The sequence below is a fragment of the Dendrobates tinctorius genome, unplaced genomic scaffold (assembly GCF_039654945.1).
Source record: "Dendrobates tinctorius isolate UK_male_01 unplaced genomic scaffold, ASM3965494v1 ptg000270l, whole genome shotgun sequence".
NCBI lineage: Eukaryota > Metazoa > Chordata > Amphibia > Anura > Dendrobatidae > Dendrobates > Dendrobates tinctorius.
The window spans coordinates 9763148-10024760 of record NW_027361937.1 but is presented as its reverse complement, the minus strand read 5'-3'; the positions used below and the strand labels follow the sequence as shown (position 1 = coordinate 10024760).

The 261613-nt window shown below is 45.1% G+C and overlaps 2 protein-coding genes across 8 annotated transcripts; both read right to left on the bottom strand.

The window, feature by feature from the left end:
* Positions 1-2433: 2433 nt before the first annotated feature.
* SMIM19 (small integral membrane protein 19) lies at positions 2434-7841 on the bottom strand. 3 transcript variants are annotated; one of them, XM_073559415.1, is made up of 4 exons: positions 7704-7841; positions 5994-6157; positions 4522-4646; positions 2434-3362 (listed from the first exon to the last, which is right to left on the bottom strand). In XM_073559415.1, exons 2-4 carry the CDS (start codon positions 6125-6127, stop codon positions 3307-3309), a joined length of 315 nt encoding a protein of 104 aa, XP_073415516.1. In that variant the 5' UTR covers positions 6128-6157; positions 7704-7841; the 3' UTR covers positions 2434-3306. The 3 variants fall into 3 exon arrangements, with proteins under 3 accessions (XP_073415516.1, XP_073415515.1, XP_073415514.1); XM_073559414.1 differs by having other exon boundaries at positions 7685-7803; XM_073559413.1 differs by having other exon boundaries at positions 7614-7746.
* A 20326-nt stretch (positions 7842-28167) lies between these two features.
* Positions 28168-152175, bottom strand: PHF20 (PHD finger protein 20). Of its 5 annotated transcripts, none has more exons than XM_073559410.1 (19): positions 151899-152175; positions 83803-83919; positions 83522-83693; positions 82758-82842; positions 82452-82531; positions 81320-81701; positions 80721-80822; positions 79993-80205; positions 79663-79875; positions 60820-61095; positions 51986-52171; positions 50607-50693; positions 48600-48749; positions 41100-41263; positions 40244-40343; positions 38843-39038; positions 35765-36125; positions 29689-29869; positions 28168-28688 (listed from the first exon to the last, which is right to left on the bottom strand). In XM_073559410.1, the coding sequence occupies exons 2-19, from the start codon at positions 83883-83885 to the stop codon at positions 28549-28551; spliced, it is 3171 nt and encodes a 1056-aa protein (XP_073415511.1). In that variant the 5' UTR covers positions 83886-83919; positions 151899-152175; the 3' UTR covers positions 28168-28548. The 5 variants fall into 5 exon arrangements, with proteins under 5 accessions (XP_073415511.1, XP_073415509.1, XP_073415510.1 ...); XM_073559408.1 differs by having other exon boundaries at positions 35732-36125; positions 151899-152174; XM_073559409.1 differs by lacking the exon at positions 151899-152175 and adding an exon at positions 119317-119493 and having other exon boundaries at positions 35732-36125.
* Between the last annotated feature and the right edge of the window lie 109438 nt (positions 152176-261613).

The window sequence follows — 261613 nt, the reverse complement described above, 5'->3', positions numbered from 1 at the left end:
TGTATGAAAAAATAAAATTAATCAACCATAATTAATACCAAAAAAGCCTGAGCTGGTGACATTTAGTTACCATGCATCCCAAAAAAATGCAATCTAAACATTTTCTACACCCCAAAATGGTACCTTAGGGGGTGACGTAATGTAACGATATTACCCTGCAGATATGGGGTTAATGTGCAGACACTAGAGCCCCGCTGTCAGGAGGAAATGAGCTTTATACCCCAGGCAGCGTTCAGCCATCTCCAGCACAATTTCAGTCGCTGCTCTGTATAGTGAGCGGCGGCCGTAACTGACAGCCGGCCCTAATGCTGAGCTGCTGTCAGTCAGTGCCGGGATTACAGCTGCCTCTCTCCATAGAGCGGTGACTGAACGCCGAACATTGCCGCGAGGAATAACGTTAATTTACAGTGTCAGAACGCTACTAACCTGCACATTAACCCTATAGCTGCAGGGTAATAGCTTTATTTTACATGACAGGTTCCTTTTAAAAACTATAACTCACCACATGAAAAAAAACAAGTCCTTATACAACGCTATCAATGGAAGAAAAACCCACATGAAATGGCAACTTAATGCTTTTCATTTTTTAAAGCAATCTGCCAGCAGGATTTCACCCTCCAGATTATTTATATGCACATGTAGATCTTTCAAAGACAAGTCCAACAAAACCTTTACATGACCCGTCAGTTCTTCTGTCACTGAGAAATCAGAGTTTAAACTGATATGTAAATAAGGCTGTAGATCTGACGCCTCTGTCACTCCAGGTCTTTACCCTGCTCAGCGTTGTCGTCACTTACTTGACTGACAGCCTTTATGCTGTGACTTCAGGCAAAGGAATCACATCAGTCATGTAGGAGGCTGCAGCGTTGGGCCAGGAATAGAGCTGGAGTGACAGAGGCTTCAGATCTACAATATTACTTCAGCCTCATTTACATATCAATTCAAGTGTTAACTTCTTAGTAATGGACTGGCCATGTGGAGGGATTGCTGGACTTGCCTTTGAAAGACCTACATGCGCAGATAAATCGTTTTGGGGTGAAAGCCTGCTGACAGATTCCATTTTAAACAACTTAAAAAATAAAAAATAATAATTTTGGTATTGCTGCAATTATACTGACCTGATGAATTATGCTGCCAGGTCATATTTTACCACGTCATATTTTACCACATATTGAATGTCTTAAAAACAAACCCCCTAAAAACTATGCAGAATTTGCATTACCACTTCATTCCCCACAATCCCCTTCCCAGAGTATTAGCACCAGTAATCCCAGAATGTCCTGCGGCACAGCAGACATAAGCAATGTCAGCAGATGAGCGAGTATACTCGTTGCTCAGGTGATCTTCGAGTATTTTGGCATGCTAGACTAAGTCTCCGAGCACACCAAAATACTCGGGAGGATGCCTGGGCATGCTTGGGAGAACTCGAGCAACGAGTATACTCACTCATCACTACTAAAATCCATAGGAAACAACTGCATGTTACCTACGGATTTTGCTTCAAATCCACATTATAAAAGCATGGATACGTAAAAACTTTGCTGGAGGCACTAAAAATCGGTGCTTCTCTTTCACGTTTTGTGCATGGGGTATTTGCAAATCCCACTTTGTTTCCGTTGTACTAGATATTCAGGAATTACACCATGTCAGACCCTAGCCTAACTCACCAGCTATCCCCTCTGTCTACGAAAATGGGATTTTTAGCGGAGGAACTCCACTAACCTGCATTCTTTTAAAAAGGGATTGTCTAGTCTTTTGCTAAAAGTCTGCAGTCAGCATGTGACTACACACGATCGAATCCTTCCGGCATGCACACTGCACAATGTCGAGATCAGGCAGTCATGAGTCTGCAAGTATGCGATTTGTATACTTCCGGCCACATTACGGCTAGTCGTACCTAGTCTTGCTCAATTCGCTTGGAAAAATGCCCATATGTTAAAATGGCCCCACATCCCTGAATGTATAGCCCAGTCATTGTACTAATTGTTTTAATATATATATATATATATATATATATAAACAACTTAGCTCAGCCAGGGCTCTGCAGTGAGTGTTCTGAAGCTCCACAGAAGGAGCATAATGAAGTGAGGTAATTGCCGCCGCTAAGCTCAGACGCACAAGGAGACTAGGAAGCTGAAAGCTCCCTGTTCCATCATTGCTGACGACTGTCTCTGCTTCCAGTGAAATGCAGACACAGTTGCAAATGTAAGACTGGCGAGTACTTCCCTGCAATCAGTCACGCAGTCTGCGGCTATTGGCAGTACACCACTAGTCTCCACCCACCAGCTGAGAGACAACTGAAAAGTAGAAATCGAGCCTGCGGAGGGGAAAACTGGTGAAAAATTCAGCAAGCAAATCAAATATAATCGCCAGAAATATACACAATGGACAGCTATTCTGTGCAGATACACAATATGACAGGTACAAGTAATATCTCGCTGTTAACTGCAGCTTTATTAGTGGAAAGGAAACAAAACCATGAGAGATATACAATGCACAGATAAAATCACATGTTGCCTTTCCTTCTGAATACAATGGTTTCTGGTAAAATCCTGCCCTGTGAACTCCACATGAGGTATATTATTAGTCAGTATCCATATATATGTATTTTTGTTTTGTACATGCAAACCATTTGGGGAAAAAGGAAGATTTGGATTCTGGACTGAGTGGTCTTTCAGCTTAAGGGCACACGGACCTGCGCTCTGACGTAAATTGTGAGCGCCCAGGAATTACCAGGTTTGTATGAACACAGCCAGTGGAACCATCTACTTACAAATAAAGGCAGCATGTAAGGCTCTGTTCACATCAGTGTCATGGTTTATATTTTGAAGAGAGAAGAATAAGAACGCCTTTAGTATAGATTGATGACGACCTTGTACAGGAGATAATTCATGACAAGGTGTATTTACCTGCCTTATCGGACCTACATCTCCTTACAGCATCATTCAAAAATCCATGGATATGTGGTCATTAGTCTCTGGCTTGGTCATATCCAATTTGTCGTGAGTCCAAAAGTCACATTGTTTTGCAACGTTTATTGATGTCATATTTTATGAATGTCAGATCTCCCCCCAAAAAAACAAACCTTGAGAGATGAAGAAGGTAAAATGGATCTTCTGTGTGCCAGAAAGATGTATATATACATAACGCAGTACTAATGTGCTGTCCAATTTCAAGACCAAAAAAAGTTGTTTTGGCATTAAATTGTCATCTGAATTTATATTGAAGCTTAGTCTGTGTCGTCTGTAAACCAGCACTGCAAACAAAAACAAGAAGCGTCCGCTGCACCGTGTCTTCTTCCACGTGTCACTCCACAGTAAGCTGGACGCTCTCACTTTGACTGTGCTGATCATGTTTTCGAGCTGAAAAACAAACACAGAGTTTCCTTATTATTCATCAATTTACAGGCGCCCGCCCTGCAGTCAGCTTCTTGCCTATTAGTTGAGAGTGATGAGCGCCACTTTGCATTATAGTTTACCAGGGATGTGGTGAGCGCTGGAGTATCCAGACCCCCTTCAAACAACTGAATTCTGGGAGTCAAGAGTTGGAAGTCACAAATCTAATAGCATTAGCCTATCCTAGGACTAAGCTATCAATTATAATGGGGTTGTCCAATACTCGGGACAACCCCTTCTGAATACCTCCAGCAAAACAATAACACTTATTCTCACCTCCGATGCTGGCACTGTTTCCCAGGGATCACGTGACATTATGTCGTGCTCAAGGTGGTCAATCAGTGCTGGCTTCACTCTTTACCTTCAGAAAAATAAAGACATCTGGAGGAAGTGAGACAGAAACTGTGGCTCTCACCTCCTCTGGATGTCAGTTACGTCCGAAAGAAGAGAGACAGTGAAGCCAGCACTGATTGGCAGTAGGGATTGCCTGACATTATCCCTGGGAGAGCCAGTGCCAGCACTGCTGTGATGCCACATACACTGGAGAGGAGTATAAGGCCGGGGTCACACTTGCGAGTGCAATGAAACTCGCGTGAGTCTCTCGCATCAATACCCGGCACTGCCACCGGCACTTGGGACCGTAGTGTGCGGCTGCATGTATTTCTATGCAGCTGAACGCTCCGGTCCCGAGGGCCGGGTATTGATGTGCGAGTTTCTCGCATTGCACTCGCAAGTGTGACCCCAGCCTAAGTGTTATTATCTTACTGGGGGGGGGGTAGGGATTCAGAAGGGGCTGCCTGAGTAGTGGACAATCCCTTTAAAGTCCTAAAAAATAACCTTTTAAATGTCAAGGCCAATTTAACCATTTTCTCTGCACAGGACCATGTACTATGCAGACAAAACCACCTCCGTGACAAAAGTAAGAGGCAATCTCGGAAGAGGCTGTATTCCTCTGCATCTAGTGCTCCGCAGGGGTCTCCGCAATCAATTCTAGCCATATCGAGGAGCTTTTTCTAACTTTACACATATAAGTCAATGCAATTTATATTTTTACCTGTTAAAATATATATTCTTTGCAGCAGAAGACCATATTTAGACTATAGATGACAAATAGTCAGAAACTTACCAATATAATACATTTCCAATTGCTGACGGAGGCGAATCTTCTTCATGTCATCATAGAAATTGGGCTGGGTTGCAGGTTCCACAGTCGGTGGGACGGTGAAAATTCTCATGATCTTTCTTTTATTCCTGTAAGAAACCATCTTAGAACGTCACTCAGGCCCCAAGGCTGCAATTTCAGTCTGGGCATCCTCAGCGACCGGCCAGGGGTCCCCTGAAGAACCGCCAGCTTTACAGTATAGCATACAAACTTGCTTTCTTGAAGATACTTGACAAGGATAGATACCATCAGTCAACAAGTTATGATCAAAATATTGGATTACACAATATAAGATCCAATCGTATTGCAGGAATTTATAGGGGTAGAGGTTTCCTCGGAATGGTTCCTACACGGGAATAGGGTTGGAAATCACCAGCATAGAATAGAATATGGCTCTGTTCACTTTCGCACTGGAGGTGAGCGATGCTAATGATGTTACCTGTGAGACACATGCTGCTGGTGACAGGGATCCTCATCCCAGTCCTATATGACTTATTATTAATGATCTCCCTTCCATTATATGTGCATGCTGACGAGTCCTTGCGATTCATACTGAAGCCCCCTTCTCTGACTGACAGTCATGCTCAGTCATTGGCAGGAGGACCACAACCCTGCAGCAGATAACCATGCATTTGTATGGAAATGGCTGCAAGAAAATCAGATAAGTACCACAGTGCTATAATCAGGGTCTCACACTTATTTCGGAGGGCAGTGTAAACCTGGTGACAGATTCCCTTTAAATACCTCGTTCTCGGCTCATTGCAGCTTCCTTTCTTACGAAAGTAATTGTTATGCAGTCCAAATAAATAACTACCCGTCCGCCAGTGACCTGGTCTGCATATACATATTTGATGGGGAGATTGGATGACTAGTGTTTGGGTGTCTTTGATATGTGTTATTCAGAAACTGCCAGTGTCTGGCAGTCTTCTCTGCTCCATAAACAAGCAAGCTCAGCCCCAAGTGTTCAGAATCTGTGTAAATTAATTCAATCAGATGTTACACAGGGATCTGTTACCAGATTTCACAATGCAAACATTATTATATGGATCCCTCAGACCTGATGAGGCTGGTGTCTTTATCCTGAAGTCCCATGTCAAAATGGTTGTATAATACTTTTTTGAGCCTCTTCACACCTAGTTTGAGTTTCCCTCCCCACTACTGAGATCTCACACTGCTCAGTACCAGCTGCTGCTGTCAGGCAGGTTGGGTAGAGACTGGACACACTTGGACTTATGAGCTCTGCTGGATTCATAAAATGCTCATCTTAATACCAGGATTCTACATTAATTTTTAAATAGGTTTTCAAAGTAAGTACACCAGTCTTAGAAATTATTAAATAATGTATGGAGTTTGTATCTGGAGATAGATCTTCTGTAAAGCTTCCTGTAGGTATAAAAGAAAAACATTTGCTTAAAAAAATTGGAAGAGAAACTCACTTTCTGGCATACATGAAAAGGCCAAAGCTGACAAGAATCACGATCAAGTAGACATTGGTTGCTTCATTCCAGGCCTCATGTACAGAATAGTCAATGGCCCCATCATCTGCCATTACCCCAAGTCCTTGTGCCATATCCCGTACGAGCGGCGTCTAAGGTTGTAACTGCAATAAAGTGATTGATGAAGAAGACAGACACATGCTGACAAAGGCACAATCATCTGGCTGCGAAACGACGGGAACTTACACTTAACGAAGTGAAAAAAATCGGTCAGATAAATGCAGAACAGAAAAAGGTGGGGGAAGAAACCTTCAGCCATGAAATCAAGAAGGAAAGTTAGCTTTTTTGTTAAGAAAAAAAATATGAAAAAAAACTTTTATTCGGTACGGTAGTAAATTAAAAAAGACATGGATCCTGGTCACCACCACCTGGGATGAACAGGTTTCTTCCCCCACCTTTTTCTATTTTGCCGAGGTCCAAGACTGAGACGGCTCTGGGCAACATTACTTCATCCGGCAAGGTGCTGCAACAGATGGTGGGCTGACGTTTTTCCCCACTATTCCCCTATAAATACAGAATGGGGCTAAACCCTGAAGCCCTATCCTGAAGGGGAATCTGTCAGCAGGTTTTTGCTATGCAACCTGAGGACAGCAGGCGAAAGAGGCTGAAACACAGAATTCAGCGATGTGTGACTTATCAGGCTGTATGCTGTGGTTTACTTACAATGAAAGTTTTATTATTAGAACATTATCATTGCCCAGACTAGCTGCTTTGTACCAAGTGGGGGATGTGGTTGGACCGTCAATAGACAATGTACACGGAGAATTGTGGTGTGGGTGGGGAGAGCATTCTCAGCTTTGCTACATACGATAACTCACATTGTAGCACAACTGCTGCACGCAGGAAGCAAAGTGATACATCTCTGGAATCAGTGTCTCTGCCCCTACATTATGCTGCTCTCAGATGGGGAAGCAAAAAGCTGCCGACAGATTCCCTTTAAAAAGGCTGGGCCGTGATCTTTGTTCAGGAGCACAGGGCTTTCTTGCTTAATGCTCGCTGGGAGTCTGTGCTCTCCTGACTAGCCTCCTCCATCTGTCAGACTGGAGTCAGCTCATAAAATAAGCAACCGGTCCAATGAAACTGGTGGATTTGGACGATCTTTACCATAGGTGGTCTGTGCACCTAGCAACAAGGGGAATCCACATTGGATGGCATAAAGTCTGCCAATAGCACCCCCTTGTGTCCGGTAACTGGCTGACAATTAAGGAAACTGGCAAAATATCAGACACCAGGACGCAGGCGATGACAGCCGGCTAATGTCCCAGAATCCTCTCCTCCCATAGATAAAATCTGCCTGGATTTCTACACTATACAATAGCTAAGTGCCAGTTGCAGGCATCGCTGCCAGCCTGAAGTGCTCCTGGCACCATGGCGAGTTGTGCCCTCTGCCCTCCCTTCGGAGCCATCATGTGCAGCTCCTTGGACCTGGTGTGACTGAGAACACAGCAGGGTCTGGTACCCAGCACCACAAGGCTCTCTTCCCTCTAAATAAAAAGAAGGTCCGTTGGGTGGCGGCAGGTTACGACAGCTCCATCACACCCCACATCAATGACGTCATACCATAGGTGAAAAAGCGCCGGAATCCTACTAATAAAACCAAGGCTGAAGAGCGCGGCTTCATCCGCAACTACCTGCGCCACTGCCACTCACCACCGTCGTCTACCACAGACCCCGTCACGTGACATCTCCAACCCGCCCTCTTTCTGGTAAAAGTCACGCTGCCATTGGTCACAGCTACGGGGACCGCGATTGGTCGTCTCGGGCAGCCTGTCCAAAACTAGTGCGGTTATCAGACGTAAGAAGATGAGCGACGATGGTGCAAGCTCCCATCGATGTGCATTAGCCACTCATCATGTCTGGGTACCATAAAGATAGTATAAGCAGCAGCGTTGTAACATGTGGGCCGAGCACGGAAAGGGTTAAAGGGAACCTGTCACCACTTTTGTCCTGTGTCAGCGCCTGTGCTGTAACCCATGATGGTTATATAACCCCCTGTATGCCCCCCAACATAACTTTTTGAGGTTCCCCCGCGCTGTATGTCAATCCTCTGTCCAATGGCTGTGGGTTCTGCGGATTCCATGCCTCCTCCCAGCGGCTGCTCGCCGTCCTGCTGTAATTGATGTGGATGACATCTGGTGCCTGTGCACTCTGCTCTGCCCTATAGCGGGCAGAACCTGAGGCTATGTGTACACATTGCGTTTTTTTAGCTTTTTTGCAGCGTTTTTCCGCTGCGATAATGCATCCCATGCAATCCTATGGGATTCCGCATTGCTGTGCTAATGCGGATTTTACAGCTGCAGCATCGCATAGCGGAAAAATCCACAGCATGTTCATTCTTTGAGCAGAATCTCTGCAATACCGCCGCCATAGGATTGCATTGAAACGCTCACTTTACACATGTGGCTATGCCCACCATGCGTGAAGTGAGCGCTTCATGTGCGGATGGTACCCAGGGGCTGGAGGAGAGGAGACTGTCCTCCGGGCCCGTGTACCATAATCCTGTAAAAAATAGAATTAAAATAAAAAATAAATCGGGATATACTTACCCTCCGGCAGCCTCCGGAGTCCTTCCCACCTCTCACCACGATGCCGGCATCTTCCGGTCCCAGGGATGCTTTGTATGAATCACCTGAGATAACGTTGCGCTCTCGCGACCGTGACGTCACAAAGGTCCTTCACGCAAAGCATCACTGGGACCGGAAGATGCCGGAAGCGTCGCTGAGGAGATAGGGAGCCGTCGTAAGGTGAGAATAACCATATTTTTTTATTATTTTTAACATTCTATCTTTTAGTATTAGGCAGCCTCAATAGTAAAAAGTTGGTCACACTTGTCAAGCTCTATGCTTGATAAGTGTGACCAACCTGTCAATCACCTTTCCAAGCGATGCTTCATATCGCTTGGAAAGCACAAGCATTCTGCAAGCTAAAAATGCTTACAAAAGGCTTGTGTTTAGCAGGAAACCGCATGCAAATTCCACATGCATTTTACCCATGGCAGTTGTGGAAATATTGCAAAAATTTCCACATTTCCCTACGTGTGCACATAGCCTAAATCATAAATCATGCGCACAGGTAATGGAGAAACGAATGGGTTAAATCTGCGCTGCCATGTGGAAAGGAGGAAGGTGCCAATCTGAGTGTAGGTGGTAATTTGTCAACACATTTCGAAGTATACGTACTTCTTCAGGGCAAACCACGAGGACATGGACCACGATCATGGTTGTCCTGAAGATGTAGGTATACTTCAAAACGCGTTGACAAATTACCACCTACACTCGGATTGGCATTCTTCATCATTTCCACATAGCGGCGCAGATTTAACCCATTCGTTTATCCTCTCGTGTGTCTGCAGCAACCCAAGCGTTATCAGTGGTCGTGTGCACAAAACCCAACCAGGCGAGCACCATTATCAATTCCTTTTGGCATTTCACCCAGATAAGACCCTGTTTGCACTCTGTCTTTCCAGTCTGCTTTTATTTGCAGTAGGGCAGAGCGTAGTGCACAGGAGTGAGTCAGCGATTCCTCTTTGCAGGCACGAATTTCCTCCGACCACGTGGATGACACAGAAGGCGTCATCCATGTCAATTACAGCGGCAGGACGGCGAGCAGCAGCGGGAAGGAGGGATAGAGAAGTCAGGAGGAGGGTTAGAGACCGCAGGAACCATGCCCATTGGACAGACAGGATTAACATACAGCGCAAGAGAACTTCAAAAGCGGTTTTGGACTCAGGGTTATATAACGATTGATGGACTGAAGCACAGGCGCTGAGTAAGGTGATAGTTTTAGTTGACACAGGACAAAGCTGATCACAGTTTGCTTTAATCTCAGCTCCTGACAATAGTGGAGTCAGGCAGGGTCCTTTAGCACAGTGGTCCCCAACCTTTTTTGCACCAGGGACTGGCTTCAAGCAAGACTATTCTTCCATGGCCCGGCAGGGTGGGGATGGAGGTGTGGCAGGGCTTTGGTCATAAGGGGGCGGAGTTATGGACAGGGTTGTAGTTTAGTAGTGCACACTCATCATTTAATTATAACATTTATATTGTGATTCAACTCACCATAGGTTTTGAATGAGTGGGAGCACTGGGCTTGTTTCCTTGTATCAGTGTGAGCACTGGGTTTGTTTTCCTGCAACAAGATGGTCCCATCTAGGGGTGATGGGAGACAGCGACACCCTTGTATGCATGGCTGAACTTCCCTACATCTCTATCCTGGAGCGTCAGCTTCTTCCTGTGCGGAGCGGTCACGTAGTACCGCTCATTAAAGGTCATGAATATGGACGCCACGCCTATGGGAGTGGAGTCGTGTCCATATTTATGACCTTAATGAGTGGTACTACGTGATCACTCAGCACTGGATGAAGCTGCCGCGCCCAACAGGGATGCAGGAACTGAGGGTGAATATCAATGTTTTCTGGAAGCCAGCGGCTGCAGCTGTCACTACAGTGCTACAGCCGCCGGCTCCCCTTGTGTCCAGCATTCTGAGCCGTGGCTCCGTGGACCGGCAACAGAACTGCAACGGCACGGTCCTGGGCCGCGGACCGATGGTTGGGGACCCCTGCTTTAGCACACAGGCAGGTTGTACACTTCAGAAATACATCAGAGTATTCCCTCCTATCAGGCACACACAAGACAATTGATAGAGGGCATATGCTCAAGTTACTAAAATGGTTTTGCAATTTGCATACGTCCATCCTTATTTTCTTGTATTGGGCAAGGTCAACCACAGCTTGTCGGCATGTGACCACCCACTCTGACCGGCAGTACCATGGAATCCTTAGGGTATGTGAGCACGTTGCGGATTTGCCTTTGTAAAATTCTGCGCAGATTCTTCCTCCTTGGCAGAAAACACAGTTGAAAATCCACGCAGTTTTGATGCGGCTTTGCAAGCTAAATATGCGTTAAAAGCAATGTTTATTTTTCCCAAAAAAATTTTTTTTAAATTGCGTAGGCTCCCACATAATTTTGAGAACCAGCAGAGGGAAAGCTGAGAGCTGATGTTAATATTCCGGGAAGGAGCCAATAGCCATAAACGTACCCATGCTATCAATATCAGCTCACAAATGTTTGCTTAGCCTTTACTGGCTATTTTATATGGCAACCCCAGAAAAAATTGACATGGGGTCCCCCTACAGAATCAAACCAGCAAAGGCTAAGCCGACAGCTGCGGGCTGATATTAATAGCCTGGGAAAGGGCCATGTATATTGGAAACGCCCCCAGGCTAAAAACATCAGCTCTCAGATGCCCCACAAATGGCACATCCTATAGATGCCCCAATTCTTGCACTTAGCCTTGCTCTTGCCACTTGCCCTGTAGCGGTGGTAAGTGGGGTAATATTTGTGTGCTTGATGTCACCTTTGTATTGTCCGGTGACCTACAGCTAGTCCTCACCTTAGTGGTCCATGCCTGGACTAATGTGCATGGATATCTGCATGATTCCTAACTTGGACACATTTTAGCAAGTGTAGTTTCACCACAAAGCCCAGAGCCCATGAACTAAGGGTCTAGGAATGGTCACTTATCCTGAAACCTTGCAGCCCTAATACAGATACTAAAGTTGCAGCTAAGGAGCAGAAGGTCTGAATGTTAAGCCCGTTACACACTGCGATATCGCTAGCAATATCGCTGTAAAGTCACCGATTTTGTGACGTTGCAGCGATATCGCTACATGTGAAACTTACCTCCGACCGGCTTCCCAGCTGGTTATCGCTGATCGCGCGAGAAGCTCCTGGACCATTCCTCGTCGGTCACTTCCTGTGGCGCCGACGAGCGACGCGTGGAGCCGGGCGGGAGGACGCAGGATCGCCGCGTCTGACAGGTAAGTAGCGATCCCTGTCCCCAGCGATGTCGCTGGTGAGATCTGCCTGTGTGGCAGCTCACTAGCGACCACCTAGCGATGCACCAGCGATCCTGACCGCGTCATATCGCTGGTCGGGATCGCTGGTACATCGCTAGGTGTAACAGTACCCTTAAGCCCCCGTTACACACTGCGATATCGCTAGCAATATCGCTGTAAAGTCACCGATTTTGTGACGTTGCAGCGATATTGCTAGCGATATCGCTGCATGTGATACTTACCTCCGACCGGCTCCCCCGCTGATTATCGCTGATCGCGCGAGAAGCTCCTGGACCATTCCTCGTCGGTCACTTCCTGCGGCGCTTCCTGCTGTGACGACGAGCGACGCGTGGAGCAGGGCGGGAGGACGCAGGATCGCCGCGTCTGACAGGTAAGTAGCGATACCCGTCCCCAGCGATGTCGCTGGTGAGATCTGCCTGTGTATGACCGCGTCATATCGCTGGTGTAACGGTACCCTTAGACATGTACTCTTTATGTTCAATACTTCAGATATTTATAGTATTAAAAGGCGAGTTTATCAGCAAAAACAGATTATTGACTGAGCACATAGCCTTGTAGGGGATATAGGCCCCACTAAGAAAACAAACACACCTTTGATGTTCTAATCACTGAATGTTCTGCAGTAACTGAAAAATGGTAATGAGGAAGCTCAGCAAATCATTCCTCCCACTGGTGATTAATAACTCTGCTGAGTTTTCTGAGTAGACAGTGTTCGCTCCAGGCAAGTCACGGCTGTTCAACACCAATGCAGGATTCTCAAAATCAGTGGGCAATGTTGACCTGGGTCTTTGGTCACACCCAGGGTGCACCAAATTTCACGTTACATGGAATTGCCCCTGGCTCTGGCAATATTAGTATGAGCCGATTAGCACAGTATACGAATAACAGGTCATTCAATCCCTTAGTTCGGCTACTTAGATATACTTCATAACTCAAGTGTTCCAGATACAAAGTGAAACTGGCCTATAACACTGTGTTGTGTAAAACCGATTCAACATTTCAAAGTTGCACAAAGATTTTGCGACTTTTGGGTTTTCATACCAACCTCACCAAAATGGTCAGAGCTGGGTCAAGGGCATGCCTGGTTGTCTAATTCTATCGCAAACATGATGTATCTTACACCAGAAATCTTACTCCAGTCTCTGAGTTGACCAAGATTTCTGGCAAGGTGCACACCACATATAAGATACACGCGCGCTTCATTAAGGCTGGTTTCACATTAGCGCTTTTTAAGCGCACGCACGGCCGGGGGTAGCTCCGCCCCCGAGCCGGCTCTCTGCCCGGCGTGCCCGCCCCTTTCTTGTAGCGCCGCCTACTAGCGGACAGCGGCGCCTGCGATCGGCGCACCCTATCTTTAGCATAGGGTGCGCAGATCGTGCGCAGGCCGTGCGCTAGTTGCGCTTTGACCTGCGCTGCGCACTTTTGACGGTGCGCCGTGCGCGCCAAAATCAAACTTTTCGGATTTTGGCGCGCACGGCGCACCGTCAAAAGTGCGCAGCGCAGGTCAAAGCGCAACTTACGCACGGCCTGCGCACGATCAGCGCACCCTATGCTAAAGATAGGGTGCGCCGATCGCAGGCGCCGCTGTCCGCTAGTAGCCGGCGCTACAAGCAAGGGGCGGGCACGCCGGGCAGAGAGCCGGCTCGGGGGCGGAGCTACCCCCGGCCGTGCGTGCGCTTAAAAAGCGCGAATGTGAAACCAGCCTTAAGTGGTATGCATCTCTTAATTAAAAAAAAAAAAAAAAAAAGAAAAAGCTGGGTGGAGTAAGAGCAGCGTGATTTATTAAGACTGCCATGTACAATGCCAGCAATAATGAATCCAGGGCCTTTGTATCAGAGCCATGGGATAGCAAGATTAACAATTTGATACCTGGCCAAGGCATACTGCACACCACTGGATGACCCTGGTCTGCCACATCTATTTAATCTGTACCAATTTTTTTTTCTGTCTGATGCACATGGGCTCTGGCTCTTCTCTCACTTATATCAATAAATGACATTTGTGATTTTTTATTTTTTAAATGTTAACATAGACTTTCATTGTCACAATGACACTGATGATCCAACCAAGAGAAACTCAACTTCCAGGAACAATGTACGGTACTTACCTGCTTCTTGGAAGGACTCTTGGTCTATAAATTGAGACTGATGATTGCATCTTATTTATTGCTCACTGGATGGGGGTTTGTGTGTAAGGAGAGGGTGAAGTGACTTTTTATGTTATTGTATTTTTTTTTTCTATAAAACTTATTAAAACATCAGAAAAAAACTTCTGTTGCTGCAGAACAAAGACAGTTATTAGAATTGTGATTATATATATATATTTTTATTGCACTATCCTCCTTCCATGGCTATGGGGCTTAGTTTATACAATCAGGCTGCGCTGACTAACTCAATTTGAGACATTTTTAACAAGTCTCAAAAATTCCTAGACTTGAGCATTTTGTATTACTTGTTCGTTTCTGAGCAATATTGCTTCTAATTGAGGACATCCTACTGGGGTATGCATATTTACTTACAAGCATTGATATCTGAGGAAGATGTACATTAGCTTTCTCTAGAACGAACACATCTAATCATAGAATGGTAGAGTTGGAATAGACCTCCTGGGTCATCTGGTACAACCCCCTGCTCAAAGCAGGATTCACTAAACCATCCCAGACAGCCTGTTTGAAGACTTCCATGGAAGGAGGTTCATAGGTTTGGCTAAGATGTACCCCCTAGAAATACAATAAAAGGCAATCAAGATCCTAAAGTTATAGTCTACTGCAGAAGCTTGCAGTTTGCTGACGATACATTTTGTGAAAGGAGAGCGAACTATCTTACAGTAAAAAATTCTATAAAAAGTAAAAGGTCATTTTAATTTTTATTTCATATATCAATAGTAGACATGAAAATAAGACACTTGCAATATTTCTCAGACGTCTTCCATACAAGTGGGGACAGTTTTCACTCCTACCAGAGAAGCTTACACACATAGTCCCATTCAAGTGAATGGGTCTGGGCATATGTCAGTGTGTTTCCATGGATCGTGTTTCTGTTTTCTTTTAGCAGCAGCACAGGCTACAAAACGTCCGACACACTGATGACATGCATGTGTCTTCAGTAGGACACATACCAGCACCTGGAAAGCAGCACTTACTGTTCGCACTGTTCCCCAGTGCCGAGTGCTGAAGACCGCTCGCATCATTGGCCCCTTCTCTGCCTGTGATCAGTAACAGACAATGATGAGAATTGTATTCAAGTGTAAAATTAAGATCAAAGTAAAAAAAAAATCACATACTCATCTTCATACCCAATACCCCTCCCCCGTCATCGAGGTTACCGCAGGTCACTGAGGCTGCGTTCCTAGCCGGGCTCCTGCACTGCGGTGACCTCTGTGAAATCACCGCTAGCACGGTAAGAAATTTCTCACAGTGAACCACAGTGAGGTCACGGCGGCTGCGCTCACAGCAGCCCATTCTTCAGTGGTTTTCAGCCTGGACAGTCACATATTGGCACAGTCCAGGTTGAAAACTCTTTACCTCAGTCATGGATTACAGCCTAGGACAGAATGACAGACCCGTGGGTGTTATACTCACCTGTTTTACTTTTTAATTTACAAATAAAGTGTGTTTTGTTTTTATTTCAAAGAAAGGACTTTATACTGGCTGTATCTTTATTTACAATATAACTATAGGATTAGTCGATCTTCTAGACACATCTCCATTACTAACTCGTGCGCTTGATGTCAACAGACAATACAAAAAGGGACATCAAGCCCACAGGGTAATTGGGAAGAGCTGGGCAAAGCACCAGAATTGGTACATCTAATGCACCTTTTCTAGGGCAGCTGGGGGCTGCCATTTTTAGGCTGACAGGAGCCCATATTCAACCTGACAGGGGCCCAACCTGAGAACACCAGCTCCCAGCTTGTCTGGTTGTCAAGAATTGAGGGGTTGAAAGATCTCACACCATTTATTTAAATAATTTAAAAAAACGGTGTGCAACGCCTCTTTTCTTGATAACCAGCTTTGCTAAAGCTGCCTGCTGAGGATTGCAGCCTGCAACTGTCACGTTTTGCCTGGCTGGTTATCAAAAATACAGAGGAACCAATGCCTTTTTTTTATTTATTTCTAGTACAGGCTGATGAAAACAGGTAGTGGCTGTTATCAGTTGAATACAACCCTCAACACTGTCCCCTCTTTGCTCTGATCAGAGTCTGAGCAGGGGACAATGATGTGTGCTGTCTTTAGCATCCGGCGGCGGCGAACAGCACAAACAGTAATGCAGATTCTCAGGCACCGGTACGTGCCATACCGATGTGGCACATGGTTGCCACATGTATTGAAGACACGTACATGGATAGCTTGAGTACGGGTTCTTCCAGTACAAGAAACATCAGGACATGTGAAAGAGACCCTATAGAAACATGCTTTTTTTTCTCCTCTGGGTCCAATCTTTCATTTTCAACATTTTTAATTCTAGGTTAAAATCTGTATTCTGTGAGGACAGAATCTTATCAGTAACAATCTGTCCTCACTGAATACAGATTTTAGCCATGAAATCAGAATTTCGATAATAAATCAGTCCTTACAAAGAAAAAAAAAAAAAAAAAAGCAGATTTCGCTGATGTAATATATTACCAAGTTAATTTTTCATAACTCAATAGTACACCTGAAAAGTTATTCTTTAACCCTTTCCCAACACCAGTTTGTAGATGAAGTACGACTATTCTTGCTTTAATGACAGATTAGACTGACAGTACCTGACCAGAAATGACAGGGAACTAAAAGGAGAAGCACCATTAGGCCAGGGTCGCACTTGCAAGAAACTCTCACGAGTCTCGCGTCTCAATACCTGGCACTACCGCTGGCACTCGGGACCGGGGCGTGCGGCTGCATGTTATTTCTATGCAGCTGAACGCTCCGGTCTGAGTGCCGGCAGCAGTGCCAGGTATTGAGATGCGAGACTCGTGCGATTTAATCGCCAGTGTGACCCCGACCTTACACAGAAAATGCTGAGTGGTTATCAATTTGAGTGCCATACTGTGTTTATTACTGGCACTTCAGTTTAAACAGTATGTTCCCTAGGCGCAGAACTCATTTTTCCGTCATCTACTAACGAGCATTCAGAATTAGAAAAGAACAGACAAAACAGTTTTGCAAAAGGTGGAAGTTTCTTTTAAAATATTAGTGGGCTGAGGGTTTGAGTTCTGCTATTTGTCCAAAGACTGAAATTTGCAAAAAAAAAAAAAATAAAAAAAATAGGGATTTTTGTGTACTCACCATAAAAGCCTTTTCTCCTAGCCAATCGCTGGGGGGACACAAACAGTGGGTGTTATGCTGCTGGCCACTAGGAGGACACCAAGTAAACCAGAAAAAAGTTAGCTCCTCCCCTGCAGTATACACCCTCTCGCTGGCTGAGATTTCTCCAGTTCGGTGAAAAAAGCAGGAGCATAAACAGTCAATAATAACCATAACTATAACTAAGTCACAGCCTAAGAATGCTACAGTGAGCCAACAGGCTAAACAGGGTGGGTGCTGTGTCCCCCAATGATTGGCTCGGAGAAAAGGATTTTACGGTGAGTACACAAAAATCCCTATTTCTCCTACACCTCATTGTGGGACACAGACAGTGGGACGTCCTAAAGCAGTCCCTGGGTGGGGAGCATACATCTGCTAATACCCCATGTACCACTGAGTCAACAGTGAGGTACTGTCGATTGCAGGCTGCATCCGCAGAGGCCTGAGAATGAATTAGGCAATGTTTGTAAAGGTATGCTGGCTGGATCAAGTCACAACCTTGCGGACAGGCCTGAGAATAAAATTGGTAATATTTTGTAAAAAGTATGCAGACTGGACCAAGTCGCAGCCTTGCAGACCTGTTCTGCCGAGGCCTGGTGCCGAATGGCCGAAGAGGCGCCCACTGACCAGGTAGAGTGCGCCTTAATCCCCACTGGGACAGGCATGTTCCTGATACAGTAGGACTACTGAATAGCCAGGGGATTCCACCTGGCTAGCATTGCTTTGACACAGCTAGACCCTTCCCATGCCCCTCTGGAAGCATGAACAGGGCATCTGACTTGTGGCAGGGAGACGTCCGCGAGATGTACCGTCTCAGCGCCATAACCACATCCAGGGTGTGGAGGGCCTTCTCAATGCGATGGACTTGTGCCGGACAAAAGGAAAGGCAAAACAATTCCCTTGTTGAGATGGAAGAGGAAACTACCTTGGGCAGGAAGGACGGGGGACGTCCTGAGAACTACCTTTTCCTGATGAAAAATTCAGGAGCAGAGAACGGCAGGACAGAGCTACCAATTCCAAAACTCGTCTGATTGACGTAATTGCCACTAGAAAGACCACCTTCCAAGAGAGGACAGACAGTGACACGTCCTGCGGCGGTTCGAAAGGAGCCTCCTGTAAGGCCCCGAGAACCAGGTTATGGTCCCATAATTCCAATGGCCTTCTATAGGGAGGCGCCACATGGGAAACTTCTCTGAATGAACGTCTTGACCTGAAGTTTGGTGGCAATTTTGCGTAGGAAAAGCACTGACAAGGCCGAAATTTGGCCCTTGAGCGAGCTAAGCGCGAGGCCTGATTTTGAACCAGATTGAAGGAATTCCAATATGGCCAGAATGGAAAAAGACCACAGGTGATCGACCATGATCCTTACACCATGAAAAGAAGGTTTTCCAGGTGCAGTGATAGATGCACATGGACACAGGCTTCCTAGCACTAATCATGGTGGAAATCATGTCGTGAGAGAACCCAGCCTGTGCTAAAATCCAGGATTCAACAGCCACGCCATCAAAGACAGGGCCCCGGAGTTCTGGTGGTAAATCGGGCCCTGCGAGCGTAGATCCATGCGATCTGGAAGTTGCCAGGGGACGTCGGCAAATAGTTGTGTTAGTTCTGCATACCATGCTCGGCGCAGCCAATCTGGCACGACAAGGATCACTGGTTCTCCCTCCACTCTGTTCTTCTTGATGACCCTCTGAAGCAAGGGAAGAGGGAAGATGTACGGGAGCCGGAACCGGAGCCATGGCAGAACTAGGGTGTCCGCTCCGATGGCGCATGGATCACGCGATCGGGCAATGAACTGAGGAACCTTGTTGTTTAATAGAAGAGTAGTAGACATATGTGGAGGCCAAGTATCAATAGTATGTGTAATGGCCATAAAAGAGGATCAATAATATAAACCATATATCATGATCCACATAATTGAAACAGGACAAATGCAGGACAACTGCACATTTACTAGAAAGTACCAAACAAAAAAGCAGTCAAAAGATCCATAAAACTATGATATTTATTAAATATAATATTAAAACATTATTAGATATGGACACACAGTGTTTGGACAGAGAAAAGGAACAGCATATAAATGAACACGATGGTCATGAAGGGCCAACAAAGCTGCAAACACCCCGCCAGGATAATAGAATGCAGAGCTAGATGATATAGCTAATACAAGTCAGGAGGTTATATAGAATGTAATATAACAAATCATACAGCAAGTGCTACAATCCTTCATAGGGAGTATACCCTGACAAGGTGCAAATGCGCACATGCAAAATTAGTGTATAGTACACGTCATGAGGTAACATAATAAACTGCATTACTATACCTGAAATACGGGGAGGAGAGCAGCAAAGATGTACGGGAGCCGGAACCGGAGCCATGGCAGAACTAGGGTGTCCGCTCCGATGGCGCATGGATCACGCGATCGGGCAATGAACTGAGGAACCTTGTTGTTTAGTCTTGAGGCCATGAGATCCACATCCAAAGTCCCCCAACGATGACAAATCTGGGGAAAGACTTCCGGATGAAGAGACCATTTCCCCAAGGCAATACCTTGGCGACTGAAAATCTGCCGCCCAATTTTCTACACTCAGCCCAATGGAGGATGTGACTCGCTTCATGCACGGCCATCCTGCTCCGGGTACCTCCCTGGCGGTTGATATACGCTACAGCCGTGGCGTTGTCGGATTGGATCCTGATGTGACCTGCGAGGAGATGGTGGAAACTCCGTAGAGCTAATCTGATCGCTTGCATCTCCAAAATGTTGATGGGGAGACTGACTCTCGGGTTGACCAATGACCCTGTGTCGTGTGGCGACGAAAGACAGATCCCCAGCCGAGGAGACTTGCGTCGGTGGTTACTACCAACCATCTTACTGGGAGAAAAAACCTGCCTTGATTCAGGGAGGTCCTCAGTGTCCACCACCTGAGGGATTGCCTGACCCGCAGGGACAGAGGGATCCGACGGTCCAGGGAGAATGGGTTCTTGTCCTAAGCTAACAGCAACGCGTGTTGTAAGGGACAGAGGTAGAACTGTGCAAATGGAACTGCTTCCATCGCCGACACCAACTTTCCTAGAACTCTCATGCCGAAACGAATAGAGTTGGAGGGGGGAGAAGAAAATTCTCTCTTGTATCCGGAGGACACCAGCTACCTGACCCACTTGGGCAGATCTATGAGAATTTGCTCCCCTAGATCCAGAAGCCCTAGGTCTGGGTTTCCAAGAGCGGTTAGGTCTGTATGAGACCTGGGAGCCTCTGTCTCCGCGCGGGGACTGATCTGATCCGGAAGAGAAGGTAGAGGAGGACCAACCGGAATTGTTGCGAGACCACCGAAAACTCGTAGGCTGTTGGTTGCAAAACGGCCGAACAGCCCCTATTGTTGAGGAAGGAATTTACTTTTTCCCCCCGGTATTATCGGAAATGAGTTGGTCCAGTTTCTCTCCAAAACAACAACCCGTTTGAAAGGGGAGAGAAGACAACGATCTTTTAGGTGTGGCATCCGCCCGCCAGCCACAGAGCCATAGGGGTCTTCTAATGGATATCACATTAGCGGCAGTTTGAGACACGCAATTGGCGGCATCAAAAGAAGCATCTACTACAAAGTCAGCTGCGTAAATTATCTGCCTGGCGACAGTGGTTGCCTCCAGAGGAAGATTGTTGCCATGGAAGGAAGTAATCAAGACTTCTGCTCAAGCGGCCATTGCCTTAGTGACCCAAATTGCCGCGAAAGATAGAAAAAAAACGCTGCTCTTGAAGCTTCAAAAACTGAACGGCAAGGTAGTCAATTTGACAATAGGAGGGGTTTCTGACTGAGGAACCCTCAGAAACAGATAGGAGAGTTTTAGAAGCAAGACACGATACAGGAGGGTCCACCGGAGGGGACTGTAACCAAGCCTACATTAGGTCTGGATGAAAAGGGTATTTAGCCTGAGTAGACTTTTGCCTTGTGAACCGCTCCTGTGGCCGATCCCTACGTTACTGGACGGATGGTGAATAACGTGCGCCCACGTTAGGTTTCCTTAAATGAGCTAGGGTGTGCTGGAGCAGGAATATTTTCCTCATCCAACCTCAGAATCCTGTTGACTGATTCTGTAAGAGAATCAAGCGACTCTTGATCAGTTGGGGGATTCTGAGGGGCTGACGTGTCAGATTCAAATTCTGAGCTGTGCTCGCTGTGAATCTCAGGAGAGGGCGAGCGAGAGAGACAGGAGTCGCCGATGCTGAGGCGCTGACCGTCCCTTGGACGAATATGGTCCCTGCTGGGGGACGGTTCCCGGCCAACGCCAGAGCCCTCCGCGGGAGGTAAGCATGCTTTCTGCCTGGGTCAGAGACTCCACTGACCGTGACAAGGACGCAGCCCACTCAGGGTTACTAAATGCAGGAGGCCCGTCAGTAGCGGCGGCGAGGGACATTGGCATGCAGGTCAGGGCGCAGTCTGTGTATAACGGATTAGTCTGTGCACTGGGTAAGGCAGACTTGCAAGTGGTACACGGTAAAAAACGCAGTGTGCTTTTTAACAGCCCGTTTAGCCACCTTAGATTGAGACATAGCGCTCCTGAAAGGGTTAACAGCAGAGTATGTCTGCAGCTGCAGGGAATGTGCCGTGAAGGGGATAAGCTTTAATCTGAGGGCAGATGCAGTTTACCCGGTCCTGTGCTGGGTCCCCCGGAAGGAAAAAAAAAAGGTTGCCTTGTGGTATCACCCGGTATCCGGCTGTCCAGAGCAGGCATAGCGCTCATGAAAGTGTTAACGGCAGCTGAAGACATGGCTCCCGAGAATAGAATTGCGCGTCTCGTAAGTAATGAGAGGCGCCAAGAGGAGGGGGCGGCGACGTTAGCGTGGGCAGCGCTAATCAAATTGCGGCCCAGTAGGCCTGAAAAGCCGGGGACTAAATATTTGGCCTACCCGCGGTAGGCGCCATTCAAATTGCAGCCTAGTAGGCCAGAAAGCCGGGGACTTCATTTTTGGCCTACCCGAGCGCCAGGGAGGCTGCGATGGAGCGCCGTTGCACCACCGCTGACGTTAAGTCAGCGCTTCTCCCGGGGGGGCAGGACCCAACCCCATACCTCCACTCCTGTGCTCAGGCAGGTCGTCGCTATCCAGGGTCTTCTTGTCTCATCCTCTGGGCGATGTAGCAGAGCTGGAGGAGGTCTTAAAGGGATATGCTCAAATCGATCCACCGTGTGATAGGGGGATGGAGAGCTCGGGGGATGGAGAGCTCTGGGGCTGATTCAGGGCATCCGAAAAAGCGCTGCTCAAGTCCTTCTCCATGCACTCCTGTGCTACGTCCTGTTGCCCTCATATCCGTGGAGTTCCAACCGTAAGGGAACCATCGTCAGAGGAATCAGCCCCATTCGTCGCAGGAAAGTGTACGGGGAGGTATACTCCGCGTGCTTGCCTGTTGTTGGTTCGGGGGAGAGCGGGCCGTAGAAAGGAACCGTCGCCCCCTTCACTCCGTTAATTAAAAAATAAAAATTTACAGAAAAATAAAGTAAAAACGGTGGGGTCTGAAACCAGACCCAAGTGCCTCCTACAGACACTAAGCAAAGAATTGGAGAAATCTCAGCCAGCGAGAGGGTGTATACTGCAGGTGAGGAGCTAACTTTTTTCCTGATTTACCTAGTGTCCTCCTAGTGGCCAGCAGCATAACACCCACTGTCTCTGTGTCCGCCAATGAGGCGTAGGAGAAAACAAACACATTAACTTCGGTAACGATCCCCTCTCTTGTACAAAGCTTATGAAACACTGTCAATACCTCACTGGTGTCCTTCCATTTTTTGTACTGTCTATTAGAGATGGGTAACCCTGAACTGTTCAGGCATGGACTTCAGCACCCTGAACACCCGATGCATCTTGCATGGTCATCAGAATGAGAGCGCGAGAGACAGGCAGCTCTGATCGGCGACAAGATCATTACCACTGGCCAGAGCGCTGCGGGTTCCCACTCTGTCAGATGACAGCGTGAGCCTGCAGCTGTGACCGGAGGTAAAAAGTTTACTTCCATCACAGGCAACGGCCGATAGGAGCATTCATCTGCCAGCGCTATAAATTAAAAATACTGCATGGATTCCCCTGTATTTTTGATCACCAGCCAGGCAAAACTGACTGCTGCGGGCTGCAACCCTCAGTCAACTTTAGCAAGGCTGGCTATCAAGAATAGAGGGGTCCCACATAGTTCTTTTTTTAAGGTGACATCAACCTCATAAATATGAACTCCACTTGCCACCGCCAAAAAGCAAGTGGGAAGAGCCAGGCAAACCGCCAGAATTTGACATCTAATAAATGCGGCTTTTCTGGGACTGCTGTGGGCTGCTATTTTTAGGCTGGGGTAGCTGGCAATATCGATGGCCCCTGGCCAGCCAGAAAATCAGCCCCCAGCTATCTGCTTTAGTTTGACTTGTCAAAAATGCAGTGGACCTCATGCCTTTAAAAAAAAAAAAAAAAAAAAAAGTGGCGTGGGGACCCTTCTATTCTGGATAAGCAGTCTTGCTAAAGCTGACAACTGAGTGTCGCCTCCCACAGATGTCAGTTTTACCTGGCTGGTTATCAAAAATACAAGGGGAACCCGTATTTTTCTTTTTCTTTAATTTATAGCGCAGGCCCCAGCTCTCACGGTTATTAGCAGCAGCAGGCATAGGCTGATGGGAATAGTAGTCCCATCAGCAGATGCCTGTAAATGTAGGTAAACTTTTTACCTTCGGTCATAGCTACAAGCTCACGCTGTCGTGTGACAGCGAGGGAACTGCAGAGCTCTGACCGGTGATAATAATCTTACCTAAGATCACAGCCTGTGTTTGCCTCGCTGTCATGCAGATGACAGGTTGGCAAACACTGGATGTTTGGGTCCATCATTCATGTGAATGGGGTCCGTGTTCAGGTTCAGGTCTGGAACCCGAACTAATCTTTTTAGCTGGTCGGCTGAACGTGAACATCCAGAGGTTTGCCCATCATTATTGTTCACACCTTGTGAATCTCATGAGCGATGTGCTATCAGAAGGACTACCCTTAATTTTAGGCAGAAATGCCATATATTACAATAACAGTATTGTACACTTGCAGCCTTTTTGTATTCGAATAAGATTACAGACAATATATCCACCATTCAGTTTAAGTACAGTAACATCTCATTATTCACCAATACAGTTAAACAGATTTTTTTTATTTTAGGAAAAAGGATTAAAGTAGGCCCTGCCTGGTTGGTCCTGCTGCCCCATCAGAAAAACTTGATATTTCTGTTACTGCCAACAATGCAGTAGAAACCGCAAATGAGAGTCCAGGGGCCGGGAGCCAAACTAAAGTTAGCAACTGTGGAGAGTGGTCTTTCCCTTACCCACAAAATGACTGACAGCTATAGAGGCGACAGTGTAAACCACAGCATTGGTAGGAAAGGTTACCCTCTGGCCTGAATGCAGTGCTATAGAAGTGCCAGATATTGGACCGTGGTCGATCTGTAATAAATATATGCCAATCTGAATATCAAATAGGGCAGCATGACTGGCCAAATAGTCCGCTTTAATGTTTGGCATTACCTTTTACAAGTGTTTTAATAAAGCACTGCATGAAAAGTATAGCTAAACTTCCCCTCCCTCCAATTGTAAAACAAAGAAAAATAAGAAACAAAACATACAACCCTTCATTGAAAATATTTTAGTCTGTTAAGATTTACACAAATCATTATTTGCAGCATATTACCATAACAAAACAGAAGGGTACCTTGCCCAACCAAAATTCATTATTTGGTAAGTTACAATTCTGGTGTAAATATAGAACAAACACCTTTTACAGAGCACAAAGGATGCTGCTAAAGAGAATCAATGGGAAGGAGGAGAGAGCTCCTATGAAACATCTTGTGTTTAACATGTGGTTAAAGAAAAAGGGGTACTCCAGCGTTAGGAGTCCTACACATATAGTCTTTGGGGACATGGTGTATAGATGCTTGTGGACACAAAGAGGCCTAAATCTTCAAGAACTGGTGTTCATACATATGATCTGCTTTGGCTTTTCTAATAACTTTCACTAGGTAAGGCTAGTTTCACACTAGCGCTTTTGAGCGCAGCGACGGCCTGCGCACGGCCGTCGCTAAGCCCCGCCCCCTGCCGCGCCTCCGCCAGTAGCTCCGCCTACCGGCGCATGACGCTGCATTGGTCCTGCGTTCCCTATCTTTATCACTGGGGGCGCAGGCCGTGCGCAGTATGCGTTTGGCGGCGCATGCGTCCTTTTGACGGTGCGCCGACCTGTGCCAAACGCAACCTGCTGCTGTTTGGTTGCGCCCGACGCACCGTCAAAAAGGCGCATGCGCCGCCAAACGCATACTGCGCACAGCCTGCGCCCCCAGTGATAAAGATAGGGGACGCAGGACGCATGCAGCGTCATGCGCCGGTAGGCGGAGCTACTGGTGGAGGTGTGGCGGGGGCGGGGCTTAGCGACGGCCGTGCGCAGGCCGTCGCTGCGCTCAAAAGCGCTAGTGTGAAACTAGCCTTATAGGTGTTAAAAGAGGATTGTCCCCATTGAGAAAACTACTGGCTCAGGGGAACCACTGCTTCTTTATCACCCCAGAGCTTTTCTTGTCAGCACAGTTCAATTCTGGAAGGGGACACCCCTTAAGAGAATGGTCTGTTTCAATTTCCAAATCTGATTACATGTCACATGCATTAAAGGCCAGCTTCACACACTTGTGTATCATGGTCAGAGTATGGACCGGCAGCAGGTCTCCTGACCCAGAATCTATATCCATATATATGCCTATGAGACAGTTGTATTCGGGGGTCAGGAGATCCAATGCCGGCCAGTACGGTCCATGATAACACTGATAAGTGAAACTGGTCTAACATGGAGTAATAAAGCTAATTGATTAGGTGGAACTTTATTTTGAATTACTTTTGTGAGTTTTTAGATCCAATTCACACATTGATCAGGATTTAAAGAGGGTTTTCTGCACAAATTCCACACAAACTCAAATACACTAAAAACCTAGCATAGAGTAGTTAACAGGGTTTTAATAACCCGGTCCATATGCATCAGGAAAAAAAATGGTTGTGTTTTTGTCAGTGTTACAAAATAATATCTATGAAAGGTAGACTTGTATGGTTCCACAGTGCAACTGCATATCTGTATCAGAAATCTTGAGTATCAGATTTCTGCTGTGGATTCTCTTATTAGCTTACCCTGATTGATGAATAGTAGGGTTATTCGAATAGCTTTGGATAACGCCTTAGCCGAATAGCTATAGTGCTTCCCGAATAGCTGCATCGGGAACCCAGATACCTGGAGCACTCCCGATGATCAGCTGTTTGGTGCTGCAGCTGTGTGCTTGTTTGTTGGGCTATCCATACATTTGTTGTGCCCGTCACACAGCCACGACACATGCAAGTGAGTACGAAACAGCTGATTATCGGGAGCGGTCCAGGTATGCAGGTTCCTGATGCAGCTGTTCGGTAAGCGCTATAGCTATTCGGATAAGGAGTTATCCGAAGCTATTCGATCAACCCTAATGAGCAGGCATTATTACCAACAGAACGTGCCCAATTAAGTCTCCAGCCAAGACATCCAGGATGCGTAACCAATTGGGGCTCACAAAAAAAAAACTACAAGAAACATTCAGAAAGGTAACAATTGTTCCTTTTTACCTGCCACATGGCCTCAACCATCAAATCATGATGACCTTACAAAAGAAAAAAAAAAAAAAAAAAAAAAAAATTTAAGGACAAGATCAACTTAAACCTGTTTACAGCCCAACTTCCATCAAACTGTGACAGACTAAATAAATATACATGCATATGTACAGAAGCAAAAAAAAAAAAAAAAAAGCAAAAAGAAAGGAACAGAAAGCTACAAACAATAAAAAAATGGAAATTTGCAAACTAACTTGTGGGATTCCATACATGCAAGAGTATATAATAACTAAGGAAGCCGTCACATGGCCTCGTTTTCAATGCTTGTTTTACCTGCAGATATTTGAAGACTATTTGAAATTGATCCCATCTAAAGGATTCATTAGAGACTCATTTTTGGCAAAAGTACATGAATGTAACATATGCAATAAAAAAAAAAAAAAAAAAAAATTCCGATAACTTGATTTATGGAGTTGAAGAGCCTTTAAGAGTACGTCCACACAAATCGATGGTGATCAGGAAGCTTCACAACTACGGAACTATCACAACTGAGTGCTGAAATAAGCACAGTTTTCTGTTAAAGCACAAAGCTCTCTTATCACGGCTTTTTTGTATGCCTCAATGTGGTCAGTGAGGATAACTTAAATAACATTCACTACAATGCAACATCTGCATTGCAATGGAATACTACAGCAACCATATAGCTACATATTAACGTACCCCTAGACCTTTTATTCTTCAAGTACTATCCAAACAAGCAAAGCACATCCTGCCATTTTTCTTTTAAGCCTGTAATAATTCTGCATTTCAAACCCATAAAAAAAAAAATAGAATTTGCTCAACCTACATATCATAGAGTCAATATGGAACGACATGTTATATACAAACATTCATTCAAATATATTGATTTGTTTCCCTCACTGTGTAGGCCCAGCTTTACCATAACTTATTAGACGTTAATCATACAGAAATCATCATGTAGACCATTTACTACGCTTGCCGGAAGTCATGCCCCTATAAGAATAACCGTGCTCATGTACCACTACCGCAAGTACAACAAGCAGAAAGATTTTGAACATAATACCTACTTAACATTGCAGCAATAAAATACAACTGAAATTAGAACATTTCTCCACTGCGATACTTGAGAAAGAAGGCAGGACAAGATTCTTAGTGATTAAATAGTGCTCTAGGACTCGGCCAGAATAAGGTGAAAGCTGAGATTGCAAGAGGGGTAAAATGGGAAAAAGAAGAAAAAAAAGGAGAGAAGTTTTTGCCCCCTTCGCTGTTCTTTTAGCGCCAATATTAATTTCAAGAACAAAAAATATAATATTCTTAAATGTATGTTAAATGCCTATTCACTGGGAGAACTTGAAGTTGACTTTACTGTATTTAGTTAAAATAGCAGTTTAAGGAGAAAAATTAATACATGAAATGCAGCGGGCAAAAAAAAGCATCAGGTGAAAAGCAACAACATATAGCAACTAACAACTCCAGACAACCAAGAGAAATATGAACAAACTGAAAAGAATACAAGCCTCGCTACTACGTTCAGGTAATATTCTATCCTGTTATCAGACAGTATGAGCAGCTTGGCTCTCATCGCATGAAGAACAAGCAATATCCTCCTTCATCCCAGCAGTCTGTCCACATTACATGCAGCCTGCATGCTACTCAAGGCTCTGCAGTGCTGGACGCCTCGCTTTTCTGTGTTATAGAGCCGGTTCCATCATCAGCTCGAGTCTTTCTCATGTCGAGCAAAGGGCTATTTGCTCAACTTTGCCAAGGTCCATTAGAAGCTGCTTGATCCGATGCTTTAGTTGTGGAAGCCTCGCGAGTGGTTCTGGTGGCTCAAGTTCACCAGTGTAGTCCAAAAAACTTTCTAGAACTGAAAACCAAGAACAAGATTGGTCTTTTAGAACAAAAATTATTAAGTCCTTAAGAAAAAAAAAACAAAAAAAACACAAACTTAGAAAAGGAGACTTATTGTCCAGAGCAATCAATCACCGGGCAAACTTTATTTTTGAGTGATAAATGAAAGCAAAGCTTTTATTAGTGGCTTCACTTTTTTTTATTGTAAATAAAAGGATGCTTATTATAAAGGGGTTGGTCCACTACCAGGACAACACCTTCTTAAAACTAAATGTTAGGCCCAGATAAAATAATAAAGCCTATACACTAGGCTCCCGTGCCGGCTCCGTTCCAGCGACTGTCAACACCGTGGGAACGTCACCAGCACAGGAGGAGAGTATAACTTTTTTTTTTTTTTAAATCGGGGCTGAACATTTAGTTTAAGAATGGTTGTCCTAGTAGCGGACAGCCCCCTTTTAAAATGGAATGAAAGTCACAAAACATGTCCAAAACGTGGAACATTTGTCAATCCAAATCAACCAGATTCCACCTATTTTCCAGAAGGCCTTTGGAAAATGAATGCAGCATTTTGTCTGGTTACCATATGCAACCACTCCACTAGCTTTGTACCAGTTGACACTTGGCGGCCACTATGGATACGACATGTCATTTGGCACCAACACAAAGTCATGACAACCAAACCCCTTCTGTGCCGTAAAAATTAGTCAACAATGGGTGCTCAAAATAAAGCATTTGGATGCCTCCAAAAAATAAAAATGTTTGTGATTACAGGAGGGCAAGGAATCTATAATCCTCGTAATTACTCATGAAATTATGACACAAGATTTGGAGAATCCATTATCTCAAAAGGGTAGCACCTAACTGAAGATCCTAAAGGAAAAAATAGCTGAATCAATATCACCGCTCTCTTTCTCCTCACATTCAGATTGTACCAGTAGTTAACGGAGAGGATCCAGTGCAAAAAAAAAAAAAAAAAAAAAAAAAAAAAAAAAATTAATGAAAAAGAAACTACTCACCATCAAGTTCCTTCTCTATAAAATCCATTCTATGAGTAACTTCATCCTGCAGGGACTCCAGATGTGTCAGAAGGTTAAGTTGCCACTGTAGTTGTGAGCTGACTGTAGCGTCCCCATTGTCTGCGGGCTGGGCGTGAGGAGCTTCTGGAGGGGGATTCCTCTTTGATAGACACTCTCTTACCTAAAGACCAAAAGGAAGTAATGAAAATTCCTCATTTACAAGCAAAAGTCATTTCTGCCTTTCTGCTCGCCCTTGAGATCGGACTCTCTCCATTATATAAAACAAATACCCTTAGGGGCGTACCCAAGACCGTCAGTTAAATTATAAGTGTACATAGGATTGCAGTTCATGACATGTTTAATAAAAATTGCATGAGATTTCCCACGACAGACTCTGGGGACATTTCACTAGGAGGCCGCCCAAGCTGCCTCTGAAGAAAGTCTATCTCAGGCGATGTGGCATGTTGTGCCCTCAGGTTGAAACGACTAGGGTACAGTGCCAATCAGTTCAAAAGGACATAAAATGAAGGATCAGCAGGGACTTCAAGAGTTGTGCTTTATTGTACAGTAGGAATAATCTATACTGGATAAATTCATAAATTGCTGCAGTTCTACACAATCATGCCTTGTAATTCTGCACAATCCCCTAAAAGGTTAGCCATTGATTAAAATACACTATATTAATGTGTTATTCCCAAGACAGCAAGAAATTGGCTCCTCCAAAGGATAGCATCATCTACAGAACTGGGAATAAACTTACTGATGGGCTAGGGGAATCCTGAAATTGTGCTTTGGAACCTAGGAACCAGGATCTGCAGAGCTTTACTATGAATGGAGGTGCACATGCGCAATCTCCGCTCAATGTCTATAGGACTGCCAGAAATAGACTGCTGTGCTGGACTTTCTCCTATAGACAAATGAATAGAGCAAGAGTCGGGCATGCACACCTTACACTAAATTAAAGAAGGGGCTTTCCAGAGCCCAGGTCACAAAGCCCCATTCTTGGGATAACAGGGGGTCCCAGCAATCAGCAAATTATCCCACATCCTCAGAATAGGAGAGGATGTACTTTCAGAGGATGAAAATCCAGTTAAGGTTGTACTGGCATCGGTGGGCCCACCATCCACATAAGCCCAGTCATGATCTCTGCAGCTGCGATCATTACACCCCTGGTGAATATAAAATTCATTACAAAAACTTCAGTTTTACTGAAATTAGTTGGTGCAAAAATGAGTACATTGCACATTAAAATCTACTACATTTAGGCTCTTGTATGAACTGCATGATTTTGAGAGACAGCACCAAGTCTTCTACACATGGAATGAACAAGTTGATGACATGTTGCAACATCTTTTTCTGTCCTTCAAGAACGACCTTAGGGTGTGTGCACACGTTGCGGATTCTGCTGCGGATCCGCAGCACCATTTAAATCAACGTAAAATGAAAACCGCAATGAAAAACACTGCAGAATTTTCTGAGCGGATTTGCTGCGGTTTCAAATCCGCAGCATGTCACTTCTTTGTGCTGATTCTGCAGCGGTTGGGCACCTGCTCCATGGCAATTGTCAAACCGCAGGCAAATCCGCAGGTCTTTTGACCTGCGGATTCAGACAAATCCGCGGGGAAAAATTCCGCAGCGGAATCAGCAAAGTGTGCACACTCCCTAAGAGTTTATATGCTGGATGAAGAGTGATGTTCAACTTCCCTTGAGAATTCCACATAGCTATTCGGTTGGGATCAGATCTGGAGACGTTCTTGGCCACTGAATCACTTCCACCTTGTTCTTTAGAAATACAAGTGTGGCCTTAGAGGTTTTGGATCATTTTCATGTTGGAAAAGTGCACATCTACCAAGGACATGGAATGATGGTAGCATCTGCTCTTTCAATATAGAGAGGGACATCTCTGAATTCTCTATACCATCAATGAAATGTAGCTCATTAGCTTCAGCAGCACTCATGTAGCCTAACGTACAAGGACACCACCATGATTCACTGTAGGCTCCATGCATTTTTGTTGAACGAATCAGTTCCAAAAACACTTATCTTGGTCTCAAGAGTAGAAAGTCTCAATAGACTTCATATTTTTCAGCATGGGCCCTGGCAAATTGTAGTCCGGCTTTTTTGCCCAAGTGATTAAAGGGAATCGGTCACCATTTTTTTTGGACTATCAGCTGCCGGCATTGACATCAGGGGCTTATCTACAGCATTTTGTAATGCTGTAGATACGCCCCCGATGTACCCTGAAAGAGAAGAAAAACACGTTATATTATACTCACCGGGCGGTCCGGTCCGACGCCTCCCATCTTCATACGATGCCATCCACCTCTTACCTTCCTGTAGTGGCTCCGGCGCACTGCCCTATTGAGGGCAGAGTCCTACAGTGCGCAGGCGTCGGGAGTGGTCTGGCGCCTGCGCACTGCAGTATTCTGGCTCTGCCCTCAACAGGGCAGAGCAGTGCGCATGCGCCGGAGCTACTACAGGAAGGGAAGAAGAGGACGGCATCGTATGAAGATGGGAAGCGTCGAACCAGACCGCGACACCCATCGGACCGGACCGCCCCCTCTGGTGAGTATAATCTAACGTGTTTTTCCTATATTTCAGGTTACATCGGGTTCTTATCTACAGCATTACAGAATGCTGTAGATAAGCCCCTGATGTCAATGCCGGAAGCTGATAGTCCAAAAAAAGGGTGACAGATTCCCTTTAAGGAGAGACTTCCTAAGCATCATATTAGAATGAAATCCGCAATTTTTGTGCCCATGATGTGTTTTTCCGCAAAAAAACGCATTGCGGAAAAAAAACAAAGCATGTTCATTCATTTTGCAGAAAATCTGCGGATTTCATTGTATTAGGATGCTCCGGAAAAAAAAAAAAGGCAATCCGCAAAAAACGCGATAAAAACCGCAACGTGTGTACATACTCTTACTGACAAGTATAGCTTTGCTGATCTTCTTGTAATCTTCACCTTTCGTGTGTAAAGAAATTTTCTCTCTCGTCTTTTGTGACATTTCTCTTCCATGTGGTTCCATTGTTGACAGCATGAAATGGGAAGGGGTGCTCTTAGATAAGCAATGCCCTTTTATAGTCAAATGTCTGCTGCACGCCTGTTTGATGAATAATTAGACTTACCTGTGGTTGAATACTTGTTGTTAAAGGGAATCTGTCACCCTTTTTTTGGCCTATTAGCTGCCGGCATAGACATCGGGGGCTTATCTACAGCATTCTGTAATGCTGTAGATAAGCCCCCGATGTAACCTGAAAGAGAAGAAAAACACGTTATATTGTACTTACCAAGGTGGGCGGTCCGGTCCGATGGGTGTTGCGGTCCGGTCCGGCTCCTCCCTTCTTCATGCGATGACGCCCTCTTCTCCCGTCCTGAAATGGCTCCAGCGCATTGCTCTGCCCTGCTGAGGGCAGAGCAGAATTCTGCAGTGCGCAGGCGCCAGACCTCTCCCGAGGCATGCGCACTGCAGAATTCTGCTCTGCCCTCAACAGGGCAGAGCAATGCGCCTGCGCCAGAGCCATTTCAGGACGGGAGAAGAGGGCGTCATCGCATGAAGGGAGGCGCCGGACCGGACCGCCCACCTCGGTGACTATAATATAACGTGTTTTTCTTCTCTTTCAGATTACATCGGGGGCTTAGCTACAGCATTACAAAATGCTGTAGCTAAGCCCCCGATGTCTATGCCGGCAGCTAATAGGCCAAAAAAAGGTGACAGATTCCCTTTAATTAGAATTTTGTAGTGTGAACTTTAGCTCTGCTTTTAAAAACTTTAACTGGGGTGTGCTCATTTTTGCAAAAAAAAAAAAAAAAAATCCTGAAGAAATTTCTTAAGAATGGGTGTGCAAAATAAAAAAATAAAAATATATATAGTTTACAATCAATGGCCAGCATTTGTGGAAAGTGTAGAACATGCTCATTCTGAAAGGAAACTAAAGGTTTTCGGACATCTGTTGGGGTGTACTTATTTATGCTGAGCATGTATGAATGTGAATATGTATATCACATACAGAAGATCCACTATGGCTGCACTTGTTAAAACATGGTACCTGTTTCTTTTTTTTTTTTTTTTTTTTTTTTTAAAATAAAAAAAACCGTAAAAGCCATCCAAACATAACGAGTACCTTATATATGTAAATATATTCGGAACATAAGGCAGAAGTGTAGTTGGGCATCTGAGTATTAATTTTATACTGTAGTTGCACAGGTGTGTTTTTTATTATGTTTAATTAGTTAAAATTAATCTTGGCAGCTGCTGATGAAGATCTTACAAAGTGAGAACTACAGTGATAAGATGGGAAGCAACTATATAGCAATCCTCGTTCATTTATTATCTGGTTCTGACATGAGAATGGTCAATAAAAGGTTTGCGGAAATAATGTGCATCATGGAAACTCTCGGGCGTGTGTTACACCAAAACTTAAAAGATTGTAAACTATTTTGACATTGATGACCTGTACTTGGGGTGTTCTTGGGTACTGCAGCTCTGCTTATATGAATCTCAATAGTCACCAGAAATCAGACAACACAAATAACGGAGCCTTTGAATTCATTCATCCGTTGCTGGTAACAACAACTGATCAACATGGGTGCCTGGTGATGGGCCCCCCAATCTCATGTTAAAGGCCATATCCTGAGAATAGGTCAATATCTTAGTAGCAGACAACCACTTTAATATCAGCCTAGTGTAGCTCTGTGGAAAAGTTAATGTTTCTGAAAGTATTGCATGTTTCAACAGCAGTGGGCAAACACCTAGCGCCAATAACTGCACGTTTTAACACTTAATGCCAGCTTTATAAAAGCACAATAATATAACTAGTAAGTATAAAAAAAATTGGCAATCCACAAGTGGATAAAGCAGGGATTATACACAGACTTTGAAAATTGCTACTGAAATTGATGACCAGATTTGTGAAAGGGCGTTTGATCCATGCATTTCCTATTCATCGTTTTCAGGCAACAGGCTCAACATAATGCGGCGCCTGTGCAAGTAACGTTTTCTTGTGTTCTGTGACTGCTGTCTGACAGACTTTTCCCCCAATATCACAACCTATAAATATGTTAATCAAACTTGGAATAAATCAAGCCTACAAGAGACTATAGAAAAACTTTGTAATTTATCTCATCAGAAAAATAGTCTTCTTACGTCACTTACGTACTACTTCCCCAACCCCCCTACCTGCTAAACTCACCCACTCTGGGGGGGAAAATTCAAATCCATCCTTATCAAGACAAAACAAAACTACCAGGGTAATGAGGGATCAGGTTCACCTCCTATTATACTCTGGAGAGAGGAGGGAGATGAGGAGAGTTGAGCCTACTGAGAGATCTCAGGCAGATTGAGCTGCAGCTTCAAGAAAATGTATTTTGTGCTGGAGTCACAGCCACACAGCTCAGTACTGCTGTATAATTACTCCATCTCATTCTGTGTGCTGTGCATGGAAGAGATCGTAGCTAGTCTCCTTCCAAAAGCTCAGAGATAACTAATAAAGTGTTGAGCGAATGTGATCAGATAAGGTGCTATCCGAGCATCTTCAGCATGCTTAAATACTATGTTAGAGTCACCGCAACTGCATGTCTTGTGGCTGTTCGACAGCCACAACACATGCAGGGATTGCCCATTTGCTAGGAGGTCAATTTAATAAAATTAAATATCACAGAGATTAATAAAAGTTTAAAGCTGAGGCTATGTGGCATCGTGACACTGAGTTCACAGTGACCTGCAACTTTGGATGTAATGATGTTCTATGGTGCTGCGCTGTGACCTGTGACAGTGTTGGATTTACAGTCACAGGTAGCAAGTTGCACATGGCATGCTTGCCACAGACTTAAATGCAACTTGCACGCGAAATGAGACTTTGCTGTGTATAAAAGAAAAATTAAAAAAAAAAAAAAAAAAATTGAGTTGCAGACAAGACAGAGCTCTACAATAGTCACTCAACAATAAGTCTCAGACAAGCTGAAAAGTCATGCCACAAAAATCAGTCGCCGTATAGCCACAACCCAAGTGAGAATTCTCCAATTCAAGTTTCTATTACCCACCTTACAATAATTATGCTTTGATTCGCTCTCTACCTTTAGCAACTCTCTGTCCAAGTCCCAGCCTAATCGTTCAGCAATGGAGTCTTCCCTGTTTTGCCGTATTCGATCCACTCCACCATCCAAGGATGAACTGCGAGTTTCAACAACCAGTCTCTGCTCTACTGCAGGGTAATAGGTCCGTGGTTTTTGGTAACAGTGTTCACTGGTGATATAAGATTCCTCCACAGAAGGAATTGGGGAAGGTTTGTCCACTGAACCATTATAAGTCCTGTAGTTTGTGGAATCCTCTTTACACGAGTTTTCCTCCACAGTTCGTCCGATGTAACATCTGTCATTTAATGCATGTTGCTTCCATGGATGGCCCCAAAACCGAAGATCTGGGTGCTCCTTGCTCCTGTTTAAATCAGAGATGTTTTACTGGCCTGCCTGACATACATTTTGTACAGCTTAAAAGGGTTACTCCCATCTTTAGAATTTGCCACCTATCCACAGACTGAGAAAAGTTGCAGATCTCCGCAGAGCCCTGTCTGTACAGCGCCGTGCCCAGATATGTACACCTGCTTCTCCACTCATTCTCTATGGGACTTCGGGAAACAGCGGAGAGCTGTGCTCTTATCACAAGTGGTGACAGAACGTGCAGGGTTGTGCATGTCCGGCCACCGGCCCACTAAGATGAGCCCCACTCTCAGGAACAGTCAGCATCCTATGGATAGGCGATGAATGATAAATTAAAAAGAACCTGTCAATGTAAAAGCGGGATCTCATCTGCAGGCTGTCCTAAAGCTGGTCAGATTGACACAATTTTGTGGAAAACAAAAGTTTCAGTAAAAGTTTTACACACTGAAATCCATGGTGTCAAGCATGAGTCAAAAGGGCCGTCCTATTCAGTGATTGACAGCATGCAGAGATAGCTGTCACTGAGAACGACCGGCCACTGGACTCTTATGTCTACAGATACCAGGGATTTCAAAGAATAAAATACAAGTTATACTGATTTTTGTTTTCCACAAACCTGTATGTTTCAATCTGCTCATCTTCTCTACACCACAATGTCCACAGATCGGACCGCAAGTACAACACGACAGATTCCCTTTAACCAATGCTTGTTTAAAAACAATTAGGGAGCATTTTCCACTAAAATCATACATTTAATTCTTCCTGCAGGGAATTCTAAAGTCAAGACATGGCATTTTATAAAACGGTATTAAAAAAAAAAAAAAAAAAAAAGAAAATATAATCAAAACCTAAAATGTATAGGGAATATGTCAGCAGGTTTTGTTATGTAATCTGACAGCTGCATGACGTTGGGGCCAAGACCCTGATTGCAGAGATGTGTCACTTCGTTTACTTGGTGCAGCAGTTATGATAGATTGTCAGTTTTCTCTGCTGCAGATTTAGCAGAGCTTATAGAATTGACCCCTGTGTAACACCACCCACACATCACCGGTTCGAAGCTTGTGTGTACATTGTATGTTGTATTGTAGTTGACAGAAATATGCTAACATGTGTACTCAAATAGAAATACAGCATAATAAGTGACATCATTGTAATCAGGGTGCCTGCTCAAACATCCTGCTGCTCTCAAATTTCAGAGCTAAAACCTGCTAACAGATTTCCTAGAATTCTACAGTTTGTCCCATGTTCTCTCTTGAGCAGTACAGCTACTTACCCCTCCTGGCTTCCTCTGGATGGCTGACTCCTGATGAGTGACAGTTCAGACCAGTGTCATGACTGCACCGCTGGTCTGTACTCTGCGCTCTACAATGCTCAAAGCAAAAGAAACTTTGCCTCTGCAGCATTAGAGGAGTGCAGGGACAGCATCAAAGCAGCACTTGCAAGCTCTATAGAAGAGAGACCTAGGTGACTGGACAGCAAAGAGACTGCAGAGGTAGCTGATGACCTAGGCAACGAACACCACTACAGAATTCAAAATCCTTCTAATCGAGAATAGCAAAGTTAGAAAGTTGCTTGTTTTTACAAGCACTTTGCAATGTTAAGTAACTAAACTTATTTTTAACAATTTTGCTCAACTGTTGTCCAGCATGGGAAGTTATGAAACTAGTTATGCAAAATTGCCCATAAACGGCTTCCAAACCCCTGACTTTTCCTAGTCTATATTCCTGCACTGATATGAAAACTCATTTGGGTTACATATTATGGCAGTGAAAGAGTTTTTCAAAGAATCACTCCTCCCATCAGAGGTTTTATCCTCCTAATACATCACAATCACCATATATCTCTGTGTCCTTACAATTGCTCATGTTGCCTTTCTACCCAGCTTATTCTTCGCTTTTCCATTAGGTCTATGACATCATGTGATTAAAACCTGACTAGCTAAATCCTTTCTAAGCTCTATGTAGAAACACAAGTCACTGCAGAAGTCCCTGGCAGGGGGTGGGGGAGCAGTTGGATCAGGAGTTGGAGAGGGGAATGATTTCTGTAGGGACAAGAGACTTCCTGTTTCTACATAGAACAAAGAAAACTGAAGAATTAACTGTGTAGAAAGGCAAAATGAGCAATTGTAAGTACACAGTGCTATATAATATGATGATTGCGATATAATAAGCGGTTAAAAACTGATGGGAGGAGGAGGGCTTCTTAAAAGGGGTTGTCTCATCTTCTTAAACAGCTTCACAGAAATGGGACTTGTTCTTTTGTTGACCAGTACTAGAAACACCCTGTTAGTGCCTGAACATTTACTGCAATGGATGGAGATTAATAAACATTGATTGATCAGGGGGCAGAAACCATTGTGAAACCAAGTGCCACAATAGACCTCTAGGATAAATACCATGTAGTTCAAGGGAGGCTGGACTATCACCAATATAACATTTGGAAATAATACTAAAGGATATCAATCTATATTAAAACCACAAACCAAATTGCTGGAGAAATTTCGGCAACTGAAAAATGCTTTCCATTCATGTGCACAGGATAAGCCAAATTAAAAACAAATGAGATCCCTGCAGAAATTTCTGCAACAAATATTCCAAGTGTGACCATACACTTATAATAAAGGTCTTCTTCCAGTGCATTTCTCTATAAGAAACAAGCAGTCTATCATTTTCACTTGGCAGGATTTAGTCTTCTAATGTACTGACATGTACTTACTGCAATATGCTCATCTTCAGCTGTAATCCATGCAGGACCTCAATCACACGTTGCACATCTCCCAAGAGCTGATGTGTTGCAACAATCTTCTTCGCATTTTGATGGGAGTAGTTTTCTTCTAGAAAGGATAATCCATGCATATGGCCTTCATTCAGCCACTCTTTATCGTACCAGTACTTTAGACTCACACGTTGTCCTAAGAGAAAGCAGGAAAAAAAAACAAAACAAAAACGACCTTACAAAAAGAAAACAAATTAAAAAGATAAATAATTACTCAATAAATCAAGGCTATTCATTAAAGGGAATCTGCCAGCTGGTTTTGCTATGTAATCCTACAGCACAAGGTAGTAGATGAACAAGCCTAACCAAGTGTCATCACTAATCAATGTGCAGTTCCAACACAATAAGTGTTTTATAAGCAGGAGATTAACACTGCTGGAATAGCTGCCTGTGTGCATCTTGGTCTAACCTGGCCTTCAGCACTGATTAGCATTTTACTGTAAATATACAAAGCACAAACAAAGCTGCTAATTAGAGGTATGGATTGGGTCAGCTTTTGAGCTCTACTACATCTAAGAACTCTGGTCATATCAAAACTGCTGCACCCAGTAAACTAAGTGATGCATCGTTGGAATCAGGGTCTGTTTCCCCACATTATGCTGCTCTCTGATGAGGTAGCAAAAACCTAGTGACAGATTCCCTTTAATGCTGTCCAATTAACCTAGTGATGCAGGAACAGTCTTGGGAAAATGAAAACGGAGCATCAGCAAAAGGATGAGTCCTGTACTGTAGAAACCCATTACAGTAATTAATCTCCTGGTGCATGGATTTGGCCGGTCAGTGTTAGCGTTTAGAAGCAGAATCTACGAGGCAATGTATTTAGAAAACACTCTGCTTACTCATCACTAGTCAGGATGTAATCATCATTAAAGGGAACCGGTCATCAGAAAAAAACTGCCATTAACCTGCAGAATGGGGTTAAACTGCCGGTTAATAGGGTTATTAACCTGCATAGCGTCCACACTTAGCCAAATGCTGCAGGGAGAAAAGTAACTTAATTCTCCCGGGTAGTGTCCCAGTTTCAGTCAAGGGGTTGGCGGCAGAGGTAACTGTGCTCCCGGCTCTGACTGACAGCCAGCCCAATGTAGAGCCAGTGTCAATCAGTGCCAGGGACGCAGGTACAGCTGCCACTCTGTCAGTGACAGACACCGGAACACTGCCTGGAAGAATAAAGTTATCTTTCTCCCCGCAGTATTTGGCCAAGTGCAGGCCCCGGGCAGGTTAATAGTGTTTTATTCTGGTAACAGGCTTCCTTTAAAGCAACTTTACACACATACCATTAGTTTGTGGTATAAAATCCTGTTTACAGGGTCTTTAAATGTAAACAAAAAAAAACCATACCTGGTGGATCCTGGCAGACGTAGCAAGTGTATTTTTCAGGTACAGTGTCTTCTAATAAACCCATACAAACGCCATGTTGCCAGCATAGACATTCTTCACACTGCAAAAATGTATGAAAAAAAATGAGTGGAAAGCTCTAGTTCCAACCAATAAGACTGCATAAGGGTAGCATATCCATTTGTTTTTATTTTTAGTGAATATGAGTCTTTCAAAATTCTGTTGGTATAACCACATATCAATTAGGGAATGATAGGTGGGAAGATGGAGCAATCTGAAGATAGCTGGGCTCTCAATTTCCAGAAGGTAGAACACAGCTATAATTCTACCTTTGCACCTAGAGCCGTATGAATGAATGACAAACTGCAATGCGATTCCCCATTTAGAGGAAGGTGTTAATTTTGGAGGATTCATTGGTAGCTATAAAGATGTACTGCTGTCTCTAGCAATGCAATCTAACACCGGGATCACACTACCGTGTGTTATGAGAAACTCGCTCGAGTCTCTCGCATCAACACCCGGCGCTACTGCCGACACTCGGGATCGGAGCTGCGGCTGCATGTATTTCTATGCAGCCGCAGCTCCGGTCCTGAGTGGCGTCGGGTGTTGGTGCTAGAGACCCGTGCGAGTTTCTCGCATTACATACGGTAGTGTGATCTTGGCCTAATACACTAAACTGGAACTTAAGGTCAGTTCCAGTCTTATTTTTTTTCAAAGAAGTTTCTAAATAAAATAGGATGCAAAACCATTTAGTTTTTATTTTAACTTGTGTGAAAACATCTGTAAGACGCACATGTGCATTCCAAGGAGTTGTTGAAAAGAAGTAGACAACCATCTGAACAACATCTCCAGATTCTACCTGAATCATGAAGTCATTTTCTTCCTGCACCTCACACATGCAGCGAACAATTTCACACTCCGCTTCATCTTCCTCTGCATTTGTGACGTCAATTTCTTCATTGTAATCGTCGTCATCGCTCCAAAGCAGACTTTCTGTGCACGAATCGCTTAGTGTCTCCTCATCTGTTCAAACCGAAAAGTAAGTTACAACCATGTATTAAACACTACACTGAACATAAAGCGGATTCTTGGTACTTACCAGAAAACCTCTCTTAGCCTCTATTGGGGGGCCCAAGAACCATGGGCATTGGCTGTTGCCCCAGAAGGCTGACACTAAGCGTGTATTAAAAAAAAAAAAAAAAAAAAATGTAGGTAAAAAGATCTAGTTCCCAGTCTCTGCTTCCTACATAACAGTGATAGCTTGGAAGAAAAAAAAATAGGGATTTTTGTGTACTCACCGTAAAATCCTTTTCTCCGAGCCAATCATTGGGGGACACAGAGACCGTGGGTGTTATGCTGCTTGCCACTAGGAGGACATTAAGTAAACACAGAAAAAAGTTAACTCCTCCCCTGCAGTATACACCCTCTCGCTAGCTGGGAATTCCGCAGTTTGGTGAAAAAAGCAGTAGAGTATTAAACGAATGACAATCATAACTGTCAAAACCTAAAAATGCTACAGTGAGCCAATAGGCCAAACAGGGTGGGTGCTGTGTCCCCCAATGATTGGCTAGGAGAAAAGGATTTTACGGTGAGTACACAAAAATCCCTATTTCTCCTACGCCTCATTGGGGGACACAGAGACCGTGGGACGTCCTAAAGCAGTCCCTGGGTGGGGAGCATATTTCTGCCAATACCCCATGTACCACTGAGTCAACACCGTGGCACTGCCAATTGCAGGCTGCGTCTGCCGAGAGTTGCATCCGCAGAAGCCCGAGAATGAATTAGGCAATGTTTGTAAAGGTAGGCAAACTGGACCAAGTCGCAGCCTCATGGAGAGGCCTGAGAATGAACTTCGTAATTTCTTGTAAAAAGTATGCAGACTGGACAAAGTCGCAGCCTTGCAGACCTGGTCTGCCGAGGCCTGGTGCCGAATGGGCGAAGAGGCGTCCACTGACCGGGTAGAGTGCGCCTTAATCCCAGCTGGGACAGGCGTGTTCCTGACACGGTAGGATTTCTGAATCCTGAGAACTACCTTTTCCTGATGAAAATGCAGAAAAGGAGGAGAACGGCAGGACAGGACTGACAATTTCGAAACTCGTCTGATTGACGTAGTTGCCACTAGAAAGACCACCTTCCAAGAGAGGACGGTCAGTGGCATGTCCAGCAGCAGTCCGAAAAGGAAGGCCCCGAGAACCAGGTTAAGGCCCCATGAGTGGCCTTCTAAAAGGAGACGCCACATGGAAAACTCTTTGAATGAACGCCTTGACTTGAAACTTGGTGGCAAATTGGGAAAGCACTGACCAGGCCGAAATTTTTCCCTTGAGCGAACAAAGCACGAGGCCTGATCTAAATACAGATTGAAGGGATTCCAATATGGCCAGAATGGACACCACCAGAGGTGATTGACCATGAACCTTGCCCATGAAAGTTTGTCCAGGTGCGGTGATATATGCGCATGCCCACAGGCTTCCTAGCACCAATCATGGTGGAGATCACGACGTGAGTGAACCCAGCCTGAGTTAAAAACCAGGATTCAATGGCCACGCCATCAAAGACCGGGCCTCGGAGCTCTGGTGGTAAATCGGGCCCTGCGAGAGTAGGTCCATACGATCTGAAAGTTGCCGGGGGACGTCGGCGATCAGTTGTATTAGTTCTGCATACCATGCTCGGCGCGGCCAATCTGGCGCAACTAGGATCACTGGTACTCCCTCCGCTCTGATCTTCTTGATGACCCTCGCAAGCAAGGGAAGAGGGGGAAGATGTACAGGAGCCAGAAACAGTGCCATGGCAGAACTAGAGCGTCCGCTCCGATGGCGCATGGATCGCGCGATCGGGAAACGAACAGAGGAACCTTGTTGTTCAGTCTTGAGGCCATGAGATCCACTTCCGTGGTCCCTCATCGAAGACAAATCTGCTGAAAGATTTCCAGATGAAGAGATCACTTCCCTGAGGCAATGCCTTGGTGACTGAGAAAATCTGTCTCCCAATTTTCCAAGCCCGGGATTTGGCTTGCCGAGATGGGCGAATGGCTGGTCTCGGCCCCATAGAAGATGTAACTCACTTCGTGCATGGCCATCCTGTCCCGGGTTCCTCCCTGGTGGTTGATATACGCTACAACCGTGGCGTTGTCGGATTGAGACCCGATGGGGTGAGGTGGAAACTCCGTAGAGCTAATGTGATTGTTCGTGTCATCAAATGTTAATGGGGAGACGTGACTCTCTGGTTGACCAATGACCCTGTGCCATGTGGTGACGAGACCACACCCCAGCTGAGGAGACTTGAATCGGTGGTTACTACCAACCATCTTAGTGGGGGTAAAGATCTCCCTTGATTCAGGGAGGACCTCAGTGTCCACCTCCTGAGGGCTTGCCTGTCCTGCAGGGACAGAGGAATCCGACGATCCTGGGAGAACGGGTTCTTGTTCCAAGCTAACAGAAACGCATGTTGTAAAGGACGGCGGAAAACGGAACTGCTTCCATCTCTGTCACCATCCTTCCGAGAACTCCCATGGTGAAACGGATGGAATGAGAAACTGGTCGAAAAAGAGACCACGCTGCTTGATGTAAGGCTTGGGTCTCTCCTGAGGGAGGGTGGTGAACTCACGGGAAGTGCGAGCTGGTCCTGGGAAAAACCTTTCACAGTCTATCTTCCACCTTAGGCGAGAAAGTGCATCTACTGTTATCCACAGATTCCTCACGGGCTGGAAGGGACGGACCCTTGATGAGCAGGCGTCCAGATACGGTAAGACTACCACTCTTGGAGAGTGAAGAATGGCCATGACAGCCGCCATGACCTTGGTAAAAACCCTGGGAGCGGTGGCGAGTCCGAAGGACAAGCCAAGAACTGGAAGTGTTTCTCGTGAGTTGCAAAACGCAGGAACTACTGAAGGGACGGGCAGATCGGAACGTGAAGGTAAGCTTCCTTGATGTCGGTGGATGCTAGGAACTCTCCCCTTTGCCATAGAAGCGATAACTGATGGGAGAGCCTTCATTCGGAATCACCGTACTTTGAGAAACTGATCTAACAATTTGAGATCCAGAATGGGTCGCATCGTCCCGTCCTCTTTTGGAACCACAAAAAAAAGTCTGAATAACAAAACCTAAACTTTTCGTGAAGGGGACCGGAATGATGACTCCGTCCTTTAGCAGAGCCTGAACAGCCCGAAGGAAGACTCTTGTCTTTCTCTTGGGGGAAAGGAAAGAAAAACCCCCGTGTTGAAGGGGGAGAAGAAATTCTATATTGTATCCGAAGAACACCAGCCTCCTGAACCAATTGCTGTCATTGGGTAGATCTATGAGATCTGGTTCCCCCAGATCCAGAATCCCTAGGCATGGTTTCCAAGAACGGTTAGGTCCGTATGATGCGAGAAGATCAAAAACGTGTCGGCTGTTGGTTGCTAAAACAGCCGAACAGCCCCTTTTACTGAGGAAGGAGTTTACCTTCTCCCCCCTGGTAAAATCAGAAATGAGCGGTCTAGTCTCTCTTCAAAGGACGACCCTTTTGAAAGGGTGGGAGAAGTCAACGATCTTTTCGATGTGGCATGCGCCCACCAGCCGCGGAGCCCTGGGGCTCTTCTAATGGAGATCGCATTAGAGGCAGATTAAGCCGCGCAATTGGCGGTATCAAAAGAAGCATCTACTACAAAGACCGCTGCATGAATCATCTGGCTGGTGACAGTGGTTGCCTGTGGAGAAGATTAGTGCCCTGGAATGAAATAATCAGGACTTCTGCTCAAGCGGCCATTGCCTTGGTGACCTAAACTGCCACGAAGGATGGAGAAAAAGCCGCTCCTGAAGCTTCCAAATATTGAACGGCAGGTAGTCAATTTTGACCATCGGAGGGGTTTCTGACTGAGGCACCCTCAGAAAACAGATAGGAGCGTTGTAGAAGCAAGACGCAGTACAGGAAGGTTCACCGGAGGGAACTGTAATCAATCCTTCAATAGGTCTGGAGTATTTAGCCAGAGTATACTTTTGCCCAGTGAGCCACTTATGTGGCCAATCCCTATGTTACTGGACGATGGTAAATAACAGCGCACACGCTTGTTCCATAGACGAGACAGTCGTCCAACTACAGAATCCTGTTGACTGATTCTATAAAGGGCATGCCACACTAAGAGATATCGCTAGCAATATCGCTAAAACTTGTGACGTTATAGTGATATTGCTAGCGATATTGCTGTGTCTGATACTCACCTCCGACCGCTCCCCCGCTGGTTATCGCTGACCGCACGAGAATGTCCAGGACCGCTTCTCGTTGTCCGCTTCCTGCGGCGCTTCCTGCTGTGACGACGAGCGGCGCGTGGAGCCGGGCGGGAGGACGCAGGATCGCCTAGTGTGACAGGTAAGTAGCGACCCCCGTCCCCAGCGATGTCGCTAGTGAGATCTGCCTGTGTGGCAGCTCACTAGCGACCACTTAGCGATGTACCAGCGATCCTGACCGCGTCATATCGCTGGTGCATCTCTAAGTGTGACAGAACCTTTAGAGAATCAAGCGACTCTTGATCAGTTGGGGGATTCTGAGGGGCTGACGCGTCAGATACGAATTCAGAGGCATGCTCGCTGTGAACCTCAGGAGAGGCGAGAGAGACAGGAGTCGCTGATGCTGAAGCGTGAACGTGACTAGGGAACGCGCCATGTGTCCGCTTTTTCAGAGACCTGAGCATCCCTTGGACGAGTATGGCTCCTGACTTAAATAGTCCTCCCGGAGGGAGAATAGCCTGGGTCAGAGACTCCACCGACCGTGACAGGGTGCAGCCCACTCAGGGGTACCAGGCGCAGGAAGCCCCGTCAGCAGTCGCTGCGAGGGGCGTTGGAGTGCAGGTCGGGGCGCAGTACGTGCATAACGGATTAGATTGTGCACTGGGTAGGGCAGACTTGCAAGTAGTACACACGGTTAAAAACGCGGTGTATTTCTTAACAGCCCGTTTAGTCTCTTTCAAGAGATGCATAGCGCTCCAGAAAGGGTTAACGGCAGAGACTGGCTGCAGCTGCAGAGAATGTGCCGAGAAGTGGTTAAGCTTTAACCTAAGGGCAGATGCAGCTTACCCTCGGTCCTGTGTTATGTCCCCCGGGAGGAAAAACGGTGGCCCTGTGGCGTCGCCCGGTATTCGGCTGCTCCTGCAAGGGTTAACTGCAGCAGAGATAACAGATAAGGCCCCATGGCCCCCGGGATTAAAATTGCGCGTCTCATTAGGAGCGGGAGGCGCCAAGAGGAAGGGGCGGCGGGAATAGCGCGGGCGACGCTATTCAAATTGCGGCCTAGTAGGCCGGAAAAGCAGGGGACTCAATTTTTGGCCTACCTGCGGTAGGCGCCGGGGCAGCGCTATAGAAATAGTGACCTAGCAGGCCGGGGACTAAATTTCTGGAGCCATCTCAAAATGCTGAGCGCGCGGGGGGCCGCCGCCGCTGAGTCAGCGCTTCTCCAGGGGGCAGGACCCGACCCCATACCTCAACTCCAGTGCCTAAGTCAGCGCCGAAGTCCATTCTTCTTATCCTCCTGGGCTGATGTGGCAGAGCTGGAGGAGTTCTTGAATGGGGGGATGCTCGATCGGTCCTCCCTCTGGGCAGGGGGACGGAGAGCTTAAAGAGGTATGCTCAATCGGTCCTCCCTCTGGGGCCGATTCAGGGCATCCAAAAAAGCGCTGTTCAGGTCCTTTTCCATGCACTCCTGTGCGATCTTGTTGCGCTTACCCTCGTATCCGTTCGACCATCATGGGAACCATCATCAGAGGAATCAGCCCCGTTCGTTGCAGGAAAGGTACGTGAAGGGTTACTCCACGTGCTTGCCTGTTGTTGGTTCGGGGGAGAGCGGGCCGTAGAAGGGAACAGTCGCCCCCTTCACTTCGTTAAATAAAAAATATAAATTTACAGAAAATTCAAAAATAAAATAAAAACAGTGGGGTCTGAAACCAGACCCAAGTGCCTGCTACAGACACTAAGCAAGAACTGGAGAATTCCCAGCCAGCGAGAGGGTGTATACTGAAGGGGAGGAGTTAACTTTTTTCTGTATTTTCTTAGTGTCCTCCTAGTGGCAAGCAGCATAACACCCACGGTCTCTGTGTCCCCCAATGAGGCGTAGGAGAAATAAAACAATTCAAATAAGGTGCCTCATGCCAAAGAGACATAGCAGTAAATTATTAACGTAAACAGGAACAATAATTAACTGCTGATGACTTCCACAGGAGAAATGGTGCTGCGTCCCTCCACCACAATGCGCGTTTCGCCTTGCTTCTTCCACATTCCAGTGTTGTGCTCATCTTATTACTCCAGCTTACGCTAAAGGGAATCTGTCACCCTTTTTAGCCCCTATTGGTGCCGGCATAGACATCAGGGGCTTATCTACAGCATTCTGTAATGCTGTAGATAAGCCCCCGATGTAACCTGAAAGAGAAGAAAAACACGTTATATTATACTCACCGGGGTGGATGGTCCGGTCCGATGGGTGTCGCTGTCCCGTCCGGCGCCTCCCTTTTTCATACGATGACGTCCTCTTCTCCCGTCCTGTAATGGCTCCGGCGCATTGCTCTGCCCTGTTGAAGGCAGAGCAGAATTCTGCAGTGTGCAGGCGCCAGACCTCTCCCGACGCCTGCACACTGCAGGACACTGCTCTGCCCTCAGCAGTGCGCCTGCACGGGAGCCATTACAGGACGGGAGAAGAGGACGTCATCGTATGAAGAAGGGAGGCGCCGGACAGGATGGCGACACCCATCGGACCGGACCGCCCACCTCGGTGAGTATAATATAACGTGTTTTTCTTCTCTTTCAGGTTACATTGGGGCTTATCTACAGCATTACAGAATGCTGTAGATAAGCCCCGGATGTCTATGCCGGCAGCTAATAGGGGCTAAAAATGGTGACAGATTCCCTTTAATGATTTGCTTCTGCGTCTCTTTGGCATGAGGCACTTACTTTAATTCAGCATGTCTGAATTTATTAGAAATAAAAATATTTTTATATTCTAAATCTTTTTTGCTCACTTCTTGACCCGAAAACTTTTCTTCCCAGGGGTCATTATGTGTTTATGTATGATGAAGTGTTATCCTACCATTGGTTGGGTGCTTCTTGGGATGGTGGCTTATTACTCCTCCATGACAAGTAGCTAAACAAGCAGCAGATTGGATGCTTCTCGCAGGTTGCACCAACTTGTTTTGTGCACTATTCTTGTCCACCTTCCAGGCACAGCAGCCAACCCCCATAGTTCCCATGTCCCCCAAAGCACACCCACAAAACGGGTTTTCACTCTTGTGGGATGAACTCAGAAAATCTTGATGCATTGTTTGACAGGTTTTTATGAAATTGTGGCAAAAATGCAAAGTATGAATGCAGCCTTTAATACTATCCACCTCACAGTCACTTACCACTTATCCTGGTTGTTTCTCTGCGCTTCACATGATCAGAGGTTTTTATGGAACAAGAAGTTTTATAATCTGCACCAATCTTTATGGGGTTTGTTTTTTTGGGCGACAGTGTCTTTGAAATATCAACATTTTCTTCACTTCCAGATAGCTCTACAGTTAAGGACACAGGAGTGGATACATGGTCAGAAGCCAGTGTAAAATGTGCTAACAAAGAACAAGCCATGCAGTAAGTGGAAACATGGAGCGGGCACAAAAGATGTGAGATCTTATAGTCTAGCCTTTTAGGCTCTGTTCATAAATCCTGAGTATATTGGTATTGGCTTAATTTTAAATGGAAGTCATGATGATTATGATAATTTTGTCCTTAAATTCATAAAAAGAGAGAAAAAGTACCAGTCACATTCTTATTTCACTACCTGAGAGCCATAAGTAAAGTTTTCATTGTGTGCATTAAATTACTGATCAGTTTTCTGCCATTTTCGGCACCGCTCCACTACCCCTCCTGGACCTCGTAACCGTACTTTGACTAGCCAGCACACTCCAGCATATGCTGTGTGACCGGAAGTCATTGTTTTTACGTAAGCCTATGAGACTTACAACGAGGCTTTCAAACTTGCATTAAAAATTTGGTAACCGTCCACAGTGTGATCTGGCAAGCTACGGTCACAAGATGGAGGAAAGGGATCGGAATAGCACTGGAAAAACAAGAGAAGACATTGGCAACCAGTGTAATGCACTAACTGAACAGAAATGCTGAAAATACAAATCCCAAAATAAAAACAAAAACTAAAAACATGCCAGAATGGTCATTTAAAGTGATTGCACAGGCCCTGGGTTCAAGTCTGCAGTAACACTGACTGCAACCTTGTGAATCTCGTGGTCAAGATTCTCCCCTGCCAGCACGAGCTGCATGCATGCAATCACATGCAGACTAGAAGCGTGTGGCCTCACTCAATACAAGAGAATTGAGCAAGACTGGACAAGTATAGCTGGAACATGACCAGAAGTTTGCACCTTATGTGACTTCACACTTGCGATTCCACACAGTGCAAAATTATCAGGATTCTCTGGGGCTGGAAGCTGGCAGACATGCTGACTACAGGAATACAATTTGCATACTTCCAGCCGCACTCTGTCTAGTTAGCACGACCATCACTCAACTCTGATCATTTTAGAGTCCCAATCTTGGGATCATTGGTGGTCCCATCAGTCAGACTGCCAGCAATTAGCAACTAAATACCTACCCTGTGTATATTAGGTAACTTGTCAATCTGGTAAGACCCCTTTAAATCTTTATTGAAGTATCTGAAAGTGGATTTTCTCTATCAGACAAATGCACTGCATTTTTCTATTTTTGTAAAATTACACAGACAACCAATGGAATAAGTGCAGTCTTTGGGACAGATTCATTAAGATTTGTGTAGCAAAGCTCGTGCTTCGCCAGTGTTGACAGTGCGCGGCGCCAAATTCATTAGGAGGCAAATTGTAAGTGGAGCGTTCATAGAAAATGCTGGCAGACTTTGATTGAGGTATAGCCAAAACCCTGCCCCTCTCCCAGCTCTGACCAGGTCAGTGGAGCGGATTTAAAGTGGCCTGAAAACGATAAAAAGGTGCAACATTTTTGTGCAACTCCTTGTTACGAAAAACTTTTATGACAAAAGGCTTTGATGACAGTGTGCACATTGTGAGGATTCACAAGGCTGCAGTCTGAGTGCAAATTTGAACCCAAAGCCTGTACTAGCCATTTAAGCTTTTGTTTCTCCTATTGCCACTTAATAGCCAAGGTAATTGATGTCATATTACAAACCGCATGGGTACAGGTAATGATAGCTCTTATGTCACCCAATATCTAAATTTTGGAACAAAAAGGCGGTGGTCTTTTTTTTTTTTTTTTATGTTGGATCCACTTCTGTTATTTGCAGGAAATAAAAGATATTCTCTTATAATGAATAAAACATCTAACATATCAATGTTCCCTAACTGCAAAGTAAATGAAAACAAAGTTACCTGACTTTGTTCTTTTCTTCTTTTTTTTCTTTTTCTTTGATTTAAGGCTCAAAAGCTCTTTAAATTTCTCTTTTACATTGTCCTTAACTGTAGATAAGGATTGAAAGTTATTCAAATTGTAGGAAAGTTTGGGCAATATATTGAAATCTACATATGCTTTTTAATATTTTCAGGATGATGCCAAAATATTATCAACAGGGAGAAAGTCCTCTTTAGCCATTGGCTCCCAGTATATGCCTTTAACTCACGCCAAAATATAAAAAACACAAAATGGGGCCAATTCATTAATGCCTTTACACCACAAACGTGGATTAAAAGCTTTAAAAAGTTACAAATCTCTTTGCACAATGAAGAGTTCTGAAAAAATTTTGTAACTTATTGATTTCACACCACTTTTGATCAGCTCCACCAAAATAAGCGGGGGGGGGGGGGGGGGGGTCGCAAATTAAGTGGCGGGCGGTTCCTAATGAGTTTAGTGCCATGTACTCCGTCAGTACTGGCGTAGTACGAGCTTGCCCCACACCAGGCTTTGTAAGGGGACTCCTATCAATCAACAGGGTTGGTGTTAATTTGCTGCTTGCTGGGAGTCCGATGGGACCACCACCAGTCCCTTGAATGGAGCTCTAAAATGCACATTTAGAGCTGAGTGGTGGACGTGCAGTTATTGGTCAGCAAGTTATCAGGTGTCCTATGAATTGCATGAATGCTCTGTTCAAAATCCCTAAGGGGACCCATACCTAATGGCTCATGTGGAAGCTACAATCCATCCATGTATTACATGGATAGCTAATTCCTGAGTGGAAGCAGCCGCTTTCAGATTTCCCTGGGACATCAAGCCTAAAACCATGGCATCTCCAATAAGAGTTTTTAAATCTCTCCAATGCAACTATAGTAAAATGAAGCAAATTTACAGATAGCATTAGTTTAAAGGGAACCTTACAGCTGCTCTATAATGCCTGATCCACAAGCACCATGTATCAGACATGTATGTTTGACTCAAACAATGAGACATTTTGAGATAAAAATATACTATAACAGCCACCGGAGACTGAACTAAACAGTAGATTAGTCGGACAGTCCCTTGGAGTGACAGGTCTCACTCACCCTACACAGGCATGGAATCACGTAGCCAGTGTGATACATGCTGCCCGTGGATCAGCAGCATGTATCAGCTGTCAGGTTCCCTTTAAAAAGATAAAGTAAACATTTCTGAAGGAAGTTAAACAAAAAAAAAAAAAAAAAGTCACTGCAGGATCAGATTACACACTTATTTAAGATGCATAAACGGCCATTGGTCTATAAAAAAAAAAAAAAAAAGAGTTGCAGATCTGTTCAGAGTTTTTGGAGAAAATTAACGTGGATGAAGTAATGACCCTTACCGTTATCAGAACTCTTCTCTGGCCTGTGACAAGTCTTCTGAATTTGATTTTCTTTGCTCTTCTCTTTGAGTGTGGCTCTTTGGATGTTTGCGCTATTGGTGGCTGGGCTCGAATGCCGTCTCTTCTCACAAATTAAGTCTTTCCCGTGATGGGGAGAGCTCCGTAGAGAAATCTGAAGTGGTGGGTCTAAAGATGCATCAATAAAAGTTTGACATAAGCCACACGGAAAAGTAACAAACACATTCATAGACGGGACTAAGAAATAGGACAACAGACAAAACAAACATCAATCATGCTTTAATGTACTCAAACCAGGGTTGAGACAGTCAGGCAAAGAGCTTAAAATCGTAACCAATAGACCAAATCAGTCACGCTAAAACCAATAGCCACAAACTGTGCCACCATTTAATCTAATGGTAGAAAGAAATAATGTATGGCTGAAGATGGTTGATGGACCTACGCATCGTTAGAAATTAAATACCATAAAGAAAAATAAAAGCATGCATTGTAAAATGAGACCTGTAAGAAAATGATCCATATGCAATCACTGACAAACATGCATGCTGTAAAGGGCCCGTTACACCCAGCGATCTCGCTGGCGAGATCGCAGATTTTGTGACATCCAGCAGCGATCTCTCCAGCGAGATCGCTGTCTGTGACATCCAGCAGCGATCTCTCCAGCGAGATCGCTGTCTGTGACATCCAGCAGCGATCTCTCCAGCAAGATCGCTGTCTGTGACATCCAGCAGCGATCTCTCCAGCAAGATCGCTGTCTGTGACATCCAGCAGCGATCTCTCCAGCAAGATCGCTGTCTGTGACATCCAGCAGCGATCGGCCCTCCCGCGGGGTATCGCTGATCGTGCTGGATCGTCATGGCCCGTTATTTCATCGCTGGTCTCCCACTGCATCGGGAGGTGGAGGCATAGCGGCACACAGACTGGAGTAGCTCTGCTATCTGCTACTCCAGTCTGTCAGACCAGAGTAGCAGATAGCAGAGCTACGCCGGTCTGTCTGCGCCGCTCTGCCTCCACCTCCCGCCCTGCCTGCAGTGCACGCTGGTATCTAGGGTAAACATCGGGTTTCTAAGGGCCCCGCGGCCCTTAGAAACCCAATGTTTACAATGAAAACCAGCGTGCTCGCTGATCCTGATCGCTGGAGGGGCTGTCTATGTGACAGCTCACCAGCGATCAGCTAACAATGTCCCAGCGTTGCCATCCACGTCGGATCGTTGGTGGGATCGCTGGGACATCGTTATGTGTAACGGTACCCTAAGACTCAGGCCTGCACTGGTGGGACACATAGTGGCCAACATTCAATTCATGGCCAGCTCCATGATTCAGGGTTACACTTTCGTTAACAAAAACAACTTTACTGCCAATACTGGAGAGTACGGTCATGACAATTTAGAATACTGGGCAGTAAATAATTAGTAAACATCACTCCGATCTGTCACAATCCAATAAACTGCAAGTCCCCAAGCCAGCCCCCCAGAAAAGCCAACAAGCCACTGCTGAACACATTCATTCTTGGCTGAGGCTATATTCACTTTTTGAGGAGGGTCAAGTTCCTAAAAATCACTTGGAAGACTACTCATTTCTATTGCAAAACCCATTTTGCGGATTGTGTGTTCAGTCTTTTGAGTGCTCCCCCCCACTTCAGGTTTTAAAAACTTCTGGTAGGGGGGGAAAAAAAAAAAAAAAAAAAAAAAATGTGCATGTTACTAATGACACGAAGCTAAAACTGATTAGATTCTGGTCAGTCGGTGGGTATATACTGCTGGGGATGAGATTATTTTTTTTCTGCATGGTGGCAGCAGCATACACCAATATTGTTTCCTGTGTCCCCCAATGAAGCAAAAGAGAAAAGAAAAAGTGCACGTTGCTACTTTGGAGCCGATCCTACAGATTCAGGAGGACTGGCCAATCAAAAGGCTGCTTCAAGAAAATAACTTTACAACTACAGCTTTAGGGAAGCAAACACCCCTTCAAAAACTCCTGAAAGAAGTAGCATTTCTTGAAGCTGTTTCCACTAGAAAACTCTGTGTGCACATAGTCTGTGATCAGTGTGAAGCCCTCCGCTAGAAACCCCCCAGATTGGAGGGCTTAGGTGGAATGGGCAGTTATGCATGTGTCCAGCAGCCTCTTATATTGGCAATGGCACTGACAATGATAGCGGAGTGCAGCGCCAAAGACTTTGAAGAACCAGAGCACTCCATTCAATTCCTATGTCCTGGTAGCCAGTGGGACTCTCTCCAATCTACTGTTATTATCTCCTATACAGGACATTTTAATTTAAAGGACATAAATCTGACATCCGTATAGTTAATTTTGTACAAAGGACCATAAAAACTCAACTTCCATTGCGGGATCAGTAGAACCAGAACTGAGGTAGGTCATCTCTTGGAGTAAAGAGTGTGTCATTCTTGACACCTAGCCTGGTTGGTGGAAGCTTCAAAAGGATGGGCCCATGGACATACTGTACATTAGTCAAACTGAGTATCTTTCTCTATAGAAGGGATGTTATAGTGGGGGTGGGGTGGAAGAAAATCTAATCATTTAATCATCATTGTACTTACTCATTAAAGAACTTTTCCACTCCATGGACAACACCCTTCTCATACCCTACGCTTGGCTCCGATAAAATAAAGCTTGTACTAACCTCCTGTGTCGGTACAGGTCCCGTGGTGCTGGCACTTGCATTCCCGGGGCTCTTGTGTGGCTATTATGACACGTTGCGCCAATTAGCACTGACATCACTGTCCCCGCCTTCAGATAAAAATCAGTCATCAAGAGGAAGTTGGGGCTGCAGCTGCTCTCACTTCCTCTTAATGTTCGAATTGTCGGAAGGCAGGGACAGGGACGCCAGAGCTGATTGGGTGCTAGGTATCATTACAACTACATGAGAACCCCAGGAGAGTGCTGACACCGCTGGAACAGCTCTGGCATGGCAGGAGAGTACAAGCTTTTTATTTTAACCCCTTTCCTTCATTGGACGTAATATTCCATCCATGTGCCCTGGGCCCTAATTACCATGGACGGAATATTACGTCATAGCAATAAGCGGCGCCAACGTGGTGAGCGCCGCTTATCGCGGCCGGGTGTCAGCTAATTATCATAGCTGACACCCGGCACAATGTGTCAGGGGCGGTCACGGACCGCCCCCGACACGTTAACCCCTTGTACACCGCGATCAAACACGATCGCGGTGTACCGGGGGTTAAAGGGAAGCATCGGCAGGGAGGGGGCTCCCTCCGTGCTTCCCTGAGCCCCCCACGGCAGCGCGATTGTGTAAAAATAATTTAAAAAAAAAAATTGCTAAATAAATTAAAAAAAAACAAAATATTCCCCAATAAATTCATTTTTTGGAAAACAAACAAAAAAAACAAAAACAATAAAAGTACACATTTTGTATCGCCGTGTCCGTAACAACCCGCCCTATAAAACGGTCTCATTAGTTAACCCCTTAAGCGAACCCCTTAAAAAATAAAAAACGAAGCAAAAAAAAAAAAGTTATAGCTCGCAGAATAAAGCGATGCAAAATTTTTTATATAAAATTGTTTTCATTGCATAAAAGTGCCAAACACAAAAAAAAGACATAAATGAGTTATCGCTGTAACCGTACTGACCCGAAAAAGAAAACCGCTTTATCAATTTTATCGCACGCAGAACGGCGTAAACGCACCACCCAAAAGAAATTCATGAAACGCTGGTTTTTGTAAATTCTGCTTCCCAAAAAACGAAATAAAAGGCGATCAAAAAATGTCACATGCCCGAATATGGTACCAATAAAAACGTCAACTCGTCCCGCAAAAAATAAGACCTCACATGACTCGGTGGGTCAAAATATGGAAAAATTATAGCTCTCAATATGTGGTGATGCAAAAACTATTTTTACAATAAAAAGCGTCTTTTAGCGTGTGACAGCTGCCAAATATAAATACCGCCATAAATAGTAAATCAAACCCCCCCTTAGTAAGGGAAAAATAATAAAATTTAAAATATGTATTCATTGCCATTTTCCCATTAGGGCTAGGGCTGAGATTAGGGTTAGGGGTGTGTTGGGGTTAGGGTTGGAGTTAGAATTGGGGGTTTCCACTATTTGCGCACATCAGGTGCTCTCCAAACGCAACATGGCGTCTGATCTCAATTCCAGCCAATTCTGCGTTGAAAAAGTCAAATGGTGCTCCTTCCCTTCCAAGCTCTGCCATGCGCCCAAACAGTGGTTTACCCCCACATATGGGGTATCAGCATACTCAGGACAAATTGCAAATCAACTTTTGGGGTCCAATTTCTTCTGTTGCCCTTAGGAAAATAAAAAATTGGGGGCAAAAATATCATTTTAGTGGAAAAAAAAAATGATTTTCTTTATTTTCACGCCTGGGCGTTATAATTTCCAAAATGGGGTCATTTGTGGGGGATTCCACTGTTTTGGTACATCAAGGGCTTTGCAAACGCGACATGGTGTCCAATCTCAATTCCAGCAAAAAAAGTCAAATGGCACTGCTTCCCTTCCGAGCTCTGCCATGCGCCCAAATAGTGGTTTACCCCCACGTGTGGGGTATCAGCGTACTCAGGACAAATTGCACAATAACTTTTAAGGTCCTGTTACCCTTGGGAAAATAAAAATTGGGGGTGAAAAGATCATTTTGTGGAAAAAATATGATTTTTTAATTGGACCGCTGTACGTTATAAACTTCTGTGAAGCCCTTGTGGGTTCAAAGTTCTCATCACATATCTAGATAAGTTCCTTGGGGGTCTAGTTTCCAAAATGGGGTCACTTGTGGGGGGTTTCCACTGTTTAGGTACATCAGGGGCTCTCCAAACGCGACATGGCGTACGATCTGAATTCCAGCCAATTTTGCATTGTAAAAGTCAAACGGCGCTCCTTCCCTTCTGAGCTCTGCCATGCGCCGAAACAGTGGTTCCCCCTCACATATCAGGTATCAGCGTACTCAGGACAAATTGCACAATAATTTTTGCAGTCCAGTTTCTCCTGTTACCCTTGGTAAAATAAAAATTGAACCTGAATTCTTTTGTGAAAAAAAGTTAAAATGTTCATTTTTGTTTTTTAATTTTTTTTTTTTTAAAATATTCAAAAAATTCCTGTGAAGCACCTGAAGGGTTAAACTCCTTGAATGTGGTTTTGAGCACCTTAAGGGGTGCAGTTTTTAGAATGGTGTCACATTTGGGTATTTTCTATCATATAGACCCTTCAAAGTGACTTCAAATGTGATGTGGTCCGTAAAAATAAAATGGTGTTGCAAAAATGAGAAATCGCTGGTCAACTTTTAACCCTTATAACTTCCTAACAAAAAAAAATTTTGGTTCCAAAATTGTGCTGATGTAAAGTAAACATGTGGGAAATGTTAGGTATCAAGTTTTTTGTGTGCCGTATCTCTGTGATTTAAGGGCATAAAAATTCAAAGTTGGAAAATTGCGAAGTTTTCAAAATTTTCGCCAAATTTCCGTTTTTTTCACAAATAAACGCAAGTTATATGAATGAAATTTTACCACTAACATGAAGTACAATATGTCACGAGAAAAGATTGTCAGAATCACCGGGATCCATGGAAGCGTTCCAGAGTTATTACCTCATAAAGGGACAGTGGTCAGAATTGTAAAAATTGGCCCGGGAGTTAACATGCAAACCACCCTTGGTAGTGAAGGGGTTAATCAGCATCAAAATTTTACCAAGAAGGGGTTGTTCAAGTAGTTGACAACCCCTTTAACTAAATCCAGTTATTGACCTAAAAATTTCCTAGGAAAACAACTGTTGGTCATGGAAACCCGAGCCCAGGACTGGGGATATAAAAAGGATGATTTGCACATTTGAGAGGTGGTCATATTGGAGGGGGTTCAGCATGGTCTGAGTGCGCTGTATAGTTATCCTACTCACAAGGAAACAGAAATCTTTAGATATTTTCTAGCTACAGATATTTTCTGTAATTTCTCCCTTTTACTTTACAACAGTTTTACAGAGGTCACTTTAATGTGGTCTCTTTTTGCACATTTTTCTTGTAAGCACTGTACTTTTTGATATTAAAGCCCAAATCGCTAATACTTTTCGATCTTGTATGTTCTAAAGAATCCACATCCTTTCTGGGAGTGTTTGGCATCTTTTGTTGGCGAAGTGGGTATTTAGGGAACTCATCACCCTGTTTGACGAGTAGTGGAAGTTTCTTGTGTATGTGGGATGTGTGGACTGTGTTGGGGTGTGAATTTGAAGCTGGAGGAGAGTGCAACACTGAGTGAATGAAGATAGATTAACCCCTTGCAGCAGCAACCACATCACCAGATGAGAAGTCTGTACTTGACCTCAACTATTGTGAGGATAGCAGTTTTCCTACACTGGAATAACCATTTAATATTTTAAATGATTCTGCCGAATTAATAATTATGTGTATTTTGTAGCATGCATCTTTATGGGAAAAGCCTAATGCTGAGTTCACACATGGCGTTTTTTTTTTTTTTTCACGTTTCTGCGGCGGTTTTAACCGCGCGATTTTGCCGCGAAAAATAAGCATCCCATGCATTCCTATGAGATTCTGCAATGCTGTGCTAATGCTGCAGCTTTTACAGCGGCGGAATCACTTTGCGGTAAAAAACGGAGCATGCTCTAATTTTGCGGAATCGTGGCGATCCCGCACCTATAGGAATGCATTGTTCCGCTTACTTCCCGCGTGTGGCTGTGCACACCATGCGAAAAGTAAGCAGAACAATTGCGGATGGTACCCACGGTCCGGAGGAGAGGAGACTGTCCTCCGGGCTTTGGGTACCATATCCCTGTAAAAAATAGAATTTAAAATAAAAAATGGTGTTATTCTTACCTTCCAATGTCCCACGCAGCCTTCCCGCCTCTCTCCACGCTCTCGTTCCCAGTAATCCTTTGCGAAAATGCCCGCGATGACGTCAGTTCTCGCGGGATCGCAAAGTCTCGCGGTCATTTGCGCGACGTCATCGCGGGCATTTTCGCAAAGGATTACAGGGAACGAGAGCGTGGAGAGAGGCGGGAAGGCTGCGCGGGATGTCGGAAGGCAAGAATAACACCATTTATTTTTTTTTTACATTTTATCTTTTACTACTGAGGCTGCATAGGCAGCCTCAGTAGTAAAAAGTTGGTCACACTTGTCAAACACTATGTTTGACGAGTGTGACCAACCTGTCAATCAGTTCTCCAAGCGATGCTCCAGATCGCTTGGAAAACGCTAGCATTTTGCAAGCTAATTACGCTTGCAAAATGCCAGTTTTTCCGCGGGAAAATCGCGGGAATTTAAAATGCGATTTTCCCGCGGAATGGAATTCCGGAACTCTCGCGGTAATTTCCGCGAGAGTTCCGCTATGTGTGAACTTAGCCTAAGACTACTACAGTTCTTTGAGGACAGATTTGGAAAAATACTGTATTAGAACGGCAAATAAAAGTTCACTGCCAATGATGTGTCCTGGATTAAACTCCTTTGCCAACTCTGAATAGAATGGAATAGAAAGTAAACTTCCAAAAATTTAATTGTATAAACCCTATGGCTGTGTGCACACGCTACGGAATCTGCTGCGGATTTATCTACGCGGATTTTGCCATGAGGTTTTACAATCACCACAATGAAGGAGATGGTAAACCGCTGCGGAATCTGCAAAAAGAATTGACATGTCAATTCTTTCTGCGGTTTAGAAACCGCAGAAAATCCGCGTGGAAAATTCCGCTTCATGTGCACAGCGGTTTCCATTTCCCATAGGGAATAATGGTACTGTACACCATTGCTGCAGATCCGCAGGGCCAAATCCGCTGCGGAACCACAGCAGAATCCGCAGCGTGTGCACACACCCTATGTGACACCTCAATATACAGTTATGTAGCATTTCCTTGTCGCAAACGCCACCCCCCTCAAAAGAAAAAAATAAAAAATAAATAATAATTCAGCATGACAGCAGGTCACATCCAAAATACATGCTTGACAACACCAGGCTTTTGTTTGTTCCTCATTGGAAATACTTACCCAGGTAATGTAGAATGGAGTATGCTGCCTGTACAAAGTCCAGCCAGAAAGCCGACGGTCCATGTACAGAAGTGGCATGATGCGACTGCCAAACAGTAAACCTTTAGTGATCGGCGATCATACACCAGCCGCCTGTATATACAGGCCGACTAAAGTAAACACTGGGCACTGAGCCATCTGTAATAGACTGCACAGTGCACATACATAGCAATGATTCTCGGCAGTACAAGCGTTGACTACACAGGACTATGCACCACCGAGAATGATGATCTTTTGCGCAGTGCAAAAGATCAGCTCACCAGATAAAGCATTTTGCTTCCCTCGTAGTCACATGTTGTACTCAATAGCATCATAGCCAGTATGCACGTTATTACATTAGAATGAGCGCCGTGTAATAATATTGTTCAGCTGCAGGCAATGTGTTGCCAGCTGCAGATGGTGTGGCAACGTCATCAGATTCATATGGTGGCTCCCTTTTGAGCAGTGCCTTTAAAGCATACATACGGCTAGATACATATTTGCATAAATCAGTAGGACATATGTATATCTTTAGAGGTTTTGAGTAATCCAGTAAATAGAAAGGATTTTTTCCTTTTTTTTTTTTTTTTAAAGCCTCCCACTTGACCAACATTGTACTTTATTACTCGACTTTTGTCTAAAATAGTCATTTTTTTGTAGTTAAAATTAAGCAAGAGAAACGAGAGGAAAGAAAAGTAACCAACACATCCAGGGCAGGGACTGACCAGTGTCTCAACCGTGATCGAGTAAAGCATAGGACATAACTAAAAACACTACAGTCTACACCTAAACAGAGCCACAGGACATAAAGGCGAAGAGTCTTACGCAAGGAACCAGACGTGGTGCGTCTCCTTTTTGACGTTTGCTGGCTGATCTTTTCATGAGCTAAAGAGCCTCGTGTCTGCATATGCCTGGTCATAGGCACCAGATCCTGCTCTGCCTTTTCAACTCCATGGAAATACTTCATATGATAATGGAGCAATTTGGCTTTGCGAAAGGATTTGGAGCAATCCAAAATTTTGCATTTAAACCTGTTGGCGTCCAAGTCCAAGGTCACAGCTTTGGCAGCTGGATCATCTGGCTTCTTCAAAGTATTTGTTACTGTAAGGACATAACAAAACGAGAAAAAAAAAAATAAAAAAAAAATATACAAAAAAAAAAAAAAAAGTAGGAAATTAAATTAAAAGTTAAAAATAAAAAAGGCAACTAAAGAGAATGGCTCTGTCGACCATCATTTACTCTAAGTTGGGGGGAGGGGAGGCTTTAAGGTCGGGTTCAAACAGAGTTCATGTAGTAGTACATAAATCCTTAATAGTCAGATGTTAATGCAAGACCAGAAGGAATTTTCAATCCGCACTTTAAGTGCCCATAACACATTAAAAGAATTATACAATTTGGAGGGGTGGCCCATCATCCAATGTGTATGAGGACCACCATGATCCATCTTGACCCATGATGTCAACATAGACAAGGATCGGGCAGTTGGAATTTCAATGTCAAAGTCTTTTGTTTACAGGGAAGAGAAACCAATGTAATGACTTTAGATAGCTGCCAGCTATTGCCCGCTAGCTGCCTTGCCCATACTCAGAAGTGCTTGACTTTTCTGAGAGAGACGGTGCCAGACTTCTGACGGCAGCTTATTTCACAGAACAAAACGGATCAGTATTCAGAAGTCGGACATGCTGGATCCTCATCTACAATCATCTTTCGGGGACCTCCATACACAGACTGTAGGCTGAACCCATCGATATCAGCGGATTCGGCTGACGTTAGTCTTAATGTGCATGGGGAGGTATCAAGAGTCTGGCAGTAGAATTCTCCTCTCGCCCCTTACAACGCTAGGCTGATCCGAATGCTCTTTTGTGGGGTACGCTGAAGAAAAAAAAAAAAAAGAACATTTGGATTGCAACTTTTGGGTCCTTTAATATAAATAAACTATTAGGAATTGTATTCGCTGTCGTTTTATTAAACTATTCCCTAACCACACTGAGCATCTGTAAATGAACCCGGCCCAAAAGAAGTACATAGAGGTGATCAGCTTTTAGAATCTCCAAGAGCAACTACAAATAGCTTTGCAGCAAGAATAGGGCACGAATATACATGACAAAAGATTAGTAAAAGTCACTAAGCAAAGATTACATTTCTCTGTGCACGCCTTAATGCAATAGTCAAATAGGAAGTTTCAAATGGTCTATGAAATAGTCTTTGATCAATTTATAAATGGTAAAATGTTTTTAAAGCGGATCGGTCATCAGATTCCACAGCACCAACTGCACACATTTTAAAAAATATCTCAAGATCTGATGAGGCTGGTGTACTTACCTTGACAACACATGTCAGAATACCTGTGTAATCCGTTATGTTTGAGGCGTAATCGATTAGGTAGGAACTGAGGTTACCCTTATGTCTTCCCTGCTGCTGGTAACTCGCACTGGATAGGAAAGGAACTACTACACTTACATCTTTTTCCATTCTTCATCTGGACTCAAAACGCTCACGTAAAAAAAAAAAAAAAAAATATGGATGGAAAATACCTATTATCAGCCTGTAGTAGATCAAAGTTTCTCAAACTGCAGTCCTCATGCCCCCCCTCCCCCAACAAGTCATGTTTTCAGGATTTCCTTAGTATTGCACAGGGGGTGGAAATATCATCAAGGCAACAGGAATTCTCTAAGCTGTGAAATGCTATGGAGATACTGAAAACATGACCAGTGGAGGGGCCGTGAAGGCTGGAGTTTGGGAAACCCTGCTGCATATAAAAATGAAGAAATTACCTATGCTCACTAACCCCTGCTCTCCAACACTGTTCTTGGTCTTTGTTGACGGGTTACAGCAGTGACGTCACAACTACAGCGCAAATGACCGCTGCAGCCAATCACTGGGCTCCGCAACTCATACAATGTAAAACTGTAGCGCTGCTGAACCCAGTAATTGACAGCAGTCACGTATGCTGTAGTTGTGATGTCACCGTTGCAGCCCATCAGACGAAGAGCCAGCAGTGAAGCGGCTAGGAAGCAATGCAGGAGTTTATTTTAAATCCCTGGAGGAAGAAGAAGAAAAAAAAAAGATCTATGTAAAATGTATTCAGTTTTTATTTAGGAATCTGGTGACAGATCAACATTAAACCACCTACAGTACAAGAAAACCTGTTGGCAAGATGCCCTCAAAATAGTGCATAAGCCTGCCAACGAGCATGTATGTACATGAACAAGGGAGCAAGAACTGACATTCCTTCTAAATAAGATAAGCATTAGCTCAAGATTGTGAGGGTCAGCAGGTTTTTTTATTTTTTTTAATTTTAAAGTGTATACTGGCCTGTCCTACTGATAAGACTTTAAAGCGAGTTGGTGGAGGATTAGCATTTCATTTTCCCATCCCCTAATTAAAGAGAATATGAGAATCTGTCACAAAGCTCATGCTGCAGCATGTGAGTAGAAGCCTTGATCCTAACGCTGGGTCATTTACTAGACTTTTTGCTGTAGTTTTTAAGAAGCACGGTTTTATTTACTACATTTTTTCTTTTCCAAAAATTTTATTGTTTAAAACATTAAACAGAAGGGGGGGGGGGAGGAGGGAAGAGATAACAGGGAATTAGGAAACAAGTATCAGTTGACAAGGGATGCAACCCTTGAGTCGTAAACAGAGTCAACATTATAATCTGAAATATAATACAAGGGTATTAACTTAAGGGGGTTTTACACTAAGCGATATCGCTAGCAATATCGCTAAAACGTCACTGGTTTTGTGACGTTATAGCGATATTGCAAGCGACATCGCTATGTGTGATACTTACCAACGACGGCTCCCCCGCTGTCCATCGCTGATCGCGCGAGAATGCCCGGCTCCATTTCTCGTCGGGCGCTTCCTGCTGAGACTTCCTGCTGTGTGAGACGAGTGACGCTGGACGCGGGCGGGAGTACGTCAGGATCGCTGTGTGTGAAAGGTGAGTATTGTGCGCTGCGTCGCTGCTGCATCGCTGCTGCATCGCTATGAGATCTTTCTGTATGAAAGCTCACTAGCGATCATTTAGCGATGCACCAGCGATCCTGACCGGGTCGGATCGCTGGTCGGATCACTGGTGCATCGCTAAATGTAAAAGGGCCTTAAGGCAATGCAGAATAAACCGCATAAAGAGAGAAACAGTATTACAAAAATACACAATAGCGAGTCTGTATAGCAATATAGAGTTTAGATTGTGTAAGGCTGAAGTAATAGCGATATTGCAATATAACACTGATGTGTCTTTGGAGAGAAATAAATCAAGTAGGTAGATAGGGCTGAACTCTAGCATGGTAATTTTAAAGTGATGGGAGATGGGAAGACTTGGTCCCATTTTTGCAATTTGCTAAAAAATGATTTGAACTGGTTGTCAGACAGCACGAACTTTAGTTCATGGGAGCGATGGCGAGAAACTAATTGTATAATGTCATTAGAGTTAGGAAGTGTAGGCCGTTTCCAGTGGTATGCAATGGAGGTTTTTGCTACCATGCAAATATGTAAAAATAATGGTTTTAAAGAGGGTTCCCATTCTGCTATGTCTAAGGAAAGAAGTGCAGATTGTGGACTTAGTCATAGTAGAGCCGACAAGTTTGCTTAGGATAGAAAAAAATCTGAGTCCAAAAGGAGTGTGCTATTGGGCAGCTCCAAAATATGTGAAATATGTCTCCTTTTTGCCCACAGTTTCTCCAATATTGAGCTGAGTTTGACGAGCCAAAGTGGGCCATTCTGGCCAGAGTATAATACCAGCGGGAGGACACTTTGTAATGCGCCTCCTGCAAAGGCATGGATGCAGTGGAATTATAGGTTAGAGAACAGGAGTCTTCCCAAACTTCTATGGAGAATGTGCGATTGAGAGTATTTTCCCAGTTGATCATGTAAGGGTTTTTTTTTTTTTTTTTAAATTGAATCACCATTGAAACTGTCATATAAGAAGCTATGACTCCAAAATCTTGGATGTCCGCAGTTACATAGCAGCTTCAAAGAGGTCTCAGAGAGGGTAGGTTTCTTATTCAAGAACAGCCTTAAGTTGTTTTTTAGAATCAGGAAATCCATAAAAAGTGACGAGGGGATATTGTACTTATTCTTGAGGGAGCTAAAGCTTAGAAAGTCTTTACCGTTAAAGATAACTCCTAATTTTTTGATATTCAAATCTGCCCAAGTAGGAGGAATAGTATGACCAATTATTGTATAAGATAAAGATAGAGGGATTTCTTGCAATATTTTTGTCTTTGAAGTTTTATCAGATTTTAAGATTTTTAGCCAGGCAGTAGTTATTGCTTGGAAGACTGGATATTTTTGATGAGTCTGATGCCTACGGATTATTTTATCCAGTATTAAAAATTTAAGGGGTTTGGTATTAATAGCAGTTTCAAGATCAAGCCAAGCTGGGTCGAGTGAATTAGAAAGCCAAGACAAACTGTGTTTGAGTAGGAGGGTGAGGCAATGTGCATTGAGGTTGGGAAAGCTAATTCCTCCGTGAGGTTTTTTCTTATACAGGGATCTGGTGTCAGTCCTAGATCTTTTATTACCCCAAATAATTGAGTTTATTAGTGCTTGAATGTTCGTAAGACATATGGTGGGGATGGGCAGAGGTAAGCATCTCAGGATGTACAGAATTTTTGGCAGAGTAAATAATTTTACCGCGAGATTCGTCCCCCACCAGGTCAAGTCTTTGTCCTTGAAAGATCTACTGTCTTTAAGAATTGATTCCTCTATTTTTTTAACGTTGGATTTGACTGTTTCCGATAGATCCTTATTAATGATTACGCCTAAATAAGTGAACTCCTTTTCGCACCAGTTCAATGTGGTTACAGCTTTGATGATTGTGATTTGTTCTTTTTGAACATGAAGTGGAAGAATGTTTGATTTTTGATGATTTATTTTGAAGTCGGAGAGAGTTGAGAATCTATTTCTCTGAGGGCTTCAGGGGTGGAGAGTTCAGGCCTTGTGAGAGTGAGTATTAAGTCATCGGCAAATAGACTCAATTTATGCTGACGAGTATGGGTGGTAAGACCTGTTATATTAGGATTTTGCCGTAGGTGTTCTGCTAATGGTTCCATGGCCATGTTGAATAGTAAGGGGGAAAGGGGACAGCCTTGTCGGGTACCATTGGAGATCGCAAAAGTTTCAGAAATATGGTTATTGCATATAATTTTTGCCTTGGGGCACGAATAAAGAGCCATGAAGGTAGTGGTTAGGGCTTCATTGAAGCCAAATTTGTTTAGAGTATATTTTAGATAACACCAGTTTAAGCGGTCAAACGCTTTCTCAGCGTCTGATATCAAAACTGTCGGTGTTTTTGACGTATTTGCTAATTTAATAGATCCAATTAGCCTCCTGGTAGCATCGGCTGGCTATCACCCCTTCGTAAACCCCATTTGGTCGTTTTTTTTATTAATTTTGGCAGTAGGGGACTAAGTCTGTTGGCTAGAATCTTAGAGAATAATTTAACGTCTGTATTTAGTGATGATATAGGGCGAAAATTATCTAAAAGATTCAGGATCTCCCTTTTGTTTTGGAATAAGCGTAATTGCCGCTTCTAACATCTCCGGGGGGGGAAGTGGCCTTTTTTTGAAATGTAGTTGAATGTCTCAGCCAAGTGTTGTGACAGGGTGTCATCAAAAGCTTTGTAGTAGGCGTTGGTGAACCCGTCTGGACCCAGGGATTTGTGCATTTTTAATTCCTTTATTGTTCCAGCTATTTCTAAGGGGGTGAATGGTGCTGACAGACTTATAAGGTCTTCACTCAGAAGGGGTAGGTTTATTTCTGAGAGGTATTTGTTAATCTCATTAGGATTAAGCTGTAGGTGAGGGGGGGGCAGATTTCAAATTGTATAGTTTGTTGTAGTATTTGGCAAACTCATTTGCTATCTCCTGCGGATGGGAGAGTTTGGAGGCTCCGTTAAGAGTTTTAATTCTGTTTATTTTATTATAACTTCTTTTGTGTTTGATACGATTTGCCATGTACCGTGTCGGTTTGTTAATAGAAGCGTATAGCTTATATTTCGAGGAACTCAGTGCTGCTTCATACGGGGAATAGAGAACGTTGGGTCATTTACTAGACTTTTTGCTGTAGTTTTTAAAAAGCACGGTTTTATTTACTATATTTTTTCAAGCTCTCAGAGATGAGCTATTGACATGTAGTTTTCGAGCAAGTGAAGTATGGCAAGTATTGAACACATCATCAATTTTCTAAGTAAATCTATTTCTAAAAGATGCTATTGACATGAAATTCACACTAGATGTCAGTAACAACTCATCTAATCCACATAGGCAAAGAAATTAGACCATAGATGTCCATAAATTAAGCAGTATGTAATAATGAGAAAGTGGTGTAAAAAAACCATGAAAAGTCAAGACACCAGCTGAAATCTATCAGTAATTAGAAAGCAATCCTACCACTTAGTGAAAAATATCACCTGCTTCAACTGATGGCCTATAAAAAGGTCTCATTATTAAGGTGCCACACAAGAAACATCTCATGATGGGTAAACCAAGTGAGCTGTCTCAAGAGCTTTGCAACCTTATTGCTGCAAAACATACTGATGGTGTTGATTATAGAAGAATTTCTAAACTACTGAATGTTCCAGTGAGCACTGTTAGGGCCATAATCCAGAAGTGGAAGGAACATAATTTCACCATAAACTGACCAAGACCAGGTGCTTCCAGCTAGTTTTCAGAGGAGTGAAAATTATCAGAAGACTTGTCCAACAGCCAAGGACCACCTGTGGCGAGTTACAGAAAGACTTGGAATCAGCAGGTACAATTGTTTCAAAGAAAACAGTAAAGGCCCCGTCTCACTAAGCGATCTCAGTAGCGAGATCGCTGCCGAGTCACAACTTTTGTGACGTAACAGCGATCTCACCAGCGAGATCGCTGTGTGTGACAGCGATCAGCGAGCGGCCCCCCTGCCGGTATCGCTGATCGCTGCAAGAAATCTCTGGACATTTCTTTGGTCGCTGGTCTCCCGCTGGCCAGCACGCATCGCTGTGTGTGACAGCGGGAGACCAGCGATCAGGTGTAAAAAATAATAAAAAAAATAAAAAATATAGTTATTCTCACCTTCCGACGTCCCGTTCAGTCATCCTGCCTCTCTCCACGCTCCGGTCCCAGTGATCCTTTGCACAAATGACCGCGAGACTTTGTTATCCCGCGAGACTGTGACATCTCGCGGTCATTCGTGCAAAGGATCACTGGGACCGGAGCGTGGAGAGAGGCAGGATGGCTGAACGCGACGTCGGAAGGTGAGAATAACTATATTTTTTATTTTGATTCTATTTTTTACAGGATGGCCAGCGATGCCGGGCGCTCGGCATCGCTGTGCTGATCGCTGGTGAAGCTGTCTGTCTGACAGCTCACCAGCGATCACATAGCGACTTACTAGCGATCCTGACACCTTGATATCGGTGTCGGGATCGCTGGTAAGTCGCTTAGTGTGACGGGGCCTTAAGTAATCCACTCAACCTCAGTGGCCTGTATGCACACTCACCATGCAACACTCCATTGCTGGAAAAAAAACAAAAAAAAAAACAAACATGTTCAAGCATGTTTAAAAGTTTCTTCAACAACATTTAGACAGGCCTGTGAAATACTGGAAGAACAGTCTGATCAGAGGAGGCCAAAATTGAACACTCTGACATAATCCACACCATATTTGGAGACGAAAGGGCACTGTATATCACACCAAAACACCATACCAACATGGGAACATCATGGTGTGGGGTTGATTTTCATAAGACACTGGCAAACTTCATATAATTGAAGGAAGGATGACTGGACCAGCTTACAGAGAGTCTTGAAAAAAGTCTGATCCAAAAAACAGCCTAGGAAACTCTCAAATGGTTTCAGAGAAAGAAAACAAGGTTGCTAGAATTGCCCAGCCAAATCAACTGACCTAAATTCAATAAAAAAAAAAAAAAAATTATGGAAGGAAGTTAAAGAAGGAGCCCAGGATTTGAGAAGTGTCTGTGTGCAAGAATGGGCTAAAATCACACCTGAGCAATGCATGCGACTAGCTTCCCCATACAGGGAGGAGTCATCACTAAATAAGGCTTTTGTACCAAGTATTAAATTAAATTTCAGTAAGCAAGTTCAATATTTTTTCCCTGCGTCATTTCTCTATTACACAACTTAATTTATTGACATCTATGGTTTCACTTCTTTGCCTGTGTGGATTGGATGGGTTGTTACAAAAATCTGGTGAGATTGTCATGTTAATAGCACCTTTAGAAATATATTTACTTAGAAAACAGGTGACGTGTTTAATACTTATTTCACCTGCTGTGTATGAGCTCCAGCTATCCCACCCCACAATCACCAACTGACAGCTTCCTGCCTACAGTGCCTACAAGTAGTATTCAACCCCCTGCAGATTTAGCAGGTTTACACATTCGGAATTAACTTGGCATTGTGACATTTGGACTGTAGATCAGCCTGGAAGTGTGAAATGCACTGCAGCAAAAAAGAATGTTATTTCTTTGTTTAATTTTTTTTTAAATTGTGAAAACTTTATTCAGAGGGTCATTTATTATTCAACCCCTCAAACCACCAGAATTCTGTTTGGTTCCCCTAAAGTATTAAGAAGCATTTCAGGCACAAAGAACAATGAGCTTCACATGTTTGGATTAATTATCTCTTTTTCCAGCCTTTTCTGACTATTTAAGACCCTCCCCAAACTTGTGAACAGCACTCATACATGGTCAACATGGGAAAGACAAAGGAGCATTCCAAGGCCATCAGAGACAAGATCGTGGAGGGTCACAAGGCTGGCAAGGGGTACAAAACCCTTTCCAAGGAGTTGGACCTACCTGTCTCCACTGTTGGGAGCATCATCCGGAAGTGGAAGGCTTATGGAACTACTGTTAGCCTTCCACGGCCTGGACAGCCTTTGAAAGTTTCCTCCCGTGCCGAGGCCAGGCTTGTCCGAAGAGTCAAGGCTAACCCAAGGACAACAAGAAAGGAGCTCCGGGAAGATCTCATGGCAGTGGGGACATTGGTTTCAGTCAATACCATAAGTAACGTACTCCACCGCAATGGTCTCCGTTCCAGACGAGCCCGTAAGGTACCTTTACTTTCAAAGCGTCATGTCAAGGCTCGTCTACAGTTTGCTCATGATCACTTGGAGGACTCAGACAGACTGGTTCAAGGTTCTCTGGTCTGATGAGACCAAGATCGAGATCTTTGGTGCCAACCACACACGTGACGTTTGGAGACTGGATGGCACTGCATACGACCCCAAGAATACCATCCCTACAGTCAAGCATGGTGGTGGCAGCATCATGCTGTGGGGCTGTTTCTCAGCCAAGGGGCCTGGCCATCTGGTCCGCATCCATGGGAAGATGGATAGCACGGCCTACCTGGAGATTTTGGCCAAGAACCTCCGCTCCTCCATCAAGGATCTTAAGATGGGTCGTCATTTCATCTTCCAACAAGACAACGACCCAAAGCACACAGCCAAGAAAACCAAGGCCTGGTTCAAGAGGCAAAAAATCAAGGTGTTGGAGTGGCCTAGTCAGTCTCCTGACCTTAACCCAATTGAAAACTTGTGGAAGGAGCTCAAGATTAAAGTCCACATGAGACACCCAAAGAACCTAGATAACTTGGAGAAGATCTGCATGGAGGAGTGGGCCATGATAACTCCAGAGACCTGTGCCGGCCTGATCAGGTGTTATAAAAGACGATTATTAGCTGTAATTGCAAACAAGGGTTATTCCACAAAATATTAAACCTAGGGGTTGAATAATAATTGACCCACACTTTTATGTTTAAAATTTATTAAAATTTAACTGAGCAACATAACTTTTTGGTTTGTAAGATTTGTAAGATTTATGCATCTGTTATGCATCCTGCTCTTGTGTGAAGTTTGAAGGCTCTAACTTATTTGCATCTTATCAAACCTGCTAAATCTGCAGGGGGTTGAATACTACTTGTAGGCACTGTATGTACAGTGTGGGCAGTTAATGTCATGGCAAATGTTATGCAGAGCTTGTCAATGAGAGGGCTAGAAGAGCTGATAAAACAATGATTTTTATTAAAACTAGAGCAAACAGCCAATAACATAGCTGGAACCACAGCCGCTAACCCCATTTTAGATTACGTAAGTAAACCACACAACTTTATTAAAGTTTTCTCAGCGCAGAATACCAGGAAGTATAAAGAACAAAGCTGCTTTATGTAAAGCATGACACGTAAAAGAAAAAAAAAAAAAAATGGAAAAAAAACAAGTAACCTCATTTAGCTAATGGGTGCAGAAATGCTACATAAATCGGCAACAAACACTCACTAAATATCCATTGTAGGAACATTGCTTTATACTGATCTTCGATTGGAAAACATTATCATGGTTCTGTTAAGATGGTGGTCCCATTCTTAAAATGGGCAAAATTGCAGAATTTTTCTAAAAACAGAATATAGAGGTGGTGATTATTAATTTCATAGTACACTGGCCACCTCTACACAGTCTACCAAAGATGGCCAGTCTCCAATGCAAGGAGTGCAACGCTTGGAAACGCCGCTCTGAGGCAGAGCAAGACTACATCTGCTTGCAGCATTAGAGTGTGCACAGATAGGGCCAGTGGCGCAACCATGTCGCTGGGCCAAATCCTCAATCAGGTGCTTCTGAAGACAGAACTTGGGAAAACGCGTTTAAATGCCTATGCTAGCATTTTGTAAAAATTACTTAATGGACTATCCTTGCCGAGAACTGTGTGCTTTCTACATCTACTGATGTGCAAAAAATCAACGTCTGTCTGAGCTAAGCCCAAAACTTTATAGGTTTGTTCCAATTTCAGCAAGAAAACCATATAAAAAGCATATTTAACCAATCCAGTTTGAAGAAACTCCCTGTAGCGTCACCCTATCTTCCCCAGTAAAGGAGACTGCAGACACGTCCACATATACAATACAAGGATGCAGGTCATTTCTGTGTTGCACACAGCACACATGTATAAAGCACGTAATACTGAATAAGGGAAACACGAGAAGTGCACATTCACCATAAAAGGGGTCAAGCTGATGTGCTCGGCCCCAGCAGAAATGTAAATTATTCACGAACTGGTCTCCATTCAACTTAAAAGTGTTCTCCCACTTTTAATATAGTGGTCTAGAAACAAAGAACACTCCCTTTCCCAGTCCAGTGGCAGCAGCTACTCCAGGCTGTTTTGGCTGCAGCAGTCACGTCACGACTAGAGTGCACATCACCACTGCAGACAATCCCTTTGCTCGGTGGCATGTAGCATTGTGTGTGCTATACCAGCGAATTAAATTACAGGGGGTGTTAACTTTAAGACACTGAAACATGCTTAATGGGGTTGTCCAGTCTTTTGCTAAGAGTCTGAAGTCACTATGTGAATGCAGACTTCTGTGTCCTGAATCTGTCAAAGTTCGGACTTCGAATCCTCACAGCTTGTCCACCGCACGCTGTCAGGATTCTCCAATGTCTGCAACAAAAGCATGCGGTCACTTGACAGCAAGGAAGCAACTTGAATACATGCAGCCACATTCTAATTAGACATGTGCGACCTCACTATATACAAGTCAAATGAATGAAGAGAAGCACCTCTAGTGTGAATGTGGTTGGAATTATGCAAATCACATACAGTACTTGAGGTCACGTGACCGGGTTTCCTTGCTGCAGACACCAGAGAATCCTGACACCGTGGGGATGTGCATGCTGTGTGAGGTTTCAGAATTGGAATGAATGCATCCTTTACTACAAAAGGTAAGCACTAAGAAGTGTGGCATTTTGCTTTAAATGCAGACAGTAAAAACAAGCAAAGACGTTTATCAAGTTAAAAGATAGAAAGAAAGTAATGCAGAAAGCTTGCCTTTGGAGAAAGAGCAGCATTACTTATACAGGGGTGTGATTTTAGGCCACTACATCACTATTGGGCATATTCTTCATGCAGAGGATATAATTGTGCAAAGCGATAAAGCAAAGAATCTTAGGCCTGTTTCACACTTCCGTTTTTGTGTCCGCCAAACGGATCCGTTTCCGTTTTTTTGACGGAAACTGATGCAAGCGGATCCGTTTTTAAAAAAACGGATCCGTTTTTTTTACGGATCCGCGGTAACCACTAATGGAAGTCTATGGGACAAAAAAAACGGATCCTGCAAAAAAATGGCGGATCCGTTTTTTTACGGAAACCAACGGATTTTGACGGATTTGAAAAAACGGAAGTGTGAAACAGGCCTTACAAGGTTCTCTGCTGTATTTAGCAGATCGTGGATTCCGCTTCATAGGAGCTAAGGGAAAAAACCCAAATAAAGAAGTTAGCACTACCACATCCCACGTTATTAGCGGTAACTTGTACGATCAGATGATTTACCGTAGGTCTGGTGTTTGTATCACTTTAAAGAAAATATCCACCTTTAGTTAACATTAACTAAGTATCTATTATATATGAACATTTCAGTTCATTTTTGCTCTGTACATGGCATTTTTTATTTCTCTACAAGTCCTCAGACTTGCAGAGACGTCTTGTCCCATAATTTTCTTTGCTGATCAGTTTAAAGTGGTTGCCCAGGCTTGGGGTTCAAGTCTGCAGTTAATCTATGTGGACACCCACTTAAATCCTTGCAGCGCAGTGTGCATGGTCTGGATTCTCTGGTGCTGGCGAATCCTCACAGCTAGAGTTTAGTGAATTTGTTTGGGTCCCTGCTTATTCGGCAACCTATAGCACTTACCAATTAAGCTACAGAGGGAACCCGCCTACAGGGAGCACACTGGCCGATCAGCTGATCGCCGCCGCATGTGTCGCGGCTGTGTCACAGTCACAGCACATGCGTGGAGAGCCTATTTGTCGGGCTCTCAATGAATGCGTTGTGACACAGCCTCGACACATGCAGCTGTGGTGCCGCTCAGCTGATTATCGGGAGAGCTCCAGGTAACCGAGGCAGCTATTTGGGAAGCGGTATAGCTTGCAGAATAAGCAGGGACCTGAACAAATTCGGTCAATTCTACTCTCAGCGCAGCATGGCTGGTCAGGATTCTCTGGTGCCGGCGGATCCTCGCAGCACAGTGTGCACAGTCAGGATTCTCTTGTGCAGGCGGATCCTTACACAGCACGCTGTGAGGATTTACAAGTCTGCAGTCACAAAGGGCGACAGTAAACTTGAACCCCAATGCTGGACAACCACTTTAAAGAAGCACTCTAGTTAATATTTTTATACCCCTAAACCTGGATAAACATTAGCATTAGTCAGTGTGTTAATATGCTCACATATTGCTATATTCTCCAGTATTCAGCGCTGCTCTGCTACTCTTTTGAGTCACCTGATGACGATTCAGATTCTCCGGATCACACTGCGCTCTTTGTGACTCGGAAGTTTCTTTCAAAATGTGAACTTATGGAGCATCAGAACAAGGCTCCAGGAACTAGCATTGTAAAAGAGCCTTGTGGCTCACACGTAGTACGCAAGAATGTCTGAATCGCCATCATGTGACTCCGAAGAGGAATGGGACAGTGCTGAATACAGGAGAAGATGGAGTTTGCTCAGTATCGTGTACAGAACTCCCCCCATGCATTCCTATGGCATTCCGCACATGCTGTGCTTTTTTCCGCGGCGGAATCACATCGCGGAAAAAATTGCAGCATGGTCATTCTTTTGTGCAGAATCGCAAAGAATTGCCGCGATTCCGCACCCATAGGAATGCATGAGAATCGCTTACTTCCCGCATGTGGCTATGCCAACCATGCGGGAAGTTAAGCGTCTCATGTGCGGTTGGTACCCACGGTGTGGAGGAGAGCTGACTATCCTCCAGGCCCTGGGTACCATACCCCTGTAAAAAAAAAAAAAAAAAAAAAAAAAAAAACAGGGTATATTTACCTTCCGGCGTCACGCGCTGCATTCCCGGCCTCGGCGTTCCCAGTAATGCCTTGCGGCAAGGCCCTGTGATGACGTAGTCTCGCATGACTCTAGCGGTCTCGCGAGATCGCTATAGCAACGCGAGACCAACGTTATCACATGTCTCGCAAGGCATTACTGGGAACGCTGAGGCCCGGGATGGCAGCGCGGGACGTCGGAAGGTAAATATACCCCGATTTTTTTTTAATTTTTTTTTAGCATGTTAACATTCTATCTTTTACTATTGATGCTGCATAGGCAGCCTCAATAGTAAGAAGCTGCTCACACTTGTCAAACACTATGTTTGACGAGTGTGACCAACCTGTCAATCACTTTCCAAGTGATGCTTCAAATCGCTTGGAAAGTGCTTGAATATCGCACGCGAAAATCGCGGCAAAATCTTTGTGAAATCGCGCGGAAAAAACCACGCGATTTCTGGGAAGGAGTCCAGTTTTTAGTGTACGGAATAAAACGCTACGTGGGCACATAGCCTTAATCTCCACACCAGCTTTCGGCATTCAGTCATAGGGGCCGGGGCGGCGTCTGCTCTATCACTGCTCTGGAGTATATAGAGCCGGCCACTGTATCCGCACCCCCTCGGCCCTGACGGACTGCTGAGCCCCAATGTAGAGCCAGTGTCAGTCAGGGCCAGCCGGAAGTGCGGTTACTGTGGCCGCTCTGTATACTCAGAACGGTGACTGAACCAGCACCGCACCGAACCCTAGGACTGAATGCCGAACGCTGCTGAGGAAAATAAAGATTATTTTCTTCCCGCTGCATTCGGCTGCTTGTAGGCGCCGGACAGCATCATAAAACTGTTATCCTGCAGAGTAACCCCATTATCTCATTTGGGCATCATTAATAGGCTGTTCAGACACTTTGCACCACACGTATCTGTGTGACTGATGCCCTATGCAAGCATTATCTTTGTGCATTTTTCCCACTAGGCAGCCAGACCCTCTTTTGTTGGGTTACTGGCTGTTCTCATCAGTGGTTTGCACCTGTGCTGCCCCAGCCTTTTATCAATGGAGGTCTGCTGCATCCTGCTAGTGCACAAGTCAGGGTTTTGGTGAGTTAACCTTCAAATGTGTTTTTTTTTTTTTTTTAAATTTTTGGGATTTTTTTTCCTTATGTGCGCTAACCCCATTATCTGCAGGTTAATAGTGTTAGTCCTGGTGACCGGTTCCCTTTAAAGGGGTCAGGCAATTTTTGGAGACAATTCAGATTCCTTAATTTCATGCATTTTGGGCCAAAAATCATTCTCACAGTTTGGTTTGGTTACAAATCTTGCACAGTTTTGCTTTTACAGGCTTGGTTTCCCAGCACAGTCATTGATGGTCTGTGGTCATAACTCCGCTAAGAAAAGCGCAGAAAAGGGCAGATTAAGAGTTACACACTTTCCTCTTAGATAGAACAAGCTCACTGACGGATTCTCAGGTAAAGCTGTCGGCCATTTTCTCCTGTTAGTCTGTGAGGAAAGCTGCACTATGTAGCACTTCTCTCCGTACAATGGCTGCTGGTAGAGGAGCAGTGACCAGACCTGCCCATTAAACACCTCACATGGGAAAGCTCTCTTCTATTGGAGGAGGCTGATGGACAGGTCTGGTGACATGACCCTCCACCAGAGGCCATTGTATGGACACAAGTGCTGTTCAGTGTGTGAGGAAAGCGGATAGTGGCCGACCTCTAACCGAGATTCTGTCAGTGAGCTCGTTCTCACAATCGGGAAAGTTTGAACCTCATTTATCTCTTTTTCTGAGCTCCTCTCAGTTGATATATGCCCACAGACTACATTTATAAATGTCACAAAAAATAGAGAAAGCCGAGCACCACTGGTGATTCATAGAGCCAATACCATCAGCTGATCAAAAATACCACAGGCATAAAACCTTTTTTCCTTCAGGTGCACACCAGAGCAAGATGCATAATCCACATGAAATGAAACGAGGTGTCATTCACCAGAATGAAGTCCAAACTTTATTGGTCCAAAAAAAATGTTTAAAACATCTCAAGCAGGTGGGGGGCTAGAGAGTGCAAAGACGACGGCCGCAACACAGCGCGAAACAGCCATCTTTGCACTCTCTAGCCTCCCACCTGCCTGATGTTTTAAACATTTTTTGGACCAATAAAGTTTGGACTTCATTCCGGTAAATGCCACCTCTTTTCATTACATTTGGATTATACAATTATAAATGTGCTTGAGGGAAAAAAAAAATACAAGGCCTGTAAAAGCAAAAATGTGAAAATTTTGTGATCAAATCCAGGTGTAAAAATATTTTTTAGCCCAAAATACAAGAAAAAAAAAAAACAAAAATTGTCCTTAAAAGATGGTCAATTGTTTAGTCTGTATCATCTATTTCTTGGAATACCCCCTCTAACATACACCTTAGTGGCTACAGGGAGAAAATGACATTGTCCCTGTAGCTGCCTGCTTCCAGTCATGGGGCGCTACGGGAGGCGGTAACAGTCACCATGCACACATGAAAAATATATCCATTAAACCAGCTTCCATGGAATGCAATGAAAAAAAAAAGAAGAAGCAAAGAATAAGTCTGGATATGGCCAATGTTAATAAAAGGTGAAATTCCAATACAAAAAATAAAAAAAAAAAAAAAAAAAGTAGTATGCAATTAAAACTACATTTTTATTTTAGAGTTTACCAAGCTCGTTTCATCTTTAATTCAATACAAGGAAACCAAGAACATAGAAACTAGTTAAGGCCAAAGTTCACACTTGCGATACGACATCTGTTTTTGTGCTCCATTATAAGAGCAGAAAACAGATTACATGACACCTGACAGACTACAACAATGGGGTCCACTGGGCTTCTAGAGGTTGTCTGTCATTTTAAATGGGAAAAAAGCACAAAATGCTGCACTTTTTTCCTGTTAAAATAACGGAACCTGTGAAAAATCCAGGACGCTTTTAGTGTGAACAAAGCTGAAGGTGGAACATTTATATAGCTTTTAAACTATATTTCATTTTCTAATACTTTTCTATTTAAATAGATTCAAAATAGTTAGCAAAATTTACCAAATTCCTCATCTTTCCTGGTTATTACATAAATCATAACCAACAAAATTAGGTGAGAGAAATGTGTAACTCATGCTTAGTAAGTAAGGAAATTTAAGACCCCAAATATACCGTGGACACTGGAGGTGCTTGCTGTTTCATAGCATGAGCAGTAACAGGCAATTAGTAAAGCAATCAAGCATTATGGGGGAGGTGGGCTAAAATAGAGCATTTCTTTAACAACTTAAAGAATACCCATCACCAGACTGGGACTTGCCCTTTTATTTAAAAAGCCTCAGATTGTTGGATTTTTTAATTTTCAAGATGCTGTCATAAAACACTAATGCCCAGCGAAAGGGCACGAATTGCCACCAAAGTCAGGCATGAACTTCTGGGTTGTGGGATCTGAGAACATAGAGCGATATCCCATATCCCTTTGCAGCGAAATCTCATTCTTGCACTAGCACAGCACCCGTTCGGTAACAGCTTAGTAAAGTATGCAGCAGCGCTGGGTTAGTGCAAAGAGCCACATCTCAACATATTACTGCAAGAGGGGCCACAGAAGGTTGCGTGATCCCACTCTGCATTCCTAAATCTCACAATCCGAACATTTGGGCCCAACTTTTACTAGAAAGTCGGGCTTTTTCCAGGGACATTAGAGTTAGTTACTTTTGACAATTACGGTACCTAATTAAATCACCAATCTGGGACTGCCCATGCTTCATTAAATAAAAAAGCAGCCCCAGACTGGTCAGTACTATTTAAATGGGGTTATATGCCATCACTTCCTCAGAGTTGGGGGTTTCAATTACGGACACCGACACCTATTCTGATAATGAAAAGGTTGCAACATACATTTTCCAATCTGTCTGTACAAGAGAAAACCTAATGGGACCACAGCATTTCGGATTGAAGATGGTGGAGTGTCCCATAGGTTGGCCCCACCAACAATCATACTAGTACAGCACATCCAAAGCAATGGTCCAAGGCCTACACACCATTGATAAATTCTGTGCTTGCTCAGTAGGGCCTCTCACTAGGTCCAAAAAAGTACAATAGCAGAGGATCCTGAGTAACCAGAGGATAATCCTTAAAAAAAAAAAAAAAAAAAAAAGAAGAGGAAAATCCCAGAATAAAATTCCCAATAACAGAAAGACAAGGCAAAGTTTCAGCCGTATCTGGTCCTTCTCAAGACTCAAAATACAGCCCTAAGGTTGTATTTTGAGGCTTGAGAAAGGCCAGATATGGCAGAAATGTTGCATTGTTTTCCTACTAGGACTTTTTAATATTATGGATTAAAGATCTAACTTTTTTATGGATTATCCTCTTGGGTATCCTAGCAATATGTCATAACACTCAGACGGAAATGTTCTTTCAATGGCAATATGACCGACACCACCAAACTCACAATGTAAGAAGCTAAATGTTATGCTAAACATAAATGGCATAAATGGTGGCAGATTACTGAAAAGACTACCTTACCCCTTCATGCAGACTGGCATTTAGGATATGGCAGAAGTCATGCCAAATAGCTGTGCCAAGCAAGTAAAATAGGCTACGAAACTTCTAGTAACAAGGGATAAATAGGCTACGAAACTGCTAGTAACAAGGGATACATACAAAAGATACTAGGGCTTAAAACACACACATGTGCTGTAAAGAAAAGCCGCAGCCACATCACGAGGACAGTATATTGTGCAAATCAGGTTAACAGAGGCAGACACAGACGTGTTTTCTTTATGCTAGGCTCGTCTTTCTAGTATATACACACTCCACATAATGACTGCAATTACAGAATACATTACATATTCACCTGATAGTGTTGTGATCATCTGAATTTCGTTTGGTCCAGAAAGGTTCATCTCATGGCCATCAGTTTTGATGTCTGGGAGACCTGACTCCTCCTCGGTTGCTGCAGGCTTGACAACATCCTCTAAAGGCAGCGGCGATCCTTTCACTTCAGGGTGTTCAGGTTTCACATGATCCATAGATGTACAGTCCTCTGTTCTCAGTTTATCTGAAAGCGCTGTGGGGGACAGATACGGAAAATTACATTCAGCTTACACAGAGTACATAAAATTCACATTTTAAAAAAAAATTCCAAATATGTACTTAAAAAACTAATGTTACGACACCAACATACCATCTTGCTCCACGGATGGACCGTTCTGATGCACCAACTTCACGCCTGGTGCAGATTCTGATTTCAAATCCACCTCACTAAGGTCCTCCTGACTTCTGCTGGGCGAGAGCTGCACCGGTTTATGATCCTTTTCACTCTCATCATCCACACAAGGCTGTTCTCCGTCAGACACATTTTCAGTTTTAGAAGCTGTAGCAGCAGCAACACTCTTTCCTAGATAAAAAAATAAAATAAAAAAACTAAGTAAATGGACATAATTTAACACATTAGAACGGTCTAACATAAGTGGCATGGTATTGGGAGGGGAAGTATTACTACTTTTGTTTCTTTAGACCATTGTAATCAGTTTGTAAATTTTTTCATTGGGTTTATAATAGAAATTATACAAGTTTTAATACAGTAAATTTTTGTATGCCCGTGCAATGCAGATTGCCAGTTACCAAGGACTAAGACAGATGCTCTAAATATTTGATAGATGAAAGATCCAAGGAGAGAGACCTCCAGTTGTTTGCTCTGCTGTACAAGCTGGCAGTTGCTTAAATAGGGGTAGAGATAGAAGAAAGGTCACCATTGGCCTGATGAGGCTAGTGTTTGTACGTGGATTTTTAAGGTAGTTACACCAGACTCTTCTGGTCAGAGATACATTTAACAATATATACAGTTGTCGGACACTGTTTCTTTACTACGTGAAATGGTTGCACAGATACAACTATGTTAGGTGTACTAACTTTTTTCCAGGCGTGGACGTTTGCTAGGAGTTTCTGATGCAATGGAGATCTTCCTTCTTCTAAGCTCTAAGGTCACTGGTTGAAGAGTTTGCAAACCTGGATCTGTCAATAATATGTGAACAAATAAGCATTTTAACAGTAAGCCCCATACATAAATTTGACCAATTTTGGCAGGAATGGCCGACCAACTAACCTACACAGGGGACCGCTTGACAAAAAGATCAGGTAGTTTGAAATCTAAAGTCTGATCGTTTGGTCCTGGAAAAAGCTTCAAGCAGTGCAGTCTGGCAGCAACTTAGAGCCTTCTCTTGATACAAGACACATGCACGCTCTGTAAGCAGAGCGTGCGTGTGTAAAGCGGGAGGTCAGGAAAAGCGTGTAGCCAGGAGAACACAACTTGTCTTATGCAAAGAAAACTATAGCCTGATTTAAACATTCACAAAAAAAAAAAAAAAAAAAAATTAAAACCCATATATCAATTTAAGAAAACTCTTCCAAAACTGATATTGTGGTTTTAGCTATTCAGATTGACCAAAGCTCCAACATGACGCCAGCCTCCATCTCCCACAGCAGCCATGCTCTGCCCCTGTAACACCTACCAGATGACGTTAGAGAGGATGAACGATCACGTTTCCTCCTCCGTTCTCCATTTTCATGTGGTACTTTCAAGCTGTCGTTTTGACTACTCCTCTCCTCCGGGCGGGTCTCTGCAGAGGAATCCCTTTCATTCTCAGATATATTTTCCTTGTCCTCCTTCTCATTTTTTACTGCAGGAGCTTTGCTCTTTTCACAGGGTACAGGTTTCTTATCTTTGTTCGCCTGCCCACCTTTCTTATCTGGAGTCTGGGTTTTCTCTTTCTCTATGGTGGTGGTGTTCTTCTCTGAACTTTTCCTTTGCTCCCGAAATTTCCCTCTTTGTTTATCGGAAGGTGAAGTGCTTTCTGTGGGCCGCTCTCGGGGCTTGGAACGAGCAGCATTCGCCTATAAGCAAGTGCCCAGTTAGTACACAAACAGCTTTAATGCCGGAAACTGACAAAACCTACTATACTTTGTGCCTTAAATTTAAACAGCAACATGCAGGACTCTAGGCTCAATCACTAAAGCCTATGAATATAACATAGGTTACGATTATACCATAATGACGCTGCGTCTTCAGGGATCTCATTTAGCTAAGTGACTTCACTAATGCAAAGCTGTCAAGCAATTATGTGTCATCTCTGTAGTGCAACAGCATTTCCCTCTTTACTAAACAGAATTCTATTCAAAACCAAGAGCCTAGCTTAAAGGGGTATATGGCAGGATACGCCATAAATGTCCCGTAAAGTCAAGGAGATCCCACTGGTGGCAGCCAGAGAGAAAAAAAAAAAAAAAAAAAGAAAAAAAAAAAAAAAGAGAACATGAAACATGGCTGCATATGTATGGGGATTGCAATTAATTTATAAGTGTGGGAGAACATGACCAATCTAAAATTATGACGGATCCAGCTAAAGTTACGGAAAAAAAAAAACCTGAACATTAGCAAGTTGCTGAATTAATCCTGAATGCAAATCAAACACATACAACAGCAAAAGGGCACATCAACTTCGAAACACATTAGAAAGACATTAGTAATTTAGAATTGAACAAGTCTGTACTGAATATCAAAGAAAACACAGCTGAGGACAAATATCAGTGATCACAGTAAATTACTACTAGATCCAATCAATGAATATGATATCCTCAGTCGCTTACCTGATCTTTGGAAAAGGCTTTGACGTGAATATTTTTAACTGTCTGAATAACGCCATCAAAAAATTTTACAGTGTAAGAGCCTAAAATGTAGAGCAGGAACAGTAATAATCTTAGTCATTTATTAAAAAATAATGCAAGTTACATGAATCTATCACATAAAAACTGCATAGATTTAGTGGCTTTAGCTCTCATGTACAGTATTTACTACACAGACATTTATATTGTACATAAAGGGGAGACCGTATGTCTGTCAATTATGGCCTGGATTATCCTTCTGGTCAACAGGGTTTAAATGTAAATTCTTACCGTCTTTGTTGACAGATGTTATTTTTGCTGGATAAAATCGGCAATCGGACCAACAAGCCAAAACTTGTTCATTTACACGAAAAACCTATGAATAAAAACAGCTTGAGAATTTTTTCCCACATCTGAGAAAAGTCCGATCACACGGTGGTCAGCATAAGCAGCCCGACTCTCTGATGAGAGAAATTACGCTGGTATGACCCCAGCCTCGATGCGAGCTCAGCGCTGCAGACAAACAGGCACACTGCGCATTGACAGACTGAAGGCTGGGCCCGGGGGTGTCAAGTAAAGAGCAGTTTATTTAACAAACTGCACACAAGTGTAAAACTGGAAACTCCCTTTAAAATTACCCACTAGAACTAGGGTTGTGGAGTTGGGAGTCTTAGTCCATTTTGGTGGAGTCGGAGTTGGGATAAAATGGACCGAATCCGAAAATATATAATTGAGTGCAGGACTAGCTGTAAGTGTTTTCATTAGAATTAGTGACAGTTCTGAAATGTCTTACAAAGGTCTGTTCCTGATCTAAGATCTCGGCTTTTAGTGGAGATGAAGCTGTGCTGCACTTCATGGACATGGTCAGTAGTGACCAGTGCGGAGGAGTCGGAAGCCAGGGAAATTGGAGTCGGTAAGCCAAAACTCCAACTCCTCAGTCCTGACTAGGATGCCCAGGGGTAATGGCCAAACTGTATCCTTTAGACGTAGCCCATGTCGTAGCATGTATTGAGAAAGAAAAGATTAATAATAAATTAAAAAAACATTATAATTACCGTGGTGGGCTCTTCTTCTACCAAGCCTTCCCTTCTTAGCTGGATCTTTTCTAAAGGACGAAGGTAAGGGCTGTCCCAGCAAAACCATTCATCGTATCTATGATTCCACCGTTTAAAATGGATCAACACTTTGCCTTCTTCATAATCGATTTCTTCGATGTGTGCAGCATACCTGGCAGCATCACATGCAAAGAAAAAAAAAGTCACATCAATAATGCAACAGACAAAAATCCTGGAGATTCCGGCACATTATAGGGTGCAGCAGGTGTAGCATAGCATACCATTTCTTCAGTCGATCACGTGCTTCCAGTTGTGATCCAACTTCAAAGGTTATTCCTCTGCGGTTTGGCGGATGCTTAGTCATCGTACACACCAACCTTTACTAAAGCCATTCAAGCCTATTTAAAACAAACAAAACAGTTAATGCAAAGGGTCTTCTCTGTACCTCCATGTACACGAAAAGGGCAAATAGATTTATAAAAATATCAAAACTAGCTATTTAGCAGAAGAGTATACCAGACTCTGCCCAAGACAGGTGTTTAAATGGATTGTGTCACCTGGTTTTTGCTGCCCCACCTGACAGCAGCATAATGTAGGGGCATAGACCTGGACTCTAGTGATGCATCACTTCCTGAGCTCTGTGTTGAATGTTTATTTATAACATCACAGTTTTCCCCTGTTGTAGACCTACAAGTTTTCTGAATTCTGAGCCCTATATAGCCCCGCCCACAGCACTGATTAGTAGATTTCTGCCTATGCAGAGTGTACACAGAAAATTGCCAGTGGTGGGGGCGGATTTATACAGAAACCATTAATATGGACGACTCCAGGCTTAGTAATCCTCAAGGGATTTAAAAAAAAAAAAAAAAAAAATAAAAATATAATAATAATAGAGAACAGTTTTATTAGATGCAGACTGTCAAAGCTAAAGCAAGCAGCCTAGTAAGTGACATCACTGGAATCAGGGTCTTTGCCTCTATATCATGATGCTGTCAGATTAGGCGGCAAAAACCTGGTGACAGATTCCATTTTAACTACTAATCAAAAGGTTTAGTATCTCATTGGTCATACATTGGTGGACATATTATACAGATGTTGGCCAAACCCAAGCATTAAAAGGGGATTGGCCACCAGGAGAGAAACTTTTAAAAGTGAAACTGATGATTCTGATATTGCAAATATGTATGATTTATTATGAAGAACTGTGGGGGTTCAGTGACCTTTCAATCTTGCCGAATGAAGCAGGGAGATATCGGACAGGTTCCCTTTAAGGTTTAGAGAGTGTACTTTGATAAAGACATCCTAAATACATACTGCCTTGTACCCAATAGGTTAAACTATGAAAATACAAAACGTACGTACGTGCATGCATGCATACATGGCACACTGCATTCCCATTCTAATGATTGAACACAAAACACAGTGATCAGGACCCTTACTGATCTAGCATTGGTCCCTCACGAATACCCCTTAGGCTGTTGTTCACATGCAGCAGTTTTGCATTTTTATCTGCAGCCAAAACGCAGAGTTCAAAACTCTAATTTTTCAGCATTTAACATGTTTTTCAGGTGCGGATTACATGTACTGTAGAACAAGCCTACATGTTTAGTGAAGTTAATCTTATTCACCAAAAACGCCACTGAATAATTTGCTGCAGTTTCTCACTTTCTCATTGCTTTCTATGGCTAAATGCACACTAGGCGTTTTTGCAACAAATTTTCTGCAGCGTTTTACAGTACCAGCGAAGTCTACGAGATTTCAGAAATCTCATGCACACACATTGGTTTCTGCGTCATCAGGATTTTGGGCTTTGCTTGTTTTTTTGCACAGTGGAGCATGTCACTTTCAGGGTGTGTGCAGACGCTGCGGAATCCGCTGCGGATTAATCCGCACGGATTTTGCAAAAACCGCAGGTCAAAAGACCTGAGGATTATCTGCGGTTTTGCCTGCGGTTTGGTCCTGCGGATTCACCATCTCCACAATGGTGGAGATAGGAACCCGCTGCGGATTCCGCAGAAAGAATTGACATGTCACTTCTTTCTGCGGTTTCAAAACCGCAGCAAATCCGCGCGGATTTTTCCGCAACGTCTACACAGCGTTTTTTTTTTACCATTCATTTGAATGGTACTGTACACCGCAGCTATAACTGCTGCGGGTCCGCAGCGGCCAAAACCGCTGCAGAAACGCAGCGGAATCCGCAGCGTGTGCACATACCCTCACAGTTTTTCACCCATTGAAATGAATGTGTGGTGAAAAAAAAAGCACAAAAAGATATCAGGTATTGCTGCGTTATTTTTTAAACACTAAACTTTATCAGCATGCACAAGAGAAATCTAGCATGCCAAAAACACAGCAAAAGTCGCAAGAGATCGGGTTTTGTTGTAGAAAAAAAAAAAAAAAAAATAACCTGAAAAATGCATAGTGTGAACTTACTCTAAGGGTTTGTTCCAATGATCCGTAAACGCTACGGATTGGACGCTTTGTAACTCTGCAGCATCAAACCAGCAGCAGCCAGATGTTACAGCATAGTGGATGGGCTTCCCTGCGGAGACGGACATGCAGCGTCTTTCCAGACCGCAGCACGTCAATTTATGTAGCGGAGACGCTCAGTCTCCGCTGCGTAATTTACCCATTGACTATCATTAGATGCGGTAAAACCGCATTATCTTCTTAGGCCTGTTTCACACATCAGTTTTAGTGTTCAGTCAAAATCCACTAAAATGGAGGATAGCGGATCCGTTCCTGAACTGACCACAACGTTTGTCACCGGACCGTTATTTTAACGGATCCGTGAAAGGAAGAATTTTAAAGGAACCGCTGCCTGGGGAAAGAGGGAAAGGGAGAGGGAAAGAGAGAGAGGGAGAGGGAAAATGAATGAATTTTCAAGCCGCCAGAACAGCGTTTAGGGTTAAATTTCCGGCTGAGTGAAGTCTTTCAGCCATGCGCAGTGAGAAGTGCGGATCCTGCCGCCCGAAAAAAACGTTACATGCTCCTTTCGGGCATGTCAGCGGACGTCAAAATTTTGGCGGATCCGCAAAAAGACGGATCCAACGGATGGCCATCCGTCAAGATCCGCCGGTAATGCAACTCAATGCGGATCCATTTTTTTTTGCAAAACGGCGGATTTTGACTGATGGACAAAAACTGATGTGTGAAACAGGCCTTAGTCACATGCGTATTAGGTGCGGGAACGCAGCTTACTACGCAAGTGAACCAATTTAAATAATGTTGTACCTTGTTTCAGCCGGAAGTTCACCTACACTGCATTTCTCGTGATGAGCTGACTGAGAACTGCCATGCGCGCAACCGCCGGGGTTCTCCGGTCACTAGCCAAGTTCTCAAGCTCAGCTGACTGCGAGAACGGCAGTGCATGTGACTGCCGGGGACAGCGTTATTTCCGGTCATCTTCAAGCTTCGCCGTGTCTGGATATCAGGCTGAGTGGTGGCATAATGCCACTGTTCTGCCAAAGGCATCCAGATGTAGCAGAGCTGGACTCCTCATGAGACAGGATGTACCGTATTTTTCGCTTTATAAGACGCTCCGGATTATAAGACGCACCACAATTTTTGAGGAGAAAAATAAGAAAAAAATATTTTTTAATAAAATGGTGGTGCCTCTTATAATCCTTGCATCTTATTGCTTACCGGGGTTGGTGGCTGCGGTGTAGAGGGGTCCCAGGCTCGCTGCTGGAGGAGGCAGGCGTGGAGTGATGCTGCAGGCCGCATTCAGGGATGAGGGGGGGCTCCGATGTGTGCTGTTGCTGCTGCAGAGTCTTGTGCTGGTGTCAGGTTTCTCCACTTGTCCGGCGGTTGGAAGCCGGTGCTGCGGTGCGGCGTTGTGTGCCCATCGATGCCCGGGGCTCTGCCGACATTGTTCGACAGACCAGAGCCACAGCATTTCCTCGGTTCCCTGTATATGTGCGCTGAAGTGCCGGTAAAAAAAAAAAAATGGCCGCCGGCGCGTGCGCAGATGGGATCTCGGGACCAGTTCTCAAGAGATGAGATCTGAAATCTCATCTCTCGAGAGCTGGATCCCGAGATCCCATCTGCGCACGCGCGGCGGCCATTTTTTTGCAGGCACCACCGCGCGCACACAGGGAACCCAGGGAAAATGGCCGCCGGCGCGTGCGCAGATGGGATCTCGGGACCCACCTCTCGAGAGATGAGATTTCAAATCTCATCTCTCGAGAACTGGGTCCCGAGATCCCATCTGCGCACGCGCCGGCGGCCATCTTTTTACCGGCACACAGGGAACTGAGGAAATGCCGGGGCTCTGGCCTGTCGCACAATGTTGGCAGAGCCCCGGGCATCGACGGGCACACAACGCGGCACCGGACACACCAGCAGCAGCGGCCAGCAACCGCTGGACGCCCCCGATCACAGCCTAGGTAAGGCATGTCCGCTTTGTAAGACGCACCCCTGTTTTCCCCCCAAATTTTGGGGGGAAAAAAGTGCGTCTTACAAAGCGGAAAATACGGTATATCTTCTCAGCGAACAGGTAAGGAGATTGGTGCTTTTTTCTTTCTCTTACAGGAGATCAAGGGCTTCAGTGGAATTAGGCAATGCAGTAGGTATGGTTTAATTAAGATCTATTAACCCCTTCCTGACATATGATGTACTATACAGTCCATGTGCCCCGGGCCTTAATGCCCATGGACGGTATAGTACGTCATACGCGATCAGCCGCGCTCACGGGGGAGCGCAGCTGATCGCGGCCGGGTGTCAGCTGATTATCACAGCTGACACCCAGCACTACATGACCGCTTCCGGCACATTAACTCTCCTGCACACTGCGATCAAACATGATTGCAGTGTTCCGGAGGCATAGGGAAGAATTCCGCAGGGAGGGGGCTCCCTGCGTGCTTCCCTGAGACCCTCGGAACAACGCAATGTGCTCCCTTTGTTCGAGGGTCTCCTCCCTGCAGGCCCCCGGATCCAAGATGGCCGCAGGGGCCTTTGGGGGTCCTGCAGGGAGGTGGCTTCTTAGTGCCTGCTGAGAGCAGGCAACGAGAAGCCGCCTGCACTGCCTGTCAGATCGCTGATCTGACACAGTGCATTGCAAAGTGTCAGATCAGCGATCTGACTTTATATAGTGACTAGCTGAAGATCCCGGTGTTGTCTGGGCATAGTAACCAACTGTGGTTAGTTATAACAAATTATAATGATTATATTGCACATAAAAATATTTCACATCATATATTCAACACTACAGATTTGCAACACAAATTAACTAAACGATTACCCAAGTATTTATAGAATGTTATTTTCAACTCATTCAAGAGCCTTTTGATAAACAACATGTTTGGTTTTTCCTTTCGGTGCAAAGATGAACAGATTTTTGGCAGTTCCAACTCTTGAACAGAACACGTAAAGCTGACCATGAGAAAAGCATGGAGACTGCAAATCGATCCCTACTACTTTCAAGGACTGTCCCTGAGCATTGTTAATGGACATTGCAAATAGCAGTTGAACTGGAAACTGGAGGCGTTTAAAATAAAAAAAAAAAAAAAAAAAAATCAGATGGAATGAGTGGAATTCTTGGAATGAAAATGTCCTCTTCTTTGGCACATCCTGTTTCTGAGCTGTGTACCTAATCCTCTCCTGTGTGATACTTTCTGCTGAGCTGTGTATCTAATCCTATCGTGTTACTGACTGCTCAGCCGTGTATCTAACCCTATCCTGTGTGATACTGACTGCTGAGCCGTGTACCTAATCCTATCATGTGCGTTACTGACTGCTCAGCTGTGTATCTAATCCTATCCTGTGTGATACTGACTGCTGAGCCATGTGTCTAATCCTCTCCTGTGTGATAGTGACTGCTGAGCTGTGTATCTAATCCTATCCTGTGTGATACTGACTGCTGAGCCATGTATCTAATCCTATCCTGTGTGATACTGGGTTCCCCCTGCAGTCTGTGTCAGAGGGTGGTCTGTGTTGGCACGGTAATAAATTGTGTTATTTTCAGCTTTACAGAAGGACGATAACACCATAGATATGATAAGAATAATAGGCCTCAGTTACCACAACTGTCTACAAAGAAAACTGTTGCTGATAGCAACCAATCACAGCTCATTTTTCATCTTTTAAAACAACTCTGGGACAGCGTGGTGAGTTTTGAGTGGCGACTTTTGTGTTTCGACTTATGTGGCGAGGTTGGTGTGTGTGTGGTGAAATGTGTGCTGAGGGTGGTATATGTGTTGAAGCACCTGGCAGTGTGTTGCGCATTTTGTGTGTGTGTTCATATCCCCGTGTGTGGCGAGTATCCCATGTCAGGGCCCCACCTTAGCAACTGTACGGTATATACTCTTTGGCGCAATCGCTCTTCATTCTTCAAGTCCCCCTTCTTCACATCTGGCAGCTGTCAATTTGCCTCCAACACTTCCCCCCCCCATTATGTAGATAGGGTAAATTGGAACTCGCGGGGTTAAAATTTCGCCTCACAACATAGCCTATGACGCTCTCGGGGTCCAGACGTGTGACTGTGCAAAATTTTGTGGCTGTAGCTACGATGGTGCAGATGCCAATTCCGGACATGCACACATACATACACACACACACACACACACATTGAGCTTTATATATTAGATGTCCCACACTGGGGAAAAAAAAAAAAAAAAAAAGAGTAAAAATAATTTAATTCCTAAATAAGGAAAAATATTCCCTAATAAATTCTTTTTTTTGTAAATAAATTAAAGTACACATTTAGATTGCCTCGTCCGTAACGACCCGCCCTATAAAACTGTCCCATTAGTGAACCCCTTCAACAAAAAAAAAAAAAAAAAAAAAGCCACAAGCCAAAAAAAACAATGCTTTATCATACCGCCGAACAAAAAGTGCAACACGCGATCAAAAAGACGGATATAAATAATCATGGTACCGCTGAAAACGTCATCTTGTCCCGCAAAAATGGAGCCACCATACAGCATCATCAGCGGGAAAAAAAAAAAAAAAAAAAAGATAGCTCGCAGAATAAAGCGATGCAAAAATAATTTTTTATATAAAATTGCTTATATTGTATAAGAGTGCCAAAACATTAAAAAATTTATATAAATGAGGTATCACTGTTATCGTACTAACCCGAAGAATAAAACCGCTTTATCAATTTTACCACACGTGGAACGGTGTAAACGCCCCCCCCCCTCCAAAAAAAAAAAAAAGAAATTCATGAATTATTGGTTTTTGTTCATTCTGCGTCCCAAAAATCGGAATAAAAAGCGGTAAAAAAAGTCACGTGCCCGAAACTGGTACCAATAAAAAAGTCAACTCGTCCCGCAAAAAATAAGACCTCACATGACTCTGTGGGCCAAAATATGGAACAATTATAGCTCTCAATATGTGGTGATGGAAAAACTATTTTTTGCAATAAAAAGTCTTTTAGCGTGTGACAGCGGCCAAACATAAAAACCCGCTATAAATAGTAAATCAAATCCCCCCTTTATCACCTCCCTTAGTTAGGGAAAAATAATAAAATTTAAAAAAAATTCAATTTTCCCATTAGGGCTAGGGTTGGGATTAGGGCTAAGGTTGGAGTTAGAATTGGGGGGTTTCCACTTTCCAGGCACATCAGGGACTCTCCAAACGGGACATGGCAACTGATCATTCAATTCCGAGCTCTGCCAGGCGCCCAAACAGTGGTTTACCCCCACATATGGGGTATCAGCCTACTCAGGACAAAATTGAATAATTACTTTTGGGGTCCTGTTTCCCTTGGGAAAATAAAATTGGGGGTGAAAAGATCATTTTTGTGGAAAAAATATAATTTTTTTAATTTTACGACTGTACGTTATAAACTTCTATGAAGCCCTTGGGGGTTCAAAGTTCTCCCCACACATCTAGATAAGTTCCTTGGGGGGTCTAGTTTCCAAATGGGGTCACTTGTGGGGGGTTTCCTCTGTTTAGGCACATCAGGGGCTCTCCAAACTCGACATGGCGTCCGATCTCAATTACAGCCAATTTTGCGTTAAAAAAGTCAAACGGCGCTCCTTGCCTTCAGAGCTCTGCCATGTGCCCAAACAGTGGTTTACTCCCACATATTAGTATCGGCGTACTCAAGACAAATTGCACAATAACTTTTGGGGTCCAATTTCTCCTGTTACCCTTAGTAAAATAAAAAGAATTGGACCTGAAGTAATTTTTGTGAAAAAAAAATTAAAATGTTCAATTTTTTTAAAAACATTCAAAAAATTCCCGTGAAGCACCTGAAGGGTTAATAAACTTCTTGAATCTGGTTTTGAGCACCTTCAGGGGTGCAGTTTTTAGAATGGTGTCACTTTTGGGTATTTTCTATCATATAGACCCCTCAAAGACTTCAAATGTGATGTGGTCTCCAAAAAAAAAAAAAAAATTGTGTTATAAAAATGAGAAATCGCTGGTCAACTTTTAACCCTTATGGGTATGTGCACAGGCTGCGGATTCGTTTGCAGATTTTTCTGCAAGGAATCTGCAGAATCCGCAGGTCAAAATGCCTGCATTTTACCTGCGGATTTAGTGCGGATTCCTATAACGGAATAGGTGTAAAAACGCTGCGGAAAGAATTAACATGCTGCGGAAAATAAACCACTACGTTTCCGCGTGGAAAATTCCGCAGCATTTGCACAGCGGTTTTTGTTTTCCATAGGATAATAATTTTTATTTCTATAGCGCCGACATATTCTGCAGCACTTTACATTACAGACGGGACTTGTACAGACGATAGACATTACAGCATAACAATAATCATATACAGTGCCTACAAGTAGTATTCAACCCCCTGCAGATTTAGCAGGTTTGATAAGATGCAAATAAGTTAGAGCCTTCAAACTTCACACAAGAGCAGGATTTATTAACAGATGCATAAATCTTACAAACCAAAAAGTTATGTTGCTCAGTTAAATTAATACATTTTAAACATACAAGTGTGGGTCAATTATTATTCAACCCCTAGGTTTAATATTTTGTGGAATAACCCTTGTTTGCAATTACAGCTAATAATTGTCTTTTATAAGACCTGATCAGGCCGGCACAGGTCTCTGGAGTTATCTTGGCCCACTCCTCCATGCAGATCTTCTCCAAGTTATCTAGGTTCTTTGGGTGTCTCATGTGGACTTTAATCTTGAGCTCCTTCCACAAGTTTTCTATTGGGTTAAGGTCAGGAGACTGACAAGGCCACTCCAACACCTTGATTTTTTGCCTCTTGAACCAGGCCTTGGTTTTCTTGGCTGTGTGCTTTGGGTCGTTGTCTTGTTGAAAGATTAAATGAAGACCCATCTTAAGATCCTTGATGGAGGAGCAGAGGTTCTTGGCCAAAATCTCCAGGTAGGCCGTGCTATCCATCTTCCCATGAATGCAGACCAGATGGCCAGGCCCCTTGGCTGAGAAACAGCCCCACAGCATGATGCTGCCACCACCATGCTTGACTGTAGGGATGGTATTCTTGGGGTCGTATGCAGTGCCATCCAGTCTCCAAACGTCACGTGTGTGGTTGGCACCAAAGATCTCGATCTTGGTCTCATCAGACCAGAGAACCTTGAACCAGTCTGTCTCAGAGTCCTCCAAGTGATCATGAGCAAACTGTAGACGAGCCTTGACATGACGCTTTGAAAGTAAAGGTACCTTACGGGCTCGTCTGGAACGGAGACCATTGCGGTGGAGTACGTTACTTATGGTATTGACTGAAACCAATGTCCCCACTGCCATGAGATCTTCCCGGAGCTCCTTCCTTGTTGTCCTTGGGTTAGCCTTGACTCTTCGGACAAGCCTGGCTTCGGCACGGGAGGAAACTTTCAAAGGCTGTCCAGGCCGTGGAAGGCTAACAGTAGTTCCATAAGCCTTCCACTTCCGGATGATGCTCCCAACAGTGGAGACAGGTAGGCCCAACTCCTTGGAAAGGGTTTTTTACCCCTTGCCAGCCTTGTGACCCTCCACGATCTTGTCTCTGATGGCCTTGGAATGCTCCTTTGTCTTTCCCATGTTGACCATGTATGAGTGCTGTTCACAAGTTTGGGGAGGGTCTTAAATAGTCAGAAAAGGCTGGAAAAAGAGATAATTAATCCAAACATGTGAAGCTCATTGTTCTTTGTGCCTGAAATACTTCTTAATACTTTAGGGGAACCAAACAGAATTCTGGTGGTTTGAGGGGTTGAATAATAAATGACCCTCTGAATAAACTTTTCACAATTTAAAAAAAAATTAAACAAAGAAATAACATTCTTTTTTGCTGCAGTGCATTTCACACTTCCAGGCTGATCTACAGTCCAAATGTCACAATGCCAAGTTAATTCCGAATGTGTAAACCTGCTAAATCTGCAGGGGGTTGAATACTACTTGTAGGCACTGTAGATCATAACAGATACCAAGAGGAATGAGGGCCCTGCTCGCAAGCTTACAATCTGAGGAAAAAAGGTAGACATGAAAGGTGGGTGGTAACATTTGCCCTGGTTGTTTGGATCAGCCATAATGTTAAGTGTGTAACAGTACAGACACAGAGGGCTAGTATAAAGCATGTGGGAATATGATGTGTGGAACCTGGTTATGGTAAAACTTTTGGCTGTGCCACACAGGGATAGTTAGGTTAATGTGTCGAGGCGGTAGGCCAGTCTGAATAAATGCGTTTTCAGGGCACGCTTAAAATTGTAGGGATTGGGGACTAAAAATCGTATTGACCTGGGAAGTGCATTCCAAAGAATTGGCACAGCACGTGTATAGTCTTGGAGACGGGAGTGGGAGGTTCTGATTATTGAGGATCCTAACCTCAGGTCATTAGCAGAATGGAGGGCACGGGTAGGGTGGTAGACAGACGAGGGAGGAGATGTAGGGTGGTGCTGAGTCATGGAGAACTTTGTGGGTGAGGGTAATAAGTTTGTACTGGATTCTGGAGTGGATGGGTAGCCAGTGTAATGACTGGCACAAGGTAGAGGCATCGGTGTAACGATTGGCGAGGAATTGGATCTTGGATAACATGGTACTGTACATCCCATGGAAAACTGTTGCGGATCCGCAGACGAATCCGCAACATGTGCACATACCCTATCCTATAGCTTCCTAACAAAAAAATTTTGGTTACAAAATTGTGCTGATGTAAAGTAAAGTAAACATGTGGGAAATGTTACTTATTAAGTATTTTGTGTGCCATATCTCTCTGATTTAATGGCATAAATATATCAAAGAAATGTTACCACTAACAACAAGTACATATGTCACGAGAAAAACAATGTCAGAATCACCAAGACCTATGGAAGCATTCCAGAGTTATTACCTCAAAGTGACAGTGGTCAGAAATGTAAAAAATGGCCCGGTCATTAACGTGCAAACCACCCTTGGGGGTAAAGGGGTTAACAGGAGTCTGTCATTTCAATTAGAGGACTTTATTCTGGCTGTGTCTTTATTTACCACCTAACTGCAGGATTAGTAATGGATAGATGTCTTATAGACACTTCTTCAATTACTAAGCCATGGGCTTGATGTCACCAGACAATAGAAAGGCGACATCAACCCCACAAATATTACCCCACCTGCCACTGCTACAGGGCAAGTGGGAAGAGCCGGGTAAAGTACCACAATGGGCGCATCTTTGGATGCCAGAAAATTGTGGGGTGGCTGCGGGCTGCTCTTTTTAGGCTGGTGAGGGCCAAAATCCATGGGCCTTACCAGGCCGCAGCAGTCGGCTTTTTCCTGGGCTGGTTAACAAAAATAGGGGGACCCCACGCTATTTTTTTGGAGGAGATCCCACTATTTTTGCTAACCATCCAAGGTAAGCAGACTGCTGCAGCCTGGTATTATCAGGCTAGTAAGGTTCATGGATATTGAGTCCTTACCATCTGAAATACCAGTCCCAGTAGGCTGCTTTACTCTGGCTGGTTAACAAATATAGGGGGACCACACGCCATTTATTTTTTTTTAAATATTTATTAAAAAGGAGGGGACACACATCTGTGCTTTCCTCCACTTCCCGTGTCATGTACTTCTGGCTGTGTCAAAAGATTCACCATTATGTTTTTTTTCCTTCACAGAAGCCAACTTTCAAATACCGTATATACTCGAGTATAAGCAGACTCACCCTAATTTTGCCACAAAAAACTGGGAAAACTTATTGACTCGAGTATAAGCCTAGGGTGGAAAATGCAGCAGCTACTGGTAAATTTGAAAAATAAAAATAGATACCAATAAAAGTAAAAATTGGGACATCAGTAGGTTAAATGCTTTTGAATATCCATATTTAATCAGGAGCCCCATATGCTGCTCTATAGATTATGCCCCATATGCTGCTCCATAGAATAGGCCCCATATGCTGCGCAAAAAAAAAAAAAAAAAAAAAAAGACATACTCCCCTCTTGTCGCTGGGGGCTAGGTGGCGGTTTCCTGAGCAGGCGGGGACACTGGTGCGCTATGGGGGACAGGTGCCGGTGTCACCGCTGGCTCAGGGCCCCGGCACCTGCGATATTTACCTGTCCCACCGCTGCACGCCGCTCTCCCAGGTCCTCTGTCAGTGACTGTGTTCAGGCAGAGGGCGCGGCGTGCACTAACTACGTCATCGCGCCCTCTGACCTGAACATCACAGCCAGAGGATGCAGAGGACAGAGCTGTGCGCAGCGGTGGAACGGGGACAGGTGAATATCGCATATACTCACTCCTCTCCTGTCGCGGTCTCTGCAGCCCCGCTTCTCCCACGGTCTCCGGTAGCTATTCCTTTCTTCAGCGGTCACGTGGTACCGCTCATTAAAGTAATGAAGGTGCGCATATTCATGACTTTAATGAGTAGTACCACATGACCGCTGAAGGAAGGTGCCGGAGACCGTGGGAGAAGCAGGGGGGCTGCAGAGACGCGCCAGGGAGGGGGTTAAGTATGATCTGACACCCCTGCTCCCCCTCCCCCACCTACCTCCTGGCATATATGACTCGAGTGTAAGCCAAGATGGGGACTTTCAGCCTTAAAAAAAAAAAAAGGGGCTGAAAATCTCGGCTTATACTCGAGTATATACGGTAGCTTTAGTTCAAGTGACAAAAAAAAGGCATGCTATAAAAAACCACATCAAAAACGCAGGTGACCTGTCAGTGACCTCAGATGCAGATTTAGTGCAGATTTCACAGTCGTGAAATCTTCAGACATTCCTGATCGTGTGCACATACCCTGAAAGGTGAGAAAGTGCAGCAGATTTCAAAAAACGCAGAAAGAATTGGTAAGATGCAGATTACAAGAATGCGGTCACTCAAATTCAGGAAAAAGAAAAAAAAAAAGAAAAAAAAAAAAAGTCAAATGCGTGCAGGAGATTTCTGAAATCTCACAGCTCCTGCTAGTACTGTAAAAAACATTTTAAGTTGCAAAATTAATCTAGAAAAAAAAAAAAAAAAAAAAAAAAAAGATACACCACTACACATGAACAGAGCCTAAATCTGCCATTTCTGCTTCATACTGAAACTGAAGAACCATAGAGTCGACAGAACTGATTTCTCAATGGCTAAATCTATGACACAGTCAACACAACAACAGAAACAAGGACAAGGACATCTCTCTCTCTAAAATATATATATATATTTTAATTAATTATATTTATTTTATTATTTTAATTCCATGTATTGAGGAAATTGGCAATTATTTTTGCTCCTCTAATTAATGACCTTTAATCACTCCTTGATTGATCATCCACCGACATCCCCAGAGGTCTTTGTTATGGATGAAGACAGCCATTTCCTGGATGAGTCACGGAGACATGACACAATTCTAATATGCCAGAGACCCTAGTCCACAGCCAGATTGTCTTCTGAGTAATGACAACTCTCCACATATTTTAATGCATTGTAGATTTTTACTGATGAGCATTTAACATTCATTCTAGTCATTTATACCAGTTTCTTCTAATTTCTAGAAAGAACTGGCATTCATTCAGAAGATGCTTCCTTCGCCCTAAGGTTATGTGCGCACAATCAGTAAACATTACGGGTTGGACGCTGTGTACTTGTGCAGCATCCAGATGTTACATCATAGTGGATGGTATTTCAAGAAATCCCATGTACACTATACGACCAGAGATGCCCGCGGATCACCCGCAGAGACGGAAATGCTCAAAAGCTTAACTTGCGAGAAATGCATATATACATTCATTCATTCAGCGGAGCATTTTCTGGGCGGCTTTTCAGGCAGACGTCAGAGCCAACCTGCTCGTAAAAGACATTCTGTGTACATGCCCCTAAGAGAACCTTTGGGTACATTGCCAAAGGGCGAATGTGGGGAGACATTTCCACTGCAGATTTGCGAATATTACATGAGTCCTGTTGCTAATAATAATTCACAAAATTGTATTTATCTTCCAACTACAACTTATTGCAGCCAAATTCCATAATATGCACCCTCAGATTCTACTGCAGACAGTCCTGAGCCATGTCCACATCTGGGCTGTATTAGGGTACACTCTATAAAGGGGTCTGTATTATGTCAGGGGTTCAGAGTTAGCAATAATTTATCTAGGGTGGCAGGTCTGAAATCTGTTTACAGGGAACCTGTTATGTCAAAAACGGTATGAACCTTCAGATATGGGGTAAATCTGCAGGTTAGTTTTCCAAAGCCATACGGTAGCTGCACTAAACGCCAGGCTGCAGGTAGGAAATTAACTTTATTCCTCCCTGCAGCCTCAAGTTTTCAGTTATAGAGGTGCGGCTTTACTCATCACAGCATAATGAGCGGCTGACAGCCGGCTTATCAGTAGTGCATCAGTACATGTACTGAGCGGTGACTGAAGCCGCGCCTCTATGACTGAAAGCCTGAGGCTACCAGGGCTGTGGAGTTGGGTAGGCCAAACCACCGACTTCAACTCCGACTCGTCAATTTCCTTGACTCCGACTCCCTCGTACCAGGGCTGTGGAGTTGGTAGGCGAAACCTCTGACTCCTCAATTTCCATGACACCGACTCCATCAAAATGGGATCAGACTCAGGGCGTGGCCTGGATCGCTTGTGGGGAGGACGTGTGTCGCTGTTGCTCCCGCTGCCAGCCACGGAGGGAGCCCTATTTTGACCCTAACGGGGGCTTTGGTGTGCCCCCCAGAGAGAATTGGACCGGGAGAGAGCGGTGGAGGTTTCGGTGGAGGAAGCCGCGGCTCTCGGGGAGGAGAGCGGCCGCGGGGAACAGATCCTGGCGCCGGAGGTGGACGGGCGCCATCTTTGCCGCGTCTTCCTGCTTCTTCCCGAGCAGCGTGGGCCAGAAGACTGCGGAGAGCCGTTGGAGGAGGTGGAGGGCCACAGCCTATGTTAGAGGGGAGACCGCTGACCGCTACAGACAGAAAGGAGAAGGTCTGCTTACCGGAGGAGAGGGAGGTGAGCTGGACACAGAAGCCTGGCTGGTGATCAGAGGGTGACCGCAGTGCTGGGTGCTCCTGGTGGCTGGGTCGGGCGCTCCTTGCTGTGTATGGTGACTGGTGATTTGGAGGTGCTGCTCCCCCTTTCCGGAGACGCTGGGACCTGCCTGACCCCACACTACAGCAGTAAGAAACAATATATATAGGGCACCATATCAAGGCCTTATTTACTGATGCCAGCGCTCCACCCTTTAAGAAGCATGAGGTCTTTTTCATCCATGAACATGTATTAATAGACTTTCCCTAAATGCACGAGTGGTGACTTTAAATGCACGCTTCAATTTAACATTATGGTCAAATCTAATAAAGAGCGTGCAAAATCGCTGGATACTGGGGCACATTGAGGCAGGCAAGGCGAAATTGAGAAATTTTTGAAAAATAAATCAGGGTCGGCTAGGCCCACACCAAAAAAGCTACACACTAATGCTGAGGTAGAGGAACGGGTCGAGGACTCTGACTCAAGTGAAGATGTCTCAGGCAGTGACATTACCCACTCAGACTCTGGGAAGTTCTCTAGATCAGTATTTAAAAAACTTCTGACCCAAGCATTAAAACCTTTGGTTACAGAGATATCCGGTATGAGAGCTGATTTGTCACATATTGGTAACAGAGTGGAGTCCCTTGAAGCATCTCAGTCCTCTCTTATTAGCCACTCTAATGCCATGAGGGACCATTTGGAATACCACAGAGAACAGCTTAATAACTCTCTTCTGGCCTTGGAAGATCAAGAGAATAGAAGCCGCAGAAAAAATATAAGGATTAAGGGATTGTCTGAAAGTGTTTCTGCAGAAATATTGGAAAAATCCACAAAAGAAATCTTTGCCCTTCTAATTCCACAAGAAAAATGCGACCAAATTGTGATTGAGAGGGTCCATAGATCGCTCAGGCCCAGGCCTAAGTCCTCTGAACCTCCGAGGGATGTGATCTGCGGCTTGTTGAGTTATGTGGACACCAATGTTATTCTGTCTGCTGCAAGGGATGCTAAAAATCTCGCTTACGAAGGATCTGCCATACAACTCTACCAGGACATTGCGCCGTCGACCCTTGCAAAGAGAAGAATCCTGAGACCCTTATTGGAAATACTACGCTCACGTAAAATTCTCTATAAATGGCTGTTTCCGTTTGGAATATCGGTAAATGGAGACGGCAAACAAGTAACAGTGAGAAGTCCTGTCGACTTAAGCAAAATATGGGACACTTTTGGCATTGCTTCTATTGATATCCCCTCATGGCTACCTTTGGATATGGATCTTCGCACGCCTCCTCCTATCAACGCTTATACAGGAGGTCAGGGGGAGTGGGCCTCAGTGAAGAGACGCATCCCCCTAAGTGAGGGAAATCTGAGGCAAGAAGAGAGATGCCCCCCTGAATATTGTATAACTGGGTCTAGTCGCATTTTCTTACATTTGGACTCAGTAGTTTCTTGGTTTCATTTTACAATGGCTTGGTTCACTTGTGTTTGCCTTGATTGACGCCTGCCTAGGTGTTGACACTTTCATTTGATTGCTATACAAGCTAATGTGTGCTACTCGTGTGTTGGGGAAGTGATTCCCTGATCTGTCATGGGGGGTACGTTGGTCCCCCTGCTCCTGCCACTGGCAGGTAGATGGTTATTGTTATTTATCGGTTACTGTTATTTCACCTTGTATTTTGTATTTTTTGTGGTCTGTCGGCATGTGACACTTTATTATTTATTTTTTCTTTTGTTACATCTAACTTACTATGGGTGACACGGAAAAATTTGCCTCTATAATAGTGGCTTCGTATAATGTAAACGGGTTACGCTCCCCGTGTAAGAGAAATCAGATACTGAACCTTTTGCATACAAAAAAGGCTAGTGTGATCTTTCTACAGGAGACACATTTTAAAGCGGGGAGAGTACCAGACATGTCTAGATCTCGTTACCCGACCTGGTATCATAGTACAGGGGGGTCGGCATCTAGAGGAGTGAGTATTGCTATTAAAAAAGGTGTTCCCTTTGTCTTGCATGACTGCCTTTCAGATTCTGAAGGAAGTTATGTTATACTGAAGGGCCTTATTGCTAATACCAAAGTTACCTTATGTAACCTCTATGCCCCAAACAAGGGTCAGGTTGGTTGGTTGTGCAGGACGATGGATACTTTAAAACTATTTACTGAAGGTTTACTGCTGATGGGGGGAGACTTTAATGTCCCACTCAATCCATCTTTAGATACTTCCACGGGTAAGTCTGCCCTTTCCCAAAAGGCACTGAGAAAATTACACCTTTCTTTCCAGAAGTTGCATTTGATAGACCCCTGGAGGACACTCTCTTCTTCGGACAGAGACTACACTTTTTATTCCCATCCGTGTGGTAGCTACCATAGAATTGATTATATATTGACACAGACAACCAACCTCTCATTAGTCAAAAACGCGGCCATAGACGTCATCACACTATCGGACCATGCTCCTATTTTCCTCGATATGGGCATAAAAACCCTTCCGCGACCAGCCGGGTCTTGGTCGCTTAATGAGACATTATTAGATTCAGATTCCCATATTACGAGACTGACCGACACTCTAGACTTCTTTTTTCAGACGAATTTGCACTCTGGCCCACCTACTCCTGTGGTGTGGGAATCACATAAAGCGGTTATGAGAGGAGAGTTTATAGCTTTGAGTTCCTATCTCAAAAAAGAAAGGACAAAACAGGTTGTGTCTATTTTACATCAAATTAGTTCTTTGGAAAGATTACATAAGAGATCTCAAGTAACTAAGACACTAGCTGAACTAACGGACCTAAGAAATTCGCTAAAAAATCTTTTGAATATCCAATCGGCTAAAACCTACATGAGATGTAAACAGAGGTTCTATCTTCATGGCAATAAAAGTAGCAAGCTTATGTCTTCATTGCTTAAAAAGCAGCAAGAAAGGACGTTTGTTAGACAACTCAGGTCTCTGGATGGCTGCTCAATTTTCGAGACTGCTGATATTGCCGAGGAGTTTAGATCCTTTTATGATAACTTATATAATCTAAATGTACCAGATAGCATGCGAGACCCAATAATAGCTATAGAAAAAAATTAGAGAATTCCTGACTCCACTGGGTTTACCTAAAATAACCCCGGAGGGCCAGGCTTTGTTGACCGCTCCAGTTACCCCTAAAGAAATTTTGGATACTCTTTCCACCATTCCAAATGGAAAGGCTCCGGGCCCGGATGGTCTCCCCATTATATATTACAAAAAGTTTATAAAATCACTCTTACCTCAATTGGTGACCTTGTTTAACTCCTATTTGAAAGGCCAGCTTCCCCCTAAGCAATCATTAGAGGCATATATTACGGTTCTCCCGAAGGAGGGTAAGGACCCAAACCTGTGCGCCAGCTATAGACCAATTTCATTACTTAATGCGGACATAAAACTGTGGGCTAAAATACTAGCGGGCAGAATAGGTAATTTTTTTACCCAAATTAATTCATGCGGATCAGGCGGGCTTTGTGAGGGGGAGGGAAGGTAAAGATAACTCCACCAGGGTCATACAGTCCATAATGTTTGCTAAAACCCGACAGGTCTCTTTGGTACTCTTGTCAACTGATGCCGAGAAGGCCTTTGACAGAGTGTGCTGGAGATTTATGGAGCAGGTGTTGATTAAGTTTGGCTTTCCTCCTCAGTATATAGCAGCAGTCCTTTCTCTCTACTCCCAACCGACGGCCAGGGTCAGGATAAACGGCACTTTATGTAAAAGTTTGGAGATTCACAACGGGACTAGGCAGGGATGCCCTTTGTCCCCTTCTCTGTTCATTTTGGTTATAGAAACTTTGATACAACGTATCCGACAAGAACATATAGAGGGGTTGACGGTGGGCGCGGGGACGTTTAAAACGCTAGCTTTCGCAGATGATTTGCTTTTCCTCATATCCAATCCACCTCAGGCATTCCCGATCATCCTTCAAATTTTTCAACAATTTGGCTCCCTCTCCAATTTTAAAATTAATCTAGCTAAATCTGAAGCGTTAAATATCACTCTCCCGTATCCCCAACTTTCCACTCTTCGTACTCAGACTCCCTTCTCTTGGGCTAAAGATTCTATCAAATACTTAGGAATATTTATAACTAGGGATCCTACTAACTTATTTCAAAGTAATTTCGTTCCCTTATTGAAGAAAGTTACTAACCTGATGCATAAATATAACCTACCTACTCTATCTTGGTTGGGTCGCATAAATGTATTTAAGGCATATATTATGCCCATCATTTTGTATACCATGAATATGGTGCCGATTCAGATACCCCTGACCTTTTTTGGGTCATTAAAGTCACTGATAGGAAAATTCATCTGGAAATCTAAACCGGCTAGGTTGCCTTATAGGCTTCTTACTTACCCAGTCTCTTCTGGTGGATTGGGAGTTCCAGACCCCTTGGTATATTATAAAGCAATTCACCTTGGCAGATGGTTAAAGGTAGTGTCTTGCTCTGAAGGAGGGGAAGGAGCGTGTGTCGATCTGACTTTGTTGGGTCCGAGGGGCTTGCCTTATTTATGGACTAGGGCTAAACCGCCGGCTGCCCTTAAGGGGGTTTTACACTAAGCGATATCGCTAGCAATATCGCTAAAACGTCACTGGTTTTGTGACGTTATAGCGATATTGCTAGCGATATCGCTATGTGTGATACTTACAAGCGACCGGCTCCCCCGCTGGTTATCGCTGATCGCGCGAGAATGTCCGGCTCCATTTCTCGTCGGGCGCTTCCTGCTGAGACTTCCTGCGACGCGTGGAGGCGGGCGGGAGGACGCAGGATCGCTGTGTGTGAATGGTAAGTATCGTGCGCTGCGTCGCTGTGAGATCTTTCTGTATGAAAGCTCACTAGCGATCATTTAGCGATGCAACAGCGATCCTGACCGGGTCGGATCGCTGGTGCATCGCTAAATGTAAAAGGGCCTTTAGACTGGATGAGATAACATCTACTACATTACGTACCAGGAGATTGATGTTGGGGGAGTTACCGGAGGGCACTTTCCCTTCGACATTTACGCCGATTAGCTCGATACCGTTTTTATTGGATTCTGATTTTCAGGATCCCTATAATCTGTGGTTTACCCTCCCTAGAGATACATTGAATAGCTTTTACGGTAATAAAATATTACAGGGAGGATCTTGGCCATCAAATGCAACGAGTCAACCAACTAACTTTCTCCAGTGCCAGCATATTCGACGCACGCTCATGCAGTTTAGGAAGAAATTCCCGATCAAATCGAACTGGTCCTGGTTAGATATTATGATTAAACTCCCGCTTCCACGGCTAAAAATCTTGTCTCGTATTTACTCACATCTGATCTCTCCAGGGGTACATTTTAAGCCCTCATTTATTTACTCCTGGGAGATGGAACTCAATGTTGCGTTTACAGGGGAACAAGTATCTAGGATGCTATCTAGTGCACGGGGATTCTCCAGGTGTGTTCTTTTGCAAGAAAACTCTTATAAAATTTTGACCAGGTGGCATTGGACTCCCGCGAAGCTCTTTCAGAGGGGTCTTGCTGATAATGATGCTTGTTGGAGATGCCTTAATCCTGGAGGGCATCATACACACATATTTTGGGATTGTCCCAAATTGAGACATTTTTGGGACGGTGTCGAGCTGGGTCTCAAGAATTTACAGCTAATTAAGACCAGTCTCGGGGCGGCGGAGGTTCTTCTTTCGTGCCCATCAAAGGATTTTTTACCAAAAAAACATGGCCTACTACCCTTGATGTTAAGCGCTGCAAAACAACTGATAGCTGTTCATTGGAAAGATGTCGCTCCCCCCACATTGGAGGAGTGGCGTGACAAAATAAATCAGATTTCTCGTCTGGAGGAGCTGTCTAGCTGGGAGGTCTTTAGTCACAAATCTTATGAGTTGACTTGGGCCCCGTGGACTGGATATTTGAGGGACAACCCTCGAGGAGAGGGATCAGATACTATTTGAACCTCGCTTAGATTTGATGGCCTTGATTTTTGGGGTGGTTGGTTCCAGGGTTACGTATAAAACTGTTCACCTGATCTAATTTTATACTACATGCACTTATTGCTAGTGTCGATGCCGACGATTACTTTGTTTTGATGTTATTGTTATTATATATCCCTCCTTTCCCTTCCCCTCTTCTTTTTCCCGTCCACTTTCCCCTCCCCTTCTTGCTTTTTCCCCATTTATTATTTTTTACACCTTGGATGGACGCCTAAACAATCTTTAGCCATATGCATTTGTAAAGTGTTGATCTGTCTTATGGTGTAATTGAAACTTGAAAATAAAGAATTTAAAAAAAAAAAATAAAAAAATAAAAAAAAATGGGATCAGACTCCACAACGCCAACTCCACTGCCCTGGAGGCTACCAGGAGGAATAAAGTTAATTTCCACCCAGTTGTCGGGATTTTCCGTGCGGCGGCCACATGGCTTTAGAACACCATTTACCTGCAGATTAACATCAGTTTTGGACATAACAGGCTCCCTTTTAAAGTGTGAAAAAAAGGTCGCATGCACCTTTTGGCATTCAGATGTTGTAGGTAGAGGTAGTCTGTGATATCATGAGATGCCCATGAGTGCAAAAGTGATCCACTCTCCCCGCCTTCCGAAAAATTACATTCAACCAGAGAAAGTGAGCAGCAGCAGCTATCACTTCCTCCGGATGTATGAGATTTTACCAAAAATGGGGGAGAGTGAAGCCAGTGGGGGAGAGTGAACAATGTTACGCAATCCCCGAGGAGCCGGAGCCAACAACGGCGGAAAGTATAAGTGTTATTATATTACAAGGGGAGGAAACATGAGGCTTGAGAAGGTGTTTTCCAGAGTAGTGAACAACACCCTTTAACTTTGACATTTATCCCTTAGACTGGGATCATATTGCGTTGGGGGGGGTGCGTTTAACGCATCCATTACATAGCGGCATAAACGCTATGAAACGGATGTGTTAACGTACCCATAGACAGCTATAGAAGAGCGCATTGCTAACGCATGTCATAATCGGCATGTGTTAGCGATGTGCCATCATTCTGTGACAGACCCTCGGACACGGGTCTGCAGCGTCCGAGGGTCCGTCACTGCTAGCGCAGATGAAGCATCTGCGCTAGCGTGATTGCATAATGCGATCAAAAAACAAAGCAGCCTTAGCGCAGTCCATTTAACACATGTGTTGAACGGACTGCTCTAACACAATATGAACCTGGCCTTAACCACAGGATAACAGGATAACTTTCCGATCGTTGGATGGCTGGCCACCTTGGCTCCCAGCAATACCAAGAACTGGAGAGCCCCATCTGGATGGAGCAGGTATCAACCATGCACACTATAGCTCCATTCTTATGGCTCAACCATATTGTCGGTCCAAGTGCTACCGGTTAAAAAATTAAACTCACACCTGGACCAAATGTTATTCAATGGGGCAGTGCAGATGAAGAATTATTTTTATTTTTCCACTGACCAAATAGGTTTCGAGGTGGGGGAAGGGAATAAAATTGGATGCCATATGGAGCCACAGTAAAGCAAAAGATTTTTGCAGATACAGAACTGCAATGTGACACAGGAACTGTGAAAGATTAATAGTTGCTGCTGTGAAAAAAAATTGTATATGGATGACAACTGAGGGGGGAGGGAGAAAGAAAGAAAGAAAAAAAAAAAAAAAAAATCGGCCCTCTTGTGGCTGTAACTGAGCGATTTTTTTTTTCTTCTTTATGCGGATGTGTGATCCTACCCAAAAATGGGAGCAATGGAGCTTGCCAGCACTCGGCAGATCCCCAGCAATCCGATTGGAATGAATGAAGCGCTAGTGCGCATGACCAACCTTCATTCTAGTCGGTCGCAGTACTTCAGAGCCCCAAATCTCAGGATCGCTGGAGGGATGCAATGGTGTTTGAACCCCCCACCCCAGCGATCAGTTAGAACAGATCCAGGAACAAACCATTAACAAAAAAGTTGAGGAGCCAACTTTTGGCCAACTAAAAAAAAAAAAAGTCTTCGTTACTCACCGGTTAACTGTATTTTTCGGAGTCCATGACAGCACCACCTGAGAGAAGGGATCCGCCCTTCAGGAACAGGAAACCTACAGATACAAAAGGGCAGCACCTCTCCCACGCATCAGTTGGATTACAGAGCACAAGAGGACCTCCAAGGTTAATGCATGATTTATGTACAGTACTATTATCTAATTATTTATCACCAGTGGACATATACAAGGGGAAGTGGTGCACACCCAAATTAAACTAAAGGGAGGGAATATACGGATGCTGTCATGGACTCCAAAAAATACCGTTAACCAGTGAGTAACTAAGACTTTATTCGGTCGTCCATGACAGCACCACCTGAGAGAATTACAGAGAGTAATAACTACTTTAGGGAGGGACTACAGTCTGCAGTACCCTTACACCAAAGGAGAGGTCTGCGGAAGCACCCAGGTCTAGCCTATAATGACTATAAAAGGTGCTCGGAGAGGACCAAGTAGCCGCCTTACATATCTGGTCAATGGAGACTTCCGATCTCTCAGCCCACGAGGTCGCCATGGCTCTGGTGGAATGCGCCCTCAGCTTCCCAGGTGACGACCTGCCTTTTGAGGTGTATGCTATTGAAATCGCCTCTCTAATCCACCTGGCTAGTGTATTTTTTGACACTCTAAAGGGCATGTCACACTAAGATATCGCTAGCAATATCACTATAACTTGTGACGTTATAGCGATATTGCTAGCGATATCGCTGTGATACTTGCCTACAACCCGCTCCCCCGCTGATCGCGCAAGAACGTCCTGGACTGTTTCTCGTCGTCAGCTTCCTGCTGTGACGACGAGTGACACGTGGAGCTGGGCGGGAGGACGCAGGATCGCCTGGTGTGACAGGTAAGTAGCGACCCCCGTCCCCAGCCATGTTGCTAGTGAGATCTGCCTGTGTGGCAGCTCACTAGCAACCACTTAGCGATGCACCAGCGACATATCGCTGGTCGGGATCGCTGGTGCATCGCTAAGTGTGACAGTACCTTAAAACCTTTCCTAGGGCCTTGATGGGAGACAAACAAGGCATTATCTTTCTTCCAGGGATCAGTAACTGCCAGATATTCTATGACGCATCTCCTAACATCTAGGGTGTGTAGTTTCTCTTCTTTCTCGTTAGCTGGATTAGGGAGGAAGGATGGAAGGACTATTTCCTGTGTCCTATGAAAGCTAGAAACTACCTTGGGTAAGTACGCTGGATCAGGCCTAAGTATTACCCTATCGTCTTTAAACTGTATATAAGGAGGACGCCTAGATAATGCCTGGATGTCGCTTACTCTACGAGCTGACATCAGAGCTACCAGGAAGGCTATTTTGAGGGACAGGTTTTTTATGGAGGCTGATGAGATAGGTTCTAATGGAGCTTCCGTCATAGCCGTGAGGACTATGTTCAAGTCCCACGGCATGACTCTATCCTTCACTACTGGCCTGGATCTACCTGCTGCCTTAATGAATCTACTGACCCAGTAATTACCCGCGATGTTGCAGCTAAAGCGGGCCCCCAAGGCTGATACTTGTACTTTAAGGGTACTAGTGGAAATCCCCACATCCAGACCTTTCTGTAGAAACTCACCAGCCACCTGAGGATGGAGATCCGGGATGTCCGGAAGAACCCAAGGATCGGACACCGACATGGTCCTGAGGCATGAGAACCATGCCCTCCTGGGCCAAAATGGAGCGATAACTATAACCCTTGCTCTGTCTTTTCTGATTTTCCTCATCACCAGGGGTAGTAGAGATAGGGGAGGGAAGGCATAGGCTAGCCTGAAGTCCCACTTTATCAGAAAGGCATCTACCGCCAGAGGATTTTCTCTGGGATTTAGGGAGCAGAATTGTCTTAATGTCCTGTTTTCTTTGGTGGCGAAGAGATCCACCTCTGGTTGTCCCCACTTTTGTACAATCAGGTTGAAGATAGAGGTTTTTAGGGACCATTCTCCTTGCTTTAGCAGATTGCGGCTTAAGAAGTCTGCCGTGATGTTTTCTTTCTCTTTTATATGTAGAGCTGTCAAAGATAGAAAATGCTGCTCTGCTAGATGGAACAAACGCTCTGCCACATTCATCAGAGGCTTGGAACAGGTCCTGCCTTGGTGGTTGATATAAACCACGGTGACCTGATTGTCGGAGAACACTCATACGTGATGGCCCTGTAGATACACAAGGAGCTTTTTAGTCGCCTGCTCCACTGCTGTCAATTCTTTCAGGTTAGATGACATTTCTATCTGATGATGCTCCCATAGGCCCTGGACCAGAATCTCACCCATATGAGCCCCGAACCAGAAGGGCTAGCATCCGTGGTGATTATGCGGGTTATGTTATACTCCCAGGGTACCCCTCTGGATAAATTATCCTTGTCTAGCAACCACTGTAGGGACTCCCTTGTGTTTCGGGACAAGGTTAGCTGACCCTCCAAGTAACCCCCAAGGACTCTTTGATGTAATAAAACCTCACCCTGTAGTTTTCTTGCATGAAACTGGGCCCACTGGACTGCCAGGATACAGGACGAGAGAGAACCTAGAAGGGACATGGCTTTCCTGAGGGACACGGTGGGGTTTTTGGAAGCGTTCAGGACCTGGTAGTGAAGGCGAACAAGCTTCTCCGGAGGCAGACGGCAGTCCTGTATCTCAGAATCGAGGATTAGGCCTAAGAATTGTTGGACTCTCATCGGCTGTAACCAAGATTTTTTGATGTTCAGCAACCATCCTAACTGCTCTAGGGCAGACATTGCCCTCTGTAGCTGTTCCAAACAATGATCCGCCGTTTTGCCAACAATAAGGAAGTCATCCAAGTAGGGGACAGTAAGGAAGTCATCCAAGTAGGGGACAACTAGAATGTCTGATTCACGTAGATGGCCCATCACTTCCGCTACCACTTTAGTAAACACCCGGGGAGCGACTGCCACCCCAAAGGGGAGGGCCGCATATTGGAAATGCCGAACTGACCCATCTAACTGAACCGCCACTCTGAGGAAACGCTGATGAGCTGCATGAATGGGTATATGGTAGTAGGCGTCTTTTAAATCTAACACCACCATAAAGCAGTTTTTGAAACAGCAATTTTATTGTTGAATTGATTGTTTCCATTTTGAATGGACGTATGACTAGAAACTCGTTGAGGGCCTTAAGATTTATTATAGTCCTAAAGGAGCTGTCTGGCTTGCGGACCAGGAGCAGAGAGGAGTAGAAACCTTTCCCCCTTTCTTCCTCTGGAACCTGTTAGGACCTTCTTGCCGCATAGGTCACAAACCTCGGCCTCCAGGGCAGCTTGTTGTCATGTGGAAGACCTGAGTGGGGTGACCTTAAATCGATCTTGGGGAACCCAGGAGAATTCTAGTCGTAGTCCCGCAGCTATTACCCCCAGTATCCAGTTGCTATTAGAGATCAGCGACCAGGCTGGGTAGAAGGCAGCTAGTCTCCCTCCTACCGGGGCAACTAGTCATTGGGGCGGCTTTTTTCTGGACCTCCTCCAAACATAAATCCTGTACCTTTTCTTCTTTTCTCATCGCATCTGCCCTGATCTCTGGACAGCCTTCTACAGAAATATCCTTTCCTGGTAAAGGGACGTCTATAAGAAGGGTTCGGTAGACTGGGGATTTTCTTTTTATAAAAGGTATGGAGGATTTTTTTGAGGCTTTGGCTACTGCCGCGTCCAGCTTAGGGGCCTTATCCCATCTGCTTACCACTGGATCATCAAAAGGGTACCTCCGCTTGAAGGCTGGTGGCATGGTGCCCCATTTTTCAGGCCTCTTCCATTCGCTATCTATCAGACTCTGGACTTTATCATTTAATGGAAAAGCTCTGCGCTTCCTGGGATCTAGACCCCCGAACATCATGTCCTGTGCTGAGAGTTCCGGCTTTGTGTCTGCTACCCCCATGGTGGACCTTATTGCTTTGCTAAGCCTATCTATTTGGTCTAAGGGGAAGCAGAACCGGCTAGAGTCTTCATCCGAAGAAGACGAGGAGGAGGCCGGGGAGTCTGATGAGTTATCGTCTTTCCTAGGGGCGATCGAGGACTCCGAGCCTGAAAAACTAGCCTCTCTTCTCCTAGAAGATTCCCCTTGAGATAGGGCTTTCATCTCTGTCCTGATTATCTCCCTCAGGCTTGTAGTGAAGTCAGGCGTCTCCTCCGCTACCTGTATAAACGGGGGAGAGTGTAAGGGCCAGACAATCTACCCATGGGCTATCGTTCCCTACCAACCCCTACCGTCTGTCGCACGCATGGCTGACATAACTTTTTAGGGTGGCCAGCTGGCAAGGGGCAACTACAGAGGGCACATTCCCTGTGCTTCTGTTTTCCCGTAGCTTTCCTCCCCTGCGAAAAAACATAAGGGAACACTGCATCAGGGCACATTCACGGAGATCTCTTACCCATGCAGATGAAGTAGGTACCGGATCAAGGAGGGAGACAGGGGGATCCTTTAGTCTGGAGGAACTTCCGCGGCTCTGTCCGCTCGTTCGTCTTTGCTTTTTTTGCTGGCCACTCGCATGAGGCTTTGCTGTGGCCTGTTTCTGCGGGCGCTCCTGCGCCTCGTCCTGCTTGTCTATGAGGGCTTCCGTCGTATCCATCGCTGGGCCTTCGGAAGCACCCCAGCAGAGTCCCCGCCTGCCTTATAAGGCCTCCTGATATCCGGGTCAGCAGGGTTCTGGCCGTGGCACCTCCCACCCGGGACCCTCCTGCGACCTCCGCGCCCCGCCGCCGCCCGCGACCCAGGACAGGCGCGCACCTGCGGCACACACCGGAAGCCGGCCGGCACCCGACTTCCGGTTTCGGCGTTGCCGGCCCCGCCGCGTCACCCCCGCTGCTCATCTGAGACCGTGGGAGCGCGTGGAAAGGAGCCGGCACGGCGCCCCCGGCCCGGAATGCCTCCAGCCCCCAGGTGCGCCACCCCGCGCCCACCGACCGGGCGCCAACGACGACCCGGACGAGGAGGACCGGACCCCGGGGGGAACGCACCAGGAGGGGCCCGGGGCATACATACCTGGTGCTGGCACTCTGGAGACGGCTGTCCATCGGACCCCTTGCTCCACCTGCTCTGTCCACTACCGTGGCGACCTACCCGGCCCCACCGTGGCGCTTCCAGGGACCCCGCACTGACCGAGGAAGGAGAACCCCCCCCCGCTACCTGGGTCGGTCAGCCGGCCTGGGAATCCTCGACGATCCATGACAGACGATCTGTAGGAAGTCCTGTCCTCTAGGAACAGGAAACCAACTGATGCGTGGGAGAGGTGCCGCCCTTTTGTATCTGTAGGTTTCCTGTTCCTGAAGGACGGATCCCCTCTCTCAGGTGGTGCTGTCATGGACGACCAAATAAATAAATTATTTCAACTGAAGCAGTTCAACACTGAAGTCTCTGGACAGCTGATCAGTTAAAAAGCCATCAGTTTTTCTTTTAAAAAGGATCCATTTTTTGCTTACTGTATCAGTTTCAATAGGAACAAAACAGATGCCTAGTTAACTGATCAGTTCTCCATAAACTTCAATGTTAAAAAAATAAATAAAAAAGCCAGTTAAAATTTTTTTTAGCTGGACAAAAAGTTGTGACTGTACAACTTTTTGTTAATGGAATGCTGCTGGATCTGTTCCAACTAATGATTACTGGACATGTGAACATAGGCTGACCCCCTATCCTATGTATAAGAGGTAACTTCCAAACTTAAGACTACTTTAACCAGGGCTGTGGAGTTGGAAGTGTGGAGTCAGAGTCTGAACCCATTTTGTTGGAGTCCGAGTAAGAGCTAAACATTTCCCACATGTCTACTTTACATCAGCACAATTTTAGAACCCAATTTTTTTTGTTAGGAAGTTATAAGGGTTAAAAGTTGACCAGTTATTTCTCATTTTTACAACAAAATTTACAAAACCATTTCCTTCTTTTTTTTTTTTTTTTGGGACCTCACATTTGAAGTCACTTTAAGGAGTCGATATGACAGAAAATACCCAAAAGTGACACCATTCTAAAAACTGCACCCCTCAAGGTGTTCAAAACCACATTCAAGAAGTTTATTGACCCTTTAGGTACTTCACAAGAATTGAAGCAATGTGGAAGGAAAAACTGAACATTTAAACTTTTTTTCCCCCAAAATGTTTCTTTGGACACAATTTTTTTTTTAATTTTGTCAAGGGTTTCAGGAGAAAATGAGCCACAAGATTTGTTGTGCAATTTCTCCTGAGTACACCGATACCCCATGTGTGGAGGAAGACCAATCTTTAGGTGCACGGCAGTGATCAGAAGGGAAGGAGCATCATTTGAGATTTTGAATGTCAAATTGGATGGAATCAAGAGCGGACGCCAAGTCGTGTTTGGAGAGGCCCTGATGTACCTAAACAGCGGAAACCACCCCCCCATAAGTGACCCCATTTAGGAAACTAGACCCCCCTAAGGAACTTATCTAGATGTGTGGTGAGAAATTTGACCCCCCCCCCCCCCCCCAAGGGCTTCACAGAAGGTTATAACGTAGAGCCGTAAAAATAAAAAAATCATTTTTACCACAAAAATGATCTTTTGATCCCCAATTTTAATTTCCCCAAGTGTAACAGGACTCCAAAAGTTATTGAGCAATTTGTCCTGAGTACGCTGATACCCCATATGTTGGGGTAAACCACTGTGTGGGTGCATGGCAGAGCTCAGAAGGGAAGGAGCGCCGTTTGATTTTTTCATTGCAAAATTGGCTGGAATGGAGATCCGACGCCATGTCACGTTTGGAGAGACACTAGATGTGTGGTGAGCACTCTGAACCCCCAAGTGGTTCACAGAAGCTTATAAAGCAGAGCCGTGAAAATAAAAAAAATCATTTTTTTTTCCACAAAAATGATCTTTTTGCCCACAATTTTTTATTTTCACAAGGGTAACAGGAGACACTAGACCCCAAAAGTTGTTGTGCAATTTGTCCCGAGTACGCCGATACCCCATATATGGGGGGAACCACTGATCGCCTTACTGCGATCCTTGGGAGGCAGAATGCACAAATCCACAAAAGGTGAAGAATTGGTTTTATTTTTTACGCTGTTCTTCGTGCGGTATTAGTGATTAGGTGACTTTATTCTTCGGGTCGGTACGATTACAACGATACCAGATTTAAATCCTTTTTTCATGTTTAGCTTCTGTCACACACTAAAAGACTTTTTTTTAAAGAAATTTTTGCATCGCCGTATTTTGAGAGCTATAATTTTTCCGTATTCCGGCCGACAGTCATGTGCAGGCTTGTTTTTTTGCGGGACGAGCTGACGTTTTTATTGGTACCATTTTCGGGCACATGATGTTTTTTGATCGCTTTCTATTCCGATTTTTGTGGAGGCAGAATGAACAAAAAAAAAAAAAAATTCAGGAATTGTTGTTTTTTTTTCCTCCGTTCCGTGTGTGGTAAAATTAGTATGGCAGTTTTATTCTTCGGGTCACTAAGATTACAGTTATACTCATTTGTATAGTTTATGCTATGGTGGTGTTTTTTTTTTTTTTACACAAAAACCTTATAGAAAAAATGATTATTTTTACATCACTTTATTCTGCGAGCTATAACTTTATTTTTTCGATGATGCTGTATGGCGGCTCGTTTTTTGCAGGACAAGATGACATTTTCAGCGGTCCCATGTTTATATCAGTCTTTTTGATCGCGTGTTATTGCACTTTTTCCAAGCGGTATAATCATAAAGTATAATGTGCTACTTTTGTTTTTTTTACGGCATTCACCGAAGGGGTTAACTAGGGTGACGCTTTTATAGATGGGATTTTTACGGACGCGACAATACCAAATGTGTATTTTTTTATTTTTTTTTTTTACATAAGTGTATTTTTAGGGGAATTTTTAGTTTTTATTATTTTAATATGCTTACATATTTTAAAAAAAAATGTTTTGTTTTTTTTTTACATTGTCCCTTCATGGGACTTTCACATTAGGTATAATATATTACAATGCTCCAGCATTGTAATGTATTATGCCTATCCTGAAAGCTGCTGACACCATGGTGTGAGCATGGTCTCAACAGCTTTCCGTAGGTGGATGATCTGCAGGTTGTCATGACAACTCTGGGTCATCATGGCACAGGTCGGGCCCCGCGATTACATTGCGGGTACGCCGACCTGAGGCAGAGGGCGCCCCCTATCCTCTGCCTCCCCCCTCTGAACACTGCTATCGCGTTTGATCGCAGCATTAAGGGGGTTAACATCGCTGAGCTCCTGCACTGAGATCCGGCAGGAGATGCTGAAATTTCAGCATCTCCTGCTCGATCGCTGATGTTTGGTCAGTCAATCTGACCGAACAATCACAGCGCTTGGGGTGAAGGGATCGACTACAAGGGTCCCTGCACCCCTTGCCGTGCCTGACAGCTGTCATAGACAGCTGTCGACACTGAACTGTCACTGCGTGTTTAAACGCAGTGACAGTTCAAAGGCAGGACGTGCACAGTCTGGCCTGGTGTGGGAAGTTACCTCCTGCCATGACTGACTGTGCACGCCAATAGACATTAAGTGGTTAATATTAGAACAAAAGGGTTAAACCGCACCTCTCAAATGTCAAAATCTTATAGACAAAGTTCCTGAGGCGCACATCAAATACCAGGGAGTCCAACCTGGAAAAAAATCCATGACAATAAAAAGAAGACAGCGCCCCAAGCTTGAAAAAGGTCTCGACTGAAACGAGAAAGGAGGCAGAATAAATGTAAGACTTATTTCTTCACCACGGTCTGGGGCGCTGTATTCTTTTTTATTATTAAGGGGTTAATATCTGGGAATGGAGCAATAAACATGGAGCTTCCCTGGCTATTAATATCAGTTCACTTAGCCTTTTCTGGTTATTAAAAAGGGTGAACGAAAAAAAAAAAAAAAAATTAAGTGGGGTTCACCCGTGTTTAGTAACCATAGCCTGGGAAGGGGCTATTGATATTGGCACCCTTGCAGACTAAAGGCCCTTTTACATTTAGCGATGCACCAGCGATCCGACCCGGTCAGGATCGCTGGTGCATCGCTAAATGATCGCTAGTGAGCTTTCATACAGAAAGATCTCACAGCGATGCAGCAGCGACGCAGCGCACGATACTCACCTTTCACACACAGCGATCCTGCGTCCTCCCGCCCGCCTCCACGCGTCGCTCGTCGTCACAGCAGGAAGTCTCAGCAGGAAGCGCCCGACGAGAAATGGAGCCGGACATTCTCGCGCGATCAGCGATGGACAGCTGGGGAGACGGTCGGAGGTAAGTATCACACATAGCGATATCGCTAGCAATATCGCTATAACGTCACAAAACCAGTGACGTTTTAGCGATATTGCTAGCGATATTGCTTAGTGTAAAACCCCCTTAACACCACCAGCCCTCAGCTAGACCAGAAATGGTGCATCATTACAAGCGCCAATTCTGTCGCTTAGCCTCGGCTCTTCCCACTTGCCCTAGTCCATAGTTTCCCAGGCTATTAATATCAGCTCACAGCTGTCCACTTTTGTTGCTTATTAAATATAGGGGGACCACAAGTTGTTTTTTTTTTTTTTTTTTTTTATTTTTAATAACCAGTACAGAATAAGTAGATAGCTGTGAACCCATATTAATAGCCTGGGAAGCTCCATATTTATTGCCTCTTTCCCTGACAAGACTAGCTCTCAGCTGTCTGCTTTCCCTCAGCTGGTTAATAAAAATAAGGGTGACCCCACAACATTTTCTTATTTTATTAAATACAAAGTACAGAAAATTACACACTCAAAGCACTGATTATATTGCTGACATTTCTTTCTATATCTGCATGCAAATTGTTTATTAGTTATAAAACTAACTTGAAATGACAATTACATTATATAAAAGTTGATGTTAAAAACGCATTGCATACAGGTTGCATATGCATGTCATACGGATGCTAGGTGAGGAAGAAAAATGCATGACAACAACTTTTCTAGGTTTGGACCGTGAAGAAGGCGGTTAGGTCGCCGAAACGCGTAGTCCCATTTGCGTTTATTTCTGCCATGTACTCTGGTTCCTGATCCTTGTGGGTCGTTTTTTAACCTTATTGAAGAAATAAAGAAAAGCATCATTTTACTCCATTCCTGGTTTGCTGAGTTCTTGCTGGATTTTCTTTTTGTTTATATATATATTATACATACACATAGATTTTAGTATACCCTTAGCCGATCTCTGCCTTGGCCAATACAGCAGTGGGGGTTATTGAAAATAAGACTACTTTTATGACAAGGTGTTCTCTGTTGCCAATCACTACCAAATCATCAGGATAGAAATGCTGATGATGTTGCGCTGGCAGACGCTTGCTAGGTGGCAGGATCAGCAGGTATTGCGCAGTTGTCCTATGAGTCTTGGCAGGCAGCTCTGACAATGTCACCAGCGCCTCTTAATGCCACAGAGAACCCCTTTAATATGTTCACTAAGGCTGACAATAGACACGCGTATTGAAGCAAATGACATTTATAGTGTTGGCTCAACGTACCCATGTCTCGTGTGATCCTTGAATATTGCTCCTGACAGATGCAGACAAATATCTGACGTCAGTGTGCCTGTGGAGCAGCCGGGAAGGATCCTGGTCTTGTCTTCGCACTAGGTAATATTTAGATGTGTACTTTTCAAAGAATCCGATGGAAAAGTCCAAGATCTGCATGTGGATTAACCACGCCATCTTTCACTGGCGATCATCAGCAGTTTTTCAGCACAAATAATGACCACACTTTCAATTTTAAAATTCACAGCACATTCACCAGTCCACTGTGTGACCTGGGTATAAAATGGCCCCTCATCTGCTGTACAGTCTGCAGATGTAGTCAGGATCTGCTCCCAGATCTCTCCAACAGATCCTACCAGCAGGAACTCTCCCATATGAGCTGTTCTAAAAGAACATGCAGCCAGCGGATCCATCAATTGTTCCATAGAGATGGGATCGGCGCACAGCAGTGTGGCACGCCGGGCATGGGATCTGTGCACAGCAGTGTGGCACGCTGGGGCATGGGATTGGCGCACAGCAGTGTGGCATGCCTGGCACGGGATCAGCGCACAGCAGTGTGGCACGCTGGGGCATGGAATTGGTGCACAGCAGTGTGGCACGCTGGGGCATGGAATTGGCGCACAGCAGTGTGGCACACCTTGCATGCGATCGGTGCACAGCAGTGTGGCACGCCGGGGCACGGAATCGGCGCACAGCAGTGTGGCACGGAATCGGCGCACAGCAGTGTGGCACGCCGGGGCACGGAATCGGCGCACAGCAGTGTGGCACGGAATCGGCGCACAGCAGTGTGGCATGCCGGGGCACGGAATCGGCGCACAGCAGTGTGGCACGGAATCGGCGCACAGCAGTGTGGCACGCCGGGGCACGGAATCGGCGCACAGCAGTGTGGCACGCCGGGGCACGGAATCGGCGCACAGCAGTGTGGCACGCCGGGGCACGGAATCGGCGCACAGCAGTGTGGCACGCCGGGGCACGGAATCGGCGCACAGCAGTGTGGCACGCCGGGGCACGGAATCGGCGCACAGCAGTGTGGCACGCCGGGGCACGGAATCGGCGCACAGCAGTGTGGCACGCCGGGGCACGGAATCGGCGCACAGCAGTGTGGCACGGAATCGGCGCACAGCAGTGTGGCACGCCGGGGCACGGAATCGGCGCACAGCAGTGTGGCACGCCGGGGCACGGAATCGGCGCACAGCAGTGTGGCACGCCGGGGCACGGAATCGGCGCACAGCAGTGTGGCACGCCGGGGCACGGAATCGGCGCACAGCAGTGTGGCACGCCTGGCACGGAATTGGCGCACAGCAGTGTGGCACGCCGGGGCATGGAATCGGCGCACAGCAGTGTGGCACGCCTGGCACGGAATCGGCGCACAGCAGTGTGGCACGCCTGGCACAGAATTGGAGCACAGCAGTGTGGCACGCCTGGCACGGAATTGGCGCACAGCAGTGTGGCACGCCTGGCACGGAATTGGCGCACAGCAGTGTGGCACGCCTGGCACGGAATTGGCGCACAGCAGTGTGGCACGCCTGGCACGGAATTGGCGCACAGCAGTGTGGCACGCCTGGCATGGAATTGGCGCACAGCAGTGTGGCACGCCTGGCACGGAATTGGCGCACAGCAGTGTGGCACGCCTGGCACGGAATTGGCGCACAGCAGTGTGGCACGCCTGGCACGGAATTGGCGCACAGCAGTGTGGCACGCCTGGCACGGAATTGGCGCACAGCAGTGTGGCACGCCGGGGCATGCGATCGGCGCACAGCAGTGTGGCACACAGGGAATGGGATCCATCACATAAAGCTCCATTGACAGCACACATTACTACATCTCGCAGCTGGCCCGCAGCGCCCTCTGGAGGACTTTGCATACAACACCGCGCCATTCATAAGCCTTCACTGCAATGAACAAGAGAGCAGAGCAACGTGCGGAGATCGCGCTCCAGCCCGCACTGCTGCCCCGAGCACAACGCATCCCTGCAGCCAGGCAAAAGCCGAGGACAGCCACTACCATCGCGACAGAGGAGCACGCGCCACGTCTTCTTCCAGTCACATATGGCAGATGGGAGCGATCATACAGTACCTGGCACGGAGTGATCTCCCCGCTGCAGACAGTCACGTCAGGGCCGGCGCTGCCTTCCCTTCCTCTTGAGTCAGTGGCATAGCGCAGCGCCCGCCCCACGTGGAGAGCAGCCAGCGCTACCGGCAGGGCGTGTTACCGGGCTCCGCCATGTACACGAGGCTCCGGCACAGGCGAAGAGCTGGACAGGAGCGGGGAAGGTGGGCACCACAAAAGGTTAACAAGCTGACGCATCCCGGGCTCTGCTGCCAGCGCCCCCTGCTGGTTAGAGCCCAGTACAGCGGCTGGCAGGATGTGACCTCCGGGAGCGGCAGCGCCTGTGTACAGCCCGTGCCCGCAGCTGGAGGGCCTGTGGCACCGAGTCCGTCACCGTGTAGCAGTGAGGCCCCCAGTGTGCAGCCGCAAAGGAAACGCATCCACTTCCCGGTGTGGAGCGGCAGGGAGTGTACAGATACTGCCACTGTGACTACCGGATAGTCATCTCTTATGGAATGCTTCATAATCTACTCCCCACAGTTGGAGTTGGCAGTGTGGGAGACTAAGGCGCAATTTTCAAACTTAATTTTTATGCCCTTAAGGCTGAGTTCACGCGTGGCGTTTTTTTCGCATTTTCGCAGCGGTTTTAAACGCATGATTTTGCCACGAAAACGCGAAAAATAACCACCCCATGCATTCCTATGGGATTCCGCAATGCTGCGGTTTTCCGCGGCGGAATCGCTTCGTGGTAAAAACCGCAGCATGCTCATTAATTTAGCGGAATCGCAGCGATCCCGCACCCATAGGAATGCATTGTTCTGCTTACTTTCCGCACGTGGCTGTGCACACCATGCGAAAAGTAAGCAGAACAATTGCGGATGGTACCCACTGTCCAGAGGAGAGGAGACTGTCCTCCGGGCTTTGGGTACCATATCCCTGTAAAAAATAGAATTAAAATAAAAAATATAGTTATTCTCACCTTCCGGCGTCCCGCGCAGCCTTCCCGCCTCTCTCCACGCTCCCGGTCGCAGTAAGCCTTTGTGAGAATGACCGCGATGACGTCGCGATCTCGTGGGATAGCGATGTCTCGCGGTCATTCGAGCAAAGGATTACCGGGATCGGGAGCGTGGAGAGAGGAAGGTGAGAATAACAATATTTTTTTTTTTTTAGTATTTTTTGCATCCTATCTTTTACTACTGATGCTGCATAGGCGGCCTCAATAGTAAAAAGTTGGTCACACTTGTCAAACAGTATGTTTGACGAGTGTGACCAACCTGTCAATCAGTTCTCCAAGTGATGCTCCAGATCTCTTGAAAAACGCTAGCATTCTGCAAGCTAATTACACTTGCAAAATGCTAGTTTTTCCACAGGAAAATCACGGGAATTTAAAATGAGATTTTCCCACGGAATGGAATTCCAGAATTCTTGCGGTAACTTCCGCGAGAGTTCCGCTACGTGTGCACATAGCCTAAATCAGACTCACAAAATACTTAACATTTCCCACATGTCTACTTTACAGCAGCACAATTTTGGAAATATTTTTTTTGTTGGGAAGTTATAAGCCACATTCAAGAAGTCTATTTACCCTTCAGGTGCTTCAAAGGAATTTTTGGAATGTGGAAGAAAAAAAAAAAAAAAACAATTATTTTCACAAAAATTTTCCTTTAGACTTTTTTTTTTTTTTTTACTTCCGCAAGTTCTGCAATTTCTCCTGAGCATGCCGATGCCCCATATGTGGGGGAAATCAACTGTTTGGGTGCATGGTAGGGCTCGGGAAGGGAAGGAGCGCCATTTGACTTTTTGAACGTAAACTATGCTGGAATAATTAGTGGATGCCATGTTGCGTTTGGAGAGCCCCTGATGTGCCTAAACAGTGGGAACCCCCACATGTGACCCCATTTTGGAAACTAGACCCCTTTGGGACCTTATCTAGATGTGTATTAAGCTCCTTGAACCCTCAGGTGCATCACAGAAGATTATAACAATAAGCCGTGAAAACAAAAATTCACATTTCACACAAAAATCTTTTTTAGCTACAAGTTTTGTATTTTCACATGGGCAAAAGGGAAAATAGACTCCAAAGTTTGTTGGGCAATTTTTCCTGAGTTCACCCCATATGTGGTCAAAAACTACTTCTGAGGCCCAATGCAAAGCGCAGAAGAGAAGTAGTGCCATGTAACAGAGCAGATTTTGCTGCACTTGTTTGAGGGTGCCATGTTAGGATGGTTTCACATTAGTGTTTCAGGGCGCAGCGACAGCCGCCACTAAGCCCCACCCCCTGCCGCGCCTCCGGTAGCTCCGCCTACCAGCACATGACGCTACATGCGTCCTGTGTCCCCTATCTTTATCACTGGGGACGCAGGCCGTGCGCAGTATGCGCTTGGCGGCGCATGCGTCCTATTAATGGTGTGCCGAGAGCAACCAAATTGCAACAGGTTGCGTTTGGCGCTGGTCGGCGCACCGTCAAAAGGACGCATGCGCCGCCAAACGCATACTGCGCACGGCCTGCGTCCCCAGTGATAAAGATAGGGGACGCATGCAGCGTCATGCGCCGGTAGGCGGAGCTACCGGAAGAGGCGTGGCAGGGCTTAGCGGTGGCCGTGCGCAGGCTATCGCTGCGCCCTGAAACGCTAATGTGAAACCACCCTTACATTGGCAGAGCCCCGAAGTGCCAGAACAGCAGGATCCTCCATAAGTGACTCCATTTTACCAATTAAACTTCTCAATGAATTCATCTAGTGGTGCTTGGATTATATTGACACCACGGGTGTGTCAAACTTGTATACCATTGGGCAGTGAAGAAAAAATAATTTACATTTTTACCACCAAGACTATTAGCCCCAAATCTGACATTTTAATATTGGCACCAAGAAATTGGCACCAAGATTTGTCCCACAATTTCTGATAAATGTAGAAATACCCATTATGTGGCTGTGCAGTTTTATAGAGTGGGTCGTTACGGACGCGGAAATACCAAATGTGTACTTTTATTATTTTTTTATTTACATAAATGTATTTATTGAAAAAAAAATTTAGGTATTTTTTAAGAAATATTGTAGAGCAGAGTATCAGATCAGGATCTGATAGAGGCAAGGAAGGAGGCATACAGGCACCTGCTCTCAGCAGGCGCTCACAAGCCACCTTACCTTTAGGACTCAGCAGCCATCTTTGAGCCAGGGGTCTCCATGGAGACGATCAGGTCAACATGATCACATTGCGTCGTCCTGATGGAAGCATGCAGGGAGCCCTCTCCCTGCACGATGCTTCCCTATTCCGCCGTCACTACTTGACAGCAGCATAAGAGGGTTTAAATGCACAAGATTGGCGTTACTACCGATCATGGGCATTGCTGCGGAGTGTCAGCTGTCACATACATCTGACACCCGCACCCTATCGCTGCGGCGCTCAGCGCGAGGCCGCACGATCGGTGCGCCATACTAGTACTATTCTTTGTGCGAAAGCACCTCCTGCAGTGCAGGACTAGTACGGCGCATGTCCTGAAGGGGTTAATATCCAAGTGGGTGGTATCAGACAGTTTTCACTGGAGGTGTGTACTACTTCCCCCTGTGTGATGCTGACTAATCATAAGCAGGCAGCAACACCCAAGTACATGCCCCACCACTTAGCGCAGATTTTAGAGTGCGAGATGTAATTACACAACAAAGACAAGCGATACTGAAATCTGCAGACCGGACAGTGCAGGGCAGGAGGACAGTACAGTAGAGCGGACAGTGATAGGGTGAGAGGGTGAGAACGGAGCGAAGGGTTTGTAATGTGAAACTCCGCTGTGCTGCCTCTCCTCCCACAGTGACATTATCTGAACGGTGTTAGTCATCTGTGCTTTGTAATCATGCAGGAGGTTAGACCAGGAGATCAGTGCTGTGTCATTACATCTCACACAGAGAAATCTGCTCTAAGGGGCACGTTCTTTTGCTGCTGAGTGTTGCTGTCTGCTTATGATTGGTCAGCGTCATACAGAGAAAGAACACTCCCAGTGAAAACGGATTAAAAAAAAAAAAAAAAATAGCACAAAATTGAAAGGAAAAGAACACAAACACTGTACTTAAGGGGGTTAAAGTCCCAGTGTATATACAAGACATTTTACAGAGAAGGGGGTCACATCTTTTGCTGCTGCAGTAATGGAAGGCTGCGGTTGAGGAGCCTCAGTTTGAAAAACATTGTAGTGGCACGTTTCTATGCATTTGAGATATTTGCACGACCATACCCAACCCTTTACCATTTTGGTCACAGCTTTGATACTAGAGCTCAGTCCCACAATAATGGCTAACTAACTAAGGGCAGTTTATCCCCTTTACCCCCCGAGGGTGGTTTGCACGTTGATGACCGGGCCAATTTTTACAATTCTGACCACTGTCCGTTTGAGGTAATAACTCTGAAACGCTTCCATGGATCCCGGTGATTCTGACATTGTTTTCTCGTGACATATTGTACTTCATGTTAGTGGTAAAATTTAATTCATATAGCTTGCATTTATTTGTGGAAAAAAAACAGAAAAATTTTGAAAATGTCGCAATTTTCCAACTTTCAATTTTCATGCACAGAGATATGGCACACAAAGTAAGTAACAAGTCCCACATGTCTACTTTACATCAGCACAATTTTGGAACCAAAATTTTTTTTGTTAGGAAGTTATAAGGGTTAAAAGTTAACCAGCAATTTCTCATTTTTACAACACCATTTTTTTTTTTCTTTTTAAAGGGACCACATCACATTTGAAGTCACTTTGAAGGGTCTATATGATAGAAAATACCCAAAAGTGACACCATTCTAAAAACTGAACCCCTGACAGTACTCAACACCACATTCAAGAAGTTTATTAACACTTCAGGTGCTTCACAGGAATTTTTTGAATGTTAAGAAAAAATAAAACTAACATTTAACTTTTTTTCACCCAAAAATTACTTTAGGTCCGATTTTTTTTATTTTACCAAGGGTAACAGGAGAAATTGAACTGCAAATGTTATTGTGCTATATGTCCTGAGTACGCTGATACCCCGTGTGTGTGTGTGTGTGTGTGTGTGTGTGTGGAGGGGGGGGGGGGGGGGAAACCACTGTTTCGGCGCATGGCAGAGCTCGAAAGGGAAAGAGCGCCGTTTGACTTTTTCATCTCAAAATTGGCTGGAATTGAGATCGGACGCCATATCACGTTTGGAGAGCCCCTGATATGCCTAAACAGTGAAACCCCCCCCACAAGTGACCCACATTGTGGAAACCCCCCACAAGTGACCCACATTTTGGAAACTAGACCCCCCAAGGAACTTATCTAGATGTGTGGTGGGCACTTTGAACCCCCAAAGTATACTTTGATTTTTATATTTACAAATAAAAGAATTAGGGATTTTTTTTAAATGAAATTTTTACACTTTTTTTCCACTTTATTATATTGTCCCGGGGGGCAGCTGATCGCGTGTGACGTACTATTCCGTCCATGGAACTTAAGTCCCAGGTCACATGGACAGAATAGTACGTCCAATGTAAGGAAACGGAAAAAAAAAAAAAAAGACACCATGTCCCTCGGCAGAGAAAAAATAAACAAAAGCATAAGTTGGCAGATCCTTTTAATTTAAAGCAAGCCTATACAAATACTTGCCAACTGTCCCAACTGTCCCACATTTACCAACGTTCTCTCGAATTTTAAAACACAATCCTGGCAAATTTGAAGTAAACCAGTCCGAAATGGGTGGGGTTTGTGTAAATGTGGATGGCCTTGAGTGGGCCGAGGAATTTCCTTGGCGAGTTTGGGGGTGGGGGGAATAGGGAACTCTCCTGTACCCAAACAGAAATGTCTGCGCGCGCGCTACACTTGTATTTTCATGAAGCAATGTTACCATCTAGTATGGTGCTATGTACCTGTACGCTAGACAATACTATCCAGGCGTGGAAGGGTTGCCATGACAGCTGTACTGTCCAGCTTGCAGCAGCGTTGAGTCACTCCAGATGGTCAGATTATGCAGAAAAAGGGTAGCTATGCTGGAAATACATCTACAAGACAATGCAAGAAATGCACTGTAATATAAACTAGCACACAGCATTATGGGGCACACCTACAAATTCTCCAAGTTAAAGGGCTGGGTCATAACAGATTCCTTTTGAAGCCAGGGTTATATTGTGTGGGTGTGCTGCAAATATTCCTCTAAATACGCTCCCAAAATGCACACAAATAGGGTTTAAGGAAAAGTAGTTGTCATGACTTAAAACGGCGTTATCCATTACTAAGAACCAGTTTTGATCGAAATGTTTGGCCCTGATGATAAAGCTTATACTCCCCTCCCATTCCGGAGCCATTCCAGCTGTGTCTGCATTCACTCTCTGCGGGGCTCTCGTGCGGTGTTAGGCTAGTTTCACACTAGCGTTTATTTCCTGCAGCTCACGGCGCCGCTAAGCCCCGCCCCCTCCCGGCTCCCTGCCCGCCCCATCCGGTCATCGGCGCCTACTAGCGCACATGGACGCTTGCGATCTGCGCACCCCATCTTTAGCATAGGGTGCGCAGATCGTGCGCTAGTAGGATTTTAGTGTGCGCTGCGCACTTTTGAAGGTGCGCGCCAAAATGCAACATGCTGCGTTCGGCGCACCTTCAAAAGTGCACAGCGCACGCTAAAATCCTACTAGCGCATGGCCAGCGCACGATCTGCGCACCCTATGCTAAAGATAGGGTGCGCAGATCGCAAGTAGGCGCCGATGACCGGATGGGGCGGGGCTTAGCGGTGCCGTGCGCTGCAGGAAATAAACGCTAGTGTGAAACTAGCCTTACACATGACGCCGCAGACCAATCAGTGCTGGCGTCGCAGTCTTTGCCTTCAGAAATTTTTATCATGAAGTCCGGGTTGCAGCTGATTCCATGCTTCTTCCTGCCCAAACACAAAAGGCAGGAACAGTGATGCCAGCTCTGATTGGGGGCCGGCATCACGTGTCATAACACCGTATCACAGCCCTGGGGAGAGCGAGCATAGTCACTGCGGGAATGGCGCTGGCAAGGGAAGGGAGTATAGGCTTTATTATGTTATGGGGGCCAAGCGAGGGCTATGAGACAAAGTTGTCCAAGTAGTGGACAACTTCTTTAATTTGCATGCAGATTTGTAGCGTGTTCTTTGGATGGTCTTTTAGGTTGTTTTGTGGTAGTTTTGGCTGGACAGCCACTTTTGTGCAGATTCACCAGTCTCACTAAAATTAAACGGTGGATGTGCCAAACAATCAGCGCAAGAAAAATGAAGTGGTTTCCTATCGCCAGTTATCTTATCTGACAAGTTTTTATACCATTGTGCAGCTGAGAAGCAAGCAGATTGCTTAGTATTAACAATTGCTCCAGTCAGCTTACTGGTTTTATTTTCCTAACCTGCAGTGAAAAAAGAAAAATAAATAAACCTAGAGTAGGTCATCACTATTGGTAACCAGTTAAAAGTTTCCCTTGTGCTAGATTTTATATATTCCTTCAATAGTTATTGTTGCCCTGGTCCGATTGGCTCTATTCCATGCCCAGCGTTGCCCAAAGCGACAAGTTAGGAATAAGCTTACACACAACGAAAGCAAGTCGGCAAACACAGCAGGTGAAATGAGTATTGCCCATGTCACCAACTTTAAATATATTTGTAAAAGGTGCTATTGACATGAAATTCTCAGATGTCTGCAAGAACCATGCCAATCCACACAGGAAAGAAATCAAAGCACAGATGTCCATAAATAATGAGAAATGACAAGGGGAAAGAAAAAAAAAAAAAAAAAAAAAAAAAAAGCTTGAAGACTACTCCTGTATGGGGAAAGTAGTCACATGCATTGCTCTGGTATGATTTTGGCCCATTCTTCCACAGAAACAAACACTCTTCAAATCCTGACAGTTCAGTGGGCTCATTCCATGAACTCTGAGCTTTAGTTACTTCCATAAATTTTCTACTGAATTTTAAGTCAATTTGTTTTCGTTCTCTGAAACCAATTGAGTTTCCTTGGCTGTTTATTTGGGAATCATCATTTTGCTGAAATGTCCACCGTAGTTTCATATTCATCATCCTAGTAGATGTCAGATTTTTATAAAAAAAAAAAAAAAAAGTTCTCTGTATATTTGTCTATTCATCCTTCCTTCAGTTACCGTATATGACATTTGCCAGTGTTGCATGCTGAAAAACAGCCCCACACCATGATGTTCCCACTTCGAAACTTCACTGTTGGTATGGTGTTTTTGGGGTGATATGCAGTGCTTTTTGGCCTCTAAACATGGTGTGTATTATGGCATCCAAAGAGTTCAATTTTGGTCTTGTAAGACTAGACTAAATTCTCTCAGTGTTTCACAGGCTTTTCTAAATGTTGAGGAGCAAACTTTAATCGTGCTTGAATATGCTTTTTGATCACAAATGGAGTGTTGCATGGTGAGTGTGAATACAGGCCATGGAGGCTGAGTGCATTACTTAATAGTTTACCTTGAAACAATTGCACCTTCTGATTCCTTGTCTTTCTTTAGCTCTCTCCCAAAGGTGGTTCTTGGCTCTTGGAGAAGTCTTCTGATAATTCTTTTGTGAAAATCTTGCGAGGATCTCCTGGTCCAGGCCAGTTTGTCGTTAATTATTTTCTTTCCTCTTCTGTGTTATGGCCCCTCACTGGAACATTTAGTGGTTTAGAAATTTTTCTTTAACTAATGCGATCAGTATGTTTTACAACAATAAGGTTGAAAAGGTCTTGCAACAGCTCAATGGGTTTACACATCATGAGAGGTTTCTTGTGTGGCACCTGAGTAATGAGACACCTTTTTATAGACCATCAGTTGAACCAACTGATTTTTTTTCATTAAGTGGCAGGATTGCTTTCTAATCACTGATAAGGTCATCACTTTCCATGGTCTTTTTGCACATTTTTCTTCATGTGATCAATATTTTTTCCCGGTGTCATTTCTCTTTATTAAACAATTTATAGACATCTATTGTTTTGACTGCAGGAGATCCCCTGTGGTGTCATTGCCGGATTGCTATGCGCGCTACCTAGCAGTCGGCACTCATAGCAAGTGAATATTTCTGTTATACACAGCAGGGCTGCAGCCCTGTTGTGTGTAGCACAGGTGATTGGACGGATCGCAGCTTCTAGTCTCCCATGGAGACTATTGAAGCAAGTAAAGAGTTAAAAAAAAAAAAAAATTAAAAACACACTTACGCTGTATCGCCATATCCAGAAGTCAGATATCCAAAGAAAGATAAAAATCAACCTGATAATTAAACACCATAAAACAGAAAAATTAAAAACTCCAAAACTGTTTTTTTTGGTTGCTGCAATATTGCAAAAAAGGCCGTACGCAGCTATCAAAATGTCATTTATCCTAAAATGTTAACACAAAGCAATCTTTCCCCACAAAAAATTAAGCAGTCACATGCCTGCATCGACTAAAAAATGAAAGCATTATGTGTCGTCGAAAAAATGGCAACATTTTTCTCTCTTCAGATGGCAGATTATTTTTGTAAGCAGAAAAATATAACTGGCCAAGTTTGGCATCACCGTAATGAGGATCATTGTATTACCAGGCAATTCTTACCAATGTACGACGTAAACAATTCAAAAAACAGAGTCACAATTGAGTTTTTTTTTCCTCAATTTCACCGCATTTGGATTTTTTACCCCATCTTTCAGTGCACGATTTGCTAAAATTCATGGGGTCATTCAAAATTACAAATTATCCCACAAAACACAAGCTCTCAAAAAATTATGAGTTACAACTTTTGGATAAAGGGTAGGAAAAAAACAAAAGCAAAAATTGGCCATGTCTGGAAGGGGAAGAAATAGATACTTAAAAAAGTTGACAAAAATTCCTGACTTCAGACTAAATGGCTTTTATAAACGGGGGTCCTCCACTCAAAAAAAAAAAAAAAAAAAAAAAAATAAAAGACAAAAAAGAAAAAACAAAATTTTAAATAGACGCCCTCCTGTGGGTGTTATTACGACTCTGCATTTTCCCCATAGCAGCAAATTCTGCAGACACTAGTGACCTCGACCTGTTGGCCATTAGTTGATCTCAGGGGTGGGGGTTTCAAGAGACAAATTTATTCACAGGTATGGAACCAAAAGTCCAATATTTTTACAACAAACCTGGACACGTTCACAATTGTGTTAATTTGTCATGATTTTACCATAGTTCAGAAGTTCCCAAAACATATGCAGCGAGACTGTATTGTAGTTTGGACTCGCAGAAGCGCTTGGATAGGTGCGAAACAACTGTTGTCCTCCTTCACTTCCCGCTCCCCCTGCATGTTAACACCTTTACCCCCAAAGGTGGTTTGCACGTTCATGATCGGGCCACTTTTTACAATTCGGACCACTGTCCTTTTCTGAGATAACTCTGGAACGCTTCCATGGATCCCGGTGATTCTGACAGTGTTTTCTCGTGACTAGAGTTGAGCGAAACGGGTCGGTCAAATTCATAAGTCGCCGACTATCGCTGAAGTTGGGTTTCATGACACGAAACCCGACCATAGCGTGAGGTCAGCCACGAGGTCGGCGACCAGAGCGCCAAAGTCGCGTTTCAAATGATGATTCCAGCGCCCTTTTTCAGCGAATGATGGAGGACGAACACTGGGAAACACGATGACATGGGCATAAGTCACCTCCATCTTTGAGAAGGGCATGCAAGTGATTGGCTTGCTTTGTGTGGCGTCACAGGGGATATAAAAGGGCATGCACTCCGACCGCCATCTTACTTCTGCCGATCTTAGCATTAGGTAGAGGTTGCAGCTGCTGATTCTGAATAAGGGAGAGCGTTAGGCAGGGAAGAATAAAAAAAAACTGCTTCTGCTGTTAGCGATTTCCACTGTATAACACTACAGTTTGTGTGCAGTGACAGGGGAGGCTATATTTTTTGTGCATCAGCTCTGTTGGTTATTAGGCTGCCTTATAAAGCTCCCTGATAGCTGCATTGCTGTTTGCACACTGCTGTGCAAACTGCTTTTTTAAAAGCAAAAATAGTTTTCTTCCTCTTTTCTGCACAGTTACCAAACGTTCATTTTTCCCACACTTGTGTGCAGCAGTCCTACTTATTGTCATGCTCGCCATGTCTGCCTTGTCTGTTTTGCCTCAAGAACCCCTGGAGCAGTGTGCACGCGCATCTTGTGTCTGCTATCCTGCTTGTTCCCTAGAGCAGTGTGCACACTCACCTCATGTCTGTTGAGCTGCAGGATGCCTGCGTTTCTGCTCTGCCTTCTGTGATCATCTCGTCATGTCTAGAATCCCTGATCATGTGTCCTTCCTATGTTCCAGCATAGGCTGGTTCTGCATTCGTCTCTGCATGTCTGAAACCCTGATCATGTGACCTTTCCTAGCATCCTGCACTGTCCGGTTCTGCAGTCGTTTCTGCATGTCTGGAATCCTGATCATGTGACTGTGCTCTGTGATCCTAGAGGAATGAACTGGAAGCTCTTCCCTGGTCCTGACCCGGAAGTGGTGGTGCTATGCCCTATATCAGACCGCCCCTTCCTATGCTCAGAGCCTGAGTATTGTGTTGCTTCTCTGCATGGCTGCTTAGTCTGTGGGGTTGCTCCCTCTATTCTGTGCCCTTGCACTCTGCTGTCGTGCGTCTCTGCACACGCTCAGTGCTCGTATTCCGTCTCTTCTTGTGCTTTGTCTCGTGTTGTCCTCCGTCTTCTTGTTATGTCCGCTCAGTCCCTGTCGTGCCTCTTTACACGTGCAGGCCTCGCTCCATACCCTGTCCCTGGCGAGTCTCCTACCTGTGCAGGCTCCGTTCTGTACCCTGTCCCTGGCGTGTCTCCTACCTGTGCAGGCTCCGTTCTGTACCCTGTCCCTGACGTGTCTCCTACCTGTGCAGGCTCCGTTCTGTACCCTGTCCCTGACGTGTCTCCTACCTGTGCAGGCTCCGTTCTGTACCCTGTCCCTGACGTGTCTCCTACCTGTGCAGGCTCCGTTCTGTACCCTGTCCCTGGCGTGTCTGTCTACACGTGCAGGCTCCGTTCTGTACCCTGTCCCTGGCGTGTCTGTCTACACGTGCAGGCCTCCGCTCTGTACCCTGTCTAGTCCCAAGGTTCTCCCTTGGCCCGGCTCTGAGCTTCTGCCTAAGCTCCGCTGCTAGACTCTGTCCCAGTCCCTGACGTGTCTGTCTACACGTGCAGGCCTCCGTTCTGTGCTCTGTCCCTGGCGTGCCCCTCGGTATGTGCAGGCCTCTCCTTGTACTTTGCCCCTGGCATGTTCTTTGCATGCGCAGGGTCCTGTCTACTACTCTATGCCTTGTCTCTGATACTTCGTGCGCTCTTGCACTTTTCGTACTAGGCTTTGCCGTGCTGTCTGCACGCGTCTCTGTCCTGTATCTTTGCCTAGCCCTACCTTGTGGCTCCGTGCACGTGCCTGGTCGCCTGTGCCTGCCTGGTGTGCCTCAGCCGTGCCGCCTCTAGCCGTGCCCGCTGTCCAGTGCTATAGTGGTCTCCGGCTGCGTGGCCACAGCGGTGCCGCCTCTAGTTGTGCCCGCTTGCTTATGCCATCGTCGGTACCACCTGCCTGTGCTCCCAGCTGTGGTTTCCGTGCTCCCTTGCACGCACTCTGGTTCTCACACTGTGCTACTCTTGCACAAAGCCTTTTGCCTCTTTTGCTCTGAAACCTAGTTTGCCTGCCGGATTCCGTAACCTGCCGACCGCTGCCAGAGGTCCGGACCTAGATGACAGCGGCCTGATGTCCGGGGCTGATGTCCGTAGCCTGATTCCTGGACCCTGTCGGTTGATGCCAGCACCATGGATTCCGATGCCATTGTACCCGTCCCTGGCGTGCCCTCGCACGCGCAGGCCACAGTCCTTGTGCTCCTCCCTGGCGTGCCCTCGCACGCGCAGGCCTCCGTCCTTGTACCCATCCCAGGCATACTCCTTGGCATGCGCAGGTCTCCGTTCTGTGAATCTGATCCTGGCGTGTCTCCTTGCACGCAACCTGTTTTGTCTCCTAGTTTGTCTGCTGGATTCCTGAAGCCAGCTGACTACTGTCGGAGGTCTGGAGCCAGATGTCTACACTCTGATGCCTGGACCCCTTCAGCCCTTGCCAGCCTTCCAGAGTCGGATTCCTCACACCCTGCCTTGGACTTTGGCGTGCCCTGCACGCACCTTGTTATATGGATTCTGTGTGATCACGTTTTGCACCTCTTACCTTGAAGAGTTCCTCATGCCTTGGACCTCGGCGTGCCCTTGCGCGCATCTTGCTTTGTGTTCACCATTGCACCCGTTGTACCCTGAAGTGTTCCTGAATGAAGTTTACTTGAACTAATGCCTTGTCTCGTCTTGTCTTGCTTCCTGAGCCGGCCGTCTGGTCCAGCAGCCGTGGTGGCTCACCCCATTGGTCTTGCCCCTGACACTCCCTGTATAGGGGGTGGTTCCTCACTAGGTCAGCTCGCCCTAGGTGGGTGCCACGGCCCAGAGGGTCCACTCATTCAAAGATAAACGACTCAGCGTAAGCTGACGCTCGTCACACTTACTAGGCTGCCTGCTGCCATACTTAGACTGAGAGCATCATTGTCAGCCTCCTAAAATCTCTAGGGAGCTTCCAATTCTCCCCAATACTATATACACCTTGTACATTGTCATACACCAGCCAATTTCAGCCTGTTAAATTGAGGTGTTATCTATAGTGGGCCTGAGATAGTAGTTCAGCCTCCTAAAATCTCTAGGGAGATTCAAATTCTCCCCAATACTATATACACCTTGTACCTTGTTTTACAGTACCATATAGCTGGTGGTATTTTGGGTACATTTTTCCAAAAATGAGGAAGTATGGTGGAAGAGGCTGTGGAAGTGGACGGGGGTTGCCAGCTGATACTGATGGTGGTGGTGCATAGGCAGGAGGTGTTGAGCCTGCGTCATCGTCTGGCTCCACAAGGCCTCGAAGGCTCCCTTTTCTGGGAGTAGGTAAACCGCTTTTAAAGCCAGAGCTTCAGGACCAAGTTTTGGCTTACATTGCTAACACAGCCTCCAGCTCTATCGCCTCCTCTTCTGAAGTTTCAAAAAAAAATAAAAGCACTGAGTCATCATTGGTACTCCTGGTCAGGAACAACACCTTTCCTTGTGTTCTTCACCCCTACCAAAAGTGAAGGATGCAGCAGGCCACACTACAGATTACTCCATGGAGCTCTTTTCACATACCATGCCTGGGTTATCAAGTCAAATCGTGAATTCCCCAGTCCAAGATGAATCGGACATGGAGTGCACTGATGCACAGCCGCTGCTAGATTTTTCTGCTGGTACATTCACTCAGAGCACTACATTGTCCTCGCAGTGTACTGAGCCAGAATCTGACCCTGATGAAACTCAGGTGCCCCTTCCTGCATACTTTACCACCTTACACGGTGACAGAGGAAGGTGCACATGAAATTGAAGAGGAGGTGATGGATGATCCAGTTGTTGACCCAGATTGGCATCCATTGGGGGGAGAGGGTGCCGCTGCCAATAGCTCAGAAGAGGAGGATCCGCAGTAGGCATCGACATTGCAACAGCTGTTATCTGGCAGGCCCGTAGCAGTCCAAAACGGTTTACAAAAACCAAAAGAGTTGCAGGACAGCTTGGCCAGACGGTCAAATTAGCACAGCGTGCAAGGCCTCAAAATGTCTGCCATAGTAGGAAGAGTGTAGTGTGGCACTTTTTTGAACAAAATCCTAATGATCAGGGAAAGGTTATCTGTAAGAAGTGCGCAAAGACCTTTAGCCGAGGGAAAAATCAGAAATTTGAATACCAGTTGCATGCTTAGATATTTAACCACCATGCACTTGCAAGCGTGGACAGACTACCAAATCTCACGTACTGCATGTGTACCTGCTCCGAATGAAGGTAGTCAGCAACGCTACATCGCTTCCCCCACTGTAAGCCCACCGGTTAGCACACCACCACCAGCAAACGTTGAGGTGTCGTTGCAAGGCCAAAGCAGTCAGGGAATCAATGTTATTGCTACGAAAGACTGAATCTAGGCCATCAGCAAGACCACCAACACCATCACCAACCCGTTCTCAGTCCGCCATGTCCACCGCTAGTTCCACCATTTGCAGCTCTTAAGTCCAGCTCTCCCTACCAGAGACTCAGTAGGACAAGAAAGTACTCATCCTCTCATACGTGTACACAGTGTTTGAACGCCCACATTGCCAAACTAATCTCGTTAGAGATGATGCCCTACCGGTTGGTTGAAAGCAAAGCTTTCCACGAGCTCATGGCCTAAGCAGTACCACACTATGACTTAACCAGTCAGCACTTCTTTTCTCGAAAAGCCATCCCAGCCCTCCACCTTCATGTGAAAGACCGCATTGTCCATGCACTCAAGCAATCAGTGAGTGGAAAGGTGCACCTCACAACAGATGCATGGTCCAGTAGGCATGGCCAGGGCCGTTACGTGTCCATCACTGCGCACTGGGTTAATGTGGATGCAGGGTCCACAGGGGACAGCGGCGGTGGGACAGTGCTGCCTAGCCCACGGTATAGGAAACAGTTGGCTGTAGGCGTTCGACCCTCCTCCTGAAGCGAAAGCTCGTCCACAGAGCGCAGTCGCACGAGCACTCCATCCGCAGCTGCCAGTGTTGCACACGAGGTGTCCCACTATCGAACAGCTAGTGGTAAGCGTCAGCAGGCTGTGTTGAAGATGATGTGTTTGGACGACAGACACCGCGGAGATACTGGCCGACTACTTGCAGCGACAAACTGAGTCATGGCTGGGCTGTCTACATCTTGAGGCAGGCAAGGTAGTTAGTGATAACGGCCAGGATTTTGTGGCAGCCATAGCCCTTTCAAAACTCCGACACATACCTTGCTTGGCTCACACCTTGAACCTGGTGGTGCAGTGCTTCCTCAATAATTATCCGGAGTTAACAGCCCTGCTCCATAAGGTGCGAAAACTGTGCTCGCACATCCGCCGGTCGCCCGTACACTCCAGTCGTATGCAGAAGCTGCAGCGGTTGCTCCACCTTCCCAAGCACCGCCTAATTATCGACATTGCAACAAGGTGGAACTCCACCCTGCACATGGTTCAGAGGCTGTGCGAACTGAGGCAGGCTGTAATGCATTTGTGGGAGGATACACGGGCAGGCAGTTTGAGGGCAGACATGGAGTTGTCTGGTGTGCAGTGGTCGAAGCTTAAAGACCTCTGTAAAGTCCTTCAGTGTTTTGAGGAATGCACACGGATGGTAAGCGCAGACGACGCCATCATAAGCATGAGCATCCCACTTATGCGTCTGCTCATGCAAACTTTGACGCACATTCAGGAGCAGGCATCTGCAGCCGAGGAGGAGGGAAGCCTTGATGACAGTCAGCCATTGTCTGCTCAGGGAACTCTCCTGGACGAGGTGGAGGAAGAAGAGGAGGATGATGATGGGGATGATTTAGTAGAGGAAGATGCTTCTCAGGCGGCAAGAGAAAACGTTGGCGTGGCAAGGTCAGGTACAGGGTTTGTGAGTGACTGGAGGGATGTTGATTTGCCAGAAAGTGCTCCTCCACCCAGCACTCGCAGTGCATCATTGACACCTGGAACATTGGCCCCCATGTCAGATTATGCCTTGCAGATCCTAAAAAGTGACCCCCGCATTGCCAAAATGATGAACGATGACGACTACTGGTCCTGGATCCACGCTATAAAGGCAAATTCCAAAACATCATGCCACAGGAGAACCTAGAGCTAATATTGGCTAACAAAAAAGCAACTCTGGTAAACCGTTTGTTTGAGGCATTCCCAGCACACAGCGGCGGTGATGGTTCTCCCATGAGACGTAGGGGGCAACATTGAAGAGGTGTTCATGGTGCACACAGCCGAAGTGGCGTTGGACACAGGGGTTTCATGACCATGTTGTGGACTGACTTTTCAAGTACCGGTCACATGACTGGTAATACTGCATCGATTGAAAGTGACAGGAGACAGCAGTTGTCAACTAAGGTTACAAACTACTTCTCCCATATCGATGTTCTCCCTCACAGGTCATTCCCCTTTGACTATTGGGCCTGTAAACTGGACACCTAGCCTGAATTGGCACAATATGCCTTACAGGAGCTCGCTTGCCCTGCTGCTAGTGTGCTTTCCGAAAGAGTCTTCAGTGCTGCTGGATCAATCCTGACAGAAAAAAAGGACCCGTCTGTCGACCCAAAATGTTGATGATCTAACCTTCATTAAAATGAACCATGCATGGGTGTCAAAGGATTTTGTCCCACCTTCCCCTGCTGACACGTAGGTTGCCAGAAAAATGGCTCGCTTTTGTCCTCCTCTTCCTTGGACTTTTCCAATTCCTCCATTTTCAGCTGCTAAATGTCCAACATCAACATATGCCATTTTTTCAACCTCCCCAACTGGGCTGCACCCCCCCCCCCCAGGCCAGGGTCACCACCTGGTGCACGCACCCGTGCGAGTGCCGTTGCCCTGGACAGGTGGGTGGGCCCACTGTTGGGTGACGGCACTGGCACAGGGTCCCTCATAGTACAATCAAGTGTCTCTGATGGTGGGGGTGCACACCCGCCGTCAGACACACCGGCGTACTATGAGGGGCCCTGTGCCAGTACCGCCACCCACAAGTGGGCCCCCCTGATTGCTCAGGGCCCCAGCACTTGCAATACTTACCTCTCCCTGCTCCACCGCTGTGTAGTCTGGGCTGCCAATACAAATTTGGTGAACTGATAGATGATGGTTAAGGGTACCGTTACACTTAGCGATGCACCAGCGATCGGGGGTCGCTACTTACCTGTCAGATGCGGCGATCCTGACGTCCTCCCGCGTCCACACGTCGGCACCACAGGAAGCGCCCGACGAGAAATGGTCCAGGACGTTCTCACGCGATCAGCGATAGCCAGCGGGGGAGCCGGTCAAAGTATCACATGTAGCGATATCGCTAGCAATCCTTACAGCGATATTGCTAGCGATATCGCTATGTGTAACTGGCCCTTAAGACGTAGCTATGCCCTGTCCTGCTGGGCTCTATCTTCAGATGATCAATGGATTCCATTTGTTATGGACATCGACTCACAATAAGATGCAGTGGTGGTTTATCATCAGCTTTCACGGTTTTCCTACTTACAGACGTGTGACATTCCTGCCCACATTTTTAAATGTGTCCTCTCATGCCAATCCAATAGAATCGCCTACGGCCTGTGGCTTCTGTAATTTGCACTCCAAAGTTACCTGACAGATCATGATAAGCAGTGAGGACAATGTCTACATCTCTCCCTGTGATCACAATTTGACGGCGATAAGTAGCAGTGATGGGATCCACGGTACTGTGATACAGCAACCCTTTATTCACAAAGAACTGTTTTCGCTGTCTCCACACAGACAAAGTAATTGAGGGTCAGCATCGCCTCTGAGAATTCTCCCGGGAGTTTTTCCCGTGATTAGTAATTCCAAAATTTCTGCAATCACTCGACTTTCCATCTGTACTTGTATCCATATCGTTTCCTTGCGGAGAGTCTGGACTGTCTTACTGAGACTGAAATATATATGAAGATTGAAAAATACCCCAATAGTGTATACTGGTGTACGCTTCAAATACATTACCCTTTTTCTACTTTTTAGATTCTTGTCTAATCCATACTGAGGCTGTGAGTGTCTTTGTCGGACTACGGAAATATACACGGAGATTTTTAATGTTTAAACTATGCTATATATACACACCTTGTATCCAGTGATACTGTACCCTCTCTCAACTTTCTACAATCTTGTCGAATTCATACTGGGCCTGAGACCGTCTGAGTCTGCCTCCTGATTAGAGATGAGCGGTGTTCGAGTCGACCTGTTCGCCAAGTTCAAATTCGAGCTGTTTTGGGCGGTGTTCGGCCGTTCGTCGAACTCAAACACTTTGCTTAAAATTCGGCTGTTCGAGAACGGTTCGTTCACCAAAAGCGTAACTTTATTTTCACGTTAATAGTGGTTTAAATGTTAATAGACAGTTTCATAGCATAATAAACACAGAAAAGAAAAGCGATCAAAAAAGGTCCAAAGAACTAGATAATTCAAAGGATAAAACATTGAAACTTTATTGAAATATGACCAAGGTACAGGGAAAGTGAAAACAAGTCAAAACATGACCATGGTAGCACAAGGGCGACAAAGTGGGGCATACAAGGGTTTCTGGACAGTGTATGGGAAAGCAAATTGCTTAGGCATTGTTATGTTGGCAACATTAAAAATATAGCACCCATCCCCAGAATACACATTTTATAAATACCACCCCCCCCAACGCACGTTTCGGCAACTGGCCTTTCTCAAGGGGTCATCACCCCTTGAGAAAGGCCAGTTGCCGAAACGTGCGTTGGGGGGGGGTCATACCTGGGTGGACTTTCATCTCCCATTCCAACAGGTAAAGATGTGTATACCCTGACTTAGTGTTGTTATATTAATATATCCTGTTGGGTGGTATTTATAAAATGTGTATTCTGGGGATGGGTGCTATATTTTTAATGTTGCCAACATAACAATGCCTAAGCAATTTGCTTTCCCATACATATACATATAAAGTTTCAATGTTTTATCCTTTGAATTATCTAGTTCTTTGGACCTTTTTTGATCGCTTTTCTTTTCTGTGTTTATTGTCATATTTTTGCGATTGTCCACATGTTTCCTAAACCCGTTACTCCATTATATACATTAATGTTTATGGGTTGCTTATCCTTAATGTGGTTTAGTTTCATAGCATAGTAGCGGTGTCTGGTAGCCAGCGGTGTAGTGCACCTGTCAAGGAGCTACACCGTGTGCGTTTCTAATAATTTTTTACCGCATCTTGTGCAGAAAATCCTTTTGGGCCTTGTAGCACTGTCTGCTACTCAGCAGAGGAGCCCACCCGTGAACCAAGCTGTGCCGCCTGTTTATTTAAGAACCATTTTTTAACTCCATTTAGCCCAGTTAATACTTTGGGCCTAGTACCTGTGTCTACTGCTCAGCAGAGGAGCCCACCCGTGAACCTAGCTATGCCGCCTGTTTATGCAAGAACTGCGTGCTACTCAGCAGAGGAGCCCAGCTGTTAAGCAAGCTACAGCACCTGTGGTTTGGACACTTAATTTTTTCACATTCTTTCTGGAATGCCGGTTAGGCCTAATTCCGGAATTCCGGTTGACCTGCACTTACTGGGAAATCTTCGTTCGCGGGGAAGAATTGGAATCCCAGATCCCCATCACTAACGAGGTTCAGCGGGTTATCCGCACCTGTAAGCGACACACGTTGGTCCTTTCAGTGTAGCGTGCATGCAGCCCCGGACATGTAAGGGCATGACAGACCTGTTATTGCTCGATCTCGCGTGCCAGAGCCTCGCGTGTCCCTCTAGTAAGCTGGACGCGCACCGCGGGGTCATGTCGGAGTCTCGTTCGTTAACGGAATTAAGCTGACAAATCGCTAGCACAACTAAAAACGGACATCCACCACCCACAGAATCAACAAAGCTTGCAATCTGTCAATCTTTTCCGTGGCTGGCATGGATGAGGTTGCCCGTGTGGAGTCCAAATAAGCCGCAGGCTCCACTCCTGATGGTGTCCTTCTGAACATTCCTTTAAGGTTCAGCTTTGCAACCATACTGCCCCCGAAAACCAAGCACTTTGCCTTCATGGACGCTGTTCGGAGGGTCATGGGAATAACGCCGCCCGATCGGCAGTTGGCATAATTTATGGTGGGAAGTCCGGCGGTATATGATCTTCGATTTTAGATTTTTTATTTTAGATTTTTAGTCCAGCCTTTCTTGATTTTAAAAGGGCATGACATTCCTATATCTGTCTCCTCCTCCTCGTTTTACTCCTCCACCTCTTTTCTATATGTAGTTGCCCTTTTCCATGTTATTTTTGTATTCTATGTTAATTTTTTTTATTTGCCCAAGGGTAACAGGAGAAATTGGACCCCAAAAGTTGTTGTGCAATTTGTCCCGAGTAGGCTGATATCCCATATGTGGGGGTAAACCACTGTTTGGGCGCATGGCAGAGCTTGGAAGGGAAGGAGCACCATTTGACTTTTTCAACACAGAATTGGCTGGAATCAGATGCCATGTTGCGTTTGGAGAGCACCTGATGTGCTCAAACATTGGAAACCCCCCAATTCTAACTCCAACCCTAACCCCAACACACCCCTAACCCTAATCTCAGCCCTAATGGGAAAATGGAAATAAATACTTTTTTTAATTTTATTATTTTTCCCTAACTAAGGGATAAAGGGGGGGGGTGATTTACTATTTATGGAGGGTTTTTATGTTTGTCAGCTGTCATACGCTAAAACAGGGTTCCCCAACTCCAGTCTTCAAGACCCACCAACATATCATGTTTTTAGGATTTCCTTAGTATTGCTCAGGTGATAATTGCTTCACCTGTGCAATACAAATTAAATCCTGAAAACATGATCTGTTGGTGGGCCTTGAGGACTGGAGTTGGGGAACCCTGCACTAAAAGACGCTTTTTATTGTAAAAATAGTTTTTGCATCACCACATTTTGAGAGCTATAATTTTTCCATATTTTGACCCACCGAATCATGGGAGGTCTTATTTTTTGCGGGATGAGTTGACGTTATTGGTACCATTTTCGGGCAAGTGACATTTTTTGATAGCTTTTCATTCTGATTTTTGGGACGCAGAATGAACAAAAACCAGCATTTCATTAATTTCTTTTGGGGGTGCGTTTACACCGTTCTGCGTGTGGTAAAATAGATAAAGCGGTTTTATTCTTCGGGTCAGTAAGATACCACATTTGTTTTTTTTATGTTTTGGTGCTTTTATGCAATGAAAACAATTTTATATAACTTATTTTTTCGCTGATTACGCTGTGTGGCAGCTCATTTTTTGCGGTACAAGATGACGTTTTCAGTGGTACCATGGTTATTTATATCCGTCTTTTTGATCGCGCGTTATTGCACTTTTTGTTCGGAGGTATTATAAAAATAAAAAACAAAGCAAAAAACAATGCTTTATTTTTAAGGGGTTAACTAGTGGGACAGTTTTATAGGGCGGGTCGTTACGGACACGGCGATACTAAATATGTATACTTTTGTTTTTCTTTATTTACAAAAAAAGAATTAGGGATTTTTTTTTATAAATTATTTTTAGACTTTTTTTAATCATCACTGTTATGTGTCAGATTGCTGATCTGACAGTTTGGACAGCACTGTCAGATCAGCGACCTCCCTGCAGGCTCCTAGAGCAGCACAGCACATCGCACTGCTCCGGGGGTCTCAGGGAAGCACGGAGGGAGCCCCCTCCTTGCCGATGCTTCCCTAATCCCCCAGATACACTGCGATCATATTTGATCGCAGTGTGCCAGGGGTTAACGTGCCAGGGCAGTCCGTGACCACCCCTGACACATAGTGACGGGTGTCAGCTGTGATAATCAGCTGATACCCGGCCGTGATCAGCAGCACCCCACCGGGAGCGCCGCTGATCGCTGAGATGTACTATCCCGTCCCCGGTCATAGGGGCCCGGGTACCATGGACGGGATAGTACGTCTCATGTCAGAAAGGGGTTAAAGGACTGTCCCACCACATGGAATAAAGGACATTAACCTTTAAGAAGCAATGGTGAGTGCAGTTTTTTTTTTTCTATATTGATTGCATTTGGTGTTCAACACATTTTTCATGCACCACCTAGCTCACCATCAGGTGGTATGCTTTATACTAAGAACCGATTCAGACTGCAGTCAGTTTGGTGCAGTTTTCTGATTTGTCACTTTTTGCCATTGTATTGTGTAACCATACCATCAGGATAGATACTTTCATGGACAGCACGGTGGATCAGTGGTTAGCACTGCAGCGCTGAGTCCTGGGTTCACATCACACCAAGGTCAACATCTGCAAGGAGTTTGTATGTTCTCCCCGCGTTCTCGTGGGTTTCCTCCCACATTCCAAAAACACACTGATAAGAAATTTAGATTGTGAGCCCCATCGGGCAAACTGTAAAGCGCTGCGGAATATGTTAGCGCTATATAAAAATAAAGATTATTCTTTGTATTTCCACTTTGGTTGATTACAAAAATGGTGCTGGCAAGCTGCAAAAAGTGAACTATGCACCGACCTCCAGAAACACATATTACTTACCGGTAATGTGTTTTTACGAAACCCATGACAGCACCAAGAGAGGGGGATACACCCCACAAAGACAGGGAACCTTTAAGATAAAAAGGACAGCTCCTCTCTCTGCATCAGTGGTTTACAGAGCTTGAGAGGACCTCCAGGTTAATGTACACGCACATACAGCTCTGGCAAAAATTAAGAGACCACTGCAAAATTTTCAGTTTGTCTGATTTTTCTCTTTATATAGGTATATTTGAGTAAATTGTCAGTTGCTCTTTTATGCTATAAACTTTTGACAACATGTCTTGGATTTTCTAAACACTAAATTATGTATTTATTTTCAGAAAATGAGAAATGGTCAAAATAACAAAAATGCTGACCTCAAATAATGCTAAGAAAACAAGTTCATAAACATTTAGAAACAATACTAATGTTTTAACTCAGGAAGAGTTCAGAAATCAATATTTTGTGGAATAACCATGATTTTTAATCACAGCTTTCATGTGTCTTGGGCATGCTTTCCACCAGTCTTTCACACTGCTTTTGGGTGACCTTATGCCACTCCTGATAAAAAAAATTTAAGCAGTTCTTTGTTTCATGGCTTGTGAATATCCATCTTCCTCTTGATTACATTCCAGATGTTTTCAATGAGGTTCAGGTCTGGAGATTGGGCTGGCCATGACAGGAATTTGATGTGGTGGTCCTTCATCCACACATTGATTGACCTAGCTGTGTGGCATGGTGCATTATCCTGTTGGAAAAACAGTCCTCAGAGTTGGGGAACATTGCCTGAGCAGAAGGAATCAACTGTTTTTCCAGGATAACCTTATATGCGGCTTCATACATCCTTCGCAAAGATTAACCTGCCCAATTCCAGCCTTGCTGAAGCATCCCCAGATTACCGCCGAGCCTCCACCAAATTTCACAGTGGGTGCAAGGCACTGTGACTTGTACGACTCTCCAGGTCTCCGTCTAACCATTAGATGACCAGGTATTGGCCAATGCTGGAAATTAGACTCAGAAGAGATTACCTTACTCCAGTCCTCTATAGTCCAATCCTTATGGTCGTTGGCAAACTTCAGCCTGGCTCTCCTTTGCTTCTAATTGATAGACTTTTTTCTACCGTTACATGACTTGAGCCCTGTCTCTAGGAGCCTGTTACAAACAGTTCATGCAGTGCACCTCGCCCCTGCTGCCATTTTCCATTCCATTTGTAGGTCTCTTGATGTCATCCTGCGGTTGCAGAGTGACATTCGAGTAAGATGACGGTCAACCCGGTCAGTGGAGAGTAGTTTTCACCCTCTGCCGGTCTGTAGCTTTGTTGTCCCCAATATCTGCCGCTTGACCTTTTTGTAATGGACTGCGATCTTAGAAATTTTAAGGATGGAGGCAACATAATGTTCACTGCATCCCTCTGCTAGTAAAGCCAGAAATGAGCCCTTTTCCTCATTTAAGACTTTTCTTTTCAACTCCTTTGGCATGGCTAAAAGTTATTGTTTCATTCCTATTACTTTTGGGATATTACTAGAACTTGTTTTGCCATCCAGCTTGTCCTATTGCAAGAGAACACCACAGCAGGGGTTTTTTTTTTTTTATATATACTTTCCTTCGTGAAATAAGATTTGGTTCAGGTGATCACCTAATCAGAAGCACATTAAGTACGGTGCCCTAGACCCCTCGATCACAGCCGGAGAGCTACATAGCCTAGAGACAGAAAGGGGAAAAACTAAACTGCCCCAGAGCAGACACCAAAGCAATAGGCAAACATATGACGGTGAAGCAAGATGAAAACACTAACACAGATAGAAAGATAGGTTGAGCAAATGATGGGGCCCAAGCTAACTACATAGGACAGGATAGGAAAGCTGCTGTCTGCCATCCGCAAAAACCCTATCCAAAATGAGCCAACCGACTGATAGGAAAAACAGGCCCTGAAGTCGCTAGGCTTCAAAAGACTATATCAGCACTCAGGTATATTCTGAAGACAGAGCAAAAGATCAACAGATCAGAGACGAAAATGGAATTCAGCTCACCCCCGGCCGGGGATGGCAAAACTCCCAAAACACAAGGCAAAACAAAAACAAAACTGAAGAGTACAAAGCAGAGCAGAAAAACTTAGCTTTGAGACGCAGGAATCAGACTGGTCTCCAAGAATCCAGCAGGAAAACCACCAGCCAGGAAGAAGGGCGTCAGCAGCCTTATATCCAGTCCTCAATTCCAGCCGCCCAGGTGTTTGGTAATCAGTCTCACTACCTTCCTTCACCAGAGGAGGGAGTTCATCAGACCTCAATGGTGAAGGGAAAAATGAACTCAACAGGAATATAAGGGTGTTGTCATGGGTTTCGTAAAAACACATTATCGGTAAGTAATATACGTGTTTTCCTATCACCCATGACAGCACCAACGAGAGAATTACGCTATCAGCGAGGTAACCACAGCTTGTAGAACCCTTTTCCCAAAAGTCAGATCACAAGAAGCAGAAAGATCTAGTCTATAGTGACTATAGAAGGTCGAAGGTGACGACCACGTAGCTGCCTTACAGATTTGTTCGATGGACACATCTGCCCTTTCCACCCAGGATGTTGCCATTGCCCTTGTAGAGTGGGTTCTCAAGTTGTCCGGGACCCGTCTTCCCACACATACATAGGCCAACTTGATCGCTTCCCTTAGCCACCTGGATAGGTTACCCTTCAAGGCTCCCATCCCCTTCCTTGAACCCTGGAAGGAGATAAACAGAGCCCTATCCTTCCTCCAGGATCTTGTTGACTGCAAACAGTGAAGGAGGCACCGCCTAACATCTAGGGTATGGAATTTCTTCTCCCCATCATTTTTTGGGTCAGGACAAAAAGAAGGTAGCGATATCTCGTGATCTATGGAACCTAGACATTACTTTAGGCAAATAAGCTGGATCAGGCTTCAAAACTACCCCATCAGCCATTACTACCGTGAAGGGAGGATCTGCTGAAAGGGCCTGCAGGTCACTGATTCTGCTTGCTGATGTAAGGGCTACTAGGAGTATGGTTTTAAATGTAACCAGTTTCATGGATCCTTCCACTAAAGGCTCAAATGGGGGTTCAGTCAAGGCATTCAAGACCAAGTTCAAGTCCCATGAAGGGACCCTAGCCATCGGGGCTGGTCTGGATCTAGCGCAGGCCTTAATGAATCTAGTCACCCACCGATTACCGCAAGGTTGTAGATATAAAGCACCCGTAACGGTGACACCTGAACTTAAGCCCTGATCTCACCCTTTTTGAAGAAACTCCAAAATCTCTTTCAGGGACACCTTTCCTTCTGGAGAACACCCCGTGTATGAAAAACTTCTTCCATGTCCTACCATAAATTTTTGTAGTGCCCAGCTTTCTACTAGCATGTAAATTAGAAATCAGATTGGCCAAGAATCTAGCACCAACCTTTCAAGTTCCAAAGTTCCAGGCAATTAAATGCAGCCCAGTCACCTGAGGATGAAGCACCGGCCCTTGAGCTAGGAGGTCTGGGATCTCTAGAAGGACCCACGGATCCGTGACCGACCTACTCCTCAGCCAAAAGAATCAGGGCCTCTTGGGCCAAAAGGGATCTATGAGTATTGGTCTCGCCTTATCCTGCCTGATTTTCCTGTGGTATCAGACAGATTGGGGGAAAAGGCGTATACTAGGGAACTCTGTCCTTCGCAAGGGAAGGGAACATAACTTCCCTTTCGCCTGAGCATCTTCCTGGACAGCTTTTTAACCAGACCGCCCTTCATTAGATAGTGCAGCTGATCTTACAGCCAGCCTTCACTGCGGCTGCTCCAGTTCCCCCTACTGCTGCAAGTTCTGCTGCTTCTGCAGAGAGGGCTGCTGTGCCTCCATTGCTGCACCAGTGCCCCTGCCTGGCGATCCTCCCTTAAGAAGTTTGCTCACAGGAGATCTGACGGCGTCTCCTGCAGCTTCCGGTACCACCCCTTGGCTTTCCCGGGTGCAGAGGTCCCAGCTGCGTCAGAGCGTGACTTACTGTTTCTGTCCACGCTCTGACAACACGCCGGGACGCAGAGCTGACGGCCATCATGCGGTGATGGCGCCACACACTCCTGCCCGCTCGTCAGACGAGACCCCATAGGGCCCCCCCCGTGGCTCTTCCAAGAGCACTGGCGCCAACCGGCCCAGGCCTGGGACATCTTTTTTCTTTATCTGTGCCACCATACAGGTTAAGGCTCAGCCCAACAAGGGCAGGAAACCACTGATGCCGAGGAGCCGCCTTTTTTTATCTTAAAGGTTCCTTGTGGGGCGGATCCCCTCTCTCTGTGCTGTCATGGGTGATCGGAAAAACATTTTAAGGCAGTGGATATTTCTCAGTCTGTACAAGCCAATACTGTAAATCACAGTTTCTACTTTACAGAGTCCTGGTGATTATTTGTAAGCCAAAATCAGCAGAGGATCCAAAACATGAAAGAGAAGCAAATACTTCAATTATGTGAAAATGACCTTCTACTCATGGCATTGAGTGACCATGTAAAGCCCAATTCACAACACGCTTTTATTCACGTTCAATCAGGTATGTTGGGAAAGATCCTGTTATACACAATAAACATGTCCAAAGGCCATTATTCAGGGAGAGGCCAAAATTGTGTACTACAAAATAAAAAAAATAAGCAAAGAGACTATGATTCCAGTACCTCCCCAGCATCGATGCTTTGGGGTAATGGTAAAAGGCCCTTCCACCAGTTTCAGCATGTTAAACTGGCCACAGGGCTGAATATTTTATTTTTCATCTCCATTACAGAGATATTAGCTTGTAAAGTTTAGATTCTTTTTTCCCCCTTCTACCCAAGAAGTATTAGCAGAAATCACTGGGGAATTGAAATATTTCTCCTGCATGATGCTGACCAATCAAAGCTGGACGCCTCATGCAGAGGAGAAAAAAAAAAAAAAAGAAAAAAAAAAGCACACCCCCAGAGATTTAAAAACAGGTTTTCCCCAGAGACACATGTAATGACACACATGACTACTCTCCTCATTGATCACAAAGCCTGCTGTGCAGCGCGGACTAGGGCTGTGTGTCTTTGCTAACAGCTCTTGCAGCTTCTCTCTCACAGCAGTTAGACTAGTTTCACACTAGCGTTCAGGAGGGATGCGGATGGCAGCCACTTTCTCCATGAAGCGCCGCCTACCGCCACATGCGTCCAGTGTTTCCCTGCATACCCATCTTTAACATTGGGTACGCAGGGACATACGTTGTATGCGGCGATTTGACGTGTGCAGCGACCGCACGGAAACGTAAAATTTAAAAGTACATTCAGACTGTAAGCTGTGCCCCCATTTTCCTCTCAAATATGGGGGGGGGGGGAAACATGAGTTATCTGAAAAATATGGTATATGGAATCACATGAATTCATGACATACATTCCACGAATATTTTTTTTCTTTTTTAGAAATAGGCTCAAGATAGCCAATATCAGTTTAGGCCCGTTTGAAGTCAGTCAAAATCCGCTGTTTTTCGAAAAAAAACGGTTCCGCCATTTTTTGGGCAGATCCGCCTTTTTTCCCCATAGACTTGCATTAGCATTCTTTTTTTGACGGATCCGTCATAATTTTGGCGTCCGCTGTCTGGAGTGGACGGAAAAATGTTAAAACAGCGGATAGCAACGGATCCGTCACTGTCCGCCATGCGTTATAATGGACGCCTATGGGCGACAGATCCGTTGCTAACAGTTAATTGATGGAATCCGCCAACGGATCCGCCTTTTTATACTGATCATGCCCGGAAGAATTTCCTTTCATGAAATTTAACCCCAACACCCGGTCTGGCAGCAAAAAAAAAAAAAATCTCTCCGAGTCCGATTGCTTTAAATTGCACACATTGGTGGCTCAAACGGATCCGTCAAAAAGCGGATCCGAGAGGACATCATCTGCAAGGAGTTTGTATGTTCTCCCCGTGTTTGCGTGGGTTTCCTCTGGGTACTCCGGTTTCCTCCCACATTGCAAAGACATACTAATAGGGAATTAGATTATCACTGTCCCTGATGGGGCTCACAATGTGTGCAAACTGTAAAGCGCTGCAGAATATGTTAGCTATGAGAGATGGTCTGTCAGTGTGCACTGACATTGGGCATTTCCCCTGTGGTGGCCGTTTGCCAAGTTTTTGGGCACAGCAGCTTTGTATTAAAGCTAAGTGTGCACCGAGTTGACGTCCGTTCACACTGACAGGCTGCATTTTCTCTACAGTAAATAATTGGCAATAATGGTGCTCAACAGGCTAACGTTAATATAGAGTGTTCACAAAGGATATTTGATGTCAGTTTATACTCTCACGATGCAGTGGATATAGTTGACAGTTTTGGTGCATCAAATGTTTCTGTATTGATGTGGAATGTTCGCAAGAGAACATTTTGTTATTTTATACTGACCAGATTAAAAAAAAAAATCTCTCTACAATTAACTAATGTAATGTGTAACATCTTCACACCGATCATAAGTAGTCACAAGAGATGGTTAATTTCAGTTTATGCTGACACCAGAAATTTTCTCTGAAACATATAATAAATAATCTTAGTGCACAACAGGCTTATAGCAATACAAAGTATTTATAAAAGATGGTGGATGTCAGTTTGTACTGACACAAAACAAATTAGTTTCAATAGGTGGAATAATTACAATGCGCTGCAGATTGCTAAGGATGTGGCACTCACAGGTGTTAGCATCTGTACCTGGATAAGACTTAAGGGTTTGTTTTTTTGTTACATGGTTGTCTGTAGTATGCTTTGCCCTACTCCCCATCCCCCCCACGCTGACAGTGCCGTGAAATGTGAGCTGCAATAGTGCTTGCAATGACACACAGCTTTCCAATCTATACAAAGTAGGTACAGGGGTTACAAAGGAGTGCAGGGCTGTTCTGTTTTAGCCTTTTCTGGGGAGTGTGGGGGAGAAAGTTCTTTTCCTCTGCACGATGCCTCCTTAAGGCCCCGTCACACTTAGGGTATGTGCACACATAGTTTTTTGTCTCTGCGGATTTTGTAGAGAAAACCGCAGGAAATCCGCAGGACAAAGTGCTGCGGTTTTTCTGCGGTTTATCTGCGTTTTTTCTGCGGTTTTACACCTCATAATGGATGAGGTGTAAAACTGCAGCGTTTCTGCACCAAACAATTGACATGCTGCGTTTTGAAAACAGCAGCAAAACCGCGCGGAAAAATCCGCAGCATGTGCACAGCTTTTTTTTTATTTCCATAGGAAATAAAGGTACTGTACAACGCAGCAGAATCTGCTGCGTTTCTGCAGAGCCAAAAACGCTGCTGAAACGCAGCAGAAACCGCAAAGTGTGCACATACCCTCAGCGACTTACCAGCGATCCCGACACCTATATAAAGGTGTCAGGATCGCTAGTAAGTCGCTATGAGATCGCTGGTGAGCTGTCACACAGACAGCTTCACCAGCGATCAGCACAGCGATGCCGAGCGCCCGGCATCGCTGGCTATCGCTGTAGAAAATAGATTCAAAATAAAAAATATAGTTATTCTCACCTTCCGACGTCCCGTTCAGCCATCCTGCCTCACTCCGGTCCCAGTGATCCTTTGCACGAATGACCGCGAGATGTCACGGTCTCGAGGGATAACAAAGTCTCGCGGTCATTCATGCAAAGGATCACTGGGACCGGAGCGTGGAGAGAGGCAGGATGGCTGAACGGGACGTCGGAAGGTGAGAATAACTATATTTTTTTTTTTTTTTTTTTTTTTTTTTTTTTTTTTACACCTGATCGCTGGTCTCCCGCTGTCACACACAGCGATGCATGCTGGCCAGCGGGAGACCAGCGACCAAAGAAATGTCCAGAGGTTTCTTGCAGCGATCAGCGATACCGGCAGGGGGGCCGCTCGCTGATCGCTGTCACACACAGTGATCTCGCTGGTGAGATCGCTGTTACGTCACAAAAGTTGTGACTCAGCAGCGATCTCGCTACCGAGATCGCTTAGTGAGACGGGGCCTTTAGTGTGATTGACGTTGCCCAATCAGTAACAGGAGGCCTCATGCAGGAGAAAAAGTAAATGCCCACTAGGCGAGAATACCTGCTAATTTCCCCTTGACCAGTTTATCATGATAAAACCGGTTATAGGTCCTCTTTAAAGTCTCATCAAATTTGTATTCTGTAATCCATCCTATGCATACCCAGGATTTTAAAATTAAAAAAAAAAAAAAAACACTAATCTACCATTCCCTCCCAGACCAATGTTGCCACTCCGCGCTCAGCCCTGTGCCCGTGGTCATCTTAGTCACTCTGCGGCTGCTGATTGGAAGAGCAGCGAGTGCTGCAGCCAGAGGCTACAGGACATCAGTTCTGTCATGACACGGCAAGGACAAATATATATATATATAGATAGATAGATAGATTTTTTTTTTACTTTGCTTAACCTAGACATTTATAAAATGAATGTTCCACTTTAAAGGAGTTTTTAGTCTATGAAAAAAAAAAAAAAGTCTGTAGTTACTGTGACTGCTGGATCGTGCCAGTGTGCACACTCCACCAGTAGGCGGGTGATCACATGCATGAGATTTTCATACTTTTTTCCCCCCAACAATAGAGAACAGAGAGGTGAGCAGGTTATACCGCACGTGACGGCAGGCAAATCACATACATGTGGTCACATGATCGCCCACGAGCACGGGGAATACCGGCAAATCGTGACAGCTGGACATCACACACTGTCGTAGCCTGGCAGGCTGTGGTCAGATCCAATGCAGACTAATGCAAGTTACAGCAGAGAAAATGCCACCATGATCATAAAGTACAATATGTCACGAAAAACATCGTCAAAATCAGCGGGATCCGTTGAAGCATTCCAGAGCTATAACCTCAAAGGGACAGTGGTCAGACTTGTAATAATTGTCTTGATCAGGAAGGTGAAGACAGGCTCAGGGGTGGGAAAGTCCTGCAGGATAGTGACATGACATTAGAGCGTGTTCACACCGGCACTAGAGGCTCCGTTATGGATCCGGCCAAATGGGAAGATAACAGACCCCTGTGCAGTCCTGGGACCACCCGGGCGCCCCCATTACTGCTGAAAAGCCACAGTGTGAACAGGGCCGCAGTCTGACTCCGGCCGGTGAGCGCAGCCTCCGCACACAGGGGCCAGCACCACACATTACCAGGCCCGGCACAGGAGATCGCGCTCACATCACCGGAGAGTCACCATGCGACTATCGGGCTGCGTCACAGCCCCACTACATCCTGGATGAAGCGACTAGACGCCTACAGTCAGCGCCGCGGTAGTCGCGATCCTAACAGTAATCCTACGTGGGGATCATTAACTCGTCACACCCCAGGACACGGAGAAACGTGTCTAAGGAGCATGGACTATAGTTTTAAAGGGACCCGATAAAAGAATCATTAGTCCCGCCCACTGCGTGCGAGGATAGGACAGCGCACCTGTCAGTCAGCAGTGCGCACGTTGTGATTGGCTCGCCAGTGTCTCCATCAGCAGCAGGCAGATAGAGGGAACCCGGCGGCTTGCTGTCGCCGCCTCCTTCACCCCATTACTCCGCAGCTCCCCGATAACCGCACGGTCTGCAGCGGATCACCACAGCCCACCCTATCAGAAAACATACAGCGGCATGCGCTGCCCAGCCCACTCACCGACACTCGTGTCAACGTCATGAGTGGGGAGTATGGGAGTGGAGCAATTACCTGTGTGCTGCTCAGGCCGGTGACATCCTCCTCTTTCGTCTCGGAGAAGCGCAGCTCTTGTTTTCCCCGGCCGCCGTGAGGTGTGGACGCTGTGCGCTGCTCCACTTACTGAGGGCTAAATACTAGTTCTGTCTCCAGCACATTCAGCGCCTCCTTCTCTATAACACTGCGCGGCATGGCCTGTGCGCGCTCCCGCGGTGCTGGAGGAGACGTGGACGCGCACAAGACAAGCAGTAGGCGCCGGCCGGGAGGGGGCGTGTCGCCGCGGACGGGTCTGAGTGAGAGGACGAACACTGGGCGGGGCGTTTCGTTCCCGCCTGCCCTCAGCTTCACTCAGTGGGTGGGAGGGTCACGTGGCCTGCTCTTTGGCGCGCATTTTTCTTCCTCAGAGCGTGGCGTAGCTGTGTTGCTGCTGAGTCATGATGTTAGGAGTCGGCTGCTGCTGTGTGAGGGGAACTGCTGTCGCCTCGCCATGTATAAGGCTATATGCACACGTTCGGAAGTGCGAAAATTTCCGCAACTCCCGCAGCGGGTAAAGCGCATATGGAGTTCACATGGGTTTTCCCACTAAACGCGTTTTGCAAGCGGTTTTAGCCTGTAGAATGCTTGCGCTTTCCAAGCGATATGAAACATCGCTTGGAAAGGTGATTGACAGGTTGGTCACACTTATCAAGCATAGAGCTTGACAAGTGTGACCAACTTTTTACTAAAATATTCAGAATTGAGAGTCCTCAGTAGTTGATACCTTTTAATGGCTAACTGAAGATGGTAACACATTGCAAGCTTTCGAGACTACTCAGGTCTCTTCAGACTAATGCAAAATCTGAAGAGTCACATATTTATGCACAGTACAACACAGAAAAAATGCAATAGATAAGACAAGTGACGTGAAGCAGAACTATGAATATGGGAGAGGGAGAAACATAAATATTGGACCAGAACATAGATAAGGAGTCCGGATGTTTTATAGTCCTCTGATTGGGGTCTCCTAATGTGTTGTGGTGCCCCCACCAGGTCTTGAAAGCAAATTCCTTGACATAAATCCATGCGACACATTCATTCCAGCACTGAGAGTGTCAAAGGTCGTCATAAATTTATACTCCCAAACTCGTCTCTCTCTCTGAGATGTGAAGTTACCTTTTACTACTGATGCTGCCTATGCAGCACTGCCTATGCAGCATCAGTAGCAAAAGATAGGATGTTAAAAATAATTTTTAAAAAATGGTTATTCTCACCTTCCAACTGCCCCCGATCTCAGCGGTGCGGACCTTTGTGACGTCACGCTCACAAAAGCGCAACGTCATCTCAGTTGATTTGTGCAATGCATCCCTGGGACCAGAAGATGATGGCAGTGTGATAAGAGGTGGGAAGGACTCCAAGGGCCATCAGAGGGTCAGTATACTACTATTTTTTATTTTAATTCAATTTTTACAGGATTATGGTACCCAGGGCATGGAGGACAGTCTCCTCTCCTCCAGACCCTGGGTACCATTCGCACATTGAGCGCTCACTTTACACGGTGGGCCTAGCCACATGCGTAAAGTGAGCGTTTCAATGCAACCCTATGACAGCGGAATTGCCACGATTCCGCACAAAGAATGAACATGCTGCGTATTTTTCCGCTATGCGATTCCGCAGTGGAAAAATCCGCAGCATTAGCACAGCAATGCTGAATCCCATAGAATTGCATGGGATGCGTTTTCGCAGCGGAAAAACGCCGCAAAAACACTAAAAAAATGCAATATGTGTACATAGCCTTAACCACACGGCACAACAGAAGTAGACAGTATTTTCTGTGAGTGTACGTGCACACAATTGGGAGTTAGTAATAATAGTTGTATTTCTATAGTGCTAACATATTCCGCAGCACTTTATAGTGTAGAGGGGACTTGTACAGACAATAAAGACATGACAGAATAATAATCACAAATTCACACATACCAAGAGGAGTGAGGGCCTTGCTCGCAAGCTTACAATCTATGAGGAAATAGGGGAGAAAGGTGGATGGTAACAACTGCTTGTATTGTACAGGCCAGACATAAGTGTAATAGGGTGTTCACATAATGCTGCATGAACCGCTCTCCAACTGGTATGTGTACAGACACAGAGGGCTATTAAGTGCATAGAGCGTGTGAGAACAGATCATACGAGGGTCCTGGTTATGAAGAAAATTTTGTATGAGCCAAACGGAGAGGTAAATATATTGAGGTAATAGGCCAGGCTGAAAAAATGCATTTTTAGGGCACACCTAAAACTGTGGGTCTTGGGGATTAATAGAATTGCCCTGGGTAATGCATTCCAAAGAATTGGCGCAGCACACGAGAAGTATTTGAGACGGGAGTGGGAGGTTTGGATTATTGAGGCTGTTAATCTTGGGTCATTAGCAGAATGGATGGCATGGGAAGTGTTGTGAATTCGCTTTCTGGCCTACCTCTGGTTACTACTGAAGGTAGTGGAGCTGGTCAAATTGACAGAGGGGTTGCGAGTTCTCTTTCTGGGCTCCCTCTGGTGGTTACTGGAGGTAATGGAGCTGATCTGATTAACAGAGGCTTGCCACCTGATAATGAGGACGACGATTGGAGATCTGGGTTTTCTGACTGGGATTTAAGACCGCCGACTCCCTCTATCCCTGCTGGTGATTTTCTTCCTGCCTCCTGAGGTCTTAGTTTCCAGCTCAGTCTCTGCATGTTCAGCTAAGTGTTCATTTGCTATTCTGTTTGCATTTGATCTGGTTTTGTCTATTTCAGTTTTGTGTGGGTCAGCCAGCTCCGGCTGGGGCTGTGCTGAATCACCATCCATATGTTACTGCTTGTGCCAGTTTGTTTTTGTCCCTTATTAGATTGGCCTCTTTTTGTTCTGCTTTCAGAATATACCAGAGTGCTGATATAGTGGGCGAAGTCGTGCGATTTCAGTATTTTTTTGCATCAGACGTGTTGGACTTTTTTGCAGGGTTTTTTGCGTGATTGCAGACAGTGTCTTTCCTTTCCTGTCCTGTCTAGTCAGTGTGGGCCACATCGTTTGCTCAGTCTATTTTCCTGCCTGTGTTTGTGTTTTCATCTTGTCTCACCGACAATATATGTTTGGGGGCTATCTATTCCTTTGGGGTCTGCTCTGGGGCAGTTTGGATGTCCCCTTTCTTGCTTTAGGCTTAGTTAGCTCTCCGGCTGTGCCAAGGCATCTAGGATCATCGTAGGTACGCTCCACAGCTACTGCTAGTTGTGTGGATAGCATCAGGGGACTGCAATCCGCTTAGTTACCAACCTCTCTGGTTTTCTGTGGCTTAGCTTGGGCTTGCTCTCCTCCTCGGTGACCCAATCATAACAGGGAAGGGTGGTAGACTGCTGCTGGTTTGACACTGCATACTTCTGCAGTGTCAAACTCGCAGTGGCCAGAAGCTAGAGTATAGTGGATAGGGTTTGAAGAAATCCCATGTCCACTATGCGTCCAGGCGCCCGCGAATCACCTATGGAGACAAACGTGGCGAGTCTTTACAGACCGCAGCATGTCAGAGAGACACTAGTCTCCGCAAGATAAATGTCATCCGTACAATGTATTGGACACGGTGAATCCGCATGGTTCAATGAACACATGCGGAATCACCTGCATTCAATAGCTGGTAGCGCTTTGGAAGCTGTGAACATGTGCTGCATCCAAAGCGCTGCCAGTTCCTGGATTGTTGGCACATACCCTAAAGCAGGGGTGGGGAACCTCAGGCCCCAGGGCCATTTACGGCCCTCGATGACCTTTTATCAGGCCCCCCAAACAGATTCTCAGGGACTGCATTCTTTGACAGGGAGCTGTATTTTGATTGCCACAACCTCATTAATTTCTTCTTGCTCTGTTAGCACACACACACGCAGTGTGCACTACTGAACATTGAAGGGCATACAGTGATAGATTAAGTCATGTAACCAGTGCCAGAGTCAGGATGTACTTTGTGGGCGGAGTTTGTATTGCCCCCGAAGGATGGTATAAATATCCAAAAGGCCCTTGGCAGAAAAAAGATTCCCCGCCCCTGCCTAAAAGGGTTTGTCTTGTGTCAATGATATAAGCTGTTGAGGTCACGTGTGCTGTAGTCATGTAACCATTGCAGTCTGTCTGAGATGGGCAGCTGCGCTGAATCAGGAAAGGCAATGTCACAGCTCAGTTTATTATTTTATACATATCCCACAAACCCCTTTAATGACACACCTGATGCAGTACTCAAAACCAACCATGCAGGGGTATGCATAGACCGCGGCTTTCTGGTCGGTGAACTCCACAGTTTTTATGACGACTCTTCAGGAAACACCAGCTTTTCTTTTCCCCTGAAGTGTCTTTTTTAGCATTCCCCTTCGAAGAGAAATTTCACCCATAGATGTATTGGACGCGGTAAATTCAGGGCTGTGCAGTCGGTATGCCAAACCTCCGACTCCTCAATTTCCCTTACACCGACTCCACGACTCCGACTCCCACATATATTGCTTATATTTAAGTGAAAAATGTATTGTAGTACAATGTGAACATCAGACATTAAATCATTTTTATGATACAATAATCAAGATATTTAGATAGAACATAATATATATTTCTTGGAATACAACTTTAGAACACAAAAAAATGTAATAAATTGTAAATATGTGATACACTATGTAATATTGATTACATAGATATATATATATATATATTGTGTATATATATATATATATATATATATATATATAACACTATGTAATAAACTATGTAAGGGTCAAAAAACAGTTTTCAACAAAAACATACTAAATAACATTTGTGCAGTCTATGAATTTGTTCAAAGGCCAGGTTCACATAGCGTTAACACAGCCCGTTCAACGCATAGTGTTGACAGGCTGCGTTAACGCTATAGCATAACGCGATATGCGTTATGCTATACAGCTACAGCGCTAGCGGTGACGGAGCCTCAGACGCTGCAGCCCGCATCCGAGGCTTCGTCAGTGAATGACGGCACATCGCGAACGCGTGCCGCTTTACGGCAAGCGTCGCGATGCGCCATACAAAGGGGATCTATGGCAGCGTTAACGGACTGCCATAACGCAGTGTGACCCCAGTCTAAGAAATAGAATTGCCTCCATCAGATCCTCCTTCATACTTTAGATGACCTCAAATCTGACCTAATAATTATAAGGCCAGAGAACAACCTCTCTACACTAACTTGGGTTGGAGGCAAAGCTGTAACCACATGGGCAACATCTCTAACAATTTCAGGGTATAAAGGAATTGTCTCATGCACAGTCAGTTTTGATGAACGGTTGCATTTTTCTATTTCTTTGAGAGGAAGTAAAACATTTTGTTGAAATATTATCAATCTGCTTGCTATAGGAGATGGAGTGAAATCTTTTTCCTTGCTGCAACTCTTTGGCTGCTCCATGTCATCCAAATACTTGTCAAAGTCAAACTCCTCATCTGATAAGGGTGAAGATATGGCAGCAGTGGCACTGTCAGGACCCAAGTCCTCTTGCGCCTGGCAGTCCTCCTGTAGGCCACTCATCCTAACTGCTACCTCAGTCAGAGCTTCTTTTCCTTTAGTAAGCTATTGATCATCAAGCAGTATATGATGACTGGGGTCCACATAAACAGCTGACATAAAAATTTTATTTTCCAATAGCAGTGTCTCTCTCCGTTTCATTGAAGCAGAAATGCCAAAATCGCAAGTTCTTCCACTCCCTTATGAAAATGCCAGGAGTTAAATCCTGAGCTTGTAATTTTTTAGTCACGGTAAATGGGTGATTAAGCAATTCCTTCAATTCAACCACCTGTGTCCATTGACCTTCATTTAGGGTTACCTGAGGGTTCGCCATATCGATAAGAAACAGTTTTAGTTCAAGCAATCGCTCAATCATTAAATAAGTGCTTGATCGACAATTGCCCCTTTCCCAGCAAGTCTCTTCAAGATGGAATCAATTTTAGGAGTTCTGGCAGCAAAAACCAATATTTCTACAAAAAAATTCAGCACATTCTGCATTGAACTATTGTACCCAATTTATTATATATTTTAGGAGTCGGAGTCGGTCCATTTTATACCGACTCCGACTCCACCAAAATGAGCACCGACTCTGACTCCACGACTCCGACTCCACAGCCCTATACGGCAGCAAACATGCGGGTACGTAGCCAGAATAGTAGTGTTTTGGAAGACCCTCACCTGTGCTGCGTTCTACATTACAAGCACAGTGGATGGAATTTCTATGGGTGCGTTCCCATGATCAGGAAGTATCAGCGTATGTTCGCTGCATTCTAATCACGCTGGTAAATTCTAATGTGTTCACTGAAATATGCAGATTTACCGTATCCAAATACATTTCTATTGTTGAAATTTCTGTTGCGGACACTAGCGTCTGAGCAAGAAAAATTGACATGCATGTGTTTTTGATGCATTTTTCCTTGTGGAATTGCCACAAAAACTGCTAGGGAAACCTTATGCCAGCAATGAGAATCCTGAAGTGTTGTGCACATGATCAGTATTTTTCCTTTCAGAAATTACTGTGCATTTAAATCCGCAGCATGTCAGTTCTTTGTGCATTTTTGCCTACGTTCTTGGCCAATTAAATTCACAGGAAAAAAAAGCTGCATTTTTGCTTCCAAGAGAAGAGCATTTTAAGCGATTTTTGATTTGAAAATTTGAGAGGATTTAATTAAAAATGATCGTAAAAATAAACTGTGTGTGAATATACCCTTAGGCTATATGCACACATTAAAAGACAGTTTTTAACAATATGAGGTATAGCAACCATATGTTTTTATTTTGGCATGTTTCTGCTGCAAAAATCATGCTAGAAAGTACATAAAAACACGTTTTGCACACTTGAAGGGAATCTGTCAACCCCTGTATGCTTTTAAGCTAATGCTATGGGCATACTTGAAATAGAATGGTTAAAATATTCTTACCTGTATGCCTCATAGCTGCAGTCTAGTTGTGGAGAAGTAGACGTTTAATATTTTATGTTAATAATTTCTTCCAGGCTCTGAGGCGTGCGGTGCCTGGAAGAAATCTCTGCCTCATGACTTCTTTATAATACCACCCCGCTTCCATGTATGTCACACTACCCCGTGACGTGCAGTTGTGGAGCTGTAATCCTGCGCCTGCACTCTGCACTCACGCTTGTCACGCTGTCGATCACGCCACGCCACTCTCACCTGGGGGCAGGACCTCGGGTCCGACATCACCACTTCCGATGCCACAGCCGCTCCAGGGGTGCCGTCGGGTGCCTCTCGTATCTAGTTCCATGGCTGCGCAGTGTTCTTGGTGCGCACGCGCACTCTTCTCAGCTCTGTCTCCAGTCTTGTCCTCTCTACGGTTCTGGAGGACCTGACCCGGAAGTCTAAGTGCTCATGTGCTATATCAGGCTACCTCTTCGTATGGGAGGTGCCTGATTATTGTTGTGCTTCCTGGCTTGTTCTGCTTGGTCCTTGCCTGGCTGTGCGCTGTATTCGGGTCCTCTGCCTTGCGCTCTGTTCCTGTACTCTGCCATGTACTCTGTTCCTGAACTCTGCCTTGTGCTCCGTTCATACACTCTGCTCTGTGCTCTATTGTGCGTCATTCCACATGCTCTGCCTCTGCTCTGTGCTCTGTCTAAACTCTGTACTTTGGCATGCTCCTTTGCATGCGCCCTGCTTTGCTCGCACACGGGCGTGCTTGTCTGTGCACGCCATATGTGCCCTCATGTACCCGCCTTGCACTATCCTGTATCTAGTGCACCCCCGTGTACACGCCTTGTATTGTCCAGTACTCTCCGTGCTTCCGTACACTCGCCCTGTACCGTCCTGTACCCTCCGTGTCCCTGTGTCCACGCTTTGCACATTCCCTGTTGCTATACACTCTCACTTGTGTCTCCTGTGAGCCGGCCACCTGGTGCCAGCAGTCGTGGTACCTTACCCCCTTGGGCTTGCCCTTGACACTCCCTGTATAGGGGTGGTCCTCACTATGCCAGCTCACCCTGGGAGGGTTGGTGCCACGACCCAGATGGTCCACTCCAGGTGTTGTCACAGTATAGTGGACCTTGCTGGTACCACGGCCTCCGCCCAAAAGCAACTGGTGTTCTTACGGGAAAACCAGACAAGGATTAAGTCCCTTTTGAAATCCATGGAATCCCGTTTGCCAGTCTTACAGTCCGCTGACCCTGGGAATGCTCCCCAATTGGCCAGTCTCCAACAAGAGCTCACTCAGCAACGTGACACCCAGGCCCATATCCTCAACTATATGGTATCGGTAGATAACTGGCTCCTTTCTCTACAATCTGTGGCCCCTGTTTCGGCCCAAGCCTCGGTCTCACACTCATTGCCCCGTTTATGTAAGCCACCCGATATAGCAGTGACCCCAAGTTGTGTCAGGGGGTTTTGAACTAATGCCGTTTACATTTTGAGCTCTTGCCATAGCACTACCCCACCCTTCTGGCGTGGCCTGTCCGGTCGGATTAAAGACGAACTGGTGGGCCGGGATACCCCCACCTCTTTAGAGGATCTGATCTCTCTTGCGACATGCATTGACCTGCGCTTCCAAGAGCGTACCAGTGAGGCAGCCAGAGAGAGAAGATCTCGTCTCTCTCCGTCTACTTGCAGTCCTCCCCATTCGCGACCCGTGCCCTCTTCTGCTGGCCCTGCTTCTGAGCCTATGCCGGTGGACCATTTCAAGTTGACCGAACGTTGTCGCAAGGAGAGGTTCACACAAGGACTCTGTTTTAACTGTGGGAGTCCTTCCCATCTCCTTTGCTCCTGTTCAGAGAAGCTGGGAAACTTCTTCGCCTAGCAGTGGTAGGAGAGGCCTCCCCAGGTATACGTGATTCCTCTCCTCCCCTGATCGTGTCTGTTTTGTTGAATTTGGACTCTAAGCGTTATTCTGAAGAGGTTTATATAGACTCAGGTGCGGCAGTGAACTTTATTAGGCTCAAGGAGGTTTAAAAATACCGGATTCCTGTCAGATCCCTGGAGACTCCTCGGATAATTGCTTTGGTTGATGGTAAACTCTTGCAGGAGACCGTTACCCATATTACCGAAGAAATTGAAATGCAGATTGGAGCCCTGCATCGAGAGAAGATCTTCCATGTCTTGTCGACTATGTCCCACGGGCTTCTTCTTGGTCTCCCTTGGTTACGGACCCATGAGCCCACCCTGGACTGGCGGTTGGGCGATGTACTTTGCTGCGGACCATCTTGTCAGAAGAAGTGCCTGCTGTCTGTCGATCCGATGAACTCTACCTGTCCGTCCTTGGCACCTACAGGTCTGCCATCGGCTTACTGGTCTTTCATAAATATCTTCGACAAAAATGGAGGCTGAGACACTGCCTCCACATCAACCATACGACTGTCCGATCGACCTCGTTCCTGGCTCTACTCCACCCAGGGGTAGAATATACCCACTATCTCCTGCTGAAACCCAAGCTATGTCGGAGTATATCCAAGAGAACCTAGCCAGAGGTTTCAACCGTATGTCCTCCTCACCCGCAGGAGCAGGATTTTTCTTTGTTAAAAAGAAGGACAACTCCCTCCGTCCCTCCATAGACTACCGTGGGTTGAACGATATCACGGTCAAGAACAAGTACCCACTGCCCCTGATCCTGGAGCTCTTTGATCGGCTCAGAGGAGCATGAATTTTCACCAAACTGGATCTTCGTGGGGCCTACAACTTGATCCGTATTCGTTCCGGTGACGAGTGGAAGACCACCTTTAACACCCGAGACGGTCACTACGAGTACTTGGTCATGCCCTTCGACCTCTGAAACGCCCCAGTGGTATTCCAGGAGTTCATGAATGACGTCTTCCGGGATATGCTGTACTCCTGCGTGGTAGTGTACCTGAACGATATCCTCATTTTTTTCTCCAGATCTGTCTGCTCACAGAAAAAATGTGCGCTAAGTCCTCTTGCGCTTGAGGCAGAACCACTTTTATGCCAAGCTCGAGAAATGTGTCTTCGAACAGACCTCCTTGCCATTTTTGGGGTACATTATCTCGGACTCTGGTCTACGCATGGACCCGGCAAAAGTGTCTGCTGTTCTCGATTGCCACGGCCCCATGCGGTGAAGGCAATCCAACACTTCCTTGGCTTTGCAAACTACTTTTGGCAGTTCGTTCCCCATTTCTCTCCGTTGGTTCGCCCTATCTCATCCCTTATCCGCAAAGGAGCTGACCCGAAAGCTTGGCCCCCTGAGGCAGAAGACGCTTTCCAGTCCTTCAAGCAAGCCTTCGCCTCTGCTCCAGCGTTCATCGTCCTGAGGTTAGTAAACCTTTCACTCTCGAGGTGGACGCATCCTCTACCGGGGCCGGTGCAGTCCTTCTGCAGAAGTCTTCTTCTGGACGCCTAGTCACCTGTGGCTTCTTTTCTAAAGTATTCTCCCCGACTGAACGAAATTACTCCATTAAGTTGGTCCTGGAGGAATGGAGATACTTACTGGAAGGTGCCATACATCCGATCAAGATCTTCACGGAACATAAGAACTTGGCGTACATCCAGTCTGCACAAAGGCTTAACCCTCGGCAAGCCAGGTGGTCTTTGTTCTTCGCCCTCTTTGACTTTTAACTTCATTTCGGTCCGGCGATAAAAACATTAAAACAGATGCGTTATCAAGATCTTTCCAATCAACTGATACTAAAGAGGACCATCTCATATCATCGACCCGTCCAAGGTAATTACCGTGGCTCCTGTCAAGCTAACCACGTTACCTCCGGGAAGAGCCTTTGTGGCTGAGAACAACCGAAAACGAGTGTTAAACTGAGGACATTCGTCCAAGATTGACGGCCACGTTGGTGTCAAGAAGACTTTTTCCCTAATCTCTCGCTACTATTGGTGGCCATCCCTTTCCCAGGATGTTAAAGACTTTGTGGCCTCCTGCCCTTCCAGCGCCCAGAACAAGGTACCCAGACAACCACCCTCCGGTCTTCTGCTCCCACTTCCTGTACCGTCGGCTCCATGGCAACACATAGCCTTGGATTTCATTACCGATCTGCCTCGTTCTTCCGGCTGGGCTGTGATCCTAGTGGTTATAGACCGATTCTCGAAGATGGCCCATTTCATTCCTCTTCCCGGTCTACCCTCTGCTTCCAAATTGGCGAAGATTTTCATTTCCCACATCTTCAGAATTCACAACTTCCCTCTGCACATCGTGTCGGACAGAGGGGTTCAATTTACCTCCCAGTTTTGGAGAGCTCTTTGTGGACTCATGAAGGTGACACTGTACTTTTCTTCCGCCTATCACCCTCAAACTAATAGGCAGGTGGAGCGTACCAACCAAATCCTTACATCCTACCTCCGGCACTTTTCAAATGCTCATCAGAACGACTGGGTCAGTCTACTCCCTTGGGCTGAGTTTGCCTACAATAACCACTCCAGTGAATCGTCCACCAAGTCTCCTTCTTCATCGTCTTCGGACAGCATCCCAGTGTGCCCCTATCGGTACTTCCTGTCTCTGGGGTACTTGCAGCCGACTCTCTGTCGGCGGAGTTCTCCAGGGTATGGCAGGAGACCAAAAACGCTCTTGAGAAAGCATGTGACAGGATGCAACAACACGCTGACAAGAGGCGCCTGGACGTCTGTTGTGAATTCGCTTTCTGGCCTCCCTCTGGTTATTACTGAAGGTAGTGGAGCTGGTCAGATCGACAGAGGGGTTGCAAGTTCTCTTTCTGGGCTCCCTCTGGTGGTTACTGGAAGTAATGGAGCTGATCTGATTGACAGAAGCTTGCCACTTGATAATGATGATGATGATTGGAGATCTGGGGTTTCAGATTGGGATTTAAGACAGCCGACACCCTCCATCCCTGTTGGTGATTTGCTTCCTGTTCCTCCTCAGGTCTGATTTCTCCAGCTCTGTCCCTGCATTTTCAGCTAAGTGGTTTATTTGCTATTCTGTTTGCATTTGATCTGGTTTTGTCTATCCCTTCTTGGTGCGGGTCAGCCATCTCCGGCTGGGGCTGTGCTGAATCACCGCCCATATGTTAGTGCTTGTGCCAGTTTGTTTTATCCCCTGTTAGATTGGTCTCTTTTTGGTCTGCTTTCAGAATATACCAGAGTGCTGATATAGTGGGGGGCGAAGTCGTGTGACTTCAGTGTTTTTTGCATCAGACGTGTTGGACTTTTTGCAGCGTTTTTTGCGTGATTGCAGACAGTGTCTTTCCTGTCCTGTCTAGTCAGGCCCCATCATTTGCTCAGTCTATTTTCCTGCCTGTGTTTGTGTTTTCATCTTGTCTCACCGACAATATATGTTTGGGGGCTATCTATTACTTTGGGGTCTGCTCAGGGGCAGTTTGGATGTCCCCTTTCTTGCTTTAGGCTTAGTTAGCTCTTCGGCTGTGCCAAGGCATCTAGGATCATTGTAGGTACGCTCCACAGCTACTGCTAGTTGTGTGGATAGGATCAGGGGTCTGCAATCTGCTTAGCTACCAACCTCTCTGGTTTTCTGTGGCTTAGCCTGGACCTGCTCTCCTCCTCGGTGACCCATTCATAACAGACGTCCCTCCTTATCTCCCTGGTGACAAGGTGTGGCTTTCCTCCAGATACATTCGCCTTAAGGTACCATCTTACAAACAGGGTCCCCGTTACATTGGTCCTTTTGAGGTCCTCAGGTGTATTAATGATGTTGCATACAAACTGAAATTACCCCCTTTGCTCCATATTCCCAATTCCTTCCATGTGTCCCTCCTCAAACCCATGGTACTTAACCGGTTTCATCCTTCTCCAGGCCACAATCCCCAGCCTGTTGGCATGGGGGATGAGTTTGAGGTAAATGACATTCTGGCCATGAAGAAGGTAAGAGGGAAAACCCTTTTCTTAATTGATTGGAAGGGTTTTAGCCCTGAAGAAAGGTCATGGGAACCCAGGGAGAATATCCATGCACCCCAGATATTGTCTTTTCTTTTCCAGCCTTGGAAAGATGGGGCGTAAAGGGGGTACGGTCACGCCGCTCTCACCTGGGGGCGGGACCTCGGGTCCTACATCACTACTTCCGGTTCCGCGTACCTAGTTCCATGGCTGCGCAGTGTTCTTGGTGCATACGCACTCTCTTCTCAGCTCTGTCTCCAGTCTTGTCCTCTCTATGGTTCTGGAGGATCTGACCCGGAAACCAAATGCCCATGTGCTACAGTATATCAGGCTACCTCTTCCTATGGGAGGTGCCTGATTATTGTTGTGCTTCCTGGCATGGTCCTTGCCTGGCTGTGCGCTGTATTCGGGTCCTCTGCCTTGCGCTCTCTTCCTGTACTCTGCCTTGTGCTCTGTTCCTGAACTCTGCCTTGTGCTCCGTTCATACTCTCTGCTCTGTGCTCTATTGTGTGTCATTGCACACGCTTTGCCTCTGCTCTGTGCTCTGTCTAAACTCTACACTTTCATGCTCCTTTGCACGCACCCTGCTTTGCTCGCACCCGGGCATGCTTGTCTGTGCACGCCATATGTGCCCTCGTGTACCCGCCTTGCACTATCCTGTATCTAGTGCACCCCCGTGTACATGCCTTGTATTGTCCAGTACTCTCCGTGCTTCTGTACACTCGCCCTGTACCGTCCTGTACCCTGCGTGCCCCTGTGTCTACGCTTTGCACATTGCCTGTTGCTATACACGCTCACTCGTATCTCCTGTGAGCCGGCCACCTGGTGCCATCAGCTTTCCACATCAATGAGGATATCTTCCTCTCCACCTTTTGCCCATCTCCAGTTCATTCTTGGGAGCGTACTCTAATGGATCTGGTCAGTGTCATTAGTGCCTATCTTTCTGTTACTGAAGCCCTCCAGCATGGATTCTCTTTTCGTGAACCACATTGGGCCACGGAAGGATCTTGAGTCTGCAAATTGATTAGGCCATCTGTTGTGGAAGCCTATAAGGCCAACATAAATGTCTCCACCCCTTTTGGATTACCACTAATTCCAAAAGAGCGGTCTGGGCCTCTTGGTTGCTCATTCATCAGGCTACTATTTCTCAAGTGTACACGGTTGCCATCTGGGCCTCTGTGCACACCTTCATCAAAAGCTACAAGATCCACTTTATGGATTCTACTGATGTCAGCTTGGGGTGTAAAGCGCTAAAGGACACTGTCTGCTAGGTGGTCCACATGGTTATCTTTTGTTTTTCTCCACCCATTGGCACAGTTCTGGAACATCCCACAGTCTTGTGTTCCTCAATGCTATTAACAAGAAAATAGGATTTTAATACCATAAAATCCATTTCTCGTTGAATAAATTGGTGGACACCATATTACTTGTTCTTCTATCCTGGTGTCCATTCTAGTTGCCTGTGACCAAGTTTTTTTTGCTTCCTGGATTTAGGTCATGTTGGTTCCTTGTTGTTTGTTTATAAATTTTTTGCTATTTTTGGGGGGTTACTCTTGTCTTGCTTTTGGCATTAAACTGAGTAGCCTAGTGTCCAACGAGAGAGTATAGCCCACAGGGCAGAGATAACACTCTTTTTCCGATAGTGGAAGGGTATTTATGAAGTGAGACATTTTAAGGTAAATACAATTTATATTTACATAAAATTTCAGTTTTTTTCATAAACACAAAAAGATGTCGACCTAAATTTACCACTAACATAAAGTACAGTGTGTCCCGAAAAAAAAACAATCTCAATCACTGGAATATCCATAGTTATTACCACAAAGTCACCCATGTAATAGTTGAAAAATGGGGCTTCATCACTATTGGGTTACAGTCTAGGCACTCTGGGGTGGAAATGACAAGCTCCTGCAGCTGTCTTCTCTAATGGCTAAAGTAAAAATGTTAATATTTTGTAAAATGTTATTATATGGAAAGTAAAAATGTTTTATAAGGCTGTATTCATAGACCTGTTGTACACATCAGTGTGCTGTTCATTTTTTAAACTAAAAGCATACAAACCCATGGAGATTCTATGGTCCATATGTTTTTTATTAAAGGTTAGGTCATCAATGACTGATCGGTTGGAGTCTTACACCCAGCACTCCTGCGGATCAGCTATTCTCATTTGATTTGAACTGAAGAAGGAAGATCAGTACCCTGCCGTAGCCACCATCATGTTTACTTCAGTGTTCCATCTGTGTTTCTTCTGTTTTAATTGATCCATTGCTAAGGGTCTATGTCCAAAAAAAAAAATTCATACAGTCTGCCTCCTTCACTTTTTAACCCCTTCATGACATTGGACGTATCCATGCGTCATGGTCGGCTGCTACTTTCCATCCTTGGACATATTGATAAGTCATATCTTTAGGCTGTGTGCACACGTTGCGATTTTTAAGCATTTTTGCCACGAAAATGCTTAAAACACACATACAGAACGCACTCCATGCATTCCTATGGCATTCCGCACATGCTGTACTAATGCTGTGATTTTTTCCGCAGCGGAATCGCATCGCAGAAAAAAACGCAGCATGCTCATTCTTTTTGCGGAATGGCCGCAATTCCAAAAAGAATTGCCCTCATTCCGCACCCATAGGAATGCATGAGATCCGCTTACTTCCCGCATGTGGCTATGCCCACTATACACAAAGTGAGTGACTCATGTGCTGATGGTACCCACGGTGTGGAGGAGAGGAGACTGTCCTCCAGGCCCTGGGTACCATATCTCTGTAAAAAAAAAGAATAAAAAATAAAAAATCAGGTTATATTCACCTTCCGGCGTCCAGCGCAGCCTTCCCGGGTCTCAGCGATGCTCCTATTCCCAGTAATGCCTTGCGGCAAGGAGCTGTGATGACGTACAATCTCGCGAGACCACTACAGTATCGCGAGACCTTACGTCATCAAAGGTCTTGCAAGGCATTACTGCGAACGGGAGCATCGCTGAGGCACGGGAAGGCTGCGCGGGACGTCGGAAGATGAGAATATCACGATTTTTTTATTTTTTTTATTTTTAACGTTCTATCTTTTACTATTGATACCGCATAGGCAGCCTCAATAGTAAAAAGTTGGTCACACTCATCAAACACTATGTTTGACGAGTGTGACCAACCTGTCACTCACATTCCAAGCGATGCTTCAAATCTCTTGGAAAGTGCTTGAATTTCGCACGCGAAAATTGCGGGGAAAAACGCGAAGAAAAACGTGCAAAAATCGCACAAAAAGACACAAAAAAACCCGCACGGTTTTCCTGGGAAGAAGTGTGTTTTTTTCTGCATACGTGGGCACATAGCCTTAATGCGTCACCGCAACCGCAGTCGTGGTGGTGGCATTGTAGTGTGGCCATCTTGAAACAGAGCACAAGGAATTGTTGTCCCGGGGGTGGCGAAGCTCGCTCGCAACTACGATCGTTCTGAACAGCCAATTGCAGCATTTCTCACTGTTTCGGGCAATCATAAGCTGGACATTAGTGTTTCCAGCAATCTGATCGGTGCTGTAAGAGCACCGATCATAGGCTTGAGTATGCCAGGATCACCAGGGCCAGTTCTGATTGATACAATTGACGATAATATCAATCACATCAATCGTAGTGCACAGATGAACATCATAGATAGGCCTCCAGTTGTTTTGTTTTTTGGATGAAAAAAAGAATCGAGTAAAAAATCATTTAGATTAGTGGATAGGACTAGATTAGGGACAGTAAAAAATACAGTAGTAATTGTCTACTACAGTAGTTTTTACTAAATTGAGTTAGTGTCAGTGCGCACGTTAAAAAAAAATCAACCGTGCGTCCTACAGTCGTTGAGCGCTGATCACTGATGCACATCAGTGATCAACCTCCGGTTGTTTCTTTTTTTGTGAAAAGAGAAAAAAAATTAGATTAGGGACAGTAAAGTATATTGTAGTAAACACCATCTATTACTGTTTTTTTTTACTGAATTGAGTTAGAATCACATCCGTGCTTGCGCCCCCTACGTCTGTTCTAAATTAAAAAAAAAAGTTTACATAAAGCACTCACACACACAACTGACTAAAATTTGGTGCACACTCCCAAACATCACGTACAGTTGAAACCAGAAGTTTACATACACTATATAAAAATACACATATGCATGTTTTTCTTTATATTTGACATGAAACCAGAATATACCTTTCCCGTTTTAGGTCAATTAGGATTACCATAATTATTAATATTTGCCAAATGCCAGAATAATGAGATAGAAAGAATGTTTTAAGGCATTTTTATTACTTACTGCAAAGTCATACAAAAAGATTACTATGCCTTTAAACAATTCTGAACTTCCCATATGACGATGTTTTTTAGACAACATCTGAGTTAATTAAAGACACACCTGTGGAAATATTTTAATGCACACCTGAAACACACTGCTTATTTGTGTAGCCTCATGGAAAATTCTAAAGAAATCAGCCAGAAATCAGCCAAGATATCAGGAAGAGAATTGTGGACTTGCACACGTCTGGCTCATCCTTGGGTACTATTTCAAGATACCTGAAGGTGCCTTGTTCATCTGTACAAACAATTAAATGCAAGTACAAATAAGATAGAAATGTCCAGCCATCATACCGCTCAGGAAGGAGACGGGTTCTGTGTCCCAGAGATGAATGTGCTTTGGTCCAACATGTGCATATCAACCCAAAGACAAAAGCAAAAGACCTTGTGAAGATGATGGCAGAAGCTGGTAAGATTGTGTCATTATCCACAGGGAAACAAGTACTGTATCAACATGGGCTGAAAGGCCATTCTGCCAGGAAGAAGCTATTATTCCAAAAGAGACATAAAAAAGCCAGATTAATGTTTGCAAATACACACAGGAACCAAGTACCTTAATTTTCGGAGACATGTCCTGTGGTCTGATGAAACTAAAATTGAATTTTTTGGGCATAATGACCATCGCTAAGTTTGGAGGAAAAAGGGAGTAGCTTAAGAACACCATCCCAACTGTGAAACAAAGGGAGGGCTGTTAGGCGTCGAGTGTCTTCCTCTGCACAGGAGGAATCCTGAGCATAGCCTTCTGCAGTCTCCCATTCAGTCCGGACCACAGAGGCGTCTACTCAGCAGAGGCGTTGATCCCGGCTTCTTGCTCAGGTTAGTGCTGTCTGTTTGGTTTCTGCTGCTACCCCTGGTTCTGCTTTAGTAACATGCACTAGCCAGCAGCACTTGGGACTAAGTCCTTCTTTCGGCCCACTGAGCATGCCCGTGGGACGACCTCTCATTGGAGGCCAGAGGTCACATGCTCAGGTCCTGTTGCTGCTCCGATTGGACCACTGAGAAGGTCCCGGAAGGCTGTATAAAACTATATTTGTGTATGTGTGGATGTGTGTCTGATATCTGGTGAATGACTCATTATTATTATTTATATAGCGCCATTAATTCCATGGTGCTGTACATGAGAAGGGGGGTTACATACAAAGTTATAGATATTGTTAACAGTAAACAAATTTACAATGACAGACTGGTACAGAGGGGAGGGGACCCTGTCCTTGCGGACTTATATTCTACGGGATAGTGGGGAAGAGACAGAAGGTCGGGGGTGCAGCAGCTCTGGTGGTGATGAGGAAGCAGCTCAGGCGGTGGTGAGGGGGCAGAATGGTCATTGCAGGCTGTAAGCTTTCCTGAAAAGATGAGTTTTCAGGTTCCGTTTGAAGGATCCGAGGGTGGTGGATAATCGGACGTGTTGAGGCATGGCATTCCAGAGGATAGGGGATATTCGGGAGAAATCTTGGAGGCGGTTGTGTGAGGAACGAATAAGTGTGGAGGAGAGTAGGAGGTCTTGGGAGGATTGAAGATTATGTGAGGGAAGATATTGGGAGATTAGTTCAGAGATATAGGGAGGGGAAAGGTTGTGGATGGCTTTGTAGGTCAGTGTTAGTAGTTTGAACTGGATTCGTTGGGGAATTGGGAGCCAATGGAGGGATTTGCAGAGGGGGAAGACAGGGGAGTAGTGAGGAGAGAGGTGGATTAGTTGGGCAGCAGAATTGAGGACAGACTGGAGTGGTGCAAGAGAGTTAGCAGGGAGGCCACAGAGGAGAGTGTTGCAGTAGTCAAGGCGGGAGATGATGAGGGCATGTACAAGAGTTTTAGTAGATTGAGGAAGGGACGGATTCTGGAAATATTTTTGAGTTGGAGGTGGCAAGAGATTGGACGTGTGGTTTGAAGGACAGGGCAGAGTCGAGAGTTACTCCAAGGCAGCGGATTTCACATGCTGGAGAGAGCGTGATGCCGCTTACCATAATAGATAGATCGGGTAGGGAAGATACGTGAGATGGAGGAAAGATAATGAGTTCAGTTTTGTCTACGTTTAGTTTTAGGAAGCGAGAGGTGAAAAAGGAGGATATGGCTGATAGACACTCCGGGATTGTGGACAGCAGAGAGGTGACATCAGGGCCAGAGAGGTAGATCTGAATGTCATCTGCATACAGGTGGTACTGGAAGCCATGGGACTTTATGAGTTGTCCTAGGCCAAGAGTATTTAGTTAGGTCCATATATATTTGGACAGAGACAACATTTTTCTAGTTTTGGTTCTAGACATTACCACAATGAATTTTAAACAAAACAATTCAGATGCAGTTGAATTTCAGACTTTCAGCTTTCATTTGAGGGTATCCACATTAAAATTGGATGAATAATATAAAGGGAGATATGAGGTGCGTTCGCAACAGGGTCCGCCTCATACATACCGGCTGAAGTTAACCCACGTGTATTTATGCTTTACCACCATATACTGTCGGTCAATACTTAGCAGCAGGTTCCATCTCTGCACGGTGGACCCTGGGCTGCGAACGCACCTCATATCTCCCTTTATATTATATGGTGCGTTCCGCCAGCCCTAACAGTGGCAGCATCGTGATGTGGGTTTGTTTTGCTGCAGGAGGGGCTGGTGCACTTCACAGAATAAAGGGTATCGTGAGAAAAGAAGATTATGTGGCAATACTGAAGTAACATCTCAAGACATCAGCCAGGAAGTTAAAGCTTTGGTGCAAATGGGTCTTCCAAATGGACAATGACCTGATGCTTACTGCCAAAATGGTAACAAAGTGGCCTAAGGATAACAAAATAAATGTTTTTGAGTGGCCATCACAAAGCCCTGATCTCAATCCTATTTAAAATTTATGGGCATAGCTGAAAAAGCAGGCAACGTACAAACCTGGATCAGTTACACCAGTTTTGTCAGGAGGAATGGGCCCAAATTCCGACCAACTATTGTGAGAAGCTTGTGGAAGGATATCCCAAAAGTTTGACCTAAGTCAATCTGGTAATCTGTCACCCCATTTTTGGCCTATAAGATGCGACCACCGCCATTAAGGGCTTATCTACAGCATTCTGTAATGCTGTAGATAAGCCCCTGATAAAACCTGAAAGATAGAAAAAAAAGTTAGATTATACTCACCGGAGGGCGCCGTCGGGTGCGGTCGGTGTCACGGTCTGGTCCGGCGCCTCCCATCTTCTAGCGGCGTACTTTATCTGCCCTGTTGAGGGCAGGGTAAAGTACTGCAGTGCGCAGGTGCCGGGAAAGGTCAGAGAGGTCCGGCGCCTGCGCACTGCAGTACTTTACTCTGCCCTCAACAGGGCAGATAAAGTATGCCTGCGCAGAAGCCGCGGCAGAAGTAAGAAGGAGGATGTCATCGCTAGAAGATGGGAGGCACCGGACCGGACCGCAACACCCATCAGATCAGACCGGGTCCCCGGGTGAGTATAATCTAACTTATTTTTCTTATCTTTCAGGTTTCATCGGGGGCTTATCTACAGCATTACAGAATGCTGTACATAAGCCCCTGATGGCGGTGGCCGCAGCTAATAGGGCAAACAATAGGTGACAGATTCCCTTTAAGGGCAATGGTACCAATTACTAATGAAATGTATGTAAACTTTTGACTTTGCAGTAAGTAAAACAGTCTCTCTCTCTTTCTCTCTGTAGCAAATGGAAGTGGAGGCAGAGATGGTGAAGTTCACATTTGTTTTTTATTTTTAAAGTGGAAGCTCGGGACCACGGTCCAAGGGGCTCCGAAGGGGTCGTAACTAGTGAGCCCCGGGTACCCGTAGTAAAGTCCCTTGAACAGGACCAGAGTGGAATACCCGGAGGACACAGGTGCTACCTCCAGTTAGACCCCAGACACGTGGCAGCTGTCCCTGTGGGACCAAAAAGGGTAACATATAATGGAAGAGACCGTAGAAAAGTAGACACAGGTGAGGAAGGTCCTGGTTCCGGGTAGATGGAAGCAAGCAGGGTCCAGTAACCTTGTCACAGTCCACGGATTCAGATGGCTGTTGGCAGGACGGGATGGCACTTGCACAGGTGACTCCAGAGTTTGTCAGGGATAGGCTTCTAAGGGCGTGTGCACACGGTCATTAATTGGCAGCGCTTTGGACGCAGCACATGTCCGCTGCACCCAAAGCACTGCCGGCTTTTGAACGCAGGTGATTCCGCATGCGTTCATTGAACCGTGTGGAATCACCGCGTCCAATACATTGTATGGGTGAAATTTATCTTGCGGAGATTCGCGTCTCCGCAAGATAAATTGACATGCTGCGGTCTTGAAAGACACTTCGCATGTCTGTCTCCGCGGGCATTGGTGTCCGCAAGGTGGACATGTCATTTCTTGAAATCCCATCCATTATGCTGTAACATCTGGATGCTGCGGATTGGACGCAGCGTCCAACCCGCAGCATTTACTGATTGTGAGAACGTACCCAAACTGTACCACACATCCATGGACTTCTAAATAAATTTCTGACTTCCACAACTCACATGTGCTGACCTGACATACACTACACAACTAACATATGCCAACTTTACGTACACTACACAACTCACGTAAGCCAACCTGACGTACACTACACAACTCACGTATGCTAACCTGATGCCTCTAAATACATTTTTGACTTCCACAACTCACATGTGCCGACCTGACGTACACTACACAACTAACATATGCCAATTTGACGTACACTACATAACTCATGTATGCCAACCTGATACTCTACACATTTTACGTATGTCACCACATTATAAAATTCACATACCAAAATACACTATATATATTCCAATATACTGTAACCTGTGGGGAGTTTCGGCACATCAGGGACTCTCTAAATGCAACATGACGCCCGCAGACCATTCCATCAAAGTCTGCATTCCAAAACTTAACTTCCGAGCCCTGACGTGCACCAAACAGTGGTTTTCACCCACATGTGAAGTATCAGCATACTCATGAGAAATTGCACAAGAAATTTTGAAGTCCATTTTCCCCTGTTACTGTTGTTAAAATAAGAAAAATTGGGGCTAAAAGATCATTTTTGTGGAAAAAAATTTGATTTTTTTCTTAATTTTCAGGACTCAATGTTATAGTTCTCTGTGAGGCACCTGGGGGTTCACTGTGCTCACCACATATCTAAATATATTCCTTGGGGGATTCTAATTTCCAAAATGGGGTCACTTGTGGGGGATTTCCACTGTTTAGGCACATCAGTGGATCTGCAAATGCGACATGTCATCCGCTCTTGATTTCAGTGAATTTTGCGTTCAAAAAGTCAAATGGTGCTCCTTCCCTTCCGAGCCCTGCCTTGCGCCCAAACAGTGATTTTCCCACACATATGGGGTATCTGCATACTCAGGAAAAATTGCACAACAATTCTTAGGGTCCATTTTCTCCTTTTACCCTTGTAAAAATAAAGAAGTTTAAGTCTAAAGTAAAATTTGAGTTAAAAACAGTTGAATGTTCATTTTTTCCATCCACATTCCATTAATTACTGTGAAGCACCTGAAGGACTAATAAACTTTTTGAATGTGGTTTGGGGACTTTCAGGGGTGTAGTTTTTAGAATGGTGTCACTTTTGGGCATTTCTTGTCATATAGGTCCCCCAAAGTCACTTCAAGTATAATGTGGTCCCTAAAAAAATGGGTTTGTATAAGGGTCAACTTTTAACCCTTATAACTTTGTAACAAAAAAAATTGTTTACAAAAATGTGCTGATTGTAAAGTAGATATGTCAGAAATGTTATTTCTTAACTATTTTGTGTGACATAAATTTCTGATTTAAGGGCATAAAAATTAAAAGTTTGAAAATGACAACATTTTCACCAAATTTCATTTTTTTTCACAAATAAACACAAGTCATATCGAATAATTTTTACCACTATAATGAAGTGCAGTATGTCACGACAAAAAACTCAGAATCTGTGGGATCTGTTGAAGCGTTCCAGAGTTATTACCACATAAAGTGACACTAGTCAGAATTGTAAAATTTGACCAGGTCATGAGTTTAAAAACAGGCTTGGAGGCTGAAGAGGTTAAAAACTGACAAGAAAAAATAACAAATGCAAAAAAATCACAGTCCATGTTACACAGATGTAAAAATAGAAACGGACATATGAATATATCTTAGCAAATACAAATATTTAACCCATTCATGCCACAGCCCTTTTTAGTTTTTGCGTTTCTGTTTTCCGCTCCCCTTCTTCCCAGAGTCATAACTATTTTATTTTTCCATCAATATGGCCATATAAGGGCTCATTTTTTGCGGAACGAGTTGTACTCTTGAATGACACCTTTGGTTTTACCATATTGTGTACTCAAAAATGGGAAAAAGGGCGGTGAAATTGCAAAAAAAAGTGCAATTCTACAACTTTTTGGGGATTTTTTTATATTACCATGTTCACCAAATGCTAAAACTGACCTGCCATTATGATTCTCCTGGTCATTACGAGTTCATAGACACCAAACATGTCCAGGTTCTTTTTTATTTAAGTGGTGAAAAAGAATCCAAAGTTTGTTAAAAAAAAAGTAAAAAAAAAATAACGTCATTTTCCGAGACCCGTAGCATCTCCATTTTTCGTGATCTCGGGTTGAGTGAGGGCTTATTTTTTGTGCGCTGAGCTGACGTTTTTAATTATACAATTTTGGTGCAGATTCGGTCTTTTGACATCCCGTTATTGCATTTTAATGCAATGTCGCGGCGACCAAAAAAACGTAATTCTAGTGTTTTGACTTTAATCAGGTTAATCCTTTTTTTATTGATAGATCGGGAGATTCTGAACGCGGTGATATCAAATATATGTATGTTTGTTGTTTTTATTGTTTTATTTTGAATGGGGCGAAAGGGGGGGTGATTTGAATGTTTATGTTTTTTTTAATAGTTTTAAAAACATTTTTTTTTACTTTTGGCATGCTTCAATAGTCTCCATGGGGAACTAGAAGCTGCCCCATAACCCAATCTGCTACATACAGGCGATGACCAGCTTACCTGTATGTCGTAGATTTACTGAGTTGCTATGAGCGCAAACCACCGGATGGCACTCAAAGCAATCTGGCAGTGACAACCAGAGAGGTCTCCAGGAGCTCTCTGGTTGTCATGCCCACCCAAAGGTGACACGTGATAACGTGATGGGGTGACCGGTGGGCGGATTTCCGACCCGATAGCTGGAAGCGCGCATTAAATGCCGACGGTATTTAATGGGTTAATAGCTGCAGGTGGCTATTCTAAACAGCTGACATGTCACGGGAAAGATGTAGATTCACCATCGGAGCCCACATCAAAGGGGGGACATGACATGCGCAGCACTAGTACAACGCATGTCGTGAGTGGGGTTAAATTTAATTTTCTTTTCATAAATTAATTTAAGGGTTCGCTCACATCTGTGGAAAAAACTCTCTCTGATGTTCATCCCAAAAAGTTGGAACATTGTCATGCCTATTTCATTCCATACGTCATGCTAATGTGCGAGTTATATTTTTTTTAACCTCGCCTACCATCCGTATGCAATGCGTTTTTAACTTCATCTATTACATACCATAATGCTTTATGTTACTTAAAGCAAAACAAAACTAATAGCGTAATCTTATATCAAGATTCAAGATATAAATAGATGATAGAAAGATATTAGTTATATAATAGATAATAAATCAATAGCTTTATATAGATTTAAAATAGGAAAACAGGCAGCACTCCAATATTTACCAAAAATATAGAGGATTTTCATCAGCCCATATGGCATGGCAACGTTTTGATTCAAGTGAACCTTTTTCAAGCTTTCAAGTGGTTTTCAAAAAGGTTCATTTGAACTGAAACGTCGCCACGCCATGTGGGCTGATTAAAGTCCTTTATATTTTTGGTAAATATTGGAGTCCTGCCTGTTTTTCTTTTATTATATATATGTATTTTTGCAAAATTTGATTCTTTGCATCATCTACTGTACAATATACGCTGTGTGCTGTTCTAATTTTTTTTCATAGATCGATATCCTGCAGATACAGGTCTGTGAAAAAGTGCCGTCTTCCTGATTTCCTATTCTTTTGCATGTTTGTCACACTTAAATGTTTCAGATCACTAAATTTAAATATTTGACAAAGATAACACAAGTAAACACAAGATGCAGTTTTATTAAATGAATGTCTATCACGGAGTGACTGGCCCAGTGAGACACGACCCAAGGATTGGTCGGTAACCAAAAATACAGCAACTCAATGCCGATGGAATAGGGGAGAGGAAGGCCCTGACAATAGGGAATCAGGGACGGTAACCTCCTGAACTCCAACCTGAGCCTGTCCCTGCTCTCACCTATCACCCTATGCAGGTCCTTACCCCTGCCGACGTCAGGATACCTCGTCCCTAAACTGTCACGTAAAACTGCCCTTGCTAGTGCATTAGCTGGCTTAGGACACTAGCCTAGCCACTACTGTTAGAAACACAAGGGGAGGAGAGCAGATACAGAAAGGACGAGGTAACAAAAGTACAACACTTAGCTTACAGGAAAGATGTATATCTTTGTACCGTGTTAGCCAGTAGATAGAAAAATATTCAGGATTGAGAGTCCTCAGTAGTTGATACCTTTTAATGGCTAACTGAAAAGATGGTAACACATTGCAAGCTTTCGAGACTACTCAGGTCTCTTCATCAGGCTAGACTAATACAAAATCTGAAAAGTCACATATTTATGCACAATACAGCCTAGAAAAAATGCAATAGATAAGACAAGTGACGTGAAGCAGAACTATCAATATGGGAGAGGGAGAAACATAAATATAAACATTGGACCAGTTCAAAGATAAGGAGTCCGGATGTTTTATGGTCCTCTGATTGGGGTCTAGTTCTGTGTTGTGATGCCCCCACAAGGTTTTAAAAGGAAATTCTAGCGATTCTGTTTTTTTCAAGACATATTGGGCTTCATGTTAATGGTAAATTTAGGTCAATAATTTTTGCGTTTATTTGTGAAAATGATCAGGAACTAAAGCAACGTGGAAGGAGACAATGGACATTTTAATTTTTCCAACAAAAATTTTCTTTTAGCATCAATTTTTTCATTTTCACATGGGTAACAGGATAACATGGATCTTAAAATTTGTTGGGCAATTTCTCCTGAGTACACCGATACCTCTTATGTGGTCATAAACCACTGTTTGGGCGCACGGCAGGGCTCTGAAGGGAAGGAGCACCATTTGACTTTTTGAATGGAAAATATGCTGAAATATTTAGTGGTTGCCATGTCGCGGTTTGGAGAGTCCATGTGTGCCTAAACATTGGAGCTCCCCCACAAGTGACCCCATTTTTGAAACTAGACCCTCCAAGGAACTTATCTAGATGCATAGTGAGCACTTTGAACCCCCAGGTGCTTTACAAATTGATCCGTAAAAAAAAAGAAAGTACTTTTTTTTCACAAAAATTTTCTTTCAGCCTCAGTTTTTTCATTTTCTCATGGGCAACAGGATAAAATAGATCCTAAAATTTCTTAGGCAATTTCTCCTGAGTACACCAATACCTCATATGTGGTCATAAACCACTGTTTGGGTGCACGGCAGGGCCCGGAAGGGAAGAAGCGCCATTTGACTTTTTGAATGGAAAATTAGCTCCAATCGTTAGCGGACACCATGGCTCGTTTGGAGAGCCCCTGTGTGCCTAAACATTGGAGCTCCCCCACAAGTGACCCCATTTTGGAAACTAGACCCCCGAAGAAACTTATCTAGATGTGTGATGAGCACTTTGAACCCCCAAGTGCTTCACAGAAGTTTATAATGAAGAGCAGTGAAAATAAAAAATAATTTTTTTCCTAAACAAGGGTAACAGGAGAAATTGGACCCCAAAAGTTGTTGTACAGTTTGTCCTGAGTACGCTGGTACCCCATATGTGGGGGGGAACGGGCATACGTCGGGGCTCTGAAGGGAAGTAGTGACGTTTTGAAATGGCGACTTGATGGAATGGTCTGCGGGCGTCATGTTACGTTTGCAGAGCCCCTGATGTGCCTAAACAGTGGAAACCCCCCAAAAGTGACCCCATTTTGGAAACTAGACCGCCCATGGAACTTATCTAGATGTGTGGTGAGCACTTTGAACCCTCAAATGCTTCACAGAAGTTTATAACGCAGAGCCATGAAAATAAAAAAATCATTTTTTTTTCCTAAAAAAAATCATTCTTTTAGCCCCCAATCTTTTATTTTCCCAAGGGTAACAGGATAAATTAGACCCCCAAAAGTTGTTGTGCAATTTTTTCTGTGTATGCTGATACCCCATATGTGGGGGTAAACCACTGTTTGGACACACGTCGGGGCTCGGAATGGAGGGAGCACTGTTTGACTTTTTGAACGCAAAATTGGCTACAATAAATGGTGGCGCCATGTCGTGTTTGGAGACCTCGTAATGTGCCTAAACAGTGGAAACCCCTCAATTCTAACTCCAACCCTAACCCCAACACACCCCTAACCCTAATCCCAACCCTAACCACAACCTTAACCCCAACACACCCCTAACCCTAATCTTAACCCTAAGGCTGGGGTCACACTGCGTTATTGCAGTCCGTTTAACGGACTGCATTACACCGTGGTATAACGCGGTGTAAGGCAGTCTGTTAATGCTGCCATTGACCCCCATTATGTGGTGCATCGCGACACATGCCGTAAAGCGGCACACGTTCGTGATGTGCTGTCATTCACTGACGGAGCCTCGGACGCGGGCTGCGTTATGCTATAGCGCTAACGCAGCCTGTCAACGCTATGCATTGAACGTGCTGTGTTAACGCATTGTGAACCTGGCCTTATTCAACCCTAACCCTAATTCCAACCCTAACCCTAATCCCAACCCTAATTCCAACCCTAACCCTAATTCCCACCCTAACCCTAATTTTAACCCTAACCCTAATTCCAACCCTAACCCTAATTCCAACCCTAACAGTAATTCCAACCCTAACCCTAATTCCAACCCTAACCCTATTTCTAACCCAAACCCTAATTCCAAACCTAATCCTAATTCCAACCCTAACCCTAATTCTAACCCTAATGGAAAAATAAAAATATTTTCTTTATTTTATTTTTTGTGCCTACCTATGGGGGTGATAAAGGGGGGGTTTATTTACTTTTTTTACATTTTGATCAGTGAATCTGCAGCCGGCAAATTCCAGCGGGCGCACTGCGCATGCGCTCGCCATTTTCCAAGGGCCCACAATCCGGGATGGCAGCAGGACACCAGGACGGCCAGAGGGACATAGGAGGTACTGGGGGGGTGAGGGGGGAGCGGAGGGAAGGGGAGGATGAGCAGATGATGACGGCGGTGGCCAATCGGCAGGGCCGGACTGGGACTAAAATTCAGCCCTGGCATTTGAAGTTACACAGGCCCACTAGGCACATGGTGACTATATAATATTTTTGTACAGTTGTAGGTTACAAGCAGTGAGAGGAGATTAACACGACTGTATAACATGTAGTCACAGCTGTGTCCAGTATTTCAGCTCAGTCCTATTTATTGCTTTTAGGTACAGTACTGCTCCCAAAGCTCTGTCCCCTTTTGTACGCACGGTGACAGAATTCCTGGCAGAACTGCTATCCATTGGGCAACCAGACCCCCTGGTCATAGCTGCCTCTATCATACCTCCCAACACGCCTGGCCACACCCATTCCGCAACTAGTCACACCCATGTCCACGCCTAATCGCACCCATTTAGCACTGCTGATCACACTGACTTGTAGTGATGGCACAGTGGCTGGCATTATGGGCACACTGACTGGCACTAAGGAAGAGAGAAAACAGAGAGAGAGAGAAAAAAGAGAAAGAAAGAAAGAAAGAAAGAAAGAGGGGAAAGAAAGAAAGAACAGAGAGAGAGAGAAAGAAAGAGGGGGAAAGAAAGAAAGAACAGAGAGAGACAGAGAAAGAATAGAGAGAGAAAGAAAGAAGTAAAGAAAAGAAAGAAAGAACAGAGAAAGAAAGAGAGGAAAGAAAAAGAAAGAGGAGAAAGAAAGAACAGAGAGAGAGAGAGAAAGAAAATGAGGGAAAGACAGAACAGAGAATGAGAAAGAAAGAACAGAGAAGGAAAGAAAAAGAGAGAAAGAAATAAAGAAAGATTCTATAAAGATACTATAGCAGCCCGGCTCCCATTGTAGTGCCCACCTGAGCCTCCCGATGCAGGACATATCATGATCCGCTCACATGGCCGGCATCCCCGATTCCAAGGCGATCCTGCTGTCTGCGCTGTCGGAGGAGGACATGGTGATGGATCCGAAGTATTCCTAGTTCTGTTACAATCTCCTCAAGAAATTATCTCATTTCCGGTCAGCTGCAAGCACATCACTTCAGGTGGAACATCATGTGTGTGTTTTCAAAATGCTCCTCGGGGCTCCGCCGTGTACTCCTGTGTCCGTGGGAAAAGCACGCTTTGTATGCTTTGTACACACTTGGCTCCGCTCCGTACATCCCATTCACATATGGCTCCACTCCGTACACACACGGCTCCCCTCCGTATACCCCATACACATGCGGCTCTGCTCCGTACACCTCGTACACGCGGCTCCGTTGCGTACACTTCGTACACACACGGCTCCTCTCCGTACACCTCGTACACACACGGCTCCTCTCCGTACACCTCGCACACACATGGCTCCGCTCCGTACACCTCGTACACACACGGCTCCTCTCCGTACACCTCGTACACACACGGCTCCTCTCCGTACACCTCGTACACACACGGCTCCTCTCCGTACACCTCGCACACACACGGCTCCGCTCCGTACACCTCGTACACACACGGCTCCTCTCCGTACACCTCGTACACACACGGCTCCTCTCCGTACACCTCGTACACACACGGCTCCGCTCCGTACACCTCATACACACGCGGCTCCGCTCCGTACACCTCGTACACACGCGGTTCTGCTCCGTACACCTCGTACACACACGGCTCCTCTCCGTACACCTCGTACACACGGCTCCGCTCCGTACACCTCGTACACACACGGCTCCGCTCAGTACACCTCATACACATACAGCTCTGCTACATCTACCCTGTAAACCCCTCCTGACCCCACACATACTTATCTCATCCAGCAACATGACAACAGCACAGCATTCTTGCAGACACCAAGAGGCAAGGCTGAGCGCACAGGACCTGTGATGAGGTCACAGGAGGGGCGGAGTCAGGGGTCTGGACAAAGGCTCCTGATCATGTGACCCCCTGACTCTTCCCCTCCTGTGACCTCATCACAGGTCCTGCGAACGGAGAAGGCAAGCGACACTGTGAGTGGCTGCGGGGGCGGGGGGGTCTCATGCTGCGGCGAGGATGGGGTGCGTGGGGGAGGCATGGTGGCTTATCTCCCTGCAGTGCGGGAGGAACTTGGAAACTATCACCGCCGTGCCGCAGAGGGCCGGCGGCAGGAGTAACAGTGGCCGCAGCAGCTGGCAAGTGGCCAGATGATCGGGAGCTGCCGCCCGATGATCGGGAGCTGCTGCCCGCGGCCCACATGACAGCGGCCCAGTGGGAAAATGCCCGGTTGGTTATATTGCCAATCCGGGTCTGCCAATCGGCGCCGTCAGTCGGTGGCGGGGGGTCTGATCGGTGTCTCCAGCCATGGCAGATGCTATTGCAGCATCGGCCATGGTTGGATTGTAATATTTCACCAAATTTCATTGGTGAAATATTACAATCGCTCTGATTGGCTGTTTCACGTTTAACAGCCAATCAGAGCGATTGTAGCCACGGGGGCTAAGCCACCCCCCCCTGGGGAGAAGTAGAAAGGGTACTGTGTGTGCGCAGGTTGGGTGACCTTTCAGTGACCCCGGTCACCCGACCCGCACGGGGGCTATGAATTCATGACGCCACATAGGCGTCATGGATCAGGTTGGCACCAACTTTCATGATGCCTACGTGGCGTCAAAGGTCGGGAAGGGGTTAAGGCTATGTTCCCACGTTGCAGAAATGCTGCAGAATTGTCCACAGCATTTCTGCAACTCCCCGCTGCGGGTAAAACGCATGCGGAATTTGCATGCGTTTTCCCGCAAGCGTTTTTAGATTGCAGAATGCTAGCGCTTTCCAAGCCATTTGAAGCATCGCTTGGAAAAGTGATCGACAGGTTGGTCACACTTGTCAAGCAAAAGTGTTTGACAAGTGTGACCAACTTTTTACTGTTGATGCTGCCTATGCAGCATCAATAGTAAAAGATAGAATGTTAAAAATAATTAAATAAAAAATCGGGATATAGTTACCCTCTGTTGGCCCCCGGAGTCCTCCCGGTTCTTAGCGGCGCTGCCAGCAACTTCCGTTCCCAGAGATGCATTGTACGAATGACCTCTGATGACATAGCGGTCGCGTGACCGCTGCATCATCAGAGGTCATTCGCTCAATGCATCCCTGGGAATGGAAGTTGCTGGCAGCTCCGCAAAGAATCGGGAGGACTCCGGGGGATGACAGAGGGTAAGTATATCCCGATTTTTTATTTTAATTCTATTTTTTACAGGAATATGATATCCAGGGCATGGAGGAGAGTCTCCTCTCCTCCAGACCCTGGGTACCATCTGCACTTGAAGCGCTCACTTCACGCATGGTGGGCATGGCCACATGCGTAAAGTGAGCGTTTCAATGCAATCCTATGGCAGTGGAATCACCGCGATTCTGCAAAATTAATGGATATGCTGCAGATTTTTCCGTGATGCGAATCCACAGCGGAAAAATCCGCAGCATGGGCACAGCACTTGTGGATTCCCATAGGATTGCATGGGAATGCGTTTTGTTAGCGTCTTTTCAGCGTTTCAGCCGCGGCAAAAACGCGTCGGAAACGCTTAAAAAACGCAACGTGGGCACACAGCCTAACTCTTTCTTTACTTAAGATTTCACACGTTACATCCACAGTTGGTACATCATAACATTTTCTTGCTTCCTCATTTTTCCCTACTTGTTGTCACTTCTGTGCCGTACACGCCCGGACCTGACCATCTTAGACTGCTTCCCAGTTCCTTCCTGGCCTGACCTCGCTATAATGACATTTCCTTCAGCCTGTTTCGCCCCAGACACGAATTCATCAGTTACTACGTTTGGTGGCCCCTGGTAAAGCATCTGTCCTGTCTGTACCGTTCACGTCAAAGCTCCAACTCCCTCCATATCATTAGTCCAACCAACTTCTGCCCTAAAAGCATTGGCCCAGGCGATGAGACGCCACATCTTTCCTTTCCTGTTCCTTGCTCTTCAGCACTAACCTTAACTCCCAGCAGCCCATCCTACAATTAACCGTCTATGAACAGCCTATCAAACCCCAATAGTATGCCCCCATCTAGTGGCCCGCAACATAATTACATCTACCTGGTCTATGGGGGAACTACGTACTAAGAGTGCCCTCCTCTAATATCCCAAGAAGGATGCACTAGCTTTCCCTAACTGTACAAAAGACACATAATATTATACAGTACACAATGGTAACACGTACATGTGGCAATACCATAAACGATTAGCGATAATACATAGTCATATATGTAGCAGTAAAGCAGGCAATTATCATAAAACACATTTGTAAACAATACAGCAATATACAGTATACATAGCAACATAGGTGGGACAACTCTGAGGAAGGGAACAAGAAAACATCATATTTCACTTCCTTACACCAGCACGACAGGGACTCTTCATGACAAGCCCCTATACGCAGATGTATATTGTCTACAACTTGGGTTACCCTCCCCTGGCTGAGTTGAATAGAGTCAATGGCCTGGACACTTAGGGGCTTTGCTAGCGTCCTACACCTCAGGCCATGGGTCTGGACAAAGTGAGCATCCACCAGATTGACACCTGCTCCACTGTCCACAAGCACCGGTATATCCTCAGTTACCCTGCCAACCACTACTTCAGCAGACAAGGTACACTGAGGGGAAAAAATGGAGGAAACAAACACTCCCTGGTTGCCTCCCTCCTCACATCCAAGGGGACACATCTTCTTAGGTGGTACAGATATTTTGGCGTGAGCTGGGCAGACACGATGAAATGACCAGTCTGCCCACAGTAAATCCATTCCCCCACATCACGACAAACCGCAGACAACCCTGTTTGGGAACCAACTCCTCCCACCTACATGGGCTCATCTGTCATCACCGGTGTGGCCTCCTCCCTAGCAAGGACTACAGGGGACACATTTAGTGTATGCCTCTCCCTCAAGCGTATATCTACCCGGATAGCAAAGGACATGGCAGCCTCCAACGACATACTCATCCTGCGACCTTGGAGACAGACCCTGAATAAAATGGCTCCTAATGGCAGGGTCACTCCACTGCACGTCAGTGGCCCACCTCCTGAACACCGAGCAGTACTCAGCCAGCCGGCCCCCCTGCTTGATTTTACGCAGTCAGGATTCCGCCAGGGAGATGCCATCCGGATCCCCATACACAAGCGCCAATGCTGCAAAAAACTCATCCACCCACCGTAGATATGGAGAATCGGTCAGCAGGGAGAAGGCCCAGGACTGGGGATCACCCTTGATAAGGGAGACTATAATCCCCACACGCTTTGCCTCACTCCCTGATGAATGAGGGCAGAGCCTGAAATACAACTTACAGGCTTCCTTAAATACCAAAAATGTATCTATTCCTCCAGAGAACCGATCAGGGAGAGATATTTTGGGTTTTGGTAGAACCTGCAACTGAGCTGAGGCCCAGATCCCCATCAACTGCTGCAGCTTCTGCACCACCTCACCACGCAGCACCTTAAGCTCATCGGTAAGAGTCTGGAGCAGTTGAGCAAAGGCCTGCATTTGGGCCATGGCACACCAGAAAAAATGTTCAGGTTGGTGATAATGACACGGAGTGACTGTCCCAGTGAGACATGACCCAAGGATTGGTCGGTAACCCATAATACTGCAACTCCACGCCGATGGAATAGGGGAGAGGAAGACCCTGACAATAGGGAATCAGGGACGGTCACCTCAGGAGCTCCAACCTGAGCCTGTTCCTGCTCTCACCTATCACCCTATGCAGGTCCTTACCCCTGCCGACGTCAGGATACCTCGTTCCTAAACTGTCACCTAAAACTGCCCTTGCTAGTGCACTGGCCGGCTTAGGACAGTAGCCTTGCCACTGCTGTTAAGAAACACAAGGGGAGGGGAAGAGACACAGAAAGAACAAGGTAACAAAAGTATAACACTTAGCTTAAGCACCGCTGCAATATCCAAACCATAGATAGCAACAGCACTCCAATACACCAGACTTGGCTGCACACCAGAGAACTGCTTTGGGTGGTCTCCAGAAAGGACCTGTATCACCAACAGTCAGCTGATGCATCAGGTGACCTTTTGAAGGAAGGTGGGAGTGGTCACCACAGACATAAGCAAACCCAGCAGCAATGTAATTACACCAGCAGGCCACCGGGCGGAAAAACTGACATTAACCCCCGATGGCCCGAAAGGAAAAAAGTTTTAATATGAAATGCCAAATCTGCCACAGATCCATAAATGGATCATGACAATGTCTTTATTATTAAGAGAAAAAGAAATCCAAAGCTACAGGGCCCTGTGTGAAAACGTGATTTCTCCCTAAACCTAATAACTTGTTGGGCCACCTTTAGCAGCAACAACTGCAATCAATCATTTGCAATAACTGGCAATGAATCTTTTACAACGCTCTGGAGGAATTTTGGCCCACTTATCTTGTCAAAATTGTTGTAATTTAGCCACAATGGAGGTTTTCCAAGCATGAATCGCGCTTTAACCCCTTACCTACAATGAACGTAATATTCCGTCCATGTGACCCTGGACCTAATTACCATGGACGGAATATTACGTCCCAGCGATCAGCGGCGCCCACGTGGTGAGCGCCGCTGATCGCGGCCGGGTGTCAGCTGATTATCACAGCTGACACCCCGCACAATGTGTCAGGGGTGGTCACGGACCGCCCCCGACTAGAGTTGAGCGACTTTTGGTTTTTTAGGGTCGAGTTTCGTTTCGTGAAACCCGACTTTTCCAAAAGTCGGGTCGAGCAAGATCGGCCGATTATAGGGAAAAGTCGGGGTCGTCCCGAAACACGAAACCCAATGTAAGTCAATGGGGAATAAAAGTCGGCAGTGAGAGGAGGACAGGAAACACACCTACAGTGCCCATTTGAATGCCAAAAGCATCAATTCTTCTTACTTAAGCTTGTCAACCTTAATTAACTTTATAATACAAGTTACGCACTGAAAAATGGGGGTTATTTGGCTAAAGTTGTGGGGGGGTAGGGCTGGCTCCAGGTTTTCATGTGCCCTTGGCGAAAGAGCGCCCCTTTAACACATACCACAACTCATCATGCTCCGATACGGCAGAGAAATAGCGGTATAGTACAATGAAAAATACTTCACTTTTTACATCTCATGACGAGGCCCATCTATTTCTCCATACAGAATCATTGGTCCCATATAATGTTTGAAACAGTATATGATGAGCTCCACATAATGCTACAGTATATGTTGGTCCCCATGGATGAAGCTCCACTGTCTTATGGGCCCAAATAATGCTCCAAACATAATGGGCCCCATTTCTAATGCTCTAGTGTATAATGGGCCCTGTAAATGCTGCTCCAGTGTCTGATGTCCACCTTTGGAATGTTCCAGTGTATGGTGGGCCCCATCTATCATTCTCCAGAGTATAGTGCTCCCCAAAAATTGCTGTCCCAACATTGAAAACAATCAAATAAGTCTCCTCGCTAGGGAATCCCTGTACTAGTCTGGACTCCTCGTCGTCCCCATCTTCCATCTCACTGCACAGTATTTCAACCTTGCAAGTGCTGTGATCCTGAGCAAGCAGGGGGGCCCACTCGTTGGCAACGGCACTGGCACAGGGCCCCTGATAGTACGGTGGTGTGTCTGATGGCGGGTGGGCCGAACCTGCACTTTCATCTGCAGCTTCCTCTTTGTCACCGTGTAAGATGGAACTGTATATGGGAAGGGTAACCTGAGTTTCATCAGGGTCAGATTCAGGCCGTGTAGCGTGCGAGGGGAATGTAGTGGTCTGGGTCAATGTACCAGCAGATTCATCGAGCAGTGGCTGGGCATCAGTGCACTTGTGTCGCCCCCAGGAGTACGGTCGCCACAGTGGCATTACCTTCCTCCTAGGGAGTGTGATGTCATGCTTGGGAGCAACGAAGGATCTCTCTAGCAGGTTAACTGATTGGGAGGCGTTATTCCAACGAGTTATGACCCTCCAAACAGCGTTCATGAAGGCAAAGTGTTTGTTTTACGTGGGCAGTATGGTTGCAAAGCTGAACCTTAAAGGAATGTCCAGAAGGGCACCACCAGGAGTGGAGCCTACGGTTAAATTCGACTCCACCTGGGAAACCTCAACCATGCCAGCTACAGAAAAGATGCACACATTGAAAGCTTAATTCCGTTAACGAACGAGACTCCGTCATGCCCCGCGGTCCGAGTCCGGCTTACTAGAGGGACACCTGAGGCTCTGGCACATGAGATTGGCCAATAACTGGTGTGTCATGCCCTTACATGTCCGTGGCTGCATGTGCGCTACACTGAAAAGGCCAGCGTTTGTCGCTTACAGGTGCAGATAACCCGCTGAACAACGTTAGTGATGGGGATCACTGATTACAATTATTAGCCGCGAACGATGATTTCCCAGTAAGTGCAGGTCAACCGCAGTTCCGGAATTAGGCCTAACCGTCATTCCTGAAAAAATGAAAAACTTACGTGTGCAAACCACAGGTGCTGTAGCTTGCTTAACAGCTCGCCAGCCGTTCTCATGCCCAGTATGGATTACACGTGATTGCACAAAGGTGAGAAAGGGTACCGTATCCCCGGATAACATGTATGGATAGCGTACACATTCAAAATATATGTCAATACATCAGGAGGCAGGCTCAGACGGTGTTAGGCCCAGTATGGCTTGCATGTGATTGCACAAAGGTGAGAAAGGGTACCGTATCCCCGGATAACATGTATGGATAGCGTACACATTCAAAATATATGTCTATACATCAGGAGGCAGGCTCAGACGGTGTCAGGCACAGTATGGATTTGACGGCCCAGACTACACAGCGGAGGAGCAGGGAGAGGTAAAGATTGCAAATGCTGGGGCCCTGCCCAAGCAAGGGGGGCCCACTCGTGGGCGTCGGTACTGGCACTGGGCCCCTCATAGTACGGCGGTGTGTCTGACGGCGGGTGTGCTCCACCACCGTCAGAGACACTTGATTGCACTATGAGGGACCCTGTGCCAGTGCCCGCGCCCAAGAGCCGGCCTACCCACCTGTCCAGGGCAACGGCACTCGCACGGTGTCGTGCGCTAGGTGGTGACCCCGGCCATGGGGGGGGGGGAGGCAGCACAGTTAGGGAGTTTTAGAAAGTGGCATATGTTGATGTTGGACATTCAGCTGATGCAAAAGGCGAAATAGGTCAAGTCCCAGGAAGAGGTGGACCAAAGCAAGCCATTTTTCTGTCACACTATGTGTCATCAGGGGAAGGTGGGACAAAATCCTTGGAAACCCATGCATGGTTCATTTTAATGAAGGTTAGATCATCCACATTTTGGGTTGACAGACGGGTCCTTTTTTCTGTCAGGATTGATCCAGCTGCACTGAAGACTCTTTCCGATAGCACACTTGCAGCTGGGCAAGCGAGCTCCTGTAAGGCATATTGTGCCAATTCAGGCCAGGTGTCCAGTTTAGCGGCCCAATAGTCAAAGGGGAATGACCTGTGTGGGAGAACATCGATATGGGAGGAAAAGTAGTTTGTAACCATAGTTGACAACTGCTGTCTCCGGTCACTTTCCATCGATGCAGTATTACCAGTTGTGTGAGCGGTACTTGAAAAATCAGTCCACAACATTGTCATGAAACCCCTGTCTCCAACGCCACTTCTGCTGTGTGCACCATGAACACCTCTGCCAAGCTGCCCCCGGCCCGTACGGCTCGTGTGAGAACCATTACCGCTGCTGTGTGCTGGGAATGCCTCAAGCAACCGATTTACCAGAGTTGCTTGTTTATTAGCCAATATTAGGTCAAGGTTCTCCTGTGGCATGATGTTTTGTAATTTGCCTTTATAGCGTGGATCCAGGATGCTGGCCAACCAGTAGTCGTCATCGTTCATCATTTTGGCAATGCGGGGGTCCCTTTTTAGGGATAAAAAGGCATAATCTGACATGTGGGCCAATGTTCCCGGTGTCAATGATGCACTGCGAGTGCTGGTTGGAGTAGCACTTTCTGGCAAATCCACATCCCTCCAGTCACGCACAAACCCTGTACCAGACCTTGCCACGCCAACATTTTCACTTGCCCCACGAGATGCATCCTCCTCCCCTAAGTAATCATCCCCATCATCATCCTCCTCCTCCTCTTCTTCCTCCACCTCGTCCAGGAGAGGTCCCTGAGCAGACAATGGCTGAATGTCATCAAGGATTCCCTCCTCCTCTTCCTCCTCATCAACTTTGGCTGCAGACGCCTGCTCCTTAAGGTGCGTCAAAGTTTGATGAGCAGACGCATAAGTGGGATGCTCATGCTTAGGATGGCATCGTCTGCGCTTACCAGCCGTGTGCATTCCTCAAAACACTGAAGGACTTTACAGAGGTCTTTCAGCTTCGACCACTGCACACCTGTCAACTCCATGTCTGCTCTCAAAGTGCCTGGCAGTGTATGCTCCCACAAATGCATTATGGCCTGCCTCTGCTCGCACAGCCGCTCCACCATGTGCAGGGTGGAGTTCCACCTTGTTGCAATGTCGATAATGAGGCGGTGGTTGGGAAGGTGGAGCAATCGCTGCAGCTTCTGCATACGAACGGAGTGTACAGGCGACCGGCGGATGTGCGTGCACAGTCTTCGCACCTTCTGGAGCAGGGCTGTTAACTCCGGATAATTTTTGAGGAAGCACTGCACCACCAGGTTCAAGGTGTGAGCCAAGCAAGGTATGTGGCTGAGTTTTGAAAGGGCTATGGCTGCCACAAAATTACGGCCGTTATCACTAACTACCTTGCCTGCCTCAAGATGTACACTGCCCAGCCATGACTCAGTTTGTCGCTTCAAGTACTCGGCCAGCACCTCGGCGGTGTGTCTGTTGCCCAAACACATCATCTGCAACACAGTCTGCTGACGCTTTCCACTAGCTGCTCGATAGGGGGACACCTCGTGTGCAACAGTGGCAGCTGCAGATGGAGTGCTCGTACGACTGCGCTCTGTGGACGAGCTTTCGCTTCTGGAGGAGGAGGAGGAGGGTCGAACGCCTACAGCCAACTGTTTCCTATACCGTGGGCTAGGCAGCACTGTCCCACCACCGCTGTCCCCTGTGGGCCCTGCATCCACCACATTAACCCAGTGCGCAGTTATGGACACGTAACGGCCCTGGCCATGCCGACTGGACCATGCATCAGTTGTGAGGTGCACCTTTCCACTCACTGACTGCTTGAGTGCATGGACAATGCGGTCTTTTACATGATGGTGGAGGGCTGGGATGGCTTTGTGAGAGAAGAAGTGGCGACTGGGTAGGTCATAGCGTGGTACTGCATAGGCCATGAGTTCGCGGAAAGCTGCGCTTTCCACCAACCGATAGGGCATCATCTCAAACGAGATTAGTTTGGCAATGTGGGTGTTCAAACCCAGTGTACGCAGATGAGAGACTGAGTACTTTCTTGACCTACTCATAGTGTCTGGGAGGGTGAGCTGGACTTGAGAGCTGCATATGGTGGCAGTAGCGGTGGACAGGGCGGACTGAGAGAGGGTTGATGATGGTGATGGAGTTGGTGTTCTTTCTTATGGCCAAGATTCAGTATTTCGTTGATATAACAGTGGGATTCCATGACTGCTGTGGCCTTGCAACGACACCTCAACATTTGCTGCTGTGCTAACCGGTGGGCTTACAGTGGGGGAAACAATGTAGCGTTGCTGACTACCTTCTTTGTGATCAGTTGCACATGTGGCACTTGAGGTTTGGTGTTGTGTCCACGCTTGCAAGTGCATGGTGGTTAAATGTCTAAGCATGCAACTGGTATTCAAATTTTTCAGATTTTTCCCTCGGCTAAAGGTCTTTGCGTACTTCTTACAGATAACCTTGGCCTGATCATGAGGATTTTGTTAAAAAAAGTGCCACACTGCACTCTTCCTACTTTGGCAGACATTTTGCGGCCTAGCACGCTGTGATCTTTTGACCCTCTGGACAAGCTGTCCAGCAACTCTTTTGATTTTTGGAACCTGTCTTTGGAGTGCTCCGGGCCTGCCAGATAACAGCTGTTGCGATGTCGATGTCTGCTGTGGATGCTCCTCATCTGAGCTATTGGAAGCAGCACCCTCTTCCCCCAATGGATGCCAATCTGGGTCAACAACTGGGTCATCCATCACCTCCTCTTCAATGTCATGTGCACCTTCCTCTGTGTCACCGTGTATGGTGGTATAGTGTGCGGGAAGGGGCACCTGAGTCTCATCAGGGTCAGAATCTGGCTCTGTACACTGCGAGGACAATGTAGTGCTCTGAGTGAATGTACCAGCAGAATCATCTATCAGCGGCTGTGCATCAGTGCACTCCATGTCAGATTCATCTTGGCCTGGGTAGTTCACCATTTCACTTGATAATCCAGGCATGGTATGTGAAAACAGCTCCATGGAGTAATCAGTAGTATGGCCTGCGTCATCTTTCAATCTTGGTTGGGGTGAAGGACACAAGGAAAGGTGTGGTTCATAAACATGAGCCTCCAATGACGACTCAGTGCTTTTACTTTTTACAACTTCAGAAGAGGAGGCGATAGAGCTGGAGGCTGAGTCAGCAATGTAAGACAAAACTTTTTCCTGATGCTCTGGCTTTAAAAGCGGTTTGCCAACTCCTAGAAAACTAAGCCTTCGAAGCCTTATGGAGCCAGATGATGACGCAGACTCAACACCTCCTGCATTCGGTCCTATTTTGCTCTTGCCACTACCATCAGATCCACCACCAACACCATCATTACCAGCTGCCAACCCCCGCCCAATTCCACGGCCTCTTCCACCAGCCTTCCTCATTTTTTGTAGAAATGTAGACAAAATCCAACAAACTATATAGTAATGTAAAACAAGGTACAAGGTGTCTATAGGACAGGGGAGATTTTGAATTTCTGCACACACTTGTGGACACTTATGGATTGTGTGAGGCCCACTGAATATCACAGCGCTATGTCACAGGCTCGATGGCACAGGTGTGAAAAAAGTGACTACAGGATCACAGAGATTTTGAATTTCTGCACACACTAGTGGACACTGGACACTTTTGGATTGTGTGAGGCCCACTGAATATCAGAGAGCTATGTCACAAGCTCAATGGCACAGGTGTGAAAAAAGTGACTACAGGATCACAGAGATTTTGAATTTCTGCACACACTAGTGGACACTGGACACTTTTGGATTGTGTGAGGCCCACTGAATATCAGAGCGCTATGTCACAGGCTCGATGGCACAGGTGTGAAAAAAGTGACTACAGGATCACAGGAAAGATGTATATCTTTGTACCGTGTTAGCCAGTGGATAGAAAAATATTCAGGATTGAGAGTCCTCAATAGTTGATACCTTTTAATGGCTAACTGAAAAGATGGTAATACATTGCAAGCTTTCGAGACTACTCAGGTCTCTTCATCAGGCTAGACTAATACAAAATCTGAAGTCACATATTTATGCACAATACAGCCTAGAAAAAATGCAATAGATCATCCCACCATCAATTTAACACTCAACTACTCCAGTACCGAGATTAATTTTTTGGACACCATCATTAAGCTAAAAAACAATGAAATAGAGACATCCCTGTATCAGAAGCCAATCGACAGTCCAACATACCTTAAATGGGACAGTTTCCATCCAAAACACATAAAGAACTCTATTATCTATAGCCAAGCCATCAGATACAATCGTATATGTTCCAACCCCATGGATAGAGACAAACACCTTGGTCGCCTCAAAAAGACCTTTTTGAATCAGGGTTACCATCCAAGAACAATTGAAAACCAAATTACAAGAGCCACCAGATTGTCAAGGAATCACCTGCTACATTACAAAGCTAAAGAAGAAAATAACCGAGTGCCTCTAGTAGTCACCTACAACCCAAATCTGGAGGTGCTAAGGGGAGCTGCACGGAAATTACAACCTTTACTACAAAAAGATGCCCGATTAAAATCCATTTTTCCAGACCCCCCACTACTGTGTTTTAGGCAGCCCCCAAATTTAAGAAGCATCATTGTCAGAAGCTCCCTGTCCTCTCCAACAGCTGCAGGAACCTTTCCTTGCAACCAGAAAAAATGTAAAACCTGTCCATTTATAATGACCACGGACAAGATAAAGATCCCCAACTCACATCAGGACTACAAGATCCCAGGTACTTTCACCTGCATTACATCTAATGTGGTGTACTTAATTATTTGTACTAAATGTCCAACTGGGGGTCTGTATGTGGGGGAGACAGGGCAAAAGCTTAGAACAAGGATGAATGCTCATCGTCACACTATAAGAGAAAAAAGAATGGATCTACCTGTGGCAAAACATTTCTGTATCCCTGATCACAGCAGCATGGATATGAAATTACTGGTATTGAAAGGTAACTTCACATCTCAGAGAGAGAGACGAGTTTGGGAGTACAAATTTATGACGAACTTTGACACTCTCAGTGCTGGAATGAATGTGTCGCATGGATTTATGTCTTTTTACATCAATTAACGAATTTCCTTTTAAAACCTTGCGGGGCAACACAGAACTAGACCCCAATCAGAGGACCATAAAACATCCAGACTCCTTATCTATGAACTGGTCCAATGTTTATATTTATGTTTCTCCCTCTCCCATATTGATAGTTCTGCTTCACGTCACTTGTCTTATCTATTGCATTTTTTCTAGGCTGTATTGTGCATAAATATGTGACTTCAGATTTTGTATTAGTCTAGCCTGATGAAGAGACCTGAGTAGTCTCGAAAGCTTGCAATGTATTACCATCTTTTCAGTTAGCCATTAAAAGGTATCAACTACTGAGGACTCTCAATCCTGAATATTTTTCTATCCACTGGCTAACACGGTACAAAGATATACATCTTTCCTGTATCAAAATGGAGGATACCAGAATGTACCGCATCTTTATGGAACTAAAACCACTTCTGAAGAAACGTGCACAAATGGACAACGACATTTTTTTCTTATCTAAATGCAAAAAGGAGAATCTAATTCCCAAAGGACTCTGGATTACAAACCCAATTCTTCATACCTACAATACCCATTATGCACAAAACCTTTGTCACAGGACTTCTGAGAGACTAAGGAACCACCTTTTACATGTCTGCTACAGCATAAGGAGTAAAGTCCAGGGGCAATTTGAAACTCTGAGGAAAACACTTACAGAAAGCACAGAGCAAAAATTACAACAATACTACAACAAACTACGGACCTTTCTGGTTCATAACAAGGAAAAGAAACTACACAGACTGCGTCTCAATTCAGGACTCTATACAAACAGATACAAAACAAATCCAAAACCTGACAACTTGGACAACCACTCCATTCCAGACACAAAAGCATCTAACTGTGTCATCAATCTCTCAGATTATAAACCCAACAAAGTGGAACTGGCCGTGCTTTCTAGAGGACTCTCATTTTGTCCCACTAAGGCCCTAGATAAAACTGAACTCTGCAGTGATATGGAACAGTATTTCAGGAGACTGCGCCTGAGGGAATATTTCAATGATACAGAAGATTCAGAAAACACTCAGACCGAAGGAAAAGGGATCGTAACAACTAGGAAAAGGTCAGACTGGACACCTCCACCTGGACGCAACCCTCATTTGGATAAATATATAGACTCCTTCAGACATTTGATAAAATCCACAATCATAGACACTAACAGGAGACAAGCATCCAACATCAGTGCCCAGGAGAGAAAGGCCATACAGTCTTTAAAAACCAACAAAGAAATCATCATTAAACCTGCTGACAAGGGAGGTGCAATAGTCATGATGAATACATCAGACTACATGAAGGAAGCAAACAGGCAACTTATGGACACATGCTACTATAGAAAATTGGAGTCGGATCCTACACAGGACTATTACAAGGAACTAAACAAGTTGGTTTCTTGTCTGCCTGACCAGTCCATAAGAGCTGGCGATGACCTGATACCAGAGACTCCAAGAATAGGGACATTCTACATGCTTCCCAAAATCCACAAATCTGGAAATCCAGGAAGACCAATTATTTCATGTGTGGGCACCCTCACTGAGCAGGTATCTGGATGGGTAGAGGGTATTCTTAAACCACTGGTGAAGGATACATCCAGCTACTTTCAGGACACAACTGACCTATTGAATAAACTAGCAGCAATAGGTCCTCTACCAGAAGGAACCATCCTGGCCACCATGGATGTGGAATCTTTGTACTCTAATATCCCACACCAAGATGGTTTACATGCCTGCAAATTCTTCATGGAAAACACAGGGACTGATGCTGATGCTGTGGTGAAACTTATAAAATTCATCCTCACCCACAATTACTTTGAATTTGACAACAGGATCTATCTACAGGAGACTGGCACAGCTATGGGAAGTAAAATGGCTCCACAGTATGCAAATCTTTTCATGGCCAAGCTTGAAAGCGATTTTTTGTCCTCATGCCCCATCAGGCCCCTGGCCTACTACCACTTCATTGATGATATTTTAATCATCTGGACGGAGTCTGAGCAACAGCTAAAGACGTTCCACGAACAGTTTAATCAATTTCATCCCACCATCAATTTAACACTCAACTACTCCAGTACCGAGATTAATTTTTTGGACACCATCATTAAGCTAAAAAACAATGAAATAGAGACATCCCTGTATCAGAAGCCAATCGACAGTCCAACATACCTTAAATGGGACAGTTTCCATCCAAAACACATAAAGAACTCTATTATCTATAGCCAAGCCATCAGATACAATCGTATATATGTTCCAACCCCATGGATAGAGACAAACACCTTGGTCGCCTCAAAAAGACCTTTTTGAATCAGGGTTACCATCCAAGAACAATTGAAAACCAAATTACAAGAGCCACCAGATTGTCAAGGAATCACCTGCTACATTACAAAGCTAAAGAAGAAAATAACCGAGTGCCTCTAGTAGTCACCTACAACCCAAATCTGGAGGTGCTAAGGGGAGCTGCACGGAAATTACAACCTTTACTACAAAAAGATGCCCGATTAAAATCCATTTTTCCAGACCCCCCACTACTGTGTTTTAGGCAGCCCCCAAATTTAAGAAGCATCATTGTCAGAAGCTCCCTGTCCTCTCCAACAGCTGCAGGAACCTTTCCTTGCAACCAGAGAAAATGTAAAACCTGTCCATTTATAATGACCACGGACAAGATAAAGATCCCCAACTCACATCAGGACTACAAGATCCCAGGTACTTTCACCTGCATTACATCTAATGTGGTGTACTTAATTATTTGTACTAAATGTCCAACTGGGGGTCTGTATGTGGGGGAGACAGGGCAAAAGCTTAGAACAAGGATGAATGCTCATCGTCACACTATAAGAGAAAAAAGAATGGATCTACCTGTGGCAAAACATTTCTGTATCCCTGATCACAGCAGCATGGATATGAAATTACTGGTATTGAAAGGTAACTTCACATCTCAGAGAGAGAGACGAGTTTGGGAGTACAAATTTATGACGAACTTTGACACTCTCAGTGCTGGAATGAATGTGTCGCATGGATTTATGTCTTTTTACATCAATTAAGGAATTTCCTTTTAAAACCTTGCGGGGCAACACAGAACTAGACCCCAATCAGAGGACCATAAAACATCCAGACTCCTTATCTATGAACTGGTCCAATGTTTATATTTATGTTTCTCCCTCTCCCATATTGATAGTTCTGCTTCACGTCACTTGTCTTATCTATTGCATTTTTTCTAGGCTGTATTGTGCATAAATATGTGACTTCAGATTTTGTATTAGTCTAGCCTGATGAAGAGACCTGAGTAGTCTCGAAAGCTTGCAATGTATTACCATCTTTTCAGTTAGCCATTAAAAGGTATCAACTACTGAGGACTCTCAATCCTGAATATTTTTCTACAGGATCACAGAGATTTTGAATTTCTGCACACACTAGTGGACACTGGACACTTTTGGATTGTGTGAGGCCCACTGAATATCAGAGCGCTATGTCACAGGCTCGATGGGACAGGTGTGAAAAAAGTGACTACAGGATCACAGAGATTTTGAATTTCTGCACACACTAGTGGACACTGGACACTTTTGGATTGTGTGAGGCCCACTAAATATCAGAGCGCTATGTTACAGGCTCGATGGCACAGGTGTGAAAAAAGTGACTACAGGATAAGGGAGATTTTGAATTTCTGCACACACTAGTGGACACAGGACACTTTTGGATTGTGTGAGGCCCACTGAATATCAGAGCGCTATGTCACAGGCTCGATGGCACAGGTGTGAAAAAGTGACTACAGGATCACAGAGATTTTGAATTTCTGCACACACTTGTGGACACTGGACACTAGGGTGACCGCAAAAAATCGATGTCGGAATTTTGTCCATCTGGACCCCACAAAACGATTCCCCTTTCCAGATATTGAGATAGCCAAAATTTGAGCTCGATCAAACGACGTTAACCCGTGCCGCTCGTCGCTCAAAGTTTGAAAAAAATCCAAATTTTTGGCCAAAAAGCTGACATATGGAGCCATAACTCCAGAACGGTAAATAATAAAAACACGCTTAATATCTCAAAAGAAAGCTAATGTTGTTCTTCAAAACTTATATTTTATACATAATTGTTGTTATTTTAAGTCAAACTGAGTTACAACAGCTTTTAGCCCCAAGAACGTGACCTGGTACCACTAGGAGCAATGGAGCATGCTTCGTATATTTTGTTATTAAGTGATAAATTTTGTTTTTTTTTGGTATATTTTTGTGTTTAAAGTAGAAATATAACAAACAAACAAGTAATACTGATAAGTCTAATGACATTTTTTATTTTAAAATAAAAAAATGAGGTATATAATACATACACTTTTGGATTGTGTGAGGCCCACTGAATATCAGAGAGCTATGTTACAAGCTCAATGGCACAGGTGTGAAAAAAGTGACTACAGGATCACAGAGATTTTGAATTTCTGCACACACTTGTGGACACTGGACACTAGGGTGACCGCAAAAAATCGATGTCGGAATTTTGTCCGTCTGGACCCCACAAAACGATTCCCCTTTCCAGATATTGAGATAGCCAAAATTTGAGCTCGATCAAACGACGTTAACCCGTGCCGCTCGTCGCTCAAAGTTTGAAAAAATCCAAATTGAGGTATTTTAAGATTTAGGTATTTTGCATAGTCTGTTAGACTATAAAGAATGTGACAACAACATTGCAGAAATAGCCCTGACCAAATTTTCGAACCATTTGTGGTATTTGAATGCAGAGTTGGTGGGATTATCGTTTTTTGATCCCACCATTACAGACAATAAAAAGTTGTTAATGGCTAATAAATTGCTCAGTAGCACAGATGAACCATCAGAGCACGCTAGGGTTGTAAATCCAAAAGTTAGAAAAGAAAAATTAAAAGAGGTAGGAAGTAACCGACTTTAACGACCTTCTGACAAAAGATGAAGAACAAAAGCAATATGTCCTGCAAGTTGTAAGCAAATGCCGAGCATTATATTCTGACGTTTCAAAAACTACTTTAACAAAAGCTCTAGAATAGATTACATAACTATGTAAAATTATCAACTCATGTAGGTTAGCGTGCTCTGATGGTTCATCTGTGCTACTGAGCAATTTATTAGCCATTAACAACTTTTCATTGTCTGTAATGGTGGGATCAAAAAACGATAATCCCACCAACTCTGCATTCAAATACCACAAATGGTTCGAAAATTTGGTCAGGGCTATTTCTGCAATGTTGTTGTCACATTCTTTATAGTCTAACAGACTATGCAAAATACCTAAATCTTAAAATACCTCAATTTGGATTTTTTTAAACTTTGAGCGACGAGCGGCACGGGTTAACGTCGTTTGATCGAGCTCAAATTTTGGCTCTCTCAATATCTGGAAAGGGGAATCGTTTTGTGGGGTCCAGACGAACAAGATTCTGACATTTTTTCCCACCCATATGAGATCCGGTCACCCTACTGGACACTTATGGATTATGTGAGGCCCACTGAATATCAGAGCGCTATGTCACAGGCTCGATGGCACAGGTGTGAAAAAAGTGACTACAGGATAAGGGAGATTTTGAATTTCTGCACACACTAGTGGACACTGGAAACTTTTGGATTGTGTGAGGCCCACTGAATATCAGAGCGCTATGTCACAGGCTCGATGGCACAGGTGTGAAAAAAGTGACTACAGGATCACAGAGATTTTGAATTTCTGCACACACTAGTGGACACGGGACACTTTTGGATTGTGTGAGGCCCACTGAATATCAGAGCGCTATGTCACAGGCTCGATGGCACAGGTGTGAAAAAAGTGACTACAGGATAAGGGAGATTTTGAATTTCTGCACACACTAGTGGACACTGGACACTTTTGGATTGTGTGAGGCCCACTGAATTTCAGAGCGCTATGTCACAGGCTCGATGGCACAGGTGTGAAAAAAGTGACTACAGGATAAGGGAGATTTTGAATTTCTGCACACACTAGTGGACACTGGACACTTATGGATTGTGTGAGGCCCACTGAATATCAGAGCGCTATGTCACAGGCTCGATGACACAGGTGTGAAAAAAGTGACTACAGGATCACAGAGATTTTGAATTTCTGCACACACTAGTGGACACTGGACACTTTTGGATTGTGTGAGGCCCACTGAATATCAGAGCGCTATGTCACAGGCTCGATGGCACAGGTGTGAAAAAAGTGACTACAGGATAAGGGAGATTTTGAATTTCTGCACACACTAGTGGACACTGGACACTTTTGGATTGTGTGAGGCCCACTGAATATCAGAGCGCTATGTCACAGGCTCGATGGCACAGGTGTGAAAAAAGTGACTACAGGATCACAGAGATTTTGAATTTCTGCACACACTTGTGGACACTGGGGTGACCGGATCTCTTATGGGGGGAAAAAAATGTCGGAATCTTGTTCGTCTGGACCCCACAAAACGATTCCCCTTTCCAGATATTGAGATAGCCAAAATTTGAGCTCGATCAAACGACGTTAACCCGTGCCGCTCGTTGCTCAAAGTTTGAAAAAATCCAAATTTTTGGACAAAAAGCTGACATATGGAGCCATCACTCCAGAATGGTAAATAATAAAAACACGCTTAATATCTCAAAAGAAAGCTAATGTTATTCTTCAAAATTTATATGTTACACACAGGGTGCATGTAATTTCTATTTTAGGGATGGTGATTTTACTTCAGCGTACAACCGACCTTTTATTTATTCAGTTTAGTTTCTAAAGTGCCTTTGAGCTGGTTAGATTGAACAATTATCCAGTGAAGATATTTTAACGTTTTTTTTAAATTTTCCAAGTGTGTGTGTTATTGTTTTTATAGCTATTATTATTATTATTATTATTATTATTTATTGTTATAGCGCCATTTATTCCATGGCGCTTTACATGTAAGGAGGGGTATACATAATAAAAGTACAATAATCTTAAACAATACAAGTCATAACTGGTACAGGAGGAGAGAGGATCCTGCCCGCGAGGGCTCACAATCTACAAGGGATGGGTGATAATACAGTAGGCGAGGGTAGAGCTGGTCGTGCAGCGGTTTGGTCGATCGGTGGTTACTGCAGGTTATAGGCTTGTCGGAAGAGGTGGGTCTTCAGGCTCTTTTTGAAGGTTTCGATGGTAGGTGTGAGTCTCATATGTTGTGGTAGAGAGTTCCAGAGTAGGGGTGATGCGCGATATTATAGTATTATTTTAAAAGATATTTGAAAATATTTTATTGAAATTAAAGCTTGTAATATATTTTGTTTCGTTTTTCTAGTTAACTGTTATTTACCTATTGGACTCTGAAATGGCATTCACATCAGGTGTACAAAGCCGGAACAAGGATAAATTATTTCTTGTGGGCTATCCCATTCACCAGATCACCGGTTGTAAACTACCCTCAAATCGTCAAGTCTTATGTGCTTTATTTTATAATTTACGTACTGTGAAATTAACTGTAAGAGAATCAGCAAAACTGACCATACGAGAAGTGTTCATTTTTTGGAAAGATTAGGAAAGAAAAATTAAAAGAGGTAGTTGATGGAGGATTGGTAAATTTACTTACCAAAGAAACATTTACATTCTTTGACCGATTTAATATAAAAACAGATTTCCTAAGACAAAATCCAAACACCTGGCCTCAAAATAATGACTTCCAAGAAGGATTGAAAATTGTCAAAACATTAAAAGTAGTTAATGATATGGCTGAGCGTGGTGTTAAATTAATAACCGACTTTAACGACCTTCTGACAAAAGATGAAGAACAAAAGCAATATGTCCTGCAAGTTGTAAGCAAATGCCGAACATTATATTCTGACGTTTCAAAAACTACTTTAACAAAAGCTCTAGAATAGATTAGATAACTATGTAAAATTATCAACTCATGTAGGTACTACGTCTGTATCTTTTCTGTGTCTGTTTTGTATGTATTGTATACCTCATTTTTTTATTTTAAAATAAAAAATGTCATTAGACTTATCAGTATTACTTGTTTGTTTGTTATATTTCTACTTTAAACTCAAAAATATACCAAAAAAAAACAAAATTTATCACTTAATAACAAAATATACGAAGTATGCTCCATTGCTCCTAGTGGTACCAGGTCACGTTCTTGGGGCTAAAAGCTGTTGTAACTCAGTTTGACTTAAAATAACAACAATTATGTATAAAATATAAATTTTGAAGAACAACATTAGCTTTCTTTTGAGATATTAAGCGTGTTTTTATTATTTACCGTTCTGGAGTTATGGCTCCATATGTCAGCTTTTTGGCCAAAAATTTGGATTTTTTCAAACTTTGAGCGACGAGCGGCACGGGTTAACGTCGTTTGATCGAGCTCAAATTTTGGCTATCTCAATATCTGGAAAGGGGAATCGTTTTGTGGGGTCCAGACAGACAAAATTCCAACATCGATTTTTTGTGGTCACCCTACTGGACACTTATGGATTGTGTGAGGCCCACTGAATATCAGAGCGCTATGTCACAGGCTCGATGGCACAGGTGTGAAAAAAGTGACTACAGGATCACAGAGATTTTGAATTTCTGCACACACTTGTGGACACTGGACACTTATGGATTGTGTGAGGCCCACTGAATATCAGAGCACTATGTCACAGGCTCGATGGCACAGGTGTGAAAAAAGTGACTACAGGATAAGGGAGATTTTGAATTTCTGCACACACTAGTGGACACTGGACACTTTTGGATTGTGTGAGGCCCACTGAATATCAGAGCGCTATGTCACAGGCTCGATGGCACAGGTGTGAAAAAAGTGACTACAGGATAAGGGAGATTTTGAATTTCTGCACACACTAGTGGACACTGGACACTTTTGGATTGTGTGAGGCCCACTGAATATCAGAGCGCTATGTCATAGGCTCGATGGCACAGGTGTGAAAAAAGTGACTACAGGATCACAGAGATTTTGAATTTCTGCACACACTTGTGGACACTGGACACTTATGGATTGTGTGAGGCCCACTGAATATCAGAGCGCTATGTTACAGGCTCGATGGCACAGGTGTGAAAAAAGTGACTACAGGATAAGGGAGATTTTGAATTTCTGCACACACTTGTGGACACTGGACACTTATGGATTGTGTGAGGCCCACTGAATATCAGAGCACTATGTCACAGGCTCGATGGCACAGGTGTGAAAAAAGTGACTACAGGATAAGGGAGATTTTGAATTTCTGCACACACTAGTGGACACTGGACACTTTTGGATTGTGTGAGGCCCACTGAATATCAGAGCGCTATGTCACAGGCTCGATGGCACAGGTGTGAAAAAAGTGACTACAGGATAAGGGAGATTTTGAATTTCTGCACACACTTGTGGACACTGGACACTTATGGATTGTGTGAGGCCCACTGAATATCAGAGCACTATGTCACAGGCTCGATGGCACAGGTGTGAAAAAAGTGACTACAGGATAAGGGAGATTTTGAATTTCTGCACACACTAGTGGACACTGGACACTTTTGGATTGTGTGAGGCCCACTGAATATCAGAGCGCTATGTCACAGGCTCGATGGCACAGGTGTGAAAAAAGTGACTACAGGATAAGGGAGATTTTGAATTTCTGCACACACTAGTGGACACTGGACACTTTTGGATTGTGTGAGGCCCACTGAATATCAGAGCGCTATGTCACAGGCTCGATGGCACAGGTGTGAAAAAAGTGACTACAGGATCACAGAGATTTTGAATTTCTGCACACACTAGTGGACACTGGACACTTTTGGATTGTGTGAGGCCCACTGAATATCAGAGCGCTATGTCATAGGCTCGATGGCACAGGTGTGAAAAAAGTGACTACAGGATCACAGAGATTTTGAATTTCTGCACACACTTGTGGACACTGGACACTTATGGATTGTGTGAGGCCCACTGAATATCAGAGCGCTATGTTACAGGCTCGATGGCACAGGTGTGAAAAAAGTGACTACAGGATAAGGGAGATTTTGAATTTCTGCACACACTTGTGGACACTGGACACTTATGGATTGTGTGAGGCCCACTGAATATCAGAGCACTATGTCACAGGCTCGATGGCACAGGTGTGAAAAAAGTGACTACAGGATAAGGGAGATTTTGAATTTCTGCACACACTAGTGGAGACTGGACACTTTTGGATTGTGTGAGGCCCACTGAATATCAGAGCGCTATGTCACAGGCTCGATGGCACAGGTGTGAAAAAAGTGACTACAGGATAAGGGAGATTTTGAATTTCTGCACACACTAGTGGACACTGGACACTTTTGGATTGTGTGAGGCCCACTGAATATCAGAGCGCTATGTCACAGGCTCGATGGCACAGGTGTGAAAAAAGTGACTACAGGATCACAGAGATTTTGAATTTCTGCACACACTTGTGGACACTGGACACTTATGGATTGTGTGAGGCCCACTGAATATCACAGCGCTATGTCACAGGCTCGATGGCACAGGTGTGAAAAAAGTGACTACAGGATAAGGGAGATTTTGAATTTCTGCACACACTAGTGGACACTGGACACTTTTGGATTGTGTGAGGCCCACTGATTATCAGAGCGCTATGTCACAGGCAGAAATTGGCTAGTGTATCACAAACTACAAGGTGTATGTAGAATTGGGCAGAATAGGAATCTCCCTTGAGTGTAGGTCTGTAGGAACGGAACAAGTCCTCCACTTATCCTTCCACAGTGACACACAGATAGCTTCACTGTGGCCGTGATAACAGCCGTTACACGGTACTGAGAGGAGCGTGGACGTACACGGCTGTCCGGTGTACGTAAAATTGTCAAGCTCCGTGTTTTTTAAGTATACGGACTGACACACGCTGTCTCTCTATAGTTTTGAATGTGATCAAACAACAAATATATTTAACTGTTTGAAAGCTAGAAAAAACTAGTAGGTGCAGGTCTATAAGAACGGAACATGTCCTCGACTTATTCTCACAGAGTGACACACAGATAGCTTCACTGTGGCCGTGATAACAGCCGTTACACGGTACTGAGAGGAGCGTGCACGTACACGGCTGTCCGGTGTACGTAAAATTGTCAAGCTCCGTGTTTTTTAAGTATACGGACTGACACACGCTGTCTCTCTATAGTTTTGAATGTGATCAAACAGCAAATATATTTAACTGTTTGAAAGCTAGACAAAACTAGTAGGTGCAGGTCTGTAAGAATGGAACATGTCCTCGACTTATTCTCACAGAGTGACACACAGATAGCTTCACTGTGGCTGTGATAACAGCCGTTACACGGTACTGTGTGAGGAGCGCACACCGCTGTATGGTGTGAAAAAATGCACGCTCAGTACCTCAGCAGGACAAAAAAAAAAAATTGGGATTGCTTTTAAAAAAGCAGTTTGCAGAGCAGTGGGTAAACAGCAATGCAGCTGTCAGGAAGCCTTAGAAGGCAGCCTAACAACCAACACCGCTGATCCACCACAATATAGCCTCCCCTTGCACTGCACACACAGTGACTGGTGTGTTGTACAGGCAAAATCGCTAGCAGCAGAAGCAGTTTTTTTTTCTTCTTCCCTGCCTAACGCTCTCCCTACAGAATCAGCAGCAGCAACCTCTCCCTATGCTAAGATCGGCAGAAGTAAGATGGCGGTCGGCGTGCACGCCCTTTTGTAACCCCTGTGACGCCCACCAAAGCAAGCCAATCACTTGCATGCCCTTCTGAAAGATGGTGGTGACCCCTGCCTATGTCATCACGTTGCCCACAGTGTCCGTGGATCCTGATTGGCTGAAAAAGAGCGCAAAACAAACTTTTGAAACGCGACTTTGGCGCGTAAGTCGCCGACCTCGTGGCCGACCTCATCCTAGGGTCGGGTTTCGTGAAACGAAACCCGACTTTGCCAAAAGTCGGCGACTTTTGAAATTTTTCGACCCGTTTCGCTCAACTCTACCCCCGACACGTTAACCCCTTGTACACCGCGATCAAACGCGATCGCGGTGTACCGGGGGTTAAAGGGAAGCATCGGCAGGGAGGGGGCTCCCTCCGTGCTTCCCTGATCCCCCCACAGCAGCACAATGTGCAGCGCTGCTGCGGGGGTCTCTTTCCCTACAGGCCCCCGGATCCAAGATGGCGACGGGGGCCTTCGGGGGCCTGTAGGGAGCTGACTTCCTCACTGCCTGCAAAGCGCAGGCATGAGGAAGTCTGCAGAACTGCCTGTGACAGATTGCTGATCAGTCACAGTGATCTGTGATGTGACAGATCAGCAATCTGTCACAGGACAGTGATGTCCCACCTGGGACAAGGTAATAAAGTAAAAAAAAAAAAGTGTTAAAAATAATTTTAAAAAAATTAGTAAAAAAAAAAAAAAAATATTCCCCAATAAATCCATTTTTTCAAAATAAAAAAAAAAACAATAAAAGTATAAAAGTACACATATTTGGTATCGCCACGTCCGTAGCGACCCTCCCTATAAAACTGTCCCATTAGTTAACCCCTTTAGCGAACCCCTTAAAAAATAAAAAACGAAGCAAAAAATAATGATTTATTATCATACCACCGAACAAAAAGTGCAATAACGCGCGATCAAAAAGACGCATATAAATATCCATGGTACCGCTGAAAACGTCATCTTGTCCCGCAAAAAACGAGCTGCCATACAGCATCATCCGCAAAAAAATAAAAAAGTTATAGCTCGCAGAATAAAGCGACACAAAAATAATTATTCTATATATAAAATTATTTTCATTGCAAAAAACCGACAAAACATAAAAAAACGACCTAAATGAGGTATTGCTGTAACTGTACCGACCCGAAGAATAAAACCGCTTTATCAATTTTACCGCACGCGGAACGGTGTAAAAGCACCCCCCCAAAAGAAATTCATGAAACGCTGGTTTTTGTTCATTCTGCGTCCCAAAAATCGGAATAAAAAGCGATCAAAAAATGTCACGTGCCCGAAAATGGTACCAATGAAAACGTCAACTTGTCCCACAAAAAATAAGACCTCACATGACTCGGTGGGTCAAAATACGGAAAAATTATAGCTCACAATATGTGGTGATGCAAAAACTATTTTTACAATAAAAAGCGTCTTTTAGCGTGTGACAGCCGCCAAACATAAAAACCGCCATAAATAGTAAATCAAACCCCCCGTTATCACCCCCTTAGTTAGGGAAAAATAATAAAACTAAAAGAAAATGTATTTATTTCCATTTTCCCATTAGGGCTAGGGTTAGGGCTAGGGTTAGGGTTAGGACTAGGGCTAGGGTTAGGGGTGTGTTGGGGTTAGGGTTGGCGTTATAATTGGGGGGTTTCCACTGTTTGGGCACATCAGGTGCTCTCCAAATGCAACATGGCGTCTGATCTCAATTCCAGCCAATTCTGCGTTGAAAAAGTTAAATTGTGCTCCTTCCCTTCCAAGCTCTGCCTTGCGCCCAAACAGTGTTTTAACCGCACATATGGGGTATCAGCCTACTCAGGACAAATTACAAAACAACTTTTGGGGTCCAATTTCTCCTGTTACCCTTAGGAAAATAAAAAATTGGGGGCAAAAATATCATTTTTGCGGAAAAAAATGATTTTTTTATTTTCACGCCCAGGCGTTATAAACTTCTGTGAAGCACTTGGGGGTTCAAAGTGCTCACCACACATCTAGATAAGTTCCGTGGGGGGTCTAGGTTCCAAAATGGGGTCACTTGTGGGGAGTTTCAATAGTTTAGGTACATCAGGGGCTCTCCAAACGCACATGACACCCGCAGACCAATCCATCAAAGTCTGCATTCCAAAACGTCACTACTTCCCTTCCGAGCCCCGACGTGTGCCCATACAGTAGTTTTCTCCCACATATGAGGTATCAGCGTACTCAGGACAAATTGGACAACAACTTTTGGCGTCCAATTTCTCCTGTTACCCATGGGAAAATAAAAAAATTGGGACTAAAAGATGATGTTTGTGGAAAAAATACAATTTTTTTATTTTCATGCCCGGGCGTTATAAACTTCTGTGAAGCACTGGGGGGTTCAAAGTGCTCACCACACATCTAGATAAGTTCCTTGGGGGGTCTAGTTTCCAAAATGGTGTCATTTGTGGAGGGTTTCTACTGTTTTGGTACATCAGGGGCTTTCCAAACGCGACATGGTGTCCGATCTCAATTCCAGCCAAAAACGTCAAATGGTGCTGCTTCCCTTCCGAGCTCTGCCATGCGCCCAAATAGTGGTTTACCCCCACATGTGGGGTATCAGCGCACTCAGGATAAATTGCACAATATGTTTTAGGGTCCTGTTACTCTTGGAAAATAAGAATTGAGGGTGAAAAGATCATTTTTGTGGAAAAAATATGATTTTTTAATTGTACAGCTGTATGTTATAAACTTCTGTGAAGCCCTTGGGGGTTCAAAGTGCTCACCACACATCTAGATAAGTTCCTTGGGGGGTCTAGATTCCAAAATGGTGTCATTTGTCGGTGGTTTCCACTGTTTTGGTACATCAGGGGTTTTCCAATCGCGACATGGTGTCCGATCTCAATTCTAGCCAAAAACGTCAAATGGCGCTGCTTCCCTTCCGAGCTCTGCTATGCGCCCAAATAGTCATTTACACCCACATATGGGGTATCAGCGTACTCAGGACAAATTGCACAATAACTTTTAGGGTCCTGTTACCCTTGGAAAAATAAAAATTGGGGGTGAAAAGATCATTTTTGTGGAAAAAATATGATTTTTTAATTGTACCACTGTACGTTACAAACTTCGGTGAAGCCCTTGTGGGTTCAAAGTTCTCACCACATATCTAGATAAGTTCCTTGGGGGGTCTAGTTTCCAAAATGGGGTCACTTGGGGGGGTTTCCACTGTTTAGGTACATCAGGGGCTCTCCAAACGCGACATGGCGTCCGATCTGAATTCCAGCCAATTTTGCATTGAAAAAGTCAAACGGCGCTCCTTCCCTACTGAGGTCTCCCATGCGCCGAAACAGTGGTTCCCCCCACATATCAGGTACTCAGGACAAATTGCACATTAACTTTTGCAGTCCAATTTCTCCTGTTACCCTTGGTAAAATAAAGAAAATTGAACCTGAAGTATTTTTTTTGTGAAAAAAAGTTAAATGTTCATTTTTTTTTTTAAATATTCAAAAATTCCTGTGACGCACCTAAAGGGTTAATAAACTTCTTGAATGTGGTTTTAAGCACCTTAAGGGGTGCAGTATTTAGAATGGTGTCACTTTTGGGTATTTTCTATCATATAGACCCCTCAAAGTGGCTTCAAATGTGATGTGGTCCCTAAAAATAAAATGGTGTTGCAAAAATGAGAAATCGCTGGTCAATTTTTAACCCTTATAACTACCTAACAAAATTGTGCTGATGTAAAGTAAACATGTGGGAAATGTTATTTATTAAGTTTTTTGTGTGCCGTATCGCTGTGATTTAAGGGCATAAAAATTCAAAGTTGGAAAATTGCGAAATTTTCAAAATTTTCGCCAAATTTCCATTTTTTTCACAAATAAACGCAAGTTATTTGAATGAAATTTTACCACTAACATGAAGTACAATATGTCACGAGAAAACAATGTCAGAATCACCGGGATCCATGGAAGCGTTTCAGAGTTATGACCTCATAAAGGGACAGTGGTCAGAATTGTAAAAATTGGCCCGGGAGTTAACGTGCAAACCACCCTTGGTAGTGAAGGGGTTAAAGGTCTTGTTGCAGCATCTCAATCGGACTAAGATCAGGACTTCGACTAGGTCGCTCCAAAGTCTTAATTTTGTTTTTTTTTTGCCCTGCAGCAAAACTCAAGTGCACTTCAGCTTGAGGTCACAAACAGATGGCCAGACATTGTCTTTCAGGATTTCTTGGTAGACGGCACAATTCATGGTTCTATTTACCACAGCAAGTCTTCAAAAGCCTGAAACAGAAAAGCAGCCCCAGATCATCATACTACCACCACCATATTTTGATGCTCCTTTTCTGAAATGCCATATGTAATGGACCATCCATAAAGTTCAACTTTTGTTTGGTAAGTACACAGAGTATTCTTCCCAAAGTCTTGAGGATCATCAAGATGTTTTCTGGCAAAACTGAGACGAGTCTTTATGTTCTTATTGCTCAGCAGTGATTTTCATCACTACCACCACCATCATATTTTACTGTTGGCATGATATGTCTTTTCTGCAATGGTGTGTTACTTCTACATCAGACATACACCTTCCAAAAAGGTATTTTCCAAAAGGTCTTGTGGATCAAGATGTTATCTGGCAAAACTGACATGAGCCTTTATGTTCTTATTGCTAAACAATGGTTTTCATTTTGGAACTCTGCCATGCAGGCCATTTTTACCCAATCTCTTTCTTATGCCAGAGCCATGAACACTGACCTTTACTGAGGCAAGTGAGGCTTGCAGTTCTTTGGATGTTGTTGTGGGATCTTTTGTGTCAGGCATCAGGTTTCTGTAGCTGCACAGCACAGATCCCGAGCCTTGCATTCGGCAGTCTCCCATATCTCTCCGGCCACAGAGGAGGCTGCTCATCAGACTTGTCGATCCAGGCGCTCTACTCAGACCAGCTCTGTAGGTTTGTTTGCTTCTGCCTCCTCTGGTCCAGCTATAGCAATGCATGCTGGTCAGCAGCGAGCTACTCCAGGGACTAAGTCCTCCGGTCCACTGAGAATGCTCTTGGGACGATCTCTCATTGGAGATCGGAGGCCACATGCTCAGATCCTTCTCCAGCTCGGACTGGACCATCAGGAAGGTCAGGAAGGTCCCTGAAGGATGCTGCTATATAATAGCCGCATGGCTGCACGGCCATGCGCTAGTATAGACTCTGATGGCTTATGGTGTGTATGATGATGGATGCATGTATCTGGTGACTGACTCATTATAAAACCCCTACCCTTGGTTGTGACTGTTGTTAGGGCTTAGAGGTTAGAGTCAGCGCCTGTCAGTGGCTAAGCTATATGCCACAGTGCATCCCAGTCCTCTGCACTGTCTAGCATCCGACTGTGCCTTCCTGCTCAAGGCACTGGTAGCAGTAACCGCCAGTGTGACGCCGTGTGCACCTCTAGTGCTTTCCTCCCCATCCTTGGTGGTTAGTGGCGTCCGCCGAAGCAGTACTGTGCGCACTTGGCGCGTTTATATTTTTATCCTTTGCTGGCACCGCAGCCGCGGCGCCGAGCACTGATAGTCTAGAGGAGCTCTAGTCCTGTGCCTCTAGGACAGAGCTCTGTGACCGCTAATTAGCGCTCATTCAGCCAAGTTCTATGAGTACAAACAGGCTACGGCATTTATTATTTGGCGGTTGTGCGGGTGTGTGAGGTAACAGAGTCTTTCTCTGTACACGATGGGTGAGGTTATAATAATACCACCATATCACATCCGCCATTACCAAGCAGCAGTTAACACCTCTGCACGGTGGACCCCGGGCAGCGAACGCACCTAAATACCATCTTTATTATTTGGTGCGTTCCGCCAGCCCCTAACATTATACTAGCGCCAGGGTCTGGCTAGTAATGGCGGACGAACAGCGACTGTTGCAGTACATCCGGCAGCTGCAGGGCAGGTTGGAGGCTCTCGAGCGTTCAGCCTGAGCTGCGAATGTTACTGCGGTCGCTGTTCAGGCAGCCACGGAGGCTGTCTCCGTGTGACCACTGCCATCCCTGCCCCAACTTTGTCCCGCGTCCCGCTGCCTGAGAAGTTCTCAGGCGATAGTGCTTCTTGTAGGGGTTTTGTGAGCCAGTGCTCTATACAGCTGGAGCTGCTGGCAGCACGATTCCCCTCCGAGCGGGCTAAAGTGGGATTTATTATTTCCCTCCTGTCGGGCAGGGCTTTGGAGTGGGCCACACCGCTGTGGGAGCGTGGTGATCATGTGGTGCAGAGTGCCTCGCAGTTCTTGGGCACTCTGAAGCAGGTCTTCCTGGGACCGCGAGTCACCCATGACACCATGCTCCGGCTGCTGGCATTGTCACAAGGCTCGTCCATGGTCAGCCACTTTGCCATCCTGTTCCGGACGCTGGCCTCAGAGTTAGAGTGGCCAGATAAGGTCCTCATTCCGGCATTCTGGAGAGGTTTGGCTGACCATGTGAAGGATGCTCTGGCCACCAGGGAGATTCCCGCTACACTGGAGGAGCTTATCACCATCTCCACCCTTATAGACCTTCGCTTTGCCAAGCGAAGGTTGGAGCGGTCCCAGTGTAGGCAGAGGTTGGCACCAAGTTTTGCTAAACCTCTGGAACCTCCTGATTGGGCGTCCAAGCATCAGGGGGCTTCCCGTAAAGGATCCAGGCCCTGGTCCGCTCGAGCCCCTGTGATCTGTCATGGTTGCTGGCAGTCTGGTCACCTTGCCAACCGGTGCCCACAGCGGCTGGGAAAACGCTCGCGCCTTGTGGCCGTAGGAGGCGGCTCACTAGAATCCCCGGCATTTTCCTCCAAGTTGTCCTTTAAGGGGACACTTGAGTTTGGTTCTCCCACTCTAGCGGTGGAGGTTTGCGGAGGGCAACTTTATGTCATCTGCCTTCGCTCAATGGCACGCAATACCACTGGTTGTGATGTCTAAGCCAGTCACCGTCAGAGAAGTGAACGGCACGACTCTGCCCTTATAGATTACCCACCAAACCGCTCCAATGATACTCTCGGTGTCTCCATCTCATCAGAAGACAATGCCCGAGGGTATCGACCAGGTCCTTCTAGGGGTCCCCTGGTTGCGGTATCACTCTCCCCATATAGAGTGGTCCTCGGGGATAATTCTTGGTTAGAGTAAGTCATGTGAGGGTAGATGTTTGAGGGAGTGCGTCCAGGTTGCCTCCACCGAGTTCTCCGCAGATCTTTCCTCGCTCCCCAAACACTATCGACAGTATGCGGACGTGTTCTCCAAAAAGTCGGCGGAGACCCTTCCACCGCATCGCCCCTATGACTGTCCTATTGACCTCTTGCTAGGTGCTGAGCCTCTTCAGGGTCGAGTCTACCCCTTATCTCTCCCGGAGACAGAGGCCATGTCTCAATACATCAGGGAGAATCTGGCAAGAGGATTCATTAGGAAGTCAGTGTCGCCAGCGGGAGGTGGGATTCTTCTTCGTCCAGAAGAAGAATGGAGAACTGCATCCCTTCATCGATTACAGGGGTCTTAACGCTATTACCATTAAGAACAAGTATCCTCTGCCCCTGATATCGGAACTGTTCGATAGACTACGGGGAGCGAGAGTGTTTACTAAACTTGATCTGCAGGGGGCTTACAACCTGATTTGCATCCATGAGGGGGATGAATGGAAGACGGCCTTTAACACCAGGGACGGTCACTATGAATACCTGGTGATGCCCTTCGGGCTCTGTAATGCTCCGGCCGTCTTCCAAGACTTTGTGAACGACATCTTCCGGGGTATGCTCACCTCCTCAGTTGTAGTCTATCTGGATGATATCCTCATCTAGCCTCCAGATATTGACTCCCACCGGAGAGATGTTTGCAAAGTTTTCAACCTCCTACGGGTGAACTCCTTCTATGCGAAGTTGGAGAAGTGTGTGTTTGAGCAGGAGTCCTTGCCTTTCCTGGGCTATATCATCTCTGCCCAGGGATTGGCCATGGATCCTGCCAAACTACAGGTGGATTGGCAGGAGCCCCATTCGCTCAAAGGGGTGCAGCGCTTTATGGGGTTCATAAATTATTATCGCCAATTCATTCCCCACTTCTCAACTTTGGTAGCCCCATTGGTTGCCCTTACCAAGAAGGGTGCAAATCCCAAGGTGTGGTCAGAACCTGTCTCCAAGGCCTTCTCTTCCATTAAGACCAATTTCGCTAGCGCTCCCATTCTACATTGCCCCGATGTAGATAAACCCTTCATTTTAGAGGTGGATGCCTCTTCCGTCGGTGCTGGAGCGGTCCTGTTCCAGAAGGACTCGCAAGGTCGGAAGCACCCATGCGTCTTCTTCTCTAAGACCTTCACACCGGCGGAGAGGAATTATTCCATTGGGGACAGCGAGTTGCTAGTGATGAAGTTGGCCTTCTCGGAGTGGAGACACCTCCTGGAGGGGGCTCACCACCCTTTCCAGGTGTTCACTGACCACAAGAACCTGGTGTATTTGCAGTCGGCCCAGCAGCTAAATTCTCGCCAGGCCCGATGGTCCTTATTCTTCTCCCGGTTCCATTTCACCCTCCATTTCCTATCCGGTGAGAAGAATGTCAGGGCCTATGCTCTCTCCGGCTCCGTGGTGTCATCGGAGGAGGAGGAGCCTCGGCTGATCGACCCATCTGAGAGCCTGAGGACCGTGGCTCTTGTCACGCTTGAGTCAGTACCTCCAGGCAAGACATTTGTCCCTGCCCGTTTGCGACCGGAGGTCCTCTCTTGGGCTCATTCATCCAGGGTGGGTGGATATTTCGGGACAAAATGGATCTCTCAGCTTCTGGCGAGGACGTACTGGTGGCCGCATATGGCCTGTGACGTCAGGGACTATATTCAGGCGTGCGTCTCTTGCGCCCAGAATAGGTCCTCTCGGCAGCGGCCCGCTGGGCTACTTTAGCCTCTGCTGGTAGCGGACAGGCCCTGGGAGATGGTCGGTATGGACTTTGTGGTGGGACTGCCCAAGTCAAGTGGCAACACAGTCATTTGGGTTGTCACCGACTACTTCTCCAAGATGGTGCACCTGGTACCTCTCTCCCGGTTACCTTCTGCATGGGGCCTGGCAGCGTTGTTTATTAAGCACGTTTTCTGCCTGCACGGCATGCCGGATAAGATTGTCAGTGACCGGGGTCCTCAGTTTGCGTCTCGGTTTCGGAGAGAGCTCTGTACCCTGCTCAGCATTGAGCTAAATCTCTCCTCGGCCTATCATCCCGAGACGAACGGGCTGGTAGAGAGAGCCAACCAGACCCTGGTCACATAACTACGACATTTTGTCTTGGCCAGGCAGGATGACTGGGCATCCTTGCTGCCGTGGGTGGAGTTCGCTTTGAACAACGCTGTGGCCAACTCCACCGGTTCGACCCCATTCCTCCTAAATTACCACCAGCATCCGCGCGTCCCTGTGCCCATGTCCGTGTCATCCACCGACTCTAGGGTGGCACACTGAGTGGTGGAGGCACGTGACATTTGGGATCACACAAGGAATGCTATCCAGGCCTCCAAGGAGAGAATGAGGATCTCTGCTGACACACACCGGAGCCCTGCTCCGACCTTTGCCCCTGGCGGCTAAGTGTGGCTCTCCGCCCGAAACATGAGGCTGCGGGTTGAGACCGCAAAGGTCGCACCTCGCTACATTGGCCCCTTCAAGGTCCTTGAGCAGATCAACCCTGTGGTCTACCATCTGGCCCTTCCACCACACTTGGCTATCACTGACACCTTCCTCCCTTCCACGTGTCCCTCCTCAAACCTGTTCACATGTCCTGGTTCTCCGAGTCATCTGCTGGGATATCAGACCTGTCTTTGGACGAGTTTGAGGTCAATACCATCATGGGATGCAGATGGTGCGTGGTAAAAAGTTTTATTTGGTGGCCTGGAAGGGTCATGGTCCAGAGGCTCGGACCTGGGAGCCAGTGGAGAACATCCACGCTCTGCTTCTCATTGCGGCATTTGAGCATAGCGAGGCTCAGAGGGGAGAGGGCCCTAGGAGAGGGGGTAATGTTAGGCATCGGGTTTCTGTAGCTGCAGAACAGAGATCCCAAACCTTGCATTCGGCAGTCTCCCATTCCTCTTCGGCCGCAGAGGAGGCTGCTCAGCAGACTCGTCGATCCAGGCGCTCTGCTCAGACCAGCTCTGTAGGTTTGGTTGCTGCTGCCACCTCTGGTCCAGCTATAGCAATGCATGCTGGTCAGCAGCGAGCTACTCCAGGGACTAAGTCCTCCTTTCGGTCAACTGAGAATGCTCTTGGGACGATCTCTCATTGGAGATCGGAGGCTACATGCTCAGGTCCTTCTCCAGCTCGGATTGGACCATCAGGAAGGTCCCAGAAGGATGCTGCTATAAAATAGCCTCATGGCCGTACGGCCATGCGCTAGTCTAGACTCTGATGGCTTATGGTGTGTATGATGATGGATGCATGTATCTGGTGACTGACTCATTATAAAACCCCTACCCTTGGTTGTGACTGTTGTTAGGGCTTAGAGGTTAGAGTCAGCGCCTGTCAGTGGCTAAGCTATATGTCACAGTGCATCCCAGTCCTCTGGACTGTCTAGCGTCCGACTGTGCCTTCCTGCTCAGGTCTCTGTCGTACGGCACCAGGTAGCAGTGACCGCCAGTGCGACGCCGTGCACACCTTTAGCGCTTTCCTCCCCACCCTGGGTGGTTAGTGGCATCCGCCGAAGCGGTACTGTGCGCACTTGGCACGTTTATATTCATATTTCTATCTTTTGCATATTCATATTTCTATCTACAATGGAATGGTTCACAAATAAACGTATCCAGGTGTTAGAATGGCCAAGTCAAAGTCCAGACCTGAATCCAATCGAGAATCTGTGGAAAGAGCTGAAAACTTCTGTTCACAAACGATCTCCATCAAACCTCACTGAGCTCGAGCTGTTTGCCAAGAAAGAATGGGCAAGAATTTCAGTCTCTTGATGTACAAAACTGATAGAGACATACCCCAAGCAACTTGCAGCTGTAATCGCAGCAAAAGGTGGCGCAACAAAGTATTAAGTTAAAGGGGCTGAATAATATCGCACGCCCCACTTTTCAGTTTTTGAATTTCCACACAAATTTAAAATAACCAATAAATTTCGTTCAACTTCACAGTTGTGTCCCACTTGTTGTTGATTCTTCACCAAAAATTTACATTTGGTATCTTTATGTTTGAAGCATGATATGTGGGAAAAGGTTGAAAAGTTCCTGGGGGCCGAATACTTTCGCAAGGCACTGTAAGTGTGAACTGTAATTGCCGTGGACTACCCATGAGAGACTGTTCCTTATTTTTTCCAAGTTATAATTCCAGTTCCTGCTGAAGTAAAAGCAACTGTTATCCCTGAGACCGGTGTGTGTTATAATTCCTTCAGCTGCGGACACCGTGTGGGGGTGGATAGCAGGAAACGTTCGGCCTGGTCATTACACATATTTTTGCCATTTGTAGATAATGGCTCTCACTGTTGTTCATTGGAGTCCCAAAAGCATTAGAAAATAGCTTTCTAACCTTATCCAGACTGATAGATTTCAATTAATTTATCATTTGTTCCAGCATTTCTTTGGATCGCGGCATGATGTCTGGCTTTTTAAGAGATTTTGGTTTACTTCACATTGTCAGACAGGTCCTATTTAACTCGTTTACCCCCCGAGGGTGGTTTGCACATTACTGACCGGGACAATTTTTGCAATTCTGACCACTGTCACTTTATGAGGTTATAACTCTGGAACGCGTCAACGGATCTCGGTGATTCTGAGATTGTTTTTTCGTGACATATTGTATTTCATGATAGTGGTAAAATTTCTTCAGTATGACTTGTGTTTATAAATAAATAACATTTCCCACATGTCTACTTTACATCAGCACAATTTTGGAACCAAATTTTTTTTTGTTTGGGAGTTATAAGGGTGAAAAGTTGACCATCGATTTTTCATTTTTCCAACAAAAATTGCAAAACCATTTTTTTTTAAGGACCACATCACATTTGCAGTGACTTTGAAGGGTCTGTATGACAGAAGATACCCAAAAATGACCCCATTTTAAAACTGCACACCTCAAGGTGCTCAAAAACACATCCAAGAAGTTTATTAAGCCTTCAGGTGCTTCACGGGAATTTTGGGAATGTTTAAAAAAAAAATTAACATTTAACTTTTTTCACAAAAAATTTACTTCAGATCCAATTTTTTTATTTTCCCAAGAGTATCAGGATAAATTTGACAACAAGACTTGTTGTGCAATTTGTCCTGAGAACGCTGATACTCCATATGTGGGGGTAAACCACTGTTTGTGTGCATGGCAGAGCTCGGAAGAGAAGGAGCGCCGTTTGATTTTTTCAACGCAAAATTGGCTGGAATTGATATTGGACGCCATGTCGCGATTAGAGAGCCCCTGGTGTGCCTAAACAGTGGAAACCCCCCCATAAGTGACCCCATTTAGGAAACTAGACCCCCCAAGCAACTTATTTAGATGTGTGGTGAGCACTTTGAACCCCCAAGTGCTTCACATAAGTTTATAAGGTAAAGCAGTGAAAATTAAAAAAAATTAAATTTTCCCCACAAATATGTTTTCAGCACAAAATATTGCATTTTCATAAGGGTAACAAGAAAAATTGCACCATACAATTTGTTGTGCAATTTCTCCTGAGAATGCCGATACCCCAAATGAGGGAGAAAACCATTGTTTGGGTGCACTGCAAAGCTCGAAAGGGAAGGAGCGCCATTTGACTTTTTGAATGCAAAATTTGCTGGAACAATTGGAGGATGCCATGTCACGTTTGGAGAACCTCAGATGTGCCTAAACAGCTAATTACCCCACAAGTGACACCATTTTGAAAACTAGACCCCCTCAGGGAACTGAGCTAGATGTGTGGTGAGCACAATGAACTATTAGGTGCTTCGCCGAAGTTTATAAGGTTGAGAATTTTCCCCACAATATGCATTTTGATAAGGGTAAGGCTACTTTCACACATCAGGTTTTCGGCGTCAGGCGCGATCCGGCGTCGTGCCGGAACGCCGGATCCGGCAAATGTTTAGTAAAACCTGATGTGACGGATCCGGTTTTCTGCCGGATCCGTCTTTTTCTTGACAGACAAAACCGGATCCGTCTCATCCGGTTCATCCGTTTTTCTATCCGTTTTTCGACGGATTACGCCGGATCCGGTTTTTAAAATTGACCCTTGTGGCCTTCCGAACGGGATTGGCTACTGGAAAACTATATATAGCATGTTCCTACAGCCCTTCTTTGACAGGTTGTAGAGGAGAAAGTGCAGGTTGGAGAGAAGAGCAAGTACTGGCGAAGATGGATGTTGTCATTGGAAATATTTTGAAGAATTTGGCAGATTTTACAGCGGAGGCAAATCGTTTGAGGGTGATTGTTCTGGAGAAGGAGAGAGCGAGACAGCAGCGCATCAGGCATCGTAGACGACGTTTGTGGATCCACCCCATCACAGCCAAGAGAATGACGCGTGGGGTCTATTCTACACTATGCATGGACCTTCGACGAAACCCGGATAAATTTTTTGGATATGTTAGGATGAAAATGGAGAATTTTGATTACTTGGTGGAGCGCATTGCACACCTCATAAGAAAAGCGGACACCTATTGCCGCTTCTCAGTTTCACCCGCAGAGCGTCTGATGGTGACTTTAAGGTAAGCCACATTTATTGGATATGATCGCATCAGAGCACACTTTCACTGCAATCTTGTTGGTGGTAATTTGTATCTCCAAGTGTTATAGGTCAGTTTTGGTATGTAATGCTGTGATTTAAAACTAATTTATTGTTTGTTAATTCCCCACAGATTTCTTGCAACTGGAGAATCCCTTTCGTCACTGCATTTCCAGTACAGACTCGGGATTTCCACCATATCTGGAATTGTGAAGTACACATGCCGTGCACTGTGGGACTCCTTAGCTGAAGAGTTTTTACCAGAGCCCACAACAGAGAGGTGGATTGAAATTGCTGACAAGTTTCAACAGATATGTCAGTTTCCAAACTGCTTGGGCGCTGTGGACGGGAAACATATCCGCATTGTAAAGCCAGCTGGATCGGGATCGGAATATTTCAATTACAAGAAATATTTTTCAATTGTCCTCATGGCCATCGCTGACGCGGAATACAAATTTATTGCGGTTGATATTGGGGCCTATGGCCGCTCCAATGACTCTCAAGTTTTCAAACTGTCTGCCATGGGGCGTAAACTGTATGGAAACACCTTCCAGTTCCCACCACCTAGACCGCTGCCGCAAACATCTGGTCCACCTATGCCATTTGTCTGTGTAGGGGATGAAGCCTTCCAGCTGTCAGAACACCTTTTGAAACCGTACTCTAGCAGAGGATTGACAAGACCAAAACGCATTTTTAATTACCGCCTCACAAGAGCAAGAAGAATGGTTGAATGTACCTTTGGTATTCTGACAGCCAAATGGCGGGTCCTATTGACTGCGATCAACCTCAAGACAGAAACTGTGGACGAGGTGATCAAAGCGTGCGTGGTACTCCACAATTTTGTTATCTGCAAGGAACCCATTTCCATTGAGGACACCTCTGAAGAAACCACCTTGCAAGATTACCATGACATTACCACTAGAAGTTCTGTGACGGTTTCAGTAATGAGGGACAATTTTGCACTATACTTTATGTCACCTCAAGGCAGAGTACACTGGCAGGATGACAGAGTGTGAAAGATTTGTGCCCTAACCAAACTTGTGTACCTTCTGTACCAACAGTATATACCTTTGCCAACCAAAGTTGGCTATCTTGTCATGGTCTCTATTTTTAGCTTTAGGCCACAGGTGTGTACCTGGTTGTGTTTTATGCAAAGTATTTCACCTTTTAACAAAAGTTGTGTACATTGTTAGGAAATCACCAACAATAAACACAACTTTTTAGGTGAAATACTTTGCTTCAAACACAACCAGGAACACAACTGTGGCAAAAAGCTAAAATTTACCCACAGTTATATACCTAGTTTTGAATACCATTTCACCTTTTAAATACCCTGTATTTAACCTTTTTCGCCGCAGAAAGAAATGACAGACAACCAGTGTAAAATAATTTAACTTTTATTGAAAAATGTTTTTTTTAGTAAACTTTTTTAAAATTTTAATAAACATGTTTAATAAAAATTTGAAACTATAAAACTGAAACCATAAAACTGGTCATTTTTATTTAAATACACACATTATAATTCGGTGTAGTGTGTGGTGGAAATACTGCTGTAGGGGCTGCGGGACACTTCGACACTGGGAGTGTGGAGAGAGGACTGGGATCGTGGTGGGGAAGGAACAGTTAGAGGTGAAGGTGTGGAAAAAACTACAGAATGGGTGGACATGTGGGAAGCAGAAGAGGTGGTGTGTGGTGGAGTGGAGGGTTGGGCAGGGACTGTAGGAGCAGATGATGTTGATGGCAAGTTGCATGGGGAAGGAGTTTGGTACGGGGCAGGTTGCTGGAAGTGGGGAGATGTCTGGTACGGGGCAGGTTGCTGGAAGTGGGGAGATGTCTGGTACGGGGCAGGTTGCTGGAAGTGGGGAGATGTCTGGTACGGGGCAGGTTGCTGGAAGTGGGGAGATGTCTGGTACTGGGGAGGTTGCTGGTACTGGGGAGTTTGCAGGTACTGTGGAGGTTGCTGGTACTGGTGAGGTTGCTGGTGCTGGGGAGGTTGCTGGTGCTGGGGAGGTGGATGGTGCTGGGGAGGTGGATGGTGCTGGGGAGGTGGATGGTATGTAATAGGAGGGGGAGGATGGAAAGTGGCTGGAGGTGGATGGTATGTAATAGGAGGGGGAGGATGGAAAGTGGCTGGAGGGGGTGTAGATGTAATAGGAGGGGGAGGATGGAAAGTGGCTGGAGGGGGTGTAGATGTAATAGGAGGGGGAGGATGGAAAGTGGCTGGAGGGGGTGTAGATGTAATAGGAGGGGGAGGATGGAAAGTGGCTGGAGGGGGTGCAGGTGGAGGAACTACTGTGGTGGGAGGAGGAGGAGGTTGGGAGGTAACTTGCTGGAGAGCAGCGTGGCATGAATGCATTACATGCATCTGCTGGGCAGGAGAGAGCGTTTCCATGCGCTCCACAACAGACCTGAAAAAGGTGTGGTTTGGCGAAGATCTTGCTTCTGAATGCATGGTTTGCAGAAGTGTCTTCACCTCCAGAATGCTGGAGTTGATCTGCTGATAGCCTGCGGAGATTTGCTCTGACAAGACTTTTAGACAGTTCTGGAAAGATGCATTCAGATGCAAGAACTCTGGCGCATAAGTCTTTTCCTGACCCCTCTGCCGCTGCCGCCCAGTACCCGCAGGTGTACTAGAGGTGGCAGGGGCAGAAGGGTGGGGTAAAGGGAAAGCGATCTCCTCACCAGCAGCTTCATGTAATGTAGGCGGCCACGATGCTCCTGTGCTGGTGGATGGGACAGATGGGTCGAATGTGTGGGAAGGCTGGGAAGGTGCAGATGTACCGGGGCGGTCGAAGTGTCCCTCGGTGCCGGTCTCCTCAGGGATCGCCTCAGAAGGGTCCAATCGTGCCGGCTCCCGAGTGCTGCTCACCGTGCTGTGGAATAAAGAGAAAAAAAAACAATTAAAATACTGACATGGTATGGCCCTGGCTGAAAAAAAAATTTACATCTAACATTTTTTTTCACATGTGGTGTGTAATATTTACCTTCTGGTGACCATTGTTTCCCGGAGGAACGACAGGGCTTCTGCGTACTTGTACTTGCTCCTGCGTCCTCCAGATCCACTCGGGGCCCGCATCTCTTTATTGAACTCCTTCTTGAAACGATCCCTCACAGACCGCCACCGATTCACAATTCTGTTCCCTGAAACGAGAAAGGAGTGGTTAGTATACAACATCAGTGTTTCCCAAACTCCAGTCCTCATGGTCCCCAGGGGTCATGTTTTCAGGATTTCCATAGTAAATAGAAATCCTGAACACATGATCCGTGGGGACCACGAGGACTGGAGTTCGGGAAACACTGGTTTAAATCAAGCAACCGGTACTGTATATACTTACGCTCTGTAATCTGGGCCCGAACATCGAGGTCCTCCCAGCGGCCCACAAGGAGCGAACAGATTTCCTCCCAGAGTCGTCGGGTAACGATCAGGTCAGCGTGGCGGCGGTCAGCCATATTCCAGAGCGGCTCCCTTTCTCTGACGAGATCGATGAGGCGGTCCACATCAATCCCTCCATCCTCAACGTCAGAGTCGGGAGCACGCTGTGAAGGCTGTTAAAGAAAAAGACAAAAATAACATAATTAGCCTCCACAAAAGAAATGAAATAAAAAGTGCAAAAAAACAAAGCAAAAATATTTATACTTACACGCTGGTGACCGCCGCGTTGCTGTCGCCGACGACCCTGGGAGGCACTGCGAGGACCTCTTGGCCAAGCACCAGATTGGGAAGACTAGAGAAGAAAACAAAAAAAGTTATGTCTTTGGATGTAGGCATTTGTTTGCTGTGTGTGGTCTGCAGAACATTGTTTTCTATGTGTTGTGTGTAGTGTGATGTTGTGTTTCTGCGTTTGATGCAAAAAACTTACCAATTGTGAGCCCACTCCAGGTGTCTGTCCACCCCTTCCTTCTTCTTCTGGGAGCTCCTCTTCATCTTGTGATTCCTGTTTTGAAATAAAAGGCCATGAATAGACATATATTACAGAGAAGATGGATTTTGGAAATAAAAACTTACCGTCAAACGATGACGATGCGAGGGAGGGCTCCCAGAAGATGATGTGCTGTCTTCCTGGTGGCCACACTCCATGCCTGTGGGTGGTGTTCCAGCTGCTGCCATTGCTGCTGCTGCTGCTGCATCTATTGGGCGGCTGTTGAATAAAGAGAAACAAAGGGCCAATGAATATCTTGATATTCAATAGCCCTAGTTTGGAGGAATGGGTGATTTGATAATTACCGTCTCTCATCTGCTGCTGGACTCCCCTCCCGTTGTTCAGCATGCTGCTCCAATTGGGGTGGTGCTGATGGTGCTGCTACAGATGTCTCCTGCCTTCTCCTGCGCCTGGTTGCTGTCTTGGGTGGCATGTTGGGTGTGGCTGTGGGTCCCACTGTCTTGCTTTTATATATGTCTTGTGGGCACAGCTACTGAGCATGCTCAGACCAAAAACCGGATCCGGCCGCCGGATCAGGCTTTCGCCGGATCCGGCGCATTGCGGCGCTCATAGGCTTTCATTGTGTGAAAAAGCCGGACGCGCCGGATCCGGCGTGTCCGGCTTTTTCGCCGGAGACAAAAAACGTTACAGTAGACGTTTTTTCCAGACGCCGGATCGCGACACATTGCGACACATTACCGGATCCGGCGAAAACCGGATGAAACGCATGGCCATCCGGCGCTATCCGGCGCAAATGCAAGTCAATGGGGGGGAAACCGGATCCGGCATTGCATTTCGCCGGATCCGGTTTCTGTCAAAACCGCCGGATCGCGCCTGACGGCGAAAACCTGATGTGTGAAAGAGGCCTAATACTTTGAGGCACAGTGCAAAGCTCAGAAGGGAAGAGCTGCCACATTGGAGTTCAGATTTTGCTGGAATGGTTTGAGGCTGCCATGTCACATTGGCAGAGACCCTGAGGTGCCAGGACAACATAAACCCCATATATGTGAACTCATTTTACAAACTACACTCCCCAATGAATTCATCTAGGGGTGCAGTGATCATATTGACACCTCATATGCCTCACAGAGTATATATTTTTCAGGCAAAGTGCACAGGAGGCTCAAAAGGCAAGGAGCGCCAGATTTACTGTTATGGTTTGCATGTGTCATGCCCACTGGGAGAATCCATGAGGTGCCAGAACAGCAGAACCCCCCCATAAGTGACATCATTTTACAAACTACACCTCTCAATGAATTGATCTAGGGGTGCAGTGATCATATTGACACCATGGGTGTGTCACAGAATTTTATACCATTGGTGTCATGATCCAGGACGGGGTTTCGCTTTGGCCCGTCCTGATCAGACTGGGGGTTAATTGTTCCACCTCTTTCTGGCAGAGGGCTGCTATTTAATGCTCACTGGACCTAGGTCCGGTGTCAGTTATACTCCTGCCTTCGACTGAGTTAGTTGACATTGTGCGTACGTGTGCCTTGTGCCTGATATCTTGCTTGCTTGTTTGGTTTTGATCCGGTTCTGTCCCTGTTACGAGTTCTGCCTGCCCCTCTTGTACTGCGCTACCTCTCGTGTATGACTCTCTGCTTGTGACCCGACTTCTCTCTGCTCGTCCCCTTGGTACCACGTCGCCCTCTTGTGTATGACCTTTGTGTTATGAATGAGTCACCGGAGGAGGAAAAACAAAAATACAAGCTAAGTCCAGAAAAACGGAGAGGTTGGTAGCTAGTGGATTGCAGACCCCTGAACCTATTCACAACAACTAACAGTAGCCGTAGGGTGTTCCTACGGTGGTACTAGACACCTCGTTCACAGCCGGAGAACTAAATAAACCTAAAGAAAGAAAGGGGAAATCTAAACTGCCCCAGAGCAGACCCCAAAGCAATAGACAGCCCCCAACATGTATTGACGGTGAAAACAGATGAAAACACAAACACAGACAGAAAGACAGGCTGAGAAAACGATGGGGCCTTCACTAACTAGATAGGACAGGAAAGAAAAGCAACTGTCTGCAATCACGCAAAAACCCTGCCAAAAATAATGTCCAATACGTCTGATAGAAAAGGCCCTGAAGTCACTAGACTTCAAAATCACTATATCAGCACTTAGGTAAATTCTGAAAACAGAGCAAAGAGATCAACTGATCAGAGACAAAAAATGGAGTTCAGCCAGTCCCAACCAGGGCTGGCTGAACACAAACACTAAGTAAACCAGCCAAAATCTCATGGAACAATCTCATGGAACTTAGCTTTAGTAGACAGGACTAAACTGGAGGCCAGAGCTCAGAGCAGAGAGGATCACCAGCAACCCAGCAGGGCGTCGGCGGCCTTATATCCAGTCAGAGATTCCGGATGTCCAATCACACTCCACCTGTTCAGATAACAGGTTTTTCCCATCCAAATCAATTTCACTACCTCCTTTCACCAGCAGAGGGAGTTCATCGGACATCAAAGGTGTACTCAAAATGTCCCTCCGGAGTATTAAACGCCGTCTTCCATTCATCCCATGCTTAATGCGGATAAGATTATACGCCCCCCTGAGGTCAAGCTTGGTAAACCAGCAAGCACCTTTAACTCTGGAGAATAGATCCGAAATCAGGGGTAACGGATATTGATATTTAATAGTAATTTTGTTGAGGGCACGATAATCAATACAAGGCCTTAATGAACCATCCTTTTTGGCCACGAAAAAAAACCCAGCACCTAAGGGTGAAGAGGATGGTCTAATATGACCCTTCTCCAACGCCTCCTTAATATAGGATCGCATAGCCTCGTGCTCGGGTACAGATAAATTGAAGAGCCGACCCTTGGGAAATTTACACCCCGGGCTCAGTTCAATTGCACAGTCATAACTCCTATGAGGAGGCAAAGACGCAGACTCATTCTCACTAAATACATCATAAAAGTCCGCCAAATAGTCAGGAACATCATGCGACTGGGGAGAGGTGGAGAAAACAGGAGCATCACTAAGGGCACACCGACAACCCCAACTCACCACAGACACAGATTTCCAATCCAAAACTGGATTATGAATTTGCAACCAGGGAAACCCCAGAACAATGGTATCATGCAAATTATGCAACACCAAAAATCTGCAATTTTCTTGATGGTCTGGGGCGACCCGCATTACCACCTGGGTCCAAAACTGAGGTTTATTTTTCGCCAAAGGAGTAGCATCAATCCCCCTCAAAGGAATAGGTGTCCGCAGAGGTGTCATCGGAAATCCACAACGTTTAGCAAAATCCAAGTCCATTAGGTTCAGGGCTGCTCCCGAATCCACAAAAGCCTTGGCGGAAAATGTGGACAGGGAGCAGATCAGAGTAATTGCCAGAAGAAACTTAGGTTGAACACCACCCACAGAAAACGTGTGTGCAAAACGTTTCTCTCATTTAGGACAGACAGAAATAATATGCGAGGCATCTCCACAAAAAAAACACAGCTTATTACGCCTTCTGAACTCCTGACGTTGCTCCCTGGACAAAACTCTATCACATTGCATAGGTTCAGACACTTGTTCAACATGTGAAATGTGAAATGGACCCGGCCAAGGTACAGGCCATTTATGATTGCGTTCAGCCCACTTCTTTGAAGGCCCTCCAGAAGTTTTTGGGTTTTGCTAATTTTTATCGGAAATTTATAGCAAAATTTTCTAGTATTGCCAAGCCATTGACTGATCTGACTAAGAAGGGTGCTGATGTGTTGAATTGGTCTCCGGAGGCTGTTTCTTCCTTTCAGGAGCTGAAGCGAAGATTCAATTCTGCCCCGGTTTTGCGGCAACCTGATGTCTCACTCCCGTTCCAGGTAGAGGTGGACGCTTCTGAGATTGGTGCAGGAGCTGTTTTGTCCCAAAAGGATCCTGTAACATTTAAAATGAATCCCTGTGCTTTCTTTTCCCGAAAGTTCTCTCCATCTGAACGTAACTATGATGTAGGGAATCGGGAACTGTTAGCCATGAAATGTGCATTTGAGGAGTGGAGACATTGGTTGGAGGGAGCTAAACATCAAGTCGTGGTCCTCACTGACCACAAGAATTTGATTTACCTGGAGTCGGCCAAAACGCTTGAACCGTAGACAGGCTAGGTGGGCCTTGTTTTTTACACGTTTTGATTTTGTGGTCTCTTTTCTTCCTGGCACTAAGAATGTCAAGGCTGACGCTCTCTCTAGGAGCTTCTTTGCTGATTCTCCTGTGGTGACTAAGCCTGCTACCATCTTAGGCAAAGGGGTAGTTCTTTCTGCCATCTCGCCCGTTTTGAGACGTGCTCTGGAAGAGTTCCAGGGGGACAAACCTGAGCGTTGTCCCAGTGGAAAGTTGTATGTTCCTGACCAGTGGAAGAAGAGAGTGAGGTCTGAAGTTCATTGCTCTGCATTGGCTGGTCATCCAGGTATTTTTGGTACTAGAGATCTGGTGAGTCGGTCTTTTTGGTGACCCGCCTTGTCTCGTGATGTCAGGAATTTTGTGCAGTCCTGTGGGACTTGCTCCCGGTCTAAACCTTGTTCTCGCTCTAGTGGGTTTTTGATGCCTTTGCCGGTCCCCAGGAGGCCATGGACCCATATTTCAATGGATTTCATCTCTGATATGCCTGTCTCTCAGAGAATGACTGTTATTTGGGTGATTTGTGATAGGTTCTCTAAGATGGTTCATCTTGTACCACTCCCTAAGTTGCCATCTTCCTCTGAGTTGGTGCCCCTGTTTTTGCAACAGGTGGTTCGCTTGCACGGGATTCCTGAGAACATTGTATCTGACAGAGGAGTTCAGTTTGTGTCTAGATTTTGGAGGACTTTCTGTTCCAAGCTGGGAATTCAGTTGTCCTTCTCCTCTGCTTTTCACCCTCAGACCAGTGGGCAGACGGAGAGAACAAACCAGACCTCGGAGTCGTATTTGAGATGTTTTATTTCTGCTGATCAGGATGATTGGGTTTCATTTTTGCCCTTGGCCGAATTTGCTTTAAATAATAGAGCTAGTTCTGCCACTTTGATGCCACCTTTTTTTTGTAACTTTGGGTTTCATCCTCGATTTTCTTCAGGGCAGGTGGAGCCTTCTGCCTGCCCAGGTGTTGACACTGTGGTGGAGAGAATGCACCAGATCTGGGACCAAGTGGTGGATAAGTTATCTCTCTCCCAGGAAAAGGCCCAGCGGTTTTCCAACCGACATAGGACCATTGGTCCCCAGTTTAAGGTTGGTGATATGGTTTGGCTATCATCAAAAAATATCGCTATGAAGGTGGCTTCTCCTAAGTTTAAGCCTAGATTTATTGGACCTTACAAGATTTTGGAGATTATTAATCCGGTCTCTTTTCGTTTGGCTCTTCCTGTCACATTTAAAATCCATAATGCGTTTCATAAGTCCTTGTTGAACCAGTAGTTCCTGGGGTGGCACCTCCGGACCCTGTATTGGTTGAAGGTAAGGCTACTTTCACACATCAGTTTTTTGCCGTCAGGCAGGATCCGGCTATTTTTAGAAAAAACGGATCCGGCATAAATTTTGGAGAACTGTAGAAACGGATCCGTTTTTCTGCCGGATCCGTCTAGCTGGTAATATCTGTTTTCTGGGGGCTGGCCAATTGGATCTGAGCATGCGCAGACTTAAAAAAACGGATCCGGTGGCTGGATCCGTCTTTTTCTGGATCCGGCGCATTCCGGTGCCCATAGACTTTCATTGTGGGAAAAAGCCGGAAGCGTCGGATCCGGCGCTTCCGGCTTTTTCGCTGGAGACAAAAAACGTTACAGTAGCCGTTTTTTCCAGACGCCGGAATGAGACAAGTAGCCGGATCCGGCAAAAAACGGATGAAACACAATGCCATCCGGCGCGATCCGGCGCTAATGCAAGTCAATGGGGAAAAACTGGATCCGGCATTGCATTTCACCGGATCCGGTTTTACAAAAAAAAGCCGGATCGCGCCTGACGGAGAAAAACTGATGTGTGAAAGAGGCCTAACATGGAATATGAGGTAGAGAAGATACTGGATTCCCGTCTGGCTAGACGGAGACTCCAGTATTTGGTTAAGTGGAAGGGTTATGGTCAGGAGGATAATTCCTGGGTCTCTGCCTCTGATATTCATGCCAAAAGATTGGTGCGTGCCTTTCATCGGGCTCACCCTGATCGCCCTGGTGGTGTGGATGAGAGTTCGGTGACCCCTCCTCAAGGGGGAGGTACTGTTGTGAGTTCATTTTCCCCTTCACCATTGAGGTCTGATGAACTCCCTCTTCTGGTGAAGGAAGGTAGTGAGGCTGATTGCCAAGCACCTGAGCTGGATGATGATGACTGGGTGACGGGAATTGCTGACTGGATATAAGGCAGCCGACGCCCTTCTGCCTGGCTGGTGATTTCTCTGAGGGATTCTAGGAGACCAGTCTGATTCCTGCTCCTCACAATCTTAGTTTTCTGCTCTGCTTTTTGCATTTGTGTTTTGGTTTTGTTTTGCCTTGTTTTTCTGGATTTCTGCCATTCCCTGCTGGGGTGAGCTGAATTCCTTTTTGCTCTGTCTTCAGAAAATACCTGAGTACTGATATAATCTTTTTGAAGCCTAGCGTCTTCAGGGCTTTTTTCCCTATCAGTCTGTTGGCTCTTGTTTTGATAGGATTTTGGCGGATTGTAGACAGCAGCTTTTCTATCCTGTCCTATTTAGTTAGCTTGGGTCCCATCATTTGCTCAGCCTATCTTTCTTTCTGTGTGAGTGTTTTTTCATCTTGCTTCACCGTCATTATATGTTGGGGGCTGCCTATTGCTTTGGGGTCTGCTTTGGGGCAGTTTAGATTTCCCTTTCTGTCTTTAGGCTATTTAGTTTTCCGGCTGTGATCGAGGGGTCTAGGGCACCGTAGGAACCCCCCACGGCTACTGCTAGTTGTTGCTGATAGGTTCAGGGGTCTGCAATCCGATAGCTGCCAACTTCTCTGGTTTTCTGGACTTAGATAGTATTTCTGTTTTTGCCTCCTACGGTCATTCATAACAGTCATGCCTTTCGGTCTGACCAATGCTCCAGCGGTTTTCCAAAATTTCATTAATCATGTGTTCTCTGATTTCATTGGACGTTTTATGGTGGTATATTTGGATGACATATTGATCTACTCTCCTGATAAACAGGCTCACATTGGTCATGTTCGGGCAGTTCTCCAAAGGCTCCGGGAGAACTGTCTCTTTGCTAAATTAGAAAAATGCTTATTTTTTGTCCAGGAACTGGGGTTCATTGTGTCTGCTGAGGGGTATTGCATGTATCCTAATAACGTGCAGGCCATTGTCGAGTGGGTTCAGCCTTGTGATTTGAAGGCTCTGCAGCGTTTCCTAGGATTCGCCAATTACTACCGTAAATTTATAAGGGGGTTCTCACAGGTGGTTAAACCCCTCACAGACATGACTCAAAAGGGGGCCGATAACAAGAATTGGTCAACCGCAGCGATAGCGGCGCTTCAGGTATAATGTCAGAGACGCCGCACTACACTCGCTCACAGAGCCAGTGCGTGTGTCCTGAGTACAGAGACAGTGCTACAAGATACCTGTGGAGCAGGGCAGCAGAGGTGACAATGCGTGCTTCAAACTATTAGTGTCAGGGTCCAGTCAGTGCCGGAAAGTAAAGAGGCACAGGACCTGCGGACACTGAAGTTAGCAAGCTGGCACAGGACCTATGGTCTGGTGACTGCAAGGGGGCGGGGCTTAGCGTCCTGTTTTCAGATATAACAGGACACCATACAACAACTCAGAGTCAGGCAAAATGGAGGTCACAACAGTATGGGCAAACGAGGCACAGGAGGGACAAACAGACGGGTAGTCAGACAAAGCCAAAGGTCATACACAAGAGGGCGACGTGGTACCAAGGGGACGAGCAGAGAGAAGTCGGGTCACAAGCAGATAGTCATACACGAGAGGTAGCCCAGTACAAGAGAGGCAGGCAGAACTCGTAACAGGGACAGAACCGGATCAAAACCAAACAAGCAAGCAACATCAGGCACAAGGCACACGTACGCACAAGGTCAACTAACTCAGCCGAGGGCAGGAGAATAACTGACACCGGACCTAGGTCCAGTGAGCATTAAATAGCCGCCCTCTGCCAGAGAGAGGCGGAACAATTAACCCCCAGTCTGATCAGGATGGGCCAAAGCAAAACCCCGTCCTGGATCATGACAATTGGGCAGTGAGGACAAAATAACTACATTTTTACCACCAAAATTTTGTTTTAGCCAAAGATTTTACATTTTCACACAAGGAGTGGGTAAAAATGGCAACAAAAATTGTCCCACAATTTATACTGAATGTAAAAATACCCCATATGTGGCTGTACAATACTACTTAGCCATACAGAGAGGACTCGTTAGGAACAAAGTGCTATTTGCCTCCTGGTGCGCAGATTTTCCTAGAACAGTTTGTGGACTCCTTATACAGAGCCCCTAATTGCAGGAAAAGCAGAATCCCCCCTCAAGTGACCGCATTTGGGAAACTATACCCCTTGGAGAATTTATCTACAGGTGTAGTGATGATTTTGACTCCATGGGAATTTTCCAGAAACAAGCGGCAATGAATGTTGCTGAGTGAAAATTGCAAACTATCGTTGTAGTGACCAGTACGCTGTAGTAACAGTCACCAGTACATTATGCCCATCCCGTGCTTCTGGAGACATGCACCTGTAAGTTAGGTGGGCTTTCATCGCTTCAGAAATGCCAAAGTGAACGCTTATGTGGTTAGCTACATTGTGGGGCTCAGAAGGGAGGGGGCATTTGGATTTGAGAGCACAAAATTTGCTGAATTTCTTTTGGCGGGTAAGGAACCATTTCGCTTTTCCAGAGCCTTTGTGCTACCAGTAATGTAGCCCCCTATATTTCCATTAACAGATGATGGAACTGAGCCAGGGCTTGCTTTTTTTGTAGATTGAGTTGAAGCTATTATTGGGAACATTTTACATAACTTTTGGGATCACATTTATCCGGCGCAATATCCTGACCACTTACTTTGGGGTTTACACCTAAATCTCTGAGTGATGTGATTCAGATGAAACCCCCGAGGGATCCATTCACTATAATGAAGCAGCAGAGTTACTCTGAACTGCATCTGGCCTCTGTTCAGCGGTGTCCTTTTTCAGAAGTGCACAAAACTGTGGCCAACTGCACTTTTATGCAATCCTAAAAAGATGGACACCGCTGGATCACAGGTCACACGGTGTCCACAGTGCCTCCATCTTCCTCAATATAGGGAATCTTCTGCCAGAGGGTCCGTCTGAATCACGTATTTCAGAGATTTACACTGAAACCCTGGTGGAAGAGCTCAACGCAGAGCGCAGGATAAATGTGCGCAGAGCCTTACTGCGATCTTTGGGAGGCAGCACGAAAAAATCAACAGCATGTGAAGAATTGTTTTTTTTTATTTTTACTCCGTTCCTCATGTGGTATAAGTGATTAGGCGACTTTATTCTTTGGGTCGGTGGGATTGCAGCGATACCAGATTTATATCAGGTTTTTATATTTGGCTGCAGTCACATACTAAAAGATGCTTTTTAATGCAAAACATAGTTTTTGCAACATCACATTTTTAGAGCTATCATTTTTCCATATTTTGTTTTGGTGCACAGAGTCATGCGAGGTCTTGTTTTTTTGCGGGACGAGTTGACGTTTTTATTGGTACCGTTTTCAGCACATGACATTTTTTGATCGCTTTCTATACTGATTTTTGTGAAGCAGAACAAACAAAAACCAGCAATCAGGAATTTCTTTTTTTTGGGGGGGGGAGTTTGAGGAGGTTTATGCCGTTTTGTGTGTGGCAAAATTGATAAGGCAGATTTATTTTTCGGGTCAGTACGATTACAGCGATACCTTATTTATTTTTTTTATGTTTTGCCACTTTTATACTATAAGGCTATGTGCACACGTAGATTTTGGTCCTGCGGATTTGTCCTCGCGGATTTGGAAAAATCCGCAGGTAAATTCTCAGGTCAAAAGACCTGTAGTTTACCTGCGGTTTAGTCTGCAGTTTAGCCCTGCGGTTTCACACTTCTACAATGGAGAAGGTGTGAAACCGCAGCGAATCCGCGCCGAAAAAGCTGCAGCATGTGCACAGTGTTTTCCAGTTTACCATTGCAAACAATGGTACTATACTTGACAAAAAGGGAGAAAGAAATAGGCCATAAGCAGGGGATCACCCTCAATAGGACATAGCATATATAATACAAATTTTATTAAACACAGCAAACAGCAAAAATTCTTAAAAACATTAAAAATGGTCACAAATGTGACACATACACAAATAATACAATGCTCATAATAGAGCAACCCACCTGCTACCAACTATCACCCTCACTGAGAATGATGCCTATATCCCCAGGTCCATGTAAACAGGATTCTCAATAGGAGAATTAGTAAGCCCACACACAGGTAATATAGAGCATATGAGTCAGAAACACCAATAATATACAAATACAATGAAAAAATGATGCAATTCCAACCCAATAATTACAAAAAACAGTACAAGGGATAATGTAAACCCAAGAAGATGCTGATCACTATGAGATGTACAGAAATGCACACTAAATAGACCTCATATATGCGTAGAGGTACCCCAGCCCAAGATCAGGCATAGGGAACATCAAGGACCAGATCAGCCAGACCATTAGGGGCTAGAGAGGGTCTAAGTGGACAGAGAAAATCTCCATAACCACCCCAAATGATAACCACACATACAAATCAGCACAATACAAAACCCATGAGAAGTGAAGTGGGGCAGGTAGAGCCAGAGACCCGACGCGTGTTGCCACTCTAGGTGTACGTTAGTTACCAGCGCGCTGATGCAGGGAGCTGGTAACTAATGTACACATCGGGTATCTAGGGACGCAAGTCCCTTGGATACCCGATGTGTATGTTAGTTACCAGCTTCCTGCATCAGTGTGCTGGTTGCTACCGTGCACAGTGACGCCGGGCGCTGGGCGTCGCTGTGCTGATCGCTGGTGAAGCTGTCTGTTTGACAGCTCACCAGCGATCACATAGCGATTCACCAGCGATCCTGACACATTGATATCGTCGCTATGTGTGACTCCAGCCTTAGTAATGGAGAGCTGTCTATTAGGCACCCCCAGTAGTTACCCAGTAATCCAAAATCAAACATAAAAGAGCATTATTCAAATAAACACTCTCCAACATTTTCATTGGTCCACCAATTTATTAAAAACAAACAAACAAAAAAAAAACATGCAGGTCTGATGCAGCCCAGGGAATATGATGTGGTTCACAAAACCTAAAAACAAAAAAGAGGTAAAGAAAAACAAGACACTGTATCTCGTTCACCAATTTATAATAAAAAAGCACTTCCCACAACGTTCTCCACTTCCATCGTACTGCTGCTAAAGCTCCATAGGCTTTAGCAGCAGCCACTCCCAGCTCAGACTGCACTCACCGAGACCCAGCAACTCTGTAAAGCGGTTATATCAGTAATGCTAATGCTCATCAGAATCAGTGAATTACGCTGCTCTTCGTGAGACCTGGCAACTCCGATGAGCGTTATTGTCAGAATTCAGCAATCCTATGTATAGCAGAAATCACAATCTCCTAAGAATACAGGCCATGGACTGGTGTTCACATGAGGATCACAATGACTGGTACGGGGTCATCACCAGAACCCCGGCTGTTATAACAAGCCATTGCCAACCAACGAATACGTGACAGGGACACCAAAAGGCGGGATTAATGATGTGCTTCTGGCCGGCGTTTGTTAAATCCAGCTGTCCGTGAATGACTGTGGGATTTAACTAGTTAACAGCTGCAGGTGGAGCTCTGCTCCACCCATGTAGCTGTGGAGCTGTTAAAGGCACATGATGGCTGATTAAATCAGTCATCATGTGAGATCGGCGTGCAAGCCCACATCAAAGGCAGAGACACGACCTTTCACAAATATATGTCAAAAGTCATGAAGAGGTTAACTCTGCAAAGTATAGGTGAAGGTTTGTAATTTATTTATCCATCTATGAAAAACGCTGATGTCACCGTTACCATTTTTTCACAACCTTTTTTAAAAATGGACATGTGAATGAGACCTAAGGCTGTGTGCCCACGATGCGATTTTTAAGCGTTTTTGCCACGATTTTCGGCGCAAAAACGCTTGAAAACGTTTAAAAATCGTGTACAGAACTCACCCCATGCATTCCTATGGCATTCCGCACATGCTGTGCTAATGCTGCGCTTTTTTCCGCGGCGGAATCGCATCGCGGAAAAAATCGCAGAATGGTCATTCTTTTGTGCGGAATCACAAAGAATTGCCGCAATTCCGCACCCATAGGAATGCATGAGAATTGCTTACTTCCCGCATGTGGCTATGCCCACCATGCGGGAAGTTAAGCGTCTCATGTGCGGTTGGTACCCATGGTGTGGAGGAGAGGAGACTGTCCTCCAGGCCCTGGGTACCATACCCCTGTAAAAAAAAAGAATAAAAAATAAAAAATCGGGGTATATTTACCTTCCGACGTCCCGCGCTGCATTCCCGAGCCTCAGCGTTCCCAGTAATGCCTTGCGGCAAGGTCCTGTGATGACGTAGTCTCGCGAAATCGCTATAGTAACGCGAGACCAACGTCATCACAGGTCTCGCAAGGCATCGCTGGGAACGCTGTGGCCCGAGATGGCAGCGCGGGACGTCGGAAGGTAAATATACCCCGATTTTTTATTTTTTTAACATTTTTAACATTTTATCTTTTACTATTGAGGCCGCATAGGCGGCCTCAATAGTAAAAAGCTGCTCACACTTGTCAAACACTATGTTTGACGAGTGTGACCAACCTGTCAATCACTTTCCAAGCGATGCTTCAAATCGCTTGGAAAGTGCTTGAGAAAATCACGGCAAAATCGCGAACAGAATCGCGGTAAAATCGCGTTGAAATCGCGTGGAAAAAACCACGCCATTTCTGGGAAGGAGTCTGTTTTTTAGTGTGCGTTTTAACACGCAACGTGGGCACATAGCCTTAGTATGTATTTTATTTTTATTTACAGATCTCAAGGATGGAGCCTCTTTGATTTTCAGGGTGTAGACAGCCCATGGTCCATTAACGTGCTCCTGACTTACCAATGTCTTTTGGTGATGAACAATGTGGGCCCCGAGTCTAAGGCTGGCATCACTACAGTAGAATACGGGCGAGTGCTATGCGAGAAAACATTGCATAGCACTCGGCCCAGTGTTAATCTGTGGGGTAGCTCACATCACCATTTATTTTCTCAGGCGTATTCAGCGTGCGTGTAAAATCGCAGCATGCTGCGATTGTATGCATATATCATCCGAGACTTGCCTATGGGTGCGAGAAATAAATCGCACAGCACTCGGACCATGCGAGTGCTGTCCAATTTTTACGCACCTTTGTCCTTTGAAAAGCTGGCAATTCAAGTGCTACGTATAGTAAAATCACACTGACAGGTTAGAATAGAATAGATGTATACACATAGAATACTCCCTGACGTCAGTGCGAGCGCCGTGGGAAAATTTCGCTCACGTCGTCATCACATAGGTGAAGTGAGTTCATTGGCCGTGAACTCACAGGACCTGTCAGATGGCGCCACAAGCAGGAAAACTTTCTCACGCTCACGGTGCCCTCAGACAGGGAATAGTAGTTCACATGCAGACACTGAGCACATGGTTCTCAGTGTCTACTGTATGACAGGTTGCATGGTCACATCATGCAACCATGCAGCCTGCCATCTAGATGTAGCAGAGATGGATCCATTGTGGGACAAATAGATTAAAAGCATCTCTGCGGAAAGGTGAGGATGAGGAATATTGTTATTTGTTTTTTTTTTACCTCTTTTGCAGATGACGAGGGCATTGGGGGAATGGGCGAGGTCGTAATTATGGTTTAATCAAGATTATTAAAGGAGTCTGTGTCTTTCTTTCAATTAAAGGACTTTTTTCTGGGTGTCTGTTTTCTTACAATGTGACTATGGGGTTGGTAATGGGGGAGTCTTATGCCTCTCCATTACTAACCTCGGGGTTTGATGTCACCTAACAATACAAAGGTGACATCAAACCCCCCAACTATCACCCCACTTGCCACCGCTACAGGACAAGTGGGAAGAGTGAGGATAAGTGCCAGAATTGGCGCATCTTAGAGATACGCCTTTTCTGAGGTGGCTGAGAGCTGATGTTTTTAGCCTGGGGGGGCCAGTATCCATGACCCCTTCCTAAGCTATTAATATCAGCCCGCAGCTGTCTGCATAGCCTTTGCTGGTTATTAATTATAGGGGGACCCCATGTCATTTTTTTGGGGGGGTCCCCCATTTTAATGTCAGGAAATCTCTCTGGTTAGTGTTATAGTAGCTGCAGCGCTGACAGCTTCTATAGCATGCAGCTCTGCATGCTGTAGAAGTGGTCAGCCTGCACAAAATGAGTGTCCCATAATGGGAGACAATGCAAAAGTAAGAATTAAATAAAATAAATAAAAATATAATTGTAAAATTTTTTAAATAAATAATAAAAAATAATAATAAATCAATATTTATTCCATCAATAAATAAATATTTAAATAAAAAAAATCTAAAATAAAAGTAATAAAAGTGCACATAACGTAACGACCCAACTTATAAAACTGTCCCACTAGTTAACCCCTTTAGTGAACACCATTAAAAAAAAAACAAGGCAAAAAACAATGCTTCGTCACCATACCGCCAAACAAAAAGTGGAATAACACACCATCAAAAATATGAATATAAATAAACGTGGTACCGCTGAAAATGTCATCTTGTCCCTCAAAAAACAAGCCGCCATATAGGTCCACGCCGAAAAATAAAAAAGTAATAGCTCTCAGAATAAAGCGATGCAAAAGTAATAGTTTTTTTATATAAAATAGTTTTTATTGTATAAAAGCGCCAAAACATAAAAAAATGACATCACTGAGGTATCGCTATCATTGTACTGACCTGAAGAATGAAACTGCTTTATCAATTTTACCATACACGGAACGGTATAAACGCCCACCCCAAAGAAACTCATGAATTGATGGTTTTTGTTCATTCTGCCTCCCAAAAATCGGAATATAAAGCTATCAAAAACCAAGACCTCACATGACTCTGTGGGCCAAAATATGGAAAAATGATATCTTTCAAAATGTGGTGATGCAAAAACTATTTTTTGCAATAAAAAACATCTTTTAGTGTGTCACAGCTGCCAAACATAAAAACCCGCTATAAATAGTAAATCAAACCCCCCTTTATCACCCCCTTAGTTAGGGAAAAATAATAAAATAAAAAATTTATTTCCATTTTCCCATTAGGGTTAGGGCTAGGGATAGGGTTAGGGCTAGGTTTTGGATTGGGGCTATAGTTAGAGTTAGGGCTGGGGCAAAAGTTAGGGTTGAGGCTAAAGTTAGGGTTAGGGTAAAGGCTAAAGTTAGGGTTAGGGTTGGGGCTAAAGTTATGGTTGGGGCTAAAATTAGGATTACAGTTGTAGTTGGGGTTAGGGTTGAGATTAGGGTTAAAGGGAATCTGTCACCTCATTTTTGCTGTATGAGCTGTAGCCACCACCGATGTAACCTGAAAGATAAGAAAAACAAGTTAGATTATACTCACCGGGGGGGCAGGGGTGGGTGTGGTGGGTGTTGCGGTCTGGTCCGGCGCCTCCCATCTTCATACGATGATGTCCTCCTTATTACTTCTGCCTCGGCTCCTGCGCAGGTGTACTTTATCTGCCCTGTTGAGGGCAGAGTAAAGTACTGCAGTGCGCAGGCGTTGGGAAAGGTCAGAGCGGTTCGGCGCCTGCGAACGGGCGAAACGCGCGTTGGGGTGCAGGAGTCCACCACCACTATCAGTGAAGCACCTTGTTAATATTGTAAGTATTATTGCACTGATCTTTATTGTATTCCTATTGGGATTATAACAATTCTCTTGGAATTATATTCCTGGGTATTAGAAGCGGAGATGGGATATGATAACTGGATATTCAGTATGATTGTATGAGGCACATGTGGTAGCAGATTATTAATGCCTTGGGCATAATACAGGCAAATACCTATTGTTACTCCAGTTGATATAACTTAGTGTTTCCTTCCCCTCTTCTTTGGAAATTATTATGTGCAATATTTATTCTATATTATTGTTGAATTTATTTGTGGTGGTTAATGTCCTCTTGGGGTATGTTTATTGTAATTATGGAAAAGTAGCTATTTTTATGGATTTTTATATTGGTCTAAATAAATTGATTTGTTGCCTTAATGTATGGTTCTCTTCTTGTTAGTGACAGTTAAATTACTGCCCCTATTGTATTTACTAGGCAGAACAGGCAGATAGTAAGCAACTACCTGCCTGTCAGTTTTCAGCCTAATAAATTAAAAAAAAAAAAAGTCCCGGAAAATGCCTTTAACTCTTTACCTGGTCATTTTGGTGGGTCTAGGGAATAATTTTTGTTAAATGTTTGTTAAATGTTTGTCAAAAAGTAAACAATAAACACAAATCTACCTAATCATTCAGTTTACACGTTGTTAGTAAGTATGAGGGGAACACAACCATATCAGTATAGAACATGCATCATAGGGCCTGTGTTTTCAATTTGAATTTTCAGGGTACCTCTGCCAGTGGATAGTTAATTACACCCATGCTGAAGATCCATGCAGTGTGGGGATTTCAATGAAGAGAAAATCCAGCTCAACGATGAAGTGAAAAAACAATTCTTTATCTAAAAATAGAGGATGAAATTCAGCATAGTAAGGACAAAAAGTTGCGTTATCAACGCGTTTCAGGTGTCACAGCACCCTTAGTCATGAACTAGACATTATACGACAAGTTCCGTGCTCCGAGCCTCATGATGTCCTGATCGGTGAGCTGGATTGTTTTATATTCAGTGTGGGGATTTTACTGTTCCAGGAGGCAGCTTTTGATCTGTGGCTGGGTGTTGAAATTGGCTGCAGGTGCATGTTTCCAGATGTTTTGATTTGGTGCTAATGACGTTCGTGTTGCAATAGCCAAAGAAAACTACGATATAAAGCAAGGGAACATGGATTTCACACATTATGGTATAAACTATCAGCCATTACTATGGGTCTAATCTACATCAAAACTGCACACATATATGCGGATTTGCCGCAGATTTTCCACTGGAGAGGATACTTAGGCTGTGTGCACACGCTGCGGATTAGGTGCGGATTCATCCGCGCGGATTTTGTAAAATCCGCAGGTGAAACCGCAGGTCAAAAGACCTGCGGTTTTACCTGCGGATTGCTCTGCGGTTTTGCCCTGCGGTTTTTCATCTTCTCAATGGAGGAGATGGCAAACCGCAGCAGAATCCGCAGAAAGAATTGACATGTCAATTCTTTCTGTGGATTGAAAACCGCAGATAATCCGCGCGGAAAATTCCGCACCGTCTGCATTGCGGTTTTTGATTCCCATAGGGAATCATGGTACTGTACACCGCAGCAAAAACTGCTGCGGATCCGCAGCGGCCGAAACCGCTGCGGAACCGCAGCAAAATCCGCAGCGTGTGCACACAGCCTAACTGCACTAATTTAAATATGCCACAATATCAACAACAGTAATTCTGCTTGAATATTTGGTGCAGAAATATTGTTGCTGATTTTGGAGTTGATAATTATGCCATATGTAAATCCATCATAAAGTTACTCCAGTAAAAAAAACAATCTAGTATGTGATGTAAGTGAGCATGTTTAACCAGCAGGGGGAGAGCTTAGCCTAAGCTTTGAGTAAAAATAAATGTGATCTTTGTGTAAAGTGCACACTGCGTCTTGTGCATGTAAGCCTACAGTATACGTCAAGAACTTTTCCCAATGTATATTGTAATATTCCCATAGGACCCCATTCATCAGATAGAGGCCAAAAATGTGTGGGTTTTTGGCCTCTGTCTTGCTAGCATGCGTCTGCATGCAGTTTGTTTTAGCATATAGGAAAAGTTCAACATACAGATGGCCACTGCAAAAAAAAAGTACACCTTGCACTATGCTTATGTGTGTGGGTGTGTATAATATACAGCTCTGGCAAAAATTTAGAGACCACTGCAAAATTTTTCTCTTTATATATTTTTGAGTAAAATGTAAATTGCTCTTTTATTCTATAAACTAATGACAACGTGTCTCCAAATTTCCAAGCACTAAATTTTGTATTTATTTTCAGAAAATGAGAAATGGTCAAAATAACAAAAAAATGCAGTGGTTGCAGACCTCAAATAATGCTAAGAAAATAAGTTCATAATCATTTAGAAACAACAATATTAATGCTTTAACTCAGGAAGAGTTCAGAAATCAATATTTTGTGGAATAACCATGATTTTTAATCACAGCTGTCATTCGACTTGGCATATATGCCAGGGGGTCGGCAGGGGAGGGGGAGCGGGGGTGTGAGATCATACTTACCCCCTCCTGGTGCATCTCTGCAGCCCCACTGCTTCTCCCAAGGTCTTCGGCGTCTGTGTTCAACGGTCACGTGGTACAGCTCATTAAAGTCATGAATATGCGCATATTCATGACTTTAATGAGCGGTACCACATGACCTCTGAAGGAGGGAAGAGCTGCCGGAGGCTGTGGGAGAAACAGGGGGCTGCAGAGACTGCGCCAGGAGGGGGTAAGTTTATGCGATATTCACCTGTTTCCATTCCACTGCCGTGCGCCGCTCTGTCCTCTGCATCCTCTGTCTGTGATGTTCAGATCAGAGGGCGCGATGATGTAGTGCCTGAACAGTCACTGACAGAGGACCCGGAAGACAGAGCGTCGCGCAGAGGTGGAACAGGGACAGGTAAATATCTCAGGTGCCGGGGCCTGAGCCAGCGGTGACACCGGCACCTGTCCCCCATAGCATGCTGGTGTCCTTGCCTGCTCAGTTCACCTGCACCTGGCCCCCAGCGACGAGAGGTGAGTATGTCATTTTTTTTATTTGCAGCAGCATATGGGGCATAACCGTTATGGAGCAGCATATGAGGCATAATCTATGGAGCATCTTATGGGGCAGCATATGGGGCATAATCTATGGAGCATCTTATGGGGCAGCATATGGGGCATAATCTATGGAGCAGCATATGGGGCATAATCTATGGAGCATCTTATGAGGCCATAACCTTTATTGAGCAGCATATGGGGCATATTATTCTATGGATCATCTTATGAGGCCATTATTAACCTTTGTGCAGCATTATATGGGGTGTATTTCGTATGGAGCATCTTATGGGGCAGCATATGGGGCATAATCTATGGAGCAGCATATGGGGCATAATCTATGGAGCAGCATATGGGGCATAATCTATGGAGCATCTTATGGGGCCATAACCTTTATTGAGCAGCATATGGGGCATATTCTATGGAGCATCTTATGAGGCCATTATTAACCTTTGTGCAGCATAATATGGGGTGTATTTTGTATGGAGCATCTTATGGGGCCATCATGAACTGCATGGAGCATTATATGGGGCTCCTGATTCAATATGGATAATCAAAACCATTTAACCTACTGATGTCTCAATTAATTTTACTTTTATTGGTATCTATTTTTATTTTTGAAATTTACCAGTAGCTGCTACATTTTCCATCCTAGGCTTATACTCGAGTCAATAAGTTTTCCCAGTTTTTTGTGGCAAAATTAGGGGGGTCGGCTTATACTTGGGACGGCTTATACTCGAGTATATACGGTGTGTGTATATATATTTATATATATATATATATAAAATAAAGGGAACACAAACAGCCTGTTGCAAATGGAATAGTGCTCCCTTTTTTTTTTGAGCAGTATATATATATATATATATATATATATATATATATAGTAAGGTAGCGCTGTCATTCAGGTAGGTGATACTCGCTAGGCAGCCAAATAACCAGATCCGGCATGGGTTTCCCATAAAATAATAACAGTCAATGCAGTTTATTCATGCATCATAAACCATCAAAGCAACAGAAAACAGCATGGCGTCCATGACAGAGCTTCACTTTGTTAGTGCTATGGTCACACAGGTTATGCAATGTTCTATATGCAGGCTCTTCAGCCTCAGTTATCTCACCCCGTCAGGTTTCCCTCATGGCTGCTTCAGCTCACTGCAGATGTCCATTCCCTCCAGGGAACTATCAGGCACATGCAGCCATTAAACACAGCGTTCACTTGCTGTCAGACAGGAAGCCCCATCTCCCAGCGGGACCTTCCAAAATGGACCAATCAGGTCCAGGCATTCACTCCATGTGACCTACCCTGGCCACCTTATATGGTCCGTAGCCACGCCCACCGGGTCACATGGCTATGACCTCATCACAGGCCCTTCAACAACTCATACACACTTTACAATAGCGTTCTTAACCACACCCCTGGGTGGATTTGTACGTAACTGGTTCCACCCATCTCACCAGCTACCTAGAGACTTCCCAAACACATTGAAACAGCACCTCAGCAGTATCACTGCTGATCAACATACACACAAGTCTCCATCCCAAGGCCACCCACCTTGAGATACGTAACGGTCATTCAGTATTCTGCCACTCATCCTCTCTCCTGGGACATCCACTCAGCGCCCCCTAGCGGACACAGTGGTCACTACACCACAATATATACTGTCTTCTGGATCTTGAGTATTGAGCGACTGCTTTATTGACTAGGAGCACAGCTTGGATTGACTACAGGAAAGCCTATGACTGAATGCCACACACATGTATCTGTGAATGCTTAACTCTCTACAATGTCAACGGGAAATTAAGAACCTTCCTCAGCAACTCAATGGGGCTATGGAAAGCAACATTGAAAGTCAATTCAAGACAACTAGCACAAGTGACCATCAAATACGGCATATACCAAGGTGATACACTGTCCCCATTACTGTTCTGCATAGGCTTGAACCCCCTCAGTCAGATAATTACAGAGTTTGGCTATGGATACAAGTTCCAGAGTGGAAGCACCATCAGCCACCTCCTCTACATGGATGACATCAAGTTGTATGCTAAAAGCGAACGAGACATCAATTCACTGATCCACTTGACAAGGATCTACAGTGAAGACATTGGGATATCCTTCAGACTGGAGAAGTGTGGCCAGTTGGAAGGAAGGAAGAACAGGAACATGAAGCACCATGGCAAGACAAGCCACTGCATGGGATGTACCATTGACAGATAATGAAGGTGGCTGACATGCAGAAATCGTACCAATGGCTGGAGAAAGTTGGACTCTGAGACAGCACAGAGGCACTATTCATAGCGGCACAAGAGCAAGCACTAAGTACCAGATACATCGAAGCAGGACTCTACCACACAAGACAAGACCCAAGGTGCAGACTATGCAAAGAAACCTCAGAAACAGTACAGCACATAGTGGCAAGATGCAAAATGCAAGCTGGAACAGCGTATGTCAGATGCCACAACCAAGTAGTTGGAATTGTAAAAGGGCTAAAATCCAATGGGACTTCAAGATCCAGACGGATAAGCAGGTGTTGGCTAACTAACCAGACATTGTGATAGTAGACAAGGGTCAGAAGACAGCAATGATAATAGATGTGGCAGTGCCAAGTGGCAGTGCCAAGTGACAGCAAAAGAAGGAATATGAGAAGCTGGAGAAATACCAGAGCCTCAAAGGAGAACTGGAGAAGATGTGGAAAGTGAAGGCAACAGTGATTCCAGTGGTGATAGGAGCAATGACCTCTAAGTTGGGAAAATGGCTGCAACAGATCCCAGGAGCAACATCTGAACTCTCTGTCCAGAAAAGTGCAATGCTGGGAACAGCTAAGATCCTGCGCAGAACCCTCAAACTCCCAGGCCTCTGGTAGAGGACCTGAGAATGAGAACGGACAAAAAAGACCACCCCCATTGGGGGTGAGAAGAAAGTTTTTTTTATTACACACAACACAAATATTGTGGGTGTTTTTGGTGGACAGATACAGTACCTGTGCATTGACACAGTGTGCACCTAGCTTTAGCAATCTTTGCATTTTACTAAAACGAAAAAATTCAGCCACCTCTACTCCATGAATAAACTCACATGCTTGAGATAATTTTTTACTGTATTAAAAAAAAACTTGAGCCCTATGGTAACATGTTTTACACACAGAGTACATTTTTTTCTGTTTACAAGAATATTCAAAGAGAACCTTTGCCTAGTCTGGTGCTACTCTTTTATTTAAATAAAGAGTGGGCAGCTCCAAACTGGTGATTTTACTCAGGGCGGCCATCAGGGCATTACTGCCCTTACTGCTGTATGGGGCTCAGTGAACAGCAGTACAGAAGGGGCCCACAGGTCAGGGGCCCTGCTCCTGTGCTTCTAGTCATCGGGCCCCAAGTGCTGTGCGCTGTGACCAGGCCTGCAGCGCGCCGCACACGCATCAGCACAGCCGCCACAGCCGCCAATATCAGAGCTACGGAGGTGGAAGTGCTAAAGGACCTGTGGTGATATCATTATCACAGGTCTGCACCATTGATCAGCTCTGCCCCCTGATCACATGATAATGACATCACCACAGGTCCTTCAGCTCACATAGCAGCAGCTGCATCTTTGCAGCAGGAGCGCGGCCAGGTAAGAAGAAAGTTTTTATTAATTTTATTTAATTATTGAAAGCATCAATATGTTTCTCCGGCAGGATGGAGACACGTGGACCATGTGTCTCCATCCTGCCAGGGCAGATTGGAGGCATATGGGCAGATTGCAGACACGGGGGGACAGGATGGAGATGGGCAGGATTCGAGACACTGGGGGCAGGATGGAGACGGGGCATGATTGGAGACACAGGGGCAGGATGAAAGACATGGGGGCAGGATTGGAGATACTGGGGGCATGACTGGAGACACAGGGGGCAGAATGGAGATACGGGGCATGATTGGAGATACAGGGGGCAGAATGGAGATACGGGGCATGATTGTAGACACAGGAGGAAGAATGGAGATATGGGGCATGATTGGAAACACAGGGGGCAGAATGGAGATATGGGGCATGATTGGAGACACAGGAGGCAAAATGAAAGACATGGGGGCATGATTGAAGACATTGGGGGCATGATTGAAGACACAGGGGGCATGATTAGAGACAAAGGGGGCATGATTTGAGACACGGGGCAGAATGGAGATATGGGGCATGATTGGAGACACAGGGGGCAGGATGAAAGACATAGGGGCAGGATTGGAGACACTGGGGGCATGATTGGAGACACAGGGGCATGATTGGAGACACAGGGGGCTGAATGGAGATACGGGGCATGATTGGAGACACAGGGGGCAGGATGAAAGACATGGGGGCATGATTGGAGACACAGGGGGCTGAATGGAGATACGGGGCATGATTGGAGACACAGGGGGCAGGATGAAAGACATGGGGGCTGAATGGAGATACGGGGCATGATTGGAGACACAGGGCGAAGGATAAAAGACATGGGGGCAGGATTGGAGACACTGGGGGCATGACTGGAGACATAGGGGGCATGATTGGAGACACAGAGGGCAGAATGGTGATACGGGGCATGATTGGAGACACATGGGGCAGAATGGAGATACGGGGTATGATTGGAGACACAGGGGGCAGAATGGATATATGGATATATGGGGCATGATTGGAGACACAGGGGGCAGGATGAAAGACATGGGGCATGATTGGAGACACTGGGGGCATGATTGGAGAAACTGGGGGCATGATTGGAGACACTGGGGGCAGGAATGGAGACAGATGGGGCAGGATTGGAGACACAGGGCAGAATGGAGACACAGGGGGCATGATTGGAGACATGGGGCAGGATGAAAGACATGGGGGCAGGATTGCAGACACTGGGTGCATGATTGGAGACACAGGGGGCAGAATGGAGATACGGATCATAATTGGAGACAACAGGGGGCAGAATAGAGAAACGGGGTATGATTGGAGACACGGGGCAGAATGGAGATTCGGGGCATGATTGGAGACACAGGGGGCAGGATGAAAGACATGGGGGCATGATTGGAGACACAGGGGGCAGGAAGAAAGACATGGGGCAGGATTGGAGACACTGGGGGCAGGATTGGAGACAGATGGGGCAGGGTTGGAGACAGATGGGGCAGGGTTGGAGACAGATCATGCAGGATCATGGGGCAGGATGGATACAATAGAGACAAATGGGGCAGGATGGGGAGATCATATGGGGCAGAATGGATACTCATGAGGGCAGGATAAGAGAACATATGGCTGAAGCCAGGAATTAGACACACAGGGTTCAGAATGGGGGATATTATTACCATAGGGGCTAATTAAGGGATATTATTACTGCAGTGATGTATTTATTTTATTTTTTGAGTATACTGTTTTAAAGGGGGGGCAGTCCTGTTACTGTGTAGAGTGATACTATGTCGCCTTTTTTTCTTCATGTGGTGTAATGTAGACGTTGGGAAAAAAATGTGTTCTGCAAGTGGAGCTCTAGATAACTGTTATTTCCTGCAGAGACGAGTCCTGGCTGGAAAAAGTGATGGCGGTCTGTGCTGGATGAGAGATGAAAAGCAAAGATGAAGGACTTCACCTAGAGACATCACTGGTGAGTCAGTGTGTTACCTATACACTGACACTATACACTGTATACTATATACAGAGGTCCTGCGTATAATGACACCAGTGATCACTGTATTACTTATACATTATATACAGAGCTCCTGTGTATAATGTCATTGATCACTGTATTACCTTTACACAGATACTGCATACTGAGTACAGATCTCCTGTGTATAATGGCACTTATAGTGATAGTATTGTGGGTTTTTTTTTACTACTGATCAGTATTGTAGTATTCATTCACTATGTGGTGGTAATATGTGGTCTGGACATGGTGTTGCGGTATTTGTCCCTTGTATGTGCTATTATTTGGTCACTTTGTGGTGGTAATATGTGGTCTGGTCATGGTGCGGTGGCATTTGTTCCTTGTATGTGATATTATTCGGTCACTGTGGTGGTAATAGATTGTCTGGTCATGGTGTGGCGGTATTTGTTCCTTGTATGTGATATTATTCGGTCACGGTGGTGGTAATATGTGGTCTGGACATGGTGTGGCGGTATTTGTTCCTTGTATGTGATATTATTGGTCATTTTAAAAATTGAAAAATAAATAAAAATATATCTAAATTGTATTGCATATTTTAACAAATATTTAATAGGTTACTGTAGAGCAGAGCTCGGCCAAAAGTGTCTATTGTGTTATGGTGGTGGCTTAAAAAATCTTTTGGATAAAACAAAAGCTGCTGGCTATATGTGTGATCTGGTGATGGGAACTGTTAATGTGTGACTGGTGAGAAGTGGAGTTTTTCCAAGAGAGAGCAGTGGGACTGTGGACAGTTCAAGGGGTGGAGGCAGGGCTGGGGTGGAGGAGGCCCTGAAAATTTTGTCAGTATAGGGCCCCGAAATTCGTAGTGACAGCCCTGATTTTACTACATATACATTTTTTGCAACTGTGCTTCTAATTAACCTTAATGCAGCTGAAAGTGCCTAACTTTATAGAATATGTCAGGCCTGAACAATGCTGTAATTGCATTTTTTTTAATAATTCCAAGCCATAATTTTTTTTTACTACATTTTTCTGTACATTATTTAGTAAATTATAGAAATTGTATCAATTAAACCCTCTTACTGCTATGAAAGAAAAATAATAGCTTTATTGAGCTCGAAAAACAGGGATGAAGAAAAAAAGGATGAAACGTGGCGGTGTCGACACCCCTTTCCCTGTAAAGGACATCTTTTGCAGGGTGGCAACTCAGTAGCAAAGGATATATGAGATATATCTTAGCTACTAATGGCCAAGTCTCAGCCTGAATTATAGCTATTGCAGCAATTCAGAGCTCAGCTTAAAGCTGGAAGAGCAGCAGCAGGGATAAAATGTAGTTATATTCTCCCTGCATCAGTTCACTTCCAATCATCACAGTAGCACAGGCAGGCACCTTTCACTATACGGCTGCTATCACTCCCTCTACACCTTGAGTGGCAGCCTTCTCTGCAGCATGGGTGTACATTAGGGTGACCGCAAAAAATCGATGTCGGAATTTTGTCCATCTGGACCCCACAAAACGATTCCCCTTTCCAGATATTGAGATAGCCAAAATTTGAGCTCGATCAAACGACGTTAACCCGTGCCGCTCGTCGCTCAAAGTTTGAAAAAATCCAAATTGAGGTATTTTAAGATTTAGGTATTTTGCATAGTCTGTTAGACTATAAAGAATGTGACAACAACATTGCAGAAATAGCCCTGACCAAATTTTCGAACCATTTGTGGTATTTGAATGCAGAGTTGGTGGGATTATCGTTTTTTGATCCCACCATTACAGACAATGAAAAGTTGTTAATGGCTAATAAATTGCTCAGTAGCACAGATGAACCATCAGAGCACGCTAACCTACATGAGTTGATAATTTTACATAGTTATCTAATCTATTCTAGAGCTTTTGTTAAAGTAGTTTTTGAAACGTCAGAATATAATGCTCGGCATTTGCTTACAACTTGCAGGACATATTGCTTTTGTTCTTCATCTTTTGTCAGAAGGTCGTTAAAGTCGGTTACTTCCTACCTCTTTTAATTTTTCTTTCCTAACTTTTGGATTTACAACCCTAGCGTGCTCTGATGGTTCATCTGTGCTACTGAGCAATTTATTAGCCATTAACAACTTTTCATTGTCTGTAATGGTGGGATCAAAAAACGATAATCCCACCAGCTCTGCATTCAAATACCACAAATGGTTCGAAAATTTGGTCAGGGCTATTTCTGCAATGTTGTTGTCACATTCTTTATAGTCTAACAGACTATACAAAATACCTAAATCTTAAAATACCTCAATTTGGATTTTTTCAAACTTTGAGCGACGAGCGGCACGGGTTAACGTCATAGAATCATAGAATCATAGAATCATAGAATCGTAGAGTTGGAAGGGACCTCCTGGGCCATCTGGTCCAACCCCCTGCTCAAAGCAGGATTCGCTAAATCATCCCAGTCAGATGTCTTTCCAGCCTCTCGTTTGATCGAGCTCAAATTTTGGCTATCTCAATATCTGGAAAGGGGAATCGTTTTGTGGGGTCCAGACGAACAAGATTCTGACATTTTTCCCCCCCATATGAGATCCGGTCACCCTAGTGTGCATAGCTAGTTGTCAGACACCATGCAGGGGGGCGATAACAGTGCACTCAATACATAGTGAAAGGTGCCTGCAGTGTCTGTTACAGCTGCCTGTGCCACCCGATGATTGGAGACAAGAGGCTCTTAATCTTTACCTTCTTATCAGAAGCTTGAAGTTTTTGGTTGACAATTGATTGATATTTGGAACTAGTCATAATTTCATCCACCTTGAATAAACCTTCAGTTCCAGCTTCCTGAAAAACAGCCCAAATGTATTATTCTGCTTCCACCATGTATGACTGTGGGTATGGTGTTCTTTTGGTGAAGTCAAGTGTTAGCTTTGCACAAAACATACCGCTTGGAATTATGGCCAATTATGAGCTTAAATGTTTTACTTTGTAAGAAAAGGCTTCTGTCTTGCCACTCTACCCTGCAGGTCAGACATAGGAAGAGCATTGGAGATTGTTGTCACAAGCAGTTAACAAACAGTAATTGCCTGAAATTCCTGCAACTTCTTAATGTTGCTGTAAGTCTCTTGGCAGCCTCCTGGACCAATTTTCTTCTTGTCTTTTCATCAAGTTTGGAGGCACGACCAGTTCTAGATAATGTCTAGGTAATGTCACTGTTGTTCCAAATTTAAGCCACTTCTTGATGACATGTTCACAGTGTTCCATAATATATGTAACACCTTGGAAACAATTTTGTACTCTTCTCCTGACTGAAAAATTTCAACAATGAGTTCCCTTTGCTGTGTTGTAAGCTATTTACTTATCATGGCTTTTGCTGTAAAATGCAAGTAAGAAAATATCAGTAAAATCATACGAGAACAGCTAATCTTTATATAGGGTTAATTAAAATCATTATAAATGAATGCAACTGTGTACGGACTACTATGCAACATGAGTTTATTTGGGATTTGCTAATTCTGAACACAACCACATCCTTACTTAAAGAGGGCATTCACACTTATGCAACATTATTTTAGCTTCTTTTTTTATTTTCCCTCTTAAAATGCTTTTAATATGCTTTTAATTTGTTTCTCAAAGGATTTGTACAGATTACATTAAACCTGGAAAAAGTTTTGAAATAATTCTTCTTGGTATATTTTTTTACATGATAAAAATTTGGAATTTAAACAGGGGTATATACTTTTTATGCCTTCTGAAACTATATAAATTTCCTATATCATTAATCATACCAACCCACGGAATAAAGTTAATGTATGACTTGTACCACACAATCAGTATTTTAAAAAAAACCCTTATGAGAAAAACAAATTTCCATTTGTTTGTCCTATGCAGCTCATTAATTTATGGAAAAAACAATAATTTCAACATAGTTACTACATGCCTTTATAAATTCTTTGAGGGATATAGTTTCCAATAATGAGGTCAGTTTTGGGAGGTTTCCTCTGTACTAATATCTCAAGGCCTTTGTAATGAATGGAAGTGGAGGCACAGGTGATGAAGTTCACATTAGTTTTTTATTTTTTGAGTGGAACTTCGGGACCTCGGTCCGGGGGGGCTCAGAAGGGGGCATAACTAGTGAGCCCCAGGTATCCGTAGTAAGATCCCTCGAACAGGACCAGAGTGGAATACCTGGGGACACAGGTGCTAAGTCCAGTTAGACCCCGGACACGTGGCAGCTGTCTCAGTGGGACAAACGGGTAAACAGATATTACAGATATAGTGGAGCTGACCAGCAGACACCGGGTACATGAGATGAAGCTGGCTCTGGCGAGGATTGTCAGGTTCCGGGTAGACTTTAGCGTTGTCCACGGGTTCGGATGGCGATTGGCGGAATGGGATGGCACTTGAGTGTATAGGTACTGATGTCGTCTAGGATAGCCGAACAACAGGTCACTAATATTCTGCAGAAACAAACAGTATAAGCAGAGTGCCAAATGGAATGTTATAACAGTGCAGGCAGACAGACAGAATCGTATTTAGCAAGAGTAGATACACATTGCTTCGGCACCCCCCCTATGGCGGAGTGGCCAGAAATAGTAATCAGTGCACTGCCATTGGTTAATTGATATTTTCAAAAAATGCGCGCTGTCCCTTTAAGAGACCAGAGGGAAGAGTGCATGTGTCCTAAGCATTCTCCCTGGAGGCCTGCTGGCAGCGTGCCAGGAAGTAGGGGAGAGAAGCAACAGCCGGATGCCGAGGGACAGACAGAGAACGAGGATTCTGACAGGGACCTTGCTGAGGTACAGGGGCAGCGTGGAAAGCAGGAGCAGGTGAGGGACCAGAACTGGGGGCAGCGCCAGAACCGGGTGCAGGGCCAGAACCGGGACCGGGTGTAACATCCTTTACATATGCAATACACGACTTTAAACCATTGCTGCAAAATTTCAGCTCCATATGGCCCTCCTCCCTTTCCGAGCCTTGCACCCAAACAGTAGTATACAACCACATATTTCCATTTTCCAAAGACATTGTATAAACATTCGTAGTATTTTTTTTCTATTATTATTACTCCTTTTGAACATACAAAATTTGGATCTAAGTCTACATCTTAATGGAAACAAAATTGAATTAACTAATTCCACTTTGTGTTAGATGATGTAAAGCATTTGAGGGGTTAACAAGCTAAACACTATTTTGAATACTATAAAGGGTGTATTTTTAAATGGTGTAATTTTTTGGCAATGTTTTTTTTTTACTATTTTGGCCCCTCAAAGGCAATTGAGGATTGAATGAGCCCCTAACATATAGGTTTCTAAAAGTTCTTTAAAAAATGCTGCTAACTTTATAAGCCTTCTAATGTTCCAAACAAATAATTGGATGTTTAAAAAAGTAGACATATGGGAAATTTAATTTAACTATTTTGTGTGTTATGAGTATTTGTTTTAGGCCGGGGTCACACTAGAGAGGAATACGGCGAGTGAGAGGCGTTAAAAGCACGCATTTCACACAGACCAATGATTCTCTATGGGGCAGTTCCCAACAGCCGTATAATTCTCGTCCATATTTTACGGTCCGTGCCAATCGCAGCATGCTGCGATTGTCAGCGTACTACGCCCGTAGTACGCCAATGCAAGTCTATGGGTGCGCAAAAAATACGGATTATACACGGACCACATGTGTGACTTGCGATAAATATGCAGGTCTTTTGGCATTTGACAGGAAATGGGCCAGTCCATCATCAGGAAGCTTATGCTAATTAGCTCAAAAAGCGCTCCAGACATCCAGGAAGTACGCCTCCACGGAGTCCTGCAGCGTCATGGCGCCATATTTCCTCAATGTGGAGATGCTGATTGTACTAGTGTAGGAGCGGCCGGAAATCTGGGACCAATGTGATGCCCATTGTGCCAACTGGACAAGAAAGGAGGCGTCATGGAGGTGCATATGTCGCCAGATGTTCCACGATTTTGCTGATCGGCCACGTGAGGCGCAGCAGCAACTGAGTAAGTACAACCCAAAAACTGTATAAAATTACCTCACATCAAAAAAAGCATTTAGAATCAGGCCCCCCCCCCTTCCTGTGCTGTGCTTGGACTTTTTGCCTCATGAGGCGGGTAGATTTTTATGTGACCCATGGTTTTACACTGCCATAATTTGCCATAATTTGGCCCAGGCTACAAACTCCTCATCCTTCTAGCCAACCAAGTTATTAAGTGTAGTTACTTGATACCTGAACTATTGTGACCCTGTGTATCTGGCCTGGATGCCCCAATTATATATGCCACCCTGGGTAGACAGCACACCCTAGAAAGCCACATGCCTAGGCTACTGGTAGCAAATTTGACCTAGCAAATATGTGAAATTGAGAATATTTCCTGTCACATTGCAGTGGAAGATGTGATGTGACGCTGGCGCAGCATCCACGACCAATACAGGTGGGAACGTCAGCAGCGGTCCAGGAGTGGTGATGCGGACCACATAAAGAGGAAATATATCTATTATGACCGCCTCTCCTTCCTCGCTCCAATTCTGGATCTGAGACCATAAGTAAATACCTCACACCACATTACACAGATACTTTACAGGGCCAAAAAAAATTATTTATTTTTGGCTCTGTTCTATTTCATAACAGAACTCAGTCCAACCTTACGGAGAGAGAAACTGGCTTAGATACCGAGCCCATCATAGATCCTGGGTTTGTATGGGAAGAGGTGGCTGGCCCATCTTCTCCCCCTCCAAGAAGCATGGGTGAAGATTCCTCTCAGGAAAACCCAGTGCCTGCACCACATAATCCACCACCAGGACCATATCCACAAGCAGGACCGTCTGCTGCTGCACCATCAGCCATACAGGAGGAGCAGGGCAACATCAGCAGCAGGCCAACTGCTCTGATCCGGGGCTCCCCACAGCCTGTTGGACCATCCCGGCAAGGAAGAAGAAGGCGCCAGATCTCTGCCCAAAATACCCGTACCAATGTTGACACAGGGGTACTGAACTATCTGGCTAGAGTCAATAATGAAGATGGCGAGGAGGCATACTCACGCAGCCTGGCCCTTTATCTTCATGCCCTTTCCCGTGAGGTGAGGCTACGTATTCGAGGATGTTTTCAGATCCTGCTTGATGCAAGCACACCCCCCAATACCCCATATGAGTTATTTGATTATCTGGAGAGGTGGCAGCTTTCCCCCAGGAATCTGATGCGCCTTAGACACCCCACACACATGCTTGCTCAAGCAGGCTCTGAGGATCCTCAAATACGTGGGCCTACTCCTCACCCCCTTCCTCCCCCTACCCAACCTTTCCTACAGCAGCCACATATGGCTGGCTCTAGCCAACCTCACCAATATGGCCACTTGTTGCCACCCAGTGTTAGAGGCTGGTCCCAACCTGGTTGGGGTCGAATTGGCTATTTTGGTTGGTATGAGACACGGGCCTACCAGCCCCAACAAGAGGCCCCTCTCCAGTATCACTATGGCCAGTACCAACCACAATCCCAGGAGGCAGTACACTACCCACATCATGGGCAACAGTATGCCCCCACACAGGGCGATGGCCAAGTTGGGCAAAGTAGCCAGCACCAAACACAGGCTGGTATTCCGCCTTCTCCTCCCCCGACCTACCAAAATTTATAATGTTACCATTTTGGTATTGGCTAATGTTTTTGTGGTTGTTTTGTTTGTCATAAAATGTTACTTGTTCACAATTTTCACATCTGCACAAAGGCCAATTTGGCCCATGGCCACATTGATCATACGGCAATAATATGTTTTTCTAAAAAAAAACAAATAAGACAAAAGTAAACATTTGTCTACTACATTTTACGTCTCTGTCTCAATTCTAAAAAAAAAGGTGTCAGCATACTAACATACGCTTACCAATGCAATTAAACAGTCATAGAATCATAAGGGGTGTAAATATATATATTTAGACACACATAAACCAAAAAATTATAACATAGACACAGCATGCTCTTGCCAAGAAGTTTCACCCTCAGGTGACATAAAGTAATTTGTGAAAATATCACGCACTTTGAGCCCAGAAAGCGGTCTACGTTGAGGGTTGATAGGTGGTCTTGCCCTACGCATATTGTCCAACCCACGCACAACACCAGCAGAGGAGGAACAATCATGTATCCTGGTGAGGTTATGAAGAACCACACAGGCTTTAACAACTTCATTAACATTTTGTTCATTCAGCTGAATGGCAGACTGGAGTACCCGCCATTTGGCACAAACAATGCCAAAGGAACACTCCACCAGTTGCCGAGCACGTGATAGGCGCAAGTTAAAAATTCTGCGCCGGTGGTCCAGGTTGCACCGGGGATATGGCCTCATGACATTGTGCATTAACTGAAACACCTCATTTGCCACAAGGACATAAGGGACTGATTCTTGAGTGGAGCCTGGTAGCTGGCGTGGTGGTAGATCCAACTGGTTGGTGCGTAGCCGCCTACCCATAGTGTAAGTATTGAAGACTCTAGAGTCTCCCGTCCTTCCATAAGCCCCAATGTCAACAATTATAAACTTACAGTTGTGGCCAAAAGTATTGACACCCCTGCAATTTTGTCAGATAATACTCAGATTCTTCCTGAAAATGATTGCAAACACAAATTCTTTGTTATTATTATCTTCATTTAATTTGTCTTAAATGAAAACACAAAAAGAATTGTCCTAAAGCCAAATTGGATATAATTCCACACCAAACATAAAAAAGAGGGTGGACAAAAGTATTGGCACTGTTCGAAAAATCATGTGATGCTTCTCTAATTTGTGTAATTAACAGCACCTGTAACTTACCTGTGGCACCTAACAGGTGTTGGCAATAACTAAATCACACTTGCAGCCAGTTGACATGGATTAAAGGTGACTCAACCTCTGTCCTGTGTCCTTGTGTGTACCACATTGAGCATGGAGAAAAGAAAGAAGACCAAAGAACTGTCTGAGGACTTGAGAAACCAAATTGTGAGGAAGCATGAGCAATCTCAAGGCTACAAGTCCATCTCCAAAGAACTGAATGTTCCTGGGTCTACTGTGCGCAGTGTCATCAAGAAGTTTAAAGATCATGGCACTGTGGCTAACCTCCCTAGATGTGGACGGAAAAGAAAAATTGACAAGAGATTTCAACGCAAGATTGTGCGGATGTTGGATAAAGAACCTTGACTAATATCCAAACAAGTTCAAGCTGCCCTGCAGTCCGAGGGTACAACAGTGTCAACCTGTACTATCTGTCCGCGTCTGAATGAAAAGGGACTGTATGGTAGGAGACTCAGGAAGACCCCACTTCTTACCCCGAGACATAAAAAAGCCAGGCTGAGTTTGCCAAAACTTACCTGAAAAAGCCTAAAACGTTTTGGAAGAATGTTCTCTGGTCAGATGAGACAAAAGTAGAGCTTTTTAGGCAAAGGCATCAACATAGAGTTTACAGGAGAAAAAAAGAGGCATTCAAAGAATAGAACACGGTCCCTACAGTCAAACATGGTGGAGGTTCCCTGATGTTTTGGGGTTGCTTTGCTGCCTCTGGCACTGGACTGCTTGACCGTGTGCATGGCATTATGAAGTCTGAAGACTACCAACAAATTTTGCAGCATAATGTAGGGCCCAGTGTGAGAAAGCTGGGTCTCCCTCAGAGGTCATGGGTCTTCCAGCAGGACAATGACCCAAAACACACTTCAAAAAGCACTAGAAAATGGTTTGAGAGAAAGCACTGGAGACCTCTAAGGTGGCCAGCAATGAGTCCAGACCTGAATCCCATAGAACACCTGTGGAGAGATCTAAAAATTGCAGTTTGGAGAAGGCACCCTTCTAATATCAGGGACCTTGAGCAGTTTGCCAAAGAAGAATGGTCTAAAATTCCAGCAGAGCGTTGTAAAAAACTCATTGATGGTTACCGGAAGCGGTTGGTCGCAGTTATTTTGGCTAAAGGTTGTGACACCATGTATTAGGCTGAGGGTGCCAATACTTTTGTCTGTCCCATTTTTGGAGTTTTGTGTGAAATGATCAATGTTTTGCTTTTTGCTTCATTCTCTTTTGTTTTTTTTCATTTAAGACAAATTAAATGAAGATAATAACACCAAAGAATTTGTGATTGCAATCATTTTCAGGAAGAAACTGAGCATTATCTGACAAAAATGCAGGGGTGTCAATACTTTTGGCCACAACTGTATATTGAGGGTCGGCCAGAGTCAACAATACAACAGAAAAGTATTGTTTACAATTGAAGAATTGGGAGCCAGAGTTCGGCGGCTTACGCACCCGGAAATGTTTGCCATCAAGGGCCCCAATACAATCAGGAAACTGGCATTCCTCCTCAAAGTCCCTTGATATCCTCAACCAGTCTTCCATCCTGGGCTCGGGCAATACGAGTTGATGCAGTCTTGACCATATTTCACTACATGTCGACCTGACTATGCCAGAAATGGTAGATCTTCCAATGAGAAAATCATGGTGGAGGGCGGCAGAAGACAGGCCAGTGGACAGGAAGCTGAAGATCAGCAGAAATGGAACATTTTAGAATGCACAAATTAACAAAAGACCAGGTACATACATACCAAACTTGTTAGTGATTCAGATCTACTAACACACATATATTTGGTCGCACAATGACTAAGTGATATTCAGTACATATTACACATAACATTCTGGTCTGTAAGTTTCATCATATCTGGAATAAGATGAGGGCATTAAAATTAATCCATGAAGCAAAAAATACATACTTTGGGCAACACATCATGAACATAGAGAATATGGTTGTGTAGTACATACCGTAATGTGAGTAGAAGTCGCTCCTCTGCAGATATAGCTTTGCGCATCCTTGTGTCCTGAAAGGTTATCCCAGGGCGCACTGTCTCCAAGAGTAGATCAAATGTTGCAAGGCTCATGCGACAGTATTGGTAAAATTTTTCCGGATGCTCCAGCAGAGAAGAATAGAGGTGGTGAAAATTACCTCGTGTGAGTCGTTGCCTCAAGCGTGGATGGACCCACATGCGTCTCCTCCTCCGCGTATCCACTATCACTGGGTATGGTTGACCAAAGCGGCGTGACAAAAGCCAGTTAAAGAGAACCTGCTCAGTTGTGTCTGCTCAGACTGTCTGCCATGTTGCACATACAACACCAACACACCTAGTCAAGGCAAGGTCACAAATGGACAGAATGGAGGCAGCCACCTGTTCCTGAGCCAATAAAAAGGGTGCAGGCTAATGATTTAAATAGTTTGCAGACCTCAAAACTGTTAAATGTCCATTTTGCAAGCCTGCGAGAAAATCTCGCCATACGGATTACATACGGATTACAGACGGATGCTGACATGCGCAAAATAAGCGACCATACCTTGCTTACAGATGACATACGGAGCACTATTTAGGGGTCATTCATCTGTATTACGCATGTAAAATACGGACCGTATTTTGCGTCGGTTAGTGTGATCCCGACCTTAGGGGCAGACACATTAAAAGGACCTTGTTAATTGATTCTTGTTTCCCAAACTACTGGCAGCTTGAAACAGAATGTGGCTCTAGATGATTGACAGGTCTCTTTCATGTGCATGCATAGGGAGAGACCTGTCAATCAGCTGGTGTGGGGATAAGCTGGTTGGGGGTTGTGCCAGACTAGTCTTGTCTCTCTTTTAAAATAAATGTTCTGGAGCATTTCAGAGAACAAAGTACCTGACTGTAATCATGAGGTCAGACTCATCCTGTGGTTTGGGCAACATGAATATAGTGCCAATTTCCCTTTAAAGGCGTGAAAAATTAATTTCTTTTCAATTTTTTTAATTTTTTTTAAGAATTTCATTTAGTTTTTGTTTAGTAATTTCAAAATATCAACCTAAAATTAATAGTAATGTAAAATGTGTCATGAAAAAACTGTTTCAGAACCAAGGAGATACATAAAGGCATTCCAACATTATTGTCACGTAAAGTGACACATGCAAGATTCAAATTTTCTAACGTAAAACAGATTTTTGGACTTTCCAGTGCTGTTGATTTAATAAAGATATATAAAACATAGACATTGGGCTCGGTTTTTCCACTTTTAACATGTAGAAAGAATCCAACATTATTAGCGAATAAATTGATATTTATGCCTAATAACTAGATATTTTCTTACAGTAGACTCCTGTCACATTGTCAAAATATGACAACTCTTTTATAAATACATTTTTGTGCTCAAAATGTTCCAAGTTTTACAAGGACTTAGAGGAGAAAAGAACCTACAATTTGTTACGCATTTTTTTCCCCAGTAAGGCAATATTCCACTTGTGTTCATAAACTGCTAATTGGACACACAAATTGTTTTTCTAGAAGAATAAGAAATATAATTTTTGGGCCAAGTATGTGACAATATTCAACAGGCTTTACAAGGAGTGGGTACTAGTCTCCAGGCCTTTTGGGAGGGAATGGAAAAGATAGATTAATAAAAAAAATAAAAACAAAAATTTGAATAGATATAAAACTTGTTATATAACCTGAAATATCTGTGCTCAAAAAAAAAACCATGCTAGGACAAGCATGTGGCCAGCACTGGTCAAAAATTTAAACACACCTGTTCATGAATTAGTTTTCATTGTATAGTGCACATTGTAGTTGCAGACTGAATGCAGCAAAATCTCAAAGGAGCACCTATGGAGAGAATAAGTAAAGACATGTGTGAACAATCTAAAATATGTGTTACATTTTAGATTCCTCAAATTACCCCATTTTTACTCTGAAGACAACTTTATACCCCCTTGGCATTCTCTCAAGCATGTTCTTCAAGTAGATATATATATATATATATATATATATATACACTGCTCAAAAAAATAAAGGGGACACTTAAACAACAGAAAATAACTCCAAGTACATCAAACTTCTGTGAAATCAAACTGTCCACTTAGGAAGCAACACTGATTGACAATCGATTTCAGATGCTGTTGTGCAAGTGGAATAGACAGCAGATGGAAATCACTGGCAATTATCAAGACACCCTCAATAAAGGAGTGGTTCTGCAGGTGGGGACCACAGACCACATCTCAATACCAATGCTTTCTGGCTGATGCTTTGGTCATTTTTGAATTTTGAATGTTGGTTGTGCTTTCACACTCGTGGTAGCATGAGATGGACTCTTCAACCCGCATAAGTGGCTCAGGATGGCTCCTTCAGCATGACCGGTTGGCAGTGTGTCAGTAATGGTGTGGGGTGGCATTTCTTTGGAGGGCCGCACGGTGTTGGGCTGTGAGCACAACCCCCATCTGTGGACGTCGGGCACTCGGACCATCCTCATGGAGTCGGTTTCTAACAGTTTGTGCAGACACATGCACATTTGTAGCCTGCTGGAGATCATTTTGCAGGGCTCTGGCAGTGCGCCTCCTGTTCCTCCTTGCACAAAGGCGGAGGTAGCGGTCCTGGCCCCCTCCACATCTCCTGGTGTACTGGCGCCTCCAGCCTCTGAACACTACGCTGACAGATACAGCAAACCTTCTTGCCACAGCTCGCATTGAAGTGCCATCCTGGATGAGCTGCACTACTTGAGCTACTTGTGTGGGTTGTAGAGTCCATCTCATGCTACCACAAGTGTGAAAGCACAACC

What these genes read in the sequence shown, in the direction of transcription:
- PHF20 (XM_073559408.1), bottom strand. Translation starts at nt 83,885, where the DNA reads ATGACTAAGCATCCGCCAAACCGCAGAGGAATAACCTTTGAAGTTGGA. An exon ending in ACGTCCACGCCTGGAAAAAA is followed by an intron (nt 80,206 to 80,720) that starts GTTAGTACACCT and finishes TTTTTTATCTAG; the next exon opens with GAAAGAGTGTTGCTGCTGCT. An exon ending in AGAGAAGAGTTCTGATAACG is followed by an intron (nt 50,694 to 51,985) that starts GTAAGGGTCATT and finishes CCTTATCTACAG; the next exon opens with TTAAGGACAATGTAAAAGAG.
- SMIM19 (XM_073559415.1), bottom strand. Translation starts at nt 6,127, where the DNA reads ATGGCACAAGGACTTGGGGTAATGGCAGATGATGGGGCCATTGACTAT. An exon ending in CTTTTCATGTATGCCAGAAA is followed by an intron (nt 4,647 to 5,993) that starts GTGAGTTTCTCT and finishes GGTTTCTTACAG; the next exon opens with GAATAAAAGAAAGATCATGA. An exon ending in ATTGGAAATGTATTATATTG is followed by an intron (nt 3,363 to 4,521) that starts GTAAGTTTCTGA and finishes TTTGTTTTTCAG; the next exon opens with CTCGAAAACATGATCAGCAC.